Source organism: Blennius ocellaris (assembly GCF_963422515.1).
Source record: "Blennius ocellaris genome assembly, chromosome: 11".
Taxonomy (NCBI): Eukaryota; Metazoa; Chordata; class Actinopteri; order Blenniiformes; family Blenniidae; genus Blennius; species Blennius ocellaris.
The window spans coordinates 25,627,626-25,915,983 of NC_137660.1; the positions used below are offsets into that span (position 1 = coordinate 25,627,626).

Sequence of the window (288,358 nt, forward strand, 5' to 3'; positions counted from 1 at the left end):
AGCCAAACGGCCTGTCTCAGTCCATGAATCCAGAATCTTCCAGGAGTGCAGTCTGAGCAACAGATTTGCAAATGGCAAGGAAGCTAAAACTTAAACTCAAAAGTAATTTTTGCAGATGAACATTGAAATGAAGAAAAATTCCCTCTGTTTTCTTGATTTGCTTCTTTATTCCCTAAAAGTCGCCCCTGAGAATTAAACTAATAAAAATAAAATCAATGTATTCTTTGACATGTTTTCCCATTTGCTTGGTGGTTTGGCAGGATGGATTACAGTCGGTTGCGGGACCAGTTTTGGCCCACGGACCTTATGTTTGACACCCCTTCCGTCGAGGAACTATTTGCTGCCACTCCCCAGCACCCGTTGTGCATGAGCTCGGTGTATCCTGGCAGGAAGGGTCAGAGAGGAGACACCGAACATCAACTGCAAGACTTCTTCTATAATAAATCATCGGGTACGACCCCGGCTAACTCAACTGCCGCAGTGAGCACACTGGCGGTAGCTGTGAGGTTATACAAGTTAGGGCGTGAACAAAAGGTCACTCCTTTAAGTCTGAAAACCAACATGGTAAGGACACATGACACAGCACAACACATAAAAACCCCCCTGGAGCCTGCTGCCGCTGTGACAGAAGATAAAGTTTTGTGCGTTTTTCGTCAATCTCACCTGTACAGTTTTGCTTAGTCCGCGGTGAATCACTGTCACCTTTCACATGTGGTCTCCGGCACTTACAGCTAATGGGTCGGTCCGCTCAATGTGGCCCCCAGATGTTGATTTGAAGGGTCATTTGCTCTTGATGTTGTATTAAACACAAGTGTTTTAGCTGACTGACCCGGCAGTGATTTATGATCCCTCGGGACTTCCAGGAAATTGTGGTGAACATGTAATTGCAGGGAAACATTTTTAGCACCTTGCAGGTCACTGGACATCGTGGTCAGGTCAGAGGTCTGGCACCCAAAATAGCACCGCGGTCAAACAGGCCGCCGGATGATGTCATGCTACAATTTTGATTTCTTAATATTGCCATATTGATTAATCTATTGGTTCACAGCTAGTTCACGTGGTGGAAACAACCTCGTATGTTCTGGCTCAGCAACGACTGGAACAGTAAACCATACAAAACGGGAGAGCAGTTTCTGAGAGCAGCAGCACCTCCATCCTCCTGGAGTATTTCCTCCAGGTGTCTATCACACAAAGAGCCGCTCTGTGAGTCGAGCCATACCTGAGGTCAATAAAAAGAAGAAAAAAAACCCCCCAGCCTTCCCACAATGGGGCTCTCTGTTAAGATGGTAGATGTTTTCAGAAACGGTTGAAAATAAATCAAGGAGAGGATCAACCAGAAAATCACTGTTTGTACGTGCAGCCGGGCGTGTTTCCTGTGGAGAATAAACAGCATTAAGGTTACATCGACAACGGCAGCAAACACAGTAGCACCATTTTCCATTTTTCAGCATTTTATTTTTGTTCGTTTTGTTTTGATGCCGGAACCTAACCTCCATATCCATGTGTTTCAGAGGTTACGCCACGACTTCGTAGCAGCACAACAAATGCACAGCTTTCAGTTATTAGAGGGAATATGGTGTGCGTGGTACTTTAAGATGACCAAACAAAGACTTCATATGAAAAGAGATTATAGAGAAGCATCTTATTAAAACGTTATGCTTCTCTCCTGAGGCTGGACCACTCGGTGGACAGATTCAATGGATCCCACTGAGATGTAAAGACGAATCCCTGTTTCCAACTAATGGGACTCTGACTTGTATGGATTCAATTCTTTAGCTCACATTGACCACATTTTACATTATTAAAGAACAAATAAAACATTTTAAATTCAGGCCCAGCTGCTAAGGAAAATGCTCCTGGGAGAAAACTGCACTAAAGCAGGATTCAATTGAAGACTATTATGAGTGGTTTAAAAAAAAACAACACAAAAGCATGAGTGTACAAAGCATTTGGATAGAAAACCAGCTGCACTTTCCATCAGCGACCAGACAACACTTGTACTGCTTCAAAAGGAAAAGTAAAGGATGATAGTTGATTATTTTATCTGTGGCAAAAGAGGAAACATTAGAAATGCACTGTATTGTGTATAGTCACTGTTTGGGTTTTCTGAATTTAGATTGGAAAATTATGATCGTTTACACAAAAACGTTTTCAAGTGAAAACAGAAAACGATGGACAAAAACAACAATGGCAGTCTCCAGAGTGTCATGACTCCCAGTCCATATTCTTGTGGGACTTGGTCGTTGACAGTCACCATAATAATCCATAATAAATCTGTCCATACATGTCCTTGTACTCTATTTTTTATTAGTGTATCATATTGCTCACTGCATGCATGTGTGTGGTTTAATTACAAAAACAAATGGCACCAACTTGAGGCCTAGCATAAAACTACATCATTCTCAACATTTTACCCATTTTCATGGAAATGGACACCGTGTTTAAATAGGTGCTCTGTAAATATGAAACTTTCAATTAAAATAGAAATGTAAAAAATTATGCGTTTTTATTTACATTGTTGTGTAAATGGGGCCTTTATCAAGTAAGAGTGATATGATTAATAACTTTCATTGACGAATGACTCATTATGATGTTGATGAAATATTTCTCATCTAAACCTGTAATGTAAATGAAACAAAAAATAATTAGCTTTGTCAAAAGTGCTAGAAAAAAATCCAAATATGAAGGTATCGCTATGTGGAAGCAAAAAATGCTTTTGAGTTCTCAAACATGACTAAATCATCTCCATGAACATGGAACAAAAAAAATTAAATAGAATAACATCGCCTTTAATTCTGAGGGTCTTCATTTTCGTCACTCGTCCAGTGCTCTTCAAACACACGTCACACTTGGGTGAACAGGTCAGGGTACTAAACACATTTATAGATATTCAGGCTCCCCCCATTAAAATTGACCTCAAAGCCCCATAAAGCTGAAAAAATAAGCCCAATGGATGATGGCGAGCAGTCAACCGAAGCTGAACATGCACTTGGAGTGAATTTGTCACAAACATGCCGGTTTGGGGGGTTTTAAGGCCGCGTCTCAGCAGTCTTCTTGCTATAAATAAGCGTTTTACTTCACTATCAATGGGAACTTTGTTCGTTTTCTCCTCTGACTTGTTTGAAACAAAGCAGAACCAGAGGTGCGTGCTGTTTTGGGGATTTCTCTTCAAGGAGCTGCTTACGTGGCTTCAGATGGCAAACTTGACAGAATCAAAGGCATCAATTATGATCAGGCATGTAATGGGGCTATCAGAGTTATTTGGGGGGAAAAAAAAGGGGGGGGGGGTCTGATCTGCAAAAAGTTGTGAACAGAGGAGGAAAAAAAGAACTGACTGACTGAAAACTTGTTTGTGTTTGATTCCACATGTGGTTGCATTGGCGTTCAAATAGATGTAAATTGCAGGCACATCATGACCAAAAACTGCATTGAAACATAGTAATGCATGTTAACTGTTTTACCAGCACAGAATATATTTTAGATGAATAAACACTTCATCATTGGTTTGTGCATTCTGATAGCTTCAAGGTGCCAGACCCACAGGCTATTCACGAGCTGACTGACAAAAAAAAAGCTTGACGATAGAAGCTGATTTCCAGTCGGGATATTAGATGAGCAGTGTTTCCTAAAATATCTTAATCTTTTTGTTTTGAACCTGTGGTCAGTGTCAGTGATCTCCAATTTCTGCGGTAAATATAGCCGCAGTCGTTGGCTCAAGAGAATTTTGTGTTGAAATAAAACAAAAACAAAAAAAGAATGGAGAAACAAACTATCAGAATGAACTGCCCCCAGGATTCTTCTGGGGCTCGATCAGACCTGCTGGTCGATGTCCAAACCGCAGCTTTGAGAGGTTTTCTATTGGAATTCATATCAGTCCTGTCAGGGGGGCCTCCAGGCTGGAACCCCGGTGCTTAGCGTCCTGAAACCTATTTGCAAATTACCTCCTTCACCAGTCGAGTGTAGAATAACACACAGCGGCCTGCCGCCTGTCCAAGACCTGACTTCCTGGGTCAGCTACTGCAGGGGGAATGGAGATGGGGCAGGGCCGGGGGTGGTGCTGGTGGGGGGGGGGTCAAAACCTGCTAAGCAAAGCCAACAGATACGAGACCTGTTGCTCCTTCCATCCTTGCCCACTGGTGTCCCATTTCTGTTATTTTGGGAGTTTTAAAAAGGAAGTGTCCGCAGTTGTTAGCGGCAGACTTTTTTTTACAGGTATTTGACATCGGGGTGTAATAAAGCAGACTGTGGTAGACTTTGAGCGTGGTGTCCGTGCTCTAGATTTGCATGATGGATGGTGGCAGTGGCTGAGAGGGACAGGTTGCCTGCTCTAATGGGTCTCAGAGGAACTTAATCAGCGTTTCCCCCCCCCCCCCCCCCCCCCCCCCCATTGCGCAAAAGACAAATAACAAGCTGAAGAACTCCGCTCCGGAGGGGGTCCAGCCAAGAAAAAGCTGACCGATGGCACGCTTATAAAAAATAAATAAATTGCAAGACCCTATTAAAAAATATTGCTGTCATAATGTTTGAGGCGGAGGAAACAAATTGCAAATATCGACTTACAGACTAAGTAGCATTCAGAGTATATAAAAAGCGTGAGGGGGGACAGATTGATGTGCGTGACAAAGGAGTGGCTTTTTCCACTCTGTATGGTCATGTGAGATAAATTTCTGACATCATCAAGGATATCGGCAGAGGAGGAAGACGGGGCAGGACGGCCTCCGCAGGCTATCAGTGCCAGTAAATTCTCCGTAATCAGTTATGTCTGCAACATGTGCTGATGAACCGAGCAACCGAGCTAAACAAATGATATTCTGAAGGTACTTGGCAGGTTGCTTGTTTCAGCGTCTTGCCGAACGTCTCATGTTGTTGAGGTCGATGCTCCGCGGTCGCACGAGTCTTTGTTCTTCTTGTCATTGAGGATAGTTGTTTATAACTCCGGCCGTATGTTTGGGGTTGTTATGCAGCAGAAGGAATGTTGTGACGTCCACCTGTTGGTATGGCGTGATAGATACGAATTTAAACATCTGAAACGCTTTAGCATTTCGTGCCTTTTGTATAAAACTGAGAATCCGATAAACAGTGTTGACGACCTATCAAACTCCAGCTGTGTTTTAGAAATCACCCGAGCTCCTGGAGAGGAATTTATGATTTACATTCACACTGTAAACACTCATTATTGTGACTGGGGACGCTACATGAGATGAGAATTCTGTAACAGTTTTCGGCGCTTGAGAAAATAACAAAGATGCTGAAAAAGCTGAGGTATTTCGACACAGAATAGTGTTTTACACTGGTTTCTCACGAGATGAAAGTGGTTGAGTCAGACCACCTTTTATCTTTATTGTACTGCCTGTCCCAATTCAATCTGCTAAAATTTTCATTTTCTTGTTTGTATTTAACACATCAATATGTTACATACATTTTGGTTGTTAAATGCATTCATGCAAGTTGTACTTTAAATATTGACCGTGCTCGTCTATTTAAACTACCGTAGTATTCTCATCAGGGTGTCAAAGTGTCGCACTGAGCACTCTCTCTGAGAATGTCTCCACTGTTCAAATGGGCTTTGGGAGCTTTCTTTTCTTTCTTTTTTTAATGTTCTCTTTTCAAAATACGTTTCACTTGAGCATGCATTACAAAGCATCTGTGGAGATCCGGTTTGCAATACGTTTGGTCTTCATTGCATTCTTCCATTAATTTCTATTTCCCCATTTTCAAGAATTCAAGGATTCTTCATTGTTATACCAGTACACGTTACATGTAATAGTAGGAAATTTGGTAGTCGAGGCCTGGCTGACACCAAAACATACATGAGTAAATAATAAAATTGAAGAAACGAGAAAGTAATTTCAAAAAACCCCTGTATGCCCAGTGTTTACAGAGAAAACAAATAAATAACTAGGTATATGATGTCAGCTAAAAGGGTCTCTCAAAAAGAAAACCCCAAAAAGATGTTTTGAAATAAAATAAATTTAAATAGCTGAATAAAGCAGATCGATTTTGGAGTCAGTGAATATGTAAATATGTTTATATTCAGATTAAGTAAAACGGGGCTTTATAGGTTCGACATACTCGGTCCATTTTGTCCAAATTGTGTAAAATCTTTTCTTTTGGACTTTGAGAGAAAACAATGTATTTCCACAAACAGTCATCAATAGTAGGTGGAGAATGGTTTATGTCACTTCCTTGTAATGGCCTTTTTATTTACAGTCACTTTTTCAGATTGTTACTCCACCCATCAAAAGGAGCATCACCTAAACATGTGTTGTCACATCTAAATGGGATGTAAACTCCACATATGTTGTTGTCATGTTTGTGGATTTCCTACTGATGAGGAATAATGAGTGGACAGTTCCAGAAAACGTGGTAACGATTGGAGGCTTTTAATCAGGGGTTTGCATGGTCTCACCATGCAAGGGTGGTAGTCCCATTCCCATTCAAAACAGGCTAACGGGTGATTCCAGTGAGTGTGTGTGTGTGTGTGTGTGTGTGTGTGTGTGTGTGTGTGTGTGTGTGTGTGTGTGTGTGTGTGTGTGTGTGTGTGTGTGTGTGTGTGTGTGTGTGTGTGTGTGTGTGTGTGTGTGTGTGTGTGTGTGACCGTCTCTTTCAGCTCCAGTCCATTTGGATAAAAGGGTAAAGAAAATGACTTGATGGATAGTCTTATCAACCGACTGAACCTATTAATGTTCTCAGTGGTCTCTATTGTAAACTGACACAAGCATTCCCACGGGGTCTGGCTCTGGCACTTGGGCAGGGTTTATTGTGCTTCCTCTGGGCTGATGAATGGGATTGTACTTCCTGTGGCCGAGTGTACAGTGTATGAGGCCGCTGGCGCTCGTGTCCCTCCAGAGTGAGTCGAGGGAGATGGTGGGGACACGAAGATGATTTACCAACAACAATGACCAAAAATAAGGTGCTTTAACCAGCAGCATCCCATTTATACATCAGCAGTTTCAGTATTTTCTCGAAGTTCAAACAATAACACCGAAGGTAATTGGCGCTGCCATTGCTTGAATATATCTTTAGAGGTATTCAGAGCCAATGAGCAGCAGATGCTTAAATAAATACAGAACCCCCCCCTCAAAACATCATGAAGTATTTCTAAATTAATGCAATAATGGGGGTCAGGGGAGGAATGTTGTGATCTCAATACTGTAGCTTCCTGGCGGCCTCGAATGACACTCATTGTGTCAGAATGGGCATCTGGGTTAAACAAAAAACAAAACTTAAGAAACAGGATTCGCAGAAGCAGCTGGAAGACTTGAAAGAGAACTAAATCTTTAGAGACAACTGCAAGAAGAGGAGTGTTTGTTCTGTTTGTTTTCATTTGTTCGTGAGTTCTTGAAGCTTGTTCTTGACTCATCATCTGGGCATAATGTGTCTTCTCATGTGGTGTCCAGTTGAAGCAGATATGTCCCCTCGGAGTTCTGCACTTGTGAAGTATAACATGTCCTGGCCAGAGATTATTGTTTGTTTTGTTGCCACCTTGAGAAAACAAGCTCTTTCTCTGTTCTTGTTGTCAACAACAACAACAAAAAAAAACCAATATATTGGAACATCGATGGCCCAATACTTCATGTTGGATCAATGTAAATGTTGTTCAGGGTGCTTACAAACAGTGCAGACTCATTCAAGATGGAGCCTGTGGCCACAGTCACGGCTGAAGTAAATGAGGAGCACATCTGTACTCAGACTGAAGTGAGTGAAAGACCTTAAAGAGGCCCCCGAATCAATGCAGTGATGTTTGTGGCAGACTGGCTGACAGTTAATCCAGTGGAGTGCGAAGTGTGACTTTGTGGATTCTCCCAGAGCAAGTTCTTTGTGGTTGTACCTCTCAGCTGGGTTGCAACTCTGAGAGCTTGGACCTTAGCTGTCGGTCAGAACAGTCACAAGCTTCTGTTGTGAATTCAAGAAATCTGTAAAGTTTGAAAAGGTCACTGTACATATGGATAAAATACAGGGTTGTCTTGTAGGTCTTTCTATTTAACTCGCGTTCTACTGAATTTTACATCAAAAGACAGTTGTTCAGAGGATTTGAGCTCATGTAGAAGTCTTACCTCACTTTTGATACATTTCTAGTTTTGCAATTTCTTGTTTTCACTTGCTTTAAAAGTTTTCTTTTCAGGAAACATATTTGCCATGGGTGAACGATCTAAGTAATCAACAACGCATTTCAGTTTTACAAATGTTTTAGTGTACTTCAGGAAGAAAAATAATACAAAATATATTTGTTCACCACCATCTGTGGTACGGTCTGATTATCCATTTGATTGTTTTGTTCATATTTTTACTAATGTCACTTTCCCAGTTTGGTTCATCTGTTACCCCCTAAAAGTCAATCACAAAAAGCACATAAACCTTTGCTTTACACCTTTAATAAGGAAACATCACAGGTTCAATACAAGCACCCATCTGTTGTGTTTTTCAGCCAGATCACCCCCCCCCCCATGTCCCTCTTAAAGTGACAGAACTAATTTTGAAATGGGTGAATCTTCTTTTTTCACAGAGACGTCTGTTTCTAACAAATACTCAAAATACTTATTGAAAGTGAATGTATCATTTTTCCTTTTGCCGTCTGCATTCACATCTCCTTCACATCATTCACATCGGCTTTTAGCAGAGCTTGATGATGACGCTTTCATCGGCTTCCTCTGTGAAATAAAAATATGCGGGGCTGCTGGACATGTGTGCCATAGGTCATACGTGCCTAATCCTGGTCCTGAAGGGTTTGCTGCCCTACATATTTAATACGTTTCCCCGCTCCGGCTCACCTGGTTGCAATGATCAGCTTGTTATCAGGCTTTCATCAAAACTTACTCATGACATTTTTATCAGCTTCAGGTGTGTCCGAGCAGAGGACTGCAGATTATGGTCCTACAGGACCACGATTCAACAGCACTGGCATTAGCAATCACAATAAAACAGGCTATACTTGAACAACGGCAAGGTCGCAGTCACCTAAGCTGCGATACAAGGGGATTATTAGCCATCGGGAGCAACTTCGGGTTGAGTGTTTTAGCAGACATCTGGTGCTCGTGATCAAACCACCTGCTCGACCAGAACCAGAGGCTCAATCAGGTTTTCTTTAATGTTGCGTGAAAAAAAAAAAAAAGTCCGAAAAGACACACTTGTCTGTAAAGTGTGATTATGTTAATACGGAAGACCACTTTGTTATTACATCTTGAGTGAGTTCAACCTCCCAAGTTGAGAGTTTGAGAAAATGACGGTTGATAAATTCCCTGCCAGAGCAAAACGCCACGTTCGGCATGCGTAAATCCACTGATTAAGCCAAAAAGGAGAGTTCATGCGATGTGCTGTGGCCCCGTTTTTCACATGGTTGAGGACCTCCACTATGGCTGTCAGAATGTGTTAAATCATGAGAATCACCTCTCTGCAGGTCAGACAAGAATTTCCTTTTCATCCTTGTGTTGCTTGACATTGATCTTCTTGAGGCAGCAAGCAAACCCCACAGGAGCCCCGAGTCCGTGCACCCTCTCACACAACCCACCTATAAATATTGTCCCTTGGAGTCCTTTACCGGCTAAGCATGCAAGCAGTGCCTGTGAGGGTCTGAATGGAAATCCAGCTGTCTTGCGAGAAGTGTTTTGTTTTGACAATGCACTACTGAATCTTCACATCTCGTCTCTTTATCTGGAACAAATCAGTCCGGACGTCTGGATACGCACACGGACCGCACCTGCTTCCTCTCGGGCTTCGACACACAAGCGCGTGTTGACCCTCGTGCACGCATTCGCTGTTAAACACACGTGGTATTGTTCCAGTCCGGTCCAGTTGTTACTGCATCGATGAGGGTAGAGGGAAGACAAAGTGCTTTTTGTCAGTGTCGACAAAAAAAAGTACCATTTCCTGAGATGTTTAGGTGTGTTCATGAGGCCTCTAGGGTTTGGCTGTTAATAGCGCTCTGTAAATCCTCAAAGGTGGTCATTTTGAGGAAATGGGAATCTGGATTTTGTCTCCGACTCCTTCATGTCAGCCTTGTGCACAAGCACACATCACCAGCCTCGCTGGATCGCGCATAACCATGAATATAACTTAACTGTTGGTGCTCTACCAAATGGGAAAATGCCTCGGCAACAATTAGTAAGATCCAGTAATGGCTTTTGGAGGATTCTCAGAGACCTGGCAGTAGAAGTCTATATTTGAGTTATGGAAATCACACACCTCAGCAGCTTCAACCTCAGACTTTTCATAAGGCGATTTCCAAACACATATTGCCCTTGTCAGTACGCTAGTGTGAAAGCTGAAAACCAAATATAGAGCGTGTTAGCGTTGAAGAGAAGATTTATGGTGTGGTAGACAGAGAACCACCCAATGTGTTCATTTCCTGCAGAGTGCCAGAGAGCTCTCTTCATACACTAATTTCAGTGATAACATCAAAATCTCATATCGCTCTGCTATTATTACATCGGGCATCTACCTATAGCCCTGAAACCTCAGGATTTGACAGTATCGTGTTGACGAATGTGCTGTCATTTCACCAGACTTTCACGTGGTCAGGGTTCAAGAAAAGACACAGTTTGGGGGAATATTGAATTTTCTTGCAGTCAGTTCTGCTCTAAATGCTGAGGGTGCGTGGCTCTAGCTACAGATATACACAACTTTTACACAAAAAGAAGTTCAATTATACCTCTTTGGTTAAATTGATGTTTTCATATTTTAGTTGCTGCTCTTACACAGTGATTTCGTGACTATAAGTTAGCCCCAGTCCAAACAGCACATCGGATCGTTAAAATACGATCATGACTTTGGTTTGTGCTTCATCCAGACTTAAATAGCACCGGAGTTAGTTTGGAAGTGAACCTGACATCTTCTTTTAAATAGATTCTGTACAATTGTTTGACGACAGAAGTGACAAAAGGACTGAATTTATGCAGCATTTCCATCCGAGAAGCACAGAAAACACATTTTGCTAATGTAGTTTTGTCTCAATTTGTTTCTTAATTGTATTTAGGGTTACATTTTGGTATTCTTAGACTGTTGGGTTTCTGAATGAAATAAAAAAAAACCCACAATTGGTTTATATTGCATGCAGGATTCTCTTAGTTCCAATGCAAATTTAGTCATTGAACCTTACAGAAGATGAATATCAAGGCATTCATTTAAATCACTTATATTGGAGCAGCGTCTACACCGGTGTACAATTTGCCTAAGCGTGTGTGCAGATTCTATATCAGTCATCCCTATTTCATGAAATATGTTGAAAGACTCGACGTGAGTCTGAACCTCAAATCCTCAGGCTGATGTGCATTGCCATGCTTTGTTTACCAGTTTGCATTTTAAAGTACGACCTCTCCTTAAACTTGGCTACAGTGGAACCTAATGCGCTGCAATGCAATGCCAAAGAAAGACAATTTCCTTTCTCGACATCAAAACACTTCAGTAATATGAGGCAGAGTCTGCATCTCATGCAGGAGCTTCATCTTAATGCCTCTTCTATCAAATAATAACAGTGGGTATTGGGTCCAGAGGAAAGGACTTCTCGGCATCACACACAGCCGAGCACCCAAAAGAAGCCCGGCTCAGGCACACCACATCAAAGTAGCGATAGTTCATCAGCACATACCACAAAACATTTGCTTGATAACCGTCGGCCTATTTTACACATCAGAGCATAATAAGGCAGAATCCTAGCTCCTTTCTCAGTGTGATGTTATAAAGCAGTAACTTTATTTCCTGAGACAGAAGACCAAAGTAATCCAAGTTTTATTCAACATCAATGTATTTCTGATGAAAAACGTATATTGCATTGGAGATTTCTTAGAGGGACTTTGCATGATGGGTGCGCCGGACACTGTGAAACTGAAGATCTGTCCCAGGCTGTATGATGACGCTGTGGTTAACATCTCACCTCGTGACAAAAAGGTCACGGGTTCAAGTAAAGGCCAGACCTCTCCATGCCTTTCATGAATGAGAGGTTAATTGGTGACTGTCTGTTTTCGAGTTTGCCCTGTGATGGACTGGTGACCTGTTCAGGGTTTACAATTATTCACTGGGATTGGCTCCAGTGCGTCACAACCCACAATTAGACAAAGTGGTACGCTAGGTGGATGAATTATTTCGACCTCATTCGCCCAAAGTTAAAACCAAGCAGACACATCTACTCTCATGAATATTAAAACTGCAAAAGCCTCCAAACAAGTTTCTCATTTTTTTATTTGACATGTGCAGATGTGATTTTTGACAACCTCAGAGCAGATGAAACCTCAGGCTTTGATCTCTGGTGCCCCCCAAGGGGTCCAGGACCCCTGTTGAGAATCTTATTCTGTCATTTCAGATCAGTATGAATTTCTGTTGATTATTTCATTTAAGTGTTTCTTTTGTAGCATAGTAATGGCACCAGGGGGATGCTTTTCTCCATCTTTGCCACGACTGGGAAAAACTGTCACTACGCTTGGGCACAAGCACTCAAACACTTGAGTGTTTCAAGAGGTTTACAGACAAATGAGGACATTGCATTCCAAAAACGCTGCCGTTTGTTTTCAGGCCATTGATATGCAGAGTCATGTAAACTAACCAGGAATGAAAGCTGGCGTGTTTTTTTGGAGAGCGCTGTATATTGTGGCTCAAACTAGGATTTTGAAGATGCAGTGTCGCTGCATGACTAAAAATGTAAATATTCCCCAAAGAGGATTGCTGCATTTCCAGATGACATTTAACAATCAACATTAGATAATCGATTTCTATTCCAGATAGCAACACATTTACTTAAGGATTTTTGACCATGCTGACATGTTGTTTTGCTGTATACATAATAACCCTTTATGAGTTTTTCAATTTTAAAAAAACCTCCCAACATGACCACACAATAAAGTTTGGTGACATGCATGTCACCAAACGTGACATGAGAGGGCAAATGTAGAGAGACAAAAAATCAAAACAAAACACTCACGTCTGGGTAATTTAGACTGACTCATGCAAACTCCATATAGAAAGACCAGGATTTGAACCAACTTCTCCTTGCAATGAAGTGCTAACCACTACCAGCTTCTGATCTTATATGAAGTATTCATGTGTAAGTCAATTTTTCCCCCTATTATAGTTTAATGATTTCAGTTATTCTGTCAGTACAATAAGGTGAAACCTCGTCAATAGTTTAGGTATTCAGCCTAAATATTCCCAGTAAAAAACGCTACTTGCACTTTCAAACGCTGCTGTTGAAAGTAGAAATACTTGTAAAAACCCCATGAGATGCATCATCTTGTTTCCAAGGGACGAGCTCTAAAATATTGCGATCCAGGGAGAGGTTAACATCGCTGTTTCCATGTTCACAGCTGCACTTCTGTATGTGTTATAGGTAATGTTACATAAGAATAAAGCCACATGCCCACTGTTTCATACGGGAAGAAGTAAAACTACATTGCCTTTATAGCATGACTGCACAACTCGACACACCAGAAAGTTCCCCTCTTATTTTACACGCCGGGACGAAGTGAGGCGCACCTGTGTTATCGGATTGGACGGGGACAGTGCGAGTGCATTCCTCTTCAGTAGGAACCTCTGGGCGCCGTGGTGAGCTCAGATCACGGGAGCGGGCCTTCTCTGCAAACATGTGAGAACCATTACGAGGCTGGCTGCTCCGCTCACAGGGAAGGGCCTTTCTGCTTGTCAGCGGGGCGTGAGTTGTGGGGGCGGTTAGGACCGAGGCCCACCGGCCACATGCACACACTGTGCTACCCTTTCCATATGGTAATATTTACATGTCTTCTTTGTTGTTCGGAGATCAAAGTGGAGGAGATCCATTTGAGTTGATTTTATGACACGTTTTTTTGCAAATTTGCAGCGGGTGGGGGCAACTTTAAATGCCCTGTAAAAGCTGTTCCACAGCATGGAAGACCACCCTATTAAGCCTGATACCCCCTCATGGATACGAAGAAATCCCCACCAGAAACTAATTCATGAAATTGTCAGTCCTCTACAAATCAACAAGGACAAGAGTTTTGACAAATATAAGGCCCTTTGACCAAAACTGGCTTGCAAGAGGTGCCAATCAGGCCAAAACACCAAGAAATGGTAAACATTTCAAAGAAAACATAGATTTTTTAAAATTAGATTTTTAAAATTAATTTCTTAAGAAAAGCAGAAGGGACATAACATTGAGGCTCGAGCTGAGATATCACTAATGCTGTTGTGAAAGATAGTTGCCCCGTTGCTATTGAACTGGCCTCAAACACAGATTTAAACACGAGATGCCTTATGGTGCAGCCTGTGACGTGCCTACAGCGCTGCCATCTTGGGAAGGTTGCCCGCTTGTGCTAAACATATAGATCCCAGGCTAGAAAATTCACAAAAACATTTGCAGCTCGCTTGCTAGTCCACGTACATGCTTGACACTCTTGAATCGGATATTTCCAAGCATTTTATTTATTTACCAAATGATCACTAAAAGCATCTGAGGTTAATAATTACATCCTGAAAGGCAACTTTATTTTCAGTGAATTGTGAGATAAAAATCTAAGAACTAAACAACAATGCTTGGACTATTAGTGTAAATAATTTATAATAAGTGGCGGTTTCACCAACATGTACCACTGTTAATAAGTTTTGAGGAATCAAAAATGCCTGCAAAGAACCCAAAAAAGCCAAACACCATAAATTTATTGTGGACAAAAAAAAAAGAACATTGGGAAGACAACATTGGGAAGAAAAGTCTATTCTGGCACATTGTTCATTCTTTTTATATTACAAAAAGGAGAGAGAGGCTACAAATCTTGATAATTTATACAAATACAACAACTTTCAAAAATAAATTTTAATTTAGTAAACGCTTTGAGTGTCTGCAATAGCCCACCGCTTGAGATCCCTGAGCAGAGGCACAGAGTGAAACTTTTTTCTTTTTACACCTTCACTCAAGCATTTACAATATCAGCGTTTCTTCACAAACACTTCATATATATACATGTGAAAATTTGCACATCTGGACGTGGGGTTGAACGTGAGCTGTGACTGACATACTGAACGGTGTTAACAGCAGTACGACCGCATCAAAGTGACAAATACTCAAAGTCTTTAGCATCAATTGTGTGTGTTAAGTCTGTTTCTACCTACAGTGGGACCACAAACGTATACATCTTCCTTCAAGCTTACTTCATTTTACATGTAAAAAAACAAAACAAAACAAAACAAAACAAAAAAACACAGTGCCAGCTGGTTCTGTTGCAATAACTTACAATGTAATAAACCGAGGACACAGATAACAGGAGCTTTGTGGCCAAAAACGAAGTAATGATCACACTGGTTCCACTGATTGTAGGCTGACGGCAACAGACAGACAATGTTAATCACACAGATTATCTACAAAGGAGACCTAAAGACTGAGAAACATGGACATTATGGGTAATACTCGTACAGTTAGCCACATTTTTTTGCTGGCTACTTATTTGCTGCATGACTTATTTTCGTATACTGTACACAATGCAGGTATATATTAGGATTCATTTATACAAACACACTGAAAAATCACTTTATTCCAACACAAAGGTAATAAAACATTTTCCCTTGGACGTGCCATGATTGTGCACTTAGCTCTGTGTTTTTCGGAGACTTATAGCTTTTTTCGTATTTGGTCAGAGGAACTCCTTCATCCGTTTCAGCTCTGCACACACTCAGGTGTGTTTGAAAGCCACGTACTCACAGCTGCAGTCGCTGTTTCTGTGTCGTGTGTGACCTCCAGAGACCAGAAGGTAGCTTCGTTTTTGCTGTTCTCGAGCTTCTACCTGCTGTGGAGGGATTTGTTTTCTTTCAATGTCGACTTCTTAACCTTCGCAGAAGAAGTAGCTGTACGTGTCACGCTGTCTGCTACACATTTTAATGTGGATTTTTTATTTTTTAAATTTTTTTAATATTTTCAGCCGTGAGGCAAGAACATGCTATATTTGGCAAAATTCAGTCTTAGTGGAGGTTGCTGCTCTGCTGCAAATGGCTAATAATGGATATTCCCTTTTCAAGTTTTCACTAAATATTAAGATGCCTGCTACACAAATCTGGAGTGAAACAAATACACAAATGGGAGATTTGAGATTTGTGAGATGATGTTAACTTGCTTGATTAATATCGACCTTGGGGTTTTCATTAGCATCTGGCCAAATAAACAAACAAAAAAAGGAATAAAAAAAACCTGCACAGTGCAGCAGTATAAGACCCTTCTCATCTTGACATGTTGGCATGTGCAGTGTGGAAGAAGAAAAAAAAAGCGCTTCGAAAGAGTGATTCGTCACAAATGTTGAAGGATGTACCTAAGGTCTCGCTTCAAGTTCAAGTGCTATTGTTATTAAAAGAAAAAAAAAAAGAAAAGGAAAAGAAAAGAAAAATAAAGACGGAGGGAAGAAAGTTCCACAAAGTCCAAAATACCACGCCAGCGCCTGCCAAACGGTGAGCAATGCTTGTGAGGAAAGCTGCTCGCCTGAGGTTGTATGCAGAGCTCAGCAGTCATTAGGGAGGCTGCGCGGTGCAGCCATGGCCTTTTCCCGAGCAAACGTCCTCCCTGAGTCTCTCCCGCTCCAGACGAGCGAGCGAGCGAGGAGCGAAAAAGGGTCGCCCTCTTCCAGCGAATCTGGCGTGCAGATGGCAGGTCGTCGGACTGGAGACAGGGGATGGGGGGGGGGGGCGCTGTGCTCAGGGGCTCATGGTCCTCAGGCCTTGTTTCTCCATGATGTTCCACAGCTTCCGCAGGTTGGACTGTGTGATAGTGTCGTCCGGTTTCAGCTGCAGCGCTCTGAGGTAATTGGCTTCAGCGTCTTGCAGCTTCCCGTTGAGGTGAAGGATCGCTCCGAGGTTCATCAAGGCTGCAGGATACTGAAAGCAAAATGAGAAGAAAAAAGATGCGCGTCAATTTAAGCGTGTGAATAATAATGACAATCTAATGACTCAAAAAAAACCAAACCTGAGGCTGGTTTAAAGCCGAGCTGCAGAGAGGAACAACGCAACAACTCGTAGTCATTTAAGTCGGCCTGAAGACGGTGATTCAGCCGAATGTTGCACATCGGTACTGAGCTCATGTACAGTTAATGAGAGCTATTTGCTCATCAAATTGCTGTTTAGACATCATCTAATAAAATATTCATATTTTTAATCCCAGCTCAAGTACAACTATCCAATTTAAAGTTGTGTTATTAAAAACATACTCCAATACGAGTACTCCTCTTGGCTCAATTAGTAGATCAGGTAACCTTCCAGTTAAAAGGTTTTTGGTTCAATCCCACGGTTCGTCCTGTCCGTGTCCTTCAGCAGGACTACAAACTACAATTTGCTCCCAATGGTGTACAAGCAGCTTTGATGGCAACTTTTGTCATTGGTGGGTGAGCAAATGTGATATATTTTGTAGAATGTGCTGATGGAATAAAATCTATTAACCATTTCCTTTCAACAACAGTCATCCGGGTCACGAGTACTGGTCCATATCTAAACATCCATGTTTAAAAGACACATTTTCCCAGTTGATTGTATAATGTGTTCTGTTTTTAAAGCCACGCATGGCATTGGCCGACCATACGTCTGTTAACTCTGAAACAAACTAACTCTAGCTATACTTCTGATCTCACTCTTTTTAAATATAACCTCAACATATAGTGTTATGTGTTTATGTAGATTTGATACATTTCTTGTGTATTTACAAAAGTTTTCATTCATGTATTTATAGTTACGATACTTTCCGTACTGTTGAGCGTTCAAAGCGTGTGAAAAACTGGAAATTACAGCAGTTATGAAATGTATTTGTATTATATTTTATTCCTAAGTCTATTGCTTTGAGCAAATGTGGAGTATTGCAAAAACACTATAGACAAATAAACTTGTACAATTTAGAAAAAAATTGCTTTTTTTTGGCAGTGTTTTGAGCCTGATTTGAGCATCTTGCGGGCCTTATGTTTGACACCCTTGGTATAGTTATAACTCTATTGAAATATAAGAAATAAACACACCAAAGAATTCAGCTTAATCACGGCAATGTGAGTATTTGTAATTTTTCTACTTCTCCTCCTTTGACTTTGTGGAAAGAAAATGACTCCCAGCCAACTTGACGCTATTTCAGAAAGTTTAGTTCTTTGGCTAAAGAGTGAGGGTAAGCGTTGATGACTAAATAAAGTTACAGATTAAATCCTGGTTCGTTCCCGGGATTACAGCATTTTGTCATTACGTGAGGTTTACGATCGCCCCCTGGCATGCGATTGGCTCGTCAGATCTTCCAGACTGTTTGCAGCGTGGTAACCAGGCAGCTCTTGCGTGTCCCAGTGTCTTCTCTGGAGCCACAGATGACAGAGGCTGCAAAACCGCCACTTTGAAGTGGGCCGAGATGAAAATACTGTTTATTCCCGCTGGTGCCGAGGGGCAAAGTCATCATCGGCGTGCCGAGTGAGTCATGCGCACATAAGTGCAGGAAAAGTGTCTGGGGTGCAATCGCATCAGTGTGGAGCATCCAGGCCAAAGGCGGGGCCACATATGATCATCATTTGAGCCCTAAATGTGGAAAAGATGTGTAACCCTGTAGAGAAGCTACTGTTTTACTGCTTTATAGGATTGTAATTGTTTATTCCTGGGAAACGAGGAGAATTCGAATAACAACTGCAATAAAAAAGGGGCAGTTGTGTGTTTTTATTGCAGTGTTTGTTACTTTTTACTGTTTTCATCGCCATCATACATCAATGTCTCCTCAAATGAAGCATGGTTATAGCATCCTGACATTTATGTTTGGTCTGTGCCGCAGGCTAACAATTTTCTTCTCACTGCCAATTAGGTAATTAGGTGTAATTCTCCACTTGATCGCTTGACAAAAAAAAGTATTTTCTTTGAGAAATACAGTGCAATATTATGTGAATGAGTGAAACAGAATAGCAACGCCAAAACAAAACAGCATTTATTGTAAACCCTTAGCCATTTAAATAGAAACCATTTCATATTGCCGCCCTTAAGTGATACAAATCAGCTTTTGACTTTGTAATTTCTCTTTTTTAGAACTTGTGAATTTTCTATAATATGCTGATTAACAATGTTCTGCAATGTAATTCACAAAAAAATATGACAAATATTTGCTGTATAAATAAAGCGCTTTCCATGAAATCTGATGGCCTATCATCACAGTCTTAATGTACGGTGGTCCAAGCATTCCAGGGAGGTTAACAAACTCCAGTTCTTCTAGATATCAAGACCATTTATCTTACTTTGTCCACACTGTTGATTGCATGAGCCCCCCCCCCCCACCCATTGGACCGTTCCATCCATGTCTTGTAACTGAACTCTCAAAACATTTCTGTTTTTCCACCGCCAAGGTGGGATGAGCGATGTGCCATGCATCAGTATGTGAATGAGAACAATATGTTCAATAGTGCTGCATTTCTCACAGGCAGAATTAAACTAGTGAATAAATCAAACGGACTAGAGTAATCCCACTGTCCTTTGGAGAGAAGCCATTTCATTCCTCAGCAAATGTAAACCACAACACAGATGCTTTTGCCAGATATTGAGGCTGGCATGACCAACAGCTCTTCTGTTTTTCACCTCAAACGTGCATCACTATACCATCTCGGTTTGAGGCGTCACATTTACCGCACTCTCTTCTTATTGTGCACTTACATTAATCTTTTAGCCAAACAAAAGTTTGTCTCTGTGCTTCAAAAGCGTTCCTGAATTTAATGGCCGGGGTAATTCTGAGGCAGTTCGCTCTTTAAATTACCCCGTGTTTGACTCCAACATTTGTGGGTCAAACCACAGAATTATGGAGGAGATCAATTTGCAAGTTAGTGATTTTTTTTTCTTTTTTTTTTTTTCTTTCTTTCATTCCACTAGTCTGAAAATTGCTTGCCAAAATGCAATTTTGCATAGACATGGGCCCAGCGAAAAGTGGCAGTGGGGGGACCACACTTAAGCATGGCAACTGCAAACAGTAGGTGCCAAACACTTTTAATGTCATCTTTGAGGATGACATTAAACTTTAAAGGTCATTGACCTTCCTACGTGACATAGTCAATGGTGAAAAGGATTTTACCAACATGGAACAATTTGCTACAATTTGCTACAATTTTCAGCCACACACTTACAAGAGGGAAAGATGGAGACAGAACCGACAAACCTTGACACTGAGAGACGCTACATTTCAAATGACCCTCCAACCTTTAATGATGGAGCTGAATAACAAGTTGTTTGAGAAAATCAACAGATGCAGATTAATTTCAAGATTTTTGCAACATTCTCTGCAGCTGCTTATGATACAATGAATACAATGATCATCTACCCATTCCAGACACTGATCCAACTGAAAATACACCAAAACCTGCCAGCAGAAGTGAACATATTTGTGTGCACACCGTCTCTACCCCTTGAGAAAGGAATTCAGCGGGGCAACATATGAAACGGTGAAAACCCTCGGGCCAATGAGTCAACTGGCTCCTGGTTTTCTTCATAGTAAAGCTGCAGCACAGGTTCAAAAGACTGTTCCCTTCACCCCCATGCAGAACTTATCAATTCCTGAGTTTGTGTTCCTTTCTTAAGTCTCCCCAAAGGCTCTTAACGTACAAAAACTGCCCTTTCTCCTTCATATATTTAGGACTTTGTGATTTATACCCTTTCTCGTGGATTCTTCTCTGCCTTTGCAACACTTTGCAGAACACAGCCTTGTCAAAAGCTTTAATTTTTTTCTCATTTCCTGCTGCTTTGCAACCTCTTTGACTCCCCACCCTTGCCAAAAGTGGCATGTAGAAGCACAACCATGGCCAGATGTAGAGGCATATTAACCTCGACTTGTAAAGCAACATGTGTCGCGGAGGCTGTGAGCATTCAACGTGAGGCTGGGACGGGGGATGACCTGCCCGCATTGACTCCAGATAGGCACTTAAGCAAAAAAACATCAGAATGGCAAAGTTTGAAAGTACAGATGTTAAAGGTTGCGGAGGGCAACGGTCGCTAAGCACGCATCCGATTGGGCTCAGCTCGGCGAGATAGAAGGAGTTGTAGGATCGACGGTCTAAATCCCTTGAATGAGGGGAATTGTCCTCCCTCGCTCAGTCAGAGCAGACGTGTGTGTGTTTAATGTGAAACACCGGTGGAGAGTTGAAGAGTCGAGCCACAGTAAAGAGTGAAATGACAAATGAAGATGGACAGGCTACATGGCTCAAGTCAAGTCACATTGCAGAGAACAAAGCGTAATGGTGAAGAAGATGGATTAAGAGACTAAATTACAGTCGTGCCTCAGCTCGAAGCAATACAAATGGCAAAAGGCGGTCAGACACAAAGTGGCCAAATAATGGAATTTTCATATTCTTCCTAATAATAGTTCAACCACTAATTCCAATTTTCGGCAGTGGTTTTCATATACTTTCGTGTCGGAGGTAAGATGGAATGTGTTCCAAATAATGAGGGTCCCTGAGCGTCCTCACCTTTGACCTCTGTCTTCAAAAAGACACAACCATGCAAATATGCAGCAAAAAGACACGGTCCTCAACAGGTTTGCCTCCATGTCAAGGTCATTTTTTGATGGATTAATACATGTGCGAACTATTTCTGCAGAGAGTATATGTATATTTTAATGTTTTTGTCGAAATGAAGGGAACACTTGTGAAATTTGCACGTGTACTTAATCGATGTGCATATATTCATCGTGCAAAGTGCTTTAAGTATTTGAAACTGTGGATGTAGGACACGAACTTGATGAATTCACTGTGGGTGAAAATGAGGATGTCAGCCGTATGCAGGAAAAGCTATATAGATGTTTCATAATGATGTTTATTATGCTAAAAGTGTGAGCAAAGCATAAATATGCATTTGCAGTAGGAGGGGAAACGTTTCCAAAGTTCACCTTAAACTCTGTGCTTCATTATTTCTATATGCATTTGAACTCCAGCAATAGGAAAAAATGATTTTCTATCTAACCCTCCATCTGGGTTCAATTAAATGGTGAAAACACACAATGGAACAGGATAGGAGCTTAAATGTAACCCTTTGTTATACTTCAGGTTTTTTTGTTTTTTGTTTGTTAAACTTTGCGTAGGCTATAGTTGTTTATATGCTCATACAATCAAACTTTATTGTCTGTGTAACTTTGTTCAGATGTCTTCCGTCATTAATTTTCGCTCTTTCTTCTAATCAAGTTTCAGACATAAACATGGTGACCTGATGCCAAACAAACATCGCTCCCTATGTGGCCCTTACTTATGGAACTCGACCCATCCTGTCAGAGCCCTTAAAGACAGGACCCCCATTCATTTTCAAGATGTCACAGTCCCCTGACTGAGTGTTATTATCATTATTCTTTCCACTTTGCTTACCCTGGCCCCAGCTTTGAAGTTGGTGATGGATGTTGCACAAGCAAACCTCTGAGCTTAGTAAAAACTTAGCCGATCATTTTTTTTCGGGCTCGGTGGACAATGAAGGCTGCTGTGAGGACGGAGACAGGGCAGTAATAATATCGGAAAACTACCCAGACTGATTGCACGCTGTCCATCAGGGTAAATAGGCTTGGGGGAGGAATGATTAGTTGGAATTTATTTTTTATTTTTTTACTCACATTGGGTCTCAGGCTCGCTGCTTGTTCGTAATACTTCTCGGCTGCCTCATTCAGGCTGGCTTGTCTGCAAAGGGAAAACAGAGAGAGGCGACCATTACTCATTTTTATTGCTCCTGGCTTCGGATGAGGCCTTGTACCCCGTGTGTTTACGGGTGCTCAGGGGTCATTGACAAAATCACAGGGAAACAACATGAAGGAGGAGAGAAGCGGATCCAATCGCTCGTAGGTTTCTCCTCCGATAGCATCTTTCAACCAGATACAATCTCTGCCGAGAAGCGCAAAGCAAAGCATTTTCCCATTTTAATTGAACGTTGAGGTTAGGACATTTGGTTTATTGGATGTTTGATGAAATTCTAAGAAACCAAAGCTGATCAGGAATATTTACTGGACATTTTTGTTTCCATGTGGTCCGGGGAAATGTGGTCTGTTGTGCTGGATGGTGTAGAAATATTGAGGAAAAACAAAAATAATTTCATCATGCCATCATAACAAAGGCAGCAGCAGAGTTTCTGGAACAGATGCAACAAAACATGGCATATATGAGGCACTGTGGGGAAAAAAACATAAAGAGTTTAAGGCAGATGGGTTGTCTGCATGAGTCCCTGAAACCAAAAATACTTTGTTCCTCAGGACATAAAACCTGCAGGGAATGTCCTATATTACGCCACTTATTTTCCGTCATAATCCACTGCTCCACCTACTGCTGCACACAAACCAGCGTCACAAAATACTTCCTGTTGTTAATAGCCCGGTATCACAGAAATAACTTTTATGATCCACAGCCGCGGGCTTTTCACTGATGGTAACAATTGTCTAATTGTGAACAATTTCGCTTGACAAAGTCAAGGATGGAGTCAATGACGGCAGACTGTGGAGCCCCTTAAGTCGTAATGATCAAAGGATACAACTCCTTTTGGAGCCGCGGTTTCATTTCGGCTGTCGCAGTACGTTAAGAAAACATCAGTTGTACAGTTCCAGATAGAAGTCAAAATGACCCGAGCGGGCACACGTTCATGCTCGGTTTGAAAAACATTGTCATATGAGATATAAGTGGTTTGAGCTTTAAAGGCAAGAGGGAGAACTGTTATTTTTCAGTTCTGCAAATCACGGCAAACAATGAAAACTATTTAAAATGGAAATTATTTAAATCTAAATAAATAAAAAAACTGGTATGCCTCAACTATTTATCTTTTTTTTAAATATTTTTCTCATTAAAAATAAGAATAAAAACAGACAGACAAAATGAAAATTATCTGAATTGGCTAATTGACAAAAGACTTTGTACTTATGTATGCTCTGCCCACCATAAGAGTTTTTATATTTCTGTTGGCACAGACCCTTTCTTACCACTTTAGTGAAATAAAATAGCAGTTTGTAACTCAGGAAGTTACACAGCAGGGGTGTTCAACACACTTTAGTTCAGGGGCCATAAACATCTTCAGCGGGCCAGAGTAGTAAAAAATAGTGCCATATTGACCTTTAAATTTAAATGTGAACATTTTTCTCTGTTGCGACGGAGAGTTTACCTGATGAAAATGAAGAAACACAAACAAAAATGACAACAATTTCAAGATATAGCCAATTTCAATGAAAACTTTTGGTGCAAAATACAGTGAAATGTCCAAAACACTATTGAGTCAATGTTTTTGAATTTACAATTTGCTTTATTGGAGCCCCTTGCTCATCAATCTCACAGGCCTTATGTTTGACACCGCTGATATATGATGTTAGTAAATCATATATCAGCCCAAAAATGACTTAATCGGGAGATCATACTGGTCCATTTCAGGGATTGTAGCCCTTTGTATAGTGCTTACAGGAACATTTGGGAAACACCAACATGTGTGTGATGCATCTCCATCAGACTGTGTACTTGTTCATAATTCAGATGACAACTTAAACACTTCAGTGTGTGGCTGCAGCGGTAAACAAACTGACACAACTTTATCAGCGTACATCTTATTTGCTGACAAACTTCAAATGCAGGCTGTTTGTATTTATTTTAGTACGACTGAAATTTTCCAGCCTGGTCCCAAGGAAGCGTTTTACATTCCAGAGACGATCCAAACTCCAGCTGGCGTTGCTGTATTTGTCCCGAGATTATAAATGTGGGTTTTGCGTTCAACCACAACCACATGTTTGTTTGCCAGCATAATATTTAGAAAGCATAACCTGCTGAGAAGAAAAATGGATCAATTCAATTCAATGTGTAATATTATTATTGCATTTATAAACAAATTATCAGATGAGAAGTGGGGAACAGTGGGCCTCCTTGAGCTGTCCCATGAGAACGTCTGTATGAGACTAACAGTACAGGAACAAACGGAGAGTGATGAGAAAATTGAGCACAAGTGAATGGAATGAGGCTCCCTTGAGAAAATAAAAATTCTTGACCATATTTCAAATCCACACCCAAACCACGGATCTCCCAGGTTTTTTTTTTTTTGTTTATCTTTTTATGTAAACTTTATTAACTCCAGACACACACTGACAGATATTGCTCACGAGCATGTCATAGTTGGATACTAATGATTGTGAGAGCAAATTGCATTTTCAACCATCTACTTGTGCTTGAACCGCAGCCGTCCCATCTGTCTCCGGCAAACAATTACATTTTGTTAGAGCGAGATCCTCAAAAGCTGCACGAAAAAGAAACATCTTTCCCAAGGCCAGTGATGGATCTGTGCCACACACATAATAACACTTGCCTCCAATTTCTCTGCATTACCATTATGTGATCAACAATTCCAAATAGTTCTTGACAAATACGCACCACTTGGTATATCTGATATCATGTTAGCAGTATAAGTAATATTTCAGGCATACGGTATTAGATTATTGTAAATGACATGTGGTTTGAATGAGGTGAACGAGGAGCACGACAACCTTACCCATTGACTTTAAGACTTCTTAAGTCACAGTTTCATAGGCCTGACTTTAAATTAGCTGTTTTTATAAGTTAATTTATGATAGAACCTGTTTTTTATCCCAATTTTTTCAAAACTCTTAACAAAATGTAATCATATGTATACTTTATACATAGATTTTATTATAGTGAGTTCTTGGCAACCTTGAATTTGACTGAATTTAGACACATTTTCCCAACTGAGAAGTAGGAACATTTCAAACTGGAAGTTTCCTCCTGTGTTTTGCTCTGTGCACACATTTTTGCACGGCTCTTAATAGGTAAGGCTAAAACACTGAATAAAAAAAAATGACATCAAATTATTTAGGCAGATTCACAAAACTATCGGGAAAAAAACACAATAAACATAGAGAAAGTACCTTGAACGTTTAAGTATATTAATTAATGGTTTGTTTCAGGTCATAGTTCAATACAAATTGAAACGCAAACAAGAGCAAGAGGCTGAGGCCAGTGGCTTAATAATGCTCATCCAATAAATTCTTGGAATAATTTACATGTGCAACTGAAAAACAAAAACCCAACAACAACAACAACACAACTGCTATCTAAAGAACAGGACATAGTAATGCAATGATTAATGATGCTTCCTTTCCCTCATCATCAGTCTGAACTGTAACTCTTAATTGTTTATTTTTAGCTTATTACAATAAGCTCTTTTATACTTTCAACTTGACTGTTTCTAAAATCCTACAGCATTTATTTTCTGCACCAGAGCATTCTGATCTATTACAGGAAAACACAAGCACATACCGGTTAGCCATACTACTATCAAACCTTCCTTGCCCTACTCTCACACTATGGATGAGATGTGACGTCTCAATAAAATACGAGCTTGTTTCAGGAGGAAGAAGGGACATTATTTGAGAGGAAGCAAAGTGGGCAAAAAAACCCCCAAACAAACACCCGGGTGGGTTGTAAATGACATTTTGCAAATTTGAGAAGCCCCTTGGCTCCTTCCTTTAATCTCCACTCCTTCTTTGTTGTGTAGATTCACTCGTGTCCCCACCGGCCGTTCCACGTCTGCATCCAAGACAAACATATAAAGAACCTGAGCCCTGGAGGAGTGGGACCCCATGCTAAGCAGGCGGAGATGAGTTCAACCCAAACGCTGCTTGAAGCTCTCTTTAGTTGCCAGAGGTCCGGACCCTGGAAGAGGCTCCCCTCTACTGAAGACAGCTGGTGGTGAAGACCCTCAATGATGGGGCTGATGGGGGGAAGAGCAACCATTCGGCTTCTTAACAAAGCGCTGTCTCGCACTACTGGACAGGATTTCAACCAGGAGCTGAACTAAAAATCCTCAGGTTGTTTCTCATGACTGAAGCTTAATTCAAGCTCTACCTTTGGTAACAACGCAATCCTAATCCAAAGCCAGCAACATAGGGCCTGTTTACGTGACAAAGTGAAATCGCAACATTTTCACGACATTTTCAATTAAAACACTTTTATCTTTTTTTTAACGCCTTCCAAGGTGGAACTTTTTGAAAATGCTCGGACTTTATCTTGGTTCCGACGGTTGAAACGTTGCTACTGCGCACATGAACCTTGGGCCTTGTAAATAGTTCTCCTGCACATGCGCAGGTAGATCAACAATAACAACAATGTTTGCCTTCAGAGCATCACGACTCCCAGTCCATATTCTCCTGGGACTTGGTCGTTCTATAATTGACAGTCACACGTAAAAACAATCCTGTGTTGTCTGTCCCTTATGAATATCTGTGTACTCACCATTATTAATGTTTATAGCGTATTTCACGTCATTTCATGAGCCTTCATTTAGTCAGGAGAACCACATTGAGATTAGCAGTCTCTTATACAACTGTGTCCTGGTAGCAGTCGCTAAAATAAATTTCCAGTGTCAAAATAATACTAAAATGTTCCTAAAACAAATAAATAGCAAAGAAACAAGTACATGAAAAACAATAAAAAATACAGTCACAAAGTAAGAGCATATGAAAGATAAAACTATAAAAGCCACCAAATAATTAGAAATAAGTTGGGTAAAAAAATATTTTTTTGTTTCCAGTTGCTGTAAAAGGGCCCTAAACTCTTCCAATGAGACCAGCTCTGTGAGTTTAAAATCTTTCTGCAAAACATTCCATGAACATGGAGCAGAACACATGAAGGCTTTTTCGCCTTTTTCGTACGGACAGTTGGAACCTTGAGGCAGCAAGGGAGACTTTTCTGCTTTTACGGATTTAAAAGCATGAGTTAGGACCAGCAGTGAAATAATGAAACTGGTTAAGAGACAGCTTAACAAACTGCACGACTGCACTGTGCACTAAGACAAACCAGCAGTTCCTGGGTAGAATTCCAAAGTACAGCCAAGGAAATCACACCAGCTGAAAAGTTGTGTAAGCCCCCCCCCCCCCCCCCCCCCCCCCCCCCCCCCGGGATAAACCGTGCAGACAGTCGACCCCCACCCCCACTCTCCTCCTCCTCTCATAAACACGTCTTCATCCAACCACACACAAAGAATGACTCCAATCAAACAGTCACCTGAGCATGTGGGCTGCACTGAAGACCACGTCGAACTCCCCGCTGTCGAGGCGCGCCGCCTTCTTTGCCATCTCCGCGGCTTCCAGGAGTCGTGACTCCTCCAACAAAAACTGACCTGGTGGGGCAGGGGAGAACTGTTAAAATGCTGGGGGGATCCTTACAACGGAGCAGGACACATATACACACACACAAACACACCGACTAATAATGTTGGATTTGGCCTCAGAGAAGGGACAGTCTAGACTCCCTCAGTAATAACAGGCTGAAACATTAGGAACAAGTGCGTGGTACCATCTCACCTTGGCCATCTTTCAGACCCATTTGTTCAGATTAGCCGGCCTTGATGCATTAGATTCTTTGGGAGTGAAACGTTTCTCACGGGAGATTTGTGTCTCATTATGGGCGTGCCTGGCTTGCAGTGAATCGCCGTGGACGCATCTAATAAGTTTGGGGTTGAGGAAGCCACGACAAGGCCGTGAACCGAGGGGTGGGCCTCGTGGTAGGAGCAAGGTTTAGACAGGAACTAATACCCTGTTGACTTTGGTTAGGTCGTCCACTGTACCAGGATGCTGGACCACCGAGTGAACCTGGGATGTGTTTTTCTTAGTGATTGTGGCTGTAACTGTAGCGGCATTACTAGCCTGAGGTGAGAGATGGATTTAAGGAGTCTTCAAGCTATGACTCAGTGGAGAAAAACCTTAAAAACATCCCTGCAGTGTCAATATATGATTAAGACAGGACTTTAAATTAACTTACAACTGGAAAAATAGACACGCCGCTATTGGGAAATGTGGTTTACAGTGTGAATACTGCAATATAAGCATCTTTCATTTAAAGATGTATCTTTAGGACTCTACAAATAATGGAAAATCTAGATTAAATAATAAAACGGACATAATTGTGTTGACGATGCACATTTTTGAATAAAACTCGGAAAAAAGCCTCTTTCAATACAAATTTTTGTACTGCAGTTTGTACATCAAAAATTCTACATTTATCATCTGTTCCAACATACACACACAATAATACATTTGTAAACTAAGCATGACTCTGGCATGAAAAAAATATAAGAACCTAACTGCAGTTTAATCTCATACGCCAGGCGCTAACACTATATCGATTCCTTCACTCCAGCTACCTAAATATTGCCACAGCCTGGTTATCTACATGGTTTTGTTGGAAAGCCACTGTCTCTGTCAATCAATACAGTTCATTGCACTATTACCAGATTGATTAACCTTTGGAGATGACAAACCTCAGATAGTTCCTCAACAAAAATAAAATCCACCATCGACTTGATGCATCGATTGCCTTAAATGCCACTTGCACACACCAGTGCAGTGCTGCTGATTCGACACATCGGGCCATAATAAAATGCGGCTTGAGACAGAAAAGGCTTTCAGACACTTTGGAAAGCAAGAATGCAAATAACCTGTCAACTTATTGAAATTGTTATTATGATGGAGATTAAATCTAAGAACAAAGGCTGAAGCTTAATCACACATCTGTGATTCTGAACGCATTAAAGGACTGAAAAGAACAATTGTTTCTTCTTGTGATCCTCGAAAACGGCGGTTGTCAAACGCGAGGTCCGTGGGCCAAAACCAAACTGCAAGAAGCTGCAATCTGGCCCACCAAATTTTTAACACATTTCTTAATAGGAGCAGACACAACACAACATTGAGACCTGAACTACTGAGATGTCAGTCATGCTGCCATGAAAGATAGCATGGATTTGAGGCTAATTTGCAAGCAATGAAGTAACAGTCTGGGTGAGTTTCTAAAAACATGCATAATGCAACAACTATAGGCGTTTTCTTGACATTTTACTGTATTTTTACACGAGAAGGTTTCATTAAAAATGGCTTTATGATAATACTGTAGTCATTTTTTTCAAATAATTGTTTGGTTTTGCAGCAAAATATGGACATTTTCACCATGTATATTCTGTGAAAAAAAAAAAAAAAAAACCCAACCTTTTACATTTAAATGACACTATTTTAACTCAAGATGAAATTAAAATGTGTTTGACACCACTGCTATAAAAAAAAAAAACATGCAGAGGCTGATATTGTGGACTTATAATGGAATAATAGGCCACTAAATACCTTATAGAGGCCTTGCTCAGGTGACCCACTGACAGTGGCATTCAAACCTAATACCTACACTTATAGTGTCCATCTAACTACTCAATAACGATACAGAACTGATGAAAACCCGATTTACACTAAAGCATGAACGTGGTACATTTCCACATCAACTATTTGACGCACAAGAATGCATATTAGGCCGAAAGGAAAAAGATAAAATAAATCAATGCTTACCATAATGCATGTAACAGTTGCCTTTTGTGGGGTCGAGTTGGATGGCCTTCATGAAGAACCTCTCCGCTTCTGTTTTCTGCCCCTGAGAGAGACGAATTAAACACTGTGTCATTATTGTTTCAACTACCCCTCAAAACCCCTCATTATAAAAACACCACAGTCAGCCCAACAGCCAGAATACCTTTGTGTATACCTAATGTCCCCCTCTCAACCGCAGGCCGACTTCGACAATAAATCCTAATAAACAGACATGAAACACGCGGACCGCGGGTGTTATTCTTCCAGGCTCATGTGTCGTGTCGTCAAAAGTGCGCGGCGAAGCAGACGGGTGCAGAGACTCATTCATTACACACTTTTATCTGTGCAAATAACACTTCCAGAGCACGACCGCGGATTGCTGGTGTGTGTGGCCTTGACCGCCGCGAAACGAAGACGAGGACCAGCGGCGCGTTGGAAACGGGAGAGAGAGAGAGAGAGAGAGAGAGAGAGGACTGGGAATGACTTTTGATTTTTCTCACACAGGTGTGCAGCCAACGCACAGATTTTATTTTTTTTCTCTGTCTGGCGAGCACAATGTTGTTGCAAGCTTTCAAAAGATGAAAGATTCCACACCGGGGAAAGGGTGAGCATACCATGATGAGGAGAGAAAACACTGGAGCGCCCCGAGGGGCCGAAACCCCCCCAAGGCCGTTTCAGACTGTGGCGTATAACCAATCACAGCTCAAACAGAACCGAGCAGCTGGCCAGGGCGCATGCCAGCTGGGACTCCCGACACCCAGATGCCATCTGATCAACAATTACCAGTGTGCCGCTCATCAATAAAAGGCGATGCATTAATAATGCAACTATCGGTATGCGTTTGAGTCCAACAGATAATGTCCTCGCATGAATAATCCATGCTATTAAGTTGGAGCCGCAGCAGTTACAGGAGACTTGGGATAATTTGCCAAAGCCTCGGAAAAGATAGCGGAGGATTAAATAAAGTCCGAATAAGCCAATAGAAAACTATTTATACAAGTGCGAAATACTACAAATTGCTTCAGTTGGGCCAGTTAGGAGAATCGGCTCGGATCACTTCGGCACACTGTGGTATTAATGACCGTGGACTCAGTCGAGCGGCTACATTTTCACTGAGCAGCAGATTCAATAAATAACAGAAAATTTCTAGTGTAAATACCGGAGTGTGGTTTCTCTTGATGTTGCAGGAAAATCAAGCCTGCGCTAAGTACATGTTTAACAGAGCTGACGGTGTCCAAGTCGCGATCACAGTTACCGTCTGAAAAGCGTCACTTCTGTGTGTTTTTACACTCCTACTTGCAGATGTAGGAATGTGTACGTTTGAGGGCCAGCTGCTTTTATAATAACAGAGGCCAATGGCGGGCTTGGCAGACCTCGGAATTAAGCTTTCACACGCTGAAATGAGCAGCAGCAACTTGCGGACGGAAGATTTATGTGTGAATGGAGCCCATGTCCGGAGTGAGGGATATGGCAGTTGTTAGTTTCAACTCTGAAAACGTGAAAAGTAACTAATTTGTCATTAATCTAGGAGGATTTTAAAAAGTGTTCATTTGTCCTCTGAGATGCAGTTTGTTACACCTTTTTGCTCTCTAATACCCCACTTGTACAATAACCTTCATCTTAACATTTTGCTGAGGTTTATAACTCATTTTTGACTTTAATCATGATCACAAAACTCAACCAACAATGTTTAATTTTCTTGTAATGATTCGTTAACTTTGCAAAGATAAATCACGGTAATGCTTCTAATCCAATGTGAGCTACATACATCACGTCTTCTGAACAGTTGTGCTGAGAAAAGGAAGGGGAAAGTATATTTTTCTTCATTCAGTCGTCTTCTTTTGTTTAAGGAAAGGTTGTATACAGCTTCAGGCGTGGATATGGATCAGGTTTAGCGATAGTCAAACTTAATTTATCAGATATTTCTCTCTTTCTTTCTCAGGCTTGTCAATCTATGTCCTCGAGGTGTGGAAAAGGGATACATATACACAGCATGAGAGCATATAGTTTTTGCGTGAGAGGTGAAATAACGTGTTAAATCTAGAAGCCTCCAACAGTTGGCTGAAATTGTGGCTGAAATAGAATTTTTTTCTTAATCGTCATTTACACCGTTTATTATTCTTGATAAAAACAAATTTTTTGTTATCCTAAATTTAGATTATTAGATGGAATCAAATCCAACTATATCTTACATTCAATCTATCTTTTTGCAGTCTGGCTTGTTACTGATGCCTCTGTTATTCCTACCTTTTACATGTTTGAGTTACTGTTATGATAGCCCGGCTGAAACGCAAACTCGCATTAGCCTCAAAGCCATGCTGTCAGGGTGGATTGTAACAACATGCATAAAGCAACAGTTGTAAGAAAATGTTGGGATATTCGACTGTATTTTGTACCACAGGGTTTCATTAAAAACCTGGTTTGTCCTGGTGATCTGTCGACTGAGTACCCTGCTTTCATCCATCGTCACCTCAAATGGTGACGATGGATTGACAGAACATATATATAAATATAAAAAGAAAACAAGAATAGCATGTGACATGAATGCGCACTCTATGCTGTCACTGTCATGATGTGGAGGCACCCGTCCCTTGTTGAATTGGGGCCACTACCACAGACAGTATTTGGAAAGATTCTTTCTCAGAAGTAGACTCACTTCTTGTTCTCGTCAGCTTCGTTGTGTGAGTGGTGTATCCTCCCTTTTGACGCACACACATGTTGAGCTGTCTCCAGTGTGCCTCACACCTCAAATCTCCTGATAGCATCAGACAAACTGCAGATGTAGCTCCGGCTCTGTGGGTGCCAGGTTGATTATGAATGAGGCCTGCATCATATTAGCGAAGGAAATGAGTGAATGGCTGAATCCAATATTACAAGCATCGCATGTGGCTGTGGACATCCCTGACCAGACAGTCTGAAACGCATCCAGCTCCCCCAGGGTTTAACGAGGAGACGTGGATGGGTCGGCGCTGCAGGAAGGCAATACTTATCTGTGTGATTTACTCTTCTCCTCCTTTCTTATTTCGTCCTGCCTTCGCTCACAAATTGCAACAACTTTTTCCCCCCTCCCCGCCTCGGCTATCTGGTTCGCTCTACCGTCCACCTCTCACCCTTCTCTGACCCTGCTGCCAAGCCTTATCGCGCAGCTCCTCCAACTCTCCCGCGGGGATGTGAACCTGAAAACCCCTGACAGCATCTGAAGTGTCTTCATCAGTCACTGTAATGCCACAGGGAGCGTGCGGGGAGGGGATGATAGAAGACGAGTCGACTTCCCGCCCTGCTTTTGATCACACTTAAATGCTGTTGTCATCATGCAGAGGCCATCGCTGCAACAACAGCAAGTCACTGGTACCAAGTCTCGTTTTTATTCAAAACATTTTTAAAAAGTAGCTCTCTTTGAAATGTTTGTCATATGGAAGCTGTGCAGCAGCTCGCTTCTCTTCTTTCTTGATATTATTTGCTTTAAAACACCTCAAACATCCATCATGATCACAGATCTACTGAGAGTCTTCCCTGCAGGTTTAAACTCTCTCCTCCAAAATCAATAACGCTTTCTTAAATAAAATGAGTTTCTCTTCACGGCCCACTAAATTCTTCCCCGAGTCCATTTCATTGAGTCTTAACTCTCCTCTAAAGAACTGTATGATTCCCCAAGACGGTTCTTACTGACAAGATTTGGTTTCACTTCATTTTTTTGGATGTCCTGTAGCCACTTTGCCTTCTCACTTTGTTTTTCCTGATTTTTTTTTTTTTTAATGACAGGAGTTCATATCAGTTTAACCAGCAACTTTTATCCATGCTGCCAGACGCCAGACCTGTACTTTCAGATGACAATCCGTCAGAGCGCCGGATGGAAAATCAATCTAGTGTGGCGCTGGAGCTCAATTTGATTTGGGCATAGGATGAATTACCCCCGTCCAACTACGTGATGATAATACTGAGCCAGAGCTGCACAGTGCTGTCGTGGTGAGCAGTTGGAGTGTGGAGTTTGCATGCCCCCCCCCCCCCCCCCCTTTATGTGGAGGCAGACATTGTTTTTATTGTTTGGCTTCCTGCACATGTGCAGACAAACTATTTACTACATCCGTAGTGCGTGTGCACAGTAGCAGCATTTCCGCCGTGTTCCCAAGAAGTTTTTTTTCCAGTGGATCCAAGTACTGTTGCCATGTAAACGGATCCTTAAAACGTGACAAAATCTTTGCGCTTTCACTTTAAAATGTGGAAAAATGGCCTAATTTCATTGTTGGTCTCTCTGTGTTTTTGCAGTGTCATAAGCTGGCAAAATCTCCAATTTGTACTGTGCCTTCGTCCATTATTAGCCAGGATCCGCTTCAGAGAAAACAACTCTGACTTAGATAATGCTTTGCAGAACATGGATGGATGCTGAGCCAAAACTCCACGGCTCTGGCAGTTTGGGTTTTTGTAGTGATGGTGAAACTATTTTTTGATCCCGGGTTCAGTGACTGCTGGCAATGGCAGGCAAGTATTATTGAAACGTGTCATCTTTAGCACGTCAGTTTGTGTGGATTTAACAGCCAAGATGTAATGTGCTAATTAGCCATCCTCGGAGGCCCTGGTAGGTGGATTTTCCTCCAAGCCAAGCTATCCGTTTCCAACTGGCAGTAGCAGTCTATTTAAACATGGAGATATATATATATATATATTTTTTTTAAAAAGGGTATTGTGCTTCTCAAAGTTAATTTCCACAAATGTCAACTACTTCCAGCATAGGCTGAATCTGCACCGACACAACATTAGACCATAATTGTAAGAAAATTCTGGAAAAAAAATAGGTGTGCCAGTAAAAGCTCTACAACTATCAGTGAGGATACAGACCAAATCCTGATTTAGAGAAGACTATAAATGAAAGAAACTTGAAAGGACTCGGTTTCCATGATGGAAATGAGATGGGACGGGGCCAGGAAGAGTCTACCCTTTCTGTGGGAAGGCAGATCCCACTGCCTCGGGCTTTTGAACACGTTTACGTCCTTTCATTAGGGCTCAGACGGTGGGAGAGAAGGGAGTCAAAATGAAAAGAAGGCCTCCGCCCTTTTTTTGACCTTCCTCGTATGAGATGTTTATTTCCGTTTGGATGATCAGTTTCAACTCCAACCGGTCTCCTCGATCAGCTCCATCCCAGATATGCCTATCTAAATCTGATCTGTGATGGACGACTGTACGACCCCGCCACATAACCGCTTTCTCATAAATTGGATTTTGGAAAGTGCTCCTGCCTCTGGATGGCCCTCCTCTCAGTTTTTCAGTACGTGACCCTAAAAGGCTGCTTTGCTCTACAGACACAGGAAATGGAGGACAGATGCACAATTGTTTCTTGTCAGTGTTTCTTCAGAAGAATTTCTCGAACTAAATTGCTGTCATGACCATCTTAAAAGGCTCATGAAGCTGTTTACTTAAAAAAGTTGGCATAGCGTGTATGTCAAGATACTCTTCATCTTTCTGCATTTTCCATTGTTTAAAATGTCGCTAAACATCTAAATTGAATGCATAGAAATGCAAATACCTGAGCCACAATGTTAGGAGGGTCAACATTTCACACCAAAACCGCCTTCTTTCATCTTTCTTTTACAGCTGCCTTCTATGTTTTTATGATTTTTTTTTTTTTAAGCTCACACACTATTCATTAACTGACTCCCGGAAAAAATTAAACCCTTTAAATACAAAGCTGCAGAGCGCATATGACTGGCCTTTGGAAATGGAAAAATTAAATTGAGGACGAAAATGAGGAAACAACACAGACAGAAAATGTTTCAGGGAGGCAAATCTTCTGTCACTTTAAATGATCTGAGCCAATAAAAACCTGGAATGGCATGTGTGTGACTCTCCCTTCAGCAAAGATTAGCTGAGTAAGTATGAAAACTTATCATAGGTAAAGGTCATGTGGATTGGCAAAACTTCACAGGCTAAAGCAGGAAATCATGATGAAGAGAAAAGTACGAAAAACTGGGGAAGAGCAAGAAAGACCTGGAGGTGCCTTTTCATTTCTTTTCATTGTTTTTGAGAAGAAATCATGTTAGAAGGTAGCGAAGAGGAAAACAAGACATTTGATTTGATTCCGTTTTTTTGTGCGATATATGTATTTAGCTGAATAAAGTTTTTTGCCTGAAAGAAGCCTATATTCCAGGGGATAAACTAATTTTGGTTCAGAATTTCCATCCTGCTTGGTTTGATCTTAATCAGGTCGGGACCAGGAAACTGATGGCAATTCCTAAATTGTCTTTCCTAGTGTAAAATAGGTAGTATAAGTAGTACACTTCAAAATTAATCCATGACGTGGCGCTGAGCATTTTTCTCCTCGTTTGGAGAAGGTTGTGGGTTCAAATCCTGGCCTTTCTCCCTGCGTTTGCATGCGCTTTCTCCGGGTACCCCAGTTCCAGCCTGCAGTCCCACTACATACATGTAAGCTTCATTGATTGCCTGTAGTTGTGATTGTCTGCTTTCTGTTTGCCATAATCTCCCATGGTGGATGATAAAGTAAGTTGTTGAGCTTTTATTATTGTAAAATTACACAACACGTGTTCACTGTAATGTTTACACTTAGATCATCTCGTGTTCTGGTTGCAGGTCTGACGGCCCTGCTGTATGCCATATTTTCCACTTCCTCGATCATTAAATGCATTCAATTATCATAACAACTTACTTTTCAATCAGAAGATAACAAGAGTGTAAAATCTTAAGATGTAAGACTAAAGAAAAGAGGATGACACTTACTGTCATGGCCAGGAGTTTGCCATAAGTGAGGTGTGCAGGAATATGGTCCGGCTTGGCTCTCAGGGACTCTCGGTACCAGTGTTCGGCTTCAGTCAGCTTGTTTAGTCTCATGTAGGCCTCTCCTGTGGGATCAGATGGACGATGGGTCAAATTGCAGGAGGGCCAACACATCGAGGAGGTTTCATTTTCATGACAGGTTAGCAATGACGCTACAAACTGGAGCAACAAACATCGCAGAAACTCCCATGAAGTGACTTTTACAAATTGTAAAATGCACAAACTTCGACATTCTTGACCCCGACCCTGTCACGAGGAGGATTTCATTTTAAATTATGAGTAAAAATCATTGTTACAAATTAAAACAAATTCTGCCTGTGGCTTGGAAGTACTCCTAGATAATTCAGACTCTCTCCCTGATCAGTCAGACGTCATCTGATACCTCCCCCACAGCCAGATCTGGATCTCTGCCCACCAAACACCTGAAAAAACAATGACCTCTCCTTCCAGGCCCTCCGATAATCCTCATGTTATTGCAAAAATTCTGACAAGATCAGCTGATAACACAACACAGTTAATATCAACAAGGTAATGTACTTCGAGGGAAAGTGCAAACGTATCCCGCTCAATGAAAGTTCGCTTGTCATATGGTATAAATTGCAATCTACATTAAGATTTAGGGATTATGAAATGACCTTACAGGTTGTTTAGACTGGAGCAGACTGAAAACTTAATTCAGTGGGGATTAGCACTAATCTATTTCCTGAAAACACGGTGAGAAGCAACAGGTGACATATGCCTTATCGACACGTTCTTAATTTTGCGAAAACAGTTTCAATGAGTGATAACGATGTGTAATGAAACCTCTTAATGATATTCAGGACTTACCCTTTATCGATAACAAAGCTCCAGATGTAAGACCTTTTGATACGTGTGTTTGTAAAACATCCTTAAATATGTTTTACATCAGGATACACAAGCTTTATTTCCGTTGAAGTGATGTTTCTGATTAAGTGCAGCCTTGATTTTACTAGATTTGACATCATCTATAGTCTATTTTCACATAGCCACAATGGCAAGGCTTAAAATTCCTCCTACATTTTAATATTGTTTTATATATAAAGTGATCATATTTTTAAACAACTGGGCAGAAATGACAAGAAATGAAGAATTTCCCTTAAAGTGGGGGCAGACAAGCGTTGCAAAACAGGATAAATTGATGCAATTTATTGCCAAAAGACAGTGTAAATATGTTCAAAACCCTCTGAATACTTGAAGAAATTTAGGCCGGGGTTGGTAAGACCTTTCAGATTATCCCTTTGACGCGAATCCTTCATTTCAGGCCAACAGACTCATTTTGAATTTAAGGCTTTTAAATTGTCAGCAATGTGCATTAAGTGAGTACTTTTGCCCGTGTTTCTGAGATAACTTCAGATTTCAACATGGAGCAGGTGGTGGATCTTGTGAGGGATTAAAGTGATCATAATGTGGAGACCAGTATGTGAGTGCAGAGTTCTAAGTCTCTGCTCTCTGGCAGTTTTTGAATTTTATGCACTCTCCACACACAAAGCAACTTTTTTTGCTTGGATAAACTTTGTAGGATGAGCAGTACTTTTTCCTAAATCTTTTTCACTGGCGTGGTTCTTTGCTTATGACTTGTGTTGAGCTTCTGTATAATGCAGGTGCTGAAACTCGTATAAATGCAGATAAATAATGAGATGAGAATCTACAATCCCACATGTTATATCATGCTGTCGAGAGCAGGGGTGTCAAACACTTTTGTAAACAGAGGTCACATACAGTCCAATTTTATCATTAGTGGACTGTACCGGTAAAACAGTGCCCTAAGTTTGTTTTTTTTGTCGCGATGCAAACGTCTATATTTTCACAAAACCAAGCAATTACAACGGAAAATGACTACAATCACAACATAGACAATTTGAATGAAATAATAAAAAAGTTAGGGAAAGAAAAAAACCTCTTAAAAAAAAAAAAAATGTGCGCACTGGTCTGTTTTGACATGACCTCATTAATTTTAAAAGGTTTAAAAGCAACACAAACACCCGAGTCGCGCGCTGGCAGCAGGGCCCTGTGTGAGATTAGCACGGACATCAACGTGCAATTAGAAGTGACATTGAACCCCAGCGGCTGAAACGGGCTCCTCGGAGTGGAACATTCCTCGGCCCACCAGAGAGTGTTGGAGCGAGACCAGCAGGGTGCAGATTACCACCCAGGTCCGCGTCTGATGAAAGCTCCTGCTCCTTGGCGCCTGACAAACAGCACGAGCGCAGCACGGTGAGTGAAAGTGAAAATAGATATGGGCAGGTGTGCCAAATGTGCAGATCAAGTTCAGCGAGGAAACAACACTAAGCTTGCAGAAATCACAGATCTCTGGCTGGGAGCCTCGGCTGCAGACGCAGTGCAGCTCCTTAACGCTGCCTGGAGCTTTCATCAACATTTTGACATAATCTCAGGAGCTCTGTCAAAGTGCATTTTGCCAACTTATAAGCAAAGCCTTGGCACTCCCAAGTCTGAAATACAAATGTCCCAGTACGCACGACTGAGTGTGAGGAGGTATGTGTATGTGTGTGTGTAAGAGAGAAAGAGGCTGAGGAAAAACAGCTGAAAAAAAAAAAAAATCAGTGAAGTACGCAGAAATAATGAGCCCGAAAGCAGCTGTTCTACAGCTGGAATACAACAAGCTGAGTTGTTCTAGTAGTGAGGAGCAAATTAGGGCTGTTCAGCAAGATACAGGAAAGTTTACTGCTGTCGAGTCAAAACAGTGTTGACACCGTGGAGCCAAATTACTTCCCTCAAACAAGGTTTCTGCAAAAATAAATTGATACAAAATGTGAAAATAAATATCCCATTGCCGTCTCGATCCTCTTGCAGCCGTGTTCGGTTTACTCTACTTTATATTCATGAAGCAATCTTTTGGATAAATCTTACTGGTTGGCTTTGTTCTCGTTCAGTTGACTGATGGTTCTTCAGGTTCAGGAGGCCGTTCTGTGTGACGTTTGCATAATTTCCCTTGTTTCCTTTTTTCAGCTTTCTCCCAAAGCCACTAAATATGGCTGTTTATGCTTTTAATGCTTTTTTTTCTTTGCATTTTCATCACTTTGTCATTCAATGTTTTAAACTTGACTCGGGTTTTAAGAGCTCAATTTTGCTTGATGTCCGATGACAACGTGATTGAACGTAACTGTCCAGTTGCTGAAATTTTTAGGTTTTAGATGGCAAAATGTTCATAGAAATGTTTAGCGCCAGCACAATTTTTGAGCAAGCAACAAAACAAAACAACAACAAAAAAGAAACAAAGACAAAAAACCCCAAATTGAGTTTACTTGAAAAGTTTTGGCCCACATTTTTTCTCAACTCAGTTCAGTCCTAATAAAGCTGTAAACACTGGCTTAACATGCAGTGAGTAAATTCCTGCTAAAACCATGTTTATCCACAAGAACCCCCCCACCCCCGTTTTTTTTTTTTTTTTTTTTAATCTTAAAAGGTTCCAAGCGGGGAACTGGAGCAAAATAACAAAAGTTTGATGAATATCTGCCAGTTCAACAAAAAATACCCCAAGATTAACCATTTACCCTCAGTTTCACTGTTAGTTTTTCCCCTCCCACAGCCTTTATGGTGCTGAACAAAAGTAGCTCTTACCCATCATGTTGTAGAGGCTCTGTGGTGCAAATTGTCTTGGCATTTTCTGTATTGCTTCTTTAAACACGGAGAGGGCCTCCTGTGAATGACAAAAAAAAAAGAGAGAGAGAGAGAAGGTGGGGGATGTTTGCATTAGCAAGTGGAGAGACCCCGCCAGAGGAACCGGCTCTGGGGTAACTCGTCATTCCTCCCATGCAGCCGGGGTCCTGACAATGTGAATACGCAGCGTGGAATTGGGGGTCGCTGGGAGGCTGGTTCATACAGAGCCCAGCACAAAGAGTCTATCCTCAGCGTCACGCTTGTTAAGATGACTAGAGCAGTGTCACTTATTGACTCCGGCATGCATAGTGTGTAGGTCCGGCAATTCACCACAGAGCCTCTCGGAGTTTAAATGGTAGAAGGACCTGATTCCTCCTTATTGCTCAAGCAAATGTTGTGGTTAAGAGGTCAGAGGAAGTGGGATTGCTCCGTTTCTCCACCAGGCCAACAATTTATAAGGACCTTTATTGAATCTGCAGCGCCGCTGCTGCTTTCCTGATTGAATCACCAGCATCACAGTACTTATGTACAATATCGATGTGCAGCGTTGGAAATGCAGCGCTTTCACCAGCACCGTGGGTCTTCGTTGGCCACGGACGAGAGTGGATTTGTTAGGAACTGCCTGAGGATTATCTGCACAAACACTCTGTCCCCTATGACAGGAGCAATTTTGGAACGTGTCCATTTAAAAGTGAAGCCTTCTCTCAATGTCCCCAAAAGGCTGCTTGACGACTTCGCCTGCATTTAATCTCTTTAAACGTTTTCCAGCATGCACATTACTCAAAAGGGCACATTTTCAACACTCACTGTAGCAGTGGGAATATTGTTTTAGACAAAATGTGTGAGTGGAAATTCACAATACATCAATATGGGACCATAGGGGAGGTGTGCTCAAGAAGCTTAAATCAGTGTTTCAATGCATGACTCAAACACTGCTGCTTTTAACGGCAACTGACTGATTGCCATCACTATTGATATTGCAGCTGCAATTACTAAAGTTTCGGTGAGCTTGTTATTTTTGATCTGCGTGATAAAACATTGGCCTGGATGTTTTGCATTTTGTAGATTATCTCAGCTTGTGATTGTCATTAGCTTGTAGATGTGTAATACAGGTGTAAAACTGCACTCCCCATGTGGGAACCAACTGCAGAGGAGTGTTTGCAGTTGACGATATACTTTAATACTGACTGATTAAATCAGCGAGCGCTGACAGCTCATCCGAATGTGTCCCAGCAATAAACCTGTATGCTTACTGTTATGACACCCTGAATGAGATCAACAGTTAAAAGTCCCTCATGAGCAAATGGAGTACAAACACAAGTTAATGCTGTCTTTCTCTCTCTCTAAAATACACATGACAGCAGCAGGCCTTTAGGGCCAAAGTTGTGTTTCGCTTTAAACCTGCCTTTCAACCATTTGGGAGAGCAAATGTCAATTCAATTTAATTTACTTGTATAGCGCCAAATAAAACAGTCATCTCAAGGCACTTGTACAGAAAGAAAAACTATGAATGGTCTTGTATTTATTAGAAGTCTTTGTCAAATTCACTACTTTTAAGGATAAAGCTTTATTTTAACAGATTATAGAGGAACTGTGGTGATGGCTGAAAGAACTTGAATGAAGTTTAAAGAAGTCAAGCCAAGTGGAAAGACCCCTGAAGTATAAAGACTCACTCCAGGTGTTTCAAACAGCCCCGAGTTGAGTTTAAAGAATTTGTGTCCTGGTTTCGTTTTAAGGAGCCCTGGTCACGTCTAAATAATCCTGGAGTAGCTGTATGTGTGAAAAGTGTAGTTTGGACATCTACCAGTAACGAGTAAAAAATGTTGGATATCGCTTAAAGAATCCATTAAAGAGGTAAACATTCAGTAAAAAGTTTCGGTGTGTAAATGATCATATTCCACATTAACACACTGGTCGTAACAGTCGTAGGATATTAATTAAACAAATCATATTGTGCAATATTTCCAGCGCCTTACCTCCTGCTGTCCCTGTTCGTGGAGCAGCTTGCCCAGATTATAGAGGCAGCTGGCGACGGAGCTCTTGTGGGCGTGGGGGTCCTTCAGGTTCTCATCTGGGATATCGGCGCAGGTCAGGAAGGTACGCTTGGCCTCGTCCAGATGACCCTGATTCATCAAGATGATGCCTGTGTTCAAGTAGGCCGCTGCAGTGAGAGACACAAAATGCGCTGCTTAGAATTGAGCATGGAAACGCTTCATTTGCCAGAGACTGAGTGTAATGACATTTGGTTTTTGAAGGAATAAAGTGTTGATTTTGCAAGTTAACAGATAAGACATTGGGTGTCGAGCAGTGTCCTGCAGTGATGCACCATAATGTAATGTTTCCGTTTACTATGCCGCAACACTCGATTCACTCCCATGATGTGGACATAACAAAAGCATATATAATGTGAAGATTTAAAAAATTATTTTCATATGATCCACACCTCTGGGGAGGAAGAATAAACCCCCGCTGATCATTTCCAAGCTTCACTGTATGCATGTGTGACATTTGAATGCATCCCCCGGGTTACATGGATGCTTGTTAAACTTTTCCTTGAGTGGTTGGAGACAACAGGCAATGATCAATATGGAGCCGGGGAGTAATTAGTCTCTGTGGACCTTTTCATCTAAACAACTCCCGATCAAGTCTGCCCGTTGGAATAAATTACCCCGATAAAGCGGATCAATCTTGAAAGCGCTTCATAAGGGTGTTGACGTATGATTAAGTCAATGAAGACAGGATGAGAATCAAAGTCGTTTTCAACAAAATATCTTATTTTATCATACCTTTGAATTAGTTTATCTTAGAAAAGTCGCAACTTTCTATTCATCATCCATCTTTTTTCCCCAGTATTGTATTCAATTATTGCTCAAGTGTAGGCCTTTCTGCATTGTAATGAGCTGCAGTGAAATGTGTTGCAACCCAAAAGAAATAAATGAAAAAAAATACATAAAAGAGCTTTTTAAATTGATTTCTACATGCAAAAGATTAAATAACAAACCAATAATGCTTCATTGTGTATATTTAAAGGAAAAGCTGCCGTTTTCCCCAGTTAGCTCCCAATCAGGCAGTGACTAATGGTGTAACCTTGGGGAAAAAAAATGCTTTCGCCGTCACATTTCCATTCTGGCTTTAAAACGTCTGCTACTTTGGGGTAATTAATTAACCTTGTTATCGACTAGAACGGATTGGATAATTGCATGCTGAATGGGAATTTTCTAGTCTAACCGTGATCTTGATTAGGTGTATAATTAATCCGAGGAAAGAAAAGAAGAGACATTTAAGATCGCCTGTTTTATCTGTCAGCGGCTGATGCGGGGAACAATAGGGAGCTAATTTATTGCATGATAAGTTAAGATTGTAAACGATTTGTATTAATCAGGGATAGAGCATGGGAGAAATGGTAGAGGGGAGGCTTCATCCCCGGCAAAAAAATCATAAGAAATTCATGATACGAAGAGGTGAAAGAGAGGAACAGGGAGACATATAAACTCAACGGGAGCATCGTGGCCTGAATTCATAATAAATGACATCATGCATTTTCTCGATCTCTTGACATGACTGGGCTTTGAAAAGCCGGTCGCACAGCTGTGCTGAATGTTTAATTCAGCCGTATACTCACTGCCCTTTGCCACCTATTCCTTTCCCTGCACATAACCACAGCCTGCGTTCACTGTTGCTTGGACACAGCACAGCCACAAGCCACAAGAGCAGGAGATTGTCAATAAAAAAAACGAGACAAAAAAAAGAAGAGCTGTACTTACAAGCCAGCGTTGGCCGACTCCCAATGGCCAGCTTATAGTAGTGGAGTGCTTCTGAGAACTTGTTGCTCTCCTGTAGCAGCAAACCGCTGGAACGAAGGAAAGAATGACAGTTCAGAGGTTTCACAAAGCTCTCCAAAAATAAAAGAGACCTTAAGTTGCTGTGATGAATAAACTCAAACAGTAGATAAGGAAGGGGGGTTGGGGAAACCGCACTGACGTTTGACCACACTGTGAGTATTGGCCGATTGCTTTGTGTTTTCCGCTCAGACTAAAACAGCACCATTAATAATGCTGTCAGACAAGACGGCTCTCTGGGGAACGGAAGACAAGGAGGCACTTCCTCCGAGAGTGCGGCGTTGATCAATACACACGTGTCACAGGAGAGCTTGTCCGATTGTCAAGGATTACTTTCATTGCATATGAATGCCAGTTGACAACTTTTGGGAGATTAAATCCGAGTGGTTAGTTAACAAGCACAGAGACACTCACAGGTTATACAGCATGTCGGCCATGTTGCTGCGGTAATAAAGAGCGTTCCTGTACGCCTGCTCAGCCTTCTCCATCTTCCCTTGGCTCTTCAGGACATTTCCGAGGTTCCCCCATGCTGACACGGCACAAAAGAGGAGGTTAATCAAAAGAATAAAATAAAACTCCGGGCAAGTCTCTTGAATAACAATTGTTTCGGAGTCTTGAAAACTTGTGAGTTACACCAGCGGGAGACAACATTTCTATGACAAGGAATGATTTTCCTTTGTTGTGCGCAGCTTGTCTTCCGCCCTGGGCGCAGTACTTTTTCACCTCGGGAGAGGCTGTTGTTCTGCTGCAGCTGGTGGACACACAGTACGTTAAAAATAAAAGGAGATGAAGCACTAGGGGAGCTTTCAGCATGAACCACCAGTCTTTCCAATCAGAATGAGCTTGAAAAGGAGACCACCACAGTGCTATTGAACAGCTAATGGCATTAGAGTTTAATGGTACAGCGCATTGACTCTGACAGGTGATATAAGGTTGCCAGGAGCTTTTGTACATATTGTTCAGACTTTAGAGAGTGAGGTATAATTCAAAGTTCATTGAGAGTAAACCAACAATGGTTCCAGGTGGGTAGGAACCATTTTATTCATTGTTAACAGATATAATACATATGCCCCGACATATTAAATATCTCACATTTGCACAAACAAATGATGGGGCCTAGTGCAGTAAATTAATATTAGAACATTTTCATTGAACTTTGTATATTTGCTTTTAGTTGAAATAAGAGAAGACACAGAAACAACCCGACCTTCTTTCATTCAACTGTACATACAGATATGCATGCTTGGATAACAGAATACATTTTTTTTATAATTGTGTATTTTTGTGTATGTATTTGTATTTATCAGTGGTGTGGGGGTCAAAATCTCTATGCGCAAACGAGCTGTCTTCCTTGAGGCAACAGAAATCAATCCTCCACAAGAAAAATAATACATTTTCATGTGCAGACTTGTTTATAAGTGAGCTAGGTGAAGGTCGAGGTTTCATATGTGATAATTATGCATTAAAATATGTTTGGAAGAAATACATTTTAAACTATGCAATGTGTGAAAACACAACATGTGTGTACAACTGCATTTTTCGCATCTTTTGTTGGATCCAACCCAAAGAGAAACTTATTGAGGGGTTTGATATACTTTGTTGGTTGTTTTGGGACTTTGTTGTTGTACTTAATGTAATGGCATACAGTATATGTTAATGAATGGGCTCCACAACTGTGTGTGTGTGCCTGGGGTCTTTAACAGATCTCGTTTAATTTTTATTGAATGTGATTTGGGGACATTGCTTCTGCAGTGTTCAGCTGACAATGGCCTGCCAGCACAAACAGCTGTCATGCGTCAGCTCCACTGCAGAGTCTGAGAGGGAAATTGTAGCTAAACCAACGTGTCCTTCTGTTGTTTTGAGAGATCCCGGCCTCGTTTCTTTCTTGTCCGCTGCCTGGTAGACGGGACCTCGGCCCTGATGACCTTTAATGTAATATTACTTACTCAAGGGTGCCCTTGTAACAGACATTTAGTTTCTTTAAAGATATGTGATCGCATATCCAACTGTGTTGTACTTTTAAAAGCAATACAAAGCTGAGTTTAGGAATTTCGATATCAGATAGAAATGTATTAGTCTTTTAAAACTGCAGTTTAAAGTGCAGCTCAGAGGAATCCAAATGAGTTCACAGTTAAGTTAATCAGGATAACGGTAAACTCGAGGAGACGGTACAAGTTATATCAAAACCGAATCGTCACCCGAGACTCAGTCGCTTCATTCTCATTATATCGGATGTGAAGGGCCCTTCAGGCAAATACGTGTTCCACAAGAAAGTTTTGCTTTGTTGTGGCAGAGAGTTTACATAATTAAAATGTCTACATTTAAAAAAAACCAAAACCAAAATTACTATAATCTCAACATACAGTCAATTTTAATGAAACCTCCTGGTGCGAAATACAGTGAGATGTCATAAAAACTTCTCCTATAGCTGTTGCATTATTCATGTTTTTAACAAACTCACCCAGACAGCACGGCTTGAGCAACAAGCTCGGGTCTCAAGTGTTGTGTTGTGTCTGCTACTCATGAAATGTATTTATAAAAATCTAATTCTAATATATACTTGGTTTTTTGGTGGGTCAGATTTGGCCCACGGGCCTTATGCTTACCACCCAGAGCATAGATGAATATAGTAAATATGAGTGTACAGCCATCACTTTATTACCTGGAGGTTGACACAATGCGTTTAAACTAAATACCATTACTATGACGAATACCACTTTAAAATACAGAGCAGAGCAGTTGCATTCAATTTGTTTGCGTTGAGCCTTACCTTTAGCAGGATTGACATAAATCCCTGACTTGTAGAGCATCTCCTCATTCTGCCAGTCCCGGTTCCTCAAAACCGTCTTGACACCAAAAATCAGAACCAGGGTCGCGCTGAAGTAAACCAAAACTGTCCTGGTTGACCTGCGCCGCAGTCGGACGTACAGCGATCTCATCCCCACCGCAACCAGCAGGCAAAAGCCCATGCTGGGGATGTACAGTACTCTCTCCGCGATGACAAATCCCACGTAGAAAAACAAGTTTGTGGCAGGTAGAAATGGAATAGCCAGCAAGCCAAGAGAGAACACCACAACGTTTTCCGTGGTGGGCAGTGGAGTCCTGCTCTCGTAGTGCTTTTTGAAACCATTTTGGGCACCGACGATGTGACCGTCTGTGTGGGAGTTGTTGACGTGCTCGTGATTGTTCGAGTGGTAATTGTGTCCATTACTGTTTCCATTTCTTCCGTTGGTGTAATGATGCGCTTTCCCGTTAGCCTCCTTCCCCTTGGACGTGGGGTGAGTCCTCAGACCGAACCAAGCCAACAACAACAATCCAAGGTAGAAGGCGGTCGTGTGAGCGTTCCTGCAGTCGGCGAGGCTCCTGATCAGAGGCAACGCATCCATCGACCAATCAAAACTGAGCATGTCTGGGCAAAGGAGAAGCCAAAGGTTTACGGCAGGAAGGTAGAGAAAAGTCAAAGTCCTGGCGAGGAGCGAGGGAGAATCTGCTGCTGGGTTGTCTGAGTTTGAGAAGTTCGGGGGTTTGTTGCCCATCCAGTAGAAGCGGCAGGCCAGCAGGATGACTCCCCAGGCTCCCAGCACAAACACGCTCAGCAGCAGGTGGATATTCTTCCTCTGAAAAACAAAAAGAGCAGGGAATCATACACAGGACGAAAAAGGCATATGAGGACACCAAACTCATTTTCTTAATGGTTTATGACTCTTGACTGCGTTCTGTTTGTTTTGACGGGGACTAAAGACTGGAAATTGATCAAAAGGAAAATCTCATTCGACATCACTTCAACTGTAAGGACTACAAAGTTAAATTCAAGGCCATGACAGTAGAGTTGTGTAATGCCACCGGGAACAGAATACGTGTTGAACCACTCCCGGCCCGCCAACGACAAACTTTGATCTGCGTTTAATGGAGCATAGATTTCAATCTTCAAGAACCTTTTTATTTAATCCTTTGAATCAAGAACAAATAGGTTTAGTTCGTCACAATTTAACACTCAGAAAAAATGAACCCTATAAACTTTTATTGAAACCAGAAGTTTAACACTGAATCAATCCATTGATTCTTTTAAATAATGGTGACCTTACATCATGCATAATTTTCTCTTCCCAACTCCACAGTCTCCATAGACATCAACACAAACACCACTATATAAACTCCATTCATCATCAGATAGACTTGATATTAAACACTTTCCCAAATGTGTGGATAGGAAGTTATGAAATATTTATGGAGTGTTTGGTTGTTTAACACTGTGCTGGCAAAGCAGAATAATGACTGGATATATTATCCCAGGACCCTGTTTTAATGTGAGGACCAACTGCCCTTTCTTGTGTGTTAATATTGGAAATATGACTTGAAATATATCAGCAAAGCAAAGCACTGCCAAGTCATGTCATGCAGTATTAATTTGTGCTCCGCCAGAAAAAATAAATCAAAAATGAAAAATACTTTTGACTGACAAAAGTGGAACATATAGATTACTGTACATAAACTCTGGGCTTTTCTGCTTTTAGTTTCAGCTCTCTGAATCTGTTTTGTCACTTGCTATTAGTTAAGCTAAAACCCAGGGCGAAACCCCACATTATCTACTTTATGATGGATGTGAACGTTCTCTCGTTCCACATGCCAAAGGGCAGGAGCACGTCTCATCTGTGATCATGAACATCACACCGCCACTGCTTTTTTGTGTGTGTGTGTGTATGTGTGTGTGTGTGGGGGTTCCTATTGATTTCCTGGTCTGTCTGTTGTCATTTACAGATTGCATCTCTGAGGCGAGGCTTCGGTAACCTCTGGGGACAGCCGCTGTCTGCTAATGATCACAGTTAATGCAAAGAGCTGCTGCGAGACACTCGGTTATGCTGAAAACACAGGAGAGACGACACCATGACAACCACATGAGGATAATCTGCAAACGACAGAATTCTGTTCTCCCGGAACACAATGCTGAATAAAAGAATACTGGTTTCTGGCTAAAGTGCAATATTGTGACTGTGAAAATTGAAATGCAACATCCATACCATCTTTCCAAAATATCACTGGCCAAAAGAAGGGAAAAACCACGAGCATAAGGTCAGCTCTGTCAAAACCTTCAGGGGAGACCTGATCTTCGTCAGAATATGCCAGGATTTACCATGGCTGAAGAAGTTGTTCATCCATTTGTGGCCAGAAAAGGTCATCGTCTCAATCTAGAGCCCCGTTTCTCAGTAAATTGAGCAAACCCAGAAACTGTAATTGTCAGTTCGCAGTGGAAATCCATGGTATGGCAACATGATGACAGTACGATGTAGGAGAAATTACCATCACATGCCTGTAAGTAACACTAAATGATAAACATACAATCAAATGATTTGCGGGGCCTTAATGGATGAACCACTTTAACCAGTCAACCGTGTTCAATCTACTCTAACCCTTTTGTTAAATTTCCACATGAAAACAAGATACCACAGCTAGGCAACTAAACACAACACTGCTGATGCCAAACAATCACCATAATTCAGTAACGCCAGCATGGGGGAAGCAGAACAAACAAAGCAAAACAAATTAAATGCTAAAGAAAAAAGAAATAAGTAAAACCGTTAGCCTATCGAATGGTGATTGATACTATAGGGCCACACATCACTGATGCAGTCTCTGCTCACAGAAGTCTGCAAACACAACCAAAACACATTTATAAAGACATGAAACATATAATTCTGCTGTCAATAATAATCCTTCTGCATGTTATAGTTGTATTCCTGCTTGCAGTTGGTTATCACTGTGCCTGCAGTCTGTTATATCAATTTAGCGTCTCACACACAAAAGGAAAATGCACCATTTCAATTCAGTCTTTCACAAATGAAAAGCAGCACATTATATTCAGAGTTCAAATGTTTCTGGTGAGCAGAAACACAGCCAAGCCAACAGTTTCGCTGTGTTTCCAGTAACTTCAGTGAGGTAAACTGACCTGCTGCTGGCTTTATATTTATTGAACAGACTGAAGGGTAAATCTTTTCATCTAACTCTGGTAAAAGTCCCAACATGTCAAATTCATTTAATTCATGCAGTATTCTAAAAGATGTGGAGACCATGAATTACAAGGCCTGAAATAACCATTGATAACAAATTACAAGCTGGATTGGTCCACAATTCATACACCAATTTACCAGAAACACCAGTGATTATTCTGTGAAGGGACCACCACGCAACATTCCATTTCAAACCACGTCCAAAAACCCATAATCAAAACCATCAAGATCCATATTTAAATTGACGCTGAAAAGTTTGTTTTTGGAACATAAAAGATAAAGAAGTAACTCATACTACAAAAAAAGCCACGTTGAAGCTTCCCGAGAAGATCAGTGGGCTTCTGAAAGTCCAAGCAGTTCTTCCTAAAGTGCAAATTTCAAAGCTACCATGTGAACTTTACATGAACCCCTGAGGGTGAGTGAACGGCTGGACGGACACCGTCCTCTTCAAATTTCCCCAAGTTTAAGTCTGGGACTTTGAAGAAATCCTGAAATTACAGCGGACCTGCAGCCACTGCTCAATTCAAGCTGGTGGACAGAAACTCAGCGGAGGGATGAAGTGGACTGAAGCAGTCTGTGAGGCCCAGGGGCGACACTCTGTGCAGATTTTGCCAGAGAAGCTTGCTGAGCAGCGTTAATATGCTCCAACCGCGGCTTCGGGAAGATCCAGCTCGGATTTATGGTGATCTCAGATTGGCTCTTAGGTCCAGTATGAGCTTACAAGACACTGCGGCACTGTTAACTCAAGGCGCTCTGCAACAAAGGCTCACGTATTTTTCTGGAGAGAACAGATCCTTCAAAATGTTGTGTTGTATGCACAGGAAACAGTGTCTGATTGCCAACCCGGAAAACACTCCTCATCCCCTCAGAGGGTGTTTCAAGTGTTGCCTATTAGTGGTTCATGCCAAACTCTTGATTCCGCAAATCATTTCTGTCCCACGCTGCGACGAGACCACCATTTGCAGGGTTGTGTGTGTGTGTGTGTGTGTGTGTGTGTGCGTGCGTGTGCGCATGCGTTTGTATATATATCTGAAGGCCCAAAAGTGCTGCTGCTGCGCGATATCCTGGAACCGCTCCCACACATACTCATTTATACCTGGCGCTGCGACAAAAAGATATGTCATCCTGACTCTTCCCAGACGCAGCACACACTCAGACACCACCACCTTAACCACATCCATATGTCAACACTGTGAACTGAGGCGGCGTTTTCATTTACATCCTTGCGCTGCACTTGCACATTGATATTTCCCTCTTTTTTTGTTTCTTTTTCAATGCAGGATAAAGTACTTGGGCAGTCCTAGAAACATGAAAAAAACAACAACTTTGATGGATCTTTATTACACATCTGTAATCCCACAGCTCCTCCTCTTGACCTACTTCACAAAAAAGGCCAGATTTTTGAAGTAAAACACAGGTGATGGCAAAAAAAAAAAAAAAAAAAATACGTGGGCAAGTAAGAAAAGAAAAACGGCTCTGGAGATTGTCTGGAGGATTCATTACATGGGGGTACCATGGACGTCTTGTCTATTATATCTTGAATAAACGAACGTGTGACTCCTCCATCACAAGCCTCTGGTTAAATAGTCTGCCACTGAAAAGCATAAGTTTAATTACCAGCCGGACAACAGCTCCCGGGGTGCCATCGCTCCATTATACGAGAAAACCAAGGCGTTCCAGTTTAGTGTCTTTTGTCAATAATCCAGTTTAGTCTGAAATAAGTGGTTTAGCGCAACCCCCGAGGAGGCATGAGGGTAGTGGAGTTTAGTTTTTTTTTTTTCCCTCTCTCTCTCTTTTGTTTTGTGTTTCAGGCGCAATCAGTTCACAACTGAAACAATTTAGGCTTTATAAGGCGGGCAAGTGAGTAAAATATCCTTGGAGATTAAATGCAAAACAGGCCAATTACAGAATCCCTATTTGTGCCTGTGCCTGCCTTTATTTCCCCCTCCACACTTTGATTGGCTTAATTTGACTGAGAAGAACTCTCAATCTACAAAGTTCTATTTTTCTCTCTTTCTTTTTTGAGACGTTAGCTCAGATGTCGTAAATGAAGGTTTGTGGCGAAATAAAATGGCAAGAGCTCATGGAGAAATTCAATTAATTAGCTTTGAGAAAACCTTCTATTCTCTAGCTGCACACAGGGACTTTTTTTTTTTTGCATAATTGGCTGATGCACACGGTACCATTTTTCAGGAGCGTTTTAAGAACAATCCATCACACGACACTTTTAACTAGCCCATCAAACTGCGACACCGTGACTGCGGCTCACACTCCAGCGAGCGCCTCTGTGAAAACCCAGCAAAAAGAAGTGGCATGTCTGACCTATCCCCCCCTCTTCATCATTACTGAGATCAATTGTCTGCAGAAGGCTTTTCATCAAGATCCTGCCTCACATTGATATACTTGTAATGGAAGTGAAAATGAGCTCAGGCTACCAATCAGACAGCATTACCACCTTCAAAGCCTTCACACACACACACGCACGCACGCACGCACGCACGCACGCACACACACACACACACACACTTCACACTGGGGGAAGGATGCCAGATTGCCTTAAAAAGTCTGCATAAATCTCTCAGATGGATGGAAATACTCGACTTGTGTCCTCTCGCCTTTACTGGATCCACTAATCAAGGCTGTGGTTTGTGCCCTGCAATTTTCCATTTAGCTTCGTTCTTTCTTATCAGCTCCAGCTGCTGTGTTCCTTTTTTCAGGCTGATGGCAAAGCACCTCTGGGTGTAAGATGTGATTGTTAGCCTGCAAAACAAGATAAGAGCCTAACTATTCACTTCCTAACAATGTTTTATCGACGACCAAGAGCTGGCTCACATTAAGAACGTTTCAGCACAACAAAGGGTTCAAACTGTTGCATCTGGTTGTGTCTCATTTGGAATAATTTATTCAAACAAGTTGAACTTTTTTTCTGGAAAAAATATCAGCTGTTAAATGGATATGAATTTGGTGCTTTGTTTGATTAACTTAAAACCATATAACTATACAGTATAATGCATTATATTATTGATGAGCAGCAGAGCTGAGCATGTGGGCTGGTCAAGTGAGCAATTTGTCCAAATCCTCTCTGCCAATGCTGCTGTGTCTTGTTCTGTGTTGTTCCTTAGATTGGATGATTTGAATCTCAAGACAAATTAACCAGGAGTCTATGGAAGGACGGCAAACAATAACAACAGCCTGGCACTTCCTGCTCGTGGTGGTCACCAGCCTGTTTCCCTTCCTTCAACATGTCAGCCATTGTATCTTGAGATACTTCGAACAAATGAACATATCGAGAGTATAGCTGTTACAGGAGTCAGGCGAACCGCGGCTGGATCGAGAACCACATGCTGCGAGAGGTTATGAAGTCAAACCTCGCAGAGGACCTTAAGTCAAAGTGCTTGTGATCAAAGCTTTTAACCCTCATGAACCCATCAGAAAACTCCCGGAGTCAGCTGGACCGGCTGCACAGAGACGCTCCAGGATTTACCTCAGAAACAGCGAAACAATGAGAACCAGGTAGGCGATGTGTACAACATTAGAATGCAAACATACTGACTGAGACACATTGTATATGGAGAGTTTGTGTGAGACCAGGAAAGAGGTGACGGGGAGAAAAGACCCTGATACCAAAAGGCAACACACAACGTTGTAAAAAGTCATTTTAGATCAAAAGGCATTGAAAGAAAGACTGTCGCATTCAAGTTTCCCCATCTCCAAAGCTCTGCTGTGGAGGGGAGGGAAATGCTGGAATCTAACCATAAGAGGAAAGCAAATATATCTATGCAAGAAAATGTCTGGCCCAGACGTGGTCAAATCTGCCAGCTCATGCTCTCTTGGTCAGCTTTTATTGACCAAAATCACTGAACCGACACAAGATCCATTTCTCTCACAGCCTTCAAGCTCCACTCTGCTTCGCTTCAACTCAACCTCTGTGAACACACTTACTTTAAGTATCCACATCAAGACCGGGCTGCAGAAAACCCAGACGACCCTGGCTTAGGGGGTCACAAAAGTGTGTTCCCCCTCTGTGCTGTAATCAGACAAACATTTATTTTGTCATCAGTGGCAATCAGACGTGGACATAATCACACAGCCAAGGCATATCTCAACCACGGGTTTGCCCCTGGGGGTGGATGAAATCCGAACATCTAATTGAGAGTAAAAGCAGGAGTGTGTTATAGGTTGGTAAGGGGTTCGATGAGGAACTTATAGAACGAGCATAAACAGAAAGTCAGCGGAAAGACTCAAGACTTCGCCAAATTTGCAGCGGTCTCTGAAATTTGAGTTGAGAAAAAAAAAAAAAAAAAGACAGTAAAAGTACAACTTCTGGCTGAGTTTTCTGAAAGTCAAACCACTTCATCGGCTTTAACTACCTCCAACTCCTGCACCAACTCAGAGTGGTTTGAGAAAAAAAATCCAAAAATGTCTGCAAATCCTCTGGGTCACAAAGCCACAACAAGGTCGCACATCACATTCCATCAAGTGGAGAGCAAAAACCATAAAGCAACACAGACTTCATGTTCATTAGCGTTCAGATTTAACTACATCCATATTTAACCCCCCCCCAAAAAAAAACAAAAAACAAAACAGAAGGCTCAGGCAGACCAAACAATAAGGATATAATGACAATGGAAAACACGAGTCGAAGAAAACCCTTAAGTTTTTAGAGGAGACATTTATTGAGTGAAACCACAGTAATGGCTTGAAAAATAAACTGACTGCTCCTCATTTCTGCTCGCTCGTTTCCCATATTTATTTGTACTGCGAGGGCCAACTAGACTGTGTGACCACCACTACAAATTTGCTGTGACAAGATGCTGATTCAAGCTCGGACGGAGGGGGATGGATTTTTTGGTATAAGGCAAGTAGTTGTACGTGTCGCTCAAGGACTCTCAAGACCTCACGAACTTAAACCAAAAAAAAAAGAGCAGAGGACAGAAAAGGTCCCGTCTCTGAGGCATGTTGCCATTTGTGTCCAAGCTGGATTTGTCATGTACTTTCATGGATTGTCAGTCATAACTAAGCCATTGGGAAACCGGGGACATTGTATTGCCGGGTTTAAAGATGCTGGAAACTCCTGCAGTGCATGGATGAGTGACAACCGGCCGGAGCAAAGGTCCAGAGCTGAGCAGACGGACTGTCAGAGGGATGTCACATGCCGCATGCAGAAAAAAAAACCCAACAAAAAAACTATGCTGATTCCATTCTTCCTCCTCTCAACCAATTTTTTTTTTTTTTTTTTTTTTAAATAGCCCTCTTGTGTGTCATTTTACAGCTGACCACCACAGTGACAGCATGCTGTTTGTACTGGCGAGTAATGAGCATGAGAAGCTGAGTAAATGTACAATCAGCGGGTGACTTGTGGAGTGAGATGATGACGAATGGTCGATCCAAGCCAAGCTGGAAGCAGCAGAGCTCACATTTTAGTCCGAGCTGGATCCGGGATGTTGATGACGGTAATGCGGAACTTTTCGAGTGTCGCGGCTACAGAGAACACACAGACACACTCTTCCGAAATCCGATACGTTTGACATTTGAAAAGCGCCCCGGATCGTGAACAAAAGCCAGAAATAACATTTAGTGGAAATAGTAGGTGATAATTTGAGAGAGGAGCAAAAACTTGAAGCAACTCAGCACATCAATCAGCGGGGCAGTTGGATTGAACCGTTTAAAGCTCAAGCAGAGTGCTGACGTGAATCATTTAGAAATTATTTCTCTTGAAGAGCGTCAAGCATGTTGTAAGATGTAAGAAATAAAGTTTGAAATACTTAGGGTTGTACATTGTATATTTATATAACAAGTAAAACATAATCATGTCGACTTGCTCCAGACATTTAGGGGGGCAGTCATGATGAAAACAGTTTACATGGAAAACAGCAGAAAGGCTGAATGCAATTAAGTTTTCTTGTAGGGTCACTAATAGGTGCTGGGGTTTTTTTTGGGGGGGGGGGTTGGATGTAATGAAGACACTCACAAATGTGTGCAGACAAAGATTACACTGTAAACATGAAAGCTCCTTTAAACTGACTTTGTTGGTCATTTTGGTCCACTGTTAAGAAATAAAATGCGCCTCCACATGTGAAGATACAGTAAATGTGAACTTTATTGGAGAAGCTCCAGCAAACTCAATGGTGAACAGCACGCTCCGCATTCATGGTCACGAATGAATCGTTCTTGCACATGTGCAGAATGATTTGCTATGACCGTAGTGCACTAGTGGCGTTTCAGAAAAGTTCTGTTTTCAAAAAGTTGAACCTTAGAAGCCGCTTTGAAATGGTTGTCTTCGGTGACCCTGAGCCCAGTTGTCCTGCAAACAGGATCTAAACTGTATGGAGGTGTGACCGTGTCGGTGTGTTTGCCCTTGTCAAGGGTGTAACCTGCCTGCGGCGTCGACTGCAACTCTCCTGAGCCTAACTTGGATAAAGCCGTACATTTTGAATGGAGGCAGTGGTGTATAATGAGATTGTATTATGCTTATAAACCAACATATTAAGTCATAAAATCTACTATGAAAAGTTAAAAACATTATAGTCATTTCTTCTTTTTTTATGCATATAAGACAAAGATATAATGTCTTTGATACATTTAAAAGAAAATTTAAATTAAATTCTCAATTTATTCTATTTACACACAGTAATTTGTTAAAGAAAAACTAAATGTAGAACAATTTGCACCCTATTTCAGAATTTGTACAGCTGTTCTGAGAGATAATAAAAACCACATTAAAAATGAAACCTTGTCATAAAATCATTACAGAATCATAAAGGGAATGGAGTAACTGTGAAGACATTTTATTATGCAGTTATCAGCACGGATGATAAATCCAAGGTGGCTCCAGAAAAAAAAAAAAAAAGTGTTTGAAAGTTTTAATGTCACAGGAAAATTCTGGGCCTGAAGATCTGACTTTCGGTTTCACCGCACGTCTTCATGGAGACATGAACTCACACAAGGATAGAATAACTCGATTCTACAGCTCTCTGCCACGAGATTACCCGTAAATCTATGGATTGAGAGGAAAAAAAAAAAAAATCTCAAATGCGCTGGCAGAGAGATCCAGCACCTGCCTGTTCCCTTCTGCTATTTCACAATGTTGAGCCACATCCAACAATGTGCACACTAACATGAGCTCCAGTTAGTTTCTGTGTTTTGACAAGATGCTCCAGGCTGCAGTTCACAGATACGAGGTTTTGAAAAAAAGAACGTAATGATTTAATCATATTGAGTCCAAGTACGGTGGGAATTTCCTTTCGCGGATCTCAGTGTGGTGGGAGATAATTTCCACCATCAATGTGTCCATGTTTACGACTGGGAGATTGTCTCGTGTGGATTTGCTTCACCGCTGCGATAATCATTCCAATGTGTGACAGTAGAGGAATTAGAACTGGGCGTCGGCCAGAGTCCATTAGTCCACATGGTTGAGTGAACGTTTAAGGACATAAACTGCAACTCGGCAACTAAACAACAACAAATGGAAAACAATTACGGAACACCGTCAGAGCAAAAGAAACCCCCCAAAAAACAAGGGAAGAACAGCTAAAGAGGTCCACATGGCTTCATTAGCATTCCCAACATGTGCTTAATAACAACAGCAAGTTCAGTATCGACATCAACAGCACTGCCTTCGTGTTTATAAAGCATCACAGTTAAAAGTCTAGCTGTGATTGCGTGTGATCTGGGAGGACAAAAATTACAATGAGACTGAGAAAAACCATCAACATTCTACCTGTATAGTCAAGTTAGTGGCCAAATTGTGATTATAAAACCTCGTTGAGGCTGTTTCTTATCTGTCGGCCTTCATTCTTGTCTTTGAAAAGAGTGAGTTATGTTGATTACAAACGGTACATTACAATGTTGGAAGAGTGAACTTGAATTGCGAGTGACTCTCGATTATAAAACCACCGGGTCCCGGGAGAATATGGACCGAGAGTCATGACACTCTGGAGGCAAACATCGTTGTTATTGTACATTGACTCGCACATGTGCAGAGGAACTATTTCCTATGGCTGTAGTGTGCATGAACAGAAGCAGGATTTCAGAAAAGATGCATTGTGAACGAGTCTTACAATGTAAAACTTGCCTGTCGAGCAATCTGCAATGATGTGCCGTAGATTAGATGTTTTTTCTTTCATTTATTATTTTATTGTTATTTTTACACTGCAGCATTTGTAAATCTTTGGCATTGATTATTTTTTCTATTCATATTTTTAACAATAGGTGAAATTAATCAAGTAGTTATATATATATATATATATATATATATATATATATATATATATATATATATATATATATATATATATATATATATATATATATATATATATATCATAGCTAATAAATAAATATCTTGCTGGTGTCTTGTAATATAAATACATTTCTAAATGTGGAATAAAGAACATAATTTCTTAGTTCTCAGTGTGCCTGTGAAAGAGATGAGAGAAAAATTGTTTGGGCCCATCTGCTTCCAATTCATTGTGTCATTCTGCCAGCAAAGACACATTAACACGTTCCTAAATTAGGTTAGAAAAAGACAGTCACAATGACAAAAGTGACTTAACTTCAGTCTGGTGTTTCTGTGTCAAATTCAACTTCTTTAAAACTCCAGTCTGACTTCCTGCCACAGTGCTTCTGCGACATCTGTCATCACTTTCAATGTCTTTATATCGTCTTGTCTCTTGTGCGCAGGCTCCCTTGATGCACAACCAGGGTTGTCATTTTTTTTGTTGCACTTTCCAAGCATCTTTCAGCAGCAGCAGCAGAAAAAAAAAAAAAAGTGCAACAGATTACTGGCACGCAACAGTCAATGGCACATGAGGACAGTGAAGTGTTTCTGCAGTGCGATTCAATTCTGAAATGATCTTTCATTGTTCATATGTGACACCAATGTTCTCCTTTCCTATCTGATACTGTGTAAAACCACAGTGTTTCCTTTGATATTATATTATAACAAAAAAGGAGAGTCTTTTTTTTCTCTTCTCAATCTCAGCTCCAGACGTGACTGTTATTGGTCAGTCGTCATCTGATCATCATATCTCATCATATCATACCATCTGACAGGACTATCTTGAGTTCCAGCATTTCAGTGGCATTTATACAGTATCTATAGCACATTAGTATCATTAATCACGTTGAAATAGTGTAATAAGTATTAACTTTAATGTTGAAAGTAGCAACGTCAATTTCAGTATTGATAGTATACCCTGAGAATCAATCCAAAAACTGACCTCCATGATCTCAGAGGCATCAATAGTTTAGTATTGTTATTGTTATTGTTATACAGTTGTGGAAAACATTAGCAATCTGGGATTCACCTAAATTGATACCACATGGCATCAGGCAGAACAGTCATAATAATAAATCAGGTTCAACACCAGCTAAACCTTTCGTTTTATTGAATCTAGAAGCTAATGATGCAGAATTCAATGCCACCTTTTTTTGTTACTATGCTTTAATTGAAAACATCTCAATATAATAACCTGTAATGCAGAATCTCATAATTAAAGTATTAAAAAAATAAGAATTTTTTTGAAAATGTGGTTTTGTATATATCTATACTGCAGATTCCAACATCTCATTGTTAGAATACATTAGCTTTTGATGAATGTACACACAGGTCAACATAGAGGAAATACTCTGCAGACATACAGGGAGAACCCTCGATGACTGATTGATGTCCAGAGTTCATTCTATCCCACCGTATGAGGATGTTTCCTTTTTCTCAGTGTAATCACGCGCCGAGGCTTCGGTGGCTTATGGGCGGCGACAGGCCATCCAACAGCAGCACTTCACACAGAAGGCTGAAAATATCTACGGCACTCTCTTCTTCCATTTCTGTCCCTCGGCTGCCACATCCATTACTTTACCCCCATCCCCCCCTTGTAGAACATTTTTCCTCCGTCGAGCCTACACACGCACACACACACACACACACACACACACACACACACGCACACACACACGCACACACACACACACACACACACAGACACACACACACACACAAACCAGGTTCTCTCCATTTCTCTCCCCTCTTTGTTGTTAAAGCCCACGGTGATGATAGGACCTCTGCTAGGAGATGCAGCAGCTCTTTGTAGCAACATGCACATGGGGGGATTTCTGGAGGGGCCTATCCAGGTAATAGATTACTCCTCTCTGCCTGCAGCAACTACAATGAATATCACAGGACCGGATGAGAGAATCGAGAATTGCCAATGGCCTCTAATTTGTCTTCCTCTCTCTTGCTTGTGTGCAATGAGAAGCTGCCAATTTAGTGTCTGAATGGTTTAATTTGTGGCAGAATGTCACTGGATATCCGATTATTGGGGTTCAGCTTCACGCCAAAGGACACAAGAACAGGTCGAGATGGGGGTTCGAACCACATGACACACACTACCAACTGCTCCCAATGAAAAGTTAACAGTTTTTTTTTTTCCCCTAAAGGCTATGATTTCAGATTCTGGGGTACAAATGATGTATAAACTGATTTGTTGCATAAAATAAGATAAAATAAAATACAAATGTTCATCGTTCTTATAATCCTACAGTCTTGAAGGAGTCGCATTAATGTTCGACGACTGATTTTTACATCCTACTTTATTTGCTGAGGCAATACAGAACCATGAATCCACTTTGGGAATAAATATATTCCACTTCTGTTGGATGTTCTTAACTATATTTTATTAAAAAAAAAAAAAAAGTTGCGCTTAAAATAGCAATGCATAAAACACTGGCTGGACATTTGCAGGATGGAAAGAAAAACAGCTGATGTGGAATAAAAGAGGGACATATTTGTTTCCCGTTAGAAAACAAAGTGGATGGACTACATAATACCACACAGACTGGACTTTGACAAACAAACAAAAATATAAGTCACAAAAGTCTGTTTGATTTTAAGGTTGTAAACACATAAACAACGGCCCTGAAAGTCTTGGTTGAATTTACTGATATGAGTCTGCAGGTCTTGGTTAATCATTGTCACTTCTGAAAGCTTGATGATTATGGGAAAACAGACAAACTGACCAGCCGGTTCACATTATATCCACAAAGACGTCTGATGCATGAATTGGAGAAAAAGCCGAGGGACAATTGGTGCCATGTGGGACATTCCTTTTCCAGAACTGAAGGCTTACATAACACGACACTATCGATTCACACACACACACACACACACACACACACACACACACACACACACACACACACACACACACACACACACACACACACACACACACACACACACACACACACACACACACACACACACACACACACACCAGCTATAAAAAGAACAAATCACTCTCAGCGAGGGGAGAGACAAAGGACAATGTGGAACATTTGAAGTCTCATGCAGTATTTTACATCTGTTGTTCTACCGAACACGAGGCTTTGTCTCTGGGATCTTTTTTTTTTCTTTCTTCATTCTTTCTGTGGGTTTCCATCCTCTCACAGCAGGCAATGTCAGGGCCACTGTGCTGGCTGTTGCTGGCAACATGCCTGTCAGGTTCACTTATGTCTGATGAACGGTATGCTGAAGCGAACCCAGCCCAAGTCGCTTTGTATCACTGTGGCTGCACTCGCCCTCATTTTACCCCGAAGTGAAGACATCCGGGGCTCCAAAGACCCGTTAATTCATGCTCAATAGAAGATTTTATTTTTGCCTTTTTAAAGCAAAAAAAAAAAAAAAGTAATTTTCTTCAACATGAGTGAAATGTTTGGATTTCCATATTTAAAAAGAAAAGATGAAGGCGGCCCGCTGTTGGTTTTAGCAAAAACACTGGTAATGAAGGAGCAAACTGATCTTAAAGTAAACAAAATCTGCCTCCCAGCACTTCTAAAGAAACCTATTAGCATATCATGCTATATCCCATATGTGTATTTTGCTGGATAATTAAAGGAATAAAGTTAAATCCTGCAGCACAATATGATTTAATAACAATGTTTTGGATGGTGCTAGTACATCCAAGTTGTCAGAGATATAGGCCATGTGATGACCTTGCCGAGTGTAAACTTACTTTCAGCCTTTGAAAAGAGTCGAGTTATTTGCTGCATTTTTTCAGTTGCAACAAAATTGTAATAGACAGGGTATCTTGACATTTCACTAAATTTTGCACCAAGAAGCACTGCTAAAAATTGGGAACTTTTTCTTTGTGAATTTAACATTTTCAACAAATGTTTCATGTGTTCATATTCATCTGGACAGAAAGCAAAGGGAAAACATTCAATGTTGTAGTTTACATTGATTTATTTAGCAGTATTTTTGTTATTTCACTGGCCCATTGTGTGATACAGAGGTTGAAGTATTGAAGTGCACTGGTCTGATACTGATTTTATTTTTCATATTCCTAAAATATATTCAGGTAATTTGCTATATTGCAAAGTTTCTATGTTGTAAATTAAACTATAAATACACAATGTTTGCACTGTATTTAGTTTAAATACATTGTGTCAACTTAAGGTAATAAGGTGTTGGCTGTACAGTCATTCATTATATTCATCTGTGACAGGGGAGTCAAACATACGGTCCATGAGTCAAAAGTGGCCTGCAAGAGGCTCCAGTCTGGCAAAACTACCAAGCAAATTGTAAAAATTCTTTCCATTTTTAAAAATGTCTTCACAGTAGCAGACAAAACACCACACAGACCTGAACTCAGATATTAAGAGACGTTTGCAAACGAGCCATTTGTAAAAACGTGCATAATGTAACAGCTATAGGAGATATTATTTGGGACATTTCACTGTATTTTGCACAAGATGGTTTAATAAAATTGGCTTTATGTTGATGCTACAGTCCTTTTCTGTGGTACTTGATTGGTTTTGGGAAAATAAAGGCATTTCCATCACGTATACTCCTGGTCTTTGAAAACCTAATTCATTCTGACCTGAGCCTAAATCTAAATCGAATACTGCAAATTACCACTCCACTACTTTTGATCGGTGCAATCCTTTTGTATTGCTGATAATATGTTTACAATATACACTCCTCTCCAGACTAAACGCAGCAGTGTGAATCCCCAAGTGGGAGGCAGGTGGGTGAGGGCAGGGGGCATCGGCTGAGCCCACCAGGCCCGATCCATCACTCACTGACAGGAGCCATTAGAGCATGGAGGAGCATCTGTGGAGCCCCAGGTAAAAATGTATGGAGCGTGTTCTGTTTCCCTTTACCTCAGCTGATACACAGCAAGGGGATGTATGGATTTCCTACTTTATATGCAGGCCCCACGGCTCCAACGCGGACACACACACGGACACACACACACACACACACACACACACACACACACACACACACACACACACACACACACACACACACACACACACCTGGCGAGTAAACATGCGCTGTGTACACAGGGTTGGAGAGATCACACATGTGCCCTTCAACATCCCTCCATCTCTGACACCTTCGAGGTCAGGCCTCACTCGCCACACCTGAGCTCTGCACCCAGGTAAACTCTTGAGAGCTCTGTAACACCCCCCCCCCACCCCCCCTACACACACGCGCCTTCAGCAGCGACCTTGCACTAATAGCTGAGGTGTGAACAGAAACGGGGAGGTGTGAAAAGATAAAGTGTGTAACTCTGACATTCACGACGGGGCCAGCTGGATCTCCTCCCAGATTTTTGTAAATCATTTTCCAAGAGTTTATGTCATCGGATGTGGACAAAAGGAGAACATCTCCAATTTCCTCTGAAGATGCTCCCGAGCCCCCGCGGTGGCTCTGGACGGAGAGAGCTGAGGTGTAGCGTTGCACATCACCGGGATGATTTCTCTTTATCCAGCTCACACTTTCCGAGCGTCGCATTTCAAAGGACGGTTGCCGTTCGTGGTCGTGTTCATGAGTGTCATCCCCCCGGGACTTGAGGTCACACTGTGCCGCCACACCAACACTCGGTGCTTTTCTTCCTCTGCAGTGTGAGAAAAACACCAACTTCCTCCTTTCGGTTTTGCGGGGACGCAGTGTAGAATTATGTGGACATGATAGTTCAAACAAGAACAATGGGCCCTCTGAAGTATGAATAAATACGAAGCGATACATAAATGGAACAGTGGCACTGATGTTTACGGATGATTATATGGCCGAGCAAGTCTGGTTTCCTCCATTGTTAAGAGCTCGCCTTCAGGGCCAGTTTCACCGATCTCAACTGCCATTCGTTTCACTGATCAAACAGCAAACAAGGACCATAATGTCCTCATCACAAATGAGTTATTTCATTACGCTGTGCAATAAAGATTCCCTCTTAACATAAACAAAATGATCTTTTCCTCAAGTGAATAGGAGCGCCAATTATGGCTCAGTATCTGTTTTCATAAATAAGCCTCTTAAACTATCACTGTGTAGGAAATAGTCTCATAAAAAGCAAAATTTTTCCACATAAATTGTGGTTACCGCATTTATGCACATTTGCCAACTGTGTTACATTTGAATGCTATAAAGTCATTGCCAGAAACACACTGTGAAGGCTTTAATCAGGCACGAAGCAACTCCAGAATAACAGCTCTGCAAAGGTCAGCTTGTGTAAACAATTTAATGACAGACTTATTTATTTATTTATTTACTTTTAAAGACAGTCCACGTCTTGGAAAGGAGTAATGAGATCACACTGGAAGCTAAAGGCTAACGGCAGCCACAGTTATCAACACCCAAAGTGACGGTGGGTTCAACACTTCAGCACTAATGACTGGGAAAGAAAAGGAAGGTGGCGCTGACGGCCGCTGACTGAAAAGTAGGTGGCAAAAGTTAAACTGCAACTTAAGACAAATGTAAGCAAGAAGAAATTATTCTGTGCTGAATGAGGAACAAACCATGCTGGCATAAGTTACCATAGCGGATATGCAGATGCATCTATATGTTTCCCATGAATGAATTTGAATCGTGAAAATTGCATATAATTTGGATTTAGTACATTTAATTCTCATTATAAGTCCCGAAACTCTAAATCATTCAAAATATCACAACATTGCATAAAATCTTTTTTTTTCAGATGTTTTAAAAAAAAAGCTTGAAAACTGACATATCTTAATAACTGATGCAACAATTACCTTCTAAATTGTATATTACACCCGCATGTATTTATTTGGTAATCAAAAAGAAACTAAGCAGCAAAAAAAGAAAACAAACTCCAGTGACACACATTTTCAATTTCTCTGCACTGCTAAACAACAACAACAAAAAAGACTGGTAATTTCCCACGGAGCTTGAAATAAAGACTCGACATCTTTGCTGTTGACAAGTCAAATCAACATATCTAATACAAATATCTCTGTACGATTAGTTAATTTCGCAACAATCTGGGGAGTCCAAATATATTATTCGTTTCTACATGCTGTTTATTGTGGCACTCAATTCTCCCATTCCCAATGCCGGTTATGCAAATGTCCAACAAATTAATCACCTGTCAAAATAATGCCCATGCATTACCTTTATACTCTGATTTGCATTCAGACAGTCTGCAGTTAATGTCTTGATGGCCTGAGTTATGAACCTACATGGAAATAAGAGTGGAGCTCTCAGTCTCGACGGCCCACACCCTCAAAACCAGCCGCACAGCAGCCATAATGACACAACGGGAGATTTGCAGCAGATATAAAAACTCTAATGTAATTGAGTGTGTGCCACAATCAGATAAACGGGCCCATTTTGCAATTTCCAACATTAAATGTCAAATGACTTCAGCTGAGTGGAAGGCTGGCCGATAAAAAGTAGTGCCGGCCCCATTACAGCCCGTCAGTCAGGCACCAAGCCCCCTTCTCGTCACAGTGACTGATGACTTTTATGCACTCAAACAAGGAGAAAGCAGGGACGCGGTGACAGTTCCGTCTTCATGCCCGCATGCCTCATCCGCCCTGTTATCGCAGAATACCGCCGTTACAATGCCGCTGTGGGAAGCTGACAGTTTACTTTTCAGCACCTGATAGATCTCAAGCGTGTATTCAAGGGGAAGGGGCTGCATTTGTTTTTCCTCTGGTCACTACGAACACTTTATGTAATTTAATGTTCTTATGAGCGACTGAAGTCCCGGCTTGAGCCCCAGGAATAACTCCCGCTTCCCCACCATCACTCAAAGTGACTGCGCCGCTCCACAGAGGCGAATGGAGACAAATGCACATGCTGCAGTAGTGGACCGTTCACCATGTGGGTAACAGATTGGGTCGCGTATGTACTCAAGACCGTGGAAGAGCTCTATTACGATAAATCTCACGAGAATTTTTTTCAAAAATCCATCCGAGTTAACGTGACTGAAGTGATGAAGACGGTCCCCAGTCTGCCCACTTTTATGTTGTCTGTGGCGCGGCGAAATGACATGTTACCATAATGACAGTTGTCAAAGTTGCACGGTAGGAAAATCAAGTCATGCATTGCAAACTCACTTCCAGAAAAATCTGCTGTTTTATAGTCGTCTCCCTAAACTGAGGCCCGACTGCCCGCAAAGTGCTTTATTTTGTCTCTGCAAGCCAAAATAACTTACTGCGAGCGTGCTGGAGCTTTAATGTTTCTGCTGTGTGACGGTAAATTAATTTAAATCATTTGTTGACTCCATTTAGATTGTGTGTTACATATTCCGCAGCTACAATACACAAACAGCAACCATACATTAGTCATTATCAAAGAGTTAACCTTCTTTATCACAGATTAGATATACATTTGTAACTTGCACAGTAAAAGATGCGCTAAAAGTGAATAACTGACACTGAAAATTGAAGTTACTTTGGACGAAGGGGCGGAAGCACACTTTTATGATGACTCTACAACCATAATATAATAAATCAAAATGGTCTGATGCAATAGCTTGTTTGATCACACTGTCTGTTTTTCAAATATTCAATTCTCTGAATGATGTCTCTGCTTGACATCATCAAACTATAAAGTATGTTTTTTCACTTTCATATATTTGCAACTCACAACATGCAGACGTTGTTAGTTTTTTTTAAATCTGGATATGTTACCTGCAATAATCAAGATTCAAATACGGGTTCAAACCATCATCCAATAAAAATTTGGCTTCACATTCATGGTTGGAGCGAGATTACTGAGTATATTAATGATTGATTGTAAACTACTAGACATTAAACAGATGGAAGCCTGTAAGAACAGACAAATGTACTACACCAAACAATTCAACTTGGCAATAGGTTATAAAATAAATAAAATAAAGTATTTTGTGAAAACACAGCTCAACATCCTTAAAGTTTTACCTCATTCCCTCTTGCTGTCAAATGAATGGACATCTTTGGTTGCTCTTGAACACCCAAAGAGGCCCCGACATTTCAAACACAGAAGATTTATGGATACACAAAGTAAAATAAACGGATGATGTGGAACTTTGTAACACATAGATTAAAGAAATTTGCTGTTTGAAACAGTTTGAATGATAACTGGTTGTATATATCTTTCAAAACAGTAAAAAAAAAAAAGAGAAAGTCCATCTTTCTGCATTCTTCTTCCTTCATGAGGAGCTGATCACAGCTGACTGAAGGTGGCGTCAGATCTATCACATCTCAAACATGGACTGACAATCACACTCACCGGCAATTTAGAATCACCCGTTAACCTCAAATGCATGTTTTTAGACTGTGGGAGGAAACTGATGAACCCAGAGAAAATGCATGCACTCAGAGACGATAGAGATTTAACAGTGAAATATTAAATACTGAATGGAGGGAGCACTAACCAATACACCAATGTGTGGCCGATCCCTTTCGACAGTTCGCTTTAAATCTAACGTAAAATTAAAAAGTGGAAATCTGCAATGTTTATCCAAGTCTCTAATTCTCTCTCTGTTCTGTGAACATAAACGCACAGAACAAACTGGTAAAAAGAGAGACTAAGTGCACACCACACCCATTTTAGCCACACCATCTCCATCTCTGTTGCAGAGTAGATATGAATTTTTTATCACTACATTACATGATTTAGCACTTCAGGCATAGCTGTATACCATCTCTTCTCGACTGAAGGCTAAAGCCACCCCACATCATACCATCATTTGTGAATGGAGCAACAGCTACATATTTCCTAAAATGTAATTTGGATTGTTTTCTCATTGCCTTGATAGCATTGATCTTATTGTTGTATTTCAAACGTTGACAATCCTTTGGCAACTTGAATAAAGTAAGGTGTCAGGGAAAGGATGTTTTATTAATAGCTTATGTATCCGTTATGTTTATTGTCCTTTATTACCAGAGCAAGATAAAGTTTTACCCAAAACTTACAAACTGTCAAGGCGAAAACGATTGGCAGCATCTGAAACAGAGCACTATACAGTATAATTCACAAGCCACACTGTATGTGGTGTGCAGTAGCAGAACACATCTGCCCCTGGAGACTCTTGCCAATTTACTCAGCCACGATGGCAAACCTTGAAAGAAATCTATAGGACCCGCTCTGTGCCAGAACCCGAACTCTCCTGCAGTCCTTTTTTTTTTTTTTCTTCTTTTTTCCCAAAGACAATTGGATCAGCAGGGTTTGTGGACTCTCAATCAAAACGCTGAAAAAGTGTCAGCTTTGAGGCATCATCTCCCTCGGCCCTTTTGGCCCTGTTTCCTCTCTCGTCTAGCCATGCCTGACAAGCCATTAGAAGGCTTGTCTGCCTGCAGCAATGGATGGGCCATACTCCAGAGGACACAAGAAGTCAGATAAGGCTTAAATCATGAGACGACAGGAGACGAAAAGGATCGAGCAGAGGCCTTCATTCTTTTGCTTCAAAAGGGAGAGGATAAGTTTGATCTTCAATTAGATAATTTTTTTGTCTCCCTTTATGCACGGATCTTCCTCCATCGCGACATGAGTTTTTGTCTGGATTCTTGCTGACCCGAACCTCTCCTTGACACGCACCATTTCTTAAGGTGTTGTCTCTTTGCAGGGACAAGGCTCTCATTGGCTGCGCCCGAGCCCTCGCGTCACGTTAGTGCACACACGTCTTGTTGAATTTGTTATGATGGGTAGAGAGTCATTGATGTCACATTGACTCGGCAGCAAACTATAAATTCCTGTGACAGGAGCTGTTGGGGGGGAAAAGAGCTTCTTAAAGGCTGAGTGCTTCTACAGCAAGGAGAAAATATAAAAATGGATATCTTTATTTATCTTTTCTCGTAGGAGCTATTCACATTGAGCATATTAATTCTATAAATGTGCCACAGACAGGCATAGGACAAAAACTAAAATGACACAGCTGTGAATACAGTGGGAAATGTTTTTCAGATCATATTGTGATGAAAAGCAAACAAAGCACTCTATGAGCACACAGTCACATACACACATAAATATATTTTTTCCAATTCTGTTTGCCAGATTTGTAAGTTGTGGAGCAGATGCAGGAAATAAGATACATGTGAAAAAAAAAGCAGCTCCACAGGACGTAAGCAAACTTTTTACCTTGTATAGGAGCGTGATGACTTGTCGCAACTTGAGTTTGTGGAAAACGCAGACGTCGTAAAGGGCTGATACGGCCAGCACGGTCACCCCTAGCTCCTTCCACAGCATGCTGCAAGCGGCACAGCCGAGGCTCCCCAGGAACCAGGCCACAAGCCGCCAGGAGCCGGCGTGGCCCCTCAGCCTGCAGTGACGGATGTAGCAGAGCAGGGACAGCAAGAAAAACAGGGCGGCGCCTTCGTCGGCCCGGCCGACGACACCCGCCACCGCCTCCGTGTGGATGGGGTGAGAGGCAAAGAGCAGGCCGGCCAGCAGGCTCCATATTCCCCCTCCGAGGAGGAGGCGGGCCAGGGAGGTGAAGAGTCCCGTCACAGCCCCGTGGAGGGCCACGTTCACCAGGTGGTAGCCCCAGGGCTCCAGCCCACCCACAGCATGGTTAAGGCGGAAGGACAGCGTGCAGAGGGGTCGGTATGACTTATGGCTGCCGCTGTGCGTGAGTAGCGTGCCCCAAAAGTCATCGTAGAAGATGTTCGTCCAAGGCGTCTCTGGAAGCAGGTCCTGATTGGTCTTTATAGCCCGGCTGCGAAGAGAACAAGACAGCTTGGTTAGAGGACAATACAAAATTCCTCACGGATTACTACAAAGCAAAGAATTATATTTGATGCATTTGTAAAACATTTTTTTTTCGATTCAGTTGAGATTCACTGCCTGACCACTTTACCACTGCGCCACATTCAATAAAAAAAAAAAAAAAAAGCTCCATCTGGAAATGGTGTTTATGGTATACAATATTTTTTCTGGCAACCCAAAACAGATTCTATGACGAGGATGCACAGCTATACTTTACCACTGCGGAGTAAGCAGAAAATATAGGTTGCAATGAAATTAGACTTTTTTGCATTTGCTTACAAGTTTACCTCAAGAGTGTGGTCATGTGACATTCGGGGAACAGGGAGTCAAGAGGGCGAGCTTCAAGCATGGGGCAGAATTGCCACCACAGCCACGGCTTAAAGTGTTGCGGACACAGGGATTAGGCAGGAGCACCACACCCAAAAACAACAAATACAGGCACGCAGTGAGGGAACTGCTGGAAGAAAGAAGCTTCGACAGAAGGTGACCCGGGGTTGCAAATCGGCATGCCAGCCCGGAGTCTCCCTCCGCCGTGGAGTGCAAAGCATTGACGGTGCCAGACTGAAAGATGTACGTCAACAATAGGAAAACATGAAATGTGAGACAGCTTCTGTGGGAGGATATAGCAACTGATTAACAAGGCAGGAATGAACCTGCATGACCTCTTGCTGTGGCTGCAGCAACGTCCAGCAGGGGTCAAGGAAGGGAAGGAAAGGAAGGCATGCTCCTCTCTGCAGGAGTCCTTACAGAGACACAGACTTTTTTTTCCCCTTCCCATCTTTTCTATGAGGCAAACGAGGTCTTTGACAGAGTGACAAGCCTCTGCCGCTCCTCTTTGAGACGCCAGAGCTTCATGATTTGCTTAACGAGCCTCCCCAGAGTGAGAGCGGTTACAAAAGCGGAGCAGAGGTGTTGTAATTGCGAGGGTGATAGATGATACATGATAACACCCGGTTGTAATCCGTCCTCACCGTGTCACAATTAACACACATAATTAGTTCAAAGACAGATAGGTGGAAAAATGATAGGGGAGCCGAAATAGCACGACGGGACCTAAAGGAAAAACTGAAATGCGTGTAAAAGTATATTAATCAAAAAGTTAGCTCAAGAGGAACAAACTGCTTCCTCAGCTGCTCTGAGACTCATAAGCATAACACTTTACCTTGGCAAGAGCCGGCTGAACAACCGCCACAACTCAATACAAGAGAGTTTGGTGTGGAGCGGAGGGGATTGACCTATTCATCAAATCAAGGCATGAGCTTGTTCAGTCTGAAAAAAGTACACAAAAAAATCACCCCTTTGATGACGGACCAAGAGGTAATAAATACCAGTTTTGAGGATGTTGGCAAGGGCGTAGAAATAATCAGAGGGGATATCATAGAAATTCCTGGGATGTCGGCACCCGGATGATTGGATTTCTTTACCTTCTTCGGAGGCTCTAAACCTGGTGGCTCAACTCTCCACTTCATGACTCAGACATGCCGGTTTATTTTCTCTGGCTCATTTGTCAAGTGAGATCTTCATTCCGCCGCAAGACGCTCACATAAGAGGCATTATGGTTCAATTACATCTCAAAGCCATTTTGGAGACAAGTGCGTTCTTTTTCCATTGCACAGTGCGGTGGAGCCACTGAGGCCAGATACATTATATATTGCCTCAAAACCACACCAGAGTTTTCTGGCAGTGAAACGCAGACACAAGCCAGTGCGAGCCAGTCAAAAAGCCCCACTGCATTTCTGCAGCCTTGGCTTCCTGTGTCGCCGTGGACAAAGTCCATCTCCTCGACTGCCTGCGTCCTAAATGACACAGAGCAAATAAACAAAATTGAGCAATGTATAGAAAGGTTGGCGTTGTAACTTCTATATTCCACGCTGCGACAACCACTTGGATTAGATGGATGAGATACGACCACAGCTGAATTAACACGTTTGCATCAAAGTCCAACTCGTCACGGTCAGTCTCCCCAATCTACAGCAAATCATTAATCTACTGTTATCATTATCAAATCCTCCTGCTCTACGGGCTAAGAGGCCAGCCGGAGTGGAGGGTTGAGTTACCACTGTTTGAATGTGTCCATTTCTCAGTGGAGCTGGCGGCAGGAAGGACCTCTCTGTGCACCGTGAGCCTTTTCCAGCCGGGAGCACATTCCTCCCCCAACCACCGGCCCGTTGCACCGACTCCCAAAGGAACGAAAGGATCATGTGGCCACTAACAAGAGAAGCTCGCGAGAGCAAAAAAAAAACAACACTTTTTCTACCTTCCATTACTCTCTCGATTATGTACTTCGACATGCCGTCCTCAATTTGTCCAAACGGTGTACTGTATTTCATTCACGTGTCCAAACCTGTCACTGTTTGAGTTGTCAAAAAGTGGACAGAGGAGGAAGAGATACTACAAATGTTGCTCTGGTGACTTTTCTTTTTTCATATTTTAAAAGCCTATGATTACTTGCGTATGTTTGCTCTTACAGGATGGAATATTCAAAGTTTATTATGTAAGGCTTTGGCAGCTCCTGTGTACATTTTATACTCCACATTACCACTAATTAGAATAACTGTGGCGAACCCAGACACTTTAAATATGTTAACAATCTGCCATATGCTGAATATTTTTAGAAGTGTGTGTGACGTGACCTCACCAAAACAAAGACATATGATTCCACTCAATCCACAAAACAAATGCAACATGGAATCCGTCGTACACGCTCGTGCCTCAACGAGCTGCACTAAGTGCATCACAGAACAAAAAACATCACTTTAATTGTCAAAGCACTTCAGAAAGCAAATTGTGGCATGGAAAGCAGCACAAAACCAAGGTTGCACATTAATGGATGTTAAATGGGAGCTGTACCCAAATCATACTCATATTTCCCAACTGGTTTGGATAATTGAGGAAGTGAAATATTGATTATATTATAGTATTATCATCATGTTGATAGTTAACATAACGTACGAGCAAATGTAGATTATATATATAAATACAGGCTGTTATTTCAGTAAAAATGTGACACCTCCTCCTCATTTACAAATTCAAATAGACTATTTTCTCCCAGTTATTTCTTCAGTGGACCAAAATACTTCACGATTATAAACCTCCAAAATCAATCGGTTCAAAAACCCTTCCATAAAAACTGTTCCTGCTATCATTTCATCTTCATGGATAAGACATGATCGCATGAGAGCTAACCTCTTTACCGCTGGAATGATTTCACTAATAATGTGAATGCAGCAGGAGGATGAAGAAAGATAGCCACACATCCAATGACCAGAGGATCCCCAGCCAAGCGGCTATCTAAAATTGAAGATTGATTGGCTTTTTCGGGAGACACCAAGCAGCGGGAGCAAACAAGAGATGGGGTTTGATATTGGAAAGGAGATTGAAAGCCAAGGACATGTCATCTGGATTTTCCCTTTACAACTTCTGAATGAATTTTAAATGAAGCTATAACGCAGAAAGACCCACATGACCAAAGTGAAACCCCTCTTTAGATAGCTTCTAAAGCTCGAAATAAAATCATAGGAAAACAGGCAGACCATGCTGACCCAATCAAACGCATGTGGTGGATATCCATCCAGAAATAAATCACACAAGAGAAAAGGATTTGTTGGAAATGAAATAAAAAAGAAACAAGGTAACAAGAAGGAAGTAAACAGAAAATATAACTAAACCAACAACAACAATATTTTGCGGGTTTCGGGAAAGCGTGATTAATATAGAAAACAAATTAGAGTCTAAAAATTGTATATATTCAATAAATCCGTTTGTATGTCCAAGTTTTCTTTAAATATTTTTTGTTTTTGTTTTCATCAACTTGAGATGTGAATAAAAATAATAGCTATTATATTTATTTTTGTAGACTGGCTTATATTAATGATGAAATATTTACACCTTCACATAGCTAAAATATTATACCGTATAAAAGTGAAAAATAAAAATATATATGAAGATAAATAAATTAAAAAAACAAATAAGCAGCTCGCAGTTTGGATTCTGACACGTCAACGACAAAGTATCACAAGTCTAATAAAGATTTCCATTCGTGGCTGCATATGAAAAGAAAATCGGGTCTGGTGGGAGTTCGGGGAAAGTGATCGAAGGTCTGCCAACTACATGTCATCACCCAGATTCAATATCTGAAAAGAGCGCAGTTGTATTTTTGACTGCCCACAGAGACACAGGGGTAGCCCACTCAGTGTTTCCGGAAAGCTCTTTGTCTAATGTTTCTTCCCATGGGCAGGCGAGCAGGTCATTATTGGCATAACTTCACTGCTCTTAAAGCACTTTACAAAGAAAGAAAGAAAAAAAAAAAAAAAGAGTTTTACACATGGCGAGAAACACGTCAGGATCTTCACTCTAATGCAACATTGCTAATGATATGGATTTCATATGCTTTTAGCTTTGTCCTCTAAAATATTCAACATGATGTATGTAATAAAACATTAAAACTTAATATGTTCATGTTAATGTGTAATCGCTCACATATTGACTAAGATCAGGAAAGCAAACTCTCAAGTGCTAATGAAACGCATTAATGATGAATGACGGAGAGCAACTGCATTAAAATAAGGGGAAATTATTATAAAATCAAATCATGGGAAATGGTATTATCATCATCAGTGGTTGCTAGTGAGATGCAAATGAAACTAGAGGAAATCATGTCATTTCAAAAAAGTATATGGAAATGGAATCACTGGAAGATATAATCTCATACATGGTATAGTGGATATTTAATATGAATACATTTGAGTTTGCTTGATTTATTTTTTTTTCCTATCCTTCGCAAAACAAAATCATCTGTATTCAGGTACACCATTAACATTTTATCAATGAAGACAAACATGTCCATGAACACATGAGGATAACAACAAAACAGCATTGTCTCAAAAATCTATTTTCTTTGGGATCTTCAAGCTGCAGTGTGATTATTTAACTGGAGTATCCCGATGTATTTGGATTGAGAGCAGAGAGTAGTAAGGGGATATCTCCAGCAATCAGCAATCGGACCGCTGTAAAATCCCTATTGTGAGGAATGAACGCTTTTTTCTCCCATTTGACAGATGCGATTCGTGGGCTAATAATAAAATTTGCAAATAATAAGAAAACAGCCACTGAGGGCACATTAGTGCTTTTTATTGTTGTTTATTATGAAGAAACATTTCCATTCATTTTTATTGATTGCTGTAATCGACTAATGACAGAGTGGACAGAAGAATATGTACAAGTCTGCAAAACTAGCCGGTTCCTTTATCAGGGAAACAATGTGCATTAAAGGAGCATTATTTCTTATAATGCCTCCTGTCGCCAGCGTAATTGATGAAAGACAAATGGAAGAGATGGAGCGTAAAAGGTCAAGAATGAGAAAAATCTGCAAAGCTGCAAATTCTGTTTATTTCTTTCCTGGAAACAGGCTAAACATTACTGCTTTAAAGCCATCTGCTATACCGCTTGGTCCAACTGGAGCTGATCCCAGCTGAACATGGGCGAAGGCAGGGTACACCCAGGGCTCGCTGCCAGTCCGTCACAGAGAGGCAGACACTCACATAATCACATTAACACTTATGAGTGATTTAAAGCTGCCATTCAGCTTCATGTTTTTGGACCGAGGATGGAAACCGGACAAGAGAACATGCAAACCCCATACAGAAAGGCCTCATCCCAAATGTTTTTCCTGGGATGTTATTGCTAATGTAAACTAAAGTAATTATCAATGGTCCTGTGGAAATCCAACTTGCAAACTTCCAATTCAAAGTTTGTTTTAGCCTCGAGGCCACTGCTGTCTCTCAAGAGTGCTCACTGCTCCACCACTGCGATCTGCCATTATTGCATTCTAAATTTTAATTGATGTTTAAAATGTGTTTTTATGACTTAAATTTGTATCTTTGGAACTGACTCTGGACTTGGAGTCATTCCACTGTGAAGGCGGCCATTGTTGTTTGTGTCCATGTGCTCGTGCATGTGGAGAAAAACAAGTGGTAGTGCACATGCACAGTAGCAGCAGTTACAGTTTTCACCATCCAAACAGAGATGAAGTTAGAGCATTTCCAACACCCAAAACACAATTTTTCTTTTCAAGTTGTGAAAAATCTGCTTGATTTTATATGTGAAAAGGCATATAAAAAGGAATTCATGTTAACTGATGGTGAAAAACACAAGCAAACCAAAAAAAAAAATCCAAACTGAGTAATACAGACAGCCCACTGGGATCAAGTGAAAGAAGCCTAGTTATGAAGAAGGATTCAACTTTTTTTTCTCTCACAGCAATAGAGCAGAAACTTGAAGAGTTGAAACACACGCATGAATGCACGTGCGCACAAAGCAAATAAAACATGAGTTCCTTTAAAGTGACCTCCGGAGTGCAACATCCAGCACTGTGCCTAATTCACCCAGCAGCACTCCCTAACCCTCCCTCGATCTTTCCCCCCCACTCGGAGGAGTGTATTTGCATTGCTCTGCTGGCACAGTCATGCACCCTCGCTCCATTTCATGGCACAGTAGACAAGCAAACACCGCGACACTGAGACACCGAGTCTGGAGCGGGGCGGGCTTGTCCAGTTATTGCAGGGAGCCGGGTGAATAACTGCGCCTGCTGCCTAGCATCGCTGATCAGCTCTTTGTGCTGTACGGGACGGACACGGCAGGGTGTGACCTGAATGCCGATCACCAGATCTAACCGGGCAAGCAGCAGCAACCAAAGCAAGGAGTGGGCCACACTTCTGTCCAGCCAACCGCAGTGACAGAGCAGGAATCTTGGCAGCCCAGCGTCGAAACTCATGGTGCAAAGCTGCCAGGGGTGTGTACGATTCTTAACTCAGTCGTATGACAACTTGAAAAAACAAACAAGAGGAAAAACAATCGTCGTTTTTGTAAAACGCATCTACGTTGGGCTACAAATTATCGAGAGGATGGCAGCCTCCCTTCAAAACACAAGAGTGTCCTCAATCGCCGTCTCCCAATCAAGGGCGTTTCAAACAAATCCTTTTAACGTGAAGCTTTCAAGCCAAGTGTAAGGCTGCGCGAGTCGGTTCCAGGTGTGGAAGCCAATTACAGGAGCTGCTCGCGCAGAGCCGAACGGGGTGATATACACTCCGATTATTGTGTAATAAATCTGTCATCACGAGCGGGGCTGTGGCAAGACAGCAGAGAGCCGCTGGGTCACCCCTGGAAGGCCTCTCCCTCACACACATCCCTCTTTTTCTCAGACTCTAACTCTTTCCTCTTTTGTGTCTGGTGTCTAAAAAGAAAACTGCTTCTTTGTATCTGTCACTAGCTCTCTCTCGCTCCAGCTGACAGCCTTATTGAGAAAGTGATGCGAGCAGCAAGGCCAAAGGACTTTACATAACTGGGGCTCCAAGGGGCTTTATAGCGGTTTTTATAGCTCAATTCCTGAAGGTGAAATTAATGCTGAACTACTCCACTTCCGCTTAATGATGCGGAACCACCTGTTTGTTCACAATAAAGACAAAAGAATATCAGAGGAAGAACAGGGAAAATGAGATGATCACCAGTAGGGGTGGCAAACGCATTTTCGGTCAGGAGTGACACAGCCCAATTTCATCTCCAGTGGGCCGGACTGGTAAACTAGTGCCAATAATAGCCTTAAAATGTAAAATTCAAAGGTTTTCCATATTGTGGTGGAAAGAATAAGTGATGAAAATGTCTATATTTTCACAAAACTAAACGACTACTACCAAGACATTACTTATATCTCAACATGAGGGTCATTTTAAAGAGACCCTCCGGTGCAAAATACAGTGAAATGTCCAAAACACAAAATAGCTCAGCTTAAGTCTTAGTGTTGTTTTGTGTTGTGTTTTGTTGTGTTTTGTTGTGTTGTGTTGTGTTGTGTTGTGTTGTGTTGTGTTGCGTCAGCTACTCTTTAGAAATGTGTAAAATGTACTTTATGATGTCATTTTAATGCTATGATGGATTAAGGCTCAATGAGATCATTGCTAAAAATGTATCGCTTAAATTTCCAGATTTTAACTTTGCGGAGGCTGACAAAGCCAATCCCGTATGATCTCAGAAAAGGGTTTTTAACACGTGGACTTCACTTCTGTGGTCACTTTGCATTTGCGTCAGCAGTCATGGTCACACATTATCTCACTAAGACTGCCACTGCAAGGTGCTTAGACTCCATTGGGAGCAATTCATGGTTCAGTGATGGGAATCAATCCCATAACCTTGTATACAACAACCCGCTCTACCAACTTAAACAAGCAACCAACTTAGGGGCCAAAGACGATCATCTGTGCCCCCCCCCCCCCCCCCCCCCCCACCGCGGTCTGCGATGTCCGCAAATAACCACAACCATCACGGACTACATGCTCCAGTCGAGCTGCAAAAGCTACTGATGCTAGCCGGAGGAGGAGCAAGGCCATAGACGTATACAACTCTGAGTTATATAGAAGTCTATGAGCAGGAGTCTACCTCTAAATTTCTATGTGCTCCGTGTCTTCATCTCTGTTTTTGGTGCATTTGGTGAGTCACAGCACATCTAAAGGCCTGGTATATGCACTACATACCCCGAAGCGTTGCGTTGAGCCGTGTTCATAGTGATGCGTGGACGGAATTCTTTTGAGAACCTCAGGGTTGGCTTGTGTGGACATGGCCTTAAACTGACTGAGTAATGAAAATGTTTTGAAATTCTGTCAATAACTTTTCAACTTTTGGAGCCCCCGAGCAAAAAAAATAAAATGAGGAAAAACTGTCAAATGACATTTGACTTGATTAAATTACTACTTGCATCATGATCGGCAAATTGAATTTTTCGAAGTCTCTTTAAGCCCCTTAACTAATTCAACACAAAGTGGAAAATTTAACTAAACTTTTTTTTTTTTTTTAATTAAATGAACGTCACCGCCCAACAAGGCTGAAGAGAGTTTTTGTTCTTGGAGCAGCCCTACCTCTGTGTTTCCCCTAAAAGCCTGACCCATGTCTAATCCTGCGGTCGTCACCAGGGCTCAGCTTGGAGGGGGCCACTCCACGGCACTCCTCCTCACAACAGGAGGGTTTTGTCATCCTCCGACCTCTTTGGCCACACGGTGATAAATTTGTGTGATTTGCTCCTCCCCGGCTGCTCAGAGTGTTTTTCTTTCACATGGGGAGAGATCAATGGAGGGCAGGCATCTCGTTCCTCCGGCTCGTGGTCACGTTGCGTGCGAGACTCATCCGGGCAGGCCCATCGCCGGGCGGCTGGAGCGTTCTGGTTTGGGTTCGGAGGATGTTGACCCGTGGAGCGGTTCAGTGAGCCCCGTACCAGATGGACGAACCCGGCAGAGTGGGATGGAAACATTCGGTGTAAGCCAGAGATCAGTCGTCTGTGGCGAAGCAACACATGAGTGAATGGCTAATCTGTCTAGTGCTTCACCGTCGTTCTTTCCAAAACCTTTTTGCATCGAGGGGCTTTACGGGGCCCGGCAGCCCTGAAGGATGAGCCTGAATCGTGGGACACCACCGCAGAGGCCTCTGCCCACTGATGTTTATTGCAAAGCGGCTTAAGTGCAGGAAGGGCCTTTGAGAATGCCAGCAGAGCAGAAAGGAGAAGACATCTTTAGTGCCCCTAACATCTCATAGCTTCAGCATTCGAAACAGCTGTGCCTTGTCTCAGCTCTCCTCGTGGCGGCTATGTCTGTTTAAATACGAAGTAGCAGGCCGACTCACGGAGCTCATCCTCCTGCGGGCGCGGTGATTAGTGGCTACTTTCTGGAAGCCTTGTGCAATCAATCAAACACAAACAAATATGAAAGAGCTAAAAGGCCTCCAGGAGAAGCACAAAGAGACCACTAGAAAGGGAGCTATTGATGACTTTGCTCTGATCATATCTTTCTGAAATCTCTATAAGCTACAGATTTGCAGCTTTTCCCTGTTAGTCGCATGGCATTGACCTGAACGCAGCACGAAAGCTTATTTGGTGGATTGGGGCATCCTCGTATACACAAAGAATCATTCAATTAATGAGTGGCAGTGTTCAAGGATGCAGCTCTGAGTGATCTCATTAGACACTACCACAGCAGGCCAGTGTTCTCACAATGCTCCCAAACCTTTTGACTTGCCCATGTGGGCCCCAGTTCCAGGCCCTAATTAAAGGCACATGTAGCCCCGCTGCATCGACAGCCCAGGTCTAAAGCCACGTGTGTGTGTGTGTGTATGGGGAGGGTTAACGTGTCAGTGGTAACGTGGAAGGACGGGACTCGGGTGCTCCTTCAGGCCTCAGCACAGATCTTTCCATGATAGATTACACTCGGATTGCAGAGATCTCTGCCTCATTAACTTTGGCTCTCTCACAGATAATGACGGCCAGTGTACGCTCGGTAGAAAAACTAAAAATGGATTAGGTATGACGGTAATCCAATCTCATTGTGACTTAAATTTGAAAAAAGAAAACGTAATCCCGCAGAGCTTGATTCGCATTGCTGGTAGAGAAATGCTACGCTATGAAGGAGAAATTGAGCTGTGACTCTATGTACTGCGCTTCTGCAGCACCATCATCCAAACAGAGAGACGATCCTCCAGCGTGTCGTACATTTAACTGCTCCGTACTGCCACATTAATGTTATATCACTTCAACACACTCAAAGTTGACATTAACGGCAAAAGGGGAGCAGAAACACGCACTCATTGCACATTTTGAAGCAATTCTACAGACATTAAATCAAAAATTAATCCAGGCGTCTCAGTCATAACCGGGTTAATGGCCTGAAATCCTCCCGCTAATACAGAAGGAACTGAGCCCGTCCTGAAATAGCGTCGCGTGACATTGCGTGAGACTCCAACGCCTTGTAAACCTATAAACATGTCCACAAGGAACCCAAATAGCCGACTACGTAGTTTTCAAATGCTTTGTCTTCCACATGGTCTCAATTTGCATTTTTTTTTGCAAAGGAGCTCCTTTACGCACTACAAATTTTACAGCCATCAAATCACACAAACCACAACACCTCCATCAGCAGGGTAAAAGCTTCACACTGACTTTAGGTTTCCTCATTTAGTTTGCTCTTTAGAAAGTGGAGAATCTCTAAAAAGAAGAATCTCTAAAAGTCAACACTTCACAACAAGTGACTCTGGTCCCGTCTAAACGACAACAGTTTCGAGTGTTTGGTTATACGACAATGGCGATTCATTCATTAGATCTGATAACTTGTGGATTCAAACGTAACTATACGCAGCACAAAACAAATCGGAGGAGTCATAGTGTCCGACAAACACTCGGGTATCAGGTAAAGTTGATTCCCCTTGATCCTGATTCTTTAATTTGTTTGAAAAGTACTAATGTATTTCTTTGATTTCTTTGTAAACCTTTAAATATTTATTTAATTTCTTTCTAAAGCACTGTGAATTAGCCTGTGTCTGAATGGGGCTCTATAAATGAATTTGCTTAGCTTTGATCGTATTTAATGCGATCATTTTAAATACTACTAAAAATATGTTGAGAGGTGCACGTTGCATATTATGCTTTTACAAATTCAGTTTGCAGCCATTCAACAGTAGATATTGAAATGACGTAAAATTGAAAAAAACCTCCTCCATTAACCGTACTGTTTCCTCCTCCTGTTTCCTCTCTATTGTATTGTCACTCCTGCCACTGCACCACAAAACACTTTCTCCAGCTAATCTTTTTTTTCCTGAGTCAATAATATTCTGAGGCGATTCCCTTCAGCTCCCATTGTCAGGATAAATTGAATTCCAAACCAAGATGCTGCAACAGTCAGCACTATTGGATTTTCAAAAAAAAAAAAGAAAACAAATCATTAAACACAAGCAATCCTGCACTTAGAGAATAATATAGAACATTAAAATAAACATATATATTTGTAAAATAATGCCATTATTAGCTCTGAATTACTGTGGCATGAACTGAAGAGAATCAATTAGGTTATGAGAGCAGAAATCGATGTGTTTGGCGAGGATCCCTCTTCCGAGAGCAGGTATCGCACAACAGAAATCTATAATGTCTCCATCCTGAGGGCAGGTCTGATTGTTAAACAGGCAGCCTTTTGTTTTCTCGCTTCTAACTGGCTGCCGTAAATGAGTAGAGTCACGTGACTCCACAGGGGAAAGCAACTCGATTTCAAGGTTTTCCTAAGAGGCTTGTGTTGAAATTGAAAAACAGGTGATGGGGTTTGAACCCACACCTACATACACCGACTGAGAGGGTACCCTCTTTTTTGAAGCATATGAAACCTTTATAGTAAGTAGCAAACCATATTTAAAAAAAAAAAAAAAAAAAGTCCATCAGTATGGAAGTAAGGCAGGCACAAATAGGCAGCAGAGGTTTGGAACCTCGTTATTTTTTTTTCTCTGAATAGGCGTATTAAAACTTTGGCACGACTGAAATCTGATGTCTGAGAGGGTTAGCAGCAATAAAATGTCTTGCAGTAAAATTGGTTGGAAACTTTACATGGATCACAAAGATATAAGAATAATCTCCATCAGCTGACAGTTTTAAACAGACAGGCACTTCAGAAACACCTTGGACTTTTTAAAATTGTGTAGAATATTACAGGCAGTGCAGGGACCTTGATGGGGGGAAAAAAATGTCTGTACTGAGGCTATCCAAGAGGTAGCTGGTTCTCTTTAATGCTCCTCCAAAATGTATTCCTGGTTAAACAACAAAGGACCATGTGGCGCAGGGTTCTGCTGGACTTATTACTTGAGCAAACCAGCATGACCAACTGCATGTTATGCTTCCCTTCAAGTAGGTCTGCACAGCTGGCCTGGGAGTGCCAACAAATCAGAACCATTCGCATGGTGAACCAGACCAAACTGGTAAATAATTTCATGGGATGCATAAAACGCTATCCTACTTTACAGTCTGAAATGGGCACGGGGAGATTCTGGTAAAATAAGGATGGGAATTTCAATGAATTGACCTCATTAGCATCCCGTATGGCTCATGTTAATAAAGTGTTGGGGTGGTACCATGACCACAGGCTTTGACAGAAGTTTTCTAAATTAGCAAAGCCTCCGCAATAATGAAAGGAAGAAGAAAGAAACCTCCTTGACATGTGTGTCAAACATCAAAAAGCCTCAGACTGTAGATAAAACAGAGGAGAAAAAGGGGAAACTTAATAACCCTTGGATATAAAGATTTATGTTTGCAAAGTCAGACATGTTACTGGACGTGGAGAAATAAAGACACATTAAGTTTTGAGTTCCCAGACACAAGCCGATGCCTGCCTTTTTGCTCTTTAATTCAGTAAATTATGATGACTGTGTCGACAGGTCGGATAAGAAAAAGATTCATGTGGTCTCTGATGAAGGACAAACCACTCAAGACTGCTGAGACTGTTGAATTGTCTGAAAAACATTAGCATGCATGACTTTTTAAATCACTCATTCAGAGCAAATTTTAGAAACTACTTCGGAATAAACAACAAGTCAGATTTTCAAGAAGAAATCTCTTTTCCCTCACTAACTGAATCCAGGTTTATCCACGTCATCAGCTCGGCTCACCAAATCATCGGCGAAACCTACTGAGCAACATGAAACCAAAAACCTCTTTTCTCCCTTCTTTACTTAGCCACATTCACTCAGAGAGAAAGACTTGCATTCATGGCATTTCTGGAATACTTGTTGCTGGCATATTGTAGGTGGAGCGAACAAAGCTGAGGGAGTGGACACAGAGGCTCCGGGCCCCCAGATAGGAGGACAAAGGGCCCGGCAGAGCTCAAGCAAAGTGAAAGAGTCTGGACAAAAGGGCTGAGAAGAAGAGCATTTTCTGTGAGGCTTGCGAGGGAGTGGAGGCTGAGCCCGGGTGCCTGTGCCCGTGAAACCGAGGCCCCGGGTCTTGGTGAGGCACTGGAGCACGACCATGTGTGGTCCGTTATCACGCCCAGCAAAGAGCCACGCCTCCGTCAATGGGAGGACGGATGCTGCCTTGCTGATTGCTCCCAAAAACCTGGTAAGAAAGGCTAAAAGGAACAAAGGCGCCAGCCCTGTGGGGAGAGGGCCATTGAAAAGGTCACAGGAGCATGCCTGGCTGGGTTTACTCTTCTACTGGTGAGGACAATAGATCTGACAGGTGCTGCAGGAAGACACACAAGGGAGACAGATGCGGTGAATGGGTACGAGGATGGGTTTGAGTGTGGAGGTGGATGATGGGCCGAGGAGAGCGTAACAAGTGGTTGTGTCCTTCATTTTTAACTGTCGTGTTTGTTGAGGGAACAAAAGAAGCCTGCAGAGTGAACATGGCGACGTTGAATCGGTAAACAGCCGGAGAGATGGTCTGCGATGCTGTTGTCTGAGCTGTTCTGTTCAGAGCGAGCCCCGACATACAGCCATCCTTGGTTTTTCAACCGGCATGTCAATATTTTCAGCCTCATGCGCTCAACCAGAAACTCTTGTCATAACATGAAAATAAAGCCGTGACTCATCCTTCCGTTTATTCATTTGTTTTCGTCCAATCTGACTGCGAACGGCGCGGCCCTCGCGAACAGGAAACAGATGGAGCCGTGTCCTTCATCAGATCAGAAGGAAAAAAAAAAAAGAAAAAAAAACCAGAGGGGCAGCTCAGGCACTTCAGCGCCCCGTCTGCAGCCTCCGTCTGCGTCAGCTGCTCCTTGCACTCTTTCCAGGTCATCCGCCATAAGGGGGAAGGGGGCAGCCAGTGTCTTTTCCCAGGAAACATTTCCTTAAGGAATTAAGGTCAACGAAGCAGAGCAGCTGACCTCCCAAGTGCTCAGGATCAGAAGATCAGGGGGCAATGGAAGGAAGAACGGGGAGGACACCTACGTCATTACATGTGCCCTCACCGCCCCGCCTTGGGTGACCAGGTCTCTTACACAAGAGGCTTTAGAGCTGCATTATCTGCCAACAGCAGACGAGACACGGGCTCAGACTCACAACTGTTACTGTCTGTCCATGTTGAGCGTGTACGCCAAATCAACGTGCACATTTCAAGTAGCACTCAGCAGCTTGTTGGACTGTGTGATAGATGCTGAGCAGTGGCCTGGATGTACTCAGAGAGCTTACTCAAGTTTCCACGCGGCGAGCTATTTGAACTGAGCCCAGATAAGGTTAAATAAACAGCAACCTGGAGAATGCTATTTGTTCTTGATCGGAGTCGTGTCTTCGTGTTATTAAGTGTGATATTTGATGTTGCGCAGCTGTAAAGGTTTTATTTTCCATAAAGCCTAGCTCCTCTCAGGGTCAGATAAAAATAAAGCGTCAGTCTAGCATGCGTTCACACAGTGAGTAACATGATCAACAAGTCACCAGAGGGCCATTCATTTCCTATGGAGTGCTGAGCGGACAGAAATACTCAGGCTTGTGCAAGAAGTCCACAAGATGAGGAAAGCCAACGTCTCTGGACGTTTCAGGACACCTTCTAATTAACAGCCATTAACTTGGCCTGGCCAATATGTGTCCAAATTACAACATTAAATTAAGCAGAAATAATTAAATATAAAGATAGAATTATTAAACCATTATATATATGGATAAAATTCCAAATAAAATGTTCAAAAATATGCTTAAGAATGTCATTGATTGAATAAACTTAAATCAGTTGACATAAATACTTTAAATATTGAAAAAAAAAAAAAATTTTGTCTACCAAAATTCTTAATCGGATATATCAATGGCAACAGTAAGAAAAGAAATGACCTTGGAAAAACTTATTGGCACCAAATTAGAAAAATGTAATGGTTGGCATCATTGCATTTAATCACACCTGAATGATTTCATGCGCACAAGTGACATCTACCAGACTACACAACATTTTCAAGTGAAAACGGAAAACTTTCGTTGCGTTTTAGGGGTTCGTTTTTTAAACTGCCACCTGTAATAGAAATCCAGCGTCTGTTCATACGAGTGTCCGTCTAGTTGCCAACAAAAGCACGCACCCATGGCCCAACATGCAAACTGCATGATTTTCAATGCTTCTGCTATTTCGGTGTAAGTGGACATCGTTTTCAGAACTTTGCTGTGTAAATGCAAAACCTTTATGAAATGCAAACAGAAACATGATGCATTTTCACTTGAAACTTTGTTGTATAAACAGGTACATTGTCATTGTTTAACTTAATATGCACTTTAAAAATGTAAAAGTTAATTTCCCCCATGGCATCCAAACTTTTTTACTTAATATGTTGTTTGTGTAGAATAAGGTGACAATTAACTTTTCAGTGATATTGAAATTGCTTTAATTTGCACTTGCATAAATTGATTAATAATCTAAATTCTGTATCACTGACAATCATTCTGCTTTCTCTGAATCAGTTAAGTGGCAGAGCACTATAACTGTGAGAAAGTACTACATTGACCTCAGAAACCATTAAAAAAACAAGCATTGCTGTTTCTACCATAATACAGTATCCATGTTATTGTACCCTCATGGTCCAGCTTCGTAACAGAGCAACCCATCTGGCTCACATTGGAAGCACAATGTAAAAACTGAGGTGGTGAGAACTGATGAGACCATCATCAAGACATCTGGAAAGCAAATATCCCTGCGAGAGTGCAGTGGCTTCAGTTATTAAACTCCATCAGTTCAACGCCAACGCACAAAAGAGATATTTGCTTCACAAACAAGTGGGTGAATGGGAATTTGTGCAAAAGGGTGTGACCACCCATGTCCAGCATCTGGGATCGAGTTAAACACTAACTGACTTTGTGCAGCAAAAAAAAACCTACCCACATGTTCTTCCTGTGGTTCCGAATCAAAGCGTTTCCCACACAAAATAAATATCGCTCGATCTTTCATCATCAGGGGGAAAACAATCACTTTAGAGTTTGTGCAAACAACATGGAGACAAATTTCCAAAATGTCAGAGGACGTCTAAGGAAGAACAATGAAGCGATCCAAGCCAAGAAGCTCTTTACCGTGTCTGTTTTCAGTCAATCCGGAGCGCTAACCTTTAGCTCAAAAGATGCTTCTGCGCATTACTCTCTAGACTGTCTAAATCCGCCTCGGGAGAAGGAAAACACACCGGTCAAGACAAGCACATTTAAACAAGAGTCCGCTTATGGTGAAAGCATCTCCCCGATATCTCGATATAAAGACGAGGTGACAAGTTCAGCCTCGCTCAGCCTCCTTCAGTCACGATCGCTTCACTCCCACCTCGCTGTCAAATAAAGCCACAATGTCCAGATCTAAACTGAAAGAGGAGATCAAAGACGTTTCAGAGGAGAAGGCCAGAAATACCACTCACCACGAGGTGAAAGTTGCTCTCTGAGAATTTGTCCAAGCAACTAACTGTCATTCCTGGTATGTGCTTCTGAATATAACTGGCCGGGAACCATTTGACCGACTGTATATTTTTTCCATCTTGCAACACCTTCAAGTATATATCATGCTTAACCTTCAAGCATAGGTAGAATATCAATAAATCACGACAAAAATCATACGGAGTGCTGCTTTTGGATGTTTCTTACACGCTGGGGAGTAATTTGTTATTGCAGGTGGCCTCTTACAAGCCCAGTGTTCCTTCTCAAGTATCCCAAATAAAGAAAACAAGGCCTCTCTGGAACTGCAGCGTTTTGTTTCTTCACCACAAAAAAAAATGCCAGAAAAGTGCAGTTTCTCATGATGAAATACCTAAAAATAAATATAACTTGCGTCGTCTTTCACTGTCTTACATCGAGCTCAGGCCAGAGTTTGTGTGGCAAACGCTTTACATAAGTAAAGTCACAAAAGTAGATTAGTCTATTCCTCCCATAATCCCTCTGTTGCCTGATGAAGGGATTTGTGGGTCATGCCTGAGGGGGGTGGGGTTGGGGGTAGTGGGGGTGCTGAGGGGGAGTTCATTTGGTGTCCACGTATGGAGAGAGAGAAGCGACGATGCTCTGACCAGATGAGTAGATGGAGCCCACCGTCCCCCCCCACCCCCCCCCCCCCCCCCACCCCCCATCCCCCACCGCACACAAACACGCCACACACACCCCAGACGCACACTCAGACGCACGCATACATCCTGCGTCAGACAGACCAGGAACAAACCATAATGGCACAATGACCTACAAACCACAACCCCATGGGAATTATTCACAAGCTCTCAAATCAGATTCCATTAAAAGTCCTCTGCAGCAGGGAAACTGGGGGGGGGGGATCACGCAACCCCACCCCAAGCTCATGCAATATAACGCATCACTTAATGAGCTCACAACCAAACAAAACACATGATCTGATCAGTCCAGGCACACACTTTCATGTGTTCATCATACGTAAATCTGTTTATTGAAGCTATAAAAACATGAACGTGACAGCCAATAAAACTCACAGTATTTACTTGTAAAGGTGAAAAAATCTAAATCTTAATGTTATTAGCATAGATTATGATTTTTAGTATGATGGGCTGGGAGCAAGATCTGAGTAATTAACCTAATTAAACCCAATTAAACTTTAGTGCACGGTGTAATTACAGATAAGAGTTTTACTATAAAAAAAAAGGGGCACTTCACGACTGAAGATGAGCTGCATTTGGAACTGTGAGCATCATGGGAGCGTAAAACGAGACCTATTTTCTGTAATGTTCAGTCTGGTCTCACGTGCTTAAAAACAACAACATACTAACATTCAGCACATATAACGGCCGCTTTCTTTTATCCAGAAATAGCAGCCATTTGCTTGCCAGTAAATGGAAATTAAAGGTTGTACATATACATTAAAAATATAAATGGAACTGCACTGGGGGAATCTGCTAAACCCCCTAAAACATGCCATCCAGCTGTGTCCCCGAACAATTTGTTAAGCAAAGCATGACTTTCTCAATTTTATGCAGTGAGCCTGCGTTGGGCACAATCACATAAACTGAAAAGTGCGACTGGAAACAATTAGGGGACTTGCCACTTTTTGTGGAACACTTTTCACTGCAGCTGCATAAACTGTGCTTTTATAAGGCAGTCGCAGTGGCATGAAACAGAAAAATGGTAAAATTCACACGGTGTTGTCAATAGCCTTAAATCAGTCACTACCTTTCAGGTTTAACTGAGTTTCCCATGCAGACTGCCAACAGCTGCTCTGAGAAATATTGTGTTTATGGATGTGTTTTCAGACTGGATAAAGGAAAATAAATAAATCAATCAATAAAGCCACTGGTGCTAAAAAAACATCAACAACTGTGTGGCAGCTAATAAGTGTTGCACGTGCTAACAAAACCAGGTTTTTCTTGTGCTCGGTCCTCGCATGGACCACCTGTTAGACGTGACGCTCATTAAGGCCAGAGAGAGAGAGAGGCCACCATGGGGCTTTTCAATCAAAACAGTCAGACTCATCCTGGAGGAATCCAGCAGTTAAAAAACACACACTCACTGGAAATTCACTCAGACGAGCTCATAAAAAAACACACGCGACCGTCTAATCACGCAAAACGTACCCTCATACGCTGGAAAAATATACCCAATAAACAAAAAAACAAAACAAAAAAAAACCCACTGTAGAGGCACATTATCCAGCAAGCTGGGATTTGATTCTCCATCACCAGCATGACAATTTGCTAATGAAAACAGATTCTCACACCAGGGAGTAAGAAAAAAACCTCCCTAGGCACACAATAGATGATGTCTTGTTAACATTTTAGCCAGCCTTTTCTTTGATGGCGTTGATGTCGTTAGTGTTTAATGGCTTCCAGCACTTGAGGCAGAGAAGTATTATACTTTACTGAGAGTAAAACCTCTGTGCAAGGATGCATCTATAAACCAGATCACATCCAAACACACTGAGGGCCAAGATCTCCGTCTCCTCCACCTTCATATATCATGCATTACCCATATAATTTAACTTCACTTACAAAGGCCACATTCTTGGAAAGAGGTCATGACTAAAAAAAAGCAAATCGCCAAGATAGCAGCCGCCTGTAAGTCCCCTCCGCTCTTTTGATAACCCATAATTCCGCTCACTCGAGCAAACAGATGATGTTAACCTCACCTCAGATATTTATAGGTGTTAAATGGGCACATGCTGTTTCTCGACATCATCCGCCGGGGCTGTTTCCTATTTGTGCAACCCGCCTCGGGAAGCGGAGTGGGCCCCCACCAGATTGTGGACGACGTTAGGTAACCCGCAAAACTAGTTGGGAGTTTCGGGTTGCACTATTTTGCATGAACACGGGAAGTTTTTCCAGGGGTAATGAGAATCTGTGCCAGCCCAGAGAGCGCACTCAGTGGGCCCCAGGGGCAGACAAAACAGCATTAAGTATTAAGGTTGCTTAAATGGAAAGAAATTCCCTGTGTCAACCCAATTTCCCCCACGAAGGAGCGAGGAATCTGTAATCTCAGAAATAACATGTTGACAGAAAAGAGTATGTTCGTCTTGCTACCGGTGTTGTGGTAATGATTAAAACAGTGAAGGGCAGAGGAATTACGCAGGCCCTCGTTTACGAGTCTCTGACTCACAAGGGTGCATTAGTCGAGATGAAATATTCAAGCCTACTGTGGGAATGAATAAACTTCTATCCCTACTCACCTCATGGAGTTATGTATGACAGCAATGAAAATAATGAAGCATACAATTGCACAAATTGAGCAATTTTTGTGAAGAAATAATTAGCTTTGAGACAGAAAACTGGCTTTTTGGACAATTCAGTGACAAAAAATGTGCAGTACTTGAAGTAGTTCAAACATTTTTTTGTCTCATGAATTTAACATTTTTAGCCCTACAAATTCGAACAAACACGTTACCTTGAGGCCTTTGCCTTTAATGTTCATTTCATCGTCACATAAAAGGAGCCGACAGCTATTTTCCTGAATCATCGCTGCACATTGTTTTTGCCAAAATGTCTTATCCGCACCGCTCAGATGCTTTGCAAATTAGACATCACCAGTCCAATCAGGCACAGAAAACTGCATTTGTACGTGACGGTCATCTTTAGCATGTTCACAGAGCAAACCAGAGCTAACAAGCCCCCTTTCCCCCCCACTGATGTGCCTAATTAAAAAAAAGTGGGGACATAGCAAGTAAGTACAGCATGTTTATGTGAAAACAACAGAGAAAGGCTCGTGTACGGCAGCTGAACAAAACTGAGGTTTAATTATATGGACCTTGTGTTCTGCGAGATCCCTGATAATTGAGTTCAGGGCTTTTTCAGAGGGAAAGATTTCCTGCCTGTTTTACCCTCAAATAAATGGATGAATTAGGAGTGGGAGGAAGGTTTTATTTTGGGCTTCGACCTAGTGAGTCATATACCATCCAGAATTATGTTGGGTCAAACATTTTCGCGTGCACACATCATGTTTTTTTTTGTCCCTTGTAAATTCTTGACTTACAACCCAGGTGCAGAGAAATCCATTGAGCAGATTATTGCAATTTTTTTTCACTCATGCAAGCAGTGTGCGGTTTATGGATGTTTATGTCAGTTTGGGTTAAAAGATGGGCTGTAAAATGTTACCATGACATTCACAATGCCCAGCGGAGGAACCCCCAATGAATCTTTATTTATGTGACCCTTCAGTGGGACTGATCACTCCTCATTCACATGCACCTTGATTTTGGCATTGTTCCCGTTCAGGCTTGTCTGTAAGAAATGTAGTTTCTCGCCAACCACAAGCTCACATTACACCTCAAAGTAGCACTGGGCAAAAAGTCCAACATTAGTGAGTTGCAAACATGGCTGTGAATTATTTATCAAGCCATTACAAGGTTATTTGGAATAAATAGTGCATTGACACAAAATGCAAAGTCATGCCTCAAAGTTTTGCAGTGCATTCATGAGGTGGGAACTTTGGCCCAAAGTAAAAACACAAAATTTTCAGCATGTTTTGGGTGTCCTCAACTTTTAGAATACGGCTCCCAAAGTGGAATTCTTTTGCTCAGGCTCCGTCTTCATGTAGATGGTGGAAATGCAGCTATTTTGCATGTGCACCACAGGAGTTGTAAATAGTTCTTCTGCAGTTCTTCTACGACAAGACAGACAATAACAGCAATGTGCTCGTCATTGTTGGTGCTAATGGTGTGTGTGGTTTCATTAGTATAAGCAACAGCACGTACTAGTGGCCCTGTCAAGTTAAGTCAACTTGATTGTCAACTTTGCCCTGCAGGAAAATGTCATTTGTTTTTGGCATTTCTGCCATTGCCGGATAAACAGTCATTGCTTTTCCAACATTGCTGTGTTAACGCCAAATTTTTCTGAAAGAAAACAATGCAAAGATTATGTATTTTCACTCGGAAAGTTGAGTAAACAGGGCCTGAGCAAGTTGCCAAATCCCCACTATGAAGCTTTGAGTATCATCAAGACAACAAAAAGCCAAACACACATTAAATGATTCAGTCAAACATTACTAGTTGTGTCAGTTTAAGAGAACAATCTGACCACAAAGCTCCATCCTTAATCCATCTGCTGGTAGCAAGGGCCAAGCTAAGTCCTCATTTGTCAGTTGATTTACTTAAAATTCATCCCTCTAAAGTTCGGTTCGAGCTCACGCTCCTGATGTTGGCGAACCACTGCAAGCCAATAAAGTACCTTCCTGCAGATGTAATGGAAACCCGGCTCCCTACCATGCCTGTTATTCCACTACAACAGAGAACATTCCTGGAGCTCAGCAGATATTAAAAATTCAAGTCACGCAAAGTATGTTAAAATGCCATACAGCTCGCACTTTTAGTTCGGCACAGTAGCCAAAAGTTGAAGCCAGACTAGACCTCTGCGTTTGTGGCTAAGAAATACACTCTTCAGTACTTTGGCGTGGCGGCTGGCAGCTGAGGATGTGTCGGAGAGCCAGCAGGAAAAGACAGCTAAAACAGTCCCTTCACTTCTAAAGTGGGTGGGGGGGGAGGAATAGAAGGAGGTCCCATTATTCTTGTATAACAGTGTTTTATGACGATGGTGCTGGATTGAGGAATAAACATGAATATCAGTGGCTGGCAGTGGTAAGAAGACAAAATCCTCTGCATAAGGAGGATGCCGTCTCCCTCCTTCATCTGTAAATTCACAGGTATTGCCTCACGGGCGTCAAGTGGGAAACCTTCAGCGAGAGGCCTTCAACAGCAGCACTTGAGGTGTGTTCGCTGGTCTTTATGAGGTGCAAAGTGAGCCATTATTCCCCCCCAAGCCCTTCAACTGCCTTTCCTGAGGGCGAAGACCTCCCTCTAAAACCCCAAAGAAAAATAGATGTATATGGATTTTTATGACTTGAAAAGTGCACTTGCAAATGACCTATGCCCTTTCTTGGCTGCCTTGGAAGGGGATGTTGCCAAAAATCCGCTCCGCATGGTTGGACTGGAGCCTCGACATGCAACCGTCACGATGCATGAAACGTTTCCTCAAAGCCAAAGTATGAGCCCCTAAAAACAAACCAAATGGTCGTTTCTTGAGCATCCTTGGCTTATATTATTCATATTATTGCAACAAATTATTTAGGCTTGGCCTCCGGAAATTCTATTCACATAATGGGATTAGGGGACACCATTTCTGTCCACAATACCCATAGAATACACAGGGAGTGCCTCATCCCCAAGACATGAGCTCATCCATTTCTAATGGTGGAGCATTGCAGTTATTAATCCTTGTAAAAACCCATAATGTGGGATTTGTCTGGATGATTCTGTTCATTTAGACTGGGGCTCCATGTCAAGGCAGTGGACATTAAAAGCCTTTGTTGGGATCCACATTGCATTTTATGCCTTTGATATCACTTACAATGACGGGCAGTTAAAGAATAGCTGCTTGCCTGTAGTATGAAGAAACCACATGGTCAAACACATGGCCTGTAAAAACAAATGGCCTGTGTCACTGAGATCTGTTTTTTCTAATAACATTCCAAATGTGGTGCGGCAAAACGGCTGGTTGATAGCGAAGGCTGCATGAGAACAAAGAGCCGCTGCACCATTTCCACACCCTCGTCGTGTCATATTGATCTTCCTGTGGGTCATGGATCTGCTTTTCTTTCACCCCACTCTCACTGTCTCTCTCTCTCTCTCTCTCTCTCTCTCTCTCTCTCTCTCTCTCTCTCTCTCCCCCTACACTCAACTACGCCTCCGGACTGTACTTGTCATCTCATTGCACAAAGCCAGGAGAGGCACTTTCACAAATCAATTACCAGCCCCTGGACCGGTTGGTTTATTGAGAAGCCACCACAGGCTCTTCATAAAAGGGGCACAACACAACACACAGCTGCACGTATACTGTATGTCATTTAAATCTTGAAAGTTGCACGTGTCCTTTCTCACTGCCAGCATAAAATATTTTTGTGCTTCCACGAAAGCATATGCACAAAACGATTGTAGATCTCCAATAAAGGATCAGACCGACTACACTCTGACTAATGTTGACATAATTTATGAGCTTCACTGGCTCACTGTTAAATCTAAAAGAGCTGTTAGTCCCATATCGGCCCATAAGAGCACTTGGTTCTCAGAGTGCTGATTACTGGAGGTTCCTCGGTTTTCTCAAAGTAGAATGGGAGGAAGAGCTTTCTGCTGTCAGGCTCATCTAATGAGGAACCAGATACCACAGTCACTACTTTTAAGGTTAATCACGGTTATAGGGCTGGTTCAGTCTACATGGGCCATTTTCTATTTGTGCTGCTACAGGTTTAGACTGCTGGGTAAGCTTTATGGCACTAAACTTCTCTTCTCTGCTTTTCTCACTCTCCATACATTGACCTTTCATCGGTACAAGCCACTAACATTCTGTTGTCTGTGCCCTTTATGCCATCTCTCTTTATGAATGTGCAAGGAAGCAAAAATACTTGGGGAAAGTCAATAACTGCAGAGAAAGAACATGCAAACCTCACGTAGAAAAGCTCCAGCCCCAAATTGAGTAGTTTAATAAATTTTTAATCTCATGATAACCATGCTTAATAGAATAATACCAAATAAAATGAAAGCCATTACTGTCATTGCACATTTAATACACAATTTTTTAAAAATGAAGTTCAGTTTGTTCTGGAACAAATAAAAACACAAAGTCGCACAGGATCGTTCAAATCAGTTGTAGCAGATTTTGTCAGATGTCGGATGCCAGAAAGAATAAACTAAAGAATAGCAACTTTCACTTTTCATTATACATGAGACACAGGATTGCAAAAAAAAAGAAAAAAATCAGGCTGAATTTCACTCCATTCACAGCAAAGCTGAATAAAAGAGAAGCAGAATAATAACTCTGCATGAGTCAATCATATTCGTAGCTCCTCGCAATCACAGAGCATTCACGAAAAAAAATTACGAGGTGCCTCTTGTACACTCTGCATCAGACTCAATCATGTCATGGGTATCTGAGAGAGAAGCAGGTGATTTATCTCCAGTAAAACTCTTCAGGAAAATGCAGCTGAGGACTGAGCTGGTCTTTCATCCAACTCATACTTGTCCCAATTAGCTGAATGGACCCGTAGACAGTGTTCCCAAATAAACACACTTGAATCCTCAACAAACAAATAGTACTAATTGTCATCAAGGCAACTGCCAAGCGACACAAACCAGCACAGCTGAAAATACTGCAGCAGATATCTCTCCAACAATTCGGCCTTATCAGAGGAGGTTAGGTTGTTTGTTTTTTTTTTTATAAAGAAAAGAAGCTTTGCCAAGAGATCCCTCCACAGTTAGTGTGTCTCATTATGGGAGATTCAGTTATTTGGGCTAATCGATTGTGAGAGTCTGATGTGTTTTCCCACTGTTGGAATGCCTCATTAGCTTACATCATTTTCAGCAAACACCACAAGGCATCAGGTTTCATTTCAAGAGTTATTTCAAAGCGCGCAGCTCACTGTGTGTGCTCCATCAATAACAGACGAGCGACCTCCTAAGTATCCACTAATGAGGGTGTTCTGAAAACACTCTAATCTACATTTCATACAAAAAAGTGACAATGGAAATTGAGGGAAGCCGCTGAACACATCGAATGTTTATTAAAGTCTTCCTGAAATAAGCTAATAAGAGATTTCCCAGTTACAATAACACTGACAACAGCAAGCAGTTGGAAGGGAGACAGACTCTAAAAGTTGCACTAAACTTATATCACAGGTTTCTTCCATTGACTGACCGCTGAGTTTCTCCACAGTTTGCATTCAGCGCTTTCCATTGTGATACCTGATATGTCGTCATACTGTAAAAATAAATATGACGAAAAGAGATTCAGATGTGAGGAAATATGAAAATTATACAGACCACGGTGCTCGGATTCACTGAAATGCAATTTCTTTGAAACCTCTGAAGGTGGAAATTTTTGGAAACACTCTGAGTCTGTCTCCGTGTAGACGGGAGAGAAAGACAACATTTCTGAAACGCCTTTACTGCACATGCACATTACAGCCGGAGGGAATAGTACTTCTGCACATGTGAGAAGATGCAAAATAACAACCACAGCGGCCTCCAGAGTGTCATGACTCCCAGTCCATATTCTCCTGGGACTTGGTCGTTTTATTTTGACCGTCACTGTAATTACAATCCACCTTGGTCGTCTCTCCATATGAATGTCTGTGTTCTCCCATTATTAATGGCCATAGCGTATTGTTCTCTGTGTGTATGTGTTTGTTTCAAAACAAAACGAGAAAAAACAACGAACATGCAAACAAAAATGATGCATTTTCACTTGAAATGTCATGTAAATGGGGCCTAAGAAGGTACTTAAAGAGTGTTATAAATATAGTCAGACTGTGCAACTGCATTGAGGTCCACTCCAAACATTATATGTGCAAGATTTTATCTTTGAATCTTTGGCTACAAACATGCTAATTCTTAATTATTCAAAAGGGAAGAAGGAAAAAAGAAAGATATAACATGATCTTTGACCATCTTTGATACACGTTGATCAAAATTTACATTTTTATGATGAAATCTTGGATCAACATCAGATGCAACAAAAATATTTTCTTTTATGTCTTTACAAACGTGGCTTAATTGTGAAATAAGGGAAACTCACAATGCTGTCATTATTTCTGGGTTTCAGAGACTGAAGCTCCAACACCCACTGAGAAAGTTATTCAAAAGGAAAGCACAAAAGATCAACAGACCCGTGATCAGAGGCTAAAAGGTTTTAATCTCATCAAGACGCTGGAGGTCTGCTCCTTCTGCAAATAATTCATCAGTGGAGTCCACTGACAGCTGCAGTGAGAAACGGCTCTAAACTCTGACCAGAATGCAAATATTTAATGATAGGAGGAGAACGGCCTGGTTTTGAGTTAATACACACTTATCTATCTCAAGAATGCAGCTGTTGAAGACGTGAAAAATGTGTGCTGTCCTACGACTAATTACACGTTTTACAATAATTGCAGAGTGTAAGACCTCAATGTTACTGACAATGTATTAACTGTTATTCATATGGCGCACATATAATTGTTTTCAGATTCGTATGAATACGTCTGAGGGTTGAATGAAGCTGTTGCTCTTCCAGCAGCTCTGCCCAGGTCCACCTGTGCGACGCCAGAGACTCTGCAGCTAACAATGGTCAGTTATGTTTTGAATCCAGCTGTAACTGGCAAATTTCCCTGGAAAAAGCCATGCGAATTACGTTCAGTGCTTTGAAAGAATAAATTATCATTTCAAACTGGCCATTGACTTTTAAAATTATCCAATTGTGTGAGAGAGCAGTCTGTGTTTTGAAGAAAACCAGAGGTCTTCTCACGAGTGTATGAGATCACTCCAATGATGATTTTAGAATCATCAGACTGCACATTGTAAAAGCATTAGGCAAGATACCAACGAAAAACTAAAGCACATTCATTTTTTTAAATGGGTTTTTACGTGTCGTATTTCTAACACAAGTAGATGTTATTAAAAGCATGAAGACTTGCCTTGCATTAGGCAGGTTGTGTTGATCAAGCAAAGCTTAACCACAGCCCCGGAAAAGGAAGTCGCAATTCCACAGCAAGAAAGCCAAGTTTGCAATTTAGTGTAAAATGGAGAGCCCATGAAACCAACAGCCAATTACACTGAAAAACCTGGCTGTATAACCACAACTAAACTGAGAGAGAGGGATAAATGGACATGTCTAAAGGATATATATGTTAAATATTTATAGAATTAAAGAAACTAAAGAGTTATGTCCAACACTAATGTTTAAACTACTCTATGTTTTCTATATCGCTATTCAAAAATAATCATGTTTCTTGGTGATTTTTTTCGAAAGGTCATCTGAGTTAAGGCTTCTGCAGAAAATTGCAGAGGACATTTAAACTGTTTTTCTTCCTTCAAAAAGTTTTTTTCTCCAAACTCTAAATGTATGAAAGGGACAAAAAAAATACCAACAGCTGGGACCATTTGTCTGCAGTCCAAGGCAACTTCAAAGCTGGTACAATCGACAGTCGTATCACAGACGTTTGATTTTAAGATTTTCAAACACCTTTAATCTACTGATGTTAGGTCGTTACCGCAAATTAAAAGCTCATTGAGTAGGCAAACATGCCAGCGTGTGTCCCGCCAACTCATCTGTTCATGGTGACAACCAGTATCCATCATTCATCAGTGTGATTTACAGCCAAACATCTCCAGCCCTGGGGTGCGGGAACACCACCAGAAACCTGAATTAGAATTAATTGCTGGATATATGAAAAAAAAAAAGAAAAAAAAAATCACAGCATGTGATGTTACTCAATCTTGTCAAAAAAGAATGAAAATCTGACACATTTATATCAAAAACAGACTTTTTGGCAGAAAAATATATGATTGTATGACTCCGGAGCCAGAAAATAGATGCAAGACATTCATATTGAATTATAGCAGGGGTGTCAAACATAAGGCCCGTGGGCAAAAACCAGCCTGCAACAGGCTTCAATCCAACCTGCCAAACCACCAAACAAATTGTAAAAACTTTTTTTGTCATTATAGTAGTTATTACACAACATTGAGACCCGAGCTAAGATGTCAACTACTATGAAAACCAGATATCTTGTAAACATGCATAATGCAACAGCCAAAGAAATTTTTCTTGGACATTTCATAAAATTTTGCATGTATCAGTAAAATTGGCTTAATGTTAAGATTGTATCATTTTGAAAATATAGACATTTTCATCACATATACCGCACATAACATATACCATCACATATACCACAACAAAGAAAAATATTAAAGTTTAAATTTAATGGTTATTATGGTACTATTTCACCGGTTCGGCCCACTCAAGATGAAATTGGACTGTTAGTCTAAAAGACATATGACATCCATGCATTATAAAAGATACTCCCAAAAGAGAAAAAAAGAGTGGATTCTGCGACGCCTGCAGGAAGAAATGATTGAAATCCATGCATCAACTAATAAGGAATGGCCATCTGTGTGCTCACAGGGAAACTACATTGTATTATTCTTTTGCTCAAAGAAAAAAAAAAAAAAGAAGGAAAAAAAAAATCAATAAGCTCTCAGTGATCTGCCTATCATTGACGCTCGCTCTTGATGAAAATGAGGACCGTCGCTTCAGGATGTGCTGTTTAGGAGGTGACATAACAGCAGCACTTAATCAAGGTCTATTCCCTCCACACAACGGAGTCGTGTCTCGGGGGAGTGGGCCAGACCCACACAGAAAGTACCTGAGGCCTGCCTGCTTTGCTGCAGCCGTCATGTGGAAGAGTCACGAGCCCCATCAATCAAGCGGAGTGACGGGTCCTGTGCATTAGCAAATGTTTCCGAGTCATACGAAATGAGCAGCTGAGGCCGGGAGAGAGCTGCGCAAGTCATTTAATCTTGTGTTTAGTGCTGATAATGTATTTTTTCTTTACACGAGTGCAAGAAATCTGCCAGCAGCGTGAGATAATTTCACTTCTTCCCAGACAGAAATTCGCTTGCCGCAAGTTAGCTTTTTGATATGACTGCCACTATCCTCAAGGCATAATTTGTCTTTTTCTCAAGATAGCGGAGCTTGTTTCAAAAAAAAAATAAAACATTAAACTTGATCGTGGGGGGAAAAAAAAATACTAAGTTTCACATTAGTTTGGCAGGAAGAGGAAGAGTTTGAGGTTTCTGAGTGATGGCTTGTTTGAATAGACATGCACAGGGGTTGGAGGGAGGTTTCTTCATCTGCGAACCCAGCAGTGCCTCAAACAAACGATAACAAAAGCTCACAAGCCAGAAGTGCGGAGTAAGGAATTACCTTAAACTGCTTCCTAATTAAAACAGAAACTGATGTTTCTACCATGTGGTCCGGGGGAAATGTGTCTACTATAAGTGCAAGACACGTTTAGAAGGAGGTGCTTGGGCTCCTCTGAACATCTCAACATGTACGTCTTGTTACGGCCCATGCAGCTGCAGTTCAGAGTCGAGACGACACGTGTGCACCAAAGGTAGAAATGGATAGCCTCCGGGCTTGAACAATCAGGAAGCAGACTTCCGACTAATGCCAGTCGTTCATCTTTGCTTTTCTCTTCTATTCTCTTCTCTCCTTCCAATGAGAAATTTACTTTTCTTCAGAGTACCTTTAAGGAGTCTCGTTCATTCGTTATTCTGTCAGAGCAGCTGACAGTGCTCCTTCTCCACATCCTCAAATGTAAGAAAAAAAAACTCTTTCCCAATCTAAACTTTTTTTTTCTCGAACTAAAAATAAACACAGGCCAATTGTACATATTCATCTCCAGACGAAAAAAAAAAAAAAGAAGGACGACCTCACTTTGCAGAATCGCCGGGAGGGAAAGTCGCACATGTAAGAAAAAAGGTCAAAGATGAGGAGAAACAGCAGAGCAGCAAGATACTGATGGGTCTGCGTCCTGCCAAAATAAACCCCCGAAATCAAGCCTGTAAACAATCATGATCCCATCAATCAGTCACCGGCTTGATTTTATTCGTCATGACAGAGAGGGACGGGAAGAGAGTGCATGAGAGAGTTGGCTATGCGCGTGAAATACAATACAACGCAAGCTGTTCTCCATCTGGAGGGATGTCAGACTCGTCTGCCCCACCAGGCCATGACAAGCTACATTAGAGGCTGTCAATTTCCACCATGTTTGATTGGATTTGGTAATACGAGGGCACAGCTCTGAATTAGCTAAACACGTCACTCAATCAAACATTTAATATTAACAAGTTCAAAGTTGTGCAGGTGTAGCACGTTCAGAAAGGAAAGGTACGTATAGAAACTTTCGCAAAAAATCCAGCATCAACAGTGGAAACCAGCTCCATGTATTTATCTAGTTTCATTCTTTCATATCCAACACAACCATTTAGTAAAAAGCACCCTAAAGCTGCGATTACAGCTCTGGATTGGATTCAAATTTTGCCCCGTACCATTGTAGCTATTTGATGAAAGGCTTGGAGGCTTTAAAAAAAAATCTATTTTTATAAAATTCACTTAAATGAAGCTGTTGGAGAACCTGGACCAGACTGGCCAGCTGGTTGTAAATAACCTGTGGTGTCCCAGAGGGTGACACACTGCAGGCTGTTGTGCATTGCATGCATTTTGTCGGGTCCGAAAGCTACGCTTTGGGCTCCCGGGGCTCAACAGTATCAATTAGAGGCAGCTTGTGAAAAGATGTGCCTCCTTCGTTGCTGTGGTTGGGTGAGAGGTAGAGAGTGAGGGAAGAGAAAGGAGCGAGGCAAGTCCTACAGCTGCGTCTTCATTCTACCCTGCAAGGCGACAAGAATAGACAAGCGACGAGTGTGTCCTATTTTCCTTTCCGTCATCTAAAGTGCAGAATAACTTCAAATCACTGCGTGTCACAATAGGGCCCATCTTCATCCGAGTCCCGGTGTTACAAGCCTAAGGGGAGCAGCAGGTTACCCACAGTGGCTGAACTGGCTAAACCACAGGCCGTGCAGTCTATATGACTCACTTACCACACTTAAGAAGCCCAAGATACTGTAATTGCATGTGAAAACCACTTAAACCACAATAATAACACAAGTCCGTGAGTGTCCAAAGGAAGCATCCTCGAAAGAGGAAATGAGGAACTGACAAGGAATGAAACGATGTGAAAGAAACTGAAAATATTCACACATTTAGCTACAATTATCACATCTTTAACACCTCTTGAGTTCAATAGATTTGCTTCCCAGCTGTCCTCTATGAGAGATTTCACTGAACTTGCAATTCAAAAAACAACTAATAATAATTCTTTGTTTATTTTACTGGAATATCATGGATTTTGACCTGTTTCTATTTGTTTTAATACTGATACAACTGTTCGGCAGCAAAAAAAAAAACCCAAGACTCTACAAATGTGAAGTAAATGGAAGCGCAAACTTTCTTAAGCCTTAAGATGAATGTGTAGCTTGGTCGCACCGCTGTCCAGCAGAAAACCAAAAAGCAATCAAGTATCTGATCGGTTTTCTTCACAACTGTCAAACATACCATCTAAACATCACCCTTTCTGAATGGTTATGCAGACTGCATGGTAATACTACATAAGAATATTTTTTCTTTCAGTCTTCCTGATAAGACCTGTAACAACAGCAAGGGTGCAAATTAAGACCAAGCAGAGTCTGGAGCAGCAAGAAGGTAAAAAAACAAAAACAAAACAAAGATAAACAGCACAATTCTAAATGAAAAATATTTCATCAGTTCCCTTAGTTTTGGCAAGTTAAAGCAGATAACCTTTTCCAACCGGAACATTGCCAAGTGCACTGACTGACACATGATCTTTACAGTAATACCACTAAGCCACATGAAATGAACTGAGCTGGCATATTCATAAGACAGTTGAGCTTCTTTGAGCGTACCAACTGTGAATCCTCTGACCTCGTTCCCCCGTCTCTCCACTTTGGAGGCAGAGCCAAAGCTCGGAGAGCACCTACCAGAGCACGCACCGCAGTAATGAGTCTGCCCAATTGGTTGTGACAGGTTAGATCTGCATTGCTGCAGTCGCTTTCTGTTCCATTCACACTGTGAACATTGAGGTCTTGCTTCTTTGTCCCCGCATAAACAACAGGCCAACACAACCAGGGATTAATTCCCCTCTATTTGGCAACAAATGGCTTCCTTTACTGAGTCCAGGGAGAACAGAGGGACCACACAGACCCTTCTTCTTACAATGAACAAAGGCTCAGCCTTCTGAACTGGCCAGCTTGTGTCATAACCTTAACGAAATGAGTCAGTGCTCCGCGACAGAGAATGCCACTGAGATCGGGAGGCAAAGTGCGAAAGGGGGCCTTCTCCTCTTCCTCAGTGAAAAGGACAAACTATTGCGTCCTTGTTGCATATGGGAGACAGGGGAGTTTTTTGTTTCTAATGGCTTGGGGTTCTCTGCTTACACGTCGTGCTCCCACTCATCCACAGTGCTGTTAATCCCATTAATATGAAGAGGGCCAAGAGCCTGAGAGTAGCCATGGCTTAAGAGCCATCAGCCAGCATTAACCCTGGAAATCCAAACCCTTGTCTAGACCCATTAACAACTTAACCCAATGCAGTCAAATCATTTAAAAATGCATGTCTGATGATGTATAAGCTGTCATCAACCTTAACTAATCAGTGCACTCATTAACAACAGAACTCTGAAAATACATGGAGCTTGCACACCAGATTCAGAACCCCTGCTAGATTCAGCCAATCTATACAAGTATATGTTTTTTATAAAACAGGTCATTAGTTCAGCTCGTATTTCTTGGGAGCTTTAATGGTTTTGTGACTTGGTTTAACTGTTGTGTTGAATGATTAGGTTTGGAATTGCACGTTATTCCGATTTAAGGCAATTACATGCGTGTGCTTTTTTGACTCTTTGTAGTACATGGCCTGTGCCGCTTTAAGCACATGACGTATTAGCCGAGATAATCTGTTGGCTTTTAATTAAATAGCCAAGCAAGGAGCACTGCGAATACTCACCGAGGACTAAGGTCAACTTCATGTGCAGTTCGGCGAGGACAATCTCTTGTGCCTCAATCCACCACCGGGTAGCAAACCCGACAGCTACATATGCTCCATTTCTCATCCTACTGCATACCAGGCGTTTGATTACAAAGCACCAGAGCCTGATTAATGCAGCTTAAAAGCAGCTTGCTCTGGCCTGGCGAGAGCACAGTGAGGGCTTTCAGGAAACGGTGGGCATGGCGACTGCTCATGATCAGCTTTCAGTCCAAGGGTACGACCAATGGCGGAATGCTGCAGCACTTTGCAAATAATGAGCTGAAGTGGAAAAGATAAAGGAGTCTCAAACGCGCCAAATGTATTCGGTATCACCTGGCAGCAGATAGCGCTGCGTGATCAGTTGTAGATCATCTCTCACAGGTATTTAAGAGTCATGCATGTATCATGTTTCTGCAGAGTCTAGACACCATCTGGACCTGGAGGTTAGAGGTGTCCAGTATTCCCTGTGTAAAAATGCCACTCGGGATTACTGTAATTAAGAGAAACACTTACTGGGAGAACCATGTTCAGCATTACAACCTGCTACTGTTCACACACTAATCAGGCTTTAGCACAGTAATGTCTAAAATGCTTACTTAAGTCACAGCTCAACATATATGGTGCATTTGTGAGAAGCTTCTAACTGGCTCAACAATTGGAGAAATAAAAAGTCAATATATCCTCCATCACTGAACATATGTAGGGATAAGGTGGCTGAAGGTCAATGAGATTATATTTTCACAATGCTAATGGTAATGACAGACTGGAGTGATGCACATTAGCCACCACCAGCACCATCATCATCATCTTATTTGAATGTGTTTCCATGGTAACATGCACTAATTGGCTGCACATTATAACTGAGAAACAGGCGCATGGAAATATCATCTCTAAACACTGCTCAAATCAAGGTTATAAAGATACAGGATAGCCCACGCTATCAGAACCGATCCTCTGGGGGCTTATATTATACTGCATTGAACACATTTTAACAGCAATATTTCCAAGAGTACAGTACAAATATTTGTCTCGCTTAAGGAAATACTGCTGAATCTCAAGCTAATAGAGCTGTTAAAGACACAGAAACGAACTCAATACAACCTGATTTGTATTTAAATATTGTCAAATTCAAAAGAGCATTTCAGAACATCTCTCGTTTCTTCCAACAGGTCTACTGGCGAGAGAGAGAAAGAGTTCACCTCAGCACAGTCTGATCCATCAATACATCGAAACTGTCTCTTCCCTCACAGCCACAAAGAGGCTTGTAGAGTTTATTGAACTGTTTTGCAAGTCAGAATGGAAATAAATGGGAAAGGAAGCCCCCTCTAAGTGTACAGGAATGCTCTACTCTTCTCCAGTGTGTGTTTCCATGCTTTAAAACATGTTGTGAAGCACACCGATAAAACACATTCTCAAGTTTGATCGGTATTGCACATTTTCCAAATATGCAGGTATTTCAGATTTTCCCTCTCTGCTCTTACCACAGGGAACGCAGCACCAAGGCCAGCATTTTTAAAAGTGAACTTCAGGAGGTAAAAACACTGGGATACAGCACAATGTTGACGTGCCGTAGACCCGATGACAGCCAGGGAGAAAGCGGAGCATCATATAAAGTCAGCTGTTTTCTATTAACCTATTTATGAACTCTCACCATCTAAAGATGCTTCAAGTAATTCTGTGGGGTTTTGTTGGTAAGAGAAACACATCGGAAAACCACTCATTAATGCTATTTTTAGAAACAAATGCTGCCTTTCCAGGGTATCTTGTCTTGCGAGTGCGGTGATGGCAAAAATAATAATGTCTACTCTTACTGGTTGGAAATGAGAGCTTTGGAAAAATGTAGAAACAGTCCATTTGTGGTCAAGTCTCTTTTAGGGCTGATGTGGCATGAGTAAAGATAAAGGATAATCCTCATACTTTCATTTTTTTTTTTTTGCGTTCAAGATAAACTATTAACAAATAAATTGAAATCAGTTTGAAATGCACCTGATATTAATTGCAAATTTGCAGCTTCCGGCTAAATCTGCTGGATGGTAAATGCATCTTTATGATCTCAAAATCAGAAACATTTTGTCAACTGAGAGTATCTGCGAGAGAAAGTGTTGGGCCAACAGGATTGGGCAGGATGCCTCCCACATATCTCCTTCCCCTCCTGCCAACACTCCCTGGTAGTCCGAGGGAGGAAATGTGGGAACAAAGGTTCCTCCTGTCGACAACAGATTCATCACAGTAGAAAAAAAGGCGATACCACACTGGTTACGGGTGCTATCTATCACCTGGTTGTGTCTTGTTTTTTTTTTAATTGGCATTTAGTTTAGAGGTACAACATATTTTTCTTTTAACATAGACAGATATGTGGGCAAATGGATTGAGAATATAAACACTTGAATTTACACATGTACATACCGAAAAGCATTTGGAATGTCGTTTCTTTTGGCCGCAGGGAAAAAAAAATGCAACTTCAACATTCACTTCAATTTCAAACGTGTTTTGAACTGTAACATATCCACTACGGAGTGGCTGAGGATGCCTGTCTGCCATTTAGTGTTGAAATATAGTGTGTAGCAGATTTTTGTAGAAAAAAAAAAAACCAGCTGCCTGCTATGGCTGAAAACGGTAACAACGAAGCAAAATACTCAAGCTGTGAGCCATAAAACCAAAGCAATGAGTTGAATCACGCTGTAAAGATCCTTAAATTAGAAACAAGCGGCAGAATCAAGCGATAATTCCAAGTGGGGTTTGTCACTACAAAGCATCACTAAATTCAGCTGAAATACAGATTATAGCCACATTGAAATGAAGACTTTACATATACGCGTGTTAATTTGTCCCAAAGCCATCTCCGCTGACTCGTCTGTGCCGTCTATGTCACTGGGAACTTTGATGTCTCCATCCTGGCAACTGCAAGCAAACACAACATCCTCCATTTGAATCCACTTCAAACGTCCCCCTTCAAAACTGGTGAGGGAAGGAAAACCCTTAACGGCTCACCAAATGGGACCATCTGGAGGCACTGGATGATGAGAGCCGAAGGCCTAAAAGGTTTTTGGGGCGAGTTGAAGGGAAGGCAGACAGAGAAAGAGAGAAAAGGAAGACAAGCGGAGCAGCTCCATCCACAAAACCATGTCGTGAGTGCCTCTCTGCAAGCAGGACGGTAATTACAGGGCGCAGACAGAGAAAGCCTGACGGGGGGAAAAAAAAGTGGGGATACTCAAGACTGCTGGGTTGCCGCCCTTTGGGTCCTCAACGTAACCACAATGCTTAAGCAGCCAGTCCTATAGTTTCAGGCTGTGACAGTTCCAGATCAGCGAGGGGTGGCTTTGAAATCCACGACGTCAGAGCAGGTCGGCTCAGCACCGGACGCATACCGACGGCAGCCACACATAAAGAGTAGCGTGGTGATTTGTGTCACGACTGGCATGTTTCGGTTCACTTTCTCCACTCCATCTGTGTGTCTTCGACCCCAACGCTCCACCGTGTAAACCGGGAGAAAATTAAACTTTCTGCGAATGCTCCGGTTTCTATTCTGTGTGGACGGCGGGAATGCTACACAACGGCTATAGAAAAGACGGACAATAACCACAATGGCGGCCTCCAGAGGGACATGACATGTTCTTTATGTTTTGAAAACGTTGCAATGTAAACATAAAACTTTTCTAAAACAAATTAATGTTTTCTCTTGAAACGTCGTCGTGTAAACGCGGCGTTACAGCTAATCCGTGCTGACGATGGTCGACGGCAGAAGGCAAACACACACTCGCACACACCGCTTTCACAGTACCCAATCATGACCAAGCATGTTTTTGTAACATCTGAGGAAAACCGGAGCAGCCAGACAAAACCCAGGCACAACATACAAACTCAGCCCAGACTCAACCTGAGGAATGTTCTTCTCATGAAGTGCTAACATTTTTGATGCTCCGTTTTGTTTTTTGTTTTTTATAAACTTGGGCAGATGCAAGAGGCATAAACACACAACCAGAGTCAGAAGTGCCCACTCAAACATGTTGGTGATTTCATAAAATCCTGCGAAAACAAACACAGGAGTAAATAAATTCAACACTAATGTTTTCCATAAACATGCTGGTTTGATCATTACACAAGATGAGTCACCACACAAAGCCTTGGGTGGCTGCTCATGAAGCAAGACCTCACATCTACATCAACGAAGAGCATTCTGGGTAGTCTCCCAGTCTCTGCTTCTCTAATAAAAGTTTTTTGAGGTATGATGCAGCATGTCGACTCCCCCTCGGCAGCCCCGCTATAAATTACAGCTCCTGTCCAGGGAGGCTGCGTCCTTCACTGTGACCCGAAACCTTCACACGACCTCACACAGCCAAATTATACAACATCATACAAGGTCAGACAAATGAGGTGGGTGCAGTTCATCACATCCATCAAGCCCGCCCCCGACAAAACACGCAATAATCCAGAAATCCTGTGAGAGAAAGTTAAGGTGGAGTTTATTTCAAAAATACACTTTCTGTTCCTGTTAAATGAAGCAGGATTTCACGCTAGTAGTAGACATTCCAAGTCTATAAGGCCTCTGCTTGATTTTCCTCTCGCCCTGCAAGTTTCCGGGATGCGGGCTTCACAGTAGCTGGCAGTATATTGCACCAGTATTTCTCCTCTGACATTTCTCCCGAGCGCTCCCAATTCCTTCAGTCAGCCCTAACGGTAGATTAGAGCAGCGGCGAGATATGAGCTACATGACGTACGATTCCCATTTTCCAGCGCAGGTGTCAAAGCTATGTATGTGCTAATGATGAGTGTGTCCAGGGAAAGGGAGAGGAAACTCTCCCTCCACCCCCCCCCCCCCCCCCCCCCCCCCCCCACCCCCCGGGGGCCATTTGGCACCGGCGAGCAGGTCACTCTTCCAGGCTGTCGTTTCTATCCAGGGAGGAGCCGTGACTCGGTTGCAGGGTCAGAAATCTGCATTGCATGGGATTTTTTTTTTTTTTTTTTTCTTTCCCCACCCATGTCCCCTGGAGGATAAAATATCAATAACATGTTAAGTGCTTATTTTCTCTATTAATTGTGACCTCCTGCTGGCCTTGGGAAACTTCGCATGGAAGGTAATGATTGATCGATGAGCACACATTTGATAAGAAGTGCGTAATTGAGAACAGAGAAATTCACAGTTGAACTTTCCACAAGCATGAAATCATTAAGCATTCCACACCGAAACTATCAGTCGATCGATGGCAAATCCTCAGGTGTCTTTTTTTTTTTTTTTTAAACTGCAAGCTTCCCAGCCCCCACCACTTTTGCACAGGCTCCAACACACACACACACACACACACACACACACACACACACACACACACACACACACACACACACACACACACACACACACACCACGGTCTTGGACTTTAACTCTAAATCACCAGCTGAGTTAAAGTCTGCGCATTAGTTTCACAGCCGTGAGCAAACAGGGAACACAATCTGTCTTTCTCACGCAGAGAAATCGATGTTGCATTATGACCATTATAAATATTCACATAGGTTTCTTCCAGAGCTTTTTATTTTAACATAAACAATCAATAAATGGCAAAGAGATTCTGCTTTATTCAAATGCACACTGAAGAGGACTGGACCCACCAAATGTTATCTTTAAGAATGCAATCCTACAAAGTGTCCAATCGGTTTGTGAAAAAAACATTATCTCATTGATCCATAAATTACTGTCGAGCTTAAATAAATTCATCTGCAGGCCGTGGGGTGTTAAGTAGTGGAGCGCTTGTTTGATTTATCGTCATCACACATTCTGCATTTTCCATCGTGACAGCTCCTCCACCATCGCAAAGTCACATCAGCTCTTTTTTTTTTTTTCTTCCTCCTTTGTCGACAGTAACACAATATTTGCAAGTTAAATTTGTCCTGTATGTCCAGGGACTGTTTAACAAAATGATATATCTCTGTGGCACCCACCCTTCCTCCATCTCCGTCCCACCACCCTTCAGCAGAGCCGGAGGGGACAGGAGATGGCTGCTAATTGCAAGCCTGAACACATGGTGTTAAAAAACAGATAACACTGGGTGACAGAGAGAAAAAAAAGATGTAAAGGAGAGAGACATATGTGAGAAAAAATCTTTAAATAAGAAGCATGCGCTAAACTTGGATCCAAATTCTCATAATAATTAATAACATGTTAACACCTCCTTACAAGAAAATCAAGGTTTCTGCCTCGGAGACACCACCAAGCAACCACGCCGCAGCGAAAGCCGCTCACCTCCTCGCAGACACTCCCCGACAGCCTTAAGGACACAAACAAAACCATATCTCTGGCACAGACTGTCTCTGAATCACCTGACCTAAGCACAAAGTACAAACGCACGGCAACACATCCACCCGAAAAGTATGAGTCTTGTAGCAGAGAGGCCTTGGGGGGGAGGGGGGGGAGGGGGGGTAATGTGCTGAGCAGGAAACGCTCTATATATGGAGCAGAAGTTGTACAGGAAATACACTACTGGTTGATTGGCTGGGGTGTTAATGTCCTGTTTGTTCGCTCATCCGTATCCTCTGGGTGCATTTTAACCATTAAACAATGCTTGTGATAAACACAAGAGCACATGCATGCAATACTAAGCTTATAATGAGAGATTGCTGTTAATGTCTGTATCACGGATGCAAGACTATAGTGATGGCAGAAAAATGACCTACATGGATGGTGAATAAAGAGCTGGAGGCACCGACAACCATTCAGCCATCAAATATCAAAAGGCCAGCTCTGAGTAATGCATTACTACAACAGCTGAAGCCCACAGGACTGATGGATTGCAGCAGACAAGGTGACAATTTGCAGCTATTTTTGAAGTAATTTAACTGTAAATTAAAAAAAAAAAAAAAAAAAATCCATGCTGAAAGTTTCGGAGCTCATGCAGGACAAGTTGGAAACAGCGAGGAGAGAGGAGACACTTTCTCTCCTCCAGAGATCAATTAACTCCACAGCACATCTCAGGAGTTTGTGTGAGTTCAGGCTCTGGAGAGTTCAGGACTTTGCACAGAGATGTCGCTTCATGTAGCCTATTTATGGCTGATTTTACAGTTCAACCTGTGGGGAGAACGGCTACAAAGCCTTATATAGAGAGAAATATATACAGTATAGTGAACACTGGGGGTTGAAGTAACGGATTACAAATACTCTTATCAATGTAGTGTTCTTGTGTCAGTCAAGTCTGTGTCTGAGTTTGTTGCTCACACCTTTTGATCTATATCAAAGGGCAATAATCCAAATGGATCATGTTGTAATTAATACTTTGAGTAGTTTTTTGGAGAAACCGACTATTTATTTGTATGTGTTTTTAATGGTGATGTCTAATAATCGTGTTTAGTTTGAACAATACAACTGTACTGATGTTACACTGCTGGAGGAATCACTTACAGAAAAAAAAAAAAGCTGCATTCAGTAATAACTGAGAAAAGTAGCTTTTGCTACAGCACTTCTACCTTCAATTTGTTTAAGTGTTACAGCAGCAGTTGCACTTGGGTGTAGATTTACAGTTATCTTCTTCACATTTGGTGAGTACACAGGAATGACACACTAAAAGAGGCATTGTTTTCCAAAAAAGACTATGTTGTTATTGTCATTATTATTATTATTATTATTGGGGTCCGAGCACTGACCGTGCATATGGCCCTATTGATACGGAGGGATTATATTATCATTATTATTATTATTATTATTACAATTTTGATTTTCAATCCAAGCCACTTGGGCTACAACTCTTCAGTACTGTGATGAATAAACAGCTGCAGAAACGTTTTACTAATAGAATACTTTTAAGAAATACTTTCATCACAAGTAATTTAAGTTGATGGTGACTTCTTAAACACTTGTTATTGCAACTGAAGCCACGCAGCTGCACTCTTTCTACAAGTGTTAAGCACACAAAGCGATGCAGGAGGTTCATCCTGACGGGATGAAATGACCGATTTGCTGAGCTCCGCCAACACTCAAAGCGAGACACGTGTCTGCGGGAGCGTGAACGGCGGCGGTGGTTTTCAAAAACAGTGTCACTCATCAGTCCTTCACGCGATTGATACCTGATGCCTGCCTTCAAACTCGCGCAGATCGTGGAGGGGCTCAGCCGCGACGCTGCTGGAACATTCAGAGTTAAAGTGCAGCGTGGCGATTAAAAAGCCTCTCATCATTACTGCTCCGTGGGACTGATCCGGTCCACACACACACACTGGCGTTAGGGAGGTGGCTTTCTGTCATTCATTCATTCATTCATTCACCGGTGTACCTGTCATCGTAGCAGAAATCGGCGCCCAGAGTGTTGACATACAGGACCAGAGCCACGGCGCTGCACAGCAATTCTGCAAACATCTCTGTCTCGCACGCGCGCAGGGGAATAATAATAATAATAATTGGGGGAAAAAAAACAAAAAAATACAAAACAAAAAAGATGCAGAGCGAGACAGAGACCAGTGGCGAAATCCCGGTCCCGGTTCCCTCTTTTAGTCGCCGTCTTTGTCAGGATGTCTCTGCGAAAACAAGTCCATCTCGCGCCCCCATCATCCTCGCCGAAGTGCGCAAAGTGGATAATCCGAGGGTGGCTGTCTCTCTCTAACCCATGTTGGGTCTGAGCCCGAGAGCGTCTGTTACCCCGCTGAGAGTTGGGCAGGGAATAAAACGGGAGCAGCGTTTAGTGAATCTGTGACAACATGCCGCCGCACGCCTCCCCGACACACACACACACACCCACACTCACACTCACACTCAAACACACACACTCACACATACACACACACACACACGCACTGACCCCCCCCCCCCCCCCCCCCCCCCACACACACACACACACACACACACACACATAGAGGAGGAGCGCTCTGATGCGCAGCGGCCGCTGCTGGAGGAGCGTCTCCAGGCGCATGAAGCAACCATAGAGGACTGAGCAGGTTCCGGTGTAGCTCTCAAAATATCAAAATAAAACATGGTTACAGGGATTATAGTTCGATACCGTCGGCAAAAAAAAAAAAAAAAAAATGATGATGATGAAACGAAACGCTTCCAAAACAGACAGACCTTATTTAATAATTGAGTGCGTGGACTGTGCGCAAATTTCCGCACCATTAAACGATCATTCTCTCTCTCTCTCTCATCTCTCTCTCTCTCTCTCTCTCTCCTCTCTCTTCTCTCTCTCTCTCTCTCTCTCTCTCTCTCTCTCTCTCTCTCTCTCTCTCTCTCTCTCTCTCTCACACACACACACACACACAAAGAGTATCTACTTAAAAAATTAAAAACGAAAAGAGCGAATTTTTTTATCAACACATTCGACACACTATATTGTGCCAATTATCTAAAATGTATACATTCATGGGTTTATAAAGGACGACTAGACCCACAAAGCTTTTCAGTGGAGATAATAGATTTGCCCGTTTTTTTGTTGTTGTTGTTTCTTTTGTTTTTTGTTTTTTGTTGTTGTTTTTTATTAATAAAGTGAAGTCCCCGGGTATCCCTCTGCGATTCCTCCTCAGATTCGTCATATTTCAGACACCGACCGATATCAGTACAGTATTTCAGGCTTTAATTTGTAGCCAAATCCCTTCCACTTCCTCTTTTAGGTCTTGGTGTGTCTCTTGCTCTTCACGCAGGTCTGACCCAGACGCATGTGGCTGAGCATGCTGTGGCGCATGCGCACACTCTGCTGGGAAAACGGGATAAAATCACGCTCCACGACGCTGAGACCTTTTAGTATGGGTCACCTACTAACACTAACCGGAGTCCATCATGTGAAGGTGGTTTTTCTAAGAAGTGTTCGAGTGTCTTTCCTTCTGGGATTTAATTCAATGATCTCCTGAGCGGCTGCTGCGCTAATGATTGCAAATATCACTCTGATCATTGCTGACCACTGTCCTCATCAACCACCTACAGCAGGCGCATTAAAGAATCGGAAGAATGTGTTTCTTATTGCTTACCAGGGGGAAAAAATAGTCATTAACAATCTCAACAGTTGCATTCCTGCAGAAGCGCCCAGCGTCTTTTCAATTACAACAATAATCTGGCTTCAATACACATAAATGAATACCCCTGCTGAAAACAGAGGGACTTGTCCTTACTTCAACCTCTCATCACTGGCAAAAAAAAATGCAGTATTTCGTAAAAAAACGAAACAAACTAATTGATTCTCATTTCAAAATGAGCACGAGTCTGCTGACTGAATCCAGACAGTGCTCCTGCAGTTTTTGCATTAGTGCGGGAAAAAAATGGTTCTTTTTACTTAAACCGAGGTGAAATATATTTTAATTTGATCCAGTGGAAAGTGATTGCAGTCATTTCTCCTTATTTAGTTTTAATCAGACGTAAAAGGAGTTTCCAGCTCGTCTGTGTGTCACCGCTAGAGGGCGCACAGCACGCCAAGGCGGCCAATTCCAGTCATGTATGTTCCAAATGTCCAATTTGTATCCTAATGATTATTTATTTGTTTAGAATAGCTTCTAAAACACATAAAACCAAAAACATTAAACCGCCTGCGTTTTTCCCCTCTCCAAAAAGAACATTCCACTTACTATCACATAAAACGGAATCTTATATCATCTCTCCACACTTCTTTTGTTTTCCAAAGACAATAAACAACACATCATGACTGTTAATGTCTTTGGAGAACTTTCAGCTGCAGATATTGTACAACTTAAAAACACAAAAACAGGATCTGCACATGGAGAGATAAGACAAGAAGAAAGAAAAAATAAATGTCCAAAGTGCTCCATGGACGAAGCCAAGTATTTATTGATTCAGGGCCGTTTCAACAGATTTACACTGGAAAGCCGCAGGTCACTCATGTAAATCAGTGTGATCAGAGACACAGCTCAGTGACGTCATTTGATTTTTTTCCGGTCATTTATATTGGCCGATTCGGTACTGAAAGACGAATTAGTAGAGTTGCTTTATTTCCACCAAGTACAAAGAGGGAAGAACTTGGCTGCAATTTCTCTGCAGTTGTTTTTATATTTTTTTTCTGATGATGAAAGAAATAGTTAAAAGGTATTAGTTACTTTAGTAAATTCCTTTTTGTTAATACAATGCAAATATATTGTGGATCAAACTTTAAGAAGAGCTTCTCAAAGATGTGCTCCAGTGACAGTAATATATCAAACCTCAAAGTGTCTTTCCAGTACTTTTTGCTCAAGGAAGAATCACATCACATTAAACCAAACTCTTAACAAACCTAACCCATGAATCGAACAACAATTATTAGCATATTACCATTTTTGCAGGGTGTAACCTGCTCTTGCCTTGGATGGATGGATGGATGGATGGACTTGAGAAATTTATTGGATGGAAAAAATTAAAAACCAAAAAGTTTTTCCTGTGGCTGCATTTTCTTCAGCGCTCCTGTAATGAGAGTGGATGTATCTGTGTTTCCCCTGTGACAGACTGGTGAGGCGTCCCGGGTGGAGATTCAGCTCAAGCCCCCCAATGTGCATTTTATTTGATTTAAGAAGTTCAAACTTTAACATCTAACAGTTGTTGATTACGCCAAATGTTTCTGATTCTATTACTGTTTATAAATAATGACTGACCTAATATTAAAGGATAATAAAGATAGGAATTGAAATTACAGTCAGATGGTAGACACTTTTTAACTGTCTGGTCTATGTTTGGGATTTTATTTTAATTATACATTATAATGGCAACTTCTCAATTCCACACAGGCCACCAACAAAAAGTATGTGTGGTTGAAAAACAGAAAAAACAACAAAAAACAAGGGTCGGTCGCACAATGTTTGTGACAGAAGCAGACCTCCCTGAACGAATCCTGAAGAGCTGAAGGAATTACAGGGACACTGCTCAGGCTGTACGATAATTACAGGTTCAGAGTCTCAAATCACTTTTGCATGGGGAAAAAATGAAAGAGACGTGAGTGTGGTGAAACAGAAAGTGGAGCTTAATGCGGGCCTTCTTAAGGGCAGCTTTGCTTTTAATGTTTTGTGGGTGTTCTTACAGCAACTGACATCCAGAGTGATACAGACAAAAACAAGTTTTATACTAGCTTGCATTCAACGCCAGCAGGACCTCGAACTTCTCACAGGTCAGGAGGAGGCACAGCAATGAGAGCTGAAATTGCATTTTTGTCATCGATGACTCTGTGTCACTCAAGACAACAAACCAAGAAGGAGAAATATGTGTGTAATTCTGAACCTGAAATCCAACTGCCACATTAAGACAATAACAAAATCAGTTCAAAGTATTGCAAGAAAATATTTCCGTTCATGCATTTATTTGCAGCATGCTGGATTTTTTTTTTAATGTTTTATTATTATAATGGTGTGTTTGCAGCTGCAGCTCATCCTCACCAGCACAATGAGGCTGGAGGACCTCGTACATAAGCCTGTGTGTCAAAGGATCATCTTCCAAATCCAACTTCTGCTCTATAAAACATCGAATGGTCCTAAGTACATCTCAGATTTACGCATAGCATATAAATCATCCAGACCCCCGAGGTTCCCTGGATGAGGTTAACTTAGTTTTCCCAGAGTCACAAGAGTCCTGTGCTCCTCACCTGTAGAACAAACTTCACTTCCTTTAAATAAGAACTTAAAATACAATTATTTACTCAGGCTTTACATTAAATAATTGATTTTACTGATTTTATTACCTTTATCTCAATAAAAGCTTTTACTTTATTTAATCTCCTTTTAGTGGATTCTTAATTGTTTAGTTTTAATGCTTGGTATAATCTTAATTGTTTAAGATTATTAATAACCTTGTTTTACTGTATTTCATTTATTTACTTGTAAAGCACAGTGGATTGCCTTGTTTCTGAATGACGCAATAGAAACATATTGGCCTTGCCTTGCCTCCCCTGTTTCTTCCTGTTTCTTTACGATAATAATGACTATTTATATCATTGAATGAGCAGTTATGATAAACTGATTGAAATCAGTGCTACTGGTAATTTGTGATTTTGCTTGTAGCTTGTGTATGCACACATAGAGCTTCCAGTAAACCGTATTTTGTGTATTTTTGGGGGGCAAATGATGCAATTATATAGCCAATATTTTATGCAAACCCTGTCAGAAAAAGCTACAAGTTGGAGAATTATATGAGCAAAAATGATTTATCTATGTATCATTTTGAATATTCTTTTGTTCGTTAACAGATCCTACATGTACAGTTGGCTCACGGGAGCATTTATTTATTCAGATTTAAATATAGATAGGGTTTCCATTTTCAATGCGAGAGTATTTGTGAAAGAATGCTCCGAAGAAGCTTAATGATCTGAACACGCTCGTCCTTCGTCTTCATTAACTGGGGAAATTGCTACCTGAGCTTCCAGCAATCAGAGAGAAGAACACAAGATCATCAGTGTGGGACATAAACTCTGAATATTCATCTCGACGGCATTTACTCAGCAGTTAACTACCATCGGCAAATTTGTTTTCCGCTCTGGAGTTCATGGTGCAGTGGATGGAAGCGTGATGCTGATGTCCATCAAACAAAAGGAGCTTTTGGCATTTCCATTTATATAATTTGTCATTTTGTTCTTTTCGTTGGGGAGTCAGATAGTCCAGACACGTGGCAGGTCCATTAATTTCGACAGAAAGGGAGAAGCAGGAGAGTTTACGGTCCTGGGTGATGCAGTGTGAAGCGATTGTGGGGATTTCAGAGTGTTTGCCCTGGTGTGATGTCAGGGAGATTACCCTCAACCTTTTCCTCCTTCATATGGAAATAGCAGCACTCACACACACACCCACACCCACACACACACATATATCCTCTCGCCATATATCTCAGTGTGCATTGGTGCGTTGAGGACAACATTTCCAATCTAAAAAGCAATTAAACTCAGAGCAGAGATGCAATATCCATTGTATTAATAACACAAAGCTGCAGCTTTGCTATTGTAGTTAGGATGAACCCGCCCAGAAGAAGAGATCTGACTCAGGCTGTTGGCTGGTTTTGAAGAGCTATTCTTCAGAGAAAGAAAAAAAAAAAACATATTGGGAGTCCATCAGCACTCTCTGCCTGGCTTTGAACCCCGATGCCACCTGCAGAGGCAGGCAGCCTCTCTCTCTCTCTCTCTCTCTCTCTCTCCTCAAAAAATGGATGAAAAGTCTTGATCTCTGGCGCAGAAGGCACCACCCCTCTCCTCTCTTTAAAGTTTATGTTCTGAAGCGCTTTCCTTGCTTTTTGCCAGGTGAAATTAAAGCAAGCTGGTAAGGGTAAGGCATGAATTAATTCCTTTTTTTTTTTTCCAACTTTCATATCACCAGGAATCTCAAATAATAATGCAAAATTGGAGAGAATTCAATATGCATTCGCACGGTTAACATATAATTTACTTGAGTCGAAAAAGGATCAGTCACGGCAGCAGAAGTGGTTTAACTTTAACAGTCCACGAGAACAACAGGGGTGAATATTTATGGCCCAGAGACAGAGAGGAAGGAGAACAATAAAAACTGTCTACAGCAGAAAAGAGCCAGAAAAAAAAAAAAAAAAGATCTTCACCAAAATCAAACAGTTTCCATGGTGTGTTTCAACACTTCGAATGAAACCTGTTGTATTAAATGTCTGCTTTAATTTGTGTTATCATTAGAGTTCAGCGACTGCCAACTCTTCTTGTTTGGGCACCAAGTTTCTTCACAGAGAGGGAATGCCAGTGCAGCAGCAGCCCTCTATAAATAAAAACAATAGATCCTGGAGTGAAGTTAAACTGAGGGGTTCTGCATTGCCAAGAGCTCCCATCTGTTTATGCTATACAGACATAAGCATTGTCAGAGGAATGCTGTGGCTCTTTTTCTGAATGCCATTTTTTTTTTTTCTCAGTTAACTCGACCCAAGAAACGGGGATGGCCGCAACAGCGCCGCCACGTCCTTCTCAACGGAAGCACAGGAGCTCTCGTACCCATCAGCATAATGAAATTACCCGCAGCAAGGTCTCTCCACGGATGAGTCAACACTGCTACTCCAGAGACAATCGCTACAACTTCTGTTATTTCTAACCCACATGACTGGTACTGCACAGCAGAATATGGCCCCGTGGAGGCAAAGCCTTTGTTTTTAACCTGACACTGTTACTCAGAGCAGAGGTGTCAAACTCATTTTAGTCCAGAGGCCACATTCGGCCCAATTTTCATTTTAATAGGGCCAGAACAGAAACAGGCAGAGCATAATAAACTAGATAACAACAGTACTTCTAGAAAATATCCCTCGTTCACAAACTTTCCCAAATCTGCAAATTGTCAATAAAATCAGTTCCTACCTTAATTAAGGTGGCTACATTTTAATTCCAAAGCCGTGCACACTGTGTATATTCAATTTATTTAAAATATTCCTCATATACATAGATTCAGTACCAATCAATGGTACAAAATCAGCTTGCAAGCTTCTGGAATGAAATAGAAATTCCTCCTCTGTTTGGAAAATGTGTAAGGTCTTGAAAAGTTCAGCTTTCATGAAAGATCCCTCACATTTCTTTTTTTTTTTTTTAATTGTCATAAAATTCTCACTAAGTCCAGTCTACCTCCCATTTGTCCATATCTTTAAATGGAGAATATTTATTTTCTTCAGTTTCTCTGACAAGCAGTGCTAGGATTTGGCCTTTTCGACGTAGTTTAAAAACAATGCTGCTTCAACGTCTGCTCTCTTTGGACCAGACAATTTGAATAAAAGTCCTTGAAAAACAATGTAAACTGGACATTCTCAGATCAATGCAGCTCTGCTGAGGACAAGCAGTCAAAAGTGGACTTGTGGTGAAGGGATCTTGTCGATCACATTTCTTTTGTTCAATATTTTGCATGTTTGTTGTTTTTTTTTTTTTTTTACAACTCCTACTCATGCTTTGATACGAATGCTACTTGTGCAGAAAAAAAGAAGAGTCTAAGCCATATTTACCAATGTTTCAAGTGAAAACATTGTTTTGGAGAACAATACGCTATAAAGAATAACAATGGTGAGTGCAAGGGCATTTATGTCGACAGATGACCAAGTTGTTATTTCGGTGACTTATTTCGGTGACTGTCAACTATAAAACTGCCAAGTCCTGAGAGTCATGACACTCTGGAGGCAAATGTTGTTATTATTGTCCACTTACTCACGTGTGTGCACAACATCTATATACTACAGTTGTGGTATGCGTGTGAAGTAGCAGCATTTTCACCCGTTTCCATGGAGACAAAGTTGGAGCGTTCTCAGAAAGTTGCACCGTGAGCACTGTTGTCGTTGTAAACGCACACCCAAAATGAAACGGACGTTTAAATGTTTTCACTTGAAAATGTTGTGGTGTAAACGGTGCCTCACTGATCTCTGAACTACCAAACATGTTTTGCCATCTGTGGTTCAGTTCTGGATCCCAGACTTTTAATGAAACAGTTGCGACTCACAGGTCAACTTTTATTGAAGCATTGCTGTGAATTTGAGCACTTTTCAATTCCGCCCTGTGTCCCAGATTGGACCAATCAGATTGGTCAAATGTGTCATCATTGCGATATCAACATGATGTACATATCGTGTGTCTTTTTTCAGGTCTATTCATTCTCTTCATGTCAACATATTTGGCCAATTGCTTGATGCCTGAGATACCAGTTCCCACTATTTAGATCCGAGTGGAAAAACAAACAAGCATGTTTACTGATATCATGCAGCTCTAAATTGAAGACAGTTTGGCTGATATCACACCTCCAGAAATACTTCAAAACAATGTCCCACTCATGTAATAGTTGGAATAAGTGTGGAATACAGCCAGAGGGGATAATAATCAAAGGTTTGGGCCTGTAATAAATGGAAGTGGTTGATAATAATCGGTGAAACGACAAGCCGCGGTTCTGTTTGCATGATAATCTTAGTGAGTCACAGGAGGCAGCTTAGGTTTATTTAATCTGTCATTTATCACGGGCATGTTTACAATACACATCAAGCTCAATATTTCTCATGCAACCTGATCTGTGAACGCCAAGGTCACACTTGTGTCGTGCCAGGGACGCAGGGTTTTGGGTGTCTGGATGCTTTGAAAGTTCACATAAACCAATGGATCTGTTTGCAAAAACAAATGTTTATACATCAATCACAGTTGTTTTCTGTGGGGGTACTCGTTCCTGAGCCGGAGTGCATCTGATGAGAACTGCAGCTGATCGGGGCTTGATGTGTTCAGCAGAGGATTGAGGAAGAGAGCCAAGTCCAGAGAACCTTTAAACGTCGGCTCAGGACCTCTTCTGCCCCCCCCCCCCCCCCCCCCCCCCCCCCCCTTTGCTCTGCTAAGCGCTCGCCAGAGGAAGGCTAACTATGAGTAAATGCCTCGGTGACATTAAAGAATCGCGTATTGTTTTATTTCATGTCGTGAGACTTGCACAAAATTACACGGTTGTTGATCATGAGTCTCTTGGCTGTGCCGCAGTGAGGCAGATGTTTAAAAGAGCAAAGTCTCTCTTTATAGCTGCACAGACGGCCAGAAGAGGGGGAAAAGGAAACAAGTTTATGAATGCCTCTCTCTGTTTGATCAGTTTCTTATGAGGATACCCACAGCTTTTTTTTACCTTAAAGAACCTGGACCTGGCACACAGGGAAAGTGTTTTGTAATTATTATTGGCTTTCTAATCGATCCTCTGGGCGATGTCAAAAAAAGAAGAACATTGAAAGAGAAGCAGATGAAAGTAATTTTCTCCAGAAGTTTGAAATCAATTTGTGAACTTCTTCAGATGGTTTGATTTTACATGGGGGATCAGGTTCTCTGATAGCATAAGGATTCCATCTTTCTCACACTCCGTAAGCCACGCATGTAGGTCTCCCATGTAATCCCCATCATGTGTCCCGATGACCATGATCATGGCATAATACTATAAATTATGTTGCATTCTTGTTTCATGCGTGTATTTTACTCTCCTGATTGTGAGAGGTTGTGTCATGGAGGGGAGATATTTCCCCTCTCGGTGAAGGTCATTGTCCAGCTGAAGGGAATGAATTCAATTCAGCTTTATGAACATTTCACTGTATAGGTTTTGACCAAATTCACCCTTTACATTTAGATTGTATAGTAATTTTTCATAGTAATAGTTTAGTTTTGTAAAAATATAGACGTTGTCATCATGTATATGTATGTATGTAATGTTATTATGGCACTATTTTACTCAATAGGAAATCGCACTGAACGTAGCCATTGAACTAAAATGAGCTTGACACTCGTGCCTTACATGATCACAATGGATAGAGCTGCGATGTAAGATACTTGAGCACCATTTGGAGCAACTTGGCCTTCTGTGTCTTGCTCAAGGACACTTGGGCAGGGCAATATTTGGTACCATACCCACAACCCTGCGATTGGAAGCGCTCCACTGACTGAGCCACTGCCACCCCAGAATAGGCTTCTTTGCAAAACAAGTTAAAAACAATGAAATAAGCTGAAACTTTCTCTGAAAAGCATGTACATGAGACGTTCTTCTGTGATGAACCAAGCCCATTGTGGTTAACATGAAATATTCTTTACCTAGGATAGTTTGATATCCAACAAAAAGATGCTGAATTTATGTATCCAAGTTTCCTCGGGGGGACATAATCAAAATCTAGAGGAATCTACAGTGCTACAACTTGTTGTGACAACTTCTGGAAAACTGAAAAATACACAAAACATAGCTGATGATGTTATTGGATTTTCCCCATAATACACTATTGCCATGTCCACAGCAGGCAATGCCTCTGGAAAACCACTCACGTCAGCAATTATGTGTTCAGGTATAAAACGCATCAGGACAGTTGAAATCCAATCTCGTGGCGTCAGAGGACGAATTCCGAGCCACTTTCTGAGTTTCATGCTCAGTACGTGAGAGTAATCCTTCCAGCTTTACTTAGATTTCAACATGCGTACATTCATTCTGTGCTTTGAACGATCTGGCCCCTATTGTCTGCTGCACCACTGCCTTCATTTTTATATCGCTTCTGGGAGCGGTGCCAACCGTTCACCGTCTGAAAGTACCGCATAAAATTCCCTGTAAGAGATGCTGATCAATCAGAGCTACCTGCCCATAATTTCAATTTAAAAATTTCCATTAAACCGTGTGCAGATGAGCTCAGCGTAGCCGAGAGACACATAGTTAGGGTGATATCACATGCTTGAACTTCCAGAGCAGGAATCAGGTTATTCTAACCTTGGAACGAATTTACTTGGAAGACAGATTTTTTACGTCACTTATCGCTTAAATCAACTTGATCAAAAAAAGTTCATAAGCAACTTAGACTGCAAGCTTTGCCTCAGATAGTTGAAAATCAGACGTGAAGCAGGCAAAGCGGCCCCGCGTTGCGCCTGGCAGCAGCGAAGACTCTCTTCCACCGGTGCACTTCTGCGCCGCAAACATGCTGTTTGATTTATAGAGGGAGCGAACACATAGTGGAGAGCGACGAGTCACTGAATGCTAATGTGCCAAAGTGAAGCCTTGCATACAGATGTCTCCCTCCTCTCGTCTGTGCCAGGGCACTTCTCGCACTATTTTTCTTCCCCAGTCTGCCTCTCGATTTCTCTTGTGCGCCCGCTCTCCTGCCCTCTCGCCGTCATCCTGACTTACTTCTGCGCCCGCTCTCCGGAGACGACGTGCAGCTGACAAATTGTTTCGCCGCACTTTCAGCGTAGTGGAACAGTTTCAGTGGTGAAGATAACGCGCAAACTCGAGGAAGCCAAGTGGCTCGAAAGCCTCCAGTTCTTTGTCTTTCCTTTCGACTGGGTTTCTTTTCTTCTCGTCTCCAGTGGCACCCCAGTGCCAGAAATTCGCATTGGTGCTTCAGTAGTTAAGTGGAGCCACACACCAGGACATGAGGCCGGATTGATATGGTGGAGACAGGCTGTAAAGTCTTTTTCAGGCTAAAAGGAGTGCACTCCAGCTGTAATTTGTCCATGTAATGTGGTTTCGAGCAATTATGTGTCATTATACTTCAGAGAAAACCAACATCTCTTTTTCTGGTAGAAATGTCATTACACATATGACAGAACAAAGATGAGTTTCTTCGGGGACAAATAAGTAGGATTAAAAGCAGTTTAAAAAAAATGTTTCTTTAAAAATCTGTGGTTTTTGAACAAAATCTGAAGCAAATCCCTAATAGATTGCACATGACATTGGCATATTTCTGGGGTTTTAGTGACATCCTATATTAATCTTGTGCTATTCATGTCGGCTTGGATGTAAATGATCACCAACACCCACAGGGGGAATGCACGTACCTCAGAGGTCTGACTGAAGAAGGCATCCTACATTTGGGTTTGATGTTCAGTGACAAATGAGCAAAGCCGTGTCTATTCATGTCTCTTTTGTTAATCTATAGAGAAGAGTCCGAAAAGTATATGTAGGCGTGCGTCTTTCGCATTGCTGGTATCATGATGATGGCTCTTACTCATTGGAGTTGTACTTCACACAACAACGTTTTCAAGTCAAAATGCATACTTTTCCATGTAAACGAGGCCTCATCATGAGGGTTCATCATTCACTAAACTGTGGCTAAATACCTATATTACAAATATAATTACAGCTGTATTTATAGTTAATTAAATATACTTTCCCTGAGTAATGTTGGTGTCATCAGAAATATTTTTTTTTAATCAAATTTTTCATGTCAACGGCCCTGGAGCATACACACACAGACAAATTTAACACAGCTTCAACACAGAGCCATCAATTTAGCCAAGATAAGGTATTTGGATTGTGGTCGGAAACATGAATAAAGTGAGAAAACTCATGCAGGTACAGGAACCTCCACATAAAGGAAAATCAGCCCAAAATTGAAGTTGTATGTTTAAAACTAGGAGCCAAGAGTGCCAACCGCCACAGCACCATGCCACCCTGAATGAGCAGCCGTTAACAATAAACAGACTTCACTTATAAAAATGTATTTTTTTTTTATCCTTTGGGAGCAGTGTTTAGTGTCTCACACAAGGACACTTTGACATCTAGACAGGAGGGGATCAGAGATCAAACCACTGAGCTTGAAACTCACTCCACCGACTGAGCCACAGTCGCCCACTTTTAATTTTCATGAAGGTTCTGGAAATGGTTGTGGTCATGGTTTCCATGTGAATTTGGGTGCAGATGATGAAGGCTGGTGAAGAAAAATAAATTGGTTTCAGTGTCTTTCTGGATCAGCTTTGTTTCAGATTTTCAGCGAGAAGGATTGATGGTACAGTAAATATGGTGTTATGGTCAAAAACAAAAGGATTTGATGCTACTATAATTCAAAGCATTCTGCTTAGGCTAATCCTGTTGTGTGAAATGTAATATCTTTGCTAAAAATGGCATTTTGGTGGAAAGTACTTTTTTTTTTTTTTTTAAGTGAACCCAAGATGAGTTTAAGAGCTAATCTGGGTGTTTGTATCACAGTTTAAAAGATTGTGTGCTGCATTATATTTACTGCCTGACTCTAAACCTAACCTTAGTCAAACTCTGCCATAAAAACCAGCTGGAACATGAAAATCTAACAATATCTATTATGGAGGCTTTGATTTTTCCTTCCGTAACAACCAGATGCAAAGACCAGAGCCTCTGCACTGATTTACGTCTTCAGTATGACATTTACTCTCATAATGACCAATGTTAATCTACAATGAGAGGACAAAAGAACACTGGCGCTCATTGCATTTCTGTTGGCCGGCTCACACAATACAAGGCCGAAAGATGACAGACACCAAACACGAGCTGACTGCTCGAAATGCCACAAGACCACGAGCAACATCAGCATATTTTCCATCCCGTGTAATGAAAGTGGATTTAAATGTCACATGTACATAAGAACATCTGTTGAACACAGTGATTCTGACCGTGAGACAATTCAATGTGATAGCTGACTAAATATATGCATCGTTTGTTTTTATGGATGTCAAATCCGGATATTTTCCCGTGAATAAATATGAAATTACTGCAGTTCTTTGATATTGATGAACGTAATTCTCACTTTCTAAAACTGGCACAAAGACTAATTCATTGCAAAAAAAATGAAATCCTTTTCATAAGTGCCTCTGGTACAGATAATAGATTGTGTTGTGTGTGTATGTCCAGCATACCAATGTGACAAACGCACATTGTTGTTAATCAGGGTTGACTAGCTGATATGCACAAGAGCATATCTGAGAGCGCGCTGAGGCTTCTTCACAGACTGCAAGATAATAAAAAGAGAGAAATAGTTTCCAACTCCCCTCTGAAATTACAGAGGAGTTTCGCCGATACGGCAGCTCAGCGGCACCATATCACAAATAATGACCATGAGTGAAGTGACTCCACAGCAGGCATAATGATATATTTTGTCCTCTGCAGTGCTTTGGGTGCGGCAATACTTCAAACTGTTTATATCATCAACTAGAATTACACAGACCCTCTGCACTGCAGTTGCACCGCACTCCCCTGTGATATGAGATACAGTGTCAGTGAGCCTCTAATGGGCCCTTTAATCTGCACATCCTTTCAACGCGGCAGCCCGGGCACTGCAGACACGGGCGGGGACAGATGTGGAGGATGTCAGGGAAAATATTTAGACTGGTGATAAACAGTGACTTGATAATGTTTGGACATTTTTCCTGCAACATTTCAATTTTGAAGATGATTGTGTTGTGCAGGTCTGTATGTTTATTTGAGCTTATTTCTGTCCTGGACATCTGGAAGTGATTTAATGAAGCATTTCTTCTTGCGTGCTCAGGTCAGCGATAAATGTTTGAAGTATCCACAATTTTTTCCTTTTTTCGGGGGGGGGTTGGGGGGGGGGGGGGGGGGGGGGGTTCTCGAACCTATTGTTTAAAAAATAGAATTTTTGCTAATTTTTCAACATTTTTACTTGGAAAGTTTTAAACAAACGAGCGCACTGCTGTCTTTTACATGTTTTCTATTATTAAACTGATGTTATTGTGCATACTGTGGGGAAATAGTCAGTGAGGATAAATAAGGGATTTTCCATCAGGGAGTTTCCCTGTTACTCTTGTCCTCTCACATTGTATGTCCTGAATAATAAATTCCCATAAAACACTTCTTTTTTTTTTTTTGGCCTTATGCAGAGAATCTTAAACAGACAGCGTCACAGTGGGGAACACACTCACATTCCTTCCAGTCAGGTAGGAAGAGATGAAGGAGTTGAAAAATGTCTATTGTGGTTTTAATAGGAGTCAAGAGTTCATGAATTAACCTTGGTGATGTCACCAGGGCCAAAAATAAATAAATAAATAAATAAATACATTTGTGCTTCACAGTTTCTTTTAAAATTGGTCCCTTGTCAATTTTACAACTGCGAAGCAAAACTGCTGCATCAACCCGATATAATGGTCAACTACTATCTCTCCTGTGTATCTGAGGCTGAATGTTCTATCCAGTGCAAAGGTTTTTTTTCTTCTTTCCAGACATTGTTATGAATATCAACATCTGAATATCTGTGTGGCAAATTCATCAGTGCAGGAGCATCTATTGTGTTGTGGTGGGTATGTGGATAAAGGACCCAGATGCAGATAAAGTCCGAAACAAAAGCCGGTCTTTAATAAAGATGTGCAAGTTCGAAACACAATAAAGCTCGCCACAAAAGAAGAACCAAATAGTTCAATAAAGATGAACTTAAAATCCCTCGGGGACAGGTGAAGAACATGAGGATGGATAAGTGAATGCACACACTGTACATATGTGCACACTGGGAGCGAGGAAGCAACAAGCACTCATGGGTAAAATGGGTGAGGGAAGCACAGAGAAGGAAACAAGGTAGGTGAGGCACAATGAGGGGAGAGAAAAGATACATATTAACTCAGACATTACCTGGAAACTCAGACCCTGTTCACAAAAGCACATAATTTTTGAGTTTTCATTTCAGAAGAGTTATACGTTTGCACTGCAGCGTTTTGAAAGTGATGTCCGTTTGCAAGGAAACTGCAGAAATGCTGGAAACCATCAAGTTTTCCTGTATGGACTGGGAGTCATGACACTCTGGAGGCCGCCATTGCTGTTATCGTCTATCTACTGAGCATGTGCAGAAGAACGATTTACTACGGCTGCACAGTAGCAGTTGTTTCCCCCATTTACACAGAGACAGAGCCAAAGTGTTTACACAAACTTCCATCTTTTGAGCTGCTTTGGAAATGTTCAGTTTTCAGTACCTCTGAGCATAGATTTCATGTAAATGGACACCTAAAATGCAACAAAAGTTTAGTATTTTCACTAAAAAGTGTTAACGTGTAAATGGGGCCTTAATCCAGCACATTACATAACATGAAAAAATAAAAACAAAACAATCAAGACAGATTTAAGATTCATGGGAGGTCACACTAAAAACACTGCAAAGGCACATTTTAAATACCGGTCATTATTCTTATAATATCAAGTAAATGCTTTGAATTCTTTTGGGGTCTTTTTTCTTTCTTTTCAAACCATTGATTGGGAATTGAAGAATGCAGCTCTGACGTCATATACAAACATGCATGTGAGTTCCAAAAGTTTCTGCTGCATTTACTCTCTCTTTTTCATCGGGACAACACACTGGATGAACTCTTGTAAAGTCAACCATCCATCCGTCTTCGGTACTGTGTCATCCAACTGAGGGGCAATGTGGGATTGGATTTTATCTCAGCCAACTGCAGACGACTGCCAGTCCATCATCGTCCATCATGATAACCACACAAACATGTTGGAGCCTTGAGCACAGACCTGAGCACACTGGACTTCACTGTCCACATGTGCTGTTCGCATTAATACTGTAATATTTATTGTTCTCATCGATGCTTTTCTACCTGGCAAGTTTATTCAAAAAAACAACAACAACATGAAAACGACTCATCAAGAGCTGAGGTGCGCACGCTTGAAATGATCCAACACAAGAGCTTTGAAATCCGTAAAGAAAAGTCAAAGTCTGACATATTCATATATTTTGGGTGGTTTTAGAGCATGTAAGGTGTTTAAGATGTTGAAAGAGTCAGATATGTCACATTTTCCAGTTTATTTCAGCTACAAGTCTGTTGCTTTCTTCTTCAAAGGAAGACTTTTTTTTGTTTTATTTATTATTCTCTGGTTCCAGTGCAAACACATCTATTGCAATACACAGAGCTTCCTTCGACTCAGTGGTGGAGCCGACGGGGTTTGTTTACCGCCGGAGGACACACAGCGACTTCACGTGGCCTCGTGCCTCGCGTCTGTCATGCAGAGAGAGTGGAGTGGGAGAGCGGACAATGTTAGGAACAACAGGATGTGACAATGCAATACCCCTACTGGCTCTTCATCACTCAAGCCTCCAGCAAACATGTGAACATCTTGAAGTGCTTAATGACATCAAGGCGAGTCTCACTCTTTCAGAAGTGGCAGCCCGGCTGGATCGAACACACTGCACAGAAAGTGTGGACTGTGGATTGTGCAAAGCCAGTTAGCCTCTGGGCTGAATCCTTTGATAATTTAGAGCAGGGAGGCAGCAGAGGAGGGTTTTCTACAAAAAAAAAAAAAATGTTGTGGTTATTGTAACTTTTCATTGATGTTTGATCTTTATTGCAGAAAATGAAGCAGTTTCAGTGTGCTGCTGTTGAGAGCAGAACTGACTGATCCCCTAAAACTTGAAAATCTATGAGCTTTATTTGTAAACACACCTCCAGTGTAGCACAGACGGGATGCATTGCACACAAAAAAAACACAAAATATTGGTATAAAGTACAAAATATGAATGAAAACGTGATGAAATTATTTCTACATTTCATAGACAACATATTTGTCCAGCCTTTTTCAGACAACATGATACAGGATTCTTGATCTTTCGGATGGATCTTCCCGAGGTTGAAGAGTATGAGCATCTCAGAGTTTTATTTACGAGTGATGGGAGGAGGGATGGAGAGGAGAGCGAAGCTCTCTGTTCACCGGTCGGTCGACATCCCTACCATCACCTGTGGTCATGAACTTTGAGTCATGACCAAAAGAATGAGATTGCAGGTACAAGCGGCCGAAATGAGTTTTTCACCGCAGGGGGGTGGCGGCGGTCACCCTTCATGATAGAGTGAGTTGAGGTGGTTCATCTGATTAGGACGCCCCCTGATCTACTGGGCAGGTCCAACTGGGAGTAGGCCCCGAGGTCAGCCCAGGACTCGCTGGAGAAATGATATCTCTGGCTTGGCCTGGGAACGGTTCGGGGTTCCCCTCCAGAAGAGCTGGAGGAAGTTGTGGTGGACGGGGATGCTTGGACGTCTCTGCTCTCTTTACTGCCAGCGCGACCCTACACCGGCTAAGAAGGAAAGAAGATGGATGGATGGATGTTTGTTTTGTTTCTTTCTTGACATGTTCGAAATAAAGATAAATATCAAATGTCAAATTGATGACAACATAAAAAGGAAAAAGAAAAATACTGGGCCAGTACTGTCAAATCCAATATCAATACTTTTTTATAATCTGAAGTGGATGCATCATGGAATTGATGAATGTGAATAACGTTTTTTTTCGCCCGCTTTTGGAGTATAATAGTCACTGGTGAATAAAATATACGTTATTTCAATACTGTTCTGTTATTTCCGAAACTAAATATGTATTATAATGATTCCCTCCTCATATGTCATGCCCAGATAGATCATCATTCTGGGAAATACAAAACGTTTCAGAATATGTCAGAATAGATTAAAACTGCTATAATGAAGCTTAAAATCAGGAGAAACTACATATATAATACATCGGCACATCCATCAAACTTCTAAACATCTTTATTCAACATATGGAGTTGCCGGGCGCTCGAGTTGATCCCAGTCAACAACCCCTGAGCTCTCACACACAGTCGCATTCACAACTACGGACAATTTTAGAGCCACTAATTATCTAGAAATGCTTGTTTTTGTGATGACGGATTAAACCGGAGTGTTCTGGACAACACCGGCCAGACGCAAACCTGGAATCCTTTCACAAACCACGGCCTTCGACACATACAGGGTATAATCATCCACAAGTAATTTCACCCTGAAGCAAACTATAAATACAAAACATGTCATGTTACTATTTTATTATGATTATTGGCTGATGTTGAATTTATGCTGTCTTTAGAAACTCTGGGTTGATATTACTGAGGAGGAAATAGGTATATCTGACAAGAAGTATTAGTAAAATATATATATTTTTGTCTTCAAACATTTTGGAGGAATCTTTGAGGTACTACAAAGAAAAATATATAAAAAGAAAAATGCTTTGTACATGTGAACCAGAATCAGCAAAACTAAAAGAATGTTATCCAATGATTAATTCCTGAGTTGAATCATAATCACTGCCAGAAGTGTTTTTTTTCTTCTTTTTTCTCCTGTTTCCAAAGTAACTCAGAAGACATCAAGAATCAGCAATCAAACAGAGTTGCAACCCCAGCAAAAGTTTTTAAATGGAGGCAGATTCTCGGTTGTGTGGAAGCAGGAGCACTGAGATCACAGACCTCCATCCCGTCCCACATGTTCGTATTACAAAGCCACTGTTTATCCATAAATCTCCCACCATCCAACCATCTGCAGCCCATCTTCACATTCTGGGAGACAAACGCTTTCACAGGCACTGACTTCACTCCAACAAGTGATATCACTCCATCTTATCTCATTCCGTAAACTCATGTGTACACCAGACTGTCCCCATAGCAACATACATGGTGTATTGAGGTTTATCTTAACCTCTCATGTCTGTCATGATCCCGATAGGAGCAAAGAAAAAAGTATTATCATGGGGTGAGAGATTAACAAATTTGACAAATTTGATATTTCTTTCACAAGATGAATCCTTGCAAATAATCAACAATCATGTTTACAAATATCCTTTATTTATTTTAATTGTTTTACAAGTTATTTTGGGAATTGATGCCGAAGATTATGGTCCCATTTGCACAACATTTCAAGTGAAAATGCATTGTTTTTGTGTTTTCATTTCGGAAAGATTCACATTGTCATGGGAAGTTTTTTTTTTATAACAATGTCCGTTAACAAGGAAATGGCAGTTTTCTAATGAAACCACACACGCATGCATGCAGGGAACAATATGCAATAAACATTAACAACGGGAGAACAGAGACATTAGTATGGTCAGACGATGCAGTTGGATTGTTATTACGGTGACTTTCAGTCATGTCACGCTGGAAGAAACGTTGTTATTGTCCATCTCCTGAGCATGTGCAGATGAACAATTTACTACAGTGGTAGCGTGCATGCAGAGTAGCATTGTTTCCACAATGTACATGGAGACACATTTGAATGTGTTTACAAAAAGTTCCAAACAGTTCCAAAGGTCCCTCTTATTCAACAAATGTGTATGACCCGACAAAAGGAGATCAAAAAGAACGTGTACTTTTGCCATATAGGTTCATATGAATTTGGTCAGTTTATCCAAAATCCAAAATCGGAGCAGGGTTCGGCACTCATGTTGACAGAAAGGAACAAACGAGTTCTCCAAAATGAGGTCAAACACGGGCAAAGTTTTTCCGACTGACGGCGAGATAAAGGCTGAGGCAAATATTGCACAAGGTACAAAGATACGCAACATAGCGAGACAGAGTGGCGGCTGATGTAAATATAGACACAGCAGGGAGTCGACGTGAAATCAAGGATTGGGAGAGTAGAGAAAAGGACACCAGGGCGGAGGAGAGTGAGAGCCGAAAACGACCAGAGGAGCAAAAAGCGGACAAAGCCACAACATGAAACATGAAGTATGACGAACTGGATACAAGAGCTGAGGCAGAATCAGACGTAGAGAGTTTATCTTAACCACACCTTATATGAACATCAGGTCACTTCATCACATGTACAAGTTTTTTTTTAGTTTCGTCTTGTTTTGTTTTTTAGCGGTTTGCAGTGAAACAGTTATTGTCCCTTGTGACCTTTTGGATATTTTTTGCTTTGAATGGAGAAGGTAGGGAGGTTGTAAATCCTGGCATCAAATGTTTATATGCGTCAAATAAAAGTTAGACGAACAAAGTTCAGCGCTGGACTGACTTCTGAATTCTAAGTAACTCAAAACTTTTGTGCGTCAGGCATCCTTTTTGCCCTTGATTTCGGAGCCTCGCGTTCACAACATTTCACTTTGACAGTTTGCAGTTCAGGTGCAACTCATTACTTGGAACATAAACACAGAACATGTTTAACATATTAGCTTTTTGCTGAAAATGAAGCATCTCAAATGTCTAACTATAAATAAAACAGCCACTCAAAGCCAAGGCTCCAGTGAAAGCAGAATTGCGTTAGCAGATAAACACCTGAAGATGCACAAATTGAGACGAATGAATGTGGAAACGAGGGAGCTGGCAGGGACAAGCTGTTTCGTGATGTTCGAAACATTCGGTGTTATCTTCTCTTGGCGTTTTCTCTCTGTGATATCAGAAAGTACACATTACGAGCTATTGAAAAACCTTTTCAACGACTCATACCAAAATGGCAAAAAAAAAAAAAAAAAAAAAGGATAAGAACAAATGAAAACAAAGCTGACTTTATGATTTCATAGTTTATAAATGAAAGGATTTAAAATGATTGTTTTTGTTCTCACTAAGCAACTTGAATGAATAACAAATCAAAAAATCTCCCCCTGTAATTGTGTTGCCCTGACCTTTTTAGTGAAAACATGCAAATAAAACACACATTAATTCATAGTGTGCAAATACGTCCTTTTGAAAATGTGCATAGGAAAACAACATACATGGAAAATCTGACAGATGTACATTTTATTTTATGTGCATACAGGCGCTACTGATAAGCAAAACCAGCCCATGATGAATAAACAGTGTAAATTAATGCAAATTCATGCTAATTTGGGCGAACTGACCCATCTGATGTGCCTTTGTAACGAACCCATCAGGAGTCATTCGGGTACGAGACCATACCTCATGGACACAACATGAAAAATTGCACGTCCTCTCAGTGGTAATTAAGATGTTACAACGGCTCCTGCAATTACACTAAATGTTGCACTGACAGAAGGGTAACCTCTCCATTATCTCTGTTTGTATATGTGTGTGTGTGTGTGTGTGTGTGTGTGTGTGGGTGTGTGTGTGTCTCAACTGGCGCCAGGCAGTTCTTGGAAAGGCGAAGCTGCTGTTTAAGGAGCTCCAAACGTGGTCAAATCAGTTGAGTGCAACTTGATTATCTTGCCTGTTTTTTTACAGACACAAGTGCAATTTGACAGTGGGTGAAGTAGGCCTGGTAAAAGAATTGGGCTTAGAATTCCACTGCTGCTTTCATACGGATTCCTGCCTGCGACCCTGGAGAGGAGCAACGACAAGATGATCATCCTCAAGAACTCGCTTCAACTGATCCTGTTCAGAGTGTCCACTACGACTTATCTCCACTTTCATCCACTAAGTGAAACCAGAACCTTGGAAAGGACATAGAAATGCACCTGGTGGCTGATGGAACAATGTGCCTCTCACAGGAAACCATTGAGTCCACCAATGGCCATTGGCCGGGACCACCCATTTCTTTTCAAAGTCAAGAAAATCCTCATTTGAAATAAACAAATGGGTCCCTTGAAGATGTAAATAGAACCATCAAACTCCATTGTCCTTGTTTTTCTAAGCGTTTTTTTGTTTTTTGTTTTTTTAGGTTTTTTTTTTTTGTTTGTATGTCCATGTATTTCTTTTTGTCTACCACGTATTCATGAAAAACTTGTGATAAAAATAACGTTTAGAAAATAGATAAACAAATGGAACACATTTGACATCAGCTTCATGTACTTCCTTTGCGCGCTCACCTGATGGGCAATTTGGTACATTTTGAAAATTGTCTGTTTATTTGTTTTGAATGTGTTTATTTATTCATTCAGTTATTTATTTTGTTTGTTTGTCAGAGGTATAATAAGGGAGCTTTGAAGAGCTGTGTACATTGCAGTTGAGAAACAGTGCAGATGTTTTAAAATGCTAGAAGCTCTCTGGAATAGACATTTATGTGAAGGACATGTTCGTGCTCGTGACCTTGTTTATTACACTAACATATATCCAGGTGAAACCATGCAGGGTGAAGATAAATAACAGCTCGCTTGTCAATATGAGCCCATTCACACAAGATCCTAATCCTCACGGGGAAGACGGCTGACAGATGTCGACATGCACTTGACATCTATATTTTCACCTAATGCTGCTACATTCTTCATAACTGTACAAGTGCTGCAGGCTGGAATAAAGGGATTATGTGACATGCAAACAATGCAGAAGACTGGGAGGCTCTTTAAATCACTGGCCATGTGGGAGCCATCAACCCTATATGGGATTGCATCATGCCCATAATTCACCTCTCATACACTCCCACAGAAAATGGACTGACATTCCTGGACAACATGTGATAATTTGTGATCGTCATGGATCCACAGGAGGAGGCTGAGTGTTTCTCCCGCCACGTCTGTAAGCGCCGGGACCCCAGGTGTGAGTGTTTATGAAGCAATTATTTGACAAAGAGAATTCCCTGTTGCCCGAGCGGTACCGACCGCTCCTCGGGCCTCCAGAGCATGAAACAATTTGTCCAGTAATAGGTTGCTTGGGAAGGTCTGCTGCTCTCCCAAACACTAATTAGTGCATTGTGATTCACCCCGGACGCCGTTTGCTATATGAATCTGAAAATCGAAGGCGTCGGGGAAGATTTGCTGCCGCTCAGCACCATCTTTACTGCATTACAGGAAATTCCACACGATGAAATCCATGAGACGGCGAGCCGTAAAAATGAAGGATGGATGCTCAAAGAGACACCTGACCCGAGGATCTGAGGTCCTGCAAGCAAAGAATCTGCTCTGAATGTTCTGTTCTGTTCCTGGCATTACTAATTTTATGGTCCTTTTTTTTTTTTTTTTTTTTTACTAAGCTGTTGAGCGTCACATGGTTACGCTTCCATTTTATCAACCTAAGCTCATTCTAATTCCAAGTTAGCCTTGAATTTATTCATTATCATGTTTATTCCCCCACTCACAACAGTGCAGTGCCCCACACAGCTGCTTAAATTCACTAAATCTGCTATTTGTACATCCGTCATGACTGATTGAGGTTGCTAAGCTGGATAGATGCATGTTATTATGCCACATTAAAGCGATTCCCCCTAAATCTACAGTGACAGTGGAAAAGTAAATCTGTTTTTCAACAACAAAAATCAAATAACATTTTGAAGAGATTATAGTTATAATGATGATAATTGATTTTAGCACAGTGATATAGAATGCAAGCCACAGTGGGTTTTTCCTTTTCACCAAAAAATGAAAAAAAAAAAAACTAAATTAAAGGGCCTCAAAAACAAAAGAAAAAGAATTTCATAAACAGGCATTGGAAAAGTATTTGGTGTGCGGGCAGCACACTGGAAAAGAGTGCTCATAATGTTTGTGCTGACATTCATAGATTTGTACATTTACTATCATTTCAAGATGCTGACAAACGAAAAATCAGCACAAAAATACAGCCGATGGTGATGGGAATGATATTAAATCTAATTATATAAACTACTGTTTTTTTTTAACTTCATGGGTCATTTTTACTCTATCTGTTCTGAGTGTCTTGGTAAAACGACATTTTAGTTTCAAGTTTTAGACAAAAAATATGATTAAAAAGGGGAACAAATGCAGTTTCCAGTGCTGGCAAAGATTACATAAAAAGAACAAGCATCATGGAGTAACCCTGACAATAATGTGTACATTATGACAAGGCACATCTAATTGATTTAAGATGATCATAAATATCAAAGAAGGAGCCAATCATCTGCACAGGATACAACACTTGGTTGATACAAACAATCCTGGCTTCTCTGTGGGAGGCAGAAACCCTCATGACATAAATAACAGAAGCCAGAGCTCCAGTTTCATTAGTCACACTTCTGACAGCATCCACCAAAAACCCTGGTGGAAAAATATGTTTTAATAATCACTTCAAAGCGCAACATCTGGTAGAGTACTACCGGAGCCCCCCAGCATCTTCTGCTAAACAAGCTAAATTACACGAAATCATCTGCAATCTGGAGGCCGTGTGTTTCAGATTTGATGTGCATGAATGCACAGACTATTTGTCTGGAGCTCTCCAATTTAGAATTTGTCTTCCAGAAAGGAGAGAAGGAATTACTACTTTTTGCAGTTGTACCTGTTCACGTCTGTGAAATTGCTAATAAATCACTTTAATTAACAATTCGCATTGTAATCTCAAATACTGCTTTCAAAAAAAACCAAAACTTCTCCTTCTGTAGAACAGCTTTAGGAAACTCGTCTCTTTTATTTTATTTCATCAAAGTCACGATTATTAAGAGGATTTTCACATTTGTGCTTCTACTGCTTTGATAGTGGATATTAAGTTGTATAAACATGAAAACCAGTGTAGGTGGTGCATTTTTGTCTGATAGCAGGACATTGGCCGTTTCTTTATGGGATCGCCGCCTCCAGATAAACAAGCTTTTGAGATCAGCAAATTCCCCGTGCTAGCAATTACAGCCACACATAACACAACTACTTTCTGTAGATAGAAGAAGAAGTCCTATTAACCTGTGAGAAAAATGGTTCTAAATAACAAAAATTCCTTTTGTTTATGATGAAATTTAAAAATATGGTCTCAAGGGAAACTGACCAAATCAATACTTTTGTATTGATTTGCTCTGAGCCTACGTTGGATAAAGCAGGTAAGATGGATAGTGTGGTGGTGAATATTCTTATCTTTCTGTGCAGGTATGGGATTTCTCTGGGTTCAATCCAGCACGGTGGCTTCGACACTGATGATGGAGTGGCAAAAGACTTTTTGCAAAAACAAAAAGAAAACGTGATCTTGTTTTTGGGTGAAAGGCTTCATCCGCCACAGGATCTCAGATAACTTGCTTTTATGGGTTAACCCGGCTTCTATGTATGTGCAGAATGCAAATGTTTTACCTTATATTTCCCAAAAACGTCACGATTATCTTGTGAACTCATTTATTTGACTCTTAATTGAGTCCACCGAAATGGGTTTTATTTTAAGAAAAAGTCATTTCCCAGAGCTTTTTCTTTGTTTTTGTTTTTTTTAAAGTTCATTTTGCGGTTCATGAAGATGAGGTTATACCAAGCTATAAAACAGAAAAAGCTATTAAATCGCTCTGGATGTCGATGATATTTTCCATGGTAAACTCATCCTAAAAGCATTTGCAGCGGAGGAAATGGATGAGATGCACATGAGGCCAGACGAGAAGATACAGATTACCAGTTCTGCGGAGTTATTGTTCATGCAGAGCCAAAAAGGACTTTTCTATTGTGAAGCTGAACATTTCGATATGAGCACAAACTACTTGGCTCCGGTTTCATTGTCAATCATAACTCTGAACCTCGGGGTCACAGATGGTTACAAAACATCTGAAATATCACACAAATGGCAAATCAGATGATTGTAATGCTGCCTCAGATTACAGAGAGAGAACTTTACTTTTATTCGAGGAGACAGATCAGAGTTCCAAAAAAAAAGCACATTGATGCCAAAGATGGTAGAGAGGCAGTAAAAAAAAAAGAAAAAGAAATAAACCATGATTAACAAACAAAGGTTCATTATGAGCATGGGTTTGAATTCAGAGTGTGGCTTGAGTGATGTTCTCAAGAAGTGATTTTTGTTTTTATGTTAGATCCTGTTTGTATCGTATTCAGAGTTTAAACCAACAGCCCAAATTAATTTTGCGACTGTCAGCAACACAGATGATTGCCTACAGTTTGTGTACATCCAGAAACTAATGTGGGGTATTGTACAATCAAGACAGATTACTCTAATACTTGACACACGTAAACACATATGGCCAACACACTTGAGCACTGATTGGATTTTAGCGATAGCTTCCAGGATGTTTCGGAGCCTGTAGACATGTCCTCTGTGTGAGTGAAAAAAAGAAACACTTGTATTCTGAGAATCTGTGACACTGTTATAATTAGACTTTTTTTCTTCTTTTTCTTTTTTGGCAAGAATACATACTGTCCCATCATGAAATATTTAAGAATCAGGAATTAATGGTTGCAGCTTTTCAGACTTCGGATGGTATAACTTTTTTTTTTCAAATACATATTAAATGCACATTATGCTCTCCGCAATGTACGTTTGTGCAGTGCGCCACTATCACTCATATTTTAAACATATTTAGCTTGTAACATCGGTACTGTCTGAGCACTGCAGCTCTTTAAAATGGCGTGATGCACCTGAATGCATCAATCAAAGCTCTCGTCACTTGACAAGTGTATATTTTAATGCTGAAAACTTTGTTCTGATTGTTAATATTAATCTTCTGTGTGCAGGTGTATTAGCATGACATTCTTGTAATGGAGCAAACATATTTACCTGATGAGAGCAGTGCAGGCAACTCTGTGCAGGCAGTCCCGTTATTTGGAACAGTAAAGATCAGTTGGGAGGCGGTGCTCCGTGTGAAACTAACGGACCACAGCTCAGATGATGGCACTTGCTGAAAAAAGAGCAATGAGTCATAATCAGGAGCCCCTTTGCTCATTAGCTGTAGGTGCAATACATCACACATACTGTTCAACTGCACATGTATACATTTAATTCATCCCAAATGGTGCAATTTCCTGTGTTTTGGAGAATTCAATTTACCTTTGAAGCTTTACACGAAACCACCTCGGGGGTTTATCTTGTTCCTGACTTTTTCTGTACTTTTTTTTTTCCCTGTGCAGTTTAACTGTCGGAGTGCATATATAAATAAAGGTGAACTTTGCTTTAAAGTCTGGCTTGGGGAAGGGAAAAGCTTCTATACATGCACACCATATAATTTTATAGCTCAATAAGCACCTCAGTTTAATTTTATCAGTTTTATTTAGTTCAATTAAACGCTGCAGGTCTCCCTGCATGAAATGCTTGTGTGTATATATGTGTAGAGCCAGACTTTGTGAGACCTGTTTTACTTTTTAACCTTGCTTTTTTTAAAATTTTCTGAGCCAAGTTTGATTTTACTATACACCTAGATATAACAGAAATCAGCCTCTCTCACTATTTATCTCCGTGTTTACACATAAAGTCCCACTTATCATGACCTGTGGCTATAAAGTAGTAAGAAACTATTCATGTGTTATCCATTATTATATTGGACTTTGGCTCAAAGTTATGACCTGATGACAGATAACATAAACTTGAAAGAGCCGATATTTTCTCCTTTTTTTTTCCAACGAGAGCATTCCGTCCTCATCACTGTTCAGAAAGCCAATTAGAATAGCAAATTTAAAGGATTCAGCTTACTTATGTTGCCAATTTTTGCAGTCAGAGCATAACAAATATTACACTAGAAGTCCTTCCATTCACAAAACGAGTATCCCCAACATAGAATCCAAGATATTATTCATTGAATTCATGTTGTGAAATATTGGGGGGTTACATGAAGACAAGGTTTGGGAAAAACTGCATTTAAAAAAGTAAAATACACTCAGAGGTGCTCAGTTTAATGGAAATTGTGTAGATTAAAGATGTTAAAATGGATTTAAAAAAATGATGATTCAAGATCATAATGACAGAAACCAGATATAATCAACATAATCACACCTGTTCACAAAAACATGCCCGTTATATACATGTACACCTTTGTATTATTATTTATTTATTTATTTGTTCAACTGACCATCTACAACATTTGAATTTGTAATGAATACACTCTTACAGCATGGCCCAATGGATGCCGACACATTTACACATATGTCATAACAAAGCCCATCCACACTTGAAATGATCTATTCAGATGTAATGATGGGCCTGAGTAATACAACAACTGCTTGTTCTACACGTGGCGAGGCCACACGAGCGCTGCAGCAAGCCAAAACATTCCCCTCTTCATGAAAAGCCGCAATGTCTCCGCACTGCCATCTGATTTTCATTTGCTTCGAACAAGACGAGGTTTTGCTTTCAGTGACTGACATCTTTAACGCCCCGGCAAACTTTTTTGTCATTAGCTCAGAGATATTTACCGCAATACAATATCCCTGATCGATAGAGATGCGTGTATCTGCATCGGCCTCCTCAGAACTGTTTTTCAGCGTCTCCACCAGCCAACGTTTGACCTTTAATTATGCGTGGAGCCCACCAAAGGGGAAAATTCATATAATTTGTGTTATTTTCTTGTAAATGTCTCTGCTAAGTGAACACAAGTGTTCTTCCAATGCAGTTTATGTCAGGATTTCAAATATACTTAAAATCTTCATCATCTGGCAAAACAAAGTTAAGCAACTAAAACATCAGAAACCAAAAACAGGTTTGTGAGAGTCAAAGTTAAAAAAAATCCCTTTTTTTTTTTACTTTAATGATGACATGAAGCTTTGGCATGGCAGTATTTCAGGATGCAAAGCTTGTCAATAGCAGATATTTGTGCATTATTTATGTCAACGCAGAGAAATATATATGAAAAAGCTGTTCAATCCTCAGGGGGAACTCGTCCCACATATTGTCTTGCCCGTCCTATTGTTTCCAAAAGAAACCCCATGTGCGCAACTCATCACATCCAGAAAATACAATCCAGAGGACGTCTCGGGCTCATAAAACCAGAAGACTGGGATGAATCTCAGAACGTTGTTCAGGAGAACAAGAGGAGAAAGTCAACAATTATACAAGCATTACAGAATGTGATTTTTAGTTGTTTGCATGATCTTTATTTACACAACAAATCCTAAGCATCATCCAAACACCTCCAACCTGAAAACAGGGCTCTCGTGCCAGATAAAGCTGAGCCTCCCCATCCAGGTACAGTCCGGGAGAATTTATCGTCCATGTGGTACACAGACTCAAACGATACTTCATCATCGTACCCTGGAATAGAGGACATTTGATTCATAGTTTCTTGCTCAGCTTGAGGGCTCTTATCTTTTCCTTAGCGTAGTCTCTGCTTTTTTCAGAACCAAAACAATAAAAACTGGAAACATATGGTGGATGGAATAAACCCAAAATGACCAACTGTGCTTCCCATGATCAGTTACAAAGAGACTGGCGTTTTCATGTGCGTTTTCTTCAGAGTCCTCTGTCTCTTACAGAAATGATGGGTATTACATGGTCCTAAAAGGTGGCCACACAATGTATGGAGGCATTTATGAGTATCATTAAAATATGGATTACACCAGTTGTCCTCTTTCTACGTGTTAGTGTCTGAGAAAGCCAAAGAATTACGGTGAAGCTAAACCCTGACAGACAAGCCCACTTTCAAGCATAAACACTTCTTAGATTTGATTTACATTCAACAAAGTGTCTCTGACAACAAATTGGGATTCTGAAATTTGACAATTTATGTAACTGTGGCATCAGAAAACTGAGTTTTTATTCAGTTTGTAATTCCCATAGAGATATATCCATGTTTTTGTCATTGCCATCAAGAAAATTAAAGCTATTTTTGAAGTTTAATTTGCTGTGTATGTCATTTAAAAGTTGATTAGAAAACACATGTTTCGCTAAAAACTGTAGTAATCATTACATGTATGGCCTTATTTGTGCAGGTCATGCAATAAATCATTAAAAAGAAGATAAACTCATATATAATCTCTCTTCATTTCTCAAAAATAAGAGAAACCATTAATATGCAGTTAGAATTTCATGGATACACTTTGCTGCTGTAGAAGTGAAGCTTTGAGAGAAAGTAATCATAAGAAGGCTGTCTTTTTTTTATACCTGAAAACCATTTATTTTTCTGCTTTCCTTCAGTGTTCATTCACTCTCAGAGAATGGAGAACGCATAAGAGAAATAAGCCAGTCATCTAATAAAATATTAGACTATGAGGTGCAATTTAAATCTGGATTGAATTACTGATGAAGTTGAGAAGAATTCCTCGCTCCCCGTTGAACTCAAGACGTCAGTAAATCTGCACTTGCTGAAGAGTAATAACCTTACTCTCCAAAAGTGTCAGATTTCACCGAAATGCTGAATTGTTGTTTTTTTTTTTGGAGTGAAGCTGAATCAGCTTTGTTCTCCATCCACCATCAGATTATCATTCCTCACAGTCCTTACCGTCTGCCCGTCTTCCGTCAGAACTGAAGCGTATTTAAAGCAAGTTTCTCAACACTCATACAAGCAACACTCAAAAGTGATTAATATGCTGAGAGGCGGCCGGTACAACTCTGCCATTAGTACAACTTTACCAGCAGGAATTCAAGTTGGAGAACAAATCATCCATCATGTATTAAAAATGACTTCATTTTAGGTGATTGCTTGAAAAGGGGGGAGGGGGCGACACTGTTTGCATAGCTGCACATATTTCTCCCATGCAACCATTCATTACACCCACTTCACATGTTTTGATTCGAGGTCAAATGTACATCGTCATGTGGTCTGTCGGACCGACGGAGACGTTTTTCTGAAGGTGAAGCCACGGCGTGGAAAGTCATGAGTGTCAAATTAGCAGAAGGCGATTTGTGTTACACGGTTATACATCAACTTAATTCTTTCAATGTCCCGCAATTCCTGGACTCGTTCACCAAACAAGGCTAGAAAAACAAGCACAGAATCATTCTTACTGAGAGATGAACTGATGTCAAATTAGCGTGCCGGGTTTTTATGCTAGATTGAAGGTATGGTGATCCTAAAAACACACTGGCGCCCCCGTTTCACATGAAAAGGCATCGTTTTGTGTTTCTGTTACAGAAAAGTTTCACGTTGACATGGCAACATTTTGAAAATGATATCCATCTACTGAGCATGTGCAGACGAACCACTTGCGACACCTGCAGTGTTTCAGCAAAGTGACATTTTCCTCCATCGAATGAGCTTTAAAAAAAAATTTTAATGGAGCATTTTTGGGGAAAAGTTCAACCTGAGTTGCTGTTTTCAAAAGGCTGCATTGTCTGAGCATGGTTGTCGTGTAAAGAGATACCCAAAATGCAACAAAAGTTTACCGATTTGACTTGAAACGTAGCGTAAATGATTTAATTAAATATGTCATCTGCATGAATGAAAACTGTATCGAAGACAAAAATGGAAATGAATCTTCTAAAATAATTTGCTCTTTAGCAGAGAAACTAAACACTTGACTGATTTTCCTTATTGACTGTAAGCGTCATTAAATGATTAATGATGAAATAGACTTTTATGGCACATTATACTGCTTTCGCAGTTTTAACACGCTTCACACCACCAGCAATTTCACCCATTCATACATCATCAATCACATAACAGCAGCATGAGGTCTCGCTATCGGAGGCCACATAGGGTTCAGTGTCTTTCCCAAGGACAATTCGACACATGGTCTGGGAGAGATAAGGCATTGGACCGTCGAGAGGAGCAGACTCGCTTTACCAGCTGAGCCTCTATTACAGGAAAGACGCCTCATCTGAAACTTTAGAACGTCAGAACAACATCTGCCCTCTGTTTCCCTCTTTAGAAATTGTGGAAAAACTTTCTATTACGCCACGGCTCAGAATTCTTTGCTGTTATTTGTAAAATGTCTCAATACCCCCGGCACAAAACGTCTTGTTTTCCTGATTCATGGCTCCCTCCATATCTGCAGTATTAGATTTGACGTTCCCATGAGCAAGCTGGAAACTACTTTAAGACTCGCATCGTGTTGACATGGACAAGGCAATATTTAAATAATCCTTGAGTACCACAAACCTTCAGTCTCTTCATGGGAACATGTACAACCGCTCTGGGATTTGGACTCCAGAAAGACCCTATAGATTGATTTATATCATGAAACTGCAGATAAGTGGCTTGGGCTTGAGGTCCAGAGAAGTGACAGCTCTCATTTCACTTCACACTCTGAAGACTTGAAACAAATCAAACAACGGGGCTTTACTTGGGCGTCTAATTTACTGTGTAAGATTGACCGAGAGCTGCATTGTTCACAGTACATTTCTTTTGAATTTAACACAGTGAGACAGTCCGGACCTCCTGAGGCTACAAGGTCAAACTATAGAAGTGTTTTATGCGTTAAAAATTGCTATATATATGAAGTAAACAAGCATCTCAGAGGACAAAATCCCTCACAGCAGCAGTCTGTTTCTCATTGTATGGGTTGGATGTCAACATTTTATTCGTAGAATATTCTCTACTTCTGAACCCTGTCAAAGCTGACAGAAAGTATCGTGCACTTTGTACCCTCTCTCTGCCTTCCCTCAACTCTTCCAACTGTCTCTCCACCCTCTCCACTCTTTTTCTATTTTCTCTACCCTTTCTCCCTTCTCTACCCTATACTTTCTCCCTATCTGTTTTTCGATATTCTCTACTATCCATGCACTCTCCACCTCTCTGACAATTTTCTAATTTGCTTACCTCTCTGCCCTCTCCCTCTCAAATATATGTTTTTTACATGTTTGACACTGATCTATCGCCTTTGCCTATCCTCTTTCTACCCTCTTCTCACTTTCGCTACACCCATCTCGACCTCTACCGTCTCTATCCTCCTCTTAAATCCTATTGTCTCAGCTTTAATGGTCTTTTCAGTAGACAGCCTATCGCCAGATTAAGTTAATGGAACAAACTGTAGCTGTAGCACAAAATCACTTTAATGAGTTGCAACTACAACGGTCTATTTTAAGTGAAATTCATTGTAATGATTGTCTTCAATTTCTTCACAGGATTAACTCACTGAAATGTGTTGCATGCCTGATGCTGTAGATGGCTTGAAAGTGACTAATAACCACAGTTACAAATATTTATAGTACTTAAGTGAGATTGTGAAACATAATCATCCTTCCATCTCACTTTAAGCCCAATTAGTGACCCAAATCAGATGTATGCCACCATCCGCCAAACCCTGAAAGTTTGTGGTAACATCGTGTTGAGTTGGCACACGCAATTCTGATTTCAAAGGTAATAAAGAAGACCTCTTGATGGCTTTCAATAGCGTCGCAAAAACAGGAACGCTAACAGCTTCTCTTCCTCACTACACACATCACTACTGCCAAGCCAGCGCAGAAAACCGCTTTGAGTGATGCCTCACTGGTCAACATTTACAGTTTTAATCCTGAGCCAGACTTTAATATATCCAATTGTTTAAAATTATTTTTTAGGTCCTCGGTTAGACCGTTAGACATGACTGTAAATCATAGGCTGCGCGAATCCGGTGTAAAGGAGCTCCCTAGAAAACCGACTGACTTCACTGCACGCCGTAAGACCATCCGTTAGAATGGACGTATGTGAAATCTATCAAATCCATGCGGCAGGGTTAAGATACATAACGGATAAGTGGGATGAAATTCAGCCCTAGTTAAAATGACATAAAATGCATTAATATTTGGAAGAACTTTCGTTGACTTTAAAGCAACATTCATCTTAGGATAGCGCAAAATACTTGGGCTAATCCAAATCTGACAGAGCAGTGAAAGTCAGTCTGCACCCGAGACTCCAGGTCCTCCCACAGGTCGGGTTTTAATAACAACCTGCTGTGCGTCAGCCGCCAAGCTCAGCCTTGAGCGAGGTTGTGAAACCTTTCTTCTCTGGCCTGGCCCTCGGTCTGACTGATGCCACGGCCGTCGGAGAGCCGAGCCAAACACGTGGCTGGTACTGCTGCGGTATTCGCCTTCTGGTCGGAGCAGACATTTACAAGATCTGCCACCCAGTGAGACGGCGGTGCCCCTTCAGAACGCCGATTATCAGTGGGAGGTCCGGTCTCCTCCTCCTCCTCCTCTGTCTCACCGACAACGTTCAATTACACACCTTATCTGACAGCGTCTCTGGATGCATTTCTGCTGTCTCCCAAGCATCTGATATATAATGATATTGAGTCTCAGAGTTTCCAGGTCAGATGTAGACATAACATGTAACCTACATATACCACACCCGAGTTCAGTTCTACAGACTTCCCTGAGGTTAGTGAGCGAGCTCGGCATGCTGCGCTCTCCATTTTACTCTCTCACCGCGGGAACATGATTGCAGTTTGGCAGGATGGAAAGAATCAGTAGGAGTCTGGCTATGAAGAAGGAGTTGTAGTTCTAAAGTCAAGGCCTTGGTTCCCCGAGGAAGACACTGTTCTCACCACACTGTCATCCAGCTGATCGGCGGTGGGATATTTAACTTTGAAACCGTCCTGGCATCTGGAGGAAAAAAAAGGTTTTCCGCATTTAAAGAACTGTAAATAAATGACATTATCATAGTGAAAGATATAATATGATGTCATGTCCATCCTTCCATTTGCTTTCACTCCTCGTGAATGAGAGTGCTGAATGATTTCCCCGGAGGAGATGACACACAACTCTCAAATTTCACTCCTTTGCAGCAATGCAGGAAACTTTTGGTTTCACCAGCTTTGCAAATGTTGATTTGTTGATTGGAAAATATTCTTAAATGAAAACACCAAGGCAAAATTTTAATAATATACTTTTGTCAGGATTTGCCTTTGAGACAAAATGTTGATTTGAGAAAACATTTTTCCATTCAAATAATTGATTTTACAATTAAATAGAAAGCAAGAATATTAACTTTGACTTTAATGGGAGACTTTTTCTCCCCCTGTACGATTAAGGCCCATGAAAATGCAAACATTTTGTGGTGTTTGAGTGTTGTTGCACTACAACATTGCTTGGAGACACGACTTGTAAAATGAAAACACAAAAATGTTCACTCTAAATGTTGTAAAAGGGCCTGAGTTTTACCACCCTGCATGAAAGGAACTATTGAAATACTATTAAGTCTGAGAGATTTGTCATCAGGATCATAATCATAGTAATGATTATGGCTGCTTTGCTTCTTTTTTTTTTCAGCACAGAACCTGAAAGCAACTCGAGGTTGTAAGTTAAAGTCAATATTTTGCAGATTTACTGCAGAGGCCTCAGATGACAACCACATTTCAGTGTCTGCGCTGGAAAAGGCTGTCACATGGTCGGTTGACAAAATACTGTGTGCTGCTGCTGCTCACAGACAAATTTGACATACTGCTGACTATAGGGGAACTTCCCGACCATCTCATCATGTGTAATGCATTCACATTCTCCACTCGCTGTATTAACATCTACTTTTCCCCTCTTCACAATGTTTCCCTTTAATGTCCTTTAGCTTACTTTGTGCATTTGAGCCCATCACCACTAAAGTACTGAAATCAAATGAGACGCATAGGAGTCAGATGCACAGATATGAATCATTTTCATGTCAACAGCTTTATGATAAATCACATGTGTACATCTCGGCATGTAAAGAATAAGGAACTGATGATGCTCTTCACACATTGACCGAGGCATATTATGGTCCAACGTTGATATAAACAGGTTTCCAAATACTGACAAGACTCTGGGGAGGCAAATATAAAGACTGATAAAAAAAAAAAAATAGGCATGAAAGAAAAATCCCTTTTATGGCCGGATACTCGTAAAAACCAAATACACTCATAAAAGGTGTTTAATAGCTTTATTGCTGTATTATGTTGAAATTAACTCTAGAAAAATGGGCCGTGTTGCAAATTGACTGAGGTTTATGCCTGGAAGTAATATACTGTTATTATGTGTGGGGAATCATATTTTAATTGAAATAGTAAAAACCTGGAAAGGCATCTTAATCTTTGACTCAAAATCATCGACTATTTCTCATTAAATGGGGTGAGAAAAAGGTTGGAAACACATCAGATAAAAGTTATTGTTGCAGATGTGATGATCAGATGATTTTATGAGGTGATGTTTAGTCGACAAGGTAATGGAAAGGTGCCCCGCAGGGGTTCAACAAGCACGCTTGCTGTCTCACGAGTTGAAATCTCTGCATCGGTAAGGGATTTAGGTGGGAACAAGTGAAAATCTGAGTTTTCCACGATCCATGAAAATACCACCAAGAAATATTTCCATAGGTTTTGAATCCAAGAGTGCTGCGCGGTGGCTCCCCGCCGCTTGCTGGATGTGCAGGTTCACTGTGACTCAGATGGGTCAAATACAAAGAAATCATTTCCCCCCAAGTGGCTCGATGAAGTAAGTTCTACTTAGAATAAAATGCACAATTCAAATTTATGGCAGATGCCATGTGTAAACATTTTTTTTTTACATCTGTAAAAGTAATCAGATTCAGAAATGTACTGAATATGAAAATGAAAAGAAAAAGATACAAGGTACAGATATTCCTGTTCAGACATAGGAAGTGAAAGGAAGAAGTTTTCGGGGGAAAAAGTATTCCATTAAAGTAACAAAGCACAAAATTACTTCTCCTCTTACCATCACTGATGCATATACTCTGTGGTTTCACGGCTCAGTAAAGATTTAATCCCTATTCCCACTTAAAGTGACACTGACAGCGGTTTACAGAATAAAACACTGAGACGGATTCCTGTCTCGTCTTTACTTCGACAGCAAAAAATCATTTTTGCTCAAAAATCTCAGACACTTTATCTTAAAACGGGCCTGGATGGTGCGATGGAAATAACACCTGCAATTCATTTCTGCAAGTAGCATTTATCTTATAGTTGTGTAGGCCAAGAAAATTGGCCTTTTCTTCCTTTGGGTAAAGAATTTCACTCCTGTGGGTTGTAAAACAGGACTTGTGAAAGCCTGAGCCAAATATAAGATAAAAAAGATAATGTTTTCACATGCACAGGTTATGAAAGTGGCTGAAAGGTAAAACAGCTGGGACATGTTTCAAACACCACATTCGGTAAGCAACTGGGAAACAGATTATGCAAAGCTCAGGATTTCTTTTATTATGTTAAAAAAAAAAAAACTTTTTTATCATAGATCTAAATGTCAGTTTGATTCAGTGGATTACAGTTGAGAATCAGTACTGTTGGTTAAATCATGTTATTATTTACATATAAAAAGTGACATGATTATTGAGCTGAAGCATGTTTGTGTGCCAAGTCAGAATTAGATTTAGATTTTTGTTTAAAGAGAGTTGTGCTTGTGGGGCTTTTCTGTGTGGAGTTGGTATGTTTGCCCTGTGTGTGCATGGCTTTTCTCCAAAAGCCTGAAAATATGCATTTGAGGCTAATTGCTGATTCCTGAGTTTGATAAAGCAACATAGAAGACAGATGGATTTGCATAGTAGCATTTTTCGTGTTTCAGTTATTAGTCTCTGAAACTTAGGAATGGGCGTCATGCCACTCTGGAGGCCGCTTTTATTGTTACTGTCCATCCACTCATGCATGTGCAGAAGAACTATTATAGGACATGCAGCATTTTCAAAAAGTTACCTTTTGCTCCATTTACAAGGAAACGGGGTTCAAATATTGTCCAAAAAAAAATTCCACCTTGAAGCTGTTTTTAAAAAGTTGTGCTTTCAGTGGCTCCAAGTACCTTTGTCATGTGAACAGACACCAAAAACACAAGAAAATGTTTTGTATTTTCCCTCAAAAAAGACTGTTGTGTAAACAAGGCCCTTATTTGTTCAACCTATACAAATGGATAACCATGCTGCTTTCACTTTAAATGCTCTTCACTTCACAGTCTCATTAAAATATCGCTCCATCCATACGATTAAACACCCGCTCAGTGATTTCCTCCGCTGGTGCAGTGCTTCACGGGTGATGTCGTTTCGGGTCAAACAGGAAAAACAGCGAGGGAGTCTGACTGAATGCATAAGCTCAGTGAGATAATGGGAAAATCAGTGTGAACATGCGAAGAAACCAATTAAACAATTGGAAACATGTGTTTTTTCCATATTCCTATGGGGAGGGCCCTCAGGCAAGTGGTGCTTACATGTAATTATGTGTGATGGCATGAATCCAGGTTTACGAGGGGATTGAAAGTCCCTGTTGAGGACTTGCAGTGAAGTTGAGTGCGGATCCTCAGCGCTGGCCACTGAAAGGAGCCTCTGCAAGCATTTGCAAGGTCTTCAATACAGAGTTGGTGACAAGAAGTGTGCTTCTGCACCACTGATGCAACTGGAAGTGTTGTGTTATGTTATGTTGAAGGAATATCAGCCCCCTATTGTATCAGCGGCCATCCTGCAAATGGAGCTGGTCATAGCCTGTCGTGCACAATAAGACTCCTCGTGATAAGAAGTGATACCAGCAAGCATGCTGGCTCTGCACGCAGGCCACTGTGGTTCCCACTTGGCAGGAGTCAGCAGCCAGGTTGCCACATGACTGCACGCCAACTATCACCACATCCATGGAAAAATAAGTCAAGACGGGTCGAGTCGTTCAGCACCACAAATGTAAATATGCCAAAAAAAAAAAAAGGAAGGAAGAGAGAATTCAGAAGGAGAACATGAAGGATAGAGTTGTTTGTGACAGAAATATGCCAACAGGGCATTTTACTGTAGCATAGAGTTAAACATAACTCCATGATGAGAACACATCAAAAAAAATAAAAAATTCAACAGTTATGTTTATACAGCACAAAGGATTTGCATTTCTCAGTAAAAATAACTCTATCACGAACGAGAAAAGCATCACAGTGTTGCGAAATGTGCATGTGTGTTGTATACAGCTGCAAGAAATTAGCCATGACCATGATTTTTTCTTTTTAAATCTCCATAATCTGAGACAATAAGAGATTTTGACAGCAAATCAAACCTGCAGGCACTGATTTTCCACCACATTAACAGACTTATGAGTGCCACCTAGAGGTTTTCATAAAACAGTGAATATGGAGTGGGGGGGGGGGGGTTAAGACATCCATCCATCCATCCATCCATCCATCCATCCATCCATCCATCCATCCATCCATCCATCCATCCATCCATCCATCCATCCATCCATCCATCCATCCTACTGTCCATCAGCAGGCTACACCCTGGACAACTTTCCAGTCCATCACAAGGCAAATTCAAAGAGACAGCCTTGCTCACACACACATTTTAGAGTTGCCTATTAACAGTCAGCTATAAAATGTACAGTTTCTGAAGAAAAAACCCTGTTTAACCAGGATTTATCAACTGTACTTGCTTTCAAAAAGAGAACAAACCCTTTCATAGATCATTATTATTACAAAAGAAACACTTTTGTGCCCAGTAAACCTGAAGACAACCAGGTGAAAGCCATCTCAAGGCCATTAAAACCCCATTGGCAAATTATCTTGTGAAAAACGGCACTTGACGTAAACAAACCCTCAATACCACAGGGAGGGTGGATGAGATTGGCGCAAACACACTGTGTCATGGCTGTCAGAAATAATCTACATTTGGCATTCTCGTAGGTGACAAGAACTCCTCAAAGTAGGTCTGACCTACATGAGTTTTCAGCTTCTTCCTCAGACTGCAGCGGCGGGAAAACGATGAGCCGAGATGCACGGCGCAGTGCATCAGCTGCAAGCAGGAGCTCATATAGAAAATGAAAACCCAGAGGCGGAGCGAAGGTCATCCCTTCAAATAGTAGGGATAGAGAAGCTCTCCACGTGTAAAGCCACAACCCCACTCACTGGTGTAACCTTGCTCGTGTCCACATATAAGACGGCTGAATCCCAGAGACACCGGGAGACCACTGAAGGATCATTCCAGTTCCACGTCCTGCGAGATGCAGAGCTGAACGAAACCCTCCAAGGGTGATGTCAATCCTTCCAAGGCCTTAAAAAGACAGCTGTGCGGTGACACTGGCTGTGTATGCTTTCCTCTCTCTCTGCCATTCACCTCTGCTTCCCCTCTCCGCTGGTGGAAATGGCTCCCACAGGTCATGTCGTAGTGGATCTTTGCTCAACTTCAGAGGCTGGATGTATTTTTCCTTGGCCCTGTTGTTATGACAGTAGTTGTGAAAGTAGACCTCAAAAGATAGTTTTTACTCTGTCTACAGCGGGGGTGTCAAACATAAGGCCCGTGGGCTAAAACTGGCCCCAAGACGCCCCAATCCGTCCCAAAAACACGCATAATTTCACTGTATTTTGCACCAGAAGGTTCCATTAAAATTGACCATATGTTGAGATTCTAGTCATTTTCGGTAGTATTTGTTTGGTTTTTCGTGAAAATATAGATATTTTCTCTGCGCCACAACAAAGAAAAAGTTCTAAAGTTCAGATTTAAATGTTATCATAGCACTATATTACCGGTCCAGCCCACTCGAGATGAAATTGGGCTGCATGTGACCCTTTAATTAAAATATGTTTGAAGCCCCTTTTCTACTGCAGCCACAGAAATGCAATCATACACTGACATGAAGGCACACATATACAGCCAATAGTTTACCATGTGGTCTGCTTCATTCATGCAAGAAATGTATTCTGTGTTAATGATCATCACTCAGTGTCCCCCAGTGTAAACACATCTGGCTCTGAAATCTAAACCGGAGCATCGCCTCGTCGACATCAGCCCCGCGAAAAACATCTTGAAGTGGAGACAGTCAAAGCTCAGGGGCTCTCATCAGCGCCACACATGTGGAACATCCATGTATGTTTCTGCGAATGCAACAGGAAACTGTGACAAACGTGGCCTGGGAGAGTGCTTTTACACCTGATTGGCTGCTGTGCAAGACACATTTCTATGGTTTAATATGAGACAGCCTACACCCTCAGCCCACATGAGGCTCAATAGTCGTTATTAGTCTGGGTTCTGAGGCTGTCCACCCTCATCTGCACCATTTATTTGACGATAAGAGACCAGATGGAGATTTTAAAAGCTGCCACAGTCTGCTCTAAGGTCAACAAGATATACAATAAGTTCTATAAAGCTGAGGATTTCACATTAGTTTCTTGCAATATACTGGGGAAGGTGAGGATCTGAAAAGCGTTTTTTCAGTCAGAGAAACATAACAGATCCTATACTGCCCTCGTCTGTTGGTTTTTGGTACTACATGACATAACTGTCGTCATGCCTCATAAGTGTTTGTCGTTCTGACATAGAACACATATGGTTTCTCTCAGGTATGTTATTAACAAGAAAACAACCAATACCAATATAAATGTTCTTTCATGAACTACCAGAACTACTTTATATTAATTTGCAATATTGTTTGAGGTTTGCTCGGTCTTCTACTTTCTATGTAGCAATTTTTGACATCTTGATCGTCCATCGCAGGTCAAACACACTGAAACTCCCTCGATTGTTCTATAAGCTGACCCCCTTTCCAGTAATGTATCATTCCATTAATTTGGTCCTGAAACTTGGTTTTATGAAGAGCTCTGCTCTTTTTGAATTATAGTTACTTCTCTTTTTGCAAATCTCTTGGACATTGCTTGGACATTAACTGGTATAGTTTGTACATGAACCGAATTTGCAGAATACTATACAATGTCATGAAATGTCAACATTTTTAATTGAATGAATGATGGCTTTGTTGTTGGATTCATTTTGTAACCAGAAAGTGTCATTAAATTTGACTTGATATCATGCTTGGAGAAACAGACTTTTACGTTTTTTAACTTCTATTTGAAAATATTGTGTCTATATTGTCTATATTTTTATTTTTATTCTGTTTTGTGTGATATATTTTGTCTGTATTCTCTATGTTTTTTTTATATTTGGGGGGATATGTGTCTCCACCATAAAGCAGCCCAGACAAAATTTGGATTCCACTGTGTGGTTTGTATGCACAGCAGAATTGACAATAAAGCTTGCTTTGACATTGACTTGACTTTGACTTGAATTTATGCTCCCAAACAGTCTGGCCCACTCAAATTGGGCTGCATGTGGCCCCTGAACTACAATGAGTTCGACACCCCTGAGTTATAGTGAAACTAGAGGACCAGGAAGTTCTCACAGCTTGCCACAGCCTCCATAACAGCACAACTAGTAACAATGTGTGTGTGTGTGAAGAAGAAACCAGTGATGTGATATAAATCACAAGCAAAATGTCTATAAAAATATTTGGATTGAGACCCTGAATCAAAATGTATAAGTATTGATCTAAAGCACGGGTATCAAAGATAAAGCCCATGGGCCAAAACCTGCCTGTAAGAAGCTCCAATCCTGCCCGTTAAACCACAAAGAAAAAAAGTCACATTTTTAAATAAAGCATGATTTTCTTAAGAGTTTTGGATTGAAAATAACACAACATTGAGCCCCGAGCTGAGATATCAGTGATACTGCAATAAAAGATAGTTTTGATGAGTTTGTAAAATCATGCATAATGCATGACCTATAGATTATTATTCTTTTTTTTTTTTTCTACATTTCACTCATATTTTACAGCAGAAGGTTGAATTAAAGTTTAGTTTATGTTGAGATTTTTGTAGTTCTATTTTTTTCATTGTTTGGCTTTGTTAAGATATATCCATTTTGTCGTGTATACTCAGCACCACGATAAAGATCAACTGTAAAAATTTAATTCAAAGGTTATTTTGACACTATTTCACCGTTCCATTCCACAATGGAATTGTGTTGTACGTGGCATCCGAACAAAAATGTGTTCGGCGCCCCTGGAGACAGTGTTGGAGTAAATTGAATAAGTATACTGTGTTGTGGGTTAAAAGTAATGCGGTTCTGCTCTACTAACAAAGACAAACATGCTGCGGTTGTGTCGGGTGGAGTTTGTGGTTTGTTTCACTTCCGTGTTGGCGTTGCTCCGGGTTACCGGACACCTTTAGCCCCGCCTCCTCCGCGCGCCCCCGTCCGCCCTCTGTTTAAATTCCTGCAGTGACTCTCTCACAGCGCACACGCGCTCGTAAACACTCAACTTCACCTGCAGCGGACAACTCCCACGGCCTCGAATGAACTCTTTTCTCACCGGTATGTGCTTTAATTTCTTCATAAAAGCGACTTCGACACAAGAAAAGATTCAGTAAGGTGGAGAAAGTTTCACTTTGTTTGTCTCCACCTGTTTTGTGCATCTCGCGTCAACTTGAGTCAACGTCTGGACACATTGAGGTTCACAATTGGATGTTGTGGCAGGTGAAAGGGTATATATAATTAAGTACATATATGCGTATGTGGCACATTGCATTTCTTGAAAGACTCCACCCTGTGGCTACAAATTGTTGTCCCTCTCCAGGAAATGAGCTGAATATTTAAAGGTAGGCACTTGGTATGCCAGAAATAGAGTTTCCAATGTGTTAAATGATCAAGTCGAACAGGTTTTCTTCCAGATGTCTCATATGTACTTTCATACTTCGAAATCCAATGATGCCGATGCTGTTAAAACTGCATCTAGTTTTAAAGAGGACTGCTTGATAACTCTTTGAAGGTATTGGTGCCGATCCAATTTGATTTAGTACTTTTTATATAACGATCATGGCGCATAAAACCACCTGTTTACAAATCACTTTTAAGGAGCATGAATGTAAAGAAGCAAATGCTTCACTGACCTCATTATATTAATGCTCAGTTTGTGCAGTTTGGTAATAAATACTGAAATGAGACCCACTTTGTTGCTCTATTGCTCACTAAGTTTTAACTGCAGCACTTTCGTTTGATATTTAGATCTTTCTACTTTAAGAAAGTTGCAGTGACGCAACAGGGATGTGACTGGAGACTGGAGTTGGAATCACTCTGAATGTTCTATTATCTGAAGCTCGTGAGCTGTTATGGCAACAATGCGCTACAAGAAAGTGGTGATTGTGTAGTGCAATTCTAACACAGACACAATGGCTTACAGCTGGAGGAAAGAAAAAAAAACACTTATTTTAAGTGTGATCACAGCGTCACTGTTTGCTCAACATGTAGATAAGTACAGTAGCTTTGACAGCTGTTACATGCCATGTCCTCAAGCTGATAAGGTGTTGATGGAAGGCTCCAGCACCTTGAATATCGGGAAATACCAGGATTTAAAGTGTGTAAACTCATGAAGCTTCATGCACAGACATTTTGGATTAGGAGTGTGAAACACATTTTAGTTCAGGGGCCACATACAGCCTAAGTTCATCTTGAGTGGACCACTAAAATAGTGTAACAATAATGATAATAACCTTTAAAATGTAACTTTTTACTCTTTGCGCTGTTGTGGTGCAGAGTATATGTGAGTAAAATGTAGATATTTCCACGTAAGTGTTTGGTTTTCGTTACTAATTAAATTAACACCAGTCTCAACATGAAGCCAATTTTAATGAAGCCTTTTGGTGCAAAAGCCAGTGAAATGTACAAAAAAAGTTTACAATTTGTTTCGGCGGGACAGGATCCTCTTGCAGGCCGGTTTTGGCCCACGGGCCTTATGTTTGACACCCCTGGTTTAGTGTCAATTGCACAATGGTATCGTTACACAAAGTGTGTTGAATCGGTGTCGAAACATAGGTTTATTATTATCACTCTCAAGTCACCGCTTCAACAGGCCTACTGGATTCTAGCAAATGAGTCTTTCTGATTAATTCTTTTCATATAAAGATTTAATCTTGTGCGTAAGGATGAAAACGGCGACGTCACGATTTCCAAATGACAGTTCACCTCTGTTCCTCTTCTTGTTTCCGCACTCGGGCCTCGTCTCTTGCTCATTGTGGTTTGTCGACTTTTCCTCGCAAGGTTAGTCATTCTTTCAAAATGTTGCACAATGTTTAGACTTTAGAGCATGTCATGCTCAGATATAGCAAAAGTAACATTGTTCCTTCTGTCATGTCAGATGGGTAACTAATACTGTATGACCAAAAAAAAGTTCCTTATGCTGTGTTTTATAATTTAAAAATGCTTCTTTGCTTATTTGCTCTCTTGTGGCTTCATCTATTTTTCAACATGCACATAAAAAATTTTTTTTGGGGGGGGGGTCTGTCTTACACCTGTCCCTCGTAACACTGCAGGTCGTTGCACACAGCTCGCGATGTTCTTACTGGTGAATCGATTGAGCAAACTTGTGGTGAACAACTGCAAATCACTCTTCCAAACCGATGCTCGCAGAGCTGTGGTCTGCACAGAAACCCCCCCACCACCACCAGCAAGGGTTGTGTCAGTCAATATATATTCTAGGTAAAGGAGAATGTCCTAGGCATGCCTCGACTTTACTTTCAGTTTTGGGCGGTCCTTGTCAGATGACATTAGTCGGAGCAAGGGCTTTGCACAGATTAAGATCGTTGTTTTTAATGAAGAAGTCCTTTTTCCGTGTCTTCAGGGCTCGTTGGGTTTGAATAGGACTCCATTTGAAGGGATTTATAGTTTCATATCGTCAATTTTCCACACCATTTCATGCCCTTTTTGATCCATTACTCACAACTATATTATCACAGACTGTAGTCAGTGAACAAGGCGCTGCCACTGAAGAGTGTCCTCCTCTCATTCTAGGTTTCCTCCTCTAATTGAAGAGGTGGTTGCTAAGAGATGAAAATGGGTGACATTGGTGAAAGCCTCAGATGTACCGCAGCCTGAAGCCGGAGTTCCGCCGGTTCTCTCTCCTCCACGCCTCTACCCGTACCTCGCATGAGGATCCTACACTGACGGACTCGCAGACGTCATGGAAGCTTTTGCCGGATCGGGCGCCAACGGCACGGCGGGCCGGACGGCACGGCAAAGCGCCCAGGCGTGCGGATGGAAGATGGACCACAAAAGTGCGGCGGGGAACTTGGATCCGGACACTCTCCAGGAGAAAACCCACGAATTCTTCCAGATGTGCGACATGGAGAACAAGGGTTTCATCACGCGGCGTGACATGCAGGTAAAGTTCAAGTGTCTTGAAAGTCATTTGATAAATTCACGTAGCTTTTTGTTAGAGATGGACGTTGCATTCACAACGAAGTTACCCTGAAAATGCATAAGAATAACATTCTGATCACTAACTTTCATCAGAATGATCCATCTTTTATATTTCTATAAAATGCAGGTACAGTCTGTGCCGTCGTTAATGAGACACATGTGGCGTGGAGCTCATTCAAAGCATCATGAAAGAGATGGAGCACAGTGACGCGGACGCTTTGTCACTCACATTATTGTGCAGATTCACTTCCCACTCAAATATTCATCAGCACCATTGATAATCCATTTGATGAAGCACTTTCAGGCTCCGACAAGCATAAATACATGCAGGAGAAGCTTTGATCTGCTGTTTATGATAATGTTTTGTAAATTAGAAGCCGCGCTGGATGACGGTCCTGTTTATCCGAGCATCTGTCCCGAAGTGGACGGGCTGTTATTTAAAAGTTCTGATTGTGAATGTTATAGCCGCTGAATAACGCCGCTGCGCTGCTGACATGGCGACTATTTCTCCCGCAGCATTTTCGTAGTCTTAACACCATGACTGTAAACAGGATGGCTTTACAATCCGACTGTTTGCCAACATGAGGGATATGTTCTGCTCTGATAACACATTTAACAAGAACAGCTGGTAGTCTTACGCAGGTGGTATCCCTGCCCTGGATTGTATGGGTGGTTTTGGTCAACATTTGTCACAATGTAAACACTGCATTATGGGAAAAAAAGAGGTGTGGCTGCGTTGTCTTTACTTGAAAATGGTCCAAGAGTAACAGTCTGGGTCAGGTCTTTCTGGGAGGATCCACTTTGTTTCTTCAGATTAACCTCTCAGCTGAATAACAAACGTAAGTAAATGTTGTATTGGAAGGGTTTTGTTTTTTTTACTTGCTTCACTGGAGCTTCCTTTACGTCAATCATTAAAGGTTGCACTGGGAAGATGCCAGGTGTTATTGTGTTAAAGTACATGTGAAGAGGATGCGTGCTTTGGAAATGTCTGTGGCCTAAAATAAAATGCTACAGAGATAAGGTGCTCTAATTTTGTCATTGAGCTTTCAAAAAGGACCACTAACTGTTATATAGCACACACTGTCACTCCAACTAACAAGTTCTCCAAACAGTCGAATATGCAATCATCAAAGTTTAATTATGTGTATGTTTAAATGATATTCTTTTTGCTAGTTTAGAATAATTCAAGACTATTTACTGAACATGAGTTGCTTTTTCATTTCCTTGCTTTATGGTGAAATGCTTTCAAATTGTGCAAGAAATTAATGAGATGGATTAAATACATATTATGAAGTGTGGGACAATTTATATTCCCACAAGTTTTCCTGGAATTTTTTTTTTTTTTTAATTTCACTTAATGACAATCATCCAACCATTCTCCCTGTGTATCAAATTAGAGTTGTAGTTTCCAGCTGAGCTTGGGAGACTGCAGGTTACACCCTGGACGGGTCAACAGTCTGTTACAACACAAACACAAAGACACACTCACATTCACACTTACAGGAAATTTAGTCTCAGCTGGTAGCTGAGACTGCGAGCTCAAATAATGTGTTTTTGACTGCATCTACTTCATAAATGTCGGTTAATCAAGTGCCTGTTTTCTCTCTTGCTGATTAGCGGCTGGATGGGCAGATCCCTCTCAGCGCGGAGGAGTTTGAGAACGTGTTCGATATTCTGGATTCCGACGGCAATGGATACCTCACCCTCGATGAGTTCTCCTCCGGCTTCAGTATGTTTTCAGCATGATTTAAAAACTCCTACTCGAGTAACCATAGTTCTAATGTTTGAATTGTCTCATTTTGCTTTGCTTTTTTTGCTTTTTTTTTTTGAAGGTGAGTTTTTGTTTGGACAGAAGTGTCCAGCAGGGGACGGCCCAGTGCAGAAAGCCCAGAGTGTGCCAGAGGTTCTGTATCAGACCCAGTGGGGGGAGAGCCTGGCAAAAGGAGAGGAGGATGAAGAGGAAAAACACTTCAGCGTGCTCATGGAGAGCCTCGGAGCCAACAGTGTCTTTGAAGAGTGAGTGCTGCGCGCAAGTGTTTGCTCGCGATTACAGACTCTGCTGTTTGGGGGCCACTTTCATATCTTTTCGCACTTTCTCGGCTTCTTCTTTAAGTCTTCACTATATTTTATGTAACTTAGCCTGAGACGATAATCCGCTGTGTAAACTCAATGTAGAGTTTAGAGGTTTCCATTTGTGGTTTTGACTGATCTGAGAAAGTAGTCTGACCTCTTTAATGTGTGACGGCTTTAATATTCAGGCTTTTGTAAAAGGATTTTTCTCAACGAAATGCAACTTAATTTTCCTTTAATTTTTTTCTAAACATTTCAGAGTTTGGAGAAGCTTTGTTCAATTCTGTCAACTGTTTTTTTCTTTTTGTTTTACCAGTTAGTCTCTAGAGTTGAGGTTTGTCAGACTGACAGATCTTCTGAAATGCTCTGAAAAGTTCACCTTTAAAAAGCAAGTAAAACTCAATAAAAGTCAACAGTAGTGGAGGCGGATGCCACATTTTTATCGGCTCCACTGGTCCGAGTTAAGGCTGGAGACATTTGGATGACATTTCCGATGACATCAATGTGGTTGACTGGACTTTTCAGTCTTTCAGCTTGTTTAAAGACTCTACATTATCTATAATTCTCCTCTAAATTAGGGCTGCCGATTTTCTTGCGAAACCTCATGAATAAGACTGCTGACATTAATAGAGAGCATGGCCGTGATGCCGCACTTGTTTACTACTCTTCTTGTGCCTCATCAGTCGTGCTGAGGTCCGCAGCCTGTGGGCGCAGCTGCGCCACGATGAACCGCACCTTTTATCCAATTTCGAGGACTTCTTGGCCAGAGTGACATCCCAAATTAGAGAAGCCAACCAGGAGAAGATCGAGATGGAGAGCGCGCTGAAAAGGTCAGTGAGCATCTTCATACCATCATTTGTCAGTCAGACTAGAAAGTATTACTAAATAATGTGCGTGTTATTCAACTGAGCTGCTGTGTGGAAAGTTGTGCAGAGTTTTATTCATTTTTGTTGTTGTCATTCTCCCCTCATCGCCATCATAGACATTTAGATACATTAATAGAGTATCATTAAAGCTCTTAATGCTTTTTATCATGAATATGGCTATTAATAGCAACAAGATGATATGGATGATTGGTTCTATTATATCTTTCTTAATTTGTGCTTGTGAACCTTTTATTATTTTTCTCATGGCTGCAGTTCACAAGCCCACCTGCAAGAAAGAAAAAAAAAAGTTTCTGTCCCAGTGCTCTCCTCTCCTGTAAGGAGGCATGCTCTTGAATGAAAACAAGCCATTAACAATTCCATCATGTCATCTGAATCGTGCAGGAAGGCAGCGACACATGATGTTGAGATCCAGCACCTGTACGAGGAAATGGAACAGCAAATCAAAACGGAAAAGGACAGGATTGTGCTGCAGGTATAAATTGATAAAATTTTTTCCTTTGCACAGCACCAAATAGTTTTACTCTTTACTTCACCTGATTGTGCTTTTTTTTTTTTCTTGTCGACCCTCTTGATACTGTACTCAAGGATTATGAGCGATATCTAACTCGCAGTCAAGACTTGGAGCTGCAGCTATCCAGTAAGCAGAAGGAGCTTGAGAAGCTTTTCCAGAGGCAGAAATCGGTGAGTGGAAGTGGGTGAAATGATTTCCTCAGCATGCACCCCAGTGCAATTAAAACACCAATTGTCAGAGCCCCAAATCATGTAATCAGACACGATCAGGTATACATGCCGCATTCAAGGAGCAGGACACACAAAACACAGGACACATTCACTCCATAGCTTTGTGATAAAAGCCGCCAGGTGTGTGATACAACTGACTTTTTACTAAACAAGCTTCCGGGCTTAAGCTGCTCTTTATGCATTCCACAGCCATGCATTTTCCCAAGCTGAGAACAGTAATTGAAATGTTAGAAGAAAAAATATTCTCCCACTAGATGTCACCCAAGTCACACACTTTTCTGTGTGTGGTTTACACATTCAAACGCTTACCTGTACAAAAAGCGCTATAATTAGTAATCTTGCATGGTGTTTTTTCCCCCTTTTTCTTTCCTTCTGGCCCTGTTCCTCCAGCTGGAGTGTCAGTGCCAGGAACTTCACAGTACACAACATGTGACCAAAGTGGAGAACGTGAAGCTGAAGCAGACAAATGAGGAGTTGGCACAGGAGCTGGAGCACACCACCCAAGAGCTGGTCCTAGCACAGGAGCAGCTCAGTTTACTACAAGAGCAGTCGACACGGCTTCACGAGGATAAGGAGATGTGAGTGTGCTGCTCCAGCGGCGGTTATTCTGGCTCCTCAAATCATCAGTTGGAAGGCAATAACAAATAATTGCTGAAAGCAAGCAAACGGTCTATTTGTGTGCTCCATTTGAGTGCTGCGTTTTGTTTGATTTCATCAAGCTACAAGACATAACGCCATTCACACAGTAGTGGTGCAGCTCCTGTAACCTAAAGGTATTTCTGTGTCTGTCCAATTGCAGCACAGCAACATTCCTTCAGGTCTGAAGTTTCACATGCTGTGATATCTTGTCATGCGAGGGGTATAGACGGACAGCACAATGCCTTTTGTCTGTTCGTTCTGCTTGTGTTGCATGTGAACACAGACCACAGCTTTCATGAGAGATGGTGCATTGTGTTTCCGCGCAGGGAAATCTACCGGCTGACTGAAGGACTGCAGCGAGAGCGAGCGTTCCTCCTTAAACAGCTTGACCTGCTGAGGTAAGACTCACCATAAAGCAAACGGAGGTTCATTAGAAAAGACTTGGTCGAGTTGCATTTGTCAGACGAGCAAATGTTGAAGTGGCGTTTCACTCATGAGATGGTAGTTTCCTGCCTTTGTTCAGTTCTCAAGTGAAAATGTGTTCCAGAACAGTGTTGGGCAACCAAATGAATTGGCATTTGAAATGGTGATTCATGTGATGATACAGCACAAACAAGTTAAAAAATCGCTAAAACTTTCTTTTTGAACATGTCAAGATCCTCCACATAAAATATTTTCTTTACATTAATTTACTATAATACCAACCTGATTATCTAACTATTTAAGCACAAATATACAAATACTCTAAGCTCAAAACAACTTCTTTGACTCATATTATCAAGCTTATTGATATCTTCATGTTATTGATGAATCTCCATGCTTAAACATATTAAATATTGATGTGAATTCGTTTTTTCTGAGTACCTTGTTTTGTTGTGTCCAGAGAAATGAACAAACACTTACGGGATGAAAGAGACATGAGCTACCAGGTGTGTTTCACATGCTGGAAAGCAACATTTTCATGTAATTTATTCCCTTGACAGAAATACGACAGATTTTTTTTTTAAATTCACTCTCGACTCCACAGAAACCAAAAATCCCATCAGGGTTGAAACAGCGACCTTTCATCGGTGCTGTGAGACTCTCAAACTCAAGTGTCTTCAAAAGGTAAGCTATTTGACACATCAAATCCAAATGTTTATAAATGGAAGATGGGAGCTTATTCTGTCACCATGTTGTCTCTGCAGCGAGGATGAGGAGGAGTTGTCCTCGGTCTTGGTGAGGCAGAGCCTCGCCAGCGCTCCTTCCCAGCCGTCTCACTCAGCGGGGTCGAGAGGTCACCTCCAGAGGATCATCTCCATCGAGGAGGACCACCTCCCCCACCTGTTGAGCGACTGCCAGGCCCAGAGTCCTCTCCCGGAATGCGATGAAGGACATGAGGAAAATGCACCTTCAAGGGAGAGCGAGGAGGAAAGCGAGACCCCGACGGCATCTCCCAGAGGTCAGCCCGTCGGCAAGGAGAACAGCATCAGTGTAAGAAACCATGTGAGGCACACTCGAGGTGGGAGGTCTGAGAAAAAGACAAATATCACAAAGAGGATTTTTTTTTTTTTGTGTGTGTGTTTCTTCAGGAGGAAGGTTCAACCTCTTCAGCACCCGACCGCCTTTTCAAGATCGTCCTGGTTGGCAACTCCAGCGTTGGAAAAACCTCTTTACTGCGACGGTTTTGTGACAACAGCTTCCACGCCGGCACTTCTGCCACTGTGGGTGCGTACGTATGAGCACTTCGCACTTGGTCAACCTCGCGCCTTATTTGCGTTTTTACCGACACGGCTCTAAAATCTAGCAGCTGCTCGTGACACTGACGAAGCAAAACGGATGTGCATTATTCTTCCTAGAGAATACGGAGGCGTCGGCAGTTAAAAGTCATTCCATAGGATGAAACGAGGCAGTATTCTGCAAAACAGTTCAACATGTAAATTCACATTTTAACATAATCTTTTTTTTTTTTTTTTATTGCTGGCTATTTAATAGGGTGCCTCATATTTTGTTCCACCTTGATGGTTTTGTCCATGTATTTCTAATAAAGAAATATTGAGAATTGAGAAGATCAATGGGTCAATAACAAGGAAGCAATCAGAATCTCAATAATTAGCCTTTATAATAGTGTCCAACACTTTTTACTTCAGAGGCTACATAAAGCCCAATTTCATCTTTCGTTGGCTGGACTGGTAAAATTGTGCCATAATAAGTTTTTCTGTTGCTATGGTGCAAGAGTATACGTTTTGAAAAAGTCTATATTTTTCAGTATCTGAACAATTAGTTAGAAAAAATCAGTGCAGTCTTGACATAAATCCAATTTTAATGACGCAAAATACAGTGAAATGTCAAAAAAAATATATATATATCTCAGCTGTGTCCAATGCTCTTAAAAATGTGTTAAAAATTAATTATTTTCTTTTGGAATCTTTATGATTTGTTTGGTTTGGCAAATTGGATTGCAGCTGTGAAAAAAGGCTATGGAGCCTTTCAATGAGAAGCTCAAGTTCTTAGGAATTATCCATCATGCATATGTGATTTTACAGCAGATATTGTCCCCGGCATATTCCCTCCTCATATTAAAATCCAAACATTGTATGTTGGTGTGTGTGTTTGTACAGTAATTTTGGAATTTGTATTCCCTGTCACCTATATATTTTCTGACTTTGTGCTGTGCAGGTATAGATTACAGCGTAAAGACGATATCTGTGGATAACACCCAGGTGGCGCTGCAGTTGTGGGATACAGCTGGACAAGAGCGGTGAGATCCCTGTTTCATAGAAAGACGTGAAACTGCATACAGAGTATATTCCACATCCTAAAGGAGTGTTTTCCAGATATTGTGGCGTCAAAGAAGGCAAACCGTTTTTCTTCTATCTGTGTTTTTTTCTTTTCCTCCTGCAGGTATCGAAGCATCACCAAGCAGTTCTTTCGTAAGGCTGACGGTGTGGTTGTGATGTACGATATCACAGACGAGCAGAGTTTCACTGCTGTCAGACTGTGGCTGTCAAATGTAAAAGTAAGATGATAGCGGCTCCTCCTGCACATATTCTCAAAGGTTTAAAGAAAGTATTTGTTTTTTGTTTAAGTCGGTGTTGCTCCACAGTATTCTACTCTTTTCTGATAACCTCTTCCCAACCCCTCTCGCCTGAATAAACCAGACTGAAACGAAACGGCTTGATATCATTTTCATTAAGGGTGTATTGTTTCCGTCTCTTCCTCTGCAGGAAGGTGCAGGGGACGACATTCCCGTCATGCTTTTGGGAAACAAAACTGACATAGAGATTGAAAGACAAGTTGAGAAGGAATTGGGCAAAAGACTAGCCAAGGTTTGTTTTGTTTTCTTTTTCCTTTTCATCTCAAATGGTTGAAACTGATTTTTGTGTTGTTGTTTTTTCCAATTCTGTAAGGGAGAGTCTTTTATTGCCTACTGTATTTTCTGTGAAGAATATATGAATGCTGCAAGCTGTTTTTATGGCATAAAGAATATAAGGAGCATAAATCATTCCGATCTGAAGAGTCTTCCACTTCCACACAGTCTATCGCGAGCTGAAAACATTGTCAGAGACTGCACACACCAAAAAACCACAGACATTTCTCTCTGCTGGCCTCTGGCACGAGGTACCAGAACAGCAAGGTTCTGCAGGCTCTTCATTCCTCAGGCCATAAGATTCTTGAACTGCAAAGTCTGCTGTCAGGTTCTTGAGGATCATGCAATAATCCAGTAAAATAAGATATGAAATTGATCACATACCAAGTGCAATAATTTCTCAGTGCAACTCCAGTTTGTGTGATGCTTTGTTGGCACTTTATCACTGTTTTGAATGCGTGTCTTTATATCTTTTACTGTGTGGTTTTATACTTTTATTCTTATTTTTTCTAGACACCTTTAAAAGCATAAGTTGAGCCTTTGGCAGTAAAATATCATTCTTGCATGAGCCTATGGCGTGTAAGTGAATGACAATAAAGCTATATCTATCGCTATCTATATTCTATATCTCTATACATCATCCCTATCTAATATCTCTCTATATCTGTCTTGTGTAATGATGGGCAATAGAGATAAGTTTAGTTTATTTCAGACATGTGGGTACACAACAAAACAAAGAAACTAACGAAATCAAGCGACAAATATAACATAGCAATACACACCAAAAAAAGTAGGAAAAGGAGTAGGAAGAAGCAAAGCTTATTTACGTGTGTGTATGTATACTGATCTACCAACATAGTCTCTATATTCATATTTACAAGAATGTAAAATATCTCCTGATTGAGTCCATCTGGGGGCCTGAGTATGTGGAGTTTGCATGTTGTCCCTGTGTTGATGTTATTGGTTTCTCTAAACGTGGGTGTATCAATGCATTTTCCCTGTGACGGACTGGAGACGTGTCCAGGATACCTTCATATAGCGAGCTGGGATCAACTGAAGCGACCCTGAGCACAATAGAGCAGTACTGGATTGAACCTGCCAACTCTTTGTCATTTCTCCCATTATCATAATTTGTCTCGCTTATTTCAGGATTGCCAGATGACCTTTTATGAATGCAGTGCCCGCTCCGGACACAACGTGGTGGACTCCATGCTACATTTAGCCAGGTGAGCAAAAGCAATCATCTTTGTGTTTCAGTTAATACAAAAATGAATGAAGAAACGGTTGATTTGTCTGAGTAAAAGATACAGAGCGATATTTAAAGTCCAAACTGTTTGTGGATTCCTCCTCCTGTACACGTCTGCTTTGGAGGCACAAAGGACTGTTTTGTTATTGTCTCGTTTGGATCGCGTCACAAAGCATTTGTGGCTGTTTACTGTTTAATTTTTTAGAAGTGAAAAATCAATGGCAGCCATACTGTGTGTCCTCTAAGTGCTTCAAGCAGAGATATTTTTCAAAACATTATCCTTGGAATATTCTTTTTTTTTTTTGTTGTTGTCCCCATTATCCAGTGTCGAGCACATTTTTAGTTCATGGAGAACAATTTCATCTTGAGCGGACTTGGACAATAGTGACACAATAACCTTTTGAAAAGTGTTTTTCTTTGTTCGTGGAACATTTTGAAAAATATCTGTTTTCACAAAACCGAACAATTGCGAACGAAAATGACTTCAATCTCTACGTAAAGCCAAATTCAATGAAACTTTCTGGTGCAAAATACAGTGGGGGAAAAAAACTACTTCTATAGCTGTTGCATAATGGATGTCTTTACAAACTCACCCTGACTGCAAGGCTTTGAGACTAGCTTGATAGCAATGAGGCAGCTAGTTAACTGTGGCAACACTGCAGGCCATAGACATTTGTCAAAGCAGGTGTCGCGGCAGCAAATGTTCGTGTGGATTTACTGTCATCGATGGGTTTTCGTGATTGTTACGCTAAGCCATAATAGTGAAGTGATATGTATGACAACTGTCTCTTGTGTGCTACACAGAGTCAAAACATTTGCAGCCATAATATATCGAATAGTTTATCATCCTGTCGTATGTGGCACAATTGCGAGAAATTAACTCACTCCGTATTTGAATACCTTAACTGGTTTTAGTGCAACAAAATGTCAATATTACCATGAAAATATTGGCATTTTCCAAATTGTGGAAAAACTTTTTGCCACTCAACACTCGGACACGAGCCTGCCGCTTCTCCGGGCGCATGATTTCTGCAAATACTACAGAAAATACAATTTTGGACCTTTCCTTTTAAGTCCAATAAAATTATTTTGGGTATTTTGTTGTCGTACAGAACCTGAATGAATGGATCATATGCAGCGTTAGAGCCAGTAAGCTCATTATGTAGAATAATGAGTCATTTTGACATCAGCATGTTTTTTTTTCTTGTTTACGTCTTGTCAGGATTCTTAAAGAGCAAGAGGACCGAGAAAAGGAGAAGACAGTCCAGCTGGTCCGCAGCTCCTCTGAGAAGAAGAAGTCCTGCTGCTAACAAACAAACACTTCCAGTGTGAACACATGTGCCAGTAAGGACAAGTGTTAATGTGTCGAGACACATTATCCCGACCGTCAGCACAACTATTTCTCACCCCGTCTTTGAATGTGAAGCACGCCACGATTCGGGGGGGAAAAAAATAACTAAAAATTATTGTCACATGCTGCACTACTTTGATAATGACAATATCCCACGACACCTGTGATTTGAAAGTAATATTGAAGAAAAAGTGCCTGTGTATTATTTTTTGTTAATCGCCAATGTGATTCAGACATGCGAGTCTTTAAACTTCAAATATTTATTCCAGATCTCTTTTTACTATATAGAATAATGTATGGAATCAGTGTTAAGTGTTTAAGCTGTGGTTTCTTCATCATTTATCTTCTCGCAATATGTCATAAATGACTCACTTCACAGATTTATCAAACACTATATCTATCGAGTTTTACCCATTCAGTTATCAGTCAACATATCGATATAACTGTGGTTTCTGTTGGCATTTCATGATATTATAGTTTCCTCACCTGGTGGACACAGCTGTAGTATTTTTTTAAACAGGGTTGAAATATTTGATCTTGGTTTGTATCAGATGTGCTTTTCTGCTTGTCGGTTTGTACTTGTGCTGTATATAGCAATTTATTCTACTTACCTCAAATAGATGGGATGTTAAATTTGTAACAGGATGAGTAAAAATGAGATGTTGGTTGATTCTCACTGGCCCAACCAGTGCTTCACTATTGTTCTTGTTCTGCACATTGACGTATGAAGAAAATGGTATGTATAAATGTTAATAAAAAAGTATTTTATGTGGAAAGCCTCTAAGCATTTTGTCTTTGTTTAGAAGTAGTTGTGCATGGTGAAGAGTTTACCCACATAAGCTTGGGTGCTTTTACTTCCTGTGCCTGGGTTTTCTCCAGGATTGAGATGCCTGTAGTGGACAATCTGCCCTAATGTGTTACAGAAGTAGTTGTACAACACAACCCAGTGGACACATTTGTATATTGCACTTTATTCTTTTTTTTTTTAAGTTGATGACAATATGTGAAACAACATATTCAGTATTTGAAAACGAAAATAATTACATGTGCAATCAGCATGCCGATTCTCGTAAAACTTTGATATATTTTATCTATCAGATTTTGAAAGTGCATCGCTATATTGATAAACAAATAGACCAATCTTTTATATATGATTTATTGTCAGCATTAACTGTATTGCTTGTTTGTGCCAACCAGATTTCCGGCAGCTCTCTGTTTGAGACTTTATATTAGTTGATTGATTGTTACTCACATTGGTCACATGCTTCATGATTATTGTTATATTCTTCCCCCATATACTGCATATACTGTGCATTTTCTGATTACAGGTTTACTTTTCAGAGCATCTGCTTGTTTGCAAAAGACTGAAGAGGAGCGGCAGGATCATGTTTGACATGGGGACAGAAAGGAAACGTCATGTTGTTGATCTTTGTGTGTTTAGAATAAAGACAAGGTTGTAAGTTATATGAAATTAAAAAGACCAGAGGTTTTTCCTCACTCACTCACCCACCCTACTGTGAAGCATCATTTTCCTGTATTTTAGTAAAGTAATGGTTTTACTCTCTGCTTAATTTTAATCATAATTTGCCCAATCTGCTCGAAAGTCCCCTTAATCTCTCTGGCACTCCCCCCCCAGTCTGAAAACCATAGATACAGATCTGTCTCTTTACTAAAGAAAAGCCCGAGTTGGACACCTTGGCAATGACTGCATTAAGAGCACAGGTGTAATGAAGTTATGGTTACTTAATGTCGAAGATGGTCTGCCATCTACTGTATTTTAATACTTGAGGATTCAATATGAGTTGGTGGAAGCTTCTGCATCATCTTGTGAAGAGTTTGGGCTTTGATTATGACCAGATGCGAACAGAAGAATGCTTGAGCATGTATATATATATATATATATTATAAATGAATAAACAGCAGCTGGATGCTGAGCACAGCAGTGCGGGTGAAGGTCTCGGTACACTTCGGCACTTGGTCAAGGCATTGAGGATGGGAAAGGGTGTGTCACCAGCATGGCAGCATCACATACGAGCTCTGGCACCTTCTATAGCGCAGTCACGGACAAACCACTTACCAACACGTTACACTTCACACGACAAAGTTTGTCCTTTTCTTGCGGGTGTTCAATTGCTTTCAACGTCGCTAAACAGACACGGCTATAAATCAAGTCATTCCACTATGCTACGCTACATAATATGACGGAGGAACTACACTTAGATTTATTGTCTACCGCTAACAAAAAAATGTGGACGACACAATAGACCATTAGGTGAACTCTACTTTGTCTAAAGATGGGGATCTATTCCCTTCATAAGGTCCGAGCTTTTCTGGAAGACAAACACCCAACAAAACACAAGTACGTCACTCCATCTCACATATACACCAATAACATTCATCAAGACTAGAAAATACTCCTTTTTGTCAGTGATACATTCAAAGTAAATTAACAGTCAGCAGTAGTGCCGTTTGTCTTCATACAAAGTGACACTACTGATATTGTCACTGTCCATCTCTGCCTGGTGTTTGGCCTGGTCTGTCCTCCTCCGCCCTCACGTCCCACTGCGGTTTGCGAGAGTGTCTTCGTCTCCCTCTGGTGCGCAAAAGGTTGCACTCGGCGGGGCGCCGACGTCCCGTCAGTCAAACTTAACGCATCTTGTAGTCGTGCGATATGGCAGCTTCACACAGCTGCCCTTTGAAATCGAGCTCAAAGGTATAGTCCAGGTCACGCTGCAGGTGAAAAGATAGAGAGGGAGGGAGGAATAAGAGATGGTTCCCAGTCAGACTGGAGGCATCGTGATTAAACGTGCAGAAAAGAGAAATGTGAGATGAGAGACGACTTCCATATTTTTCATTCTGGCCTGGTAGCAAAACACGGCATCGAATGAATGTGGACTGTTTTTGTCGGACAACAAGACAACTTCATCCTTCCATTTAGGGGGGTTGGAGGACACTGGCAAGGTCAGCAATGGAATCTGTTGTTTGTTGGAGTTGCTGCAGGGTAAATGACTGAGAAGGAAGCTGAGCCTGCTCTGGCCAGGCGGTGACTCATTCCCTACCTTCTGGATGTGTTGTCTTATTCATATAAATACACTGGACATCACTACCTATACAATGTGAACGCTACAGAGCAAGCGGACTCACAATGTTTTTCTCGTTGGGCTTCATAGCAATGCTGCCAACAATCTCTTCCCCTCTGCGCACCGTCAGATAGTCCTCCAGGTAAAACACGGTCTGCTTCCAGTGGGTGTACTGAGCATCTGGAGCTGGAAGACACACAGAGAAACAAACCATGCCAGAGATCATCCGCTGGTTCAGTCTGACGGTGAATCACATTTAACACTCCTCAGCTGTGGAAAGGAGCAACTGAGATACTCTGCAATGCTCAACTAATCATGTTTAGACAATAGACAATTAGTGGGAGGATGTAAAGCTTTGAAGCTGGAAAGAGGATTTAATACAGAATCAGTAAGAAAGAATGAGGGCAAACATTACACAACAATCTGACCCAAAAGTAAATAACCATTAGATTGTGGATACCCCAACACCATACTGAGAACGTGTGTGAAAATGTGCATTCCAAAGGCTAATAAAGTCAAGGATGGTCTCAGATTGGATGAAGAATTCAGGTTGATCATGATATCGTTGTATATTGTATAATATAATAATAGAATGCTTGATATAATATAATACGTTGGTTTTTTTTTTGCCCAATATGTAAAGGGAAAACTTTCTTATTTGCCATTTGTCATCATGCAAATCTATTAGCAACTGAGATAAAACTGGATTGTATGAACTAAAACAAATCCACTTCAACATTTAGATCGTAAATATATATATATTATTTTATTTTATTTACTTGCACATCTTCTACCTTGAATCAACACTATGAAGCGATAACTCCACAGCAACTTTCCCCTCCCGGGCAAAATCCACATTATCAGAGAGTGGAGAACAATGTTTCACGTGACAATATCTCATCCGTTAAAAAAAGAAAAAAGGACTGTTTACGTTGCAGCAGCGGACACACTGACGTCCATGTTGAGTATGCCGGGTCACTGGAGGGCGCTGTGGCTTGATTTTGTAATAAAACCACACCGATTTATGCAGAGAACAATACGCTATAATAAACGTGAAGGAAATGGAGAAAAGCCGGCATCCGTATGGACTGATGACGCATCGTATGCTATCAGGGGTGAGTCTCAACTTCAAAACTACTGATATGGACGAGACAACTAGAATACAGACCGCTATGGTCCGCCATGTTTGTTTACAAGTGGATGAGCAGAGGCAAAGGAATTGTGGGGGAGAGATATGCGCATGCCCAGTAACAATGCTCTTTAGACTCCCGCAGTCTCTGCAGGAGGGAATAGCAACCGTGAAAGAATCTTTCCACCTTGGGAGCTGGTATAAAAACTTTGTGATGTCGTGTAAATGGACCCAACCAAAAGTGAAGAGAGTTCTGTGGACACACTCGTATTCGTTGTCGTGTATACGGGGCCCACACAGCATTTTAAACCATCTGAATATGGAACGGCATGTAAATAATGCAGCTTTCTCTACTAAGTTAACCCATGTGGTTTACCAGAAAATCGCAAGTCTTTTCATGGATTCGCTGCATGCTGTCAGTCCCTCCGGAGTCAACCACTGAGACACAGTTACGCCCACACACAGCCTCCTGTCTACCTGACATAAATGTCAAGTGGAGAATAAACACAGGCGGTGAAAAAAACACACAAAAAAAAGCAGGTAGTTCCACTTGACTTTATGATGACAGCTTTCAAATAGGAGGCAGATAATGCATGACTACATTCCTGACCTCGCCGCAGCTGCTCGACTTGGTCTTCTTTCATCGCTGTCCCACTTTGTATCCATTGTGCTGCCTTATGTGCATCCATCTGTGAGTGTGTGAGTGTGTGTGTGTGTGTGTGTGTCAGTGTGTGTGTGTGTGTGTGTGTGAGAGAGCATCTGACAACAAAGACAGGTAAAACTCAACACCCCAGCCCCAAAACAAATGTGAGCAATTCCCATTGCTCTGACCGTCACTGTTCACTTGAGTGGGATTCAAAAGGTCAGTTGCACTTAAATCGAATTTCTGCCAGCTGTCCTGGGGCGGCTCTGTAGATCTGGCTTTATAGACAAGCTCTTTGTAAGTGCATAGATAAAAAGCCCTGCCAATCAGCGAGGCTTCTGCACAGGTCTGTTTTTTTTTTTTTTTTTTTTCTTAAGGCAGTGTTCAATAAAGGCACTGACACGCTGACGGTTTCTTATGCTAATGCCGTAGATGAATTGGCATTTCCACTGACCAGAGTGAATTGGAGTCTTTGACCTCTGCTGGACTGCTTCTCCTTGGCGTGGAGAATCTGTGTGTGTCTGATATGGTTATCTCTCAAAATTATATGAGGAATCAATGGCAAATTTTGGCTCTGTGTCTGCAGGTTTAGATCTGTATCCTCATTTTTGGAATTGTTGCTTGACTGACGAGCGTGCAGAAATTCAACAGGAGGGCATCAGGTAGGGCAGGGAAAGATGGCCGTTACAAAACAAGCCATCTCTTGGTCCAAAAACGTACAAACCCGGGACTCCTGATAAATAAAAGATGTGCACCAAAGTTTATTCTATCTAAAACACGAAAAAAATCGGTCATCCTGCTATCAGATGTTCATTCTGCTTCACGTCCCACGTTTCATGATATACACTTCACCGCCACTAGAGGTCAGTCACACACAGGTTATCGCACAACACCCTCTCTTTAATCACTTGACTCTTAACTCGATCAAATCAGCTATTAACAGATCAGTGCCTTTAAAGCGTCAGCATGAGGGAGAACATCTCTGTCATTCATTAGAAGAGGCCGAAAATGTCTGAAACACTTGATATTAAGTGCATGGAAGATTTAGTGTGTCACATAAGTGTGACCAAATGATCTCTTTCTTGTTGCTTCTAAGTCTTTATATTTAACAGGCTGAAAAGCTGCTGTCTGTAGTGTCACAGTTAGACAGTTTAGATGTAAAAGAAGGAGAATTCCTCCGCTTTAACATGCCCAGCTGTGCAAACGTACGGGCCAACATCACATCTCACCTGTGGAAAATCCGGTCTTCTTATGACACTTGGTAAACTCAATATTGAAGTAAGTGACCAGAGCGTGGATGTAATCGTTCCTCTGGATTTGCAGACAGAAAGATGAGGTGAATGAGAGATCCTCGGGCTTCACCGTGTAGATGTCTACCTCCTGCAAAGAAAACGAGAGTTCTTGACATTTGTCAAATAGCAATTAAAATTAATGCCGAAAACAAACAGTCCATCCATCTACTTTCCGCGCCTGTTTTAAACAGCATTGGGGGGGGAACCGGGGATTGAATCTCACTGATTATGTGCATAAGGCAGAGTCCTCCTTGGAATAATAATCAGTTTACCACAATGGATATCAACACAGACACACAGAAAGTGAGTGTGAACTCACTATAGCACTCTGAGAACAAAATATCTTCATAAATAAGAACTTGCAATGAGCCGGTTATAAATAAAAATTACAATCCTAATGTTATGTTTTGCAAAACAATTAAAGACTTAATTAAATATTCCTTTAAATTACAGTCACTTCCATCCATTCACAACCCTTGAGTATCACGCGACCAACAAATAAAACTGGAGGAACAAATGCTGAAAAATTGATTAAGAAAAAATGCTGAGTCAGGAATAGAAAGAGGTGCAACATGGAGTCACGAAATGGGAAGCGGGAAGTAGCTTCTCGTTATTTGCAGTGTAGCATCTGCAGATGGAGGAAATGTCGGATCACATGACACCTATATATATTGAAGATGAATCTTAAAATGCCAAATGTCTCCCAGAACAGCAAAATGGATTCAATCCATTCTAATGTGGGTGCAACAACCACAAAGTCACATTGTTGAGGAAGACCCACACAGTTTGTTCACTGTTTTCATTGTTTTTAGTTTTTTTTATAGAAATGCAGCAGGCTGAGCATTAATGGAAATTTCTCTCTCTGAGTCCTGACAGTGCATCCTGAAGCGTAGAGCAGATGAGAAGCACTCCTCTATACGAAAGGCAATACTATTCGTAAAGGGGCACCGATTAGCTTTATGACTTCTTCTTTTTTTACTTTATTATAACAGCTTTTTGTTTCGGATTTATAACTAAAGTTTATACCAGCGGGCAGAATTCCTCCACCATTTGGCTGCACTTTTTATGTTTTGGCAAATCAGGGACCCTGACAGAGTCCAGCTGTCCTTCATGTACAGGATCCACACTGTACCTGTAAATGTCCTCCTTCCAATCAGTATATCAGGATACCCCGAGTGAACCCCCCCGCACCCCCATAACCCCCCCCCCCCCCCACCCCACCCCAACGTAATCATGTTCAAAGAAGAACACGCTGTTCCAAGTGCCGGTACACTGTCCTGTAACAGTGCCAATCATATTATCTCCCACTGCTGAGTAACGGGGAGAACGCCGCTCACCTGAAACCTATGCTGCAGGATAAACATGTAGGCAGTGCCGTATAATCCTGTTTGGTGTACCGTCGGAGTTAATAGATATTCTCTGCTCGCATGGTGGCTTTGGTGCCAGATGGTACCTGCTCTGGAGGAAGAAGCCGTATGTTTGCTGGCGACAATACAAAGCAGTGCAATTGCTGAATATATTTTGTAATTAGTATTTTTTTTTTCCCCGATTCTTGTTAAACATTTGGATAAACATCTCAAAGTTTAATTCGGCTATTTCATGCATTGCAATGTACCCTCACGCAATTACTATGAAGGCCAAAATGAAAAATGTTAAGAGCACCATTGTGCAGGTTGTTAATGTAAAATTAATGATTTCCTCCAAGATTATACCTCTTAATGATGCTCCCTGAGTATTGTTGCAAAAAAAAAGTTTAAAGTAGGAGTTTAATAACGGGAATTCCAGTGTGTACTACTCATCAGCTCCACAATTTTAATGAGGTCATTCTCTAATCCATTTAACAACAGTATCGCTTGCCAGTGGGGTGTTGTTTTAAGGTTGTTGTTTTGTTTTTTGTTTTGTTTTTAACAACATCCACAGACAAGCAACATCTCCATTATGCAGGTTTTAATTCATCACTGAGGACTTACTTCAGAAAAAGCTGTCTAACAAGGAGGGGGGGGGGGGGGGGGAAGAAGAGAGCGTGACAATCAGCAGTGAGGAAATAGCGGTAAGATCACACGGGGATATAGCAGCAGCACAGAGGTGGGACGGGGCAGAGCCAGCTAATCAATGCCAGCGATAAGAAGGTCACTATGACAAGGGTTTGCAATCAGAGGCTCCAGACGGCATCGCTATTGACATGCGTGGTGCAGGAGTCTGATCAGTCTTGATTTATACGGGGAGGGTTGGGGTTGGGGGGGGGGGTGGGGGGGGGGGACATCAAGGTCGCACCCATGCCTGCCTTGGACGGTATGTTTACCAGTCAATCAACGTCACGGAGAAGTCACAGGCCACACGTGCATTCCTATTACCGCGGTAACGATGCCAGCGATTGCGCCGTCAATCAGCCAGCGTCATTAAATCTTAATGTATTGACTCCATAATCGCGTTGTTCAACATGTTTGCTTGTCTTCCCGAGGCTACATGGCTGGGATTAGAAAAGGAGAATAACGGGAGCGTCTTGCTTTGCAACTTGTGGCAAAAAAAAAAAAATGTGGCAGGAACATCCCCGATACGCCGACTCGGAGGTTTCCTCAATTTGTTTCGACTTTTCTAACGTTGGATTGGAGCCTCTTGTGGCTAGAACGGTGAAGGTGGAAGCTTTACGTTGTGATATTTCTACCGTGTGACTTGTGTTTGTATTCATCTATAAAATCATTATGTTTAGGAATAATCACTGTTTTATAAGGGTGCTTTGAAGGTGACGCTTGCCTGGGGATGTGAATAAAACGCCTCCGCTCATGTGCAGACATTGACATGAGCCACGTTGCCTCCATCGCTGGCGAATATATTGAAACTACAATCATTTCAGAACAGTTTCCATGTCAATTCTTCCGGGATCATGCAGGCTGAGCACATTATTGCAGTCAGAATTTCTTCACCTTGCACCAATCGTCATAAAAATACATATAATGTGATGTAATATGTGATTTTTTTTTTTTGCTGTAACGTGAAGTCAAAGTCTAGTTTCGGTCTAAAAATAATTCTTAGTAGAAGAAGTAATGATGAAAAATATGTAGCTCGAGAATGAAATTAATATTTTTCTTTAAACACACGTTTTCAAAACTGAATTCACTGACTAATAGCAGGTATTTTGATGTATTTTAAATTTAAAAGGATCAAAGATTTAAAAAAAAAAATTAAAAATTGCCTTCAGATCCCAGTGGTCTATAATAATCTTTACATGAAAGAGATGAGGAAGCCTGATCTCAACAAAAGATTACCATCAGGGTCATATGATCCAAGTTCAAGTGAGGGTTGACTTTGAAAATCATTGCCAAACCGTATTTGGACAAAAAGTCTGTTCTAGTTTTAATCTGGTTTTAATTGAAAGAATCAGATGAACTGGAACTCCTACTTTTTTCCTGACTCAACAAACTCCAAATATAAAAACGCCGCAAATGGAATTCATCCTCTGCAAGTATTTAGCCTGCTACGAGCGGATCCTCGGAACATTTTAAAGCACCAACCTTGACCAGGCAGGCGTTGGTCACCACCTGTTTGGGATCCACGACGTCCACCAGAGGCTCCTTCATCGCCACGTTGCGTATGCAGGTCATGTCGAAGCCGTACACATTCTCCCACCCTGGTAAATGCAGAAAGCTTGTGAATTGCAACTTTTTGAGACATCATTTCCCCCCCCCCCTCTTCATTTTTATCGAGTCAAGACGGGAGTTGGAGAAGGTTTCAGGTGAAACAACACCAGTTCCGGGGGCATTACTCACTGAGCTTCTTGGAGGACTCTGATCTTCTTCCCCCTGGAGATGCGCCTCCCGTCATTTTTGAAATTATTTTTATTCTGACAGATGGAAGCCGCATTGTTTTTGGCAATGACTTGTGAGCGCGCGTCTCTTTGAACACAGACTCTATTCTTGCCTCGGATATCCTTGCCATTTAAGCTAAATCATCCATTATTCATTACGCTCTTTAAGATGGCGTGTAAGCCAAATCTGCCATGACCCAAAACAGGAGAACAGCTTGAGTGTGTTGCAGAACTCGTGATAATTAAGAGGTCACAAACCCCTGGTGGATCTTTTTTTGTTTTTTTTTCTTCCATGTGGTGGATTTGAATAAACGTGTGTGATTTTCAGCAGGTATACTGTGAGATGAGGGTTTTAAAAAAACGTGCACAATATCGATCTCAACTGATAAGCTTTGGCAGGATCACTTTTTGGGGGTGAAGCATTATGATTGGTTGTGAGTCGATGTATCACGTAAGCAGAAGTCACACTATGTGTCAGGGGTGTCAAACACAAGGCCAAAAACCGTCCGGCAAGAGGCTCCAATCCTACCCGCCAAAACCACCAAGCAAACTGTAAAGATTTCAAGAAAGTTTTTTTTTTTTGTTTTTTTTTAGACAAATTTCCTACGAGTAGTGAGTAACGCAACACTGAGACCCAAGCAGAGATGTCTAGCGCAATGCTCAAAACCATGTTGTCAGGGTGAGTTTGTAAAAGCAAACATAATGAAACAGTAACTGGAGAAGTAGTTTTTTTTCCTTTAACCAAGTCGAGTGTCTTCAGTCGAGAAGCCACTCAGTACACAGCCATGTGAAAAGCACAGAGACCCCCCTTCTAACTCGTTCACACTGGGCCTCTTCGCTGGTGGGCGAAGAAGTTTGCGGTCAATATTTGTGCGGCACGCTGTATGATTCACAGTGAAAATGTAAGCTGAACTATCCGCAGATCATGGGAAAGCTTTGCAGAGCGCCGGGCCATGCTGATCAGACTTTCTCTGAATATTATCTGCTGCACTGCGCTTGGGGTGATTTCCCACATGCATTGGGGACCGCGAGTGGGAGGACTGTTGGCTATTCTGCTGTTTGTGTTGCCGCTGTCATCTGGGTTGTGCTCTGGCCTCACACCGACTTCGGTGGCTTTTCTTTCGCTTGGAGTCCACCAGAGAAACATCGCCTACATTCCCCCCCCCCGGTGAGCTTTCAAGTGGGACGATAGGAAGACTTACGAGATAAATCATCGCCCGCGGCCTCAACCCTGAGGAATAGTTCAGAGTTATTTCCAGTGCTGGAGAGCTTGTGTATGAGTGGGCCCACACTTCTGTTAATACATATTGGATGCATATATCTTGTATAGTTACATCTTCCCATACACACATGCACTCACAGTGTATTTTGAAGTCTTTATACTGCCTGTCCTCTATCGCCACCACGTACAGAGAGGCTCGGTCAGGAAACATTAATCCTCCAGGTGCCTGTTGGACAAATGAGGAAAAAAGGAAATAACTCAGACGTTAATTGCAGGCAGGGTTTAAAAGGCCTGTACTACAGCAATGGTGACATTTTATTTCTCTGCCAAGAACAAGTTTCAATTATTGAAGCGCGTTCATTTGAGCGCCGTGCCAGCCACAACAGAACAGAGGCCCTGCTTGTGGAGTCTGAGGCTGCATATGCTCCTTTCACAGAAGAATATGTTATATTGAGTTTTTGATAGTTATAGAACACCCCTCCAAACATTCTAGAAAATTGCCCACCTGTGTGTATGTGTTGTTTTGAGTAGTTATTCAGTTGTTAGGTTCAGTATAGTTACCGCCCTGTCCGTGAAAATCACAAACGGAAGAGGAAATAAAGGTGCAAATCTTGGCGTTCTCCAGCACCCAATATAGATTAGATGTCACTCATTTTATGGTGGAAGCATTTATACTGCAAAATGAGTGACTTTAAAATAAGCGCTCGTCAAAGTGTGGTTGTTTTATTTGGAATTTCTGGAAGTTGCTGTTTTGGCACTGAACGTTTGATCAAATTTAATTCTATCACATCTCCAACAAATGTAGTCATGGGAATGTGTAATTAAAAACTATAAAATAATGCATATTTGTGCCTATAAGATGGCATCATTTGTCTCCAAAAGAGGAAATATTGCCAGGAAAGTCAAACCAAAATGAAGATATATCCACAGAAATATCTTGCCTATATAGGTTCTGCCAACTGTATATATGTAATATAGTGGTTCAACAGAACTATATAAATACCAGCCATTGTCTCTGTGCACACTATGTTTGTGATCATCACGCCCAACATGTAATCTCATGACTGTGATGAAAACATACACAAACACAATGCACACATCGTACCAGCCACTTGTCCCTGGCGAAGATGACGGTGTTGAGCATGGATTCGTAGAAGAGACTGTAGCCCATCCACTCGGATATGATGATGTCCACCTTCTCCACGGGAAGCTCCACTTCCTCCACCTTCCCATTGAAGATGGTGATGACTGAAACCCAACAGCAGAGATCTCAAGCCACACAAATACATGCTGTAATTAAACACAATTTTAAACCGCAGACTTTCTGTAACCTTCAACACCTACTTGTGCGTTCTGAAGTCATCGACAACGTCAGCGCTATCTGTCGAGGTACTGAAAACTAAAGGGAATTTGCAGTGGCTGGTAATATAGTCGGGGAATTAAATAAAGAGGAAGAGAAAGTGAACATCATGTGCTGCCATGGCAGCCGGGTTGTTCATATGGAAATCAGGGCAGCTGGGGAGCATAATAGAGGCGTGGATCTTTGCCCTGAGTGAGATTAGCTGACTTCAGCTTTGTTTGCTCTGCATTGGCAAGAAGTTAGCGAGGACTTTGTTCCCCCGGTGATACAAGTGTCAGTCAGGATGACACGTGAACCCCCGTAACTCCAGCTGGCGATTGCTTCCCGCTTGCCCACCGCCCAAAACTGTGAGTAAACACGGCGTTAACCCGGCACTCAATTACTGGAGCGTACTTGATATTCATAGGTTTATAGATAGGGCATTTGCTGACAGGGCGGTTTACGGAGGTATTATTTGGAAGCTGCACAGTCACGGGCTTGGCAAAGGAAAAAGAAAAGGGTTTTTTACATGATAAAAGGAAAAAGAAATACAATTTGAAGTCATAATTAAGTTTGACACGTGTGAATTATGCAGAATTTGACCTTTCCCTAACTTAAATTTTTTCTTTTTTTTATCTCGGTGAATCTCCTTTGCAAGTCTTCCTTTCCAACATCGTCGCTCACCATTATGACTATAACCCAGTTTATTACCATCTTCCTCTCAGGATAAAGTTGCTGTGTAATCAGTATAGAGGAACAGCTGCTGCTCTTACCGCTGTCAAGGTGGTTGGACTTGATGATCCTCTCTGAGTACTCTGATATACTGGAACATTCAATCTGCCAGGGGAAAAAAAAAAAAAGAGGAGCTAATTAAATGAAAGCTATCTTTGACTCTCCTTACTTTGCTTGTAACGCCGTGCGCTTAAAATGTTCACCTTAAAAAACTGGCCCTATTTTCATATGTACATATTGGATTAATAAGATGTAAATTTAACACTTGTGTTCATAGCTGCCATAATTTATGCCCATCAAAAGTTTAACAAATGGGTGCAAAGACCTTCCCCATAATGAATCTTCTGGTGTGCGTCCTTTTAAAGTCGTAAGTGTTGGCAATAACTTGTACTTCTGCAGTAGTTCAAGGGCCACATTTCCCAAAGGTTGCATCCGAAGAGCAATTACGCCACTCGGCGTGAAACAAGTTTCACAGCTCCGGCAATATAGCCTAAATATGTATGTCCAACAACTTTTCTCGGTGGCATACGTTCTTATAGCCTCACCTGGGACTCGGTTAAAGGGGAATGCACTTAAATGAGCAAACTTGACCCAAAAAAGACAAAAACACTGTTGGAATTTGCCAAAGATTTCGTCCTTCAATACAGGTCACATCTGAACTTAAAACCAGCGTGTGATTGACACTTTTAACTACCGATGGGACCGATCTGATCCAGTATCGGTATCAGGTTCCGATATTAACATAGTTCACAGATCGGAAATTTGCGATTCAACCCGCGGAGGTTTTCCGTTCCACGAGCCGCGTCTGTTGCAAGTATAACGAATAGTTTTATTATTTTCAATTGCACATTGATTACTATGTAAAACCTACAGGCTGCATACATGGAGGACTGCATAAATGTTTCTCCAGATTAATGTCTGACCCACAAAGTATTTGGTTACAGTCACGTTGCCTCGACTCTCCTTCAGGAGGAACCGCGGTAGTGCTCATGACTTACAAAAAATACCCCAAAACAAAAATAAAACAAATAAAGAATTAAGTCTTTATTTTCTGATTGCTGCTCCTGGCAGAAAATGTCTATCCAGTGCTGCAGCCACCCGTCGAGTTCTGGGGAAGTAAACAAGGTCATCTGACTTTATTGTCTGTGTGGATACTTTCCATTCCACTCCTGACGAAAAAAGACCGGAGGCTTGTACCTGGTTAGCAAAGCTGAAAGAGCTGCTTTGTTGATGGAAGTCGTCGCCTGACCTCCAACCGGCGGATTATTTCTCTCGCTCAGTATTTTAAAATGGAAAAGTGAGTAGTTTGGTCTTTGCCAGATTCAAGAAAAGAAACAGAGAAGATGGGATAAAACAAGCAACAAGCTATGAGGTTTTCTAAAGCATTTTGTGAAGATTTTTTTTTTTTTCATGACTGAAGTGAGTGATGGCAGTATGTTTATAGCTTTATTAATATTGATAGCGTATTGTTCTCTGCGTGCGTGAGTGTGGTTTTATTCTAAAAACGAACAGCCCCCACCAGTAGCCCAACATAAAAACTACAGTTTTCAGCATTTATGCCATTTCCATGTATGTTTGACGTTGTTTTCAAAACATTGCTGCGTAAACACAAAAAAATTTTCTGAAAGGAAGATGCAAAAAAAAAAAATGCATTTTCATGTGAAACATTGTCGTGCAAATTGGGCCTTTATCGCTCACGGCATTTCTGTGAGAGCGGCAGGTAACTCGCCAGAGATGGATTGTCGTCCAGCGTCACGCTCTGAGGTTAATTTGGCGTTGCGAGGGGTGCCCGACAGTCGAGCTGGAAATGGTGGACGGCGAAAGAATACAAAGAGGTAAATTTTCCAAAGTGTGTGAGAGCCACCGAAGCACTGCCAGAGCCTCTTAATTAAAAGTAATTAAGATGAAGATGAGCCACTGCTCAGCCGCAACTCACCATTTACCCCCGATGGGACCTTCAACTTTTAGTTTCATTACTCTTTTGGCACTTTATTTTAATCATCACTACTGCACTCCGCTTTTATGTTTTTGCCTTATGTTCGGACTTCTCCTGAATGCAATCTGTCATCTTTCCTTTTATAGGGCACCTTTACTTTCTCACTCTTGATATATATATTGTTTTTTTTTTGTTCCGTGTTTCCCCACAAATGCGCAAGGATTTATTGAGGTGCCCACAACAGCAGCATTTTAAGGAAATAATCTTTCATTCATCCGATCTAAACTCTGGAGATTTCCACTGAGTTGCTCTTGAGAGCAAAATCAGAATATCATTCAGCGGGGAGCGTTTGCCAATTCTGGGCTCTCACAGCACCGGGGGGGAGTCTCGGGGTATGGATTTTCACCTGAGTGTGTGCGCTCTGTTCCTTGCGCCTGGGGAACTGCTTTTGTCCAGAGGTGTGAAGACTTCTTTGAGCTGCAACAGATCCATCCGCTCGTATTCAAGAGGTTGGTTTTGAATGAACTTTGAGAGCTCTGGACTGTAAAAGGCAAGACTGGGACTATTGTGGGGCGATCAGGCTGAACAGTAAATAACCAGTGTTTCAACTAATTTTTTTTTAAGGGTTCTACACTGCTCACTACTTTCTGAAATCTTCAGTGTTCTCATAAAGAAAGCATGCATAATACAGGGACATCACATTTGCACAGCCTCCCCGGAGCGGTCCCATTTTCTGCTTGCTTATTAGTAGAGGACCGGTCAGGAGCCCTCCGGCGCCCATTAAGCATTGAGTTATACCAACCGCATAGGCAAACAACACTAGTTCATTTTGCACCAGGTGTGTGCACGTGTGTTGCACTTGTGCTGGTGATCCTGAGCGTCAGTTAGCGGGGCTGCTGACACGGACCCTCTAATTGGCTCATGATTCCTCCCCGTCTCTTTCCTGGATCTCAGCGAGAAGAGACAGCCATTAGCCATGTGTCCATCAGAATCATGAAGCCTCAAGGTATGTTAACACAGACACCCCCCCCCCCCCCCCCCCCCCCCCCACACACACACACACACACACACACACTGCCTCTTGCGCCTCTCACTGGTGTCAGGAAGAGTCACTGTCACTGCAGCTCCAGCCACAGGCTCTTTCACTCCGGAGACACGGCAAGTGAAAGTCTCCGTCCCCCATAATGCCGCAGCACCTTGACACTGCAAAGCACTCACGCAATTTTCTATTTGCACCCTCTGACCTGTTAAGCTGTTTGCTCACCCTTCTGAGATAAGTCAAGCAAGACTAGAACAAATGTTTTATCCCATATTTAGCCTCACTTATATCTTGACTCGGCCAGACCTTTGAATTGAAAGAGTTAGAGTTAGAGTTTTTTCTTTGTTGTGGCACAGGATACACGTGATGTAAATGTCTTTATTTTCCCAAAAATAAACAATTACGACTGAAAATGAATGCAATCTCAACATAAATGCAATTTCAATGAAACTTCTGGTGCAAAATACAGTAAAAGGTCAAAACAACTTCTCCTCTCGCTGCTGCATTTTGCATGTTTTGACAGTCGAACAATGTGGCTTTCACACTAATGCTAGTTTGCTATCTTTCACGGCAGCATCACCGATGTCTCACTACGGGCCTCAGTGTTGCGTTGTATCTGCTACTCTTAATCATTTTTTTAAACAATCTGTTTTCTTTTAAATTTTTACAATTTGCTTGGTGGTTTGGCCTCTTGTGGCCGGTTTTGGCCCTCGTGCCTTATATTTGACACCACGCCTTAATTTTTTTTAAATTTCTAAATAAAAACCACAATTTCTTTCCCGTGTGAACCAACTTTGAAAAAACTTTTTCTTTTTCCTTGTCGTTGACATACTGTATTCTTCTCATTTTAATGCTATATAGTGCAAGGGTCTCGGAGAATAATCTACACTTCATTTTTTACGTTATGACCATAACAATCATTGATTAAACTAATCCTCCAAAGTTTCTACAATTGGTTCCTTTAAAACTTTGACATCAGCTGTCCAGAAGCAATAAAAACACAAGTTCTTCTTCACATGGAGTAAATGTGATTGAGACAGAATACTCACTTTATTACCAAATAGTAATTTTTGTCTAAACCCACAGGATCATAGGCAACTAAACATGTACAATCATATATTGTTGCTTTTGTATTCTGCAGGTGATACTTATCAACACTAAGATGGATAAATATGGCTGAAGTGTCTCTTGAGCTCAAACGAAAGTATCACCTTTCATCATCTGAGCTTTCTTCTAATGTGCACAAAAAATTCACCAATCAATGCACCATTTTCCAAGTGAGGATGGTCGCTGAGCTGTGCGACTACGGAAGCAGACAGAGTAACATCCAGAACAGATCACAAGGCCACGACGAACACTCGTATTCAACCCCTCGGGCCATTTGGAGTCATCAGAAAGCTTTGAGCTTTATTTTGGAAGGGACTCAAACCACTGATGTCACCATGGGGCCTATGTAACGTCCTCTATACTTATAAAAACAATACAACCCCCAGCGGATAAAGAAATTACTCTTCAAAATTGTTTGCTTTCATCCTGTTGCTGTTTTAAACCCTGAGCTTGTTTACATCCTTGCACCAGTCCGCATTGACCCACTGGGCTGCTCTACAGGATTGTTGTATCTGCAATCTGCTTGCTATATGTAAAAAAAAAAAATTTCATCATCAACAAGCTTGTTTTTCTTTGTCTTTTGGGTTTAAAGTACAACACAGAGACTGTTCACATAACAAGACACTTGTGAATGAGCATAATGCTTTTTTAATGAGCCCTGGCACAGTGTTGGTTTGAGTCATTTTGCACCGGAAACATGGATCTCAGTCTGCTCCGTATATTTGCAACTCCTGTTTAAGCCGTAACTCACACAGACTCTCCGGCTGGTTTGATTATTTGTTTGGCTCCACTTGTGGTTTTTATATCAGATATTGTTCTGAAATTGATTGACGTCGCTGCAGCGTACACACTGACCACACAGGTTATGAATTTTTGCAGCAGTGGTTTTATGAGCGCTCTCCTGATCCAAGATTGTGCCTATCGCTTTTCTTAATAAGGTCCATATGACAAGAGTGATGTTCCCGTTGGCCCACAGCCCGGTTGTTGCACACTCGCACGCCCACCTCTCGCATCCAACTTCATAAGCTTCGGGAATGATAAACGGGCTTTGGCGCGGAACAGAAACTGAGGGGCATTAAGTCAAAAGTGAGCGAAATCTATTAAATCTCAGTCTTGTGTGCAAAACCCTGCTGGTTGAACAGGGTAAATAAAAAGTAAATTATCTGAAGTGTGAAAGCCGGGTGATGTATATATAGAGATGAGGTTAAATAAAAAAGTAAGACAGCTTGAAGAAAGAGGGAAAAAAAAACACGAGTCACTAACTCTTAAACACACAATGTCAAGAATAAGTCCCACTTCAATATGGAGTTAATCACCCCCCCCCCGAAGCATATTCTCTCAGTGGAGACGCCATATAAATATAAGTTCCACATGGTTATCCCGAGCTGGTGGTGTGTATGCTTGCATGCAGTCTCAGACATGACCCGACTAGCAATTACTTCTGTGTCGGCGTGCAACAACGGTAATAACTCGGAAATCACCGAGGCTCAGCAGGTCGATCTGAGAGTCCGCACGCTTTCCCCATCTGCATGTCCGAACAGATGATCATCAATGATTAATAAAATAAAATGGTTTGCACCCAATGCAAAACAATGAAAATGACTTGGACATTAGATCAAAGTCAAACAACTCCAGCCCATGTGTACATCTATAAGGGAGGACAATCGTTCTAAAAAATATTGAAGAAAATATTCAAACACAATATATTTCATAATACTTTATCTGTGCTATTACCTGCATTTTTACGTTTTGTTTTTTTAAATTCCATATGCATGCATATCATTTGAATACACTTAAACCATAATTGTACTGGTATGAGACTGATCTGACCAAGACAATAAAACATTTGTGGCGCTTAGCTCAGCGGGGCAGACTGATAACATAGAACTATAATTAAAAATAATTAAAAAAATTCCTTTCGAAACCAAATAATCAATACAGAACATGACTTTATTCTCAACATAAAGCCAATTTGAATGATTCCTGGTATAAAATACATAGACATGTCTAAAAAAAAAAAATTCTACATTTAATACACTTTGCAGCATTTAACATGAGGCTTTGAGGCTGATGCTAGTTTGAGTCTCGGTGATGTGTCGTGTTCAAAAAAGTTAAAAAGTCAATATTTTCTGTTTCCCGTATGTTAAACACCCCTGGTTTAGACAACGATTGACCACAATCATTGTTCTCTGCAAAAAGTAAACGTCTCTTACCCCATACACGTGTTTGGCCCCAGCCTTGGCTGCAAACATGGAGAGGATCCCAGTCCCGCTCCCAACGTCCAGCACTATTTTGTCCTTGAAGACATGCTTATTGTGGTACATGGCGTTCCTGTAGGTGAGCGTCCTCACTTCATCCTTCAGCATTTCCTGGTTTGGCATATAACGAATAACATCAGACCACAGCGACACAAGTAAACTCACCTTTAAAAGAAGGTTGAAAAAAAACAACTGTTTGGACATCGGGGCCATGGAGCTGCAGGAGGGGGGGGGACACACAGTTCACCTCATCTTCCTCTGCTCGTGCTCAGCTGCATGGTGATGCATTCAAATCCAGAGCTGGTGTTTCTGAATAAGTTCCACGTCTCAGACTGTCTGCATCTGACTCTGGCTTGAGGAATATCCAGAAATGAGAAAAATACACCTGACCCATATTCCAAAAGTGTGAAAAATTCATCGCACAGGTCAGGGACAGAATTATGCTCCTCGTTATACAGCCTGTAATAATTTTAAGTTGCGGAGGTAACCATATTGTAAGGAGAAAAAACTGATAGGGTTCAACATCGGCTCAGTGAGAAAGCTTGTGTAGAAATTGCTCAAGACCCTTGCCGTTCTCCATTAACGTCAGACTGAGTGAAGCTTTGCGTCATATGCCATGAGATGAAGTTCAGGTAAAGAAACTCATATATTTTAAAGGAATTTGGTGATTACAACTCCAGTCATGGCCCAAAATGTATACGACAATAAGCTTTAGGTCGGGAGACTGTTGGAAGTGGAAACGGCAGGAAAATACTGTAAACTGTAAACACACAAAGTCATTCTGGAAAGAAAAGCTAAAACCATGGAAACATCAGCAGACTGCATCATGACACATTTAGCCAGAGACTTATTTTAAATGACCACATACAATCTTCAGCATGTTTTAAAAAAATGGTTAGATGTGCACAGTGAAAAGACACAAAGTTAACAAGTTGAGTCTGTTATTTGCAAATTCTTTTTAAAAACTATTTTTTGGGGGGGGGTGGAAATAAATGTCTCTTAAAGCCCAAACTGTTAAAATCAATGAGAGTAATTATACATTTATTTTGTCTAAAAGAAAAGTTTTATAGACATTTATGCACATTTTTTAACGCTATTTTATTTAGTTGTTTAACTTAGGACTGAGTCTCTTTTTTTATTGCCGTAACTGTGAATTTTTATAATTATCATTATTATAATACGAATGGATGACAAAAGTAAGATCACAATAATAACACAGCCATTACCTCATGAATACCAAAGTGGGCATATGAGTCAAAGTAGTAATCCCGTGAGGTCATCTCCTCTGGGTTGAGAAACTTTGACATCTTGCCGCGGCCCGGGCAGCTCGGCAAGTTGGCGGCGTGTGGCGTGTGTGGCGGGACAGGAGGTCGAGAGGCATGCTGGACTGAAGGCACCGGCTTGGGCAGTGAGGTCGGCTGTGCCGACTGCGACGGGATGATGCGGATCGGCCGCGGTTGCGACTGTGGTTGCTGTGAAAAGCAGAGAGGACGAAGAAGAGAAGGGGGGGAAAAAAGGACAAGTAATGTTGAAAACTGGCTTGTGTAAGTCAACACGTAATTGGTGTGGTTTGAGTGGAGGGTTAGTGATTAGACTGAAGAATCTTGCCCAGCAAACGGTACATATGTTGTGCTCGAGAGAGGACACCCATCACGCCCTGATTCACTTGTTGTACAAGTCCAGCCATGGTGTGTAAATGATGAGAGAAAAGGATGCCCAGCAGCTCAAGACTGCGCCAGGAGGCCCTTTACTTTGGAAGTTGCGTCTCATTGGAGTGACAGAAATAAGAAAAAATATCAATGTGCTATGACAATACACACCAATTTGCTCTCCATGTGTATTTTGGCTTCTTTCTATCTGAACCAGCATTAACGTCTCCAGCGGCTTGTCTGTTACCACGGGGCCCAGACTTCACTCCCCACATGCATCATTGAGTCCTGCCACACTCATCGACTCTGATTCCAGTTCACTGCTTTTCCTTCCTTGAGAAACTTTTGATAGATACAGACCACCGCAATTTGCCAAAACCCCCTCAAGACCTGCAATGCCGGAGAAGTTCTGACCCAATCGTCATCGTTTGGCTTAAACTTGCTCAAATCCTCACACCACATCAAAAGTTCACTTCCTACTTGTTGTGTCACATTCAGAGGCCCTGTTATTCACTGATGAGTGTACTTTATGTGTTATCTGGTGAAATGCAGAGGTGTCGATCACTTTTTAGTTCAGGGGCCACATACCGCCCAATTTCATCTTGAGTGGGCTGGACTTGAAAAATCGTGCCATAAATAACCTTTAAATCAAAATTTTGACGTTTTTCTATGTTGTGTCGCAGAGTGTACTTGATAAAAATGTTCACAAAGCAGAATAATTACAGAAACTGACAACAATCTCAACATGAAGGCAATTTTAATAATGAAATCATCTCATTCAAAATACAGTGAAATGTCCAAAAACACCATCTCTTATAGCTGCTGCGTTATTCATGTTTTTACAAACTCCCCATGACAGCACGGTTTTGAGGTCTTTCGGGTCTCAGCGTTGCATCGTGTTGCTACTCTTAAGACCTTTGTTTAAAAATCAATGTTTTCTTTGAAATTTTTGCAAATCAGTTGGTGGTTTAATGGTCCAGATTTGAGCCTCTTGCGGGCCGGTTTGGAGCCTCGAGCCTTATGTTTGACTGCCCCGCCTTATTGTCTTTAAATCTTGCAAATGATTCTTCTAAACTGCTTATACTATCACTTCCTTATCGTGATCATTGTCCATTTATGAAGACTAACATGAATACTTGAAGTGGGAATTTGCTTTCTCTTTGTAATGAATAGTAATTGACCCTTCACCTCTTTGGGGCTGCTGCTACTCTTTTAAGTGACTGTTGTGCAAAATGTATCTTTGTCCTTCCTGATCCTGCTGGGCCTAAATGGCATGCTGTGGGAAACAGTGACCAAGAAAATAATGTGTGAAAATAACCCGCCATGATTCATGCACAACATGGTGCGATGCAGCTGAACTGGATTGGGTTAATATCAGATGCTCGCTGATGATGCAATCCAGCAGCCATGCTAACAATACCAGGGTGGTATAATGACTCATTGGCCAAGCCAAGGGTGAAGGGAGCAACCAAAAATATACTTTTAAATAGAGGATGACAAAAATAGCTTGAGATGCACTGTAGTCCAACCATCCATGTTGTTCTAAGGATGATTTGTAATAACTTTGCTAAAGCTCTGACTTTTAAATCAATAATCATCAGGTCAAATTACTGCTGCAACTATCCTACTGATTTGGAAATGGTTCGATGAATATTGATTTGCATGCTGGGAAAAACTGACATTTGACATTTCCAAAAGTTTTGCATGAAGCGTCTTAATACAAAAGTCACGATGTTTGAGTACTGCATATTAAATGGTTTTGAGTCACGCAGTGGGGAAGTTATAGGCGGGTTAAAGGAGATGCTAACATCTCAAGTACACATTTGCAATTATATTATCCAAGTGTGTGTTAAAAGAGGATTGGCTGAAGCTTTTTAAAGGTCTTACATAAGTGCAATGCAGCAATAGAATGATGGCTTGTCCAACAGTTTATGTGCAGCCATGCCAGAATCTTAATGCCTTTTAAAACGCGGCACCATTAGTGATCTTTACTCTGGACACCTGAGGGATGGAGCAGGAGATAGGTCTATTAAAGCTCAGATATACTGCAGTGGCTTGTCATGCAAAGCTGAAAAAAGTAAAAAAAAATGGAGAATTTAAAAATGAACTCCAGCGAGGAAGCCGAGAAAGTGACTTTAATGTTGGCTCAAAGTGAATGTGACGGTGGGAATCTGTTTAAAAAGACCAGCAGCAGCATTTTAAACTAATTGCAAACCATTTAAAGCGGATTTGTAGAAGTGATGAAGTGTTTGAACGAGTAAATAACACTGAGTCGTGTCAATGCCTTCTCTTTCGGTGAAGATTAATGGTGTATGCCTAATAAGTAAAGAGGGTTTTGATTGTTTGCTCTATAAACAAGTAGCTTCTTAATGAGGTTTGACTAATAAAGCAAACGGCAATTGTTCAACCTGACTATTAATCCTTTCAGCTTTGATATTAAAGAGCATTTAGTTTGATCGGGTGATATCAACACGGTCGACAGGTGTTGAGGCCGCGGGCTAAATATTGGCACATCTCTGCAAAATACAGCAGTGAAAGCAAAGAAGAAGAAGGAAAAAAAAAGCCCTGGATTTGACAAACAGCTGGCTTCACGCCAACACAGAAAGAAGTCAATAATTACAAGATAGGGCCACAGAGGAGGTGATTAAGGCTGCCAAGTTTGTTGAAAGTTGAGCACTTTCTTAAAGTTGCTGTTGCTGTGGAGGAAAACAAACTTGGAAGGAGGTCGGGTGAAGTAAACTTGGGAGTGTAACTGAGAAGTCCTGACACAGGACACAGAGGGTGAAACACGCCTTTGCCTCTGCCCCCCCTACTCCTCAAAGACAGATAAACACATTTGCGGTTCTATTTCAAACTGGATGCTTATTTCTACACTGAGGTGAGACTTGTAACTCGAGAAGGACGTTTTCCTGCTTCTTCCATTACATATTGGAAGGCTCATGGTGATTCTGGATTTGGGGGGGGGGGGGGGAGGGGAGATTATGAATGTTGTGTTTCCTAAAGTGCAGCCAAGATGCTGTGTGGTAGTTTCAGGCTTTTTGTTGTAGAATAATTATTATTTTATATGGGTTAAAAAGTCCTCCTGGTGTCAGGAAAGACAATTGCTTTGGTCTTCTGCCATTATAGCACTTAGGTGCTTCTCCTGACATATATTCCAAAGGAGCGGAGGGCATTAGTGGAAAGGAAAATCTATCTCATTATAATGTATCAGATATGAGGAGGGATTTTTCCCTGAATGTACTTTGAGGGATATTCTCTTTTTTTTAAATGATAAATTATGCATAACGAAGCAACATGACTTTGCTGACTCTGACTTGACAGGGTGTTTGAATCTATCAGAGCTATACTGTGCATACAGATCATCACACTGTGCGATAGTATGGAACAAGCCACAGCCTATGAATGCTGCATTGCATGGAGACGGGCGGGTGGGGATTCTCTGCTGACACTTGCCATCTTCAACTCAGCCTACTTTCTGCAACAACAAAAAAAAGAAAAAAGAAAAAGAAAAGAACTGCTTTGCAAATCGACTCCAGTCTGCAACATGCTGCAGCACCATGGACAGCGCAAGTGATCCCGCACGTGAAGCTGCAGGATGCATCTGTCCCATCCAACATATACTGCTCACAGACTTGTTCAATGCACACACACACACACACACACACAAATCATTCTAACGCATTTGGATTTCTCGAGTCGTTGTCAGACAGAGTGACAGGAATGCAGAGCAGATCATCCATACAGAAATATCCGCAGAGCGCACTCACCTTGGTTGCTTGTCTGCGACCATCTGAATGCATTTGCAGCTAAAAGTACTCGTTTGATTGGCATAGTAATACCTTGATATGTCTGTTTTGAATGGTAAACCTCTTTGCGGCCAGGTTGCAGGACTCTGGAAGAGTCTGCATCCCGCAACGCGCAACTTCCACCAAAAAGCTGCAGGACGCGTCCAGGAGTCGGAAACACCGAGAAGCTACAGTCCCCTTTTGTTAACAAGGAAAATCAAAGCTGTTTTTTTTACACTTACCTCAATGCTCTCGGACTCCGCCATTTTTCTCCTGAGGAGCATGCAGCGGGACGAGTGCTTAATTCCCATAGGAGCCGGCAAAAATATTGCGCACTTGGTAGAAGTAAAAAAAAAAAAAACAGCGAGAGGAAGGTGGGAAAAAAGCGCAGCGATATTTTTTTATGCCTCCTCGATCGTTGCCATTGATGTTAATTCACATCCCAGAACTGCGGGGTTCTTTGGAAATCTTAAGACTGAAACTACAAGACGAGGTCCCAAAAACACCACCCGAGCCAGCTTTGCCACAAAGTGTAGTGGATTGCATGGTCCAAAAGTTTGCGGTCCAGCGGTGCGCGTTCCCGGACGGAGTGCGAGCTAAAGGCATCATCTGGCTTCAAAACGGACAAAAATGCAACATCGGGTCCGACGACCCGACAGGTGATCTGAGAAGGCTGCAGCGAAGGCAGCAGATTGTCATGAATATAGTGTTTAAGCCCCGGTTTGATTGATTCCTCTACCGCAACATGCTTTCTAAAAATAGTCCCTCATGCAGCCGCCGCTTTCCTTGCTGAGTGGGGGGGGGGAAAGACGCATGCAACGGGAAATCTTGATGGGTCTCAAAACGTGCCGGCGAATTTCTTATGAGCACGTGGCACCATCTTTAATGTAACGGGATTCCTCTGCACCACATGAATTCCCCCCCCCCCCCCCCCCCCCCCCCCCCCCACTCCTCCTTCTCGTCCCCCTCCTCCTCTTCCTCCATCTGCATGCACAAAGTGCTGGACTATGGAAGTATATCTGAAAGTTGGAAGCTCTGTGTCCAGCCTGCACACCATGTGCACGACAAAGTGACCACACTGGTCTCACTGGCCTGAAGGATAATATCTGAGCTGTGCCTATTATATGCTTCACCTGCTCTGCTTGAAGAAAAATACACCCTAACCAGAGTTTTCCTTTGATGCTATGGTCTAAACACTTCCAATAATAACGTATCAACCCCTCACTGCTGCCATTATATCATTTCATTTTTTTTTTATTGACATTTGCTACAAGAACCTCTCAAAATCCCCATGCTTGTCAGTGCTGTGACAACACTTTCATAACCTAAGCATATTTTACTGTATTTGTTTTCCCCCTATGATGTCTAATGCTTTGCACTGGAGTCTATTTTGAGGAGAGGCCATCCCCCCCCCCCCCCCCCCCCCCACCACCACCACTTCTTCCATTATTCAGCAGAGAGGATAGGCAGCTACTCACCATTCAGCAAAGGCACATGCCAGGAGAATATAATAAACCTGGCTAAATACTCATTTTTAAATTGCTCACACATTTTTGCCAGCACACCTTGGATGCTTTAGGCATATGCGAATACGGTGAAGGCTGTCCTGATAAAGCAAATGTCCTTGTGTTCATCCAAGCTCACGGTTTTCCATTATTATTCAGATAAAATGAGTTCATTAACACCAAAACTTGAGTCTGATAATGAGTGTAGACTCAGGGTAACACACACAAGGGCCCCTTGGGCCAAAACTGTCCTGCTGGAGGGTCGAGTCTGATTATGTAAAGTCCAAAAATTAATAATATTGACTGGAATTTTTCCAATAAGAGGAAGTGCTGTTGCTGAACAGCAGTGAACATAACACCACACCGAGACTCGATGTGAAAGACGAGGGATGCAGCTGTAAAAATCAATCTTCTTTATTGCTGGTGAAGCATCATCAGCCTCACTGTGAGGAGAAATATGCAGAAGCATGCATGGAGACCAGAAAATGCTGCAGAGGACTTGGTTGTTGAGCAAGAAACTATGGTTTGCACCTGGAGACTTTTTTTTTTTTTTTTTTTTTTTAATAATGTACTGATACCTGTTTGGAATATAATTGAAGTTGGTATTTACAGTAAAGCTTGTTATGCTGTCTTGTTACTGATCCCTGGTCTGAAATTAGAGTTTTCCAGACAACCCTGGTTGGTACATATACAGACTGGACTGACCAAACAAGATTGGCCTGTAATCAAATCCATACTGGAAAAACTGCAGTGCCTTTATAATAAACAGTGTTTTCATTCCCATAACTTCCTGCAGGATCTCAGGATGTGGAGCTGGAAATTCATGATATCTGCTTCTGAACTCCATTTCATCCCCTTCAAAGCTTTTTTGTTCATATCCATACTCTCTCAGCAACGATGGAGGAGCACCGTTGGGAGTGGCCATGTCGCGTCTTTGCTGTTATGTAGAACTAAAGAATGTTTACCTCCCGGCCCGCATGAAAACCTGCTACTTTAATGGAGACGAGTACACATTTTAAGACCAAGCGTCAACCAAGGGGCAATCAGCTCATGGATGTCTGTGCTAAATATTTCCCACGTCAGCCCCTTTTGTTGTTGAGATATTTCATTCTGAAGTGAAGTGGCCATCCGGCAGACGGCTACCGGCTGACCTTGAGCGACGCTGTCGGCGTGACTAAAAACAACCTGGACAAAGCTCGCAGATTGTGGGGTCTTGTTGGAGCGCCGGGATCAATGGACAATTGATCATGCAGTCGGGCAGATTACCGCCGAGATGTTCTTTGATCTCGGTGTAATTACTCTCCCATAATGTGCTGTATCATTTCTGACAATGGCAGCAGATGACTCGGTAGTCTCTGTGGGCGCCGTCGCCTCTCCTCCACGCTCTCCCAGGATCAGAATTTCCGATGCTCTGAAATCACTTCAATTGCCTCACTTTGCTTCCCTCTGATGTGTATCTGCCGTTCCTTTTATCTCCACATTGCTGCTAAAAATATAACCTTTTTTCTTTTTTACTTTCTTCATATAAATGAGAGACGCTGGGATCCATTGCCGTGGTCCATTGTCCAGCCTCAGAGTAATTAGTGGTGTGCAGCAGTTGGATCTGTTTTGACAGGTTCCCTCTCTGTGAGTGCATAAAAAGCTAGTCATTATATTTGATAGGACACCACGGCCTCGCGAAACCTAATTAGACCAAACGGACTCTCCTTCTGTTTGAACATGAACTCCTCTGATTGTTACACTTACAAGCGAGCACAGGGAACCGAAGTAAAAGCTACAGGAGCGAGTGTCACAAATTGCTCGTCTTTGGATTTACGGCTTCTTTTCTCAGCTTGGTCAGCTGCGTTACATGTTTGCTCACTCCACGTATTTGTAATAAATATTCACACTGATTTCCATTTACGATCAACCAACTCTCTTCTTGTTCACACCTTTTCTGTAACTGTGTCAGATGATTGTCTTCTCACACAGCAAATGCAGATTTTTCACAACTGAATTATGGCACTCTGAGAACACAACTCTGTTGCCCTTTTCCTGCATTTAATTCTTCATTTGTAATATAAACATTAACATTTGAATGTTAAAGCTAATCTAATTCAAAGCTTGAGCACACAATTTTAGAAACATGCTGTATAATCAACCTCGAGAGGGATTCAATTGAAATCTTCTGATGTTTTTTGTTGTTGTTGTTGTTGTTGTTGTCAAGCTGTATAGTTCTCCCAATGGCAACACACTGACTTCAAGCCTGACAGGAATTACTCCATTTATCAATTCGGTTTCATTTCCTGCATGTGAATAGTGTTTATCCAAACATCCAATTTGCAATTGTGAACAGTCATAACAGTAAAGTGATCTCTCTCTCTCTCACACACACACACACACACACACACACACACACACACACACACACACACACACACACACACACACACACACACACACACACACACACACACACACACACATCCAGCTACCAGATTACATTATCCCTCTCAGACCATAAAGAGTTGGAGTTGAGTCATCTCAATGAAAGTAATTATAAGTAACAAAGTAATAATAACAAATAATCACTTGATGTTTATGAACAGTGTCATTTCATTCAGCAATCTGTGGCTCCCTGAAGCTTTCACCCAATTAAATGCGAGTAAGACTTGTTATTTGATTTGGTTTGCAAACCATGCTGTTTTTTTTTTTTTTTAAAGGAGCCTTATTTCCTGGCTAAAAAGGGCAAAAATAAAGGAAAAATGCTCAAATCAAAATTTTTCGCTGGCCCAAATTTGATTTAGCAGTGTCAGTTATATTTCGTTTTCATGTCTTACTTTTTATTTAGTTTTTACTGTCTTCGTCCGTGAAAAAGGTTAGTTGACTAATACTTTTAGTCATAGTCTTAGTCAATGAAATTAACACTGTTTCACCCCAAAATGGCTTAAATCGAAATGTAAAGGAGCTCAAATCACATACAAAAAAACGATAAATCAGTTTAAAAACACTGCGAGAAGTTTAAAAAGGGAAAACAAATAAAAAGGTGAAATGGCTAAAATAGCTGGAAATGACTAGGTTTTTGTTTTTGTTAGGTTTTTTTTGAAGTCACAATGTCGAAAAGACTAAACAGCTAAAATAGTAAAAAAAAAAAAAAGACGGCGATAACAAAAAGCTTGCGTTACAAGGGGATGGGCAAATGCACGTTGCCAGGCCATCACAGGGCAAACTCTACATGGAAAAGTCCCCAACATTATAAAAAAAACAAAATAATACTATCAAAATAATAACAAAAATAATAATAATTTAGCATCTTAAGCTGTCCAAACTCGGTCCTGGAGGGCCTGTGTCCTGCATGTTTTAGTTGTCTCCCTGCTTCCGAATACCTCAATCTAATGACGACGTCATGACCAAGGTTGTGGAAAAAGCCCAATAACGAGCCCCTCATTGCAATCAGGTGTGCTGCGACTGGGAGAGAGCAAAACCCTGCAGGACGCGGGCCCTCCAGGAACCGAGTTTGGACACCCCTGCCCTAAGCGCAATGGAAGTTTAGCATTTTCGCTTGCAAACGTCGCGTAAACAGGGCCTGAGTCTGCTTTGCTCGACCAGCTTTTCACAAAATGACACACGCAGACACGAACAGCCACTTTCCTTCCGTCTGAGCCAAAGAGAGCCGCGGCAGTCCAGCAGGCATCCAGATGTCACATTGGCCTCAGTGTAAGGACGCAGGTAAGGCTCCACCTCATTACTGTTGATCGGCAGTGTGCGAGCTCTCAGCCATGTCATTCAACAACCGGTTCTGTCGCCGATAGCTTTCACACCACAATTTATCCCCCTCACAGCTTGAAAGACGAGACTTATTACTCAACACACACACTTTGTACCCCCGCCCCACCCCAAAAAAAAAACACTCTGAAGGCTCAAAGCATCAGTCGACCTGATTGTTCCTTAATAAAATGTGTTTCTCTTGAAGGCCAGCTACCGACTGTCTGCTGTCGGGTTATGTCGGTGTCGCACTGAATAATGAATGATTTCACATCAGTGCCAAGTCTTTTTTTTTTTTGCGTTGAGGTCTGATGTTGCCATCATTCATGCTTTCAGCTGTAAGAGTGTCTGTAATCAGAAGATAAACTCTGTTCGCAACAATTTTGATGATTTAATGTCAATGTGCAAGGTTTTTCGACTTCAATGAGGCCATTTAGATTGTCGAAAAAAAATGTTTTGGCCCAAAAAATATTCCGTTAATAAAGCACGAGGGAAACACGATGCGACCATCTGATCCACCCTCACACCGGAGACGACGGTGATCAAATCAGCGTGCGAAGCAATAACCGCACCACTCTCTCATTGATCATTGTGTGGAAGCACGCCGCTATGCTTTTATATTCCAGCAAAAGGAAACTTGGTGGATTTTCACTTTCATCAACGTTCTGTTTCAAAGACAAGTCTTTGTGTTTCCAACTGATTAGAAGCTCGTCTCCTCTGCAGGACCGTCGGTCCGCGCGCGTTTGGAAATGGATCAAATGACGCTGCCTGGAATAATTGACTGTCACGTGTGCTTCGTCTCCGAGGCGCCGTAGAGTGAGGATGAATCCGGGCAGATTCTTGTGGGGAGCGGGGCGGCCAGGCACACGCAGAGTACACGGCTTAGCCGTAGCGGTCGTCTTTCTCCAACAACTTCACACAGGAAAAAAAAAAGAAATCCACCCACGCAAACACACACAGGCGCTTGGCTTCTATCAGCCTGCTATCATTTTTGATATGCTGTGTTGTTAGAGTTATCTTACTTTATTTCTCTTTTGTTAAGACTGTGCGTTACACGACAAACCGACAGAATCTTTGTTCCGTGTGCCTGTGAAGATAAAACAAACAAACCTGCCGCTGCCGGATCCGCCTGTCACCATGCGACCGTGTACTAGTTGGTAGCTACAGACGTGTCGATGCAGATATTTGACAGATAAAACGGTACGATGTGTAAAATAGCTTATGGGGAGAACAGCGTGAGCATGGAAACACGCTTTTACAACCATGCGTAGACGGTTTGCACAAACTGCACGGTTTACAGTTTGTGCGATTTCGAAGCAATAAGGGACATCAGGTGGTATAAGCAGCATGAGTCCAGTTGAAAACTCAAATTTGGTTTGCACATTTGTAAAGTTGACAGGGGATTAAACACACGTATTTTGTTTGTGGAACATATGTTTAAGGTTCAGTCATTACGGTAATTTCAGATCACATTTATACTTTAAGGCAGTGTTTTTCAACCACTGTGCCGCGGCACACTGGTGTTTCCGCGAGATATAGTCAGGTGTTGCCGTGGGAAATGATCCATTTTCGCATTTTTTTTCTAAAAAAAACTTTTGCTGACAGCGGCTGTGAGAGCAGTGTGTTGCAGAGTAATCATGAATAAATACTCTTCGCCAATAGATGGCAGCACAGAACTTTGCCGTTGAAATCGAAACTGAAAGACGTCAGTCTCGTTAATCACCACCACCTGCGGCTGCTCCCATCTTGTATCAAAGTACTGTGTCAGTGGCAGCGATGGAGACGTTTTTGAAAAGGGAGGATTTGAACTCCGAACTAGACATGTTGGTGTTTGTCTGTCGTCTTTTCCTGCCAGGATCTCAGCTCTGTGTTCATCCATCAGGCCCAGGTTTCACACTGAGTTAGTAAAAATAAAAAAAAGAAATTGGGAAATACTTTTTTTCTGTATTTATTTGATTCCTGTTCATAAAGCATTGATGAGAATGACTTTATATTGTTAATATAGGCTACAGAGTTTAACATTTTAACATTTTCGGGTGGTGGTGTGCCTCGAGATTTTTCCAAAGAAAAAAGTGTGCCTTGGCTCAAAAAAGGTTGAAAAACACTGCTTTAAAGCATTAAAAAAAAACATCACGACTTTGGATCTAGTGCAGAGTCTGTTAATGATACTTGCTAAAGAGAGAAGCTATATTTGTTAATAATTAATCAGATTTCTGCCATGTACTTTCTGGTTTATTTGTTTAATTTGGGAGATATTTTTATGCATCATTTCGTTCAACCACAGCATATATAACTCAAAAAGATATTTGTTTTTTTTTTGTCCTGTGGTTGACACTGCCTGGCTACACATGCATAGTATATTTGGTAGAGATATTCATTACCAAGCGCTTACATTTGCATTATTGCCAATAATGACTACTTGATAGTGTAATTGCAAAGCTTAGATGTACCCTAAAGTGTATATTTTTCCCCCATTTGCTGCTCACTTACTTAATGTAATGAGTTTTCACTCGTGAGAGTTGAACTTTCAATGCGTTTCTCAGCAATAAATGAGATACCATGAATTGCTTGTCATCAAACTGGGATGTTACATTTTTTTTTTGTACAGCATTCGTTTTGCTTGAGCTCATCGATGCAATTTGATATAGCTGTTTTTCTAAACAGACGTGCCATTGTCAGTGCATAATTGTGTATTTGCCATAGCGTTTCTGTGTAAACAGCCTGCTGTTGTTTATCATGAAACATTTCCACATTGCTCTTCCTCCGCTTATATGTTGCTCTGCTCAGAGATCGTCGGTTGATGTCGTGTTTGAGCACTTTAACCGGTATGAATTCTCACAGGATTGGATCCAATATTAATGAAAGTATCTGTGGAACACTAATATATGTACAAATAAAGCAGAAAGGTCCAAACCTTTTGTCAATGTGGCCACATTTCATTAAGTAAAAGTGCCTAAGGGTAAAAAGAAAACACAACCCACTCATATTTACATGATTCTGCATAAAACTGTCATGATATATATATATATAGAGCTCTTCGTATGTAAATTGCCTCGTGTTGTTCTATTTGAATCACATAAAATTCAATTTTGAGCTTGTCAGCGAAGGTTGCGATTTGTGTTTGTTCTCCTCGGATTTTAAATACAATAACACATAGTGAGACATATTGATGTGTCAATTGAGCAGCAGGTTACATTATGAACTCTAAACCCCATGTGCAAGTTAAAATAAAGTATACACAACCAGAGAAGATTTCTCTTGGGTGAAAATGATGTCCCTCTCCTTGAGACCATGCTCTAATTAAGCAATGTACATCATTTTAGCCATTGCAATGTGGTTGGTTTTATTACCAGAATGGGATGTTTTCCATCAATTCTTTAACACTTTCTTTTTCTATTTCACCTGCAAGTTGCTCACTGCTTATTTCACTGCTCTTTTTTTTTTATTGCCACATTTATCATTAATTCAAAGAATCTCCACTGAGTTGTTGTTTGTGTACTACAGCTTCATTATGAAGACGGATTGTCCCAGAAATAGACGTTGAAAAAGGCTGACAGTACAGCTGTCAGTGTTTATGTCTTTCATCCAGCACTACGCCAAGAAATTGAGTCGGTGCTGAGGCGTGAGAGACGTTACAGCCAGGAGGGAAGGCATTAGGCGTATGACTCGCATCATTTGGCCTTGAATCAAGGGTCTCGGGTTGTACGTTTCCTCCAGGGAAGGAAAACCTTTATGTGTTTGTTGGGGCTGCTGGTAAAAGAGAAGATTCAGCGTTGTGCTTCACAGACTGCAATTCCTTCCACCTACATTGTTTACAACTAGAATACAAGATTGAAGGGACAACGGGAAGTCTGTTTAACCAGTAAATCCTTGTGAATGCCAACAATGTAGGGATTAAGCTCCTCCTTCTGGGGTTTCTCTTTACTAATGTAGTGGAATTACACTATTCAATTCAATGCAGCATTCCTTATGTATCACATAGCGGAGAATGTATCCCTACGGGAATCAATACCTGTGACAGCAGTTCGCTGTGCCATTATCTATTCATTGAAACTACAGATCAATGATTTCTTTCTTTCTTTCTTTCTTTTTTTACATTGTTTCCTGCCTGCATTTTGATTTTGCATCTCTGGTAAAGCTGGTGTGGATTTTTGAAAGTCTGTGGTGGATTTGATTAGTTTATGGATCTGGTGCATTGGCAACCTGTGTGGCTTTCTCCCTCAAAGGTTCAAATAATGAGCTGATTTTTTTTTTGGTAAAGTTTGATCAAAATGAGGTAAACCCGGTGTTGTGTCGTGGTCTCCTCGTGAGAATCCATGTGTGAAGGAGGAATAAAAGAGCAACATGCAGATGACCAAGAGAACTGCAGTGCTAGTTTGATACAAGTGTATTACCAGATAACAGAGGGTTAAATGTTTGTGCCTCCTTGCAGTTTCTCCTCCGCCCCTTCTGTTTTTCCTCTTTTCTCCAAGTTCTTACAGTTGTGGCCATCTCAGGGGAGAGGATCCATATTTAATGACCCAGCAGTTGCATGAAAATGGGCCACTGAAGAAGCCAACAACAAGCCCACTGGCTCCTTTTAGTGCTGCATGGATATTTTAGGAGAACTCTTGTATTAATGAACAGCTACTTATTTCCCACTGGGACATCCATGGAAGGGTGGTGGTTGAATTTTTCAATCAGCCATTGACTAAATATGCTGAACAGAAGAAAAAAAAAAGCCTTCAATATAAACTTGATTTTTGAAAGAAGGATCCAGTCAAAACAGATGTCAGGTTTTTTGTTTTTTTTGTTTTTTGGAGGTTGCTCAAGGGCAGAAGTATGCAGTCTCTTTGCTGAGCTTCTCTTTTTATTTGACAGCACAAGTTATAGAAGGGCAATCTAATCAAACCACCTCTGGCTCCTTCCAATACAGATGATTCCAGTGGCTATATTTCCTAAAGCTCCTCCACCAGTTCCTGTCCAAGAGTCTGAAGCACAAACTTGTTTTTACACCTCGGTTTGATAACAGTAAAAGTATATAGATTGCAGTACTTTGCTCTGAGAGCCTTAGCTGTACCAGTCCGACTCAGACCGTTTCAATGTGAGTTTTACAAATACATTAACCCAATAAAGTAGTTTAAAATTAACATTCAATTACCAGCTTTCACAATTATAGTTAGTTGGCTTTATATCTATCGATGAGTCAAAGACTGTTTGTAATTGAATTGTGTAATCTGAGGCCAGGCCCTGTTTGGAGCCGCCTCACTCCATTGAAATCTACATTTCAATTGATTACAATTGATGACAGAATTCCTCAAAAAGTATTGTAATTTTGCAGAAATTACATTTGAAAAACATACAAGCATACAAATATTTATGATTTGTTTCATTTTGTGATTTTTTTTTCCCCACAATTTTTTCAATAAGCAATAATGTGCATGCCGAGAGATGATATGTTCAACAGTTATACACTTAGTCCCCGTTTAGATGACAATATTTTCAAGTGAAAACACAAAACTCTGTTTTGCTGCTCAGAGCCACTGAAAACTAAACTTTTTGAAAACAGTGGTGACATGGTGAAACGTTTTGAAAACGCTGCCTGTAGACAGACAAGACAACTTTTCTGAACTGCTGCTACTGCACATGCACACTGTAGTAAATATTTCTTTTGCACATGCTAGGTAGATGGGCAATAATAATAATCCAAATTGTCGCCTGTTATAGCGATCTAACTTTGTCATCTCTGCATACGACTGTCCGTGTACTTACTATTGTTTCTTAATAAAACACACAAAATCAAACTTTTCTGAAACATAAATGTAAAAACTATGTGTTTATATTTGACATGTGCTTTAAGTTGGGCCTTAATGTACTTCTGGGTTGCACCAATATAGAGAAAATAGAGATATTTCACCATAACTGTATTCATTCTGGATAATTTGAGTAGTTGACAACATCTAATCGACAAATTGTGTTTGTTTGATCTATTTTTCCAAACTAATCTGCAGTGGTTTAAATCACATTAACAGACACAAATTGTGTCTCGCTGACATGTAAAAGCTTCAGGAGCAAACAAGATAACAACTCCTACCGGCTGCTGTTGCAAAAAGTGATCAGTGTTTACACAATTCTCGCTGTAAAATTTAACCAACTTTGCTCTTGTCTTTTGCTGACTCGGCGCTTTCAATACCAGGAAAGTCTAATAAGCTGATCTGGAAATGCTAACATTTGTGATTTTTATCGCTTTAAAAGTTGAACCCGGAACCCATTTATTGTTAAGTGTCTACATAAATCCCTCCCAGCATGAAAGCCAGGCCATGAAGCCCATTTCAAGCGTTGGCCGGTGCTTGACGGAGCCGCAGGCACTCGTCACGTCTGTTGTAACTCCTGAAAGCTGCCGTGATTTAAGCCTCGGTGTTATTTCCTGGGGCCCAACACGCTGCCTTTATGATTAATCACAGAAAGCCATACATTTAGAAAGGCGAAGTTAATTAAACCCTGCAAATGACACACCAACTTTAGAAAGACGTTAATTAAAAAAAATAATAATTATATGTGTATATATATTTCCAAGATCAATATGCATTTGATCTTGGAAAGAGCCCAGTTAATCACTATTAATTAGGACAGTGATTATCACTCTGTCAAGATGCTGGTAAACCTCAAACAACGTACGGCGACATTCATCAGTCTCTAACAGCCAATTGGCCCCTGCTTGGTATGCAGGAGCGACGAGGGCTATAAAACGGCTCATTGCAGGTGACATCCTCCTGAGGGCATTCCACCAATAATAAAGTCTGAAAACTCGTTTATTCTGGAGCACCAATTCATATTCATTACTCTCACACATCTGCACAACATGACAGATTGATTGAGGCTGCCCGAAAACGCAAGGCCCAAACTGTTTCTCCGTTAGCCAACTTTCCATCAGCGATAACTGCATTTGTCTGCAAGTTGATTAATTATCGCTGGGATCTCGCAGGAGCGCAGCGCCAACTGGAAGAGGCCTGGGTGAAAACCGGATGAAAAGGGAGAGTGTATCGGCCATAAAAGGAAATAATAGACAAAAGATGGAATTCCCTGCGAGGAAGAGACAGTCAATCAAATATAATGGGAGAAGAAACGTCCACATCAATCCACATTTTGTTTTTTAATGATACGAAGTTGTTTGTTTCAAACTAATTAAAAAATGTTAAGTGCATTTCTGTAAGAATAAGACTCCATTTACACAACGTTTCAGAAAGGTTTTCTTTTTACACTACAAAGTTTTGAAAATGATGTCCACCCACATGGAAATGGCAAAAAAGACAAAAACCGCTGAATGTAGTTTTTATGTTGGGCCACTAGTGGGTACTGTTATTTCTTTTTTGTAATGAAACCACACACACGTGCAGAGGAAAATAAAAAGATGAAGAATGACGTGGACATTCTTATGGAGAAACGACAAAGTTGGATTGTTGTTACGGTGACTGTCAACTTTAAAAACGATCAAGTCCCGGGAGAAAATCAAATAAAGAGTCATTACACTCTGGAGACAAACGTCGCAGCGCATGTGCAGATTAACTACTCATTACGCGCATGTGCATGCACCATTTCTGAAAAGTTGCCTCTTTCCGCCGTTTCCACGGACACTGAGCCAGGTCATTTTCCACCTCTGAGAGGAACTGTTATGTGCACAGACCTCCAAAACACAATGAAAGTTTCGGATGCCTCGGATGGTTCACATCTAACCGCACAAAAAAATGGAGGAACGCATCCAGAAATACACTGTAATCATGAATTTATCATCATCACAATGTGAAATATGCTCATTGCAAGAAAAGGAGATGTGTAATAAATGATGTTTTCATGCACGATGAAGTTCTCACTTCAGTTTTTTTGTCAGCGTTTTATGATACAAGTAAACACACCCAGTCACACACAGTCATTGCTGATTCGGCTAAAACTTTTCAAACTTTAATATCAGCGGTTATAAATCCTGGATAATGACAGAGTCGCTGCTGTGTGTATCGACGGGTTTTGCCTGTGGAGAAGACGAAGCCGGTGGCTGTCGATCACGCCCAGGTGTGGCTCGGAAAGATAAGAAGTTGCCTGACTGCTATCTCCCTCGCTCTGATGGCTGTAGATGACAGGCCATGATGGACGCTGAACCTTATTATGGATTCGACATTCAGATCGGGAGGATCAGACGTATGGACGCGTGCTCTCAGAGGGGCATTTGATGAAAGCGTTTCCGCCCGCCGCCACCCAAGTCCTGTGTTGGTGTAACAAGGCCTCGGGCTTTGCTTCTGTCGTTTTTTTTTGGTGGCTTCATTGATTGAGAGTTTAGTGACTTCAGAGTGTGACCCCAGGCAAATGGGACGCACTTGATTTAGGCATCGATTGAAAAGGAAATACTTTGCGAGAATTGTGGAGTTTAATTCATTTTGTTCTCTCTAACAGATTTAACAGCACTTCTCACATCTCTCTCTTTCTCTCTCTCTCTCTCTCTCTTCATCTTTTTTCTGTTGTTTGCAGTGGACAGACTCTCGGATATATGGAGGGTTTACATGAAAGCTGATCGTACATCTTAAGGTATCACAATGCCACTCTAAGGTTCTTAAATCTGATCTTGGCATTGTGAGCTTCCATGAGAAATGCCAAATCACTTCCCGATAACTGTTCTCATAAAAGAAAAAAAAAGAAAAAAGACGAGCACACACTGTGTATCAATGGCAGCGGCACCAAGGACGCCTGACCTCAACCGGCTTGAGATGAGCAGATATTTCCTCCCCTTCCTGACAGGTTAAGAGCTTGTATCATCTCAGTTAGATGTATTTGGCTGGGACTTTAAAGGTTATTTTAAATAGATGCTGTGCCTCTTAATTCAATGAAAGGACTACTAAAAAGCATTATAGCTTCTCTACCACATTAATCTTCACTCTGCGTTTGGCAAAAAAGAAAAGAAAGAGTGTTTTTTTTTAATACGGTAAAATGGAAACCGATTTACAAGCAATCATATTAGTAATTATATTCAATGGGGGGGGGGGGGCAACAGCAGCTCTACCAGTAAATTTAACAAGACTCAAGTCAACCGAAACTCAGTGACTGCAACTGCATGACTCGTTTTATAGCTTCCAACACCTTATTGCCAACAGTAAACATTGTAACACGTTTTTTTCCACGATGCGTAATTCTCAGCACTAATGGCAACGCACAAGAGGTGAGACTTGGTACGTTGTCCTTGAACATGCAAGCACATTCATTCATCAACTCATAATCTATACCTACTTCGTCCAAACTCAAGCCCCGTTTACACGACAATGTTTTCCAGTGAAAATAGAAAACCTTTTAAGTGTTTTGGGGGTCTGCTTACACAACAACGGTGCTCAGAGCCACTGAAAACACAACTTTTTGAAACGCTGCGACTCTGTGGAAATGATGGAAATCGCAAGATTTGTGAAAAGTTGCTATTGTGCAACACCACGGCCATGGGACATTGTTCTGCTTCATATGCAAGCAGATGGAAAACAAAAATGTTTGCCTCCGGAGTGTCAACCGGTTGAGTCACCGGTAATAACTATCCAAATTCCTAATCCGTCCGTAGGAATGGACGTGTACTCACCATTTTTAAGATTTATCGTGTATTGTTCTCACATCAAAACTACATCATTTCTGTTTCTGTCAGTCATCGTTTTCAAAATGTGGCGGCATATATATGAAAGAGGACCTGGGTGCTGTGGTCTAATCTCTGCTGACACCGGCTGAAGGTTTGGTTTCATCTGGGAAGGGTCGGCAGACTGTCCATGCCACAACAGGCACAGCAGAGATTAGAAGCCCTGTATCGTCTCCAATGCTTAATCAGCCTTGAGACTGGCACCAGGGTTATCGCACACACACACACACACACACACACACACACACACACACACACACACGCACAGGGGGAACAGGTTCTTGCAAGTTAATTAGAAGGTAGTGCTGACGGGAAAGAGAGGAACACTGCTGGCATTTTTCTCCATCAGTAGCTCCTAACCAATTTTGCCAATCTTCTCTAATCAGGTTTAACTCTAACTGTGTGTGTGTGTGTGTGTGTGTGTGTGTGTGTGGGGGGGGGGTTATATATATATATATATATATGTATATAGCCTGTGATTTCTCGGTCAAAGAGCTCCGACTGAGTGCTTCCTTATCCCCCCGTTACCTGAGGTATATGCACTTTGTTTGTAATGTGATTCAAACCCTGGGAAAAAAGCTTTGAAGCAACCTCCAAATTCACTGTGGTTCGGGGAAGTAATGCAGATTGTAACTCACACTAGCGTCTCAGGGACAGTTATGGCTTAGAAAATAGATTGCGAACATTTCGCAATTTAATACCATGATTTAAAGTTAACATTGTGCAGCGTGAATATTGTATGGCGCCCATCAGTTATAATGGCCGGCTACATTAGGTTCTTAACCGTTTATTTCATGAAACGTGAAATTTGTACTTTCATTTTCTTAAAATCAATTACATCATGAGTCCAATAAATAATGCCTTTGCAATCTGCATCCCTTCATGTCACAAGATCGCTCCTGTACAGACTTGAGAGTGATCTTAATGTATTTATTCAAAGCTGTACTTCGCAGTCTCAAAAAGGTCAAGAATATGACTTCCATTGAATTTTCACGTTTATGGTTCTTGTTCTGTGGTTTCCGGGCCACTGCAGCATCTGCCAGATGCCGCGGGATAAGAAGGAAGGAAGGAGGCAGGTGGCTTAGAAGGTCCAGCAGTGATGAGCGTCACGTGCTTCACGTCATCTCCATGTTGATGCATGGTTTCACAAGACGCCGCCGCCGTCTGCTGAGAGGAACACAATCGGGGCGCTGCAGATGTGCTCTGAACACACACACACACACACACATGCAATGCACAATTTCCCCTTTCCCTTCCTGGCTGCTGTTCCAATTATTCCCACTAAGTCAAACAAATCCATCAGATGGAAGAAAAGCGAAAGAATGACAGAGGCTTATTTGCTGTGACAGTCGTGTGTTTGCCTGAGTGGCACCATCACAGGCAGATTTTGCGGCAAAGTCAACAGGAGATAGTCACTGAAGCAGCCAATTCTTTTTCTTTTTGACAAAACTGAGAGCACCTCAGACTATGCTGTGTGAATCATGAAAGGCGGTGAAGACAGAGTGCTATTTTATTTTTGAAAAACCAGAGGGGGCAGTGTGTCCAACAACAGGAGTTGGTGTAATTTTTCAGTATGTTGTACATTCTCTTTAATTTTTTTTCCCCATAAGATAACGCAACAAGACTATAATCAGAGGACTTAGAAGCAAACACATCGGATCTTCTTGCAACTTCCTCAAGATATAATCTCCCCCACTGGTTCTAGCTTAACCTAGAGGGCTCCTCTCAGTTGGTTGTACCTGATAGATATTTAACAGAGGGCAACACAGGGGTATTCTCATCGAACCACCTCCCCTGGTTTGTTTATTGTTTTTTGTTTTTTTTTTAAAGTGTAGGAATATTGATTCGACTTCACACAGAGTGAGGCCTGCCACCCTATGGACAAAACTCAATACAGCTTGTAGGAGCGATCTCATTCTTTCACTCACGACTCAAAATTCATATCCGTGAGTGTGAGTGTGGATGGAGAACCACTGGTGAACAGAAATCGTTCTTTAATAGCTCAGAAAACATCACCAACACAGTCCAGTTTAGTGAATTACTGAAAAACATTATCGTTTGTCTGAATCTGGTGGCTATCGAATGATCCCTCTTTGCGTGCTTCAAGAAATAGATAATGGTACAATAGACTGTAATTGGCAAAAAGATGCGTTCCAACCCTTCCACTTCTCTTCCCCGCCCCGTTTTGGCTGGCCTTCAACATTCTGAAAAGATGATTTAAAAACAACAGAAGGAACAAAGTACAAGATTGGCAGAGTCCAACACCTACCTTAACAAATCAGACTTAATGCCCAGTAAACACACATATCTCTTCAACCAGCAGAGCCCTGCCACCAAGGTGTTTTTTGACGAGCCTTTAAATTCTATTGGGAAATTGGATGTGCTCCCACCACCCTTTGATTCATGTCAAAAAGGGTCCCGTCCTACTGTTCCCAAAACTATTTGAGACTGACCAAAGGTCACTTTCCATGGCCTGCCTAAAACACTTCCTCAGTCACATGAATAAAATAATCTAGTATTGATATGACATGACAGTCAAGATCCACTGGTTTAGAGTAAAAACAAAGGCTTGCACGCTGTAGTGTGGGCCACTCGTGGGTGCTGCTGTGTGTTTTTGCAATGAAACCACATGCACGCGCAGAGAACAATATGCTGTAAACATTAACAATGCAAACAAACAACCAATTGCCTACAATGCCAGAGGCTGAGCCTGAAACTATGTAAAATCCATTGAGAAGTCTGGAATCACTCAAAATCTGCAGCTTGAACTGAGACCAAGAATAATCGTCAAGCTTTAATAGCCCGACTTTCAGTCTTGATGCCTGAGAGTTTGCACTTTCAAATGCAATCGTTTAATGCGGTCTGCTGATAAAGTAGCGTTAAGTGAAAGACAGCGGGATACAGTCACCACCAAACGGTGCCTTGGTTGTAAAGATAGTAAGAATAAAGTCATAGTACAAGCAAGAAAAGGAAAATAAAATGTGCTTATTATTCAGGGAGACTGCCACAATAGACAGAAGCTTTGCAATTTTTTTTTTCTCAGTGGCTAAACATCTATCACAATGCTGACAATAGTGATCTACACTTATCTGCCAAGGAGAGCTTTTTATAATGTCCTCGTTCAAGAGGAGGAGGACAAAAGGAGGAAGGAATCCAATTTCCATCGTCTGCATGAAGCTATTTCCAGGAGTTCTCAATCCTTTACTCGTCCAATTAATCTGAATTTATTGCCATGTAAAAATAGATCGTGTGTGCGTGTGCGTGTGCGTGTGTGTGTGTGTGTGAGCCCGTTATTATACTTTGTACGGGAACAGATTTTCTTAACCACTTCTTAATACCACGGGCAGCTCCTCACTCCCTTATGTTGGTTTTCTTTGTTTCTGTTCAGCAGTCTTGAGGTTTTTTTTTCGCTGTCAGCCACCACTAGTTGCAATGAAACTAAACAAAAAAAACAAGCCCTTCTGCCACTGACCCACGACAGGAGTTAATGTGGTGGACTGCGTTAAAGTCGTTCCACTACAAAAAAAAAAAAAGAGACAAACAAAGAAAACCTCTCTTTGACGTGTCAGTGCTTGTGCCGTTTGTGTGCATCTGTTTCTGTTTATGCTGTGTGACTCTGTGACGGGTGTGAGACATTTGCGGGATCATTAGAGACACTGAGATGACAGTCTGTAATGAGTCAAGCGTCGCTCTGCGATTAGCATCATTAACCTCTGCGGCTGCTGCTCGTACAGGCTCTCCGCGGTGTCTGTGCCTTCACACGGCAAAGGAGTGGCTTTTTTCCCAATTGTTTTCTTTTTTAATACACTTATTATGCTTGTTTAGTGTGGCAAGCGCTATATAAAACGTCTTGCAACCACTCGCCAAAAGGAAAAACTAATTTTAACTCTTGTGGTTGTTTTTTTGTTTTTTTTTAAGCTCTGTTTTGGAAAATAGATCATTCCTGTTTACAGCAGGTATTTAGTAATCTAAAAGTGGTGTGTTGGCAAACTTGGATGTGGGGACAAAGATTTTGGTATGGGTTGGAAATGGATAATTCACAGGTTTTTTTTTGTTTTATTTAAATACAGGCAGAGAACTATTTAGTTATCAACTGTAAATCTTGTATAAAAATACAGTTCATTCTCTAATGATGATTAAGTGACAGATTAAATGGAATCGTTCCCCAAATTGCTTTGATAACAGCGTGTTTTGTTGACCCAAACAAAGGTAATATTTACCTGTTGATGTTGAGAACATATGCTAGATTTTTCTTCAACATTACTCCCAGTTTATACAAACGTTCAGTTATATAGTAACTGGTTACACAAGGTTTTCAAGTGAGAATGAGAAACTGTTGTTGTGTTTTGGGGGTCTGTTTACAAAACCTTTTGAAAACTGCTCCCAAGGTGGAACTTTCAAACTTCATTTAAACGATGGAAAATGCAACGTTTTGAAAAACACCGTTTCTGCACATGGCTATAGTAAATAAATATAAATAAATATTCATCTTGGACTTGGCAGTTTTATAGTTGAATGTTGCCTGTCATTTTTGTGTAAATTAATATCGTTTTGAAAACATTGCTGTGTAAACACAAATGTCTTCTGAAACAAAAAAGAAAAAAAAAATGATGAGTTTTCACACTGCGGTGTAAACGGGGCCTTAATTTCATAATGGCAAGTGACTAGTGTGCTAATAGCAAACGTTGTGCAGTTACACTAACACTTTATCAAGCGTCCTGCACAAACTTTGTATGATGGCTTTATTTCATATGTAAATCCGACTCACCTGGAGGTTTATGTAATCTATGCATGGATTTCTGATTGCTCGGCTCTTGCTTGCCCTGATTTGTTTCTGCGTCAGCAAAGCTTCATCCTTAGATTTTAACAGCCGAGTCAAAGTTGGGAGTTGCAGTGAAACAACGTTATGCTTTATAACTCAGTTCGCGACGGCCAAATTTATTCATCTTGCGCGAATTTTATGCTCCCCTTACTCGTGTACCTGCCTCGGGTTTTGTCACCTCGTGATGAATCCTCCACAGTGTCTGCCAGCGCTTAGCCTGGAGATTTAGGATGACTTGCCTGACCAGAGGCTGATGTCTCCTGTCCCCAAACCCCCCCCCCCACACTCTCATAAACACTGACCGTTCATTCATTTCCACAATTTCCAAAGCCTCTGAGGCCATACAGCAAGAACCTTGACAGACAAACAGCCAGGGGCCTGCTCCCAGGCCTTCGGTCCCACAGCCTCAGCCGCTCAGCCCCTGATAGCATAGAGAGCTGCACACGGGCTGCCAGCTGATAAATGAGCTGACAAGAACCTCTCCCCGTTACTCATTTCCCTCCTGGGGGGAGCTACGGAAAGGAGAGAAAAAAAAAATAGGAACACAAGAAATGGAAAAAAGAGAGGAAAAAAAGGGAAGGTGGGGGAGGAGGGGGAAAAAATGAATGGATTTTGCGGCATGGCTATTTTTAGTAAACCTGTTATGTGCTCCATTAGTTTGAGAGGAGCAGGAGAACTAAAGGGGGGTAGGGGGGGGGGGGCTTTAGGAAGGCGACAGGTGGGGAGAGGGGCTGAGCACGAGACGGAGTGAAAAATAAAGCGGAGCTCGCATGAAAGGGAAGGAGAATTAGTTGGAAGGTGCGAGACAGTGGTGACAATACAAATCAAAAGAGGGATGGAGATAACAAAGGGGCACGTCGTTAAAAAAGACAGATAACCGAGCGTATGATGAGAGGAGGTATCTCTCGCTTGCCATCATTTTTTTCTAATTGCTTCCTCGGCAGTTCCTGCAATGACTTCACGTGAACGTCCCGCAGACTCGATTGTTAAAGCCGTCTTTGATGCATTTCTGACGCGTGGTAAATAGATCTGACAAAAAACTGCTGTTAAGTCCGTTATCTTCCCTGGCAGGTAATTACAAAAGACGCTTTACATTGTCTCCTTGTTGTTGGGTTTTTTTTTTCCCTCCTCTATTTATTTTCCATTGCATCATGTATAATTTGTCTCCCAAAAGTACATTTGTTGTTTGGTCAACTGCAAACAGATTTTTATATCTGCTTGGCACCAGCACTTTGTTGAGGACTTAACTCAGGCACACTATGAGAATTGTGGAGTATGTAAAAACTAGATATATCTGATCACCTTTAATAAGCACGTTTGAGATTTTAGTTTGTTTCTCATGCATTGCCGATATATAAATGAAGTAAAGTAATAAGAGGATGTATGTAGAAGAAAGTGAGGAGACGGTGGATCCGGCAGCAAGGACATTACTTGTTTTCATTAAAAACTGCCAAATATCATATATTTATTGGGGACACATGGACACACACGCACACATTTTACTGAGAAAAAAATCTGCTGTGTCGTGTTTTGTTGAGAGTGGACTTTTTTTTATCCTTAATGACTTCAGAAATTCGCAACTTTCTAATCTGATGCTCTGGAGAAGTGAGTCAAAGTCAGTTTTTTGGCTTATCTTTAATGATTTTTGTTTTATTTTTTGAAATATTTTAACCTCTCTCACCTCACAGCGGGACGTTCTGGGTTGAAATACCATCAGGGACCTTTTGGTTTGGAGTTTTGCATATTCGCCTAGTCTGTGTGTGGGTTTTCAAATAAATGACAATACTGACATCAAATATTGCATTTTATGAGTTAAAATGATTAAAAATAATTAAATCAAAGTTGTTTAAGAGATTCATGTGGAAAAAAAAAAACCCTCTCAAAAATAAGAATATGTTTTTTCACACATTTCTGTACCGAATGACTTAAGAGGAATTTTTCTTTTCTACAATGTTCTATTGATCACGTTGATAAATTAAGATTTGAATTACAATCTTTACCAGGGAGGAAATGTTTCTTTGCACCATAGCTGAAATGATGGTCCGATCAGGAGTAAAAGAAAATACACCTGAATGGACAAAACTGTCTCATGATATACGAGTCAAGATTATCTTTGGCCCTTTCCAAGCAAAAAGAACAGATATTACCACTTTTGCTAATCGTTCATCTTGATCCTCTTAAGATGTGCTTTGTATTTTGATCATCCATGCTTATTTTTCATATTCACCACCAGCTGTGTGATGCATTTCCCAGACTGCTATCGAGGCCCCAGTCAACCACTCTGGCTCCATGCGGCCACGGCAAGATTGATTTCCTGGCAAACCGGTGCAGCAGACACATTAGCAATGAACAACATGACACACTCTTCATCTCAGGACTCCAGCGGGTCTTAAACATTAGTCTTCATTGTCTGGGACTTAGTGACATTAACAGAACGATCCTTTGGAAGGGCTTCTTATTGGAATAGGGAGAGGTTGGGAGAAATTTACGCCGGTATCGAGTGAACTGTAATGCTTCCTACATCTATCAGAAAGGCTTTTACGGCACGGTTGTACTCTTCTACTCGTGGGTGAGCGAGGACGGATTCAGTCTGTCGACAGAAGCCCTTACTCCTCATTTCCACATCACAACGTCACACATCACAATAGTAATATCAGTCAGTTCAATTATTCGATTTTGTTGCACTGTACAGGTTTCAAATAGCATGTTCATGAGATAACGCAAAGCTGCATGAATACATTCATGTCACTGAAATTAGTCTAATTTTTTGCAATTTTTTTATATCAAGGGTTTTTTCAGTTTGAAAATGTAGTCATTTGTATAAAAATGCAAATGCATCAAATATTGCATCTTGTATTTATAGATATAACCACATAAATGTTTGAGTGTACACACTTGCACCGATAAGTCACAATTCTGATATATATATATATATATATATATATATATATATATATATATATATATATATATATATATATATATATATATATATATATATATATATAGGCCTAGTCTGATAGAAGTGTTTATATGTCCAGATATGAATCGAATAATCTGAGTACTTAAGTCCATAAGGTCCACTGAACCACTGTGTACCTGCTTTATCTGCGTTTTCAAAACAGAAAATGTGTGTAATCCTTTTACATCTACCATGATGCAGCTAATTGGATTTGACATGTTCATAACCGTAGCTCAAAGACTGTTCATGACTTTAAAAGAACACCAGAAAGTAGGCGAACAAGATTCATGAAGGTGTCACACATTTGTAAGACAAGAATTTCATGCAAAGCACTACTAAATATCTAGACAGTGGTGTAATGTTGAACGAAAGCTAATTTGGACAATTCTACAGCAATAAAATCAGAAAAAAGTTTTAGAGGAAAACCAGAAACCTCCATTAGTCTCCATCGGTTTGTCTTTTTTACAACCTGGAAGCAAGGATGCACTCACACTCTGTAACATTTTAAATTAGCAGCGCTCATTTCCCAATACAACACATTCCACCGCAGATCGCGTCGTGCTGGAACGAGACCGTCCCATCGATTTCCCGTCCAAACATAGAAAATCTTCTGCAGGATCTGATTTTCGAGTTGAATTTCATGATAAACTGCTTGTTTGATTGGAGAAGTGTGCTAAGCTGTTTACACACAAAGGCACTGGGATGTCGGGAGGGAGGCAAACAGAAGAAAGGCTGTTTAGATTAGATGTTCTCCGTTTCAGCAGGAGCGCACAGTCCGCTGCCAGTAACCTGTCAAAGTGTCACACGCCCGAGACACAACAACAGCAAGCGGCGTCATGCTTCAACGAGCCACAATAAAACACAAACACATTTTTCCACACGGCTCAATCATGTTTTTTTTTTTTTTTACAACGGCATATAAAACATATCAGCATATGAGATATGCAAACACATTTTAAAGCTGCAGTCATCACACTTTTTCTGTAATAGAATAGGAACACTTTTTTTTTTTTTTTTTGAAATCCCAGAGGGAAATTCTTGAAAGCAATAATATAAAAACGTTCCAATCCTGTACATTTCTTTTACTCGGTGAGACACTTGGTGGTGTGACGATCCGCCAAGTGTTTCTCCCAGTGTTCACCGAATACATTTCATTGGATTAGAAAAACCTACCTTTAAACTAGCCCAGCTCAGAAGCATTAAAAGAAAATGTGTACCTGTTTTCCAAACCTGTGTCTGTGTTGCATTTATCAAAATTTAATGAGTTCACAATCATTCACTTTGCAATGTTATATATAGCTCAGAATAATCCCTGAATAACATTTGATGAGTCCAATGATTTCTGTTAAAAGATGATGGATGAATTTGGCCTACGCTTAATAATTTGAAACCCTGTTTACGCCACAATGGTATCGAGTGAAAATAGAAAACCTTTGTTGTGTTTTAGGAGTTTCCTCCGTTTCCCTCGCAGCCACTACGAGATCGATCGTTAACCATGGTTCATTCTGCATTTGTTGTTTATTCACACTGTCTTCTCTCTGTCTGGAACACCAGATAAAACACTAAATTAGCAGCCCAGTTCTCTCGCCCCATTCACTTTGTTGAAGATGGCGTCATGCGTCACTTACTCCGGCTCGATGTTTAGTCACCTCAGTCGGTGACAGATAAGCTCTGCACTGCATACATATATCTCCCTAACGCTTTAACGTGGAAAAGAAATGTAATTTCCGATTCGTTTAATTCCACTTCCCAATCCTAAACTTGCCCGACGTTCGCGCACTGACTTCCTGGTTAACGTCACTAATATCACAAAGGATAAATCGCGTCCTTTGCTCATGTTGAGGCGTTTCGCACATTTGCAGCGAGCGGAAGAGCAAATGAGGCGGAGCCGCTGGTTTATGAGCTGTTTTCATTTCCTGTGCGTTGGCCGTTGGCCGGCTGCCTCGCTGCGGCGCGCTCCAAGGTTTTCCGAAGCGTTGAGTAATTGGCGCAAAGGAAACGAAAAGTTGCGGAGGAATTTTTGGTGTGTGTAAATTTTCAAGCGGCGAAGAACGAGATCAACTGCTTTTTTTTTTCCTACCCAGATGGCTCATGAAGCAGGGATTTACAACTTGGGACACTAAACCCAGTGCAGATTTCAAATTCTGCAGCTGATAGACACCAATCCCATCGCGTTCTCAACATTCTCAGTCGAGGAGCCAGATCTGGACATGTTTTCCCACAACTGGTCCAGGCCATGGCTGCTATCTGTTGTTCATCTCTGCTAAATATAAAACCAGATTTATTGTTGTCCTGTATAGAAGTTGCTCAACTGAATGTTCATGCAGATTGATTGTGCAATGGGTGGACAATGTTTGGGTGATCGGATGAGACAAGTCCCATGAGTGGCACGACGCTGCAGACATGAGGATTGAGAATGCTTTAGGTCCTGTTTCATGAGAACGACTTTCACTATAGAGTAATTTTTTTGGAGCACAAAGTAAAATGTGACATCGTGGAGTTGGTTGGTGTTACAGGGGGAAGACATCAAACATATTGCATACAGCAATTATATATAGATTTGGTAAAAAGTTGAGTCCCACCCATACTACTTGTTAAATATAAAGTACCAGTGCATGTACTAACATGTATCTACTGATACAAGTATTTAATCAATGCCATTCAGCCTTATTTGTACTCTTTTGACAATCTGGATATTCCTCTTCCTCGTTGATGTGCAGGGCAGTCGGTTTTCAAATAAAACCACCTGAAGCCATTCAGTCTGGCCGTGTTTGTGCCATAGTGTTTGGAGTTGCGTCAATTGGAACTGCCTAATTGTCTGTGAACCCCAGCATCATGCAGCTGCTCGATAAATATAGTGGTCAGGGCTCCGGTGGGTCACTGCAAGGGCAACTGCAGACAGGAAACCGCAATGCCAAGCATCTCTGCAGCCTCTCCCTGTCTCTCCCTTTTGTCTCCCTGCTTCCAACTCGTCCATTCCCATTTTTTTTTTTTTTCCACATCTCATCTTTCTGCTCCTCGCTTGATATCTCTCCCGGCCTCTTTCTGTTTCCACTCGTAAAACCCCCCTGGGCAGTTTCTGGCTACCAAAGGCTGAGTGGTTGCTCTTGTTACTGATTCTAGAATGAATGTGCTGCGCTTTAAAATGCCAAGTTGGAGGTATTTAGAGTCTCATGGTATTGGCTTTGGTATATCAAAGACAATGTTGGCCTGTAGGTCTACAATGTAGACCAACATCTGGTGTATCCACAAAGTTTTCAGCTGGATTGTTGTATTAATTGTTGACATCCTGCAATCAGCAGAAATAATGCAAATCCAAACTCCACTAACAGTGTGACTGTTTTCTTTGAGGCATGTTGGAGCCCCATATGTAACAACGATCCGAAAAAAAACCAACATAATAAAACATGAAATGTAATAATTGAGCCCGAAATCTGATTTAAAAAAATTTTGAAAACCCAAATTCACTGGTCAATAATGTAAATGTATTCAACAATTATTTAAATGTGATGTTAATATGTTTAATGTTATACATTATTTAGCACTGATAATTGAAGAAATAGATTACAGATTTGAGAACGAGAGATCTATAAATGACTTGCGCAACATCAATCATACATAAATACCATAAACTGTGTATAGCTAAATGTATAAACAAATAGTCCAAACTTTTAGAACTCATTATTTCAGTGTGATTTAAATGCAAGCAGTTCAAATCCAAATCATAAATTATTAACTGACTTTATGATCTAATAAAAGCATTACACTATTTGGAGGAAATATTTTGCCTGCCTATAATGTAATATTATTATTTTTTAAGGTTTTGTGCTCAGTATCTTGTTATATTATTGACCAGTTATTACATTTGAGGTTTTATTAAAAAAAAATCTATATATTCAATTTTGGGCTCATGTAGTTGAAGTTCAATTTCAACTGACTTAAATTCATTACAAACACCGTTATCCACGCAATAATTTAATGTTTATTACAATGTCCCTACAGTTCCATGATCTCTGGGTTACATAATTAGAAAGAAATATCTGTGTAGTCATTTTAAAGCTACGGACATGGAAAAGTACGAGTTTTTATTCACTGGAAGCAGCTCAACTGTTTAAAAGGATGAGGTAGCAAAAAAAAAATAAAAAAAATGCTGCTTTAAGTGTGTGGAAAGAATTTCAATTGCAGTTTAAAAAAAAAAAAATAGAAAGAAATGAATCGATGGCAGATGTATCCATGCAGTAAAGTGCTGCAGACATCTCCGAGCTGCGTCTTTATCTGAAGCACTATGATCTCTAAATGTATTCCATCAGTTTTCACGTGTAGCCTGTGGGGAGAGCGGCACTGTTAAAGCAGCTGAAGAGTCTTTATTGGGGAGCAGGAGGATAAACCTAAAAAGCATTGACCGTGGAAAATAAACCCTGTCTCTTTTTTTTTTACACACTTTATACTGACGAGCGGCAGGATCAGCACTAACGTATAAAAATGGCGTATTAACTATGAGGTCCATTGCATATTGACCATTAAACTCATTGTGTAATTAAATATGTAGGAAATTCATGTAGGTCAACGTCCCTCAAGAGCATGAAAACAAAACGTGTATGTGAAGGTTCCAAGTTGTACTCTTTTTGTGGGGTTCCACCCATACCTCATGTCATTGTTGTGTACAAAAATGTGGGGCCTCTCAATGTTTTACATATCCTTATGGATTGAACTGTGGTATTTCAGCTTAAAGTCACATTTAGAGTTAATTCTAATAGCTACTAAAGGTGTGGGCAGGTCTATATTATACGATTTCTACCCATTTTTAAGTCTTGCAATCTTTTCCGAGGCCCTGTTTACGCAACGTTTTCCAAGCTTTTGTTGCGTTTTGGTTGTCCGTTTACACGACAATGTCAACAGTGATCGGAGCCACTGAAAATGCAACTTTTTGGAAACGGCTCTCAGGGGTCTCCGTCTCCGTGTGAACGAGGAAAACGCAGGTTTTCTGAAAAACTGCCACTCTGCATGTGCACCACGGTCATAGTAAATAGTTCTTCTGCACATGCTCTGAAGATGGACGAAAACAACAATGTTTCCTCCAGAATGTTCTTGACTCTCAGTTCAGCTTTTCCTGGGATTTGAGAGTTTTAGTCGGCGTAATAAAAATCCAACTTGGTCGTCTGTCCATACAAATGTCCCATTGTCAATGTTTATAGCATATTGTTGTCAGTGCACGTGTGTGGTTTCATTACAAAAATAAAAACAGCATCCACTAGTGGCCCTATGTGAAAACTTCCATGTAAATGGACATCATTTACAAAAAATTGTCATGTAAATGCAAAATGTGTTCGGAAATGAAAATGCGTCCTTCCATTTTTAACCTTTTCAGATTTATTGGCTGTCATAATCCCTTGTATCTGATAACTTATTTTACCAATACATCCAAATGTTTATAGCATTACATTTAATTTTACTTCTGCAGGGTCTCAGCATTTTATGCAATCACTCCATGGTTCATTCAAACAAACAAACAAACATGGAAATGATAGTTTCCAGCAGATCGTGTTCATGTAAACAGGCTGAAACCCCTCATTCAAATACTCCTGATGATTGCTGGTTGCACTAGCATGCAATTTATCACAATTTTATCAGGATCTTAGTCAATAAGAAATCTTTGTTGGATGTTTGTATGTGTGCGTGTGTGTGTGTGTGTGTTTTCCTGTTTGTGTATATTTTTTTTGTGTGCGTGAGCGAAAGAGATTGAGTCACGACTTTCTCTCAGTGCACCCAAAGGTCATTTTGGACTTCAGCTGGGAAAGAATTCAATATCTTTGACCGTGTTAGCAGCGGACTCCAGAGGTTACAGTGTTGGTTTAGTCTGAAACATTTCTGAAAAGATGGATTGATACTGATTTTTATTTTTTATTTTATTTTTTTAGAGAATAAATTGTACTGACACTGCTCTTCCATCTTTTTACTATAAAAAAATAAACACCAGGTAAAGTCTTCTAGTTTACAAATATTTCAATAAAGAGTTAAAATAGGCTATTGAAAGATGGAGGATCTAATTCAATGTTGATATTTGAATGTGGGTCACTCTGATACTACAGCAAAACCAACATTTAAACATACACCGGGGCCTATACAGTGTCTGTAGGTACAAACGGGCATCTTATTCCCTCAGGAGCCTCTGACATGTCAACATGAACAGTGTTTAATTTTCTACCAGTCCTGGACTTTTGTTCAGCCCTTATTAAGTACTCTTTGCTTTTACTTTTTACAGATATGTCACTGACGCTAAGTATGATTACTTTTGCATTTCTTTAGCTCTATTTCTGCACTCGGACGGCCTTGATCTCACCGTCGTCTGCTTCATTAAAACGATGTGAAACAGTAAATAGCAGTAGGGGGAAAAAGACAGATGCTTAATTAACGGCTTCTGGAATATTTCTCAAGGTTTTTGTTAGAGCTAACTCATTTATCACTTATTGTGCATTCAATTGCTCTGCTGTTCTGTGGATTTCATTCTTCATGTGGTCAAAGCCATGAATGGAGGGAAGTCTTTTCTTTGTTATTTTCTTTAAAAGAATTCATTTGTTCTTTGTTTCTATGAATACAATAAATGCATGTTTTTTTGTTTTGTTTCTTTAGGTTTAGTGGCAATAAACCAATGTCATTACTTTATTTATGTATTTCCATTATTTGGCATTATTTCTATGCTTCAACATTAAACCAACAATGTTGTTATTGTGAGGCATCTTGCTTTACCAATTGATTGCCTCGAACTCATGCTGTGCTATATTTACCTCCTGTTGTTAACAGGTAGCATCAATCATATAACTAAAACTGCAGTTTTGTTTTTTTTAATAACATTTCTCCTGTGTGTTGTTTGTTTTTTTACAGAAACCCTTTTGGATGACGTCTGGCTGATCACTGTGATTCTGCGTACGTGTCATTCTTGGTGTCTCTGCTGTAGATCAAGGGGAAAAAATCCAGTCCTATATCCTCTGCTGTTACACAGGTAAACTGAAACTGAGGCGATTTAACCTCCCCACCTTCCTCCATCACCCGCTGGTGGTATTTATCTTAAGTTAAGTTCAAATTTGTGTGGTTTCTGGAAATATACAGTGCTGTCCGGGTGTTATTTTTATTCCTGCAGCCTGGTGAGTATCGGTACGCAGCAGTCATCAGAATTCATGTCAGGAAATTTGAACGCTGGGACTGTCTGGCAGCGTTACGACTGAGAGGCAACAGATTTGTCTCTCTGGTTTAGAGCCCTCGGAGGGCACCGTAAAAGAAAAAAAAAGGCAAACACAGACAGAACAGGACTCCGCTCGGGACGGGAAGCTTCGACACAGTAGCCGATTACCAGTGCAGGGGATGAAGGGGAGATAGCCGAGTGACGGGGAGACGCTACAGCAAACGGAGATCCTGAGGAGACGAATGCCTTTGTCTTTGTTATGAGAAATTTTGTCGAGTTGTAGTCCTGTCAGTGCAGACAGTCAGACCTCCAGGCTCACCAGCAGTCACTGCCCACACAGGGGTGGGAGGCTTTCTCTGCTACACACACACACACACACACACACCCCACAGAATAATAGGGTCAAGTTTTCCTCATAAAGGAACATTCCTACCCCTTTTTTTATTTGCCATGTGTTGAGTGTTTAAAGACGGCCGCCCGTCCCTTTGATCACAGAAGTCATTAGTGAGGTGATGCTGAGTTCACCTGCTCTCTTCCTCTTTCGGTTCACGGCGGCGAGCTGAAGGACAGGAATGTCATGAAGAATTTCAATGCCTATAATGTTTTCATGGTTGGATATACTCCACAGGTGAATCAAAAATGGCCTTCAGAGGGCACAAAGAAAATACTTTTTCTTTTACCATGTTTCCTGCTTTTATCATCTTTACATTTCTGTCCTCCAAGTACCTTGTTGGTTTCCTTTGCTTTTTCAGAGTCGGAACACAAATGTTATTTGCATGCACAGATAAGTTTACATGTTTCCAGTGAAAATATCTCATTTCTGCAGAGTCCATTTACACAGAAACGGCTAAAATACTGAAAAAGGATGTCGTTTTCATGGTGCACCACTCATGTGTGCTGTTGTTCGTATTAGTAATGAAACCAAACACATATATGAAGATAGTTTTCCCACAAGCCTGGACAAATTTATTAATGGGGTTTCAAGATTCTCTAATATAGCATTGAAACATGGGACCTTTTACCCAAGACCTCACAAAAGATAAAATGTCAGTCTTCTGCCATTACTGTTGTGGAGCTCTTTCACCATTAAGTTGTATAGCAAACACAATATGTTTTCTGTTGATGGTGGGTTTTTATTTGCCCACATGGCTGCTTGATATGCTGCAAAATCTGACCCAAAAGGTGAAAAGTGTGTGCGAGAATGGGTGATGGGGTGCATACTTTATGATTAACATTTACATCGGTTATGCATGATTCATTTTATAATATACCCATGAGTAAATACTATTCTTAGATTTATCTTTGCTATTGCCATGTATTTTACTGTTGGATTGCCATTGTTAGTTCCTTTTGGAAAAAGGCCAGAGTATGGCTTTTTCCACCAGCAGACTGCTCAGGCTCAGTGTTGACGATGCCACATAACACTTATTGGGACCTGACTGGGTGGTTGTCTCCAGCCTCTACGGGGAGGTATTTGGGTTCAAAGGTCACCCCAGAGCTGCAGTGGGGAGTCAGCAAGGTCAACAAGAGTGAAAGGAATATCACTTCTAAATTATATAAACAACAGGGTACCAGGTATTTTATCAGTTTCTGTAAAGATTAAATGCAGGCCAAAACATTTAAGAACTCTTCACATCGGCTATTATTTAGTGTGCCTGCCTGCGAAATAGGTGAGGTGCAAAAACTTCTACCTTAGGAAGTAGTTCATTTTCTTATTGATATTTTTTCACTATTACTGGTACATTATTGAAACTTTTTCAATAATGGTAGAATTACTTTATTCATACCTTTTTAAAATTACCGGTACTTCAGCAATACCTTTGCACTATTAATGGTCCTTTTTTTTACTATTACTGCTATTATTACATATATTTAACATATTTTCCTCGCTCTCTCTCGCTCTCTCTCTCTCTTTCTCTCTTGAGCTGTCTGAACTTATTTAGGAGTGGCAATATGGCGGGGAAAACACTCAGCAAAGGGCACACTCAAAATTTCATCCAAAATGTTGTAGTCATTTGTAAATGATAAGGCGGATGTGTTTTTGCCGACTGGAAAGTCATTAAGCTCCTTGCATAAAAATAATAGGTTAAAGTTTAAAATTTTAATTAGACATATTTGATCACTCACGCATTAATTTCATAAATTATCTATCAAACAAAGGAGTGAACTCATTAAATGTTAAACATATAAGCTCATTGTGTGGACACATTTAGTAAAGTGTGAGATAATCGCATACAAATCTCTCCAGTTGTTCCCGCGCCACTGCCTTTATTTGTTTCCCCTTCGGAAACGAGGATAATAGACTTTTCTTTCTAGTTTTTACCTCGTCAAGGACATTTCAGTCAGGCAAAGTGTTCAGCCATCTGGGCCTCATCCATTAGCCGCGGGCAGCCTGCGCTTTAAATGTTGAGCTGCAGCCCGACAGGTACAGCCTGTCATCCCGCGCCGCTGGACACAGTTTGCTGGTTAGGAAAGACACCGCACCAACTCCGAGGCCGATATTTACTGTCGTCTTCTTTCCTGCACTCATCGCATCAGGGGGGCTCCTTTTTTGTTTTGTTTTGTTTTTTTCTACCAAAAGAGAGCCCCTGCATGTAAGCAGTGTAAATCAGTGTTTAAAGTGCTTAGAAGTCAAGCACCGGCAGCCTGCTGTGCGGCGGGGACAAAACCAGCCTCATTCAAGCAGTTAAAAGAAGTATTTACCGCTCGGCTCAACCATGCAGATATTCACCTCCTCTGTGATGTGAAGATTTCCTGTGGCGAGTTGCACTTTCTTTCATAGTTTCTTGCCAGTGCTGAGCAATACTCGCATGCATATATTATTCAGCAATCTCAGGGGTAGCCTTTTACTGGAGAATATTTTCATCCAGGCATGACTTTTCCATCAGCCAACACTATTTACTTCATCATTACATGCAATTCGTTTAGCTTTATGTTGTTAAAACCTCTGGTGCTGCTTCAAGCGTTGCACTTTTGTTGTCTCGTTTTGTTTTTTTCCTGTCCTCAGACAATGTCGCTCAGTAAAATACAAACAACAGTTTAATGTGAGTCCAACTTTTTCTTCCCTGTTGGCAAAGTAACATAATGCTTGTTTGATGTCCATTTTTTTTTTTTTCAATTCTTTGTCACTTTGACCCTTGCCATCCTCTGCACAATTAGATCAAACTGCGCTTCTTGCGTCCAAATTGGTTTTATTCTTCAGCCACACGTGCATTACAACTCCATACAGACTCTATATTTGATTTACTGTGCAGTGTTCTCCCAAAATCGATACTCTGACACTGATTGAACACACAATAAGTTTGCCTCTGGCCTGTGTGTTTGCTGCTTGAAATAGATGAATGTTAGAGAAGCTTCTTTAGAAGATGTATTGTGGTTTTTCATCCCACATGAAGGCCTAAATCATCTTTCACATCAACTGAAACATCACAGACGTTTGTAATATGGTAGGAAAAAAATGGACTACAATCCTAGTCAATGCTAGTGCTGGAGTGTCTGACAACTATGTTATCTCTCAAAGTGAACAAGACACATTGCAGTTTTCTGACTAAATAAACTACAACATGGTGTTACATTAAATTCCACGACATGTCACTCTCATTTCGCAGGAAGGAAATATCATGATTAATGATGGTTATTTAACCTTGGAAGTCTCTGTGATTCTAAACAGATCTGATTAGGATCAGATAAAATGCCTCAGAATAAAAACAGGGGGCTCGTAAGGTGATAACATCTTTATTTGGATGCGACATCAAATAAATCTTTACTCAATCAGTGTGGCTTCGAGGCGGTGGGGTTAAATAGATTAGCCCTCACGTTACAAGTCAATGTCCCAGAAAAGGCTATTAAAGTTTAATATCTATTTGAACTGAAGAAGTCTGTTCATTCTGCATCATTATTTTTGCGAGCACTATTAATATAAAGAAGTATAGCTTCATTTTTTTGTTGTACGTTGGATAAAATGAGGTAAAAAGTGTTTTGCGTCAGATCTGTACATAAAATCTGAAGCTAAACGACTGTTAGCCTGTTAGCCTCATTAAAGAGGCAGTGTCTCATGAATCAGCTTCTATACCAACTTATGATCAGTGAAACCGATCACAAATTATCCTTGTGAGCATGAAACCAGGGTGCCAAGCAAAAACTCTTGCATGGACAGAGAAACCATGCGAACCCTCCAGAAAAGGGTATTTTTGCCTTGACTTTGCCTGGGCTTTTCCTCTATCTGTCTAAGACTGATCGCCCGTTTATCACACAAACCTGTGTACACACACCAAAACACTGTCAACAACAGATGGGAGCCAAACGGCTTCATTAATCCTTCTCCCCGAGGATCACGTAATTAGACATCTTGAATGGAGTCTAAAGACTTCAATAATCAAAATGTTTCTATTTGTCTCCAATGCTTTTCTCACATTCACAGTTACCTTATATCAAAAAGGGAAAATTGAGCTTGTTTGGTCAGTTTCATATTTAAGCCTGTGATACTTGTTATTGTTGTGTTGCTTTTTCTGTTGTTAAACTGTAATCTACCGTCACAATAGGAAGCGGCTCCCAATTTATGAGATTAAAGAGAGTTTTAATTGGATTCTCTGAAGTGCCTCCCGTCATGGGTGCACGCAGTCCGTTCGTGGTGACCCGTCATTTCACAAAGGTCCCGGTTCTGTCAGCCAGGATTTCGTACTCTTTCAAAGTAATGGGATAAAAACATAGAAGACTGCTTTAAGAGGCACATGTGCATGCTGCAGGGCAGAATGACAAAGAGTCAGATTTAATAGGCAATCAGAAAACACCAAAAGCTCATTAAACTTTCTCCATTGTAGGCAGATATTAATAAAAGAGGAAGTATACTTTGGGCTCAGTGTGTCAGGTGTGATTACCCTCTCTGTATCATAGTGGGACCCGGAGAGACCTCATTCTGTTCTTTGAAAATATTACCATCTCTTTGTTTTAGACATTTAGAAACAGAAGGGGCAAAAGAATTACGTGAATGGATTTGGGAAGCTGGAGGTTTAAATACTAAATGCACCATTATGTGATTGAGCACACTGCAGTCAATATAGATTTTTCACATGGATGCATACAGATAGATAGATAAATAGATAGATGGATAGATAGATATTGTTATCGTCATTGTATCAAGTACAACAACATTTTCAAGTTTCATCCGATATGTACATCCTGCCTTCAATCCGCTAAAAGCATTATGAAATCCACCAATGCTCTAAACAAAAGTAGTAAAACAAAAGCACACACCCATGCAGTTTTCTCATTCATATAAATATCACTGTAATCTAGCACAGAGGTGTCACACACAGTTTGGTTCATGGGCCACATAAAGCCTAGTTTTGTCTCGAGTCGGCCGGACCAGTAAAGTGGAGCCATAATAATCTTTCTATTTAACCTTTAAAGATTTGCTGTGGGATATATGTCATGAACATTTCCATTTATTTATTTTTGCAAAATCCAACCAATTACCACAATGTCAACATGAAGCTGTTTTTAAAGAAATTGGGTGCCAAATACAGTGAAATGTAAAAAAAAAAAAAAATAAAAAAAAAATTATCCTATAGCTGTTGCATCATATGTTGTTATTATTACTTTTTTTTTTTTTACAAACTCACCTTGACAGCATGGCTTTGAGGCTAATGCTAGTGTAGCTTTCATGGCAGCATCAGTTTTCTTTGAAATATTTACCATTAGCTTGGTCGTGGCCGGATTGAAGCGGCTTGTACTTTTGATAGATGAAACCAATTTAGTCAAACAAGTGATTGATGGTGTCATGTGAGAGGAGACCTGAAAAAAATGAAGAATAAAAAACTCAAATCAATGTTGTTTTTCTATAGTTTCATAATCCATCTTAGTTAAATACCAATAAACCTGATTGAGACAAGCAATCAGGCTCAGTTCTCTATTTGGAAATAAATAATAAAAATATTTCTGAGTTGAACTGTAAAAACCTCCACATTAACTCCCACAATGCATGATTATTTTGGGAGGGTTTCCTATTTGATTGAATGTTTGACTAGGTACTTCTCCAATGAGCGAATTGGCTTTGTACCTCAAAACAAAGAGTAAATTGTAGCCTTGGTTCCTGTAAACCTCAACTTGATTCGAATCCAGCTGACATCTGCTGTGTCCTGAGGTGGAAGCTGCACTCGTGCAGTTGTTCACTGTAAATTAACCACGGTGTCTCGCTTAGACAAATGTTATTGCTCACTTTTCTCTTCTGCACTGATTAGCAGAAACATTAGCAGAGAACCACATGTCCGGCATTCGTTACATTCAATATTTTCTATTGAAACATGCATGACATTTTACGAAAACTATCTGTGAATTTCAGAATTTATAGTCCAGCTCCACTTCAAAATCATTATCCATCAGGATTTAAAAAGAATGTGCTGAGTTCAACGTTTGGCAAATGAAACCAATCGTTAATGACGTGTGTAATCAGCCGATCAGTCAGTGTTGACATGAATGACGACGAAAATAAACATTGTGAGGGGATTAGTTCTTGTAAGTACAGGTAGTGCAAATATTTCTGTAGCTTATGTAAGTTTTCGAGGAAAGGTTAATTTGACTCAGTGACGTCAAACATTGGCTTCATCTGAATAATGTTATTGTGGTAAAACACTGTGATAGAAATAGATAGAAATAGACTTCACCTGCCGCCTACAGAAAAAAAAAAAAAGACATTATCCATATCTGATAAAATTCACATGAGCGCAGTGTATTCGCATTTTGGGCTTCTGTATATTTGTGGCGATATCTTGTGGGAGAAATCAGCCTCTGGACTTTGCTCCCAGCCCATTATCTGGCTGACAGTTTGAGAAGAAAACCATTATGAAAAGGTGGAAGAGGTGACGATTGGTTCTTCTGTTATGGGGTTTCATCTCAACACCACCTGCTGAGGCTCCGTCGCCCGACTGCAGTAACTGTACCAAGAGCTCTTGACCTATATTATGCTTCCCCTGACACACACACACACACACACACACACACACACACACACACACACACACACACACACACACACACACACACAAGGAAAATGCTCTTTTGCCTGAGTTTGTTCACATTTGACAAGGTTTCTTGATGATTGCTCTTTTGTCTTACACAAAAAGTAGTAAAGGCAGTAGTACAGTAGTGCGGGCAAAGGTGCAGTATCTTACGAGTAGGTCATATTTAAGCAAGTGAACATTTCACATTTTTAAGGTTTTGTGACTATTTAAATGGCATTTAATGTGATTTTCTTTCTTTTTGTGTGGATTTTACAATCAGTTTTTCGGTGACAAATTAAGAATAAGTCCTTGACGTTATGTGCAAACAGGTGTATTCAAATCAAATGCTTGCTTTTGAGCATGGCTTTCAAACATAAGGCCCGTATCTGCCCACCCCAAGAATTAAACAGAAGTATAAATAAAACAGAAATTGGCAAAAAATAGTATAACTTGAGCGACTACAAAGAAGATAACTTACAATAACGTAAGCATTTTCGGATTTCATTTTCGCAATTTTCATCGTACTCATTGTTTTATTTGTATTTCTTGTGTTTGAAATATAATAAAACAAACTAAACTAAAACAAGTAATATATGACAAGTTATAAGAACTGTTAGCCAATTTGCCCTACTTTGTCAAGCACATTCAAAACAGAAGCAATTACAGCCGAAACAAATGACTTCAGGCATTAAAATAAAGGTTTAATATCCACCCAATAGTTTGAGTCATCTGGTAGTGGATATTACAATATTGATGAAGTCTTAAAAAGCTGGTCCTGGTAGTAAATCAGCTTTCACACACATGCCTGTGGGTAATATCACATTTGTGCTAGTTATCGTACCCACACACCTTCAGTTGGTCGGGCCCCAAGTTAGATAAAGGGGGGGCCTTTCCTGTTCTACCACTTTTCATTTATGACATTCAAGTATAACTGAAATTTATTTTGTAGTCTTGCTGAAGATCAACTTTTGTGACTGAAATTAGCTGTGGATGAGTTGTTCTCCATCCCATAATCGATTTGGAGCTTTTGAATCAGAGCTTTATTGTTCATCTTGGCTCTGTCCATTAAACTCGCACGATATTTTTTTTTAGTTGAGCACCCACATTCTGAATCAATATCTCTTTAGGTGAATACTGCAGTGTATTTCCAGGCACCAGATAATGTATATGTACCATTATAATGCCATTATAGGTCACTGTGCTCTGCGATGATTAACGGAGAAGTCATAACTCACGGAGTGTTCTAAAGTGCAAAAACATTGGAAAAGACTGCCAACCCATGCGATGTGACAAAAGTTCAAATGATTTGTTGCAGCCTGAAAACCTGAATCGTTACCTTGCACGAGATATTCCTCTCTTAAAAGTCTCAGGAGCGTTATAGCTGTGCGCGACCTTAATCTAAACAGCTTGGTCCCCGCGGCAAGCTCTGACAACTTATTATCTAGCTTATGCCATCTGCATCAAAGACGAGGAGAATGTGCTCTGCCATCCTCCGGCTCCAGCGAACAGACTCATTATGGCTTCCATATACACTACTGTATGTTTACAGAGGGTGATTAGTGGAGCACGGCTGCCAAGGTACATTCTTGTATTCCAGATGGCTGGCTTTCACATGTTCCTTATCCTGCACACTCGAGCTACTCGTCATAGGGGCCCTGAGCTGGGACGGGCGGAAGAACCGAACTGTTTTCAAGTGAAAATGGCCAACTTTTGTTGTATTTCTTTTTTTTAGGGTCAGTTTACACAACATGTAAACTGCTGTACGAGTAGATGGATATTAACAACTATGGCAGCCTCCAGAGTGTCATGACTCCCAGTCCATACTCTACTGGAACTTTAGTAGTTGACAGTCACACAGAATAACAATCCAACTCTGTCATCTTTTCATACGGATGTCCCTGTACTCCGCAGTGTTAACATTCACAGCGTTTTTGTAATCTGCACGCACGTGTGTATGGTTTTGTGACAAAAAAAACTGTGTCGTTTTGAATGTTTCTGCCATTTCCGTGTAAATGGACATCGCTTTCAAAACCTTGCCATGTAAACATGAAACAAAAACACAAACGCGTTGTGTATAAACAAGGCTGTTCAGCACGTTGACCATATCAGCCTTGATCAAATCTTGGTTGATATCTGCGCAGACAATTTGCATGTTTGGTTATCCATAACCATGAAGTAATTAGTAAGAAGCAAATGAATGATTATCTTGAGAGATCTGCTTTGTGTGCGTGTACATGTGTTAATTTCCCCATCATCCTGTTCAAGGGGCCTTCAAATGCACCATTGGGGTTTGACCAGTTGCCCAAAGAAGTCCCACAGATGAACCATCGTTATGAGTTCCTGAAATGAAAGTGATGTCTTGCTGCAGTGATATCAGAGTCACTGTTCCATTGCACTATACTTTTATGATCTGCTCAATTAGTTGGAGTAGGGTTACATTTGTGTGCCTTTATTACAAGGATAACATTTTTTATTTTTTTCTCCTGGGTCGAATTCAGATCTGGAGATCTCAGACAAACTGACTGGGCCTCAGTGCTGCACCACTGGCGGAGCACAAATGGAAAGCAGTATGTGTGACTACCACTGATCTCCACAGCCTGTCACAGCAGTCCAGCAGCATCCGGGAGCTCGGACGACTTAGTGAGTGTTTAGAATGAACATTTTCTGCTCTGGCTTCTCAAAATGTTTAACTTGTTAGATTGGGTGGCTGATGTATAATGAAAAGAAAACAAACACATACAGTACATATGTTAACTTGTATTTGATTACCAAGGTTTTTAACCTCCTGTTGTTTCTAGTTCTCTGTATGACTAGACTAGCAGGATCTACATTTTTTTTTTAAATTTTAATATAGAAGTATATGTGATGTGAATGTCTATATTTTTGCAAGAGCAAACAATTACAACCAAAAATGCCTACAATCCCAACATAAAGCCAATTTTAATGATAACTCTATCTGCAAAACACAAAAAAGCAAAGCTGTATTTGCATTATGCATGTTTATCAACTCACATCATGTGATATCTCAGCTTGTATCCACCACTTATAAAAAACGTATATTTAATTTTTTTTTTTTTTTTTTTAAATCTACATTTTCGATGAAATTTTTACAATTTCCTTGGTGGCTTGGCCAAACTGGAGCCTGTCGCAGGCCAGTTTTGGCCCACATGTCTTATGGTTGACACACGTCTGAGTTAGATGATGAGATCAGTCATGAGTATAGTGTGTTATAACTCCTAATTAGTTGGCAGGGAAGGCAGCCTTCATGTCATAACACACATGCGGCACTAACCTCTCGTGTGCTCGCCACCTTTTCTTTTCTTCTGACTTTCGCTTTCTTAACAACCTAATTACTGCTCCATTGGAAACACCACAGAGTCCCATTTCCCACTGTAACTACAATGTGCAAGCGTTCGCACCATTAAAAGTCTCCCTGGTCAGACACCCTCTGGATTTTATGGTGGATGCCTTCTGACAGAGATCACATTTTATATCGGATTCCTGTTGTGTTTTCAGAGACATTTTTCACAGTTGAGGAGTCTCAAGAGGAAATCTGCTCAGGAGAATTTACACATGAAACCCAGAACATACAGTTGACGGAATCTTTGCTGGGCAGTGGAATGAAAAGTAAAGTAACCAACAATACAGAACAATATCAAAGGTTTCATTTTTGTTTCAATGAAAAGAAGTGTTATAAATACATGCACTATACATTTCATCAAATATCTTAAAAATACTGACTTTGTGCTTCATTTAGCAAATCTGATAGAAGATGGAAGACGTGATCTTTGATACTGATGCCAATTTAATGTTACATTTCTGAGGAGTTATCCATTTTATGTGCTGCCTGCAGCTCTTCATCTAAGCAGCCCATTGTGTTTCAGTATTGAAAACTGAGTGGTCACATAAGCTGTTGCACTAATAGTGAATATAATGCATTTCAGTCACAGGTTTTTCGGAAATCTTGCAAACAATGTGAGCATTTCTTTTATATCACAGCAACTTTATGCAGTTCTGAGAACTTGGTTGTACCTTTTAGTTTTCTTTCCACAGCAGTGATGCGAGGCTGTGCAAGACGCCTTGAAAAATGATTTTTTTTTAAAAAGGGAACGAAAACAGTCAAACAGTTATTGGGATGCATTTCCCATCTGAGAATTGTGATCTGTCAGCGATGCGGCGGATTTCAAAAAGTCTGATTCATTATGAACGGAGGAGGAACGAGCTCCAGTCTGCCGTGAATAATACAGCAAGCCATTGTTCCTAACAAATTCTTCTTGTTGATCCCAGCAGGAGGGCTGGGAACTAGTTCCTGTCTTATTTACGCCCTGGGTGAGTTCTTGTAGTTGTTTCACAAAAGTGATTTGTGCTCTTGCCACTTCCCTCTGTCTAATATCACTCACACCCGGCCCACTTTTGTGATTCAGTGTGCCAATAATCTCACCGCTGCCTGGTCACCTCAGTAATAAGCAGAACAAACAGACACGGCTGCTCTGTGTCAGAAGGTCAGAAAGTGGCACAGCAAGCATTTTACAAATTCCGTTGAGTGCAGAGTTGTGTTTAACGGCTCTGAAGTGACCTGCAGAGGGTCTTTGTTAAAAACTTGGTTTTCTACTTCAGTTGGCTCAGCCATGCCTTCAAATACACACTCAATTCAACTTGAGGCATTTTGGTAACTTCAGGAAAGTACTCAACAGATATAACTGCAAAACAAATGACAGAGCACAGCAAGATTGATAAGGCATGTTGACTGGATTACATTTCTCCCTTTCATATGGCTTTTAGCACCTTGAAGCAGGCCTCGGAATCCCTGAGAGGATTTATGGTTTTAGTATGTGTTTCATATTTCTGTATGCCATTTGTGGGTCGTTGTTTTTTTTGGGGGGGGGCGGTTTGTGTTTGGTTTTGATGCCTGGGAACAACTTTCAGAGACAATTTGAGCTTACGAGCCCCTGAATAACATTAACTATGTGGGGGTTTTCAGTGAAAGTCGTCCATCCATTTTGTCCATGTTAGGGTCATTGGGGGGCTGTAGTCATCGCTCAATCATCCAAATACTGTGCTTTTTCACGCAAAAAGGCTCACGAAAAAAGGCTCACCTGTTAGATGACATTAGAACTGAGAAAATCTAGGCCTGGGAGGAGCATGCAAACCATCTCCTGGTAAATTCAGGCAAAGTATTGTAAACATAGAAATCAACCAGAAATAGGTATTATTAAATGGTTCTTTTCTGTACTCTGGGAGTTATTGCAGTTTTACAGCCACCTCGGTTGTCACAAAGTAATTTATTTATTTTTTGTCTTTATTCGGCTCGGTTGGCTTCCTCATGTCGGATCAGAGCAGGTGGCCGGTAAAATGATGAAAACCAAACAGGAGTTGGTCGATGGCAGAGGGAACAGAGGCAGCTGCATCGTATCGTATTTTTTTTTTTTTTTGCATAATCACGGGCCGGTTGAAGAATTTATCAGCAGTTTGTCACAACACAATCGATGTCCTTGACCTCTAAGCCGGTCTTCATGGCTGACAATCTCCTGTGGCAAAAAAAACGAATGAAGTACACACTCATTTACAGCTCGTTTTGGAAACACTGTTTGTTTTCTGTTAAAAGTGAGCGATTCGCTGTTAATCTGTCAGCTGCTATAACTCATCTTTTAGTGCATGCATTAGAAAGCATTGGTTTGGTTAATGTCGACTACACATTGTTTTAAAACCCAGAGGTGTGTGTGTGTGCAGGTTCTCAGTTTTCACTGAAATCGAGCTTCATTTGTGGCCTGGTTGAGTGATTTGTGTGGCCGTGCAATGTGCGTTACTGTAATAGCTTTTAAAGTAGCTTCCCACACCGGGAGCTTCAGAAGGACCTTGTTCACAAGCTGCTGGATGTTAAAACCAGCAAAAAGGCAGAATGGAATGCAATATGAGCAGAGCTATTTAGGATATTATATGAGCTGCCATGTCGAAGTCCCTGTTGCAATTTTCAGTCATAAAACGAAGCCCTCTTCCACCTAGCAATCAGCAGTCAGAGTGAAGGTTTAACTACTCGGGGAGAGCTTGAGGCCGTCACTCCCTTGCGGGAGAAACTTTGACATATGAGCCCAGAGAAGAAAAAATTATGAAAATAACATTGCATTTTTTTTCCCAAAAACATGACATTTTCTTCTTCTCTGTGTGAGATCTGCATTGCTGGTTGAGAAATACGAAGGGTCTTGTTCTTTTCATGCTTGAGATCCTTTATTAGGACAATGACACAGCCAGGATGCTTTTTGCCACGTACTGTGGTGGAGGCCTAGAAATGTCCTGCACCCAGCTGTGGCTTTGTCCCCGTCTCACTGTGGGACACTTCAGTGGCAAAAGGTGCTGATTGGCTATTGACCCATTGCTTCACATGCCACCCTGCAGTGTGCAGTCAGCAGCTGATCACTCTGTTCTTGTTGTGAGGGAGGAATGTGTGAGCTGGGGTTGTGACAGTCGTCAAAGATGATCAGTGCAACACTTTGCTAAACAAAATGAGAGCATGGTCTGTCAGTTTATTTTTGCAAACACAACTACAGATCAGAGGTGTCAAACATAAGGCCCGTGGGCCAAAACCAACCTGCAAGAGGGTCTAATCCGGCTTAACCAAGCAAATTGGAAAAAATGTCAAAGAAAACATACCATTTTTAAATGAAAGCAAGTGATCTTGTTGCTAACAAACTAGCGATAAAGTCATGCTGTCAGGGTGAGATCGCAAAAACACAAATGAAGCAGCAGGTACAGAAGATTTTTAGACATTTTCATTGTATTTTCCACCACAAGGTTTCATCAAAATTGGGTTTATGTTGAGATTATAGTAGTTTTTGTGAATAAAAAAATATTTTCATTACATATACTCTGTGGTGTGGAGGAATCTCCCCATTAAACACTACTTACCCCTTTTTTGTTTGCGTATGTATGTCGCATCTTTTTTACACAAACCCCAAAATTATCAAGCATGGGCTTCGGGTCACGAGTACTTCTCTCAAGGCACACACGGCTTTGTAACCCGTATGCCTCTTATTCACTCATCAAACGCTCAGTCTATTAAAGCGCGGCTCTGTGTACTTTCAAACAGAATTAAGATGGATAGTCGGTGTGAGTAAAGCTTTTGTGAGGTCCCCAGTGCCTGAGCTCAGTTTGTCGAAGGTCGCCGCTCTCGTCTGCATTCTGACAGAGCTGATAGAAACACTTCCCACCTGCTCCAGCCAGCCACCAGTCAGAGCAAAGGGCCCGGCAGCTACAACAATAAACACACCCTGATTGGACCAGAACTGACTCCAACTGAATGATCTTCACCTAATTGGATCGGATGAAGAGAATTTAACTGTATCTGAGGTCTGACTTGGCTGAGGAAGTTTTCGAGAAGCCCCTGTGATTCAGGAAGAGAGATGATAAGGAAAACAATCCAATGTTTTTAAAGCACACAGCTACTAGTGATTTAATTGTATTGTTGAACTACTATCACTAAGTTTTTGGTGCATTTTCGAATTGTCACTTGCAACTGAAACTCTACAAAAAAGCTTTACCTTCAGTTCAGCTAAAAGGTACTTAAATGTCCACATCTGATTAAAAATCCAAAAACGTCACGATTTCCTTTTTAACTGTGGGTTTGCATGTTGATCCAACATGGCTAAAACAGCCAAATAAACATCCATGAGCACAAAACAATACTTTTTATTGATTGATTAAAAAAAACAAAAAACAAAGCTGCAGTGCATACATAGATTCTTCAATTTTCATTTCATCCATTGTTTACAGTTAGATTACTCTGAGCCAGTCAGGATAAAGCAAAGGCCTTTGCCCACGTCTGCTCTGATGTTTGCTTATATTTTCTGAACTAATGTGCAGCTCATTATCAAACCCTTCACGTTGTTATTGAGCATGCAGACAATAAAGGGCGTTTGGTTATAGGATTTTCTATTTAATGCTGCACGCACTGATGCAATTACAGACAATTTAGGAGACGATTGCCATCTAATCGACATCGATCATCATAATGACGAGCTACATAGGGATAATTATATTGCAGAAGTGCTTTTCTGAGTTTCTCTGATTGTGTAATGCTACACTCTTCACAACCTTGACAGTGTATTTGCTGTGAACTTACGCGACGTGGCATTATGAATTATTGCACAATTCCCGCGTTGAATGTCGTGTATTTAGTTTGAAACTTAAACGAAGCGTGGAGAGAAAATCCCGTCGACGTCTGGTTTTCCTCAACGGTGAATCCTGTACTTTCACCCAGCATGCTTTGCTCTGCGTGGTCATCTTTGTTATTGCGGAGAGTGAGCTGTATGACAGGCTTCACCGATCACCCCGGGCACGCGCAGGTACTGCAATTAGTGCCGGCCTGGCTCTGTTCCAGCTCAACTCCCGCACCGGCCATCAAGTCATTAGCCCAGCATGCTCCACCTGTGCTTCTCTTCAGCGCTGTTTATATTACCGCCTCTGAGACGAGAGGCCAAATTAGAGGCGAATGATGACTCCTGCTGTGATGCAAATTAGCGGCCATACCTGCGTGTGCTCTTTAGAGTGTCACGTCTGACTCATGACAAGTGAGCAAACTCTGACTGGGAGTGTTTATAAGCTGGAGGATGAGCATTCAGGGAGTAAAACCTAGATCTAAAGATGTTGTTATGAAAAATCTGCATCATTTTAGTATCATTTTAGTACAAGGCAATGCCCAATTTCTCCACACATAACAAACCGGCAATAGTTAATTTAGCAGGATTTAAAAATGCTTTTTTGAGGGACGGGGGGAGGGGGGTTGTTTCAGAAAAGTTTTGTGTTTACATAACATTTTGAAAACGGTGTCTGTTTTCGTGGTCTATGCGATGATGGAGTTGGAGCACCGCTGTCATGTGCCCTTAAAACACAACAAAAGTTTTGCATGTCATGTCCTCTTCTAATGATCTGCATTGAACTGGATGATAAAAAGAAATAAAAACCAATATAGTGTCGAAACAGTTTTCGTGTTGCTCCTGAATGTAAAGCACTGAAAGATCAGCAGGGAGATGAGCTTCGAACTACGCTGTCATTACAACAAGTTTAAACACACACAGTCCATTTCGCTGCTCAAACGACACCATCCATCAGGCGACCCCGTGTGCGCAGTGTAATGATCATGTCTTTTAAATCCGTCTCAGCTAATAGAGCTGTAGTCATGACAGCAGGCAAATCCAAAGACACTTAGTTTGAGGGATGACATTAAGTTTCTGACCCACAGAGGCAATGTTCTTCTGTTCTTTACAGAAAACGAACCATGATTATTGTACATTTAAGGTCAGCCGAAGGTCTTCAGTGTTTTATTTATTTTTTAAATAATAACAATTCTTCTTGTTTAATGTCTTTTCCCAATTACCATGACAGATGAGAGAGTAGCATAGTTCTGAACACCACAAAGGGACCACACGAATAAGTTTACATGTTTTTTGTTTGTTTTTTTGTTTTTTAATCCGATTGCAACATAAAATGATGTGCATGGACTTTTGTGAGGTTTGTCGGAACTCTGTCATTGTTTTGAGATCAGAATTTTAAGAAAAAGGAAATTAGACATATACTGTAGCTACAAATACAAACTTTAATTAGATTCTACGGTCTTGTCTGAAGCAACATCAAAATCTTAATACTTGTTTATAAAGCATTGAATGGGCCTAAATACATCTCGGCTATACTTGTAGAATTATGAAACATTCGAACCACTGGGTTCCCCAGGAATGGGTTTACTAAGTGTTTCAAAGTCAGAAGAAATGAGTGTCAAACATAAGACCCGTGGGCCAAAGACAGTCCACAATAGGCTCCAATCTGGCCAAACTTACCAAGCAAATTGTAAAAAACCTTCCATTTTTTTCAAAACCAAATTTCTTAACAGTAGATCTTGAGATGTTATTCATTGTATCTGTGTTCCTATATTTGTAGTGCACTATTGTGTGCCTTATTTCTTTCTTTAGACACTGATGGGTCAGCGTGTGGGTGGAAAGCATACTGTATAAGCAATAAAATCTCTCATTATCTGTATGCATCTTTGCACTCTGCACTCCACTCTCAACAACTGCACCAAACAGCACAACCCTTAAATATTCTTTGTTATTATTATTTTAGTTCACCGCTCCTTTTTATTCCTATTCCTGCATTTGTGACAATTTATACAATATATACAAAGCATAGAAACATTAGATCACTGCTGTCTGCTCCTCTCTGTATGTTTGTTTTCTTCTCTTTGTGCATCTTTCTGTCATTGAAGTGCCACTAAAATCTTCCTCCAACCGACTGACGTAACTTTACCTCAGATTAATGAATGAATCAGACTGACAGCTCAGGCAATGTGTCACAACAACACTACATTAACACAATAATCTGGCTTTTTTGGGTGGGACATTTACGCCTTCTATTTTTGCTTCAAAACAAAAACATAGTTGAAGACGGTGTTTATGTGCATTTTGTTGATTCAGTTGCAGTCAAGTAAAACATTCCCAAAGGAAGACTCTGAGATGACAGGTTGGCTTTTTTCCCCCCGCTCCATCTTTGCTGCTCACTCTTATCTGTTAATTACACACATGGCAGCAGGAGGAAACACTGTGGAGGCTTCTGATTTGGACATATGAACACTCATAACAGCAGTAGTTTCTTTATTGCTGCCAATTAATTGAGTTGAATATGACTGAATAGTCTTATGATTCGTATGACTGAACCAGTGATGTGTTCAATACCAAAATCTCGGAACAAGTTTTGAAGAAATTCTCACATGAATACTTATTTAATTAAAGTGATCAGATAGATGTGTTTTTTTTCTTTATCAAAATTCAAGCTCACCACACTATTTATGTCCTAATTACTCCTGTGATGGTTGGCTACAATGAATGAATGAATGAATGAAAAAATAATGAAATAAATGAATGGATTAATAAATGGATTAACACAGAGAAAATACAATCCCAACCTCGTACTGTTTACTTCACATGGCCAAGGAAACTAATAGGCTGGAACCAGCGGCTTTTTTCTATGCCCTTTATATAAATTCTATAATATACAATTTACAAACAGCAAAATAAAAAAAAAACCCACAAATATCTTAAGAACATAGCATCAAAATATTGATGATTAATGATGATGTCCTCTTTCCCTCACGTATTTTACAGCTTTTATGAAACTTAACAATGAGCGATACATTTTTAGTTTAACTCCCAGAAAAGACACACGTCGATATTGTATGTCAGTTTTCATTTTACATAACTCAAAAATAAACAATCATCTTGAATTATACTTGCCATTTGCCTTCTTTCAACTTAAAATGGATTTGTAAAATTACAATAAGCCGTATTAATAAGTAATTGCTCTTTTCTGTAGTTTCATTATTGAATTTAGATTAGTTTATACACATTAGTAGGACATGTATATTTGTTTTCTTTTTTATTCCTTTTGCTAGTGAAGATGTTTTTTTTTAATCTCCTTTCAATATGTTTATATTTCTTCAGAATCAAAATATATTTCTTTCAATGTTTTGTATGTTTATATTATTTTTAAGTGTGGTTATATTTTAAATGTGTTTGTATTTATTTTATGTTTTTATATTTTTTTTAAATGTGGTTTTATTTATTTTAAGTTTGTTTGTTTGTATAATTTTTAAAAAAATCTATATGCTATTTCTTTTGACTGGTTGTATAGATCCGTTTGTTTGTTTTTTCATGTTTTGACTTGGAGCGCTGTTCAAAGTATCGGCAGTGTATCGGTACCAGCAATACCGGAAATCTGGTTTTACTTTGCATTATTTCAGATTAAGAGATAAAAGATATGACATGCAGCAGGGTCCGCATTAAAATCGACTCACAATGTCAAAGTTTGATTAGATTTATTTGCATTCAGTCAGAATAAACAGCTGCCAAACTGATAGAAATTTGGACGCATGAGTTTTGTTTTTGGTTAGTTTTTTTTTTAAATGAATGAGACATGTGTTTTTGCTGGGTGTGCAGCAGAAGAAAGCTCAGACTCGGACACGCCTGTAGGAGTCAGTAACAGGCCAGGATCTTTCCTCAAACTTCATTCCTCCTCCACCTCCCACTAAAACTCAGCCCCGAATTCATCCTCGCATCTCGGAGCGGGACACAGAAAGTTGTCAGGAGGAAGTGGCTAATCTTGTGGAGAACTTCTTTTCCCTCCGGCAGGACTGAAGCGGAGTATACAAACAGAGTTTGTTTTTTTTTCAAAATGTTATTTCTTTTTTAAGCGCAAAAGTTGAAGTTGCGCTTGTTGAAGTGTAAGTTGGCGTCTTTCGCAGATCTCGCTCCGATACCGAGCAGGACTGTTTGTTTACCAGGTAAGATGTTGTTTACTCCTGTTTACGCTTTGTTTACACGTTTGTGGCTCAAGGCAAACTTGATCCCAATTTCCACCATGCGTAATGTTTTTTTTTTTTTACCCGATTTGTAAAAGCGAAACTTCAATTTTTCCTCATTTAACCAGACCTGAGGGTATTTCTAAAATATTAAGTTATCACAGTTCGTCTGTGGAAGTCAATTTTAAAGCTTCGGTGATTCCAGTCTTTTATTAACTCCTGATGGGGTTATAATCACCCATAACGATGTGATTTTAAACGTATTTCATACTGACTGGGTACTGGGGGGGTAAGCTGTCAGAAGTTTGTCTCATGCCAACAAGTGTTTAATGAAACTTAAATAGTTGTTTCAGCCTTTTTTTTCTTTTTCTTTTTTTCTTTTCAATCAGACAAATGTTTTAAATCTTATTTTATGTGATTTGTTTTTGCACTGTGATGTGGCGTGCTTGCCTCACAGACAGAAAGTGATTGGAGCCCAGTTGAGAGCTTTTCTTTGTGGAGTTTGCATGTTCTCTCCAGGGAAAGTTGTCCCCTGGTATGAATTAAGCCATCTCATTTTTGTAATTCAGCCACTTTCTTCAGGTATTGTATATAGAACAGTTTGATTATATGCGTTTGTTTTAGCTTGTCATGTTATGTTTGGAAAGTAGTTGGAAATGTAATCTAAATAATGGTATATTTGCACTCACACTTGAGGCATTCACGAGCAAAAAAAACCAACCTCTTTTATTGGCAAATTTTTTTCATGTGGCAGTTTTTTCCTGTGTAAAAGTGACACATTCTGGAGCAACACTTATGGGTTTATGATGAGGTAACAGCTGAATGAAAAGCTGCTCTGATGCATGATTGCTGCATTCAACAATAACCTCATCCAACACTGATTGTCCATTCTTTTTACTTTGTGCTGCTTCTCTAAGCACATGCTGTGTGTCCTGGTGAGCCTTAAAGTTCATCACTGAGAAGTGAAGCCTTCCCCCATTGAATATCAATACGAGCTGTCAATTTTAGCTCCGTTTAGTAAGGTTGTTTTTTTTAATGCGATCTGACAAAATTGAGCTTGTGGGATTTGTGATGTAATCTTTTGAAGGATTCAGTCTGTCTTGTTTAAGAGTTACATTGTTTTTAGTTTTGTATAATTAAAAGCCAGGGTGTATCTGTTCTATCAAGCTAGAACTCACGGGCGCCAAACATAAGGCCCTCGGGCCAAAACCAGCACGCAAATGGTTTAAATTTCAAAGATGATAGATTTTTTAATAGAGTAGCGGACTCATGCATAATATAAAAGCCATAAAAGAAAGTTTCTGGACTTTTTGCTGTATTTTGCACCAGAAGGTTTATTTATAATTGGCTCTAAGTTGAGATTGTAGTAATTTTCCCAAATATTTGTTTGATTTTGGGAAAATATAGACATTCTGATCATCAGGAAAACTTTAAACTTTAAATTTCAAAGTTATCTTGGCACTACCTTGAGATGAAATTGGGTCGTATGAAACTCCTGAACTAAAATGAGTTTGACACCCCTGATTTAAATGGTTGCTTTTGTTGTGTTCATCATTTTCTATCGTTTGACTATAACTAAAAATGACACATTATTTACTTTATTGCCTTGTTTCTTTAGGGATTCAACATCTCCCACAGCAGACGTATTAAATTCATAGCGAAAGAAACACTCCACCTTCATCTCAACACAGAGTTCTGGGGGGAACTTATCAAAACAGCAGCTTCTTTTCACCTCATGTCCGATCTATTTCGGTGCATTGGAGGGAGGAAAGCAGGACCTCGCATTCCTCCTTCCCTCATGGCACAGGGTCATCGCCTCCTGATATAACATCGCCACAAACTGCATAAGTACGGAAGTGTTGTAATTTACCACATACTATTGCAAAACTTGTTGAATTCCCTGTTTAATGGTGTTGCAGTGGAAAGGAACATTAATGGGATGAGCAGCAGAGATGACTGTGTGGATTGTGCCCTTTAAAAATAATAATAATAATAATAAAAAAGGCATGTCTTCCCTGCCAAGGCCAAATGGTTTATTCTGCAATTGATGATTGAAGCCTGAAGAAATGAGACTTATTGGTAGTTTAACTACCTTTAATTATGTTTGTGAAACAAACATACACAGCCACGTTGACAACTCGTTCATGCTCTGCTGCTCATCCCACAAATGCTTGTTCCCTAGTGCCAACAATATAAGAAGCTTAGGTACAACAGAACATAAGCCGAACAGCAAAAGTTAGAATTTGGCTTGCATTTTCTTTGTTGACGCATTTGATTTGAGTTTCACCGTTGGGGTTCGTTAGTCTAAAACTGCTCCTTTTGAACCAGGCATCTCCAAAGTCAGACCCCCCCGGGAGAATTCACAGCCTAACATCACATTTTCTCAATTTCCGCATCTCCACATATTTTGTTTTATTTTTGTTTGTCTCCTGCTCCTGCCCTCTGGCTTAATGTTTCAGGACAGTCAGATATATGCAACTCGCAATGCGCATTTTCGACTCGTGTTGGCAGCAGCAGATTGTGACACAATCGAATGATTACCGACCAATCACAGTCTCCGCTATTACCCACCAAATTAAAGAGAAAAAAACCCCCACATTTGTACATATACAGTAGAGGCCCTACAAGTGTCTACGTTGTGAAAGGGCATGCATTTCACAGTGGGGTTGCGTTTTTCTTTACTTTCTTTATTTAAAAGAAAAATTAGTTCCGTGGTATGGTGGTGGGCTGGTGTGATAGGAAGAGAGAAGGGGCGGTTGAGGTAGAGAGGGCCAATGGATTGCTGCAAAAATACACAAACACTCAGGGTTTTATCTGTATTGATAGTATTTGCTGATTGTGATTCGGAGGAGAGGAGATTTTCCTCTGAGGAGAACGACTGGTCAGCCACGGAGCGCAGCAGAGTGGAGTTACGTGATGCACCTGAACGCATCGCCCTTGTATTATGAGCATTAAGCTCGTTTATCCTAAAAAATCCATAATTTAGCCTCATTGTTTAAGCCGGTAAGATCAAAACGTGTGAATAAAGCTCCATCTTTATAGTGTCGCTACTGTGTACCGGTGCATACCGGGTGGATAGAGGCAGGTTCGTCGCCAGATTGATATGATTACTAACCTTTAGTACACTAAACGCATTTCAACAGCTGTATACCCCCCATTGACCACGCAGTGATGAGTTCTAAGGTCGGATGGAAAAGAAAAGAAAGCGGTTTGTAGTTTCAGCTCCTCCTCTTTGTGATTGTATGTTAGTTTCACTGTGTAAACTCCGGCCTCACAATCACAGACATCAAAGTTCGCTTTATCTCGGACTATTTTCAACCCATAACAAATGTAACCTTTGTGAAGAGTTTTTTTTTTTTTCTCCCCCTCCACCCCTCTGGGACACACTGGCTGATTCTCTGTGGCCAGGCGAACAAAAGCGGCCATGTCAGCCTCCGACCGTGTTTATTTATTCGGCTTTTCTCTGCCGCACAAAGTCACCGCAGAGCGCCAGTCACTGTTCCCCCGCCTTCACGAACGTTCACCATTCTGTGGTGGCGAGGGAGGGGGGGGGGGGGGGGGGGGGGGGACGGACGGACCGTTGGGTGCTGGGCAGATCTCATACCAAACGGCCTCACAATGGAGGAGCTGTGCTGCTATATCAACATTTACCACTCTCCCGCTTTCACCGCAGCCCCGGAGGCCAATCAGCAACAGGAAGAGCTCGGCTCGTCTTTGTCTGCATGAGATATCGCGGCCTCTGTGCTGCTGACCAGCATGTGCCGCGAGTCACTCCCGACTCCCAGTGTTGTTGGCAGTGCAGCAGCCTCCCTTATTTCCAGACTTGCCATTTTTTTTGCTCGGACGCGAAGCCGTCGCTGTTCGTGAGGCGCAGATCAGATATCCAACTCTGAGCCACAAATATCCTGCAGGCTTCGCATTCTGCCGCCTATATTTTGACCTTGCTGTGTGAATGGCAGGCAGTCGTTTACAGTCAAGTCTGTCGCCAAGTCAGGATCAGGTTAAAGGTGCACCACATTTCTCTTACTAAGAAAAGAAAAAAAAAAAGGAAATCATGTATGAACGTGTGAGACTGGCAGGATGTGAATACTGTTTTCATGGTATCGTTCTGTTTGAGGCGAAATCGGCTCACCTGCTCCCCTACTTTAATGCGGCGCCGTTAAATTTCGCCACCGCAAACTCTGGATATCACAGGTCAGACTATCTGCCATGCAGGCCACGTTTCCCCTGCATGTGGAAGTGTGGTAACAACCGCTGCCATCTGCCCTGCTTTCACATGGTATCATGCAGTTTTCTTTCAGAGCCGAGCGGGATTTCAAACAATGGATTTGTTTGCTCTAGCTCAGAGGACTTCCTCCACTGTTGGCCCACGCAGCTACAGCCTCTGTTGACCTCCCCCCCCCCTCCACACCCCCACCCCATCCCCATTGTATGTGTCGGTCGGGGGAACCTTTTTTCATCCGACCAATCGATGGTTGTTACTTTCAAGCTTTTACGCTTCACTTGTGTTTGAAGGATGATTTCCCGACAGGGTTAATTACATGACTGGACGAAATATCACTCCAGTATATAAACAGTTGGAAATTTGTTGTAAGGTAAACAAATTATGTGCATTTGGTTTGTTTTTTTATGTATTTTTTTGTACAGAGAATTTCAAGAGTTATACAGTCATACAGAAGAAAAATACACATGTTTGTAGTTAATGACATTTTTGACAATGAATGACATCGATTTCTCCAGCTGTGAATCATGTCTATTTCAGTCTTAACCAGCGCTATAAGTTACATGGTGTCGGTTGGAGCCGAGTTCACAGCTGCGGTCCACAGCTTCCTTTTGAAGTGGACGGACCTTATTATTATAACATTATGTAACATGTATGTGTAGTAGTTTTGATGGGGGAGTGCTGCTTTTTGTCTGTACTTTGTTACTTTTAAGCCCTTTTAAAAATATTCGTATTGAGCGTAGCTGAGTTATTACTCTGCCCCAGACCATTTTGACCATTAATTACAAGAGATGGCTCCAGTGGCTTGATAGTGGACTATGTGAGTACATGTCTAAGTATAATGTCTCAGATATAAAATGTTTATAGCAGGGGTGTCTTACACATTTTAGCTCAGGGCCACAAACATCTTCAGTAAAATAGGGCCATAGTAACCTTTGAATTTAAAAATGTAAAGGTTATTTTGTTGTGGCGCAGAATATACAGGAAGAAAATCTCACTAGTTTCACAAAACCAAACAATTACTATGGAACATTACCATAAAGCCAATGTTAATGAAACCTTTTGGTCCTTAATACAGTGAAATGGCTATAAAAAACTTCTCATATCGCTGTTGCATTATGTTTGTGTTTACAAACTCACACTGGCTTTGAGACCAGTGCAGTTTGCAATTTTTCATGTCAACATCGCCGATATCTCAGCTCAGGCCTCAGTTTGGTGTTGTGTCCGCTACTTTCTAAAGAAATTAGTTTGAAAAAAATAAAAGTCAATGTTTACAGTTTTCTTGGTTTGATTGCAGCCTCTTGAAGGCTGGTTTTGAGCCATGGACCTTACGGTTGACATCAGTAGCTTATATATTCAATACGGCTTAAAAAGTGACGGCAAATTCAATACTGTGCTTTGTTGAAGAGACAAAGCCCAGGAGTCATAGCTTTGAGAAATACTTAAGGTATTGCAGTTTTAAAATGCATTACCTGAGCTTGCTTTTGAAGTTACTCTGGTATTTGTCTGTCGTAGGCACTTTGTGCTTCATATAAGAACAAACGCAGGTGAAATAAGAACCATACAACTACATCAACATGAATAATTGATTGTGTGTGTGTTGAAACTATCTACAAAAACCTGCAAAAAAGAAAAATCCATCATGCAACAGCAGATGTATGCAATGTAATATAATACAATGCTTAATGTTTTTGTGGCTCATTGTGCAAAAAGCAGGTAAGAAGAAGCTTACTTGGACTTTGCAGTTATGAATGACCAGAAGAACTGACGGAATATAGTGGAACAAATACGTTACTATACAATGTGACGGTGGGTGGCATCAATCATTTCTGTTTAAATCTGTCTAATCCTCTTTCTCTAATTCTCGACTGGTAATGGCTGACTTTTTGTTATGGAAATTCCAAGAGTGAATAAGGAAAGATTTATTTAAAAAAAAAAAGAAGTAAAATACTCTGCGACATTCGAGGTATGCCAAAGACTGCAAATGATGTCTGATCTAATGCCGAGCGCTGTAATTCAGCCGCTTGTTGCTCTAAGTGGTAACCGCTAAAGGCAGCTCCCAATTACTGTGGCAACCTTTGCTTGCACATGTGCCATTTATTTCCCGTGACGTTGCTGCCAACACGACAACATGTTCCCAATATATCTTTTGTCACTGTTTTATGTTTTTCGTACAAGGATACACATTTAAACAAGACCATGTTGAGCTTTAATCTTAAACTTTCAACACCTATCTAAACATGGTTCCGTTTGTATCCCTTTAATTTTTGGTGATGTTGTACTTTGAAATCTCAATGAAAACACAACTTCTTCAACTGTGCCCGTCCAATTAGAGGCTGCAGATGAAAGCCTTGCCATCCACAAACCGCTGCTAAGTTTTTACCAAAACCAGTAATCCTTGACATCAAACTTTCCGCCAGACACCCCACTGTGCCTGTTCTCACTATTAGATAAGTCACAAAAGTGTAAAACATGGTGAAGCATAAAATGATAAAATCATCCTTAACAGCTTTTCACCACGAGTCATCAAAACAGATGTATTTATATTCAAAAAGACATTCATTGCGAGTTATATTACTTTGGTTTTGCCTCTATTTTGGCTGCATTAAAGCAACGTGTTATGTGCATTAAAGGACTTGCTTTCTAAGGCATTCTCTGCATCTATTAATATATAAAGAAATAGAAAGAAATATACTAAATAATATACTAAAAACAAAAAAGATGCTCAAAGTAGTTGGATGATTAAGCTTGAAAGCATAAAACACCACCCAATCATTTATCACCATAAATGAGTCACTTTTGGTTTATGAAAATGAAGAAACCACAATTCCCACTCATGTAATGATACATCATGCTTCAGCAAACAAGGACGCTAAATTAAGTATTTGAAGCAAAGTGCACAACATACATATAAATACTGAGTGACGTCCAAAATGAATACTGTACGAGCTCTAAATTTAAGTTTGTGGCAAAATCTTTCGTCATTCAAACTGGGAAAAAAAAAATGCTGTTTTACCATTTAATAACAGATAAAAAGATCCCATATGGACGTAAAAATAATTGGATGTGATGTTCGCTCACTTGCTGTGGTTTCTGAAGCCACACGGCAAGTTTACTTTATTTTGCTCCATTCAATCTGTGGAACGTATGCTTCTGTCAGTGATGTTTCTATATTCATGCCACGCAAGCTCAACCTATGCAGAAATTACAAGTGCAGCCTTTAATCTCCTATAATTTGAACTGAGATCTCTTTATATCCGATCTCTCACTTCTAAGTAACAGTGTTTTAGTGTCTCTGAAAATACTGTCATTACTCTTCCACAGGTGAGGATGATGCAGATAAGGGTTCGGTTCTAGTCACATATGTGCAGAAGAATTATTCGCTACGGTTGTGTTGTGCATGTGCAGTAGCAACTTTTCAAAAAAATGTTGCAATTTCCCCATTTCCATGGACTTCAACATGAGTAGCCATTTTTGAAAAGTTGCAATTTCCGCGTGTTTTATGAGCAACGCAGCGAAAGTTTAGCCTTTTCACTTTAAAAGGTTGTGTAAACGGGGCCTTGATTGTTGTACTGAATGTAAAATATGTATTTTTGAGATTTACAACTCATCGAACCCTGGTAAAGACGTTTGACCACTAAGTGGTCATATTATGCAAAATTCACTTTCTAAGGGCTTTCCAACAGTAATAATGGAATGATGCCCAGAAGTAAAGATAATCTGTCATCTCTCTCCCTGGCTTGTTTCAGTTTTTCAAAAAAGTGTACTTCCTTCTCTTCCCAAGATGGGCATGTGTGGGCGGAGCCAGTCCAGCTCACACAGACACAGCAGATTCTGAATGTAGCTCATATGATCCAATATTCAAATGGATGAAAATCAAGTAAAAGCTGGATTTGGATCAATACATTTTGAATACGACGTTTTTGAACCGACGAGACCATGTGAAAGTGTTGAAACCCTGTATAATATGATCCCCTTTAAATAATCAGTGGACTTCACTTATTAAGCTCATTGTACCGCTTGGACTGTCTCAAATCATGGTTTTTCTGCAGATGTCCGATATTGAGAAAATACTGTCATCTGACTTTGATCACTGAAGCCACGAGCAGATGGGCCATCATGAAAAACACATTTTCCATGAATGAGATGATATTGCCAGATATTTTATGTCGGTGATGATGAGAGGATAATATTCGGTCACTGTGGGCTTGTGCCAACATTTTCATGTTATTAATCAACAATATGAAGTCCACGAATAACTGTATTACAGATTAACGTCACATTTAATTTGAGTCTTGAGACCACCCATTGCTGCAACCAAAAACAATGACTAGTTGAGTATATTATATGAGGAAGAGAGTCGGTGCAATTATTCAGCGAGGTCAGCAAGAAATATTCAGATTGTTTATTTACCCAGCGGGCTGAAGGCATTGTTTAGCCAAAAACGATTCCCTGAGCTTGCGCATCCTCTGGCCTCCGAGGCAGAGTCGCGTCACTCAAACGTGAAGGAGACACTTCCTTCAACCTTTTCATATCAAGGTGAGTCACCGGTGGGATGTCATCGAGATTGATGTTGACATCCTGTAAGAAAGCAAACAAACAAACAAACAAAAAAAACCTTGGGGAAATTGAATGCATTCTTTTGAGGTTGATTTCAGTTTATAGTTGACTGTATCCTGTTATTTTAAGATGGTGATACTGTTTCCCTAATTTCCTTCTGTTAATTATATTTAGACAATGGCCACTTGAAGTATTTCTTGTTTGTGTGAGAGCAGCTGTGTGGCTTCACAGGCCTCGGCTCACATCATGACGTTCCAGAGAGAAATACGAATTTTCAACATTTTAACCTCTTAAAATCGAGGTAAAAAGTCATTAAAATGCAAAAATAAAAAATAAAACTTCACTTCAATCTTACTGCTTAATTAAAGTACAACCTGATTAATGTTAAAATCCTGTGTGTGGTTGATTTGTGGATGTTATTTCAGATCATGTTCAACCTAATAATAAGAAGAAGCTAACCTTTGAAAAGAAGCAATTAATTACATTTCATTGAATGTCAAGTTGCTTATTTCAAACCTTCCACTAGCCACAAGTAAAAAAAGACTGTTTATTTGATTTTTAATAAACTTCTGGGATTGATTGTGCCACGGAGACCGTGGATCCAAACCCAGAGGCAACGACCCAGAATTCTAATTTGTGTGTGTTCACATGGTTTCAGCTGCATGTTTTCTGAGGCTTCAGACTAAAGAAGCGGATACTTCGCTGTCTTTTTTTAAATTTTATTTTATCGGAATCCACTAAGATCTCCTAATGTGAGTGGTTCTGTGAGAGGAAGTGATGCATTTTCGATTGAGGGCAATGAACCAGCGTAATGTGTTGAGTAACTAGTGCCGCCTCCACATTGTTGTAGCAAAATGAGATTCTCCAGCCGAGCATGCAGGGAAAACACAAACAAAGCCAGACAACAAATCTTGTTTTTAATGCTCAATCCAGACGAACCCGAGAATGAAAATGTAAAAAAAAAACTCTTAAAAAGCTGCTCAAGCCTTTTGCATTTTGCCAAGGACATTCAGAGCAGTGGATATCCAGAGAAAAGGAAAACTGTGGTGCAGATTGTAAAAGGCTGCATGGGTTGATACTGCCCACATTTGGTTTTTAAATACCTTTGCTGCATCTGAAAATGTCATTGCATTATGTGCGACACAAACCTTACTGTAGTAAAATATCTCATTCTGATAATTCTTCCTTTTATTGCTTGCTCTGTATAGGTTAGTAGTTGTTTTTTTTCTCTTTAAGTTAAGCCTTTCTGCAGCTCTCCAACTATTTTAGAGATCATGGCAATCTATATGCAATCAGGGAAATTAATGAAATAGAAAATTGGTCATAGCCTACCAATGAAAGGATGTTTAGGCTAAGATATTAACGTTTATTGTGAGATTTAACTGCAGCTTTAGGGATGCACCGATTACCGATATTGGGTTTGATACTCGTAAAAGATCCCAGATACAACCCAGCGAGTATTCGGCGACATCATCCCACATGCTTAAATGTACTGTAAATGAAAATGACAGAAGTAAGACAGTCGGTAAATGATGTTCTGTCAAAATATGAAGAGGAGGTGAAAGCTAGTTCGTGCAACACCAGAGTCGTCATCATCGGGCTCACACACCGACGGTGGTACATGCTCAGCATCTTTAAAGTATGACCAATACACTCATTAGAGCTCGATCCCTCGGTCTACAGCCTGAAGTACGCATATAGCAGTGTGTAGATAGATGCTACACACTGCTCTATGTGTACTGTAGACACAGTAGTATACCAGAGTCTTTGAGGCTGTTGGAGGTGTGTGTACTTTAGACACAGACGTTCACACAACGCAAAGACTTCCGAGTATTTATTAGGCTGAATGGCTTTCAATCTGTGCTAGTATCCGTCCTTTATACAAGTGGTATCTCTGTATCTCTATGCAGCTACAGGATTGGGCTGTCACATGTGAGGAGAACCAGAACCAAGAATGTCTCTGTCTGACTTTATTTTGGAGCTATTTTTATGCAAAAAGACTCACTTTTGCTTCTTGCCTCTAATGGTTCTGTTGCTGTTCAGTCTTTTGTGAAGGTAAAAGCATAGGTTGCACATTCTTGCACAGCTTTGGGGTTGCAGGCAGGTGTGCGATACTTACCGGGAGGTTCTTGCATTTCAGTTCTGGTCCACGAGCTGTTTGGCATTCATTGTGTGACCCACAATCGTCCGGCTTTTGCTTTTCTCACCAAACACCACTGGAGGGCGGTAACGGCGGCCCACCCCGCTCTCTTGCCCTCGGCCTGCTTGACACACGCATTCACATATTTTGAGAGATCCTCTTTAACATGCAAATCAGACGGACCCTGAGCACACACGCTGCAAAGGCCTTCTTATAGTCGGCTCACTTGCAAAACAGATTCCAGGTTCAGGGTGGGAGCTTCAGACAAAACGAGTGAAATGACTGAACGTGGCTTTTGTGGAAGTGAGGACACTCGATGACGTGTCCATCATTCCTGTTGTCCTCTCTGGAGAGAAGACGGAATAGTTGCCACATCAAGTTGCATGAACTGTGTGAACGTTTACAAACATTTCTCTCCTTCAGACATGCTAGATAGGAGGGTTGAAATCTGCTTTGGGATCTCTAATTAGCATGAAATAAGATCCGACTTTTGTCATAGTTATGATGAATTACAGCCGCGATGCATTACACTGCTTTCTTGTAATATGCCACCGAGTTATCTTTCTAGGGGGATATTATTGTCCATCAGTCATCCAAGTCCGAAAACAAGGTACACCTTTGACATCATTACCAACAGCGATCATAATAAATAGCCTGTTAGGGCAGGTTCATGAATTCCCTCTGACTGCTGCGCTGGCTGTTTGAGTTATTAGGGATTTCCCATGAGTGTGAAATTGGCTCTGTGGCAGGAAGACATGCCTAATTGTATATTAGGGGGTATTTGATTTTCATTATCACCATGAACTCCAGCAAAAGTGAAGACGCACAGTTATTTGTGTATTATGTATTTTATTGAACATTGTTACATTTCTTGAAATCTATTTATCTGTATTTGAGTTTTCTGTAAAAGATGCCAGTTGATGGCAGAGTTGCACTGTCACATTATAGGAAGAAGGGTTCTGATCCAGTTCAGTATCGAGCTTGCATGCACCTTTGTGTGTGTAGATTTTCTCTTCATACTTAAGTTTTTTCGGCAATTTGTTGACCTTAAGTCAAACATTACATAAAGCCTCACTCTCTGGCAAGCAGGCCGGATCAGAGGCATGATGCCATGATTTGCATATGCAATTGCTCTGATGCTTCCTGATGTAAAATACACTGAAATGGCAAAAATCAACTTCACATTTGTGGGATTTATTTTTCTTTTTTCTTTTGCCCTCCATGATTTTTTCCCCCACTTGTGCACTCAACCCGGCCTCTATAAGCTCGAGGCCAGGCGTGTCAAATGTACGGCCTGCTGTCCAGAACTGGTCCAACAGTGAGTCCAAACTAGGTGTAACAAATTATGACATTCACTGTAATGTATTCATTTGACCAGCAGGGGCGCACTTGAGTTTGTATTATGTAGCGAATCAGTTCAAGTGATCAGGATTACTACTCAGATGTAGAAATGTGTCTACAATAAAGATAATTTCTAGAGTTTGACAAGATATTATGACCATAATGTCTACTAACTAATGATTTTTATTCATATACATTTTTTAATCAGTTTTGAAGGGCTAGGGTTTGGATTATCACGTTACAAAGTCATCCAGCATGCTGGATTGGACCTTCTTGCCAGTAATATGATTGACACCCCTACTCTTAAGTAATTTCAAGAATATAGTATATCTCATTCTTGACTCTGCCTCTCAGTTGGATAAATCAAGATGAACCAATGCGCAAAAGAAACATTCAAGTTTACCAAAACAAACTCCAGTTTAATCATAATAACTGGTTTCACGTACGCCGTGTCACTCTGCCGTCGTATCCAGAATTTTGCACAATGGTCCTTCTGTCAGCCTCAGTTTCCAGAGCTGACCGCAGTTTTTCTCCGATGGCTGGCTTTGTGGTGGAGTCGGGCTGCTGTTAGCGTCACAGCTTCGGGGTTTCAGACAGACACTAATGCTTGTTAGCAAGTGTGCTTCAAGGACTTCCCCGACTCTTCTGCATGATCATAGCACACCCTAATGATCCTCAAAGAGTACTTCACTCAAAAGCTTGGCTGCTCTTTACTCCGGATATCTTCTAACGTCCTCCTAAATCAATGGCAGTTTTCGTCGCTGTGTGCATACATGGCCTCCTTTTACTACCATTTAAGATTTAGCGTTCAAGTAATAGCATTTGGCGGTTTCACATGCGCACTGTTTTCAAACTAATGTGATTTATAGGTCTGTTTGTTCTTCAGAAGTTAAATTTTATGAATGCTGGGGCATTTCAAGCAAATGGAGCTCGCTGTGCTTAAATTCAGCATGTTTCAATCACAAAACCACCAAAAGAGATTTGACGTTTTACATAACGACTTATTTTCCAAAGGGCTTTCATGGAAAAAATAAAAAAGGGAAATAAACCTTTGGGAGAAATATAAAACGTAATCATTGCATCCACTTCAAGCTTAAATCTTGTTTCTCATGTTGACCATTCATCCAGGTACTATAAATCTTTGTATGTGAAATTGCAGGGAAATTGTTTTATCAAAGAAATTACATCCTGCTATTAATTAACCACCTCCCTAACAGTGTTTGTATTCATGTTTTTTTAAATTTATTTTACCCAAACATGGTCTAATTTGCGATTTTCACATGCTAAGTTTAATGAACGAGAGATATGAATCCCTATAAACTGCGATTTTAATATATTGTGATTTTATATTGTGATTGTGTAATTGTGGATTTCCAGGATATTGCCATTAGTGTTTGATCTTTGTTGTCACTAAAAATCTAGCGAGTGGTAATGATACACAGTACACAGCGTTCTGTTGCTGCCATTTCTCTTCACTATACCAGATGGCAGTGACTTTGAAGATTAGTGTTTTGCGTGTGTGACTCACTTGCACGACTTTGTTTTAAAGAGAAGTCTTCTGACAGAAGGACCAGTTCGCTGTAAAGTCAGACTACCTGAAGGCTGGCAGCTCTGTTGCTTCTTCCAGAGTTCATGAGTGCCCTCAGGCATCAATTACGTATTTCCTGTCTGACCTCCTTTGACCTCACCCCGTGTTGACTCTCTTTCCCTCATGCACTTGGATGCATGAGGCCAGATGAGTATGGAAGCAAAGCTTCAATGGTGGAGGTGGCTGAGGAGCACTCATATGACTCTTGCTGCACAAGCAGCGTTTTAACTTTTCAACTGTGCACAGCCTATCTGTTTTCAGAAATACATTTCTGAAAACTGTATTTCTGCAGGCTGAGCCAGTGCATGGCGTGCCCCCTGTTGACTTTGCGCTCTGTACAAATATATCTGTGTCAAATATACTTAAAATCATGGCTTTTTTTTCTGTCAAATATACTTAATGATCCTTCCAAATGTGTGAAAAATGTACGTTGAAATCCAAACCGTCAAATCAATAAAGCTGAAAAAAATAGTTGTTGAGTTGTCTGGAATCCCATGGATGAGTTCTCCGGGGTTGCATTTTTGTGGACGAGTTGTCTGCACGCACGTACGCATGCAGACACACACCGTTTCCCCAATGTTGACTCATACTTTCACATCACATACATACTGAGTATCTGATTGAAATGCGCACCTTGGGTGGCATTAATCAGGAGTGTCAAATACAGACAAACGGGAGACAAACGACTTACTTTGTTTTTCTTTGTTGTAGCGCAGATAATATACATGATGAAAAAGTCTATATGTTTGCAAAAATCTAAAATGACTACAATCTCAACATAAGGCCCATTTTTCTATGAAACCTTCTGGTGCCAAATACAGAGAAATGACAAAAAAAACCTTCTCCTTTACCTGTGGCAGTATGCATGTTTTTACAAACTCGCCCTGACCGCTCAGCTCGGGTGTCAGTGTTGTGTTGTTAGTGTCTGCCACTCTTTAGACGTTTGTTAAAGAATTATCTGTCTTTAAACTTCTTCTCTGCTTTGTGGACCTGATTGGCGCCTATTGTGGTCCTGTTTTGTCCCGCCGGCCTTACATTTGACACCCGGGTATAAATAGAGGTTTTATCTCTCTCGACTCAGTCTTTCTGTGTGAAGCTCAATGGCTGTCTGCCTCCCGCTGGCTTGCCGACCTCAGACATGCATGGAGGCCAGGGGTCATGGGAGGGTTTGGTCTTAGATGCAGACAGTTTGAAATATGATTAAAAAGAAAAGGAAAAAAAAGAAAAAAGGCACGATCGTTCCAAAACCAGCCGATAAGGATAGGAGTAGAAGAATGGCAGGTATGATATCTCTTTCTGTCCGTGTCCTCTGACCAAGATTGAATGGCACTACCAGATTGATGACAACTCAATAGATAAAAGGACATTCAGTCTGAATACTGGAATCTTCCTCTGTTACTGATCTATTTTAAGGTTTGCACTCGAGTTCAGTTTGCTTTGTGGTCAGTCTGGCATTTTATACCTCATACCAGCGACTCTCCATAAAACTCATGCCGGACAGCTTTTATGAAGAACAGTCTTCAACATAACTTTCACGACTTCCTCTAAAATTCTTGCCTGCTGTGTGTACCGGCTTAGAATTTATGTGGAGAATATTAAATGTATCTCGGACTCAGAATACCAACGGGAAACCCTGCATCGCAGATTCCTCCATTTGGTCTTATTTGATGCATGTAGACTTAAAATTCAGACTTAGAGAGAGAAAAATACACTACAAGCTTTGCCAATGGAGAGCAAACGGACATTTGAATGGACGTAAGGAAAAGTTAGTACTCGCGCATTTGCAGAAGTGTTTACCACGGCGATGGTATGCATGCACAGTGGCACTGTTTTCAAGCCTTGAAAGTTTTCAAAATGTTGCATTTTCCCTCGTTTCCACCGAGATGGATTCAGTGTTTTCAAAAAGTTGCACTTTCAGTGTCTCCAAGGTCCATTGACACCCAAATGTACCAAAGGTCTTGTGTTTTCACTTGAAAATGTCGTCGTGTGAACGACGGGGCCCGAGTTCAGTTTAAACCACATCTGACAAATAGAAACTTTCTTTTTACTCCACCCAATTGCTCAATAATGAAAGCAGAGAGTTCACACATGGATGGAAGCAGCTTATATGTGAAGAATAAATCATACAGTAATTGGTGCAATTGGATAGCGAGCTGCAACAGATAAACAACATGTTAAGTGGCGTGCTCTGTATTCTTCATGTAATTTAAGTGCTGTGAAATCCAGCTGGCAGAGTCCAGGGTCGCAGAGGATTCGAAAAATTAAAGATAGACGGCCAAATCCTAAAGCAGAGGCGGGCTTGTGGGATCTAGCGAGGGCAAGATGGGAGAGGCAGCACTAAGAATACCCCCCAAAGAAATTCTCACGGTCTTGGCTGCATCAATCCTCGAGGGGGATATCTCACCAACCTGCCCACCGTACTCATTTTATACTGAGAACTGGGAGATCGAGTTTTTACAATAACAAATTTGAGATCCGGTCGAACACATCCAGGTCAAAATATTACAGTTTGAAATCTCCAGGATTAATTATAGACAGGCAGGTGGCTGTTCAGATGTGTAATTATAGCAGGCTTTGACATGATACACGGAGAACCTCTGGTTTAGTTGTCGCTTCTCAGACAAACGTTCAAACATCAGTTTGAAATCCAAGCGAACATTTATAGTAAATTGCCTCGGGAGTTTAGTCTTTCTCCTTTCTGTTGTCGTCGTCGTGAAGTGGCAGCCTCAGTTGTGCGACTCTAGCCTTGAAGCCTTTTGAAAACTCAGTCCAACATGTCACATTGGAAATGTGAACAACAAGTGTGAATTTCAACTGCTTTGGGTTGTGTCTCGCACTATAATGTGTTGCTGGTTTTCGCAAAAATTCAGATCTTCGGTCTATTCCCCCCAAAAGTCATTCATGAATCAAAATGGAGATGAGAAGGTTTTCTTGGAGATTCTGATCAGTGCTGGCTCCAAAATCAAAAGCAGTGAAGCGTTGTTGTGCACTTTTTGTTCTGCAAAGAATAGAACGCGCATTTATCACATGAAAGAGTGAAAACACAGAAGGGAGCCGTCAAAGTCTCCAGCCTCATTACTTGCACCGCACAAGCTCAAAGTTTAGAAACCACAACAGAAAATTAAAGTAATGGCGTGTTGACTTGGCACTTGGCTAAAGTTGAGGAAAAGCTGAGTAAATAATTGCCACGATTGCACCTTATATTTAATCCTTTTCCACTTTCTCCTGCCTTCCTCTGACATTTTGTTTGTCCATTTTTTTTAATCCATATTACATTTGTGGACCATTCAATTAAAACAGGAAAGAGGTTAAATTAATTATTTTAATTAAAGTCATCCTGATCCGGGTGTACAGTGCCCCATGACCCAAAGTTGGATACAAATCATATAAAAGATGAATGGATGAAATAAAACTGTCATCAAATCTTCAGTATAAATTTTTGATTCTCTCATCCTAATATCTTATCATGTGCATTTACTGCTGCAACATTAGATTTTACTGTTCACTTGTATATTATTTTCTTTTGCTACTGTTTTGCACAGTTATTTCTTCCTTACTTGCACTAATTTACTGTTTTACCGTTTTGTGCCAATCCCACCAGAACAAACTCCTTGCATTGTGAAAACTACACCCGGCAATAAATCGATTTCTGATTTGTTATTTGTGATACAGTAGGTTTAAGCCTCCCAAAAAAAAAAAAGGTTGGTGTGAAGCTAAGGCCCTGTTTCATTTTTGTGTTTTTGTTTAGAAAAGTTTTGCGTTTACACGGAAACCGCCAAAACGGTTAAAACAATATAGTTACCATGCCAGGCCATGAGTTGGCACTGTTGTTGGTGAGTATACGGACATTCGTATAAACAGACGACCAAGTTGGATTGTTGTTGAACATGAATATGGACTCAGACTCAGAATCAGAATCAGCTTTATTGGCCAGGTGTGTTTAACATACAAGGAATTTGTCTTCGGTACAAGAAACTGTGCACCCTCTGTGCAAGTGTAAACATTAAATAATGACAATAAACCAAAAATATAAACAAGTAATTAGAGTGCAGTGGTGCGTAGTGCAAATAATGATGAGTAACATGAGGTAGTGACTATTCGCAGTGTAGAGTGGCGTAGATGGCCGTTGAAATAAATAATATAAATAGGTGCAGCCACAGTGACAGTTGGACTCATGCTACTCAGGACGCCAGATTTAGCAGATCCACAGCAGCATCATTTCCTCCATCTGCCTGAAACCCTGACGTTTCCAGAAACGTTTTATTTTAAAAGGTCACTCGTGATTTTCTCATCTTTGTGTTGTTCTTCACATTCTGGTTTTAACATGTGACGCTGAAAAGGACGTATGAACACCCAAAATGTTTTGTGTTTTCACTTGAAAATGTTGTGTAACTGGGGCTTTAGTGGTATTTAGTTTTTTATATAGGAAAAGTCAACCGTACAGGGTTGTTTTTCAAAAACTGCTGCCAAAAACGATCAGTTTCCTGATTGCTGAACTGAAGTGTTTACCACTGTGCAGAGTGGATGCTAAGAATTGACCTCTTTTCATATTGCTTTTCTCATGAAGTAGGGACGTAATCCGAACAGGCAGGATGCCTTTCATCCAATACTTCTTTTTTTAAACTAATGCTGATTTCTTCCAGTCCACTGTCTTAAACCAGAAGCAGTCAATGAAATGTTAAGTGGAGCACCTACCGAGTCTTTGCGGCGGACGGGGCCTGCCTGACCAGAAGCTCAACGAGCGGGGCGAAGTGGAAAGCTTCAGGTCACAGACGCACTTGACTTGCGTCAGAAGCCAGTGGCTTTGGTTTTTTCGGAGGAGCTAAGAGACAGATGGCGCGGGCAGTCTGGGACGGGGCCCGTCACAGCAGACGGTGGCCCGTGGCCCGCGGTTTTAAGCGTGAGCTCATCGGACGCATCCCAGTCTGGGTCTTGCTCCGTCTACCTCGAGTGTCCAACGTGGACACTGAGTCACGCCGTTCTGCCGTGCTCGTTTTGTGCAACCCCCAAATGTAGGAAACGCGATGTGATTTTACACGTAGCGTGCCTGAAATAGCTGCCCGTGCGCTATAATTGACAGGCAGTCGAAGCATTCGAGCTGTCGAACAAATCCGTAGTGGTCAGAAATAGGATCTTGGTCGAGTACGTCGGTGGAGGCTATAATTTTCCCGGCGGTTTGAGTCACGCTGTCTTTCACGCCGAAGATTTTGGTTGCTGGTCTCTCGAGGAAACTGCCTGCATATATTCATCTGTTTCTCGTGCGCTTTCCTCTATCTGTGTGTGTTGCTGTCTTGAAATAAATACTATTGAAACTAATACCGAATGAATAGAGGTGTGTGGGTGTCAGTGTGGCTCTTTTGAAGTGGATTCGCCACTGTTCCGCACGCAAACGTCAGCCTTTTAACGGCCGACTTTTTCGCCGTCTGTGCCATTATCGCTCTGTGCTGTTTTCCAATTAGAGCCGGATTTAATCTGAAGAGTGATTGTTAGTCACTGTTTTTCCTCCCTCTGTTTGACAGGCTGTCACAGGCGAGCCGGCCAGCCCACCGCCTCTGTTTCCGACCACATCTGAGCCGGTGAGAAATGACGCCATGCTCCTCTCTCTCTCTCTCTCTGCTTGCTTTTTTTTTTTTTTTTAAGTCCCGGCCTTTTGAGCTGGCCCAATTCTGTCTCTACCCTATCAGTGTGCAATCAGTGCTTAGTCGTCTTGTTTGTTTGCAAAAAAGACTTCTCTGGAGTGATGCTGATGAATCTCATCAAAAACGTAAGTTGTGGGTAATCAAACAACGACGGCTCATGAATGAAATTAGGTGGATGAAGACGTATTGCGTGAATGAGTTGGCTCAGTCACAACAGGCGCGGCTTACAGTAGACGCGAGACAATGGGGGGTTCCTGGAAACGCAGCCCTGTGACTAAATGAAAGAGTGTTTTGACTCGTTGCTGTGGAATAAGTCAGTTTCCTTCCCACCTACTTCCAAAACATGACGTGGGTCGACTGCAGGAAATAACTCCTAAGACTTTGAGACACATGCTCAAGCACAATCCTTCTGCCTTGAATTGTGTATGATGTGTGAAGCTCTTTGAGACCGTTGCTACAGTGAAATGTTATATAAATGATGTCCATTTACAGTTTAGTACAGTTTTTATGAATGTATTTGGATATTTTTTTTAAAAGCAGATCTGAGATAACAACCAATAAATACTGATGAATCTGAGCTGCTACTATCACACCATAAAGACATCATTTATTCTCTGCTGTATATTGAAATTGATAGCTGTTCACTTTATTACTGACTTTGTTTGTGATTATGGTTCCTTACATATTTAGCTTGCACTCCAGCTTCGATGGTTTTTGCACAGATTCAGATGTAAAAAAAAAAAAATTGGGCAATCTATTACCAGTGAACTTAAAGATAATGTTGCTCTAAACATTGGTTCTACTTTTCATCAGGGATGTTCCTGACAGAAAGATTTTCCCCATGTACACTTTCGTTGTGTTGTGGATGTCTTTTTACACGACAGTGGTCTGTCCATACAAATGTACTCGCCGTCGTTAATGCTTATAGCATAATGGTCTTTACTCACACGTGTGTGGTTTCTGACAAAAACAGACAACAGCACCAGCTAGTGGCCCTAGATGAAAATTGCTTTGTTTTCCATATATCCATGTTGGACAGTCATTGTTTTCACAATGACGCAAAAACAATTGAAAGCCCTCCATGTTGACAATAGACAAACACACTGAAGCAATACTGTTTCCAGTAAATCATTCCTGTGTAAACTGTCTCAAGCACACAAACCCTCGTTTGAATACAAAGGCTCTGTGAGAAGTTTTTCATAGTGTTACTCCTAATGCCTCACCTGCAATAGTCACGCAAAGTGACAAAAATGTCCAGATTTTTCCAAGACCAAACCATTACTGTAGAAAATGATGACAATCTTGGCACAAAGCCAATTTTTCTCTTATGTTTGGCACACCTGGTCTAATTTATTTAACAAACTAATAGTTCTGGTTCATCAGTTTCTCAGTCTGTCATTGTTTTCAATAGCATTACTAAGTGTCCTATCATGTTATTGCTTAAAAAAATAAAAATTTTTAAATGACTACTGTTTGAATGCCTGCATCTGGAGATGTTTTCTCTACATTGCGGTGACTTGGTCTTAGGTTTCCTCCCCAGTAGTGTTTGATCAGCGCTGTCCAGCTCCCAGCTGTCTTGTTTTGCCAGTGGTGCGTGAACTTGTCCGGAGGCATATGTCTGCAAACAATCTCGCTTTGAATCAGCCAGGCAGCAGTCATTTGACATTATCTCATCATATATCTGACCCCGAAGTTGTGCTTGAAAGTGCCTCCAGTTGAGCAAATACACAACTGCGTCTTGATCTTGCTTGGTTTGAGATCAACAGCCAATAATTGTCTTCGTCTTTACTTCTCAGCTTGGAGACAGTTATCTTTCGCTGCAGCGGCATTAATGTGATTCAGTTCATGTAACAAAGATATAATTGATATTCTGTACCGAAGGCGATGGATTGAGTTAAAATGCAGCAAACATTAGTTTGGCTGGTCGACACTGGCGACATTTTAAAAACGCTGCAGTCATTTATCTTAATATTATTCTAACTTAATGCACCAGCAAAATACCTCATTGACCTCAGCCTTCGCTAATCATTTCAGTATGCGGTTCAATTTATTGCAGGAGTGATGCATCAAGTTACATCACGCAGGTGCTTCCAATTATCCCTGGCACAGTGGGAATTCACCCCCCCCAAAAAAACGTAGAAGATACAGATGCCGTTTGATATGAGCTGCAAAAGTGCCTTAATGTGCCGAAATACTGATGCTGTGAGCGGCGCGCTGACATTAATCTGAACCTGAAAACCAGCCCATTTGACTTGTGAAATCAGGCTGCGGGTTGTTGATTCTGGGCCGTGCTGTTCAGGACAAAGCGCCGCGTCAGCATTATCCAGCAGCCGACGAAGACTCAAAGGAAGCGTTGCTCCAGAAAACACTGTGCTCATTATGTCATCCCAGACCTGAAAATGTTGATTAATCAAAAAGTTGCACCTGAGCAGAGATGATTTAACATTACTCGCTTTTTCTTTTTTTTTTTACTGTTTCTAAGAGAGGCATGAAGACATGAACTATTACACACCCGCAGTGCAGTGAATCGCCTCACGGACAACTGTAGAATCAGTTCTGTTCCATTTTAGGGGTCCTCCGCTCCGTGTAATAAAGCAGGTCGCCCATGGAGGCTGGCGGGTCTGGACCAACCTTTTCTGAAGGGAAAAAGGGAAATTAATAGCCTAAGGTTGTCACTATAAATCCCAGTGAGGCAGAGTAGATGCTCAGCCTCAGGAGAAGCTGTATTCACTTTTGCTTTTTAAATTCTGCTCACCATTTTCTCTTCTGGAGAGGTCCAACAAGGACAAGAGTTAATGGTATTTTTTATTTTTTATTTTTTTTACATTCTGTCTGAATTTTTTCTCTCTTCTGTTTAAATTGGCTCATTTTCTCAATGGTTCTAATACGCAAAATCCCCTTTGATCCACCTCAAGTTCAGTGCTTTACTGAGACTTGTCCCTGGAATACAAAGTGTACATACACACGACATGGCTGCAGTTTATCTTTGATTATGTATGTGTGTGTGTCTCTGTGTGTCCACATGTTCATAAAGATAGCTTCGGTAATAATGCTTGGAAATTATTTCGTGCTAATCCTTAAAGGGAAACGTGCTGCATCAGAGTGGTGATGGTGGTGAAATATGTTCTTTATTCTGGCTGCTTTTACTTTGTGTTGTTCATTGATTTCGTTTGTGTTTTTATTCTTTGCATCTCTGCTTGTGATAGTTGTTTTTTTTTGCATATTGTGAATGCTGTGACGTCTGCTTGTTGATGCTTAGTCCTCAGTTCATCGTTAATGACGGTTTGTTTTTTTTTCATCTGGAGGATAATAACAATTTAATAAAGCTGCAGTCTTAGACTGCATGATGATGTAAGATTAGGGAGTCAAAATTATGTTTTGCATATATGTGTGGCAGGGGGAGGTTTGAGGTGCTCTCTGTGCTTATCACAGTTCAAAGACTTGTGTTTATATGGTGAACTGGTGTCTCTCAACTGCTCATTAGTATGAATGTGAGTGTGTGTGTGTGTGTGGATGGACTGGTGATCCATCCAGGGAAGGGCCGATGTGGATTTTATGGGTCCAAATCCAATATTGGAGCATAACCATGGGGAGCAGAGCTTTCAGCCGCTCTTCTTCCCATGTCTGGAATTGATAGAAACCTGGATTCATTCCCCCATTTCAAATCAAAACTCAAAACACTTCTGTTCAAAAATGAATATTTCATCTCATGCCAATTGCCTTGTCTTTTGTATTGTTTTTACTGTAAATGCCCTGTGTATTTTTGTCAATGCCTGCTTGTGTGGTGTCCTTGAGTGCAGAGAAAGGTGCCTTCAAATAGAAATTATTATTATTATTATTACTATTATTATTTTCGCAAATTCCGATAAACAATATATCAGCCAATTAAATGTTTTAATGGATTGGTGTCGTGTCAACGTAAATAAGTGAATCAGTATCGGTACCTGCATGGATGTGTCGCATCAAAGATGGCCAGGTCATTGTGGCAACAGCGATAAAAGCACGGGTGATCGCCGATCGACTTGATAACAGTGTCTGAGCGTTTTCAAAAAAGTCCCACCTCGGTAGCGGTTTTAAAAAATTCGCATTTTCAGTAGGTCTGAGCAGAAGTTTTGCAATTTCACTTGAAAACGTTGCATAAACGGGGCCTTATCCTCTTCTTTATCCACATACAAAGGTCCTCAATATTTGTCCCTGAAGTTGAGAGACTTGCATTCAGACAGACCTGCTACAGCAAAGCTCTCTAAATCGATGACGGTGACGCATCGCTGCCGAACGTTGATGAAGAATAGCAAACGATAAACAACAAAGCTCTCGAAAGATAACCATGGCGGTAGAAACGTTTATTATTACCAACATCATTCCATTCCATTGCAAACCTGAATCAGTTAGAATTAAATGGTTTCCTCATCCAGTGTTGCACTGCATGTTCTCTTTTAAACCTGTGACATTGGCGAGGGCATCCTTGGGCTTTCAATTCCAAGAGTTTGCAGCAAAAAGAAATGAAATGTTTAGGGGGCGCACACATCACCAGTCTGCACGCTGCATGCCTCGAGTAAGGAGAAGGGGGGTTGGGGGGGGTTGGGGGGTTGGGGGGTTGGGGTAGGTTGAAGGAGAAGGAAAAGGGCACTGTATTTCACAGCCACAGCTATGTTCTTTCTGTAAAAAAAAAAAACTAAAACATCAAGGCTTTGCTTCACTGCACTTCGCAGCACGGCTCCCCAGCCTCTGTGTTTGATGGCTGTGTTAGCGGACCACAACACAACATCCGTGTCCCGGGCTGGGTTAAGTGGGTTCAAAGAAGATCCTGGCCTCTTTAAATAAAAAAAACTCCCAAAAAAACACTTAAGCGATGCAGCTAAATGGTTCACCAGCTTTTAATTCACTTTATCACAATGCCTATATCTAAGATTACATTTTAGTTTGATCCGAGAAATTAAGTGGAAGAGTTTGATGTGTTAAGATTCAAGGTCAAGTGTGTTTCAGTGTGTTACTATTGCTTTTTTGGTCCTATGAAAAGATATTTCACTGTCATTTGATTGATTGGTTTATTTTTTATTTTTTTAGTCCAAGACAGTAGTGAGACCTGCTGTGATGTATAGTTTGGCCACCGTCTGAAAGACAGGAGGCTGAAGCGGAGGTGGCAGAGATGGAGAGACTTGAGAATTTTATTGGGAGTGGCCTGGATGGACAGGATTCATATGAACTGATCTGATAGACGGCCTCAGATTGAGCAGTTTGAAGACGTGCTGAGGAGAGATGGTGGATGTATTGAAAAAAGGATGTACATCGAGGCAGATGATCCCTGAAGGGAGCAGCTGAAAGACAACATGAGGAGATTGTACATGATCAGCAAAGAGCTTTATTGAAATCCAATCTGTGAGCGGCTTCTGCGGAAATTACCAGTATATACATACTATCTGACTGTGGTGATATCTAGAGTAATAAGTTACTTTTAGGATATCAAGAACATCAGACTGTGTAAAAAAAAAAAAAAAAAATGAATTGATGCTCTTTGCTATTGCAAATTTCTAGAACATCAGTATCCTGCCCGCATCTTTGAAACTTACATAGCGACTCTCTGCCAGCTCCTCTCGATGATGATATAATATATGTATGCATAACTCCACATCCTGAAGTGTGCCTAATGAGCTCTCGGAATGGACACAGATGAGCAGGTATTAATCTCCCACAACTGCCCCAGTTAATTTTGGTCAAATGACTGATTATCTTTCCCCTTGCCTGCATCAGAAGAGTCTTGTCCTTCAGTTTCCCCCCTGCAGCTGGGAGTCCATTCGGTAAGAGCTGTTGTGATGACGTGGATCCAAAAACCACTTTGGCAGCCGAATAAGCGCCTTAAAGATAAATGACACAAGTAAATATATATTTATATATATATATATTTTTAGGAGTGACTTGTATTTTAATGGATTGCAGATCTCTACTGTTGTACGCCAGTAGTTTTGGTTTGTGGTTTTTCGCATTTAGTCGCCTGGGAGGACGTAAATATCGTAGTTGTGGCGAGATGACATTTCAGTAGTTGTCTTGACGATGCCGACAAGCATTCCTCTGCTTCTCTCTCACACGGACTGCAGTGGAGAGAGATGGAGATTCTTTCTGACTGCATCACCAGGTCTACTGCATACCGTCTGTCACTTACACTCTTGTAAGGTGTGCTCGCCGTGACCTCATGAATGTACTGCTTAGTATTGCGCACGCCTCAACTTCTCAGGTTCGTGTAAAGTCACTGCAAACCTGTCAAACCCTAAACATGCCATGGCGGCAGAGGAGGGAGATGAATACTTTATGCTTTTCTGGCTTCATAAAGATTGTATAGCAGTCCCTGTGAATCCCCCCGTCTGTTAGATTAAATGGATGACATGAGGTTGACGGGTCGGCCCGCTCCTGCAGAAAGCGTATGATAACAGGTCCTGCTGGCACGGACTCCCGTGTTGGGGCTTTTGTAGCGGTGCACCTGGGAGAGTCGGGGAACTGATTTTGTATCTTTGAATTTCCACATGCATCCTGAAGACACAGGTCTGTTAAAGTGGAAATATGCTGTCATGCTCTAGCGTAACTGCTGTGAATTACCGAACAAATGATTCCTACCTTTCCTTGGGGAAACTAAATAGAAACGTAATTGTGTCCACATGTTCTGGCGAAGGGATGCACAGTGGCGTTCTGGGTTAGCACCAATGTCTCAGACACTTGGGATCCTCTCTGTGTAAAATTGCATGTTCTCTCATATGATGTAATAGAAATCTGCTCTATTTGTAAATGTCTGTCAAACAGCCAGATCTCAAAAACATAGCACAAGACCTGCACATGTTGAATATAGAGGAATATAAAATGGAATATAAATGAACTCATCTGTGTATTTCCAACATTGCTTCTGTTTATTTGGAAGAAATGACTTAACTGCTGATTACCTGTACTCTGAGTCACTAAAGACTGTGTTTCCTTGCTGTGTGCGCCATCTAGTGAAATTTCAACCAAATAGCACTCCTAATGGTTCCTGCTATGCCTCAGTGTAACTCTTTGACATGATTTCTGATGTTAGTTTAGAATAAACGCAATGCAGATGATTGAATACATTACAAGCCTATGCTTTAAAGTTAAACTGCTCGCAGTGTGAGGAGGACAAGCAACTCAATTTTTATGAACAGTATCCCTGGAAAAAAAAAAAATCAATTCGAGTTGTTATCTAACCCTTGAGGCTCTGTAAATGTTGCTCAAAAATATCTAGGAACACCGATCCTCCGACTTCATTAAACAACACCAAGGAGAGGGGTCACACTTTGATCCCACCGCTGAATAGAGTGGTTTTAAGTTCTGTCGGGGTGTTGTGGTAGGTGTAGCCCACGGAATCAATAGTGTTCAAATCGAAAATTTCTAAGGGAATCCAGCAGGAGAGCTGAAGGAAGGGGGAGGGAAAGGAAGGCGCAAGAGACAGGGAGGGCTGGAGAGATAGAGCGAGGGAGGAGAGACAAAAACTGAGTGTTTATGAGGCTGCGGTGCCACGCACAGGTTTGTAACAGCCTGTTCCCAGTGGCCATTTATCCACATCACCTTGTAGATACAAGACCAACACTGCTGACTTCAAAATCCATTTTGTGGTAAAATTACACTGAGAACTGATTATCTCTCATTCTGTCTGCTGTCACGAGCCCCAGTGTTCCCCTTGACACCACTAGAGGTCAGTGTGACCCTGATCTGTCCGCGCAGAAGTGAAGATGTAATGCACTGCTTGGATGGGTAGGAGGGGAGTTTTGCAGTATGCTTTATGGTCACGTCTGCAGAAGAATGTTTCCAAGCTGCAAAGCTTTGACTGTTTGCTGCTCAAAACCAGAGCTTTTTTTTTCTTTTCTTTCAATTTTTCCTGCATGCTTTTTTTTTTTTATCTGTCCCTCCCCATGCATTTGAACCTGGGATGTGTTCAACCTGTTTATGCAATTTGCATAAGCTGGCTACGGAAATCTGTGCTTGCCCCAGTGTATCGCTCCGTCGGAGTGAGCTCGCTGTTCAAAAGGAATAGCTAATGACTCCATTGCCCTCATTGACGTATGTCAGTCTATTTCAGGCTCTACGACTAACGCTCTCATACTTGGCCAAGTGAGAGCCGAGGATCCACGTGCTGGCTCGGCCTTGCATCGTCAGCCCGCCGCTCAGTTAGTCAGGGGAGGGTTTTTAAGCAGGGCAGAGCACTTTATTCTCATGCCTATGAAGCATCACTGAAGTGTATATCCTTGCCTCCTGTCAAAGCTGCTGACAGCTACCAACAGAGAAGACTTACTGGGATATCAAGCATGTGAAATGACCTGATGTGGCAACCATGGCATTACATCACCCCCCCCACCCACCATCCTCATCTACCTCTCTGCCCATAACAGGAGCCAGCCTTCAACCCCACCTGTTTTATTGATCCAAATTTCCCACTTACCCGGGGAAGTCAGCACTTCCACCCTGTCACCTGCCATCAGTCCCGGAACCTCGCCTTCATCTGCCGTTGCCCTCCGGATGGAAGGCGAGCGAGTTTCCGGGCGAGGCGGGTGAGAGGGCGAGCCATAAAAGGGGTGAGACTGAGCGAGGAATAGTGGATGTAAAGAGACGGGGAGAGTGTGAGAGAGAGAGAGCGATTGGGCAGCTGGGCAGAGACGATTGGCATTAACTGGGCTGAATGCTGAAGGGACAGGAAGGGCACTGCCAGCCTCGGAGGCTTGTGGCCGGCTTTCACATGACTCCCCGTGTGCTCGGACGCTGGAGAGTAATAGAATCCCAACGTGATGGGCCGGGATGCTTGTGGGAGGAGGGGGGGGGGGGGGGGGAGTAAATTTAGCCACGACCGTATGCAGGCAGGCAGTTCTGCTGGGGCTGAGAGGGGGGATGTTCACGGCCCTGAAGGGGCTTCAGTGGCTACCCCTCTCTGGTCCTCTGTGGAAGAGTCACAGAGGGCACTGCTGCAATCACAATATGAATCACCTCCTTTCCATACCTTAGCAGGCTTAATGGCCAAATGGTGAGATGTATCCCATTGCAACGTGACGGCAGTGGGGATCGAGTTGGGAGATAAGTCAGCCACACTTTATTTCCAGGCTCTGTTAGGATAGCATCTGTTGGCTTGTGCAGCTATTGGATTTCAAAAGCAATAGTGCACGTCATGAACTGATGTTCCGTGATAGAAGTGATATTACATGACTGATGTACAGATGTTTTCCTTTTTTTCACACATTTTAGTCACTCATCCAAGTTGAGTTACAACAATAAGCAATTTTTTGCCACCAACATATGGCAAGGGCACAATCTCTCAGTGTCGGTGATTTTTATCCTCAAATGTGTCTCACATTTCCCCCTCCACTGGGAGTATATTCTGATCCTTTTTCTCTCCAACATCCCATCTCCTTACAATACCCCTCCTTAAGCAATATCAGGTGGAGATCAAAAGAGGGGTTTGTGACTTTAGATTCCTTTGTTCTGCACTGGAAAGAGATTAGATGACCTTTGTTTTCAGTGGGATTAAACAAAATGTTTGAAGCAAATCTGAGAAAATACAGGCCATATATATGAAATTATTTATATAGATTACATTTTTTTACACTTCAGAACAACAGCTTCAGATATGGCATGGCCAATGTTGGGTAAAATGAAGGTGAAACATGTATAAATGCATGAAAGTACATAATGTATTTATTATTTATTTCCCCAGATCATAGTCAGCCATGTATTTAGAAGTCATTATTCCAACAAAAGAAAAGCAGTGAAGCTCCAAGGCTCATCGGGGGTGTCAGACATAAGGCTCATGGGCCAAAACTGACTCACGTAAGGCTTTAATCCGAACACTTTTTTTTTTTTTTTTTTTTTTTTGCAAATGCCTATATGTCGAGATTTTAGTCATTTTTGGTCGTAAATGTTTGGCTTTATGAACATTTTTATTTTCAGCACATATAATATGCGCAATAACAAAGAAAAACCTTCAAGTTTAAATTGAAATGTTATTTTGCCAGTCGAGCCCATTCACGATGAAATTGAAATGTATGTGGCCTCTTCTTTGACTTGTTTGACACCCCTGATGTAGACGTTGTACAAAATAACAGTAAATGCTTTTTAAGGGCTCCTCTGATTTAGAAGTTTGTTTCAAATAAATGCAATACACTACGTTCAACAGGCACACCTTAAAAGCGATGGGTTAAAAATGTAAATCCATGAATGAGTGTGATAGGTGTAACATTCATTGGAAATTGCAATATTTAGCAATTAACATAAAACTTCAAAATAGTGCTTCTCAGATTGACACTTTGATGGTTTTGACGTCAAATGTTCTCAGAGTGAAACACATTAAATTCGCCATTGACCTAAAAAGTGCCGCTTGTCTTGCACAATGCCTGGGGTTTGGCAGCTCTGTTACTTTTAATTGTCGTCATTATTTTGGAGGTCTTAATAGGGTGCACGTAGTTGTGCTGCTGTGACACAATAGCGGAGCTGTCAGCTCTGTGTGTGGGAGGCAGATCACCGATTTATTCATTTCTGCTGAAGTTACCTCCTTCAGTTCAATCGGTTCGAGTTGATAAGCCTTTATTAAAGCCAGTTTTTTTGTTTGGGATTTTTTACAACAAGAGCGCCAGTGTCCAGCACTCCTGTGAGAGGGAGATCGTTTTCAGCATTCATGCATAACTTTGCATTAACACCTGCTTTTGATAAAAAATGAAGTTTTTGCCTTTTTTGTTTCAGAAAGGTTTGCGTTTAAATGCCGTTAATTTGGAAACAATGACCATTTACATGGAAACATCAGAACTGATGAAAACGATGTAGTTTTCACGTAGGTCCACTAGTAGGTGCTGTTATTTGACATCGGGTATGTTTGGCACTCGTATGGATAGAAAGTGGAAGGTGCTATTAAGGCGAGTAAGAATATGAATGTACATATGAATGTACCTCCAAAATTCCACAAAAGTTCAGTGTTTTTTACTTTAAATTGTTGTGTAAACAAGGTTTAAGACAAGAAACTTCTAAAAATCAAACTAACGTGCAGACAGCTCTTATGAAGATAAACTAATGCTTATTTCGGGCTCTAAGTACTGCGTAGTGTGGAGGCAGGTTAAAGTTGGTACTCAAGCATTAGAGAAAGACAGCAGCTTTACAGATTTTACAATCTTTATTCAAACTCTGCATTCAGTATTGGAGTTTTTTTGGTGAGTCAGTGCGTGTTCCTCTTTGGAAAAAAAAGCACCCATAATTAGCTCATATACACATTTCTACTCATCTTTTTGCATTGTTTTATCATTATTAATCTTCACTGTTTAGCTTTCGTTACTTTGCTGAAGATCAGGCAACATGGGAGGCAAATCTGCTGTGTCGGCATTATGACACAAAACTGGTATCTAAACATTTATCATTTGTGGATATTCACTGTGGGGAACGGCTTTATAAAACATCTGCCTGCGGGATTATCAAGCGTTTCTGAGCCAGTTACTTATCAGTTTATACTCTTAATAAGCCAAACCGTTTCTATTGGTGTTTGATTATCCTCACGGTATCCTCGCTCGCTAACCGTTGGCAGGCTGTAATACTTGTTGTTCATAATTGCAGGTTTATGGTATGGCTGTATCATCTCAAACGAGGGCTGCAGTCTCCAATAACAAAGTCGGCCCATCTGTGCAGTTTGTTGAAACGTGCACGAATGATTTGGCCATTCAATGCGGATAGTCGTGAGGCCATTAAATAAAAATAATTCAGCGTTCGCCAAATGTTCCTCACTCGTCTTCTGCTGAACGAGCTGTGGATGCAGACTCGGAAATGACTGAAGAATCTGAAGAATTTGTCGTTGGCAGGAGTGAGAGTTTGCCTCCTTGGCCTGAATCTTAATTTCAAATCTTTCTGACGGCTCTGAACAATAGCTGAGCTTGATCAGCTTATTAATTCAAGGTTGATTCTTTTCTCTTGGGCCTCAGTGATCATGGTTTGGCTTGAAGAAATTATAAAAAACTAAAAAAAGTCTGTTCTCATAGACAGCCGTTGCACTGATGGAATAAAGTGAATTAATGCTTTTTTGACAAGCACATGATGCAAACCGGAGACACTTTTTGTACTGATACAGGTGGATTCTGGTGTAATTTTAATTCTTTATGTATACATTTCATCATAAGAGACTAACCTTAAAATCTAGAAAAATATCTGTTTTCAGTTACAAGAAGTCAAACCCTTGATGCAGCATGATTGATCTCGATAAAAATCAGAATGGATTCAGTAAAATAATGCATTATTAGTTGAGTTGTGTTTAGGACCAGTCACTTAGAAGGTGAAATTAGTCAGGCAATATAAAACATGTGGTATTTTTGTTATGCAGCTTCTTGTGCTTGTCAGATGTCTTGCACAATCGTTCCTTTTGACACAGAGCTTCAGTAAATCACCAGTATTATGTTCCATCATCTTGTTTGGAACAGAAATTACAAATCGCACATCGATTGTGGAAGCAATAGATTCTTACTGCCAGAAGTTTTTGTTTCCATGTGACGGGTACTCCGTCTGAGTTTCTATTCCATCATCCTTTAAGTGTATGTTTTCCATTACATTATCATTACCCATCACCATTAGCCCCGATAAATCCAGATGTTCAGTATTTTATGTGGGGTTTTTCTTTTTTCTTTTTTAATAGTGTTTTATCTGAGGAATCAGCAATTTATTTGTCTGTTGTTTGTTACTACAGTATTTATTGTAGTGATACAAAATACCAATATCAATGTAATTTGATTTGTCTGATCTTCATACTTTGTTCTTTTTTTCTATCAGTGACAAATCAAACTGGAAGACCTCTGCCTTTTGACGTCAGCCGACTCGGCCGTGTCTTCGTCTGAATCATCTAACCGACTCGTGATGAGGCATTCTTAGAAACTGATGCGAAAGCCGTGATTACATTACTCATCATCAGCTGCCTTGTTTCTGCTTTCGTCCGTGGCCATCGCTACATAAGTCCGGCTAATTCCTCTGATAACTCGCAGTCTAGACTGACTCATCCCCGACTGTGGACTCCGGCCTGCGCGGCACTTGAAGCCACAGGTGTGGTCGGCGCTTTTTTTAGACGTCTGCAGTTTTTCCTCATTGTCTCAGCGCCGTGGCCCAACTGTCCAGATCCCGGGTGGTCACCGGGGACAAAGAGGCCAGTGAGAGCAGAAAGACATTTCTCAGTTCGTCTGGTCTTTATTTTTGTTGTTGTTGATCTAAGGCAGTATAACTGCCACAGTAATACAAATTATTCCAACTCTTGGTTGACTGTGTTACACTTCCAAGCAGGTGTGATATGGCCATATTTTTTCCATCATGTAACAACCAGCAGGAAAGAATCTGATTTGACTCTAAAATTATCCTGCACCCGATTAAAATAACCACCAAACATACAGCTGGAGTTTGTTAAGACCTACCTTCAGTCGGAAGAAGAAAGGCTTCCTGGAAGTGATAGCGGGGCCCCCCCACAGAGCCCTGATCTTAACATAATCAAGTCTGTCTGCATGTACATGAAGAGACGGAAGCATCTGAACCACACTGCAGCCACTGAGGATTTATGCTCAGTTCCCCAAGATGTTTTTTTTTTTTTTTTTTTCAAACAAGCTCTGTGCAAGCGCCTTCAAAAAGAGTCTGCTGAGAAGAAGCGATGCTAATGAGTGGTCACACTACAGATTGATTTCTCTCCTACTAATTTGTTTTGCAATTTGCATTAGGTGATGAAAGTAAACTAATCATACATTCGTTTTGAAAGTCCTCTGAAGCTCTTGCACAGTACTTCTTACAACCAATCTATAATATTACAGGATTTAGGCTCTGTTATGGTGCATCTTATTTTGATAGCATGCAGTATGAGTACTTTTTGAAAACGTGTGACATATAATGAAATGCTGTCAAGTATTTCTATCGTTTCAATCAGAACATGTAGCTCTGCTTTGTATTCGTTTTTTTTTTTTTTTCCCCCCGCCTACAGAACACTTTTAAGATCATATATCTATAGTGAACTGGAATTGGCTCCAGCACCCCACGACCCTTCACACGACTAAGTGGTACAGTATAGCGGATGGATGGAACCATATCATAGCGAAATGTGCTTGAATTGTATTTCCTCTTTTCAGTGGCAGTGTAGTAAACTATCTTCAACTAGCTTCTCTTTATTGAGAGAAGTAGATGCTAGTAGATACTATTGTGTTGTCATTTCGAAAACCATCACCAAACATAATATTGCCAGATTATCTTAAACCATTGTGTGATCAACATGAATTGAAATGATCGCTTCAAGAGATGGACGGAATGTTTTATTGATATTTATAATCGGGTGAAACAAAACCTATAGAACAGCATCAAATCAAAGCGTCAATACTGACCTTTTATAATGACAGGCTTCGTGAGCTTCAAAAAATAAAATTTGACACAAAAGCAAATGTATTATTTATGAAAATGTTGGCTATTTCTGGCCGCCTTCATGCTTTCAGATAGTGTTTGGGCTTTAACCTTTCTTTGTTTTTATTTGAACAAATAGTTGCTGCAACTCAATGTAACCCTGTCAACATTTCAAATGTGTTATCAGCTTACGCGTAAGCCTGTTTTACGCAGGATGAGGCTTCCCGTGCAAACCTCCCTCTGAATTTTTCAACAGTTTAGTCCTCAACGTCTTTTCGTGTGTGAGCCGCAGACAGTAAATTAATATGCATTAAAGCTAAGCGCCCAGGTGTAGAAGGGGGAGACCTGGCATTTTTTGCGGAGCGCGGCGTGGGGAAAGTGGGCTTTGAGTGATGAAGGATAGGAATCATCCTGACACTTTGACTCAGCCTTTATTCAGTGTGCGCCTTCTGTCATCATGCGCCCGCCGCTTCTTTCATCTCTGTCACACACAGAATGCCGTAACTCCGTTAGCAACACCCACAGCAGAATGCAGACCGCTCCCCCTGCACAAAGCGCACATGTTTTTCTTTGTGTGTACATTTCAATACAATCGCCACCCATCTGGGATCACTCTGGTGTGGCATTTTAATGGATATTCATAATACTGTGATTTATGCTTCAGCCTTTTGTCCCCAATTGCCAGTCCTGTAACAGCTTTTCCCTGGAGTGGATTCTTTCGGCTTTATTTCTTCCTCTTAATGTCTTCAACAGGTCTATTTTCATTCACTCACACCACTTAGATGTTATGAGATACAAGACAGAATGATGAAGGTGACACTATATCCTTAAAAATGAATCTGGGCTCGATGAGAAAAACACTTCTACTACTTCGCACACATCTGGAGAAAGTAAAGCCACCTTGGTAACAGCCATAGGTTACAGTATTGCACAGAGCGATGTGTTTTCTCCATCCCCTTCAGGAGGCCCCCCCGTGGAGCTCATTGGGACACTTGGTCAGCAAGACACCGAGGGACAAAGAGTGGCCTGGTGCCGTGGCGACGGCAAGGCGCCTAATTCATCCCGACCCCATGCTGGGTGACACATGGGAAGGATGTGTGCCATGCGCACGCCTCCTCCCCGGGTCTCTTTCCTCATCTCTCTCATTACATGAAACAGCTCGGGAAAAAGACTCACGCGGCAGTATCATAATTAAAATCAGAGTCACGAAGCATGTCATTAAAAATTGTCTGCTCGAAGCCACCTCCGTCTTTGCTAACTCCCGCATGCGGAAGCTGAAAGTGCTCAGAAATCTCACTGTGGACTTATCGTCACATCTCTGCGATCTCCCTCGCCGGGCCTGCTTTCTCCCCTCCCGTCTCTCCCGTCCTGCTCTGGCGGGGGAGACGAATAGGCAGCAGCATCGACTCGTGCTCATCAGTCACTCTGTCAATCCTTGAGGGGTGATCAAAGCTGCGGGACACGACCTGTCCCATCCGCAGCATGATTTAGCCATAACAGGCAGAGGATCCAGACGTGTCTGTTCTTCACGGTGTCTGTCAGCGAGCTGATAAATAAGAGCTGCAAAGATTGAGGCATTAAGGAAGAAGCCTTGAAATGTGTTGTCTCCATGGGATTGCCTTATCCTGTTTTTCCTTTTGCAGATGGATAGTGAAAAGATAAAGCTTGCGTGAGAATGGGGTGGTGTAGGACAGGTTGCGTGATGATGTGTGGATGTGCATGTAAACCAGATTCCCTTTCGTCAGAGGAAATGAATGGACTTGTTGTCCGCTATCACCCCAACGTGGACGTGCAGGACTCTTGAACTGTTCTGTTGAGCTTATTGCTTCCAAACACTCTCAGCCCCCTAACCCATGTCAGCTGGTGTATAAAGTATATATACATCTTTCATTTTTCAATTCGGAAGTGTACACTCAGAAGTCCGTGTACCCATCCAGCGGTGGCGCCACTATTAATGTCCCTGCCAACACATGCTTCCACAAGCCATATCTCATTGTCGCCCTTATCAGCGGCAGGCCTAAATAATGCCGGGATCCTTTGAGAGACTTGAAATACACAAAACAAATTGGAGAAGAAGCACGTCGTTCTTGTGCATCTTCAATATTTCCAGCTGGAGTTTTGTTCCACACCAAACATTTTCTGCAACTAAGAGCCTTGGAAAGTTGTTCCGTGTGTCTTTTTGGTGAGCGGTTTGATCCCTCCAGTGTGCTGGTGTTGGAGTGAACTCATAGTTTGTCGGTCCACTTTGTATGGGAAGCCTCGCGGACTCGCTTCCAATGCCAGCGGTGGTGTGTTTGTTTCCAAAGGAGGCAGATTTAAGAAGTGTGCTGTGTAAACTTTGTGGAGCTGGTTTTTAGTACACGGGTCAATCCGTTACACATCAAAGGTTACAGATGTGCTCTCCCTGTGCAGACAACTTGTCCTCACGCTCTCAACGTGACCCCAATTTCTACTCTTTGCTTGAGTCCCCTTCCCAACTTTCTTCCTCCTGATTTGTGCCCCCCCCCCCTTTCTCTGCTGCCTTTCTTGAATCTCTTCCCTATTAAATCCTTCACTGTGCGCACTTCATCTTCCCTCTCACATTCTCCCGTGTCTGCTGACACGGAGCCCAGCGGATGTCTGACACCTGGGGTTGGCAGCATTTTCTTGGCCTGGAGAGGTTCGGGTGGTGGGGGGGGGGCTGGAAGTCAGCAGGGGAAGACAAGGATGAACGTTGGGGCCCTTGTCTCATTTGGGAAAGAGCAGCGAGGATTTGTGTGGACTGAAACAGCTGCAGAGACCCTCATCACACTGGCATGCTGGCATTGCTGTGAATGTGCATCACTGACGGAGAGGATGTGGTCAGTCAACACAGATCTCCTTGTATGGGGTCATTAAAGCTTCGATTTAAAACACTATGTGGATTATTTGTCATTCATCGCTGGCCATAACGTTGAGATCGATTCAGTCGGATTAAGAATTAGTAAGAACATTCATTCAGTTAGTTAGTTAAAAATGAGATAGTTATTGGTTATCAGTAGATCACCGAAATTTGATCTATTTCAGGCAGGGTTTTCGCAATTGAAAAACACAAAAATTATGCATTTCACTTAAAATGAGTAGGAGCGTTAGAGCCATTAACTGACCACAATCACAATGTTTTCTAACCTGATTAACATGCAAGCTCAGCCGCTCAAACCTCGACTTGAAATTCCCATTGTGTGGAAACTTTATAAACAACTAGTTCACTCCGTCCATCCATCCATCTGGGCCATGCTTTTGGGGCTGTGCCGCAATTCATCTGAGGAAAACGCACATTTGTTGTGTATGTCCTCTGCCTATCAATGCCCGTAAGCGGTTATGATGGTTATTATGTACAGCCAGCCAACAGTTTATTTGGAAGAAAAGGCTTTTTATCCACACAATGACGAAACAGCATGCTATGGAATAAAGCAATGTGGGTGATATAGTGATATAGTGATCAATATAACGTTTGGCCCATGTCCTCCCGCGTTGTTGCAAAGCTGTGTTGAATTTTTTTATTTTTTATAGCTATTCCTTTCACATAATCACCTCCCCATGTATGTAACATTAAGAAGAGGAACGCTTGCAATGCTTAAGTCTGAGGTGGCTGTTTCTCCTCTGAACTGCAGCGGGATGGGGCTGTATGACTGCCATTTCTTTTGCTAATTATGTTTTCTAAGCACATATTTCATCTGCTGCTCACTGTTCCCCGTCCACACTTATCACAGCCCTCCTCCCTGTTCATCCGGCCCCGCTGTAATTCTCTCCGACTTTACCACCAGCTTGTCTATTTCCTTAATTTGGAACTCTGCGAGAGAAACGAAATAATAGCCATTTTTATCAGCTATAAATCCAGTATGGCATTACTCAGCTCAGACTGATGCTTGGAAAATTAGCATGAAGGGATATTAGTCACTAATAGTGCATATTGTGTCTAACCGATGCATTTTTTTTTTTTACTCCAGTTCAAAGTTGAGTATTTAAGTTGTTTTTTTGTTTTTTTTTTCTCGATTACTCGAGAGGTCACATAGAATATGACTTTATTGGATACCCCCAAATACCCCATAATCATGATGGCAAATACACTAAATGGATAGTGTGTTATCTTGTCCTTATGTTAGATGCAACCCTCAGTCTGTCTCGCTAGTAGATAAAATTTTACATGTATGGGCAATGATATGTTCATGCCACTTTTCATACATGCAAACCTTTAGTACAGCGGTGTCAGACGCAATTCTGTTCACATGCAGTCCCAATTTCATCTTGAGTGAGCTGGACCAGTATAATATTGCCGTTATAATCTTTGTTGTGGCGTCGAGTACAAGGTTTGATAAAGTGTTTACGCAAAACGGTTTGCAATTAATGTAAAATATTTCTCTACTCTCAACATAAATCCAATTTGAATGAACCATTCTGCTGCAAAATGCAGTGAAATGTCTAAAAATGTCTCCTATAACTGTTGCATGACCCTGACAGCATGGCTTTGAGGATTCCATGGTCTCAGTGCTGTTGTGTCCACTACTATCAAGTTGAAAATGTTGATGGTTTCTTAGCTATTTTCCTTATTTGCTTGGTCACCTCCTGGGCCATATTGGAACCTCATGTTTGCCTGTTTTGGCCAACGTGTCTTATTTGACACCCCTACTTTGGTAGATCATGTCCGAAATGTCATTGTCAAGGCCCTTTAATTGTATGCAAGATGTACTGTATTAATATTAATTTCATAATAATCCTCAATGTTACATAAGAAGTAATCATATTGAATGGATAGTGGTTGTTAATAGTATACAAGTTACACTCCTTCAGAAAATCAGTGAGGGGAAAAAATGTAACTCGAAACAATGAAATATGTTTAATTTTAAAAAGTCATCTAAATAAAAGTGTAACCAAGTTGTAAAATATCCTCCAACCTAGTATTTCAGTGCTAGCCCCGTGAAGTGTTAAGGCCCTGCGAGTTCAGCGGAAGAGGAATGAGCAGCATTATCGTGTCTTTAGATTTCACATCTGACCAGTTTATGGATTTAATGAAAGCAAAATGAAATTACTCCTTCTTCAGAAGTATGAGATGTAACTATCTGTGTGAAATAAAATCAGTCATACCTAAAATGTTTCCGATTTTTTATAATTTTTTTTTCTTTTGTGTAATCCCAGACGGTGTTTGAAGTTGACAGTGGAGCAGAATAGATTGTGTGAACTCTGCCAACTGGTGATGATATGCGTTTGTCAATTGTGAGATGGATTTGGTTAGGTCACGGTCGATGACAGCTCACCCGGTAGCATAGGGGCGCAGCGGCTTGCCCCCCCCCCCCCCCCTCCGTGGACGGGGCTCTCTGGTGACTGTGCTTCCAAAAATATGCGTGTGTCTGGTTTGATGGCAGCACAGCTGCACCCCTCCCTGTAGCATGACTGTGTCCTAACAGATGCTGCAGAATATCTGCGTGTTTTTTTTTGGGGGGGGGGGGGTTCTGGCAAATTTGGACTCTGCAGATGCCTTTGATTGCACGCTGGATCAGGAAGGAAATTCCTTTCGGACGAGAACAGGGCCAACTTTTGGCGGCAAATTTGTGTTCGCATGGATGACCTAGACACTGAGGCTCGGATACACACTCTCGTCGGGGATGTCAAATCTGGATCCAGTCCAAACCTCTGGTGATGATTGTGCACGATGACTGCTGTTATCTACAGGCTGAGGTGATAATCTACTCTCATGGCTCCCCGGGGACTTTAAACCTACTCTTGTGCATTAGAGTCACGGTTGGCGAGGGGCCTCGGGGGGGATAGTAACGGGGGAGTTTTTGCCTTGCAGAGTATGAAAGTGGGCGATTATTTTTTTAAGCAGGACTTTAGGGGAAGATTTAGTACTCTGGGATTTGTCTGCTGTTCAGAAGCTCTGAAGCCCTCAATCTCCACACGCAGCTGGACCGAGGATCAATAACACTTTCAATCCAAGGGATCCTCTTCGCAAAACTGCGTGTGTGTGTTTCCAGCCACATTGAGATGGGGACATGCATTTCAAATTTTTGAGGGATTACCAGTGGAATTCTTTTGGGATAGTTTTCCAACAAATACTTAAAACATGAACTCACAGAATTGCGCTTCTATCTGTCTTAGATGACCATATATTGTCATTTCCACATTTTATCTTCTACCTTTAATACTAAACCTTATAAGAGAATGACACCATTATTTTAACTAGTACTATGTTTAGGATGAAACAACCAGATTATGAGGGCTTTTTTTTTTAAAGCCATCCAGAGAGAATTTCATGCCATGTGAACTATGTGAGCTACTTCTGCTCAATTTCTTTATACATGCAGTGTGCTATTGCTTATTTATACTAACTTTAAAAATTTACTGAACTAATATTAAGTAAGTCTTGAAAGTGCCGTTAACATGAAATAATAAAAACTCAAAAGATATTTCAAGGAGTTTCCAATAAAGGGTTGATCTCAAATGGCCTCCTTTTCTCGTTTTGTAGAATTGTGTCAAACGTTTGTGTAACTTTGTGTGAATGTATGAACATTGAATGTAATAACATGGGAATTGTGTAGTGCATCATTAATATGTCTACAAGTGAGTACTAATAAGATTATCAAACTGTGATGTGAACTTGCAGTATAGAAACTGTGGTTTCACTGTTCTGGTTCAGGTCAGGTAAAACTGAGCATCCATGATGTTATGACTCATTGAAGTGAAGTAAATATCAATGGTGCTCTTTTCTTTACAAGTGAAAAATGCAAACATTTGGGGAAATGGTTCTTCTGCGTGAGTCGATTGACGATAATAAAAATTGCTCCCTCCAGAGTGTTATGACGCCCAGTCCATATTCTCCTGGGACTTTGTAGATTTATTATTTTTAGTTGAAAGTCATCGTCGTTTCAGTGGGACACATTGTTTTACATATAATTGTTTAGAACTTGGTATCTGCAAGTACCAACCTTGGCACCTACGTCCTCTCCAGTGTGGAGCCACAGCGGAGTGTCCTCTTCCTGGTGGAGTCGAGTGCTCACTGACCCCAACACAAGAGTGAAGGAATGATTAAAAGAAAAAAAAAATCCCATCACAGTTAATGTTATGGCTGTGTTTGAAACACAATCGGCATCAAACAAAAATTTGTGTCACGCTCAAGGTGAGATCCACTTCAGTGTTGGTGCACTCAAGTGTCATATTCTTCTATTGTGCTGGTTCGAGCGCGGCTTTCCATCCACGATCACACCCACACTCCCCCTTTCTGCTGGAGGTAAACAGTACAAGCTGCTGGTGGCTGTAAATGTTTGATCTTGTGCAGGCACACACACACACACACGCACACATACACAACATTTGGCATTCTTTTGGGATTTTTCCTGGACTGACCAGTCTTTCAGTATGTTGTGTGATCGGTGCTACACTGGGTGTCATTCCAAAAACAAACAGAATTCATTGTTTACAGTTTCTAATGCATTTAATCCATCCCCAGGTTCTTACCATCAATCTCGAGGTTGGACAAATGCACATAAATCAGAATAATAATTCCCCGCTTTTGCTGAGTCAAGGTGATTTCGCTGCAGGCTAATATGGAATGAACATCCCCTTGATGTGAGTTTTTGGACAAGAAGTCGAAGCTGGATTCATTATAAGACAGAATGTTGCCTGCTTTACAGTTGGCATTAAGTACTTGAAAATAAATGTAATCGTATCTGTCGTGCTCGCCAACTTTTGCGTAGGCATTTGGCATTTGACACCGTCAACCTGGCAGCAGGATGGCGGTAAAGACAGCGGGTTTCAAACGTTGTCTGTAACTGTAGACAAGCTCCGAGAGATGAATGTTTTGAGTTTTGTCATTCACAGCCTGCAAACCTCCCTTGTGGGAGTGCAGGTCTGCAACGATAATGTGTTGGCATACTTGTTATATTCATTCAGCAGCACTGAGATGGAACAAAAAAATACTGCATAATTGATGATTCATGTGGCACAAGCAAATGTGGAATAACCATATGGTGATACTGTATATGTCATATGCAAATGACTCGAGAGTGGGGGATTCATCAATTTGGATATTGTCTCAATAATAACAGATTTTTTTTAAATTTTATTTTATTTTCTATATTTTTTTATGGTTTCACTTGCAGTCAGGCTGTACAGTTTTTGTGTTGCACTGTGATTCGTATTAAATTCCCTTTGCAAGCCTTGGAGTCCATCTGTTTACTTGACGCCCACACATTAAACTGATCTCAGACAGAGAAACCATGGAGAATTGAGAAAGAAAAAAAGAAAAATGGAGAAAGTGAACTCCCTGAAAGCAGACACATTTATCTCACTATGTGTTGTTATTGTAAATATAGCTATCCCTGTTTTCTTTAAGTGTACATCGTAAGGCACCTTGACCCTAAAATGTGTCGGTGCTGAACTGATAAGGTGCAGCTAATGTTGTGTTCCCTTTTTGTCCAAATCCAAAACCCGTCATATCGTCACCTTTTATGACATTGTCTCATCGCAGATGTGCAATTATGAACCTCAGAGAGGGCTCGATTGCAGGGTTGTTCAATTGAATTGCGTTGTCTGCACACCCCGAGTGTCACAAAGAGAGAAAATAAAAATCATTTACCACTTAAGCAGCTCTTGCTGCCTTGATGACAAAGCAAAACCTTGCTCCGGGGTGTTGCAGGCCAGTCTTAATGTTTGGGTGATTTGTTTTCTTTTTTTTTTGCACTCAATGAGAAGCTAATCGTCGATTATCACAGCAAGCCTGCCGGAGGGCCTTCATACAGTATTTCTCTTCTCACTAAACTGTTGTTTTCCATGCGTCATATGCTTTCCCGACGACATCCATCTGTTCAACAGGCACCACATGTTCTACAGGACACTCAGGCCACCACTTTGAAGGTCATATGGTACTCAAATAAACAAAAGGTTATTGTATAAAGAGAAACCTTATAGATGAAGCCATGACATGTTTACAATCTATTTATCAAGTAATTTGGCCTTAAGAATCCACATTGCATTGAATATTGCCATTTGCCTCGTTTTGTGTTGTTTTGCAGACGTTTAAACAGACTCAAAGCTTTTAATTGCTTTGTGGTCATGTTAATCTTGCTTCAATTATCGTACCACTGCCTAGTTATTGAATTTCTCAGTCACACATAAATTCTCCAATGCCACAAACATGCAGGCACTTCACACAAGTGGGCGTGGGAAAAAAAATAAAACTGCCTTCATAATATTACTTTTATGTATGTTTGGCAGCGCCTCGTACTTCATATCAGCTCAATTTGTGGCCCATTCTAAAGTCATCTCTTTGAAGCGTGAGTGGTAAAGTAGCGTAGCCTCACTGGTGATTTGCCCACCCATGGCGTGGCGCGTTCAGCCGCGAGGCTCTCCCAGATAAATGATGCTGTGCGAGATGACAGTCAGGCTGATGGGATGGAGCAGAGCTGTCATAACTCTTCTTCACCAGCACACCATGAACCTTGGCACACAGCTGACCTCTGCAGCGCTTTGTAACGGCGACGGCATCCAGCACGAGTTCGGTGTGTGTGTGTGTGTGTGTGTGTGTATGTGCGCGGCGTTGTCGGTCACGTCGCGACACACGGGGAAACGAAAGTGCAGAGGCAGTTGTCCTCATCTAAATTGTCTATTAGAAAAACCCTGATGAATTGTTGCTCGGGTTAAGATAATGAGCTGTCCAAGCTGATGATTGCTTGCTTAGCATATGGAAAATGGACAATGCATCAGTCAGCTGAATGGAAACAAGTTCATTATTAGTACAGTCACCCTGGCAACCCAAACGAGATCTTCTCTGTTACGACTCCAATTGAAGATGTGCTCTGTGCCGGAGCCACGCCGACAGCTCTCACTGTAGTTACTGTAGAAAGTAATTGCTTGGCTAAGGCAGTCCACTGAATTCTGTCCTGCCTCTGCAGAAACCTCGAGGCGCGTATCTCATCACTCAGCAATGCCACACAGTTTGGCTCGCCGCCAGAGCCGACAGTAGCTCCCCCGCAACCTCCCGACTTAACTCCCATACACATCAGCCCGGCAATCAGAGCTCGGCCAAGCCACCCACTGTCTTGAATTACACAGCAATTCAGTCTGATAAGTACCTGTGGCCTATAGTCATGCAGATTTCTGATTAAAGTTGTGTGCCCTCTGTAGCGAGCCGAAAGCAGCAGAGCAAAGGAAATTCTGGGTAAAGTTAAGCCTCCTGCTTTTGGCTCAAGATATCCATTTTCATTTTTTTTTTTTTTTTAAATCCTGCGGTGCCAAAAGAACTGTTCACTTGTGTTGCATTTGTCCATGCTTTGTGTGCCCCTTAGAAAAGGATCTGTTTTGGCTCCTTCTCAGCATTCCTGGGTAGATGTATTGTGGCCTCGTTGCCCTGTCCTGCTGTGACCGATGGCGTGAAAATCCACAACCGGGTGAGACCGAAGCGCGACCACAATGTAAAGAGACAGGGGGGAACTGAGAATCCAACCATACAGATGCAGCTGTCGTGGATTTAGAAAGTGGAGTTTTCTCCCCTTTAGTTGCTGTAGAGCAGGATTAAGCCAGGACAGCGCTTAGAGAGGCTTTTCACTTTAGAAACTTTGTCATGGGCACAGGAGGGCAGACTAGAAGGAGAATGATCAGAACAGACTGATAAGGAGCGACAGCTGTTGGTTGCAAACTTCCTGTGGCGGCAAAAAGATAAGTGAGAGAGAACGCCTGTGAGACGAGGGTACACAGAGTCATTTATATAGATAATGGTCTTTTGGATTACTTTCAGGACTATGTTGACACAGCAGACTCAGCGGTATGGCAACTGCAGCACATAGATTTCTTACATTTACCTTCCCTCACCAGGTTAGGCACATGCAGGGGCGCAAAATGCACCGGTGAGAGTTGTATTTGAACCACAAGGCTCAGCGCAAGAATGATCAATAGGCTGTCAGCTCCGTAAATGAAGGACTGATACTTTCATTTTTCCCCGGATGTGCTTTGTTGTACGTTCTGTCACTTCAGTTTCACTGTCCCCTACCCAAACTGCAGACGGAACAGAGATTAAGCATTGTTGTGTCACCAATTTATGCATTTGTGCACAAAAAGAAAAATTAATAATTAAAAAAAATGTAGTGTGTAATGGAGTGCAGCATGTTCATAATCCCTCGAGGGTGTTAAACACAGGATGGCATGAATCATGGCGGCACGGTGAAACTCCAAAATGCATACTGCTTCACTCCTTAACAAATGCACCCAGCTGGACGATCGGCGTCCAGCTATAGGTCATTTTGTGCTCGAAAGCCAATTTTCATTAAATAGCTTTTACTCCTGACATTTTGTCTTCTGCAGAGCTGCATTGCTGTAGTGCAACACTTTAGCCTCAGGCATGTCCTGTGTAGAAGAATTTCCTGAACGTGACTCTCTCTCTCTCTCTCTCTCTCTCTCTCTCTCACAGTAAGACCAAAGCCAGCCATTCTCAGCTGACTTGCCAGTATGTGCCGGCGCTGGCCGACACCCCTTCATTCACAGCTGTGTGAGCTCTGTATACGCCACAGCTGCAGGGCTCCAGTCTCTCCCGTGAGACAAATGATACCCCATTACCACACACACAGCACAGCAGAGGCTTTTCCACACCTCTCCCCGTGCTTTCTTATTAAAACAAGGTTATTTGTTTTCGTCATCGCGAGG

The 288,358-nt window shown here is 41.1% G+C and overlaps 3 protein-coding genes across 5 annotated transcripts; 1 reads left to right on the plus strand and 2 right to left on the minus strand.

The window, feature by feature from the left end:
* Window positions 1-14,599: 14,599 nt before the first annotated feature.
* Window positions 14,600-112,663, minus strand: tmtc2b (transmembrane O-mannosyltransferase targeting cadherins 2b). The gene is made up of 12 exons (XM_080504263.1): window positions 112,427-112,663; window positions 69,916-70,492; window positions 47,309-48,155; window positions 44,953-45,067; window positions 44,464-44,549; window positions 42,676-42,860; window positions 40,661-40,739; window positions 37,004-37,125; window positions 30,257-30,338; window positions 27,933-28,047; window positions 22,511-22,574; window positions 14,600-16,812 (listed from the first exon to the last, which is right to left on the minus strand). Exons 1-12 carry the CDS (start codon window positions 112,507-112,509, stop codon window positions 16,633-16,635), a joined length of 2,535 nt encoding a protein of 844 aa, XP_080360389.1. The 5' UTR covers window positions 112,510-112,663; the 3' UTR covers window positions 14,600-16,632.
* A 45,537-nt stretch (window positions 112,664-158,200) lies between these two features.
* Window positions 158,201-169,315, plus strand: cracr2aa (calcium release activated channel regulator 2Aa). Its single transcript, XM_080505592.1, has 17 exons — window positions 158,201-158,318; window positions 159,974-160,085; window positions 160,189-160,372; window positions 161,110-161,256; window positions 161,695-161,785; window positions 161,899-161,994; window positions 162,445-162,632; window positions 163,020-163,091; window positions 163,577-163,622; window positions 163,721-163,800; window positions 163,881-164,166; window positions 164,265-164,400; window positions 165,352-165,433; window positions 165,577-165,691; window positions 165,900-166,001; window positions 167,192-167,268; window positions 168,511-169,315. Exons 1-17 carry the CDS (start codon window positions 158,271-158,273, stop codon window positions 168,596-168,598), a joined length of 1,950 nt encoding a protein of 649 aa, XP_080361718.1. The 5' UTR covers window positions 158,201-158,270; the 3' UTR covers window positions 168,599-169,315.
* Window positions 169,316-171,285: 1,970 nt separating this feature from the next.
* LOC308136688 (protein arginine N-methyltransferase 8) lies at window positions 171,286-193,966 on the minus strand (the record flags this gene model as incomplete). 3 transcript variants are annotated; one of them, XM_080505137.1, is made up of 10 exons in its annotated part: window positions 171,286-171,369; window positions 171,784-171,905; window positions 174,721-174,871; window positions 178,296-178,411; window positions 179,949-180,036; window positions 180,916-181,058; window positions 181,923-181,986; window positions 188,177-188,332; window positions 189,448-189,684; window positions 193,898-193,966. In XM_080505137.1, the coding sequence occupies 10 exons, from the start codon at window positions 193,964-193,966 to the stop codon at window positions 171,286-171,288; spliced, it is 1,230 nt and encodes a 409-aa protein (XP_080361263.1). The 3 variants fall into 3 exon arrangements, with proteins under 3 accessions (XP_080361263.1, XP_080361261.1, XP_080361262.1); XM_080505135.1 differs by having other exon boundaries at window positions 189,448-189,693; XM_080505136.1 differs by having other exon boundaries at window positions 189,448-189,693; window positions 193,892-193,966.
* Between the last annotated feature and the right edge of the window lie 94,392 nt (window positions 193,967-288,358).

Excerpts from the sequence above, each read along its gene's own strand:
- tmtc2b (XM_080504263.1), bottom strand. The coding sequence starts at position 112,509 with ATGTTTGCAGAATTGCTGTGCAGCGCCGTGGCTCTGGTCCTGTATGTC. Across the intron at positions 42,861-44,463 it reads GAGTCGGCCAACGCTGGCTT|CGGCCTACTTGAACACAGGC; the intron begins GTAAGTACAGCT and ends CTCTCACTGCAG. Across the intron at positions 30,339-37,003 it reads GCAAACTCCTGGCCATGACA|GGGCAGAAAACAGAAGCGGA; the intron begins GTAAGTGTCATC and ends CGTCTCTCTCAG.
- cracr2aa (XM_080505592.1), top strand. The coding sequence starts at position 158,271 with ATGTGCGACATGGAGAACAAGGGTTTCATCACGCGGCGTGACATGCAG. Across the intron at positions 163,623-163,720 it reads AAAGAGACATGAGCTACCAG|AAACCAAAAATCCCATCAGG; the intron begins GTGTGTTTCACA and ends TCGACTCCACAG. Across the intron at positions 165,434-165,576 it reads GATACAGCTGGACAAGAGCG|GTATCGAAGCATCACCAAGC; the intron begins GTGAGATCCCTG and ends TTCCTCCTGCAG.